This window comes from Paroedura picta, chromosome 13, assembly GCF_049243985.1.
Source record: "Paroedura picta isolate Pp20150507F chromosome 13, Ppicta_v3.0, whole genome shotgun sequence".
Taxonomy (NCBI): domain Eukaryota; kingdom Metazoa; phylum Chordata; class Lepidosauria; order Squamata; family Gekkonidae; genus Paroedura; species Paroedura picta.
This window is the reverse complement of record NC_135381.1, coordinates 30,453,060-30,741,417: the sequence shown is the minus strand read 5'-3', so window position 1 is coordinate 30,741,417 and position 288,358 is coordinate 30,453,060. Positions and strand designations below refer to the sequence as shown.

The window sequence follows — 288,358 nt, the reverse complement described above, 5'->3', positions numbered from 1 at the left end:
CGAGTCATGTCTGACCTTTGGGGTGATGCCCTCTAGCGTTTTCACTACTATTCCACTACTACTTAAGCTCCACTACTACTTAAGCATTTAATTCTTTAAGGGCTCCCTTAAATCTTGCAAGAATTTGGGTTCACTGTTAGTGTCAGAACAATAGACAAGCCTTTCTTGTGGATCTCCTCTAACTGCTTCCCCCCTATTGCTCCTGAGATGTACATCGCACAGCGTGGGGGGGGGGGTTGAGAAATACTCCCAAAGGTTGCTGTTTCCCCTCCTCCTTCCCCTCCCATCTTGTCAATTTATTTTGTTGTTTTTTCAATGCTAATGAGGCATTGCATTGCTGCTTTAAAAAAAACTAGCAAAGAAATGATCATGTGCTTTTTATCAGCTCTAGAACAACCTTTTTCAATTAGTGATATGCTAGCCTGAAAATCAGAACATTGTGGATGTTCCGCTTCCTCCCACAGGCAGAATTCGCCATGCTGATTCAAGTTTACATTTTTTTGCTTTTGAAAAACACGGTACAGCCATTTATAAAATATGAGCTTATCACAAGAGAACTGACTGTCAAAAGCAAAAAAAAAAATTGTAAACTAGAATTGGCATGGTAAATTCTGTGTGGGTGAAAATGTAAACACCCACAGGTAGGTTTGAACCTACAGCATTCTAATTTTGGGGCTAACATTTACTAATTGACCTATATTGTCTAAGCTGAAGTGTGGAAGCTGATATACAGAATATGAAGGTTTTTTCTCAGAATCATTAAAAAAAGGTATCCAAATGTACCAAGTTCCATTAATTTGAAAAAAAAAAAAGACAAGATTGGACAAGAAGGGGCGAAAGAACAAATGGCAACCATTGGGAGTGTTTCCCAACCCCCCCTTCCACCATGAAATGTTCATGTTGTGAGGAAGAAGAGGAAGGAGCTGGAGGTGATCCATAAGAAAGGCTTATCTATATTTCCAACACTAATGCTGAACCTCAATTATTGCAAAACTTGGGGGTATTTTAAAAATAACATGCTGAGGCAGTACGGGAGCTTAGACAAGACGAAGGCAGGAAAACCTTCTACTAAGATGGATGCCTGGAGATCAAATCAACTTTAAGAATCTCTTCTTACAATTTCAAAAGCCACCCCATGCCTGAAATTGACCAAACTGTGGCACAATGTGAGTGGTAAAGGCATGGACTCAGGGGAGGCAGAGAAAATCCACTGAAATAGTTCTGCTTGTGAATTTCCTTCACCTTGGGAGCTAAAAAATGGGGATAGGAACTTTTCAAAGAAATGGACGTACAGCCAATGGCAAAATGAACTGAGCTGTTAAGGGAGTAAAACCCATGCAGAAGGAAAAAGGAAGCCTGATGCTCCTGCAAAGTGAAAATGGGTTGGCATACTGAAGAGAAAAATACACCCAGGGGGATGCAGGGCAAAAACAAAGGAAACTACCAGTGTATAATGGGACAAGCAGCCCTCCCCATAACCATTTTTTTTCTAGCAAAGACCTCTGCAACACATTCAAAAGCTGGATTGCCCCCTCACACCCACAGCTTTTGAGGTGCACATGAAAAAATATCAGTAGGTTTCTTTCAACTCAACTTGCACTTCACGTGCTGTCCATTGGGACAGAAGCTTAATCTAATCATAGTAATGCGTGTGCATGAATGTCAGCAAAGAAAACTACAGAAATCATGTGACAGAGAATCCTGGAATATAATCTGGTACAGCATTTTCCAGAGCTTTTTATATGTTTCATGGTCTCTACATGTCCATTGTAGTTCCAACTTGCCCTCAGGAGGACATTGTTTTTCCAGAAAAGAAACCCATTTCCCTCATCTGCTTCTCTCTCTCCATCTCTCTCTCTCTTACCAGCAATGGTGTCACAAACAGAAGGTATAAGAAGGATCACTCCATATCAGAAAACAAACAAGAGAAGGATCTGGTGTTCTTGTTTATTATCTGCCAACTTCTTTTCCTCTCATATCACTTTTGTTCTCTAATAAAGCAAGCCATTCTAGTGACACAACAGTTACTCTTTCATCCTGTTAGAAAACAAAGCTATTGCCATTGTTCATCCTTATAAAAGAGGAAGGAAAATAAGCTTGAAATAGGGACACAATCACCCACTTCCTATGAAGGAGCAATTTATGTTGAATGTTTTATTGTTGCAATGACAGTGTATACATTTATCCTTCTCTCTTCACCTGTTCTCAGGTGCCAGCCCTGCCTCTCTATGATTTTCGATGCCCAGTCCAATTATGCTGCATTTGTTTCTCCAGGGCTTTGCTTTCTCCCTGAAGAGCATTGGAGAAGTCTGGATAAAGTGTTATCCTTCTTGCTGCCCTTGGGAATATCCGTCCCATGTGGATGGCTTTGTTAAAGACAGCCACGTTGCATAGCAAAAGCTCTCATGTTTGACAAGAATACATCCACTGACCTTCATTTAGGCTGCAGGTTAAGACAATACTGGGAAAATCGATTGCTCATTTTCTCTCTTTTGCTTTTGATGTTTACCAAGATAAGGGATGACAATGTTAACGGTGGAATTCTCCAAAGAACATACACTTGATGTTACCAGAGGCTCAAGGGGTCGTGCTTTGGCCTAATCTCCACAAAGCTTCTTGACTCAGTTCTGTCAATAAAAATCAACCTCAGCTCTGGACAACAGTTGCTGTTCCTCTTACGGCTTCCCATATCTCTTTATCTGTCTCCACACTTATCCCCTCCCTTCTAGACCATTTTTTTCCTGGGGAGGGGGGGGAATAACAGCACTTGACACTGAGACATGTTGTTTAATTTGATCATGGCTTGGGCAAGTGTCTCAGCTGACATTGCTTCTGAATAACAGAAAAGAGAAGGAGTTTTGACCTCTGTTAGAAACCTGGAGAAAGGAGATGTCATTTACAGCAACAACGGCTTTGGGAAAAGAAAGATAATTAACAAATGCCTATCTTGGTGGGGAGTGACAAATTAGGTTTTGCTCTTCTAGTCATTACTTGTCAGTTTGGTGTAGGGGTTAGGAGTGCTGACTTCTAATCTGGCATGCCAGGTTCGATTCTGCACTCCCCCACATGCAGCCAGCTGGGTGACCTTGGGCTCTCCACGGCACTGATAAAGCTGTTCTGACCGAGCAGTGATATCAGGGCTCTCTCAGCCTCACCCACCTCACAGGGTGTCTGTTGTGGGGAGAGGAAAGGGAAGGCGACTATAAGCCGCTTTGAGACTCCTTCGGGTAGAGAAAGGCGGCATATAAGAACCAACTCTTCTTCTTCTACTACTTTTTCTTTAGTTTGGCAAATATAAGTTTATCCCTTCTTTAATATTGAAGACAGGCCTACATCACCACTCACATTACTGCTTCACAACTCAGTCAGATAAAACCAGCATTGCTGCAGTACATTCATCAGTGGCTTCCCTATTGCAGGCCAGGCCATGCTTGTTTACGCACTTTTAACAAGCCCTTAGGAGGAGTTAAGCCAGGAAGAAACAGATATATGGACCCCTCTTCCAGTTCCTTTCCCCCATGGTAGTACTAGGACCATAGAAGTGTGTGCAACTTGTTTGTTTATTTCTGCAGATATTTCCACCTTCTCCCGCACCTAGCAATATGTGCCCAGAACACTTGTTTGCAAAAGCTATTTGCAGTGTGGATACCAATCCTTCTTGTGTGTCACACAAATATATATCATCTGCAAGGGGCTTAATTGACAATTATTTCCTTTCCCATTTAAAACTGCAGGTATTGCTCTAAGCAGAACAATGCATGGCCTGAATCACTGCAACTCCCATGCTCATTTAGCTTAATTACATGTCATCTTGTGCAGTCACTAAGTTTAACTGCTCTTTCACTCCCATTGATCTGTTTGTGTTTTCAAACCTGCTTCCTATTTTACATAGGACTCAACATTGTGTGGGGGTGTTTTGTGCCGGTAAAGTAAGGACTTTCACAGATCTCCAGTAGTGAATCTTACAAGCTGCTTCCAGGATTGAATGTTTACTAACTTACTTATTTGGTGCCTTCCCCTCTAATCTACGAAATCCTAGTTAAGATTAACTATGGTTAATCATCTTCAACCCATCCCTCTCAGATCCTGGTTGGATGGACTTATCATAGTTATAGGAGTGGCAGACATGCTGACTATCATGCAAACCAGTTAATTTCATTAGTCCATGGTTTCATGGGATGTTTGAATGGCACCAGAGAAGCAGGCAGACGTGACAGCTCTCTGTTCACATAACTGGCCCTATGATGGTCCAGGAGTAACCAAGAGTGGAGATGGAGATGATGGGTAGGGCTGCCATCCTCCAAGTAGCGTCTGGAAAGAAAGATCAATTTCCCTGGAGAAAATGGCTACTTTGGAGTCTCCAAGTGGCTTGAAGAGCTGGAACTTTTTACTACCCAAAGAACTTATTTTCACCTACTCTTTTTCTCCCCACAACAGATACCATGTGAGGTAGGTGGGGCTGTGAGAGCTCTCAAAGAACAGTGACTGGCCCAAGATCACCCAGCAGGCTGCATGCAGAGAAGGAGTGGGGAATCAAACTTGGTTCTCCAGATTAGAGGCTACCTCTCTTAACCACAATACCAAGCTGGCCCTCCCATCTGCAAATCCAGCTCTCCCCAGGTTTTGCCCCCAAATATCCAAGTATTTCCCACATTGTAGTTTGCAACTGTCAGGATGGGAGTGCTGATTCCATTATTGGAAGTGTTTGTTGAGCTGCTGCTATGAATACTGACTGTGTTCCCTTTCTCCAGAAGTCTCCGATTTCCCCTGTTGTATTCTGACACTGCCCTAGCCTAATCCCTTCAGATCTCAGAGCTAAGCAGGGTCAGCCCTGGTCATTATTTGGATAGGAGACCACCAAGGAATACTTGGATTGCAATAAAGGCAATGGCAAGCAACCTCTGAACATCTCTTGCCTTGAAAACTCTACAGAGCCATCAGAAGTCCATTGTGACGTGATGACATAAAAATGCTGACATTTGTAGGTGAGGCTTCTCCACTTTAGTGCCCAGGGATGGATCTTTTCCTTAGGCCTCCTCAGCCCCAGATCTTCCTAGCCCTCTGTCAGCAGTGAAATTCTGTCTACTTTCTGCCTTGTTCTGTATTTTCATTGGAAACACTTCACAGGCCCCCACAGGTGAGATTCTAGGTCTACTCCCAAGGGTATAAAGAAATGGGTACTGGTAATCGGGGATTCTCTGCTGAGAGGCGTAGAGGCCAAAGCGTGTAGACCAGACTTGTTGTCTCTTTTAGTCCCTCTGGGAATTCTCCCTTTGATTATTTCCTTATTTCCTGTTTTTAGAAGCCATAATGGACATGGGTCTACCTTTTCTCTCCCCATAGCAGTCCTCTTGTGAGGTAGATGCAGCTGAGAGAGATTTGAGAGAACTGTGACTGGCCCAAGGTCACACAGGAGGCTTGTATGATGGAGTAGGCAATGAAACCCAATTGTTCAAATTAGCGTCTGCTCTACAGTACTCTATATTACACAGGAATAACTCAGAGATATCATAAGTAAACAATGTGTCAAAAGAAACTGATCCAAAAGCTTTCTGTTAACATACACTTCCAGACGGAGTGATCCTCAAATGAGTTCAGTGATGTGCCTTCCCCTTTCCTCTGTTGATGCCATTTGCTTCATCTGATTTCCATTAAAAAGCCCATAGATGGACAACCCAGTTCTAAGAATATGTCAAGACCTTCTGCTGGCGTGTCTGTGTTCCCCTGTAGACTCCTTGCTTTGAAATCTGACAAGAGATATAAGTGTATCTTTTTAAAAACAATCCTTTATCTATCAAAAACCTCCTGAAGTCCAGTGCCTTTAAAGTGACACCTGCAAACAAGGGCAGAGAGATGGGATATAGATAAACTTTAATTACATCAGTGGTTAAATGGATGTTTAATTTTAATGAACTAGTAGTCTGGGGTCTCATGTCAATATCGGGAATGAGGGCTACCTTTACTGAAGAGAGTATCTTGTTTCATCCTAAGTGAGAGACAAATGGATCTGCTCTGTGCTAATGGAGATGAAACACATCTTTGAATTTTGTACACCTAAGGAGGAAAATAGTCATCAATAGACTTTTAACTGTGTAAGCCTGAATTGGAAATGTCTTTGTTAATGCCAGAGAGATCAAGGTATGCTGCCATGTGAGTTAAGGTTTGTTAGTTGTTGGGGTTGACCTGCTACTGAAGAAATGACATCTTAAGAATTAACATTAGGAAACTATTTGTGCTAAGTATTGCATCGTCAAATATATTCAAGATTATCAACGTGCAATTATCTTTTTCCTACAAATGTAGATGCATATAAGTAGAGGTTTATATGAATATAAAAAGTAAGGTGAGTTTGAATAGAGGGAATAATTATTATGGTCTCTACATCTCAATATACTCTAATGAAATTACTGTGATGATCTTCAATTGCTCAGATACGCAAACACTTGACTTGGTGCAAAAGATTTTCCTTTATTCACAGCAAGATAGTTAACTTGGCAATACCTTGTCAAAGCTGAGGTACAGGCATAGTATATATTGTCCAACCCGTACACCTCCCCATGAGAACCCGAACAATATGGGGAGACTTCAAACAGTTACAACAGCCAGATAGGCAGAGGTCAAGGCTACATTCCGGAGGTAAGCAGAAATGGGTGGGGGAGTGCTTGCGCCAAAATACTAGGAAATTGGCTCTTGGCTGTGAGGCATTAGTGAGCTTTTTTGCAGATAAAAACTTTTCACTCCACTGGGACCTTCCTGCCACCATACAGAGAGGAAACTAGAGGCCCATTGGCTGTCAAGGGAGGATATATTTGATGGCTTCATACATCTCTCAGAAACTGAAGTGGACAAGTTGCTAGGATAAGTAAGGGTGACCACTTTTCCCCATGATCACTATACATCTTGGCTACTCAAAACAAGTGACCAGTGAAGTGGAGGCACTCTAGGAGAGATTGTCAACCTCCCTCTGTCTACAGGGAGTTCCCAGAGGCATTAGGAGTTGGAGTGTACGCTACTCCCCTATCCTTTCCTCTTCACCTCTTAATAATTGGGGGAGGGATGGGATTTTTAGCTGCCATGTTAGTTAGTAGATTGATATTTTAATGGGAATTTTAATGGGATTAGTTGTTGTGACACGCCTCGAGCCTATCGGGAGAGGCGGGAAATAAATCTAATAATAATAATAATAAAATAATAATTAAAGGAGGAGGTGGTTCATCTGTTGTTTAAAAAAGCCATCAGTGGATCCACAGGATCCCAGTTTCGCAACTTGCATTCCTGGGAAAGATCGTTGAAAGGGCTGTGGCAGACCAGCTCCTGGCATACTTAAAGGAAACTTCAGCACTCAATCCATACCAGTCTGGCATCCATCCTGGTCATGGGGTGGAGATGGTGTTGGGTGTCTTGGTGGATGATCTCCAGCACCAACTGGAATGGGGCAGATCGGCAATTCTCATATAGCTTGATCTCTTGGCCATGATTGACATTGTTGATCATGAGTTATTGGACCACTGACTCATTAGGGTTGGAATTCAGGGAATAGCCCTTCAATGGCTGTGTTCCCTTTTCCAAAACCAGATGCAGAAGATGGCAATTGCAGAGACTCTATTGCACCCATACAGACTTCTTTGCAGGGTCCCACAGGGTGTGATGCTTTCCCCCATGCTATTTAACATCTTTATGTGCTCTCTGAGACAGCTGGTCCAGAGCTATGGGCTGCGATGTCATCAATATGCAGGTGACACCCAGCTCTATCTCCTCATGGATAGCTACCCAGACTTCCCCTGGATACATTTGCCAAATGTTTGGAGGTCATATCTGGATGGTTAGAGGAGAGCCACCTGAATCTCAACATCTCCAAGATGGAGATCCTGTGGCTGAACAGGAAAGGGGCAGGAGAAGCATGCCTTCCCACCTTTTTAGGGACTCAACATCTTGCCCATAGAAAGGAATTTGGGAGTGATCCTGGATACCTCCCTATCAATGGAGGCACAGGTCACAGAAGTAGCATACATGGCGTTCTACCATCTTCACCAGATGAAGCTATTAGCACCCTACCTGCCTTTGTTTGGCCACAGAGAACTATGTGATGGTCACCTCTAGATTGGACTTCTGTAACTCACTTTATGCTGGCCTGCCTTTGTCCTTGACCCAGAAACTCCAGCTGGTGAAGAATGCAGTTACTAGACTCCTCACTGGTTCATCTTGGAGGACCCATATCCAGCCTGTACTGAGGCAGCTGCATTCATTACAAGTCATGGCCCAGATCAAGTTCAAAGTCTTAGACTGTGTAGAGGTAGGAGGGTCTTTTTAGCCATTTTAGGATTTTGGGGGTTAATGGGATTGGGGTTTTTATGGGGTATTATCATGTAATCTATCTTGAGTCCCAGAGAAAGGCAGACTATATTATTATTATTATTATTATTATTATTATTATTATTATTATTATAATAATAAGGAGAGGAATGTGAAGGCGACTGTAAGCCGCTTTGAGCCTCCTTCAGGTAGGGAAAAGCGGCATATAAGAACCAACTCTTCTTCTTCTTCTTCTTCTATTATTATTATTATTATTATTTCAGAGATGAAGTGCACCATCAGTTGGTTAACTTGCTAGTCCATTTCATCCTTTTATGGCCAGGAATTTAATCTATCTTTATCTCACATTCTCCAGATATATATATAATGCAGAGTTTGGAAACTTTAAAATTGACCAGATGGGTAGGTGTTAACTGCCTTGAAAAATTCCCACTCTTAATTGTTTTGCATGCTCTAATAGATTACATGGGGCCAAAGCATAATCAATTGTATTTGCTTCCCTAGGTGATAAAAATGTATATCCACCAGTTACATCATGTTTGACTGAACCATTCAAAGTAAACAGATATAATCTATTAGCTAATTGAATTAAATAAAAGCCGTTCCATTTTACTAGGCTAGGCACAATTTCAAGGCTTTGAGCTGAGTAGCTGTGGGCATGTAGAGTATGTTACCCTTGCAAAAGAGCCCGTCCTGCTCATCCGATTCCGAATGGAGTGTGGGAAACTCCTCATCCTCCCCAGTCCCTTTATAGACAGCTGCTAGGAGGGATGACAACCAAGGCTTGCCATGCTTTGGCACTTTTGACTCCCCATCCCTGCTATGAGTCCCAAGCAGGCAGGTGAAAACACTGCATCAACAACTGGATCCACCCTCCTGTCATGTTGCGAGAGGCGGGACATAGCATTGGCCAGGAAGTTCTGTTTGCCTGGAAGATGTTTGACTGAGAATGAGAACTGAGATAATAATTCAGCCCATCAAATCTGCTTAGGGGATAATTTCCTTGGCTGGTTGAAGGGCCTGCAGGTTTTTATCATCCATCCACACTTCGAATGGACATGGAGCCCCTTCCATCCAGTGCCACCAGGCCATAAGAACCAATTTTATAGCAGCTTCTTCCTTTCCGCATATTGCCCAATTCCTCTCCGTTTTGATGAACTTTTTAGATAGGTAAATGCAAGGGTATAGATACCCATCCTTCCCCCTTCTGGAGCGGGACCACCTCCATTCCACATCACTAGAATCCACTTGCACCACAATGGGATTGACACTAGTTGCTAGTAGAGACAGGCAGAACAGGTCATGTGATTTTGCTTATTGTTATGTAAAAGTTGTTTCTCCATTGACATCATGTCTGTTTACACATAAGCAACAGAATAGAAGGTTTATCCTTCCTCCCTTTGTTTCATAAGAGCTCTGCTTTAGGCAGAGGGAGATCGATTTTGAATTCTCACCATGAACCAGCTTAAGTGCAGAGCTCCTGATTGAGCTCATAGAAGTGATGTATTTTTCTTGTTTTACCTTCCAGTATTCCCTACCCTGATTTGTTGTTGTTGTTGTTAGGTGCAAAGTCGTGTCCGACCCATCGCGACCCCATGGACAATGATCCTCCAGGCCTTCCTGTCCTCTACCATTCCCCGGAGTCCATTTAAGTTTGCACCTACTGCTTCAGTGACTCCATCCAGCCACCTCATTCTCTGTCGTCCCCTTCTTCTTTTGCCCTCAATTGCTCCCAGCATTAGGCTTTTCTCCAGGGAGTCCTTCCTTCTCATGAGGTGGCCAAAGTATTTGAGTTTTATCTTCAGGATCTGGCCTTCTAAGGAGCAGGCAGGGCTGATCTCCTCTAGGACTGACCGGTTTGTTTGCCTTGCAGTCCAAGGGACTTGCAAGAGTCTTCTCCAGCACCAGAGTTCAAAAGCATCAATTCTTTGATGCTCGGCCTTCCTTATGGTCCAACTTTCACAGCCATATATTGCAACAGGGAAGATCATAGCCTTGACTAGATGCACTTTTGTTGGCAGGGTGATGTCTCTGCTTTTTAGGATGCTGTCTAGATTTGCCATAGCTTTCCTCCCTAGTAGCAAGCGTTCTTTGCTGCAGTCCCCATCTGCAGTGATCTTGGAGCCCAGGAAAATAAATCCCTACCCTGATAGTTCTAATAAAATAGTCATGTTATATACTTTAATACTGCCTTGTCTGGTCTCATCATTTATATATTAACTCTGCTACTTTTACACAAAGTATATCCAGTAATGCTAGGTGAAAGACACAGCACTGGTTGGCAGGTACTGCATGTCTAATGACAGTTCCCCCCCCCCCCAGAAATGGGCAGAATGCTACCTCTTTAAGCCCCTCTGGAAATTCTCCTGAGAGGGAGAGTTTGATAATGCCCTGTAAAAGGCCTTCTATCTTCTCATCACTTGATTTAAGGAGCCATAGGGGCACAAGGATCCATCAGGAAAGCAGTCAGCCTAACCAAAGCTAGCAACTTATTCACTTCATTCAGTGTGAGCTGAATGAAGCCATCAAATACTCCCTGCAAAGGTGGCCAAACGGCCTCTAGTTCCCCTTACTGTATCAATAGTTGAAGGTCATGCCAGAATGTCACAATTTTACCCACTAAAAAGCTCACAAATGTCTCACAACTAATGACCAGTCATCTATTATTTTCATAAATATTGTCAAAGTAATTCTCTAACCATACATTACCCAAAATCCGAAGTGCTAATGTTCTCTAGGAACTGGAAACTTCAGAAATGGTTTGTGGGAAGTAGAGAAATTATTCAAGTTAAAAGCTTTAAATATTTGGGTATTACTTATCACTATAATCTTAATTGGTCAACTCGTTGAACTCAAGCAATACGTTTAGCCAAATGTTACACTGCCCAAATTAGAAAATCCTATTTCCTTAAAGGCAATCCATTTGTACCTGTTGCAGTAAAACAAAAATTAATGCTAAAATGTCTTTGCAAATATATGGCATACCTATTTGGATAAAAGCATTCAACAATAATGTTGAAAAAGTCCAGGCAAACTTCTTTCAACAACTCCTGGGAGTCCCAAAATATGTGCCTTATTCTGCCATTTGCACCGAATTGGGTCAGCATTTCTTGGAAACTAAGGCCTGGATCATAACTTTTAAATATTGGCTTAAAATACATTTTAGAACTGGGACAAGCTGTTGAGTTTCTCATTTTAAAAATGACTCCTCCTGTGCCAACTGGTTCTCTGTTACTGAATCCAAAATTGCCCAAATTGGATTTTCAATAGATTTTTTTTCTGCTCTCAAATATATCAGACAAACTTTGTGCTCTAAAACAAAGACTATTAGATCTTGAATATTCAAAAAACCTCCCTGCTCAACCTCATATATGTTCTATCAAATTTGGTTTACAGATCCATCATGGAAAGATGGCTTACTATTTCTATAACCTTGATAACACTTACTAGCGTAGAGCTTTCATGAAGGCTAGGATGAAAGTTGCCCCCTCTAAGGTGCTAGCTGGGTGATATCAGAAGATTCCACTTCAGCAAAGGTCATGTTTATGCTCTGTAAAATCACCCGATTCAATACAACACATCATTGTTGGTTGCCAGCTTCATGAGGTTCCTCGTGAAAAATTTATCCCTTTATTGGATTGTAAGGGGAAAGTGCATTTTGATATTTACTAAGTGACCTTTGACCTGAAATTACACCTATGGCTGCAAACCATTTGGTGGAAGTTTTAAAAGTTAGGTCTAAGCAGTTTAATTTAGGTCCCCAGTAGATTTACTTACACTCCATCTAATCCAATTTAGCCTTATAATCTTCTATGTACTCCTAATGTATCTTTATAGTCTTCATCTAATTTCTCCTGCCTATTTCCTTCTTGATGTTGGTCTCCTCCACAAACGTCTCCCTCTCTCCAGTTTCTCATTCTACTCTTCTCTCTGTCTTGCTCGCTTACTTACCCTTTACACACTTACTTAAACCCTATCTCACTGATTCTGGACCCTTCTTCCATGCTCCCCTGCTTTAAAACAATGGCACAGTTCATTTTCTGGTGCAGAAACATTCAGTCACATTCTTTCTCCTCAAATACATCATATGTTTTCCACTACTCTTTAGGAAGGGCATCAAGCTCCTCCCTGACCAGCCAAACCCTGGGATTTCCAAAAGAGGCATTAGATTTCCAAAAGAGGCCCTGAGCCTCCGGGGAGGGCGGTATAGAAGTATGATAAATAAATAAATAAATAAATAAATAGAAATAGCCTGGCTACTAGGTACTGCACCACAATCCTGCCCTGCCAGTGGTCTTGGCACACTTCCCCACATAACATGATGGTTTGGGCATGCCAGTCCATTAGGGGATTATGCTCCCTCAGCCAGTCCAGTCCAATGATGAGCAGGTACTATGCTCGATGTACTATCACTGCCTGCAATTTCTCCCAATGCTCCTGCACTCCAATATTCAAAAGTTCCATCTGGTGAGTGGTATCCATGTCCCCAGCAAGGCTGCCTGTCCATTTGTGCAAAATTAAGCAGCTGCTCCAGCCACTCGAGGTATAGTTTTAAGCCCTAGAGTACCACTGGGTTAATAAAAATTTCTGTGCAGCCTGAGTACAGCATCCTGGGTAACTTCAACTATAGGCAGAGGCAGAGTTGGCTGGGCTGGTGTGGCAAGTGATAACTGTTGAAGTGGCAGCTTCAGAGTGCACTGAACAAGGTCTTCCACTACTTGCTGGAGAAACAGCACTTCCTGGTCTGGTCTACCTTGGATCCAGTCCACTGGCTCATCCCAGGCCCCACATTTGTCACATGTAGGGTATGCCTGGGAATCATACTTTTTATGGTACATCATTACCCCAGAGTCCACCATGGATCTATGCCAGACCCCTTCTATGAAGGGGTTCCTATCAGGAAAATTGTGGTCACTCGGTGTGATGCAGCAGACCCCTTGGCCTCCTCTGGCTTGACCAGTGCCCCCATGCCATGGTCATCAGGGTTGTCTCCTGAGGTCTAGTCAACAGGAGCTTTCAAATCCCTCTTACCAGTGTCAGACATGGTGATGCAAATGTTGGGGTACGATGATTGATTATGGCAGTTTTAACAATCTGTGAGAATCTTCACATGCTTCCAATAATCAGGCTGCATTTAGAAAATGAAGTACTTTATTGAACAGTGAACAGACCTTCATGGGGTTCTTGCTAAGACCAGAGAAGCAAAGCAAGCACCCCCTTTTCTACCCAGTACACACGGCCCCTCCCAACACCAAATTATTTAGGTACAAATACTTCTTGTTGCCCAAATGGACAGTCCTGGCACCCAGGGTCTTTGATATAGTCTCTCAGGTGATTTGCTGCTGGTAGGAAACAAGGCAGGAAGAGCAAGATCTAAAGCAGGATGGCTAGTACAAGGATCAGAGACTAAACAATGGATGAGAGCATTTTTAACTGATGGACATATGACTAACAATAAACAGGAACCATGGTAAAAGTATCAAACGTGGTTTTGACAGCATTGTTGCCAAAGGCACTTTACATAATAATATACAACTACACTAAGTTGGCAAAGTACTTTGCCTAAAGGATTTGCCTAAAGGATGGTTATATTGTGTGTTGGTTTGGTTATCTTTCTTACTGTGAATTGATGTGGTAATGTTATAAGATCACGGAACTGAATCCAAGGTGTTTGAAATGAATTTGCACATTGACCTTAGACATGTGATGCTGTCGAATGTATGTGTGATTACTGTCACCAAGGCGACCCATTAGTATATAATTGATAGGACAATATAATTAGTAGGGCATGTGGCTAATTATTCCTCCACCTTACCCTCTCTACGGACACATGAATGTAGAGTGTTGATTTTATGAGCCATGAGTCCATGGTCATGAATGATAGCTAAAATAAGTCCTAAATCCACAAAAGTTTCAATTTATTGTGGTAGTGAATTCATGTCTTTTCCCTGCTTATTTTGTTTCTGCATGTTCTCATCTGAGTGGTTTTGGACTGCCAGTTTTTATTGCTGTTTTTTAGTTTATATGGAGATTTACTCTATGTACAATTTAATGCAATATTTAGATTTTAGTATACATTATTTATACATATAATATAGCATAAATGTATATTGCTGATTAATTAATAAACAAGTAATATAGAAAATATTTCTATTTATAGGGGGGAAATGTTGCCTGGAGATCAAAGGGGACGGGGAAACAAATTGAACAAAAAAGCTCACAATTGATTTGCACAAGGAAAAGCTAAACTGAAATGGATTCAAATCAAACCAGTGAGTTTATGGAATCCAAGAGCATCCTTATATGGTAGAACCCATTTCCATGTGAATCCAACCTGTGAAGGTAAACTTACACAAAATATTCCATAAATTGTTTGAATGTTGACACATCCTATTACAGCCTTCTTTTGACCTGGGAACAGGTCACGTGAGTAGATTACCACCCATGCACTGTTGCCCATTTATTCTCCATCGGCAAGGTGAATGAAGTCAGCCTTCCATTTCTCATGCAGAATATGCTGTAGTAGTCATTCTCCTCCCTTCAGTTCCCTAGGAGTCATCATTGTATGCCTCCTAGCAAGCATAATTCTTTCTTGATATGTTCATTAGGAAAAATGTCATAATTTTTATGATGGATAAATCTGTGTCAGCAGAAGGAGAAAAAAAGATTCCGAATGTTAATATTTACCTTGCACCTGGCCCCAGACTGTACCTAATGTTCAGTTTTCTGTCCCACTTGTCCAATGAATGACCAAGGTTATGTTTTTAATGACATGCCGGAATATAATTTGGCAATTAGCTTGTCGGATCCCTCAAGAGTTTTTACTAAATGAAGCTCTTTGAACATTTCAATATTACAGCTTAGCATAGTTGATAGAATACATAAAGATGGCAAGAAAAAAAAAGACCTTGATACAAGGAAGATATAAGAATAATGCATGTATTGCTCTCTGTGCAGAAAATGATCTCCTCCGAGAGTCAATCCTGTTTACCCTTCTGCATTTTAAATAGTGTTGGTCCATTTCTTTTTCATGTTTAATCACTGTTTTTTCACATGTGGCATCCATTTGGTTGGCAAAAGGAGAAAGAAGAGTGCAATAAACTTCTACCGTTACTAGTTTCTTTAGTAAAATGTATTTACAGTATATTCCTAAGGACACTGTCCTGTGAGTAAGCTCCCTTGAGTCATCCTACCTGAGCAGGATTCTGAGTGAATTGGTTGCTTCCTGGACTGAGCCTTTTCAGTGGGCATGGTACGTTACAGAGCACATTGAGGTGTTTGTGTTGCTGCAAATGGCAAAGTTAGATCTAATGGGCTTAAGTTGCAGAAGGGTTAATTTTGGTAATACATGAAGTGAAACTTACCAATATTAAGAGTAGTTCAAAAAAAGAACCAATTACTTAAATGAGTGGTAGGCTCTTTCTGGGATAGGTCTTCAAGTAGAAGTCACACAGCAATCTGTTGAGGGTATTCTATGTTTTAACATAGGACAGATGGATCTTTATAACTCTAGGAAGCAGGATCCTTTCCCTTCAAGCTGGCAGAGTAGGTGCAAACATCACTGGGAGTAAGAAAGGAAGACAGGAATAAAATGGGCAGGACATCTCAGGCTTTGGGGGGGGGGGGAGTAAGGACAGGGAGCCTGTGCCACATCTGAAACAAGTTAAAATGTGGTGATTCTTGGTTTACAATCTCTGTTTTCAAATCAATCCAGTGACAGTCAATTGAATGATGGGGAAATGTGAGCACTAAGGAGATGGCTGGAAATTTGACTTCAGTACAAATGAAACCTAGTCAATAAACTATATGGCTAAGCAATCGTTTCAACTTGTATCTGTGACATCCAGCGCAAACACGTTCAACTTGCATGTTCCTTGAGAATTGCACTTCTATATTTGTAAATTTTAATTAAATTCCAAGATGTTTAAAGCTTGTGGTGAATTTATGTTCTTCTCAGACATAAAAATGCACTTTAAAACGCATGAATAAGAACTTATGAAAGAACTTATGAAATACCAAATGAAGTGCTTGTGCTACTTATAAGTAGTCAAGGGAAGTGCATTTTAAGCCTGCATCAGGGGCCCTTTGGACTATGCTAAGCCTAAATGGGCCATCTACAGTAACGTTCAGAAATATTTTTTTATTATGCATTGAAAGGTACCAGGAAATTAGGGATGATCGAATGAGGTTTATACTAGAATTAATGCCTGTTGTAGCTGATACAAGGGGTGCTAGCAGGGGGGAGGGAGAGAAATAGCAAAGAGAAAGGGAGGTAGAAAGGTAGAGAGTGATTAAGATAGCAAGAGCTTGGCATTGGGAAGAGTAAGGGTGGGGTTGTGTATTCTGTAAGGACATGGGGTTGAATATGTGTGTTGTGCGGGGGGGTGGCATGGTGACAAATGAGGGTGTTGGTGTGGAGAGATAGTCGCATCCTGATTGGCCCGTATTCAGTTGCGGACACCCCAGACACGCTCCTCCCACAGGGGCGTTTACCAAACATATAGAGGAACCATGGATATTTTGTCTTTTTTATTTGTTGTTTCTTTTGGAGATTCTTTTGTATTGTATATGCCTCTTATACAGTCATTGCATGCACTGCACAGTCACTGCATGCAGTGCATAGTGTTTAGGCATATAATGTATAACACTGATTTATTTTTATTTTATTTTATTAGATGTCACTTAGGGTAGCAATCCCCAACCTGTGGGACGCGGACCACATGTGGTCCGTCGACTAATTGGAGGTGGGCCGCAAAGGACACTTTCTTTTGATAAATGATACATAAATGCATACTGTTAGATTTTGGTCTTCTGGGCTACCTATCCCAGGTCTCAATCTGTAAGCCTTGGGCTAAGAGCCTAGGGTCATGACCCTTTCGGCCCTAGGACTTTGACTCATTCCAAACAGCCTGCAACTCCAGCCCCTCCCTGCAAGAAGAGAAGAACAAACTCAGTACAGATGGATTCTGGTCATCCACAAGGCAGCACAATCTTCCTCATGTCTTCCCTGCTACAACCAATAGGCAGATCATACTGAAAAAAAAACCATGTACAATGTGTGTGTGCAGAGGGGGGAAATTAAAAAAAGAAAGAAACTTAATTATAGTTTTGATTTGCACAAGAAAGAAGCAAAGTCAAACATAGATTAGCGAGATTGAGTGTTGAAAATATTAAAGTAATTTCTACAGAAACTACACACAGAAGATCATATCCTATACGTGAGGAAAGGTATAGATGAACAAATCAACCTTGGTCTGGAAACCAGCATGTGTGGGTTTTTCTTTCAGCTTTCTCAGACTCTTAAAATCCTCCAGACTAATACTAGCTTTACTGTGGCTTCTGAAAAATTGGATCAGATACATTGGCCTCACAAAGCTGATAGCTGAAGCCCGCACTAACTTTACTATTGCCTTCAAAAGCCAGTTCAAGTATATGAGTCTCACAAAGCAAACAGCTCCAGAGATTTCCTCTTTAAGCCAACTCATGGCATGGATTTGCTTCACAGGGCAATCTTAGTGCACCCTGGAGATGATGATGGAGCCATGAAGAGTTTCATTTGCGAAGATGAAACTTACAGATACGTTGACTTTTCTTAGGCATCTCTTTTCCAAATTTTGATTACTTAGGGGGGAAATTCTGTAGAAATATATTTGTATCATCAAGGTTTTTCCCCCCATATACCCTACATGTGACACAACTATTCCCTTACCCTTGTGTTAACAAGGTGACCCATTCTTTTTAGCTATAAAACTTTTAGTACTTCGTTTTATTGAATCCTAATGAACACACAAAGCAGGATCTGTGCTTTGAGCCCTGTGGAGCTGTTAAGTAGCTATTGCTCCCACCAGTCCAGAAAGAAAGCAAAAGAAAGCTGAGGTTCATTAGGAAACTTGGAATTTGAAAAATGCTCAACTGGAAAAGAAACATTAGGACACCTCATAATGAGTTAAAGGCAAATGAGATTATTGAAATTATGTTACCTATAAAAAAGCTGCATGGAAGCTGCAGACTTCACAGAAATGTTACATTTCAAGGCACTGTTATATTTCATAGCTAGTTACCAAAATCCCTGCTGAAAAATAAATATTAATAAAGGGGAATAAATGCCACTCTATACCTCTCATCATGATACCTCATATGTCCTTAATGTTCTTTTCTTTTTCCTCCGGCAATTTTTAATTTGGAAGTGAAATGGTTATCAGAAGGCCCTGATGAGATAGCTTGCCTTCCCCTCAAGCTTAATCCAATACTGAGTGTTCTCTCTACTTCCTGTTTCTTTTATCAAAGTCATACTTACTTTAATCCACATGATGAAGTGCTGATCCAAACAACACATTCTATTTATTATTATTACTATTTTATATATTGCCCTTCCATACAGCTCAAAACATTATTGGTAATTAACAACAAATATTGTGGCATTTTTTTGAGAGTATGAATATCTCAACACAATTGTATTTTGTTTGGTACACGTACGTAACGAATATGTGCATAAGAAATCATTATCAGGATCAGAAGAACAACACAGTTTTTTTGCATAGTTGATGGAGTTATAAATCCCAGTCTATGAGCCCCTTGGAATCAATGAAGCTCGAGTCATTTGACAGACTCAATTTGATAGATGAGGGAAAGTAAGGCCCTAACTTTACCAGAGAGCAAGTTACATGTAGTGGTTAGAAGTGTGGATTTCTAATCTGGCAAGCTGGGTTCGATTCTGCGCTCCCCCACATGCAGCCAGCTGGGTGACCTTAGGCTTGCCATGGCACTGATAAAGCTGTTCTGACCGAGCAGTGATATCAGGGCTTTCTCCGTCTCACCTACCTCACAGGGTGTCTGTTGTGAGGAGGGGAAGGGAAGGCGATCGTAAGCCGCTTTGAGACTCCTTTGGGTAGAGAAAAGCAGCATATAAGAACCAACTCTTCTTCTTCTCATCCTCACATACTTACCAGTGTTGACCTTGATGGGACAAGAGTCTGATCCTGGATAAGGCATCTCCCTGTCTGTTCATGTTTCCCACTCTGTCAGCCCAGTCTCCACCGCCACTGTCCTTCAGTACCATGGCCAGGGCACCACTTGGCCAAGGCGGCAGGACATTGATGAATAAAGCGCTGCATGCTGCACACTCCTGCCCGCTTCTCCCGACCCAGCCAGCCACATGCGCCCTTGCTGCTCTGCGAGGAGCTGCTTCACTTCAGTAGTGCTGTTGCCTGCTCTGCAGCGCATAGTCCCTTCACCAGCTTTGCCTTCCCTGCCACTGACCGGCACACGGGGAAAATAGACCACAGCTCTATTAAACTTTAACAACAGCAACATGATGGCCAGCAAGGGGGAAAGGAGCTTAATAACTTCTTTGGGTTATCAGACACTAATGCCTAACCCTAGAGGCACACTGGGGAACCTGTCCCAGTCCCCTTCCTGGGCCACTGGCCAGTGGGTATTTCAACCAATGGAGTGAACCTGGGGTGCTTCAGGAAGCATAGAACTTCCTTGGCCCACCCCAGTTCACCTGGCTCTGTGAGTGCTTTTCTCCCCCCTGACATACTGTGCCATGCATCCTCCACCTGCCCCTAATGCTCCACTACAGAGTGCCCTCCTCCTCAGCCCCCCCACGACCTCTTCAATGGTGGCCACAGTAAGTCGCAGCTGCTCTTAACCACTACACCAAAGTCTCCCTCTCACCACAGGGACACAGGAGAAGAGAAGAAGGCCTGTTTTTATACCCCACTTTTCACAACCTGAAGGCAACCCAAAGTGACCTACAAATACCATTTTTTAAAATTTACCTTTTCCTAATCTGAAATGGCCCAAAGAAGTTGGTATCTGTAGAAATCTGTACATGTAAGTTTCCCCAAAAGAGCAGATAGTGGCTCCTCAGCATCAGGTGACTTAAGCCCTCTTTAAGTATTTGAAAGGTTGTCACTTAGAGCAGGGGTAGTCAACCTGTGGTCCTCCAGATGTCCATGGACTACAATTCCCATGGGCCCCTGCCAGCGTTTTCTGGCAGAGGCTCATGGGAATTGTAGTCCATGGACATCTGGAGGACCACAGGTTGACTACCCCTGACTTAGAGGAGGGCAGGATGCTGTTTCTGTTGGCTGCAGAGGAGAGGACACGCAGTAATGGGTTTAAACTACAAGTACAACGATATAGGCTAGATATCAGGAAAAAATGTTTCACAGTCAGAGTAGTTCAGCAGTGGAATAGGCTGCCTAAGGAGGTGGTGAGCTCCCCCTCACTGGCAGTCTTCAAGCAAAGGTTGGATACACACTTTTCTTGGATTCTTTAGGATGCTTTGGGCTGAACCTGCATTGAGCAGGGGGTTGGACTAGATGGCCTGTGTGGCTCCTTCCAACTCTATGATTCTGTGATTCTTCTATGATTCTAAGATACATTCCTGCTAGGCCAGGGAAGGATAAAAAGCCAGGTGGTGAGCTGCTAGACTGCTGAGTGCTAGTTCTTTCTGTTTTTACAGCGTGGGAGGGTGTGGGAGGGAGGTATATAGCTTGTAGGAGTGTGGGAACTGTTTGAGTAAGTGCTGTTGTTGTTTGTTAATTGCCTGGATGGTAAATGATTGCAACTGATTGCATTAGGTGTTTGAATGTAAAAATATGGAACCTTGTGATTAGGTTTCATTAACAAAGTCTGCCTCTGATTTGGAAATATAATCTAGACTTAAACCCTCCTTTACCATGACTTTTATTCATTTTGATATGGTTGTGATTTTTTGTAAATTAATTATTTTGTAATAATTGTGGGTGGATAGTGGGTTAGAGGCCAGCAACATAGCTGGTTCATTGTCGATAGTTGGGGGTTTTCAATGTCTGAGCCTTGTGATCTGCCTAACTGTCCACAGAACACCGGGCCACTGTGATCAATGCAAGGGTCACTTCCGGGTTAGACTTCTGTAACTCACTCTATAGGAAGAGCCTCTTGTGGCGCAGAGTGGTAAGGCAGCCGTCTGAAAGCTTTGCCCATAAGGCTGGGAGTTCAATCCCAGCAGCCGGTTCAAGGTTGACTCAGCCTTCCATCCTTCCGAGGTCGGTAAAATGAGTACCCAGCTTGCTGGGGGGTAAACGGTCATGACTGGGGAAGGCACTGGCAAACCACCCCGTATTGAGTCTGCCATGAAAACGCTAGAGGGCGTCACCCCAAGGGTCAGACATGACTCGGTGCTTGCACAGGGGATACCTTTACCTTTACCTTTAACTCACTCTATCCATGCCTACCCTTGCCCCTGACCCAGAAATTGCAACTGGTACAGTATGTGGCTGCACAGGTCCTTGGAGGGCCCATGTCCAGCCAATGCTGAGGCAACTGCATTGGTCACCAGTGTGCTTCCAGATCGTTCAAGGTATTGTTTTTATTTTCAAGGCTATATACGGCTTGGGCCCTACCTATTTACAGGACCGCTTACCTCCTTATGTCCCCCACAGGGCACTTCACTTTGTGGGCATGAATCTGCTGATGGTCCCAGGGACCCGGGAGGTACACCTGGCCTCAACTAGGGCCAGGGCTTTTTCAGTCCTGGCCCCTAACTGGTGGAATGAGCTCCCAGAAAAGCTACAGGCCCTGATGGAGCTCTCTCTCTCAGGGCCTGCAAAAAAGAGCTTTTCCACCAAGCGTTTAGTTGAGGCCAGATCTCCCCTCCCCCCTTGGTGAATGGGCCCGGTATTAAACTGGGTCTGGATGTTGATGATCTATCCCCTCGCTGTTCCATCACCAATTCTTATGATTAGAATACTTATTGGTGACAATGAGCTCCGAGTCATTGGGGAAGAAGCTATACTTTTTAGATGTTACCACCATGTTGATTATTTAATTGTGGGGATTACTGGGAATTATATTGTGATGATGTTTTCAGGAATTGGACTATGTTATTTCACCATGTTTTATTGTGAACCGCTCTGAGCCAGCTTGCTGGCAGCAGTGGCATATAAATAAATAAACAAACAAACAAATAAATATGATGTACAAATAGGACCTAATTTAGATCTAGACAAGATGCAATCAGAATGAAATAGAACCTCATAACCCCTCCAGGCATATCTGTGCATCCTTGTTTCAGCAAATCCAAACTTCTTGTCCTCTTCAGCATCTATGGACATGAACATCAAATTACTTGGGAATGAACCCAAAAGGTTGTTTTCAAAAATTCCTTTTTGCAAGGTCAATTCCCCTGCATTTCCATTCTTTCTTAGTGTCAGTCACAAACTGAAAAATCACCTTCCCAAGTAGTATCTATCTGAAATCCAAATTTGCGAAATGGGAGCAATTGAATCTTGGTTAACCATCTCGTGGAAACTATACAAGTCTTTTCATAGTGAGAAATAGTGTTATGTAAAGTTACAACATGAAATTTGAGTAGCTCATTCAATATTTTTTTGCCCGAGGCTGCTGGCAAGCTAAGAATTGCACCCGTGCCCACTGAAGAAATGTGATTGAATATGGAAACCAGCAAGCATTTGGTTCCCTGAAGTCAACTTTCCTTCTTTTTTCACAACATGTGCCAATTTCAGTGTTTGCAGTATGTTTTAATAAGCGAGCATGATTTTTGGTGCTCTCCTCAAAGAAAGATGATGAAAGCTTTTTAATAGAGATCCTGCTTCATCATTATGGCCAGAATGATGTTGTGCATGGTTTTATTAGGATACAATTTGCTGCTGATAGTTACACATATGGGACAAAGACTGACAGACAGACAGGTGGAGGTAGAGCAGCCTGCAGGGCCTTTGCTTCTACGGATGTGTATTTCATAGTAATGCTGAACACTCCAGGTTCTGGATCCGCTCTTTCCCAAGAAGCTTCGAGCAATATATTAAATATTTATTGAACTAAGTCAGAAAAAAACTGCCTTCCCTGTCCAGAGGACTAATAGAGTTTCTAAATGCATAATCATGAACAGCTCTACAGCCATAGTTTCATGCAACTCATCTCAGAAGTATGAAGCAGTAGGAGTTCTGAGAGCAGCTTCACTCCTGCTGTTATGGCTTTCATTAAAATAACAACAACAACAATCATTCTGATTGCTCTGTGCACATTAATCCATTAATTTCCTGGGCAAGTCGTGAATCATGTCATCCAAGTTATCAGGAAGTGGTATTTGCTCTTAAGCCAAGATGTTGTACCTGGTTTTAGAAGCGGAGAGCTCTTGGAATGGGGGAAGCACAATGTAGCTGATCATGGCTTTTACTTCCCAAGCCATTTCTCAAAGGCAAATCTCACCTCTCTCACACTGATGTGTGTTAAGGAGGTTGCCAAATTTTCATTTAAGGACAAAAAGTGTAAAATAGAATGTTTAATATTTTGAAATAGACAAATCTCGTTGTACAAATTACATTTCATGTTTCCTGTCTGGCTTCTCCACACAGGTTGCAAGTTGAGGCATTTTTTTTCTCCAGCCACGCTAACAAAAATTGGTAGAAATGTTTCCATCAAAGTTGTCACCCGTTTCTGCACATCGATTGCACATGAATGCTGCAAAAATGGCGGTTCATGGTATGACAGTGTTGTGAAATAGTGTCCAAAATGCTGTCTGAGAAGCAACAGAAAATGGAAAATTGTCAAAGAAAGCAGAAAATATCTTTTTTAATACCCTGAGAATTAAAAGGAATAAAAGCATGCACATTAATGTTTGCTTGTTTAAAATGTTTAAAACGTATAGTGTAGTCCAACCTTTTTATTATTATGACACTTACTGTTGACCGTGTAGCACTGCGGCTTCTTGTTGTTGTTGTTGTTAGGTGTGAAGTCATGTCCGACCCATCGCAACTCCATGGACAATGATCCTCCAGGCCTTCCTGTCTTCTACCATTCCCCGGAGTCCATTTAAGGTCGCACTGACTGCTTCAGTGACTCCGTCCAGCCACCTCATTCTCTGTTTTCCCCTTCTTCTTTTGCCCTCAATCGCTCCCAGCATTAGGCTCTTCTCCAGGGAGTCCTTCCTTCTCATGAGGTGGCCAAAGTATTTGAGTTTCATCTTCAGGATCTGGCCTTCTAAGGAGCAGTCACGGTTGGCCTTCTAAAGAGCAGTCTCCTCTAGGACTGACCAGTTTGTTCGCCTTGCAGTCCATGGGACTCGCAAGAGTCTTCTCCAGCACCAGAGTTCGAAAGCCTCAATTCTTTGACGCTCGGCCTTCCTTATGGTCCAACTTTCACAGCCATACATTGCAACTGGGAAGAACTGAGGCTTCTCGAAATGTCCAAAAAGGCTCTCCACCAGTGTCTGGCAGGCTGACCCTAGAAAGGTATAAAGATGTTCTTTTCCTCTCAAATTAATCTTGTATTCATGTTCTATTACTGTAAACCTTTCCAGTTAATCACTGATTCCTTGACTTGACTTGCATATCTGTCAGTTTCTTAATTTGATTAAAGGTTTCTTTCAGCAGAATGCTTCTTAAATGAGATCCAGTAAGGACTAATTTTGGGAGGATACTAGGCAGCTCTAATGGCTATAATTACCTTTATTATGATTAAGATTCACTCCAGGAAAAGCTGCATTACAGGAATGGGTATCTGAAGCGTTTATCAGAATACATATGACACTAATAAAGAATCCATAATAAGGTGTCAAAGGCAGAGTCAATAGGAACTTGAGTTCATGTAAGGGAGAATTGTGGTTAATAAATATTTTAAATAAATAATAAACATAAAAATATCGTAGGCTGGATTCTGGTTAGGCAATAAGCCATGGGGATACATTCTTTTGTATCTGATAATTATAATATATGTTAGGATACCACTATTATTCTAGCATCTTACTACCTCAAATCTCTTTTGTGGGGAAATGGGAATATCTGCAAAAAGGAGGAAGGATGCTAGTAGAAATGATATTAATGTTATTAAATTAAGACATTTACAAGAACATTTAACAGTATCTTTCCAGTTGCAAAATTAGATAGCACTGCAAACCAATGGAAGCAAAAATCACTCTAACACACAAGCTATGAAGAAAATGGATCACAAAAGCAGAAGACAAATGAGATAAGAGTGAGATAGTATGTACAATAATCAGTGCAATAGGCTGCAATCCTGATCCGTTTAAAAGTATCCATTTAAAAGTACCATGGGTGTAGTATGGGTGGGGCCTGTCTGGACTTTGGCCAATTGGGAGGCGTGCAGCGCCTCCCGATTGGCTCAATGTCCAGACAGGGCCTGCCCCCCTAGCCCGGCCAGGAGTAATCTGCAGGCATCGCTGCCAGTTTGCCCCTGGCCACTGATGGAGGCACAGGTAACTGGTTCTCTTGGGTGCGGGCAGACCAGGGGGCAGGGAGGATGAAGGGGGCTGCCAAATGGAGAGCCTGGGGGGGGGACATTTCATTCCCCCTTCATCTGGGAAGCCCAGGGAGGTGGTGTGGGACCCTTTGCCCGGGAAGCCCTCCAACCGCCTCGTGGAGCTTCCCAGCTTCACGGGGAGCCTGGGGGGAACCTTCCTTCCCCCTTGGCCCAGCAAGCCCTTAAACTGCCTCACTGTGAGGTTGCTGCAGGGCTCCCTGGCCCAAGGGGGAAGGGAAGCCACCTCCTCCCACCATTCTAGCTCCTGTTGCATCAGACGGGCTTTAACTCTAGTATTGTTATAAATCTGCCATCTGGAACATTCCTGTTTAACATATTTTGGGGGTTACATATTTTGGCTGATTTGTGATAATGGAAAGAGTGATAATGGAAAGAGATCCTAATTTATTTTCTAAGTCTGCTGGCAAATCATTGATATCCATACCCACATGGTTAGTTTTATGTCACTTTATGGTTTTGAGAATCACGTTCATGGCTGTTTGTATGGGAAGCTAGCATGAGTTCTTTTATTTTGTTTCCCTCTAGTTTTGTTGTGTTGAAACTGGATTTATAAGAACCCAACTAAGCTATTTTCAAAAAGTGGACTGAATTAGGATATATCAACTTCAGCTCTTGTAGGAATATTCGCAATATTCAATAATATTCAATATTCAATAACAATATTCAATATTCAATAACAAGAATCCACCACCAGAGACTTTTGTGTTGATTCCCCTCTGGGGGAAATGGCATCAAGAAGCAGGTATTGATTATATTTGTTGAAGCCAAGACCCAGGTAGAGAAGGGATGTTATCACTCTGATCCATTCTGCTCATCCAATGACCCAGGCTGTTTTTATGTGAAAGAAATGGCAGTTATTAATATTCCTACAATTTAGTTTTGCATTAAAACTGGGGCTTAAATTAAATTGTACGGTGGACTAATTAACACTACCAGGCCTGTGGTATTCTGTGACAAGTGCTCCCCCCCTCCAGCCTGGCTGAAATATTCTCAAAATATCATTTCATTTCCATTGTTTTATTTTAGGGACTGTAGGAAAAGGTCTCATTTAATGCTTTTTTTTTGCCACTTAGGTTTTCTTTGCCCTTTCTCTAAGGTCTGGTGTGAATTAATTCAATTGGCAAATACATCATGTGTAGGGCTGCGACAGAGGGAACGTCCTGCATAAGTAGTCCCTTGCCACAAATCAAGTTTTGCAAGGGCAGCCGAAAAACCTGCTTCTGCAGTTGCTAAGGTAATGTAGAACCTAGATCATTGATACCCTATTTCCAAAATGCTTGAATATTTTGGTCTGTCTATTGATGGCTGCATCCTCTTTGGTTCTAGGCTTGACTGGGAAGTTCCCAGGTCCCCCATCTGTGCTGTGTTCAGATTTCCCATTCCTCTGCTGGGGTGGGGACAGGCCAGTGGGGGGAGGAATGATAGAAAACAGGGGTGGGGACACATCAATCGCATCCCAAATGTACCGTCACTTCCTGTTCCCCTGAAAGTTTTATCTATCGTATCTCGAAAGGCGTATGGAACTGGTCTAGGTTTAATATATTTTGGCTGACTTCCTTCCTTCATATATAAATGAGCTTTAATACCTTTTCATGTCCCTAGTCCCTCTTGAAACACTGAAGAATGAGCATTTAGGATTTTTTTTACTGCTGGCATTCCCTTCCAGTCCAAGTTACATATTTCTTCCCAATCAATTCTCAGTTCCTTCAACCAGTTCCTGTCAAGTAAATTTGGTCTATCCTTCTTTATGACCATAGCTTGTAAATCCTGCTGTTGCCCTTTATACTTCACTGGGATCCACACTGACCCTACTACAGGAATATTTTCCCCAGTGTATGTCTGCAATTTAACGTTCACATTTTCCAGGGCCTTGAGGTCTACCTTCCTCTGTTGGTAAGTCTTTTCATTAATCACTGTCACGGAAGCCCCTGTATCTATTTCCATGCACACAGGTTCATTCATTATTCAAGTCCACAGTGACTGTATAGGGTGCTACTCTTTGTGCCTTAATAGAATACAGGGTGTGAACCAGGCTTTCTTCCTTTTCAGCCCCTTCCAAATAACAAGCTTCCAGCTTCTTCCCCTTCTGGGTAATGGGTAAGTCATTCTGTGGGCCTTTCTGAACCCTCTGAAATCTTCTCTACATTTTCTGGCTAGATGCCCTACCTTCAAACATTTGTGGCACTGGGAAACTTTATGCTGGCAAACCAAGGCTGAGTGACTCCTTCCACACCGGAAACATCCCCTTTGGGCTTGAGGCTCTTGCTTCTGAGTTTGTATTTTATGTAAGGAGTCCATCGGCACCTTATGGGCGTTAAGTTCTAAATCCCTGATATTTTTCATTGCAGCCTCTATGGCAGTTCTACAGCTTTGGGCCAAGTCAGAATGTGTTCTGACAATAACTGCCATTGAATTTTCTCATCGTGCACTCTGCACACAAGTCTATATCTTAACATATCCTCCAAAACATTTCCAAAGAAGCAACGTTCTGTAAGATTTCTGAGCTCAGCTATATAGTCTAGCATAGATTCACCTTCTTTCCTCATTCTGTTATGGAATTTAAAATGTTCCACAACGATATTAGGCCTCAGGGTATAATGTTCAGGCAAAACCTTTTGCAAATCTAGGAGACTTTTGTCTCCAAGTTTCTCAAGATGTACCAGGCCTCGCAAGAGGCAATATGTTTTTCTGCCACAAACACTCAAAAATATTGATTCCTATTTAGCAGTGTGTGCGATTCCATTAGCCAAAAAATAGTGATCTAATCGTTCCATATATAGTTGCCATTTCTCCTTTATGAATCAAACTCCTCAATTTTGCCTTATGAAGCCACGTTTGCACCTTCATCGCCAATTTTGTAATCAATAAATTTAGATAATCACAGGAGCTGCAGAACAAAAATTCTTTATTTGCAACCTAGCTCCAACTAACATAGGAAAATGAAAGCAAGGGAAAAGAATACATTGAGGGGTGGAGTTTCCCTCCACTCCTAATCAGGCTTCAGTTAACTCTTTACTATCTAGTTTATCTTGTGGTGCAGAGTGGTAAGGCAGCAACATGCTGTCTGAAACTGTCTGCCCATGAGGTTGGGAGTTCGATCCCAGCAGCCGGCTCAAGGTCGACTCAGCCTTCCATCCTTCCGAGGTCGGTAAAATGAGTACCCAGCTTGCTGGGGGGTAAACGGTCATGACTGGGGAAGACACTGTCAAACCACCCCGTATTGAGTCTGCCATGAAAACGCTAGAGGGCGTCACCCCAAGGGTCAGACATGACCTGGTGCTTGCACAGGGGATACCTTTACCTTTTTTTAATCTAGTTTACAACATCCTGTGTACATGATATTAAATTGGGACTACTGAAGAAAGCCTTTTTGGTCAAAACGTGTCTGCAATTTCATTGGATTATTGGTTAGTACAGCTAAGCATAAACTGTATTGTAGGGTTTGTGTATTGCAATATATGCTACTAAGAGTTTATTAGAATCATAGAATCATAGAATCATAGAGTTGGAAGGGGCCATACAGGCCATCTAGTCCAACCCCCTCTTTATTGTATTATATGTGATGCGTACAGCTTTGTATCTTCACTTTCCCCCCTCTCCTAACTGATTTCAGTCCTCTTTCTATCTCAGTTTGAAACTTTTATGTTCTTACTCACCACAAAGGCATTTACTATGTTCAATAGATTGGCCACTTGCTCCTAAATGGCTTAATGAACACACCTAAAGCATTTATAATGAAATGTGGGATCCTGGAGCTGTAACACCATCTGTTTCCCAGAGCGTGTGTTCTTTTTCTATTGAAATATATTAAGTTACTGTTAATGCATTTAAAGGAACATTGTGTTGGGCGGTGATGATTATAGTAATAATTCCAGGTTGCTGACAGAGAAGCCTAGATGAAGTCATTAGTCAGAGGTTTCTCTAAGGTCATTGATTATAGAGAATATTAGAACGGTGAAACTTTCTTGCTGTTAAAGACTTGTTAATAGGGATGCTTCCAAAATATACTTTGTCCAAATTTCCCATATATTTCAGAGTTAGTGGTCTGTTCTTGCATTCAAAGTGAAAACAATTATCTCCTAGTTTGCCCATGTGATTGTATCAAGATTTCTTTTTAAGGTTCAGGAGAACAGGACATGTGTATATCAGTATATCACCAAACTTCTTTAGATAGAATCATATATATAAATACGATATATGCATCAGGATTTGGAGGGGAGGGATGTTAACTCAATTTATTTAGAAAGTTCCTATGTTACCTCTCAAGAATCTGCTCAAGGCAAGAGTACACCCAGATGCATTGGCAGGTAGGAGGTCAGATTAGGCAGTGAAGACACGACACTTCATATGGCTTAAAATATGGCCACAGCTTTTTATTTAACAGCCTCCCAAACAAGGGTTGGCACAACATGAAATGGAGCCTGGCCTATGCAGCCCGCTGGCTGGAACCCGAGTCCAAGAGCGTTAGGATCCATTGCCCTTCCCGGCTGGGAAACATGGCATCCTGTTTTCTTGGACTCTACTACTATGGGAGATGGCCCGTATGGCAGGGACCAAAGGGTGCAAACCTCCTTGGTTGCCCCACCTAAGGCCATCTGGTCGCCATGAGCAAGTATGCCCCCCCGCTGGGGGGACCTCTTGCTCAAACACCACCTTCTTAAGAAGGCCCCACTCCCATGGGAGTCCGATTGCATACTGGCTCCCATAAACAGGCTCTATTCATGTCACAATCCGCTGTGACGAAAAACATTACGACAAAAAAATTTTTAACCACAGGGAGGGATCCACTGTCCGGCGCCAAGCGAGGAGGCCGGGGCCCAGCACGTGGCGCTATTTAAGCTGCGCCGCTGAGCCCCGCCTCTTGCACACCATGTGCGCCGCTGCTGCTGCACGCCCGGCGAACACCTTATTCAGCCACCCGCACCGTGTCTTCCCCGCCCGCCCTCCACCCCGCCAAAAGGTGGCCGAGGTGAGTCTCGGCCGCGCATTGTGATAGCAAGAGAGGTGATTTTAAAGAGGGGGAAATTTTAGTAAACTGCTTCATGTTCCAATAGCAGATTTCATTTTAGAAATTCACTTTGTTAAACCCCAAATTTAGGAAGGCTGAATTTTAAAACATTAGAGGTAACGGAATAGGGAAAATAGTCTCTTACCATGGTTTCAGCATTAGGAAAAGTCAAATTATAATTCTGGTTTCTATTACACCACTCATTGATCCATTAGGAACGGTAGCAACCACGTTGGGCTGCTGCCGGGCATTGCGCCAGGGCAGCATGCCTCAGCACTTCCCGTGTACACACGGAGGTTGGAATCCCCTGGAGTATGGGTTGCCCTGGCTTAGCGTGTGTGCACTAAACACTGGGATTTGAAAGCCCGACACACTGCCTGGAGACAGAAGCAGTGATGGGGGGAATGGGCCCCCCACTGCACAATGGCAGGGAGCGGCATGCTACTCTCCTACCAAGGTAGGAGTGGGGGGACACCCTGGTCAGATCCATGGCTCCATGGAACTGACAGGGGCATGCAGTGTCCCTCCAGGAACACCGTAGGTTGAGGGAAGGGCAAGGCCAAAAGGCCTGGCTCTTCTGATTATGCATGGGGCTGGCCCGACCCAGCACCATCGTGGGTCTTCCGGGGCAGTGTGCCAGGCCACGGTTGGGATGGCGGCAGCAGGGTGCATAATCGGGGCTGCCCTGCTGCCGCCATCCCGGATTTCCAGCCCCATGCATAATGGGTCACTGTGTACAAAGCCTTCACAATAATTGTAAAGATTTTAATAACATATAATAATTGAAGTGTGGGAGCTGAACTGGGGAAACTAGGGATCTGGTCACTACCACCCAGATATGAAGACTGTTAGATATGTTTTATCTACAGTATTCTCTGTCTGATGGGATTGTATTCTGAAAACTTCTTGGAGGGCAAAGGGGTTACAAATGCTCTATATGTCAAATCTGGAACTGAGTTTACGTAGACAATACAGTTATATCTAAAGCCAGGTCTCCAAATATTATATTCTATCCAATGTTCCACATGGTGATCCGATCTACTTGGAGAGCTAACAGGGAACTGGAAAGTGAATGCAAATTCAATTCAGTCTTGTGGGGAATAGCAATAGGATGGCTGGGGGTTAATTTTTTTTTTTAACTTGAATTAGGTTTGGCGAGCAAACTTTCCCCTGTACACTACATGGCCAGAGGAATCATGTATTCCTTAGATTAAGGATTATTATGCATATGTTTATTTTCTCTCCCAGCTTTATTGAAAGTATAAGGCACTTTCAGCATTGTCTGAGTGACATTTGCTCTGCAAGGGAACAAAGAGAGAAAGTTGTTTCCTTAGCAACCACCCTGTGAAAGTTCTTAGAATGACACCTTAGGCCTACTCCAACTTTTTCTGCCCTTTCATTGTTTGTACATAGATTCTCTTGGTAAATTAGACAGGTACTAGATGCCATGCTTACTGGGGAAATGAGAAAGGAGTATGCATTCCATGTTCTTCTGCTGTGCTTGTTCTCTGACATGAATTGGCGTTTTCATGGAAGATGGGACAAATGGGTAATCAGAGGGGCGAAATATTTCCTCTAGGCAATTTTGGGAGAAGGGTGGCAGTGATCTAACTTTTCAATTCCCATTTTGTCCATGAAGTCTTCCAAATGATAAGCCTGCATGAAGGTCTGTGGTGCTAATGTCAGAGTTGCCAGCTCTCTCATTCTAGCCCAGCTTTCACACCATCATAAGCTGAAGTTGTCAGTCCTGCACCACTTTCCTTCTCACAGACATGGAATGATTGGAACAGTTCATATTTTGTAAAGAGGTGGAAGTTGGCAACAACTGGAAACAGAAGGTTCTAAATTCCATTCTCAATTTTTACCCATGGCAACAGTCCTCGGATTGTTGCCCCTGGCAACAGACCTCATTGGTGGACTGGAATGGCACCCTTGTATCTCTACAGTCAAAACTTTGGACACCCACTTTGGCCTACCCAACAGCAAAGTCAGGCCAATAGCACAATGATTTCTAAAGAGAGCATCAGTGAACATATCATGACCAATTGACTTCTCTTATGAAATCTGCATACTTGCACTGATTTGGAAGCATATACACATTTTGATCTTCAATGAGCAAATTCCTTCCTGACATTCCCCCAGGCCAGCTATTGTATTGCATACGGGAAACAGCAGATATTCAGAAATTCTTCTAACCCCTGGCACCATCTCCTTGTCCCCAATATCATGCTAGCCTGCCATGAATTTTATTGCTTTGTTCACCTAGATACTAGAATCTCAGCCAAGGTCCACTGCTCCCTTCTTTGATCACTTAGATCTTTGCCATTCTAGATCCATCAAATACTTTTTTGTCATCCTGACCAAAGGGCAACTGTATCTTTTGTTTAAAGCCCATCTTAGCCTACGTGACTTTTACCAAGTACCTGGCTAGGAAAAGGGTATAAAAATTCTTAAACTGGGCTCCCCAATCACCCACTGTGGTGACCAGCCTCCCTGGTACAGATCCCCAAAAGAAGCTCAACTCAAATGCCAAATCATTCACATTGCTCCGATTCCATCTGTTTATGCACCCCACATCTAGATTGGTAATTGTATAAGCCTTGCTACTTCGTTTCAACCTGAAACGTAGCCATTTCTTACCTTACTTCTCTCTGAATACATGTGTCAGTGTAACTAGTGTCCCAGCAAGGCCCGGGGCCACAATTGATAAAGCTGAAGTGGCGGGCTTGAAGAGACGCAGTGGGGGGAGAAAGAAACAGGAGGCGCATGAAGCCAGAAGGGCAGCATGGCCCCTTGTGATAGGCGAAGAGGGAGGAGGCTGGCACAGGCATGGCTAGGTGCCATGTGCCAGCCTTCCTCTTGCCAGGAAGATGCGGATGGGATTGGTTTTTCCCACCATGAGGAGACGGAGAGACTTGCAGTGGTGGCGGAATCGGTCTGAAGAGGTTGATTTGGATGGACAGCAACTGCGGGATTCTGTGGGTGTTGTTCCCCACCCGGGAGTGGTGGTGATTAGGTGCCTTCAGGCATGGCTGGGCCCAGCAAGAGCAGGCAGGCACCCCAGCTTCCCCCCTTCCTACACTACAGCAGTGTGGGATGTGTGAGACAGGAGCAGGCTGGGGATGAAATTTTCATGGACCCCAAATGGACATTGGCAAGGGGGCAGGACAGGCAAACCCTAATGAAGAAAGAAGCCTCCCTGCCACCACCTTCTGGGGAGCAGGTAGCCCAGTGGGTGAGCACAATTCAGGCCCAGGAGGCCTTGGTGGGGGTTACCCCAGCCTGGAGGGAACATGTACCATCTGCCCAGCTTACCTGAGGGAGAGGACTATGGGACTGGGCTGATGCTGCAGCAGACCAAGGGCAGGCCTCAGCACAAAGGAGTAGGAGTACAAAGAGCAGGAGCTGGAGGGTGCTGCCTGCCAGCCCAGCCGGACAGGGCAGAGTAACATGACTGTGAACCGGGCAAGGGTTGGCAAGCTGCTGCTGGGAGTATAGGCAGTTGGCTGACTGCATAACAGCTCCCAAACTCCTGCCATGCCAACACCCTAAATGTGTTCAGTTGCATATTGTTTGTCTTGTGTCTTATTCCTTAATAAAGCTGCATTCTTTGCTTTTAAATATTTCTTGTCTGCCTTGGGTTCCTCAAAGGGCATAATCACCTCGTAAAACATTGGCAAAACAATTTTCACTTGTTATTTTCACTTGCTCTGCTAATTCCCCTGCATTTTTTTTAGCACTTAGGGTAAAACAACATCTTTATTTTTTAAAAAAATCTTAAATTGGAAAATATCTGCCTGACAACCTGGAAAGCCACTCCTAGTGACAGTAGACAATTCTGACCTAGATGGAGGAGAGGTCTGACTCTTTGTAGAGCGGCTTAATACAGGATTTTAGCTATGGAATTACAGATCACTAATGCAGCTTCACTCCCACACCCCAAATGCCAGTCCATTTATATTGTAGTGAATCTGTACTTGGAGAATGCTATAAATCTATAGAACTCTATCAAAGTAATGGGGTTGGATCTAAGCTGCTGTGTTTTGGAATAAAAAAAAGAAAAAATGGATCCCATTTAATCAGCAAAAATGGCTATGCTGAAATATCATGGAACCTGGAAATATACAAAACAATTGGGAAAAGCAGTAGGGAAGAGGGACTGAATGGAAACAAACTGGCCGGAACTAACCCATAGCCACTAAAGCACAGCTGTATGTTCTATGTTAAGAAACAGTAATAGTTTGCAACATGCATTGTTGTAAACATTAAAAGTTTTCCAATCTTTGCTAGTGCTTCACTTTATAATTGCCTCTGGGGCAGGAATCGTGGCAAATGGGAAGATTATCAACATAAACTCTTTGCCAAAGACCCTGTTAATGTGGTACATGGACAGGCTTGATATTCTGCTCATTTCCTTCCCTACCAGATCAGTAATCCCCTTCCAGATTTCGACTTGACTGAAACGCAAGGAGATTTGAGTTTTCATCTTCAGTCCTCAGGGAAGACATTTTCTGTTCCATTTTCCTTCTCTGAACTATGAAGTTGAGTAGGAGGGAGGGAAAGGGGAACTGGAAAGGTCAAGCGTAAAATAGATATACTCAATCCTCTTGTGGAACATTTTGAAATTAGCCATGTGATTGGCTTGGCATCTGAAATCGGCTTGAAGTTTTTTTTTCCCCCAAAAGAGGAACCCTTCTGGTTCTGACACTAAGTGTATTTAATCCACCAACCTGCTTTTAATAATGCCTTGTGTATCGGGATAGAAATAAATCAAAGGCTTTTGTTTGGGGCCAGTGAATGGCTGAAACCAACATCATCACATGGGACCCTCTCTAAAGAACCCACCCCCAAAACGGAAAATGAGGAGGCAGAAAATAAGACCCATATATATGGTGATTATAGAATTTTAAACTGTTTTTAACTGAAAGGGGTGGTATATAAATTTACTAAAAAATAAAAGGCAAAACCAGGCACATCCTGTTCCTTAAGAGTTAATATCACCACTGACCAGACATGTTTCACCATCACTGCCTTTATCAATGCATAAATAAATAAGCATATATAAAATACAAGAACAGCTATGTTAAATATACAGTTGTCTCCTTTACATACAGTCATATAATATGTTAACTATGTAGGACACTAAGAATCATAACTGAGTCTATGGACCAGAAAGCCAGATAAAATTATTTGAGGCTTCTTATGTTTTTTAAGCAGGCCTTAGTCCAGTTGAGCACTTCCATTGTCAAGTGAGTGTCCTATAGGAGCCAGAAGAGAAAAATATAGTCTGGTTTGAGTATCTTCAAATAACCTCTAAACTCAAATCAGATTTGAGTGGTCTGCCCACACCAAGAGAAGCTATAACTGAATTTGAGATGAGAGTTTATCAAGATAAACATATACAAGGGAAAATCTAATAATTACTACTGAAGTATGATACTAAGACAGAACAGTTAAAAAATTGATGCAAAATTTGGATCATAATGTAACATTAGATAAATGGGAACAACTATGGGGGTAGAAATGTCAAATTTAACAAGTCTCAATATTTGAGAGAAAATTAGTATAAAATATTTTACAGATGGTATATAACCCCCAAGGGAATTAGTAGAATGTCAAGCAAATATAATGGTAAATGTTGGATATGTAATGAAACAATTGGTGTTCAGTCCCTCTTCCCTACTACTTTTTCCAATTGGTCATCTAGTCCAACCCCCAGCACTATGCAGGACACTCACAACCCTACTGCTCATCCACTGTAACCTGCCACCCCCTTGAACTTTCACAGAATCAGCCTCTCTGTCAGATGGCTATCCAGCCTCTGTTTAAAAATTTCCAAAGATGGAGAACCCACCACCTCCCGAGGAAGCCTGTTCCACTGAGAAACAGCTCTAACTTAGGCATAGCCCAAGGTCACATTCCAGAGGTAGATGGATATGGATGGGGGAGCGGTGTGAAAGTAAGAGGAACTGTCCAAGGCAATAAAACATGGTCAATTGACTAACAAGTCACAGAGCTACTATTAATCATGGCAGAAGCAAAGCCTTCTGACAGCTTGAAGACATGAGTTTGGCAGCTGCACACATTATAACCCTGCATTTAGGGACAGTAGCAACTACAGCTATTTCTCTGCACCCTTCCCTATGCCACCCATTACTCCTAATCTCACAGATTTGTAGAGAATTACTGCCAATCATTGTGTTTGTTGACCTGACCCATGAGATCATCTATCCTGCATATCAGAATCATTTGCTTCATTAACTCTCTAATTCTGAACTCAAATTTAATACCTCACCTTTTCTAGAACCAGCCAATCTAGATCCCTGCTTCTGTAACCTTACAGTTGTATTCCTGTGATGCACTCTATGTTGGACTTCCTCTATGTTGAAACTGCCTTGTCTGGTCTCATCATCTATATTAACTCTGCTACATTTATAAATATAAACTCTGTTTTACTCAACAAGATGGCCCCAGGATTATATACGCTATACTTTCTATATTTGCTTTTCTACACTTTTGTTTCTATGGAAGGTTTGAGTGTGTGAGAGAGAGGAAAAAGCTGTTTCTAAGGCCACTCTGTTTCCTTTAAAACCATGCAGGTGTTTGGAGTTCCTGGAAACTGGGGAGAATGTTTCTGTAAGACAGGAGAGCTTTATTTCTAATGGCGCTTTGATTAGATGAAAACAAACAGCAATCAAGGAGGTGGCTGCACTTGATTGGGCTAATTTTCTCTAGGGTTCTCAATGTGAGGATTGTCCCTCCATAGACACTAACAAGACTCGTGATTGTGGAAGTCAGGCTCCTTATAAGGTAGCATTGAAATGGCAACACACAAACACTTTCCTTGATCTAAGCAGAAGCTGTCAGTCCGGGTACTGTATTGCTTTTGGGTCATCAACCCTCACTCCTCCCATAAGGTAACGCTTTGCATGAGATGCAGATGGTTGTAATGGCAACAGTGGGGTCTGGTCCCTTAGCCGGAGGGGGTGGGGAGAGCTCAGGTGCCAGGCTAGCTTGAGGGGGCATGGATTAGAAGGGGGGTGGGCAAAGCGGCTAGGTAGGGGATGTGAGTTACGGGTGAGATGCCCATGGCTGAATGACTGCCAATTTATTTTAGACAAAAGGAGTTGGAACAATACAACGAACATAGCCACATGGTATCCACCATATAAGCAAGGAATCAAATCAAAATCAAATCACATTAAACATGGCAAATACCACAGGGTTTTGACACTGTTTTGTATATTTCTGCAACACAACTGGCTGGCCATTACACATAATTACTGCAATTCACTCCTCTAAATCTTCTGGCTCCTGTCTCTTTGTCTATCTAGCTCACTTTCTTTGCCCTGACGCCCTCCAGAGCAACTTTCCAAGAAGGGAAGGCTTTAACATAATAGGTGAGCGGGTCAAAGGTCAAATGTTAAAGATTAATGCTAGCATCAGTCATATCTAACAGAATGGTCATGTCTATCAGAATTATTCTAATTCCCTAAATTAAAGAATTGCCTTCCTTTTTTCTACCCTGTTAAGTTGTAGCTGACCTCCCCATAGTTTCCAGGGCAAGATTTGCCTCTGTGTTCGTATGGACACCCAATAACTATTTTTCCATGTACGCATCTTGCCCAAGAGAGCACCAGGAAAGAATGAAAGTATAGATGTTATTTTCATTTATTCAACACATAATGCAGTAGAAGCTGGCTTTGTTCCTAAAATGCTGCCATTTGTCTTTGCAATCTTGTCATGCAGCCAGATTTCCACTGGCTATGAGTGGTAATAAGTCAGAAAGGAGGCCTGTGCATATTGCAGGGATCTTTGCAGACCTGTGTTCCCTCAGTTTCACAGCAACAGTGGAGACATTAATTTATTATCTCACACAAATTGACCTTTGCTTTCTCCCCCCCCCTCCCCAAATAAGCTTACCCATTAAAAAAATGATTTGCTCTAATTGTTGGTGTTTATTTTCCCCCAAACTAGGCTTAATTACCATATAAATACTCCAAGTTAACAGAAACAGTGACCATTTAATACTTTATTTGCAACATCCAATTAACATTTGTAAATATGGGGCTATCCCCAGACAAGAATGCTTCCCTAGAAGGTCACCCCTTTTAGACAAACCAAGGTCTTATGTCCTTTTTAACAAACAAACAAAACCATACAAAAACACATCATGATTAATTCATCTGGAACTTCTCCCTTTGGGTGACTGCCAAGATGCAACTGCTCATATAATGTAGGGGTCAGAGTACGAAACTAGGGTCTAGGAAACACAGATTCAAATCCCCAATCTTCTGTGAAAGGCAGATAGACCTTTTATGCACAACAGCTACCGCTGGTTTCTTGCAGCGGATCAGCATGCTCCACCACTTCTTGTGTGCCAATGGGTACTTACCCCATTTGGCTCTGCAAAGCTGAATGGGGAGTTTTCTGTCCCTGCTGGGACACTGTATCCAAGGAAGGAGCCAGGCCTGGAAGTTCTGCTGGCATAAGAAATACCTAAAGCGCTATGGCATCTACTCAGTGGAGTATTCATAGAATACTGATTTTCCACTATTCCTCTAGGGCTGTAAGACATACTTGAAAGAACAGCAGCAAAGTGGAATGCAGAAAATCTCTGTGTACCTTCCATGTATGCTTCATTGGCCTATGCATATGATATGCAAGTAATTGAGCTCCAAGGCAATTTGAGTATGAGTAGAGCTTGTAGCTCTATATACAGCTGCTTAAGTGGCACAGGGAAATACATGACCAATAAAGAGAGTAGAATCTCTTTGTTATTAACCTAAGTGGCAGCAAATACTGTTCATGATCGCCTTTCTGTACTTGGATAAGTTTATGCATTTCACAGATAGAGTAATAAAGGCATACTTAATACACCCAGCAAATTATAACAATGCCATTTGGCTTACCATAAAGAGCACTAGAATTATATACATCCCTCATAAATTGGATATAGAGCTTCAGAAAGCATTTCACTTGGAAGTACAACTGTCCAATAAGTCATGCTTCAAGAGTATTATTATATTTAATCACTCATGATCACTCATGATCCAGAGAATGCATCTTGCAGTCACCTGAGGCACTGGGGTTTATTTGTCTTGTGTCATATAACTAACTAGGGGGAAATCCTGCTGTATCCCAGAATTCAATGGGCACTAGAGTGTGGAAGGACATATGGATGCATGGGTGTATTGTTTGGGTTGTGGTTGCATGGCTGGGCATGAGGGTGTGTGATTGCACAGAATTGCGGCATGGATGGGCACTCAGGAGAATTTGTAGGTTTTAGAGCAATGGGCACTAGAGCTTGGTGGTGGGCAGAAGGAGTTGGGTTGCCCAGTGTATAAGTGCAAGGAGTTGTTCTTCTCCCTCTCCCAGCTGTTTAGTCCTGTCTATATAGGTCCAACATTAAAATCTTTGGCAAGGAATCTTCCAGTCACCCCCAAACAGAGGGATATTCCTTCAGAATTCATCTACAACCAGACCAGGGAGGACTGACCAGGATTTTATGCCTTTTGAGATCAAGAATTCCTGGGTGAAAACTGGGCAGACTTGGGAGCTGTTACCCTTGCCCTCCCATTCTCTGTCCTGAAGTTCAGGGATGTCCATGGTGTTGCCGTCTACTGCCTTAGGGAAGGAGGACAGTGCTGATGGAGAAGAGAACTCACAAGCAAATCAGTAGTTTAACTTGAAACTATCTCCAGAAATTGTATTTTTACATCATTCCTCAGTTCTTATTCCAGACATTGTTTTGTGCAATTCCAACAGTTATCAAATTTCTGGGCTTTTCATTATGATTTCCTTATCTATATAAATATTCTTGCTTTGGCTCCTCCAACTCCACTGGAGGTTTATCACAGGGTTCCCCCCCCCCTTTTAATCATTCTCTGCTTTTACCACCTATCTTTGATCTTGATCTAAACTGGTATTTTGTAGCTAGCCAGCATCTTTCTCTCTTTCTCTCTGCTTTGGATAGAATGTTGTAATGTAGCCAGTTCGTACGATGCTGCTGATGTTAGAGGCAGAGAAGTGGTAGGAAGGTCTGGGAATAATTTTTAAATTAGCTTAGAATAGACTAAAGAACATTTCAGGACTGTAAAACTGTTCATTCACCCTGTTGGAATCAAAGGTCTTGAACAAAGTTAAGCTCTGAAAAACAATTCAGGGGAATGCTAGAAACTCATCCTGTAAAGCCCCAGTCATTTGACAGAACCAACCTGGTTCTGAGAAGAGCTCAATATTTATTCTCTGATCGGGCATATTTTGATATAAATCAGTGCCCAAAAAAGGGCCTTGCTGCTCCTCTCCCAAAAGACAGAAAGAAAGACTAAATGGGGGGGGGATGCATGTCTAGAAGGACACATCTAGAAGGGGATGCAGAACCTTGAAGGGGATCCAGCCTCAGGTTCCCTGCCCCATTGTTCAGACCCCCAATGGGACAATGGCAGGTGTCCAACTTGGCTGGTTAAGTCTTTTTTTGTTGGAGGGGGGGGGGACCAACATGTCTTGCGGCTCATCTTCCCTTAGAAGTCAGTCCTTTCCTTTCATCAGAGGCTGGAAATTCCAGAATGAATGGAAGAGGGAATATCTGCTCATTCTTAATTATTTTACAATGATTAACACAAAACTGGTAGGGTGGAGAGGGGTGTGACCTGAATGTATCTGTAACAGAGCTGGGATTAATTCTTTTAGCTCCTCCATTTAATTATTTCTCATTAAAATCCAATAAGTGTTCCAGTATTTTATCCCTTTGCTAATTTTTGGTGCCTAAAATCCTCTGTTAAATTTCTTATAATCCCTTTCCCCCTTCCCAGCAGATTGCCTTCTCTCTCTCTATCACATATGTAGTTCAGAATGCTGAAGATAATTTATTCTCAAAGGAAGCACATGAAGGCTTTCAAGCTTGTATCACAAGAAAACTCTTCTACAGTCTAATCTTAGAAGTATCTATGGAAACTAATTGCTGGATACTGAGCATTCACCATCTCATTCAACAGTCTTCTGCAATGTGATCATTTGAAATTGATCAGGGATAATATATGAGAGTTGAAAATAAGGGGGGGGGGAGGAAGAGGTGTTCTCTCCCATTCAAACCTAGCCACGCACTCCATTCATTGTCACAGGCTTTGCATCTGAAGTTAGACAAGCGTCAACCATAGAAAGAGCCTTCTCTAATGTGGCACCAAAGCTTTGGAACCAGATAGGAATCCAATGGTGTCATTTGTCCATCTTTTATTTATTTTGTCTGGCTTAGCATGCAGCAGTGTGGCAAGTATTCGCTTAGCAAGTTGTCGGTGCACCTTGTCTTCAAAAAGATGGAGGTGTAAAGCATCCCTCGGATCTCTCCCAAGATCCCTGCCTTGCTGAAGAGTCTTCAGTCCCAAACTTGGCACCCTGGGCACTTCTTTGGACTGGTGGGGAGTACAGCCTGTCAGACCCTGGATAAGTTTCCAGGGATTCCAAAATAAGAGGGCATTGACAGTGAGGGGAGCCCCTGAAAATCTTCTTCCAAATGTGCCATCTTTTCCAGGCTGGGATTAAAGAAGTTTCCCAATGTGGGGTCATAAGAAGAGCTGTGCTGGACCTGAGCAAAGTTTGAGTCCAGTTGGCACCTTTACAAAGTTTTATTCTGGGCTTGAGCTTTTGTGTGTACAAAGTCTGAGTCCAGTAGCTCAAGTAAAACTAACAACGTGTTATTTCTCGGTGCTTCCTCAGAAGTGTTGGGCTATGGCAATAGTTTGAATTCAGTGGACTGACCCTGTCAGGAGTGTCTGGGTGATGCCACTTCTGGTGATACGTCACTTCTGGAGGGGGGGGGGTGACAGGGAGACATGGCTGGCTGACATCACTTACTGTTACCTTGAAGCCTGAAAAATATTTCTGTTGTACCACCATGGTCAAAATGTTGGAAAAAACTGATCTAGGTCGTAAAAGAATGTTTCCCCTCCATTTGCAATTACAATTTACTTGTTACAATTTAGACAAACATAACATACAAGAAAAGGGAAAGAAAACATATGTGAAGCTCCCCCCTCTCCATTATTTACATGCATGACAATAAAGTTCCACCTTAGTGGTAATAAATGAGGAACATAAGTTAAAACCTAATGGCAAAACTGACGTTGATGGTCAACGGGAAAAGTGAAGAAGTCTTTCAAGAACAATGGGGCCCCTATCTGAACTATTTAAAAAGGTAACAAAAGCTGGATGGGAAGGAGGTTATTTTTAATACTTTGTTATCATAAAGTGTACAAGTAACATAATGTACCATGTGTAGCAATCTTATTTCTTTCTTTTATTTTTTGAAAAATAAAAATCTGATTAAAAAAAAAAGTTAAAACTTATCCAGGCTTCTATTGCAAATAATATAGGGATGGTCTGGAGACAATCTGAGGCAGGTTATTCCTTTCATTTTGGGCTCTGAAATGCTCACAATTATTGTGAAGCTGGTTTTGTCTTCTGATAAGTTATGCCTGCCACAAATGGACAGACAATAATTTTTTATTATGACAGATGCATGGTAACAGCTAGCTAACAGATTTGTTTTGCCTTGATATTTGATTTGCATCAGGGTCATATGAACCGTTTATGCACTGGGAACTTAACTGCCCCAGCTCCCGTGCAGAAGCACAAATCGGGGGCAGATGCGGTGAACCGGGCTATATGCTCCCCTGTGTGGGTGAAGGAAGAGGTGGGGCATCCTGCCACGACTAAAACTCCAGCCTGCAGCCCAGCATGAAACCTCCAGTGCATAAACGGTCATGGAGTGCCCCAATGGAATCTTTGTCTGGGGGCTCATGGCTGCTCTAAGCAGCCCTAATGGTATAGATTATTTTAATGACATAAACCTTCAACATTGGTGATGTACACTAAAACCCAAAGCAGTCTAGCATTTTTGCAAACACAAAACAAATTAAATTTTAACATTGAACGAAGTCCATTGGCAACTTTAAGAAGTACAACATGATTCTTAAGGATTTGCCATTCATTCCTGCAATTCAGCCCTAATAGGGCTATGTAGTTTTGAATTGAGGTATATTGACTACAAAGGGCCGGACAGACCAGGATGATGTGTGGGAGGGTGTCAGGGACACCACAGCCATGCAAAGTCTCTCTGATTCTGGAACATGGAAAAACGTGTATGTATCACATTTGATGGAAAGACATTTAGTCCAAAGAATAAAGATAAGCAGGGAGAGTTTTATAAACAGAGATGCCCCCAAAACTGGGAGAACAAGGGCTACAGGTAGCCAGGTTTAGAGGTTAGAATTCTATATCCTCAAGTCTTTGAGAAATTGTTTTAAATATATATTTTTTCTCCTAGGCCAAGAGCCAAGAAACATCAATGTCTATGCTTTTAATACTAGAGATAATTCAATTATACCAGCCTGAGATGAATGGGTCACTGAGCATATCTGAGAGTAAACTTTCAGGGGAGTCTGAGTAATGAATTTTTAGCTGGTACTTAATAGTCTGCAACCAGGCTTTGGTCACAAATTGCTGCTAACCCAATTCAGTGATTATAGTGAGATTGAATACACTTCTGGGGACCTCCAGTAAAGATCTTTAAAAAGCAGAATGTACAGATTCTATTAAGCTGTTGAAGGCCTCTATCCAGACTGGGATTCTGTAAAGCAACATAGGGATAAATTTATGTTTGTATACCTTTTGAATGGCTGGTACATTTTTGTTATCTTTTTAATGGAAAAATTTGGTCATTCTTTGATGGCATTAATTATTTTCTTTCTGTAGATTTGTTGTTCTAGTAGTAATTTAACCTGAGGTATTTAAACTGATTGACTTGTTCAGTGGATTTGTCTCCAATGGTCCAAAGGTACTCAAGACGGGTTTGGCAAAAAAAACATTATTTATTTTTCAAAGTTTATTTATAAGTGATTATTACCACAGCAATCCTGAAAACCCCATAAATAAATGTAGCAGACTGACACAGGACCTGAAAATTAGTACTGTATCATTTGCATACAGTGACACTGGAGTTGGTCTTTTCCCAAAAGTTGGAGGATGCCATTGATTTTTGAGATAAAATCTGGAAGATCATGGAGGCAGAAACTGAATAAATTGGGAGGGGGGATACAGCTTTGTTTTATCCTATTTTTGATGAAAATTTTCCTCAGTTAAATTACTGTTGGGTGAATATTATATTTGGTGAGTGTTACTTGTATGCAGGGTTCGATTTGAAGAGCAGTGAATTTTTCCACAGTCTTTCTCATGAGATGAAATATAATATGTAAATTAATAAAGGCCACAAAAATTTAACCCCCTATGGGTTTCATATATACAGAAGGATAGTACAGTGCAATGATCAAAGGTCGAATTCTTTTTTTTTAAACCCAATCTGCTAGGTTCAAGGATGTTGTTGTTGGAAACCCAGTGTATCAATTTTGAGGCCAAACGTTTTGCATAAAGCTATACTATGACTGAGAGCGGTGTATTGGACAGTGGTATCCCAGATGGTCAACTTTACTTTTTTATATAATGGTAAAATGATGGCCTGAGGGGTTCATCTATGTAAATAGACCTGCTAGTAAATAGGCCTAATTCATTCTGAATTATAAACTCACCTGGAATTCTATCAGGATCAGGAGCTTTGTGGGGTTTCAGTGTTTTAATCAACTAAAGAACTGTATCTGCTTCTATTGGAGGTCACTGGGGTAGGTCAGCAACCTGAGCTGGGCTATCTGGGGACTCCACTGGAGCGGGTGATTTAAATATTGCTCAAAAGTGAGTGACCCATTTGTAGGTAAGAATAGGGCATGATCTAGAATAAGTCCTAATGCATTTGCTATAGTTCTCCAGAAAGTTTGACAGCAGTGTTTAAAGCACTTTAGAGAGTCCCAACGTTTTTGATAAAACAACTGCTACTTTTATGTTTAAATAAAGATTGATATTCAGCCCTGAGCATATAAGCCAATTTCAGTCTTCATTTGGCAGAATGGTAGGGTATAAATGACCTAAATAAATAGTAGAAATCATGTTTAACGAATCAGCTACAAAACTATTTAAACCCTAGTTTGGTATCAGCCAAAATTCATGAGTTTGTTGGAATTATTAAGGGATCCCTTTGAACATTTTTGTCTCCATTTCCCCCCCAAAAAATTGAATCATCAAGTAGAAATCTATATTGGTTGATATAGCCAAGAAATGTATTTTTAAATAAATCAAACATTAGACTTTTAAAAGAAATTATCGTATCTTTTTGCACAGAATTTCTCCACCATGTTATGACTTTCAGGGACTTTTGTCTTCTGTTTTATTATTAACCAATGACTTCTGATCAGAGAGCCTTTGATATTTTGGCTGAAATGAAATAATAATTGGATCAGTGGTGTATAAATTAAGAAACTCAAAAGGGCTATTTTACATCAGAAATGTACTAAGCACTTACTGCAGGAGTATAAATGCTATATAATATTCTTTAAAAAATTACGCAAAAGAAAAAAAGAATTAAAAGTGTTTCTCTTTTATATTTGGGAGCTACTTCTTCTCGTTTTGGATCAACAGATTGCTTGTACCATGGTCAGACCATAAATGGTATATGACATATTCAATGTATACTTGGGGTAAATCACATCTGGGAAATATTTAGAGCTAGTTAATTAAACTCAGGGTGATCTCTGAAGCCTGCCTAGCAGCCTGAAAGTTTGAAGTCTGCCCAGCAAATAGATAATATAACCTTTCTGTAAAACAACTGTCACAACCATTCATTAGAGTGTCTATTGATGCAGACATGTAGAAAATCAGTGAATTCTAACCCTTGCCACCATCACAAAGAAAGGGGGAAATGGAACAAAATTATTTAACTGGAAAGAACATCAATTGTAAAAAAACTGCATTAATTAAAGAACGCATAGAGCAGGATTCATTGTTAGATTTGGAATTTGGTTTCAGCTCAGTGCTCATCTGAAGTAGAAGGAGATAGCATTTGTCAAAAGTAGACTGTCTGAGTCCAATAAGAGTTGATATATGGATGTACAGAATGTGGGGTTACAAAGAACTCATTACAAATTACAGTGAGAGGGTTGCTAATTTACATGGATAGAAAAGAAAGGCTGTGCCATAAAATTTTCATCGAAGAATAGATATTTGGATCTAACCAAAGATTTTGGGCTCTGAAATTCTCGCAAAGAGATTTTGCCTTTATTCAGTGATGATGGATATTTCAAACCTCCAGTTTATTTGGGAATTCTACCTTTAATATTAATGAAGGATGTTTTGAAGGGTGAATTCTCTGGTACTGTAATTGGGGGTGCCAGCTTGCTGCTTACTTAGCCCTCCTCGACAAGTCCTGGGTGAATGGCTGGCAGCTTGCAAACATTCTGCAATTGTGGGCTGGGCTGCCCTTGGTGTTTGTTTCCTTGCTCGTGACTGATGGGGTCACAGACAGATGGGGGAGGCTACGATTTCTGCTTTATGCTGCCCAGGACGCCCCCGGAGACACAGCCCTTCCTACAGGCCATTCTGTCCAATTTCCTTCCATTACAAAGGAAAGAGAAGAGCACTTCCTAACCTTGTCTTGGGAACTTGCTAGCATCATGTGGGGAATGACCCGTGGCTTTATGGTAAACGAGGCTGAAGTCTGTCCCAAGAAAACTTTGGGGTGCATCCTTGCCCCAGTGTTGTCCTGGTTGTTCTAGGGAAGGACTGGCCACTCTCCAGATGTCCATGGGCTACAATTCCCATGAGCCCCTGCTAACCCCTGCCAACAGATAAGAATGGCGGCTTCTAAACTGGAGAGCTCTCTCAGCCCCTCCTCCCTCACAGGTTGTCTGTTATGGGGAGAGGAAGGCCTTCCCCTTTTCCATTCCCCCACCCAGAAACCAACCTGCCTCCCACTTTGCATCCCCCCCCCAAAAAAACCCTTCCCCAACCAAGCTCACCTGCAATGCAGCTAATGCGGCCAGGCCCTGGACCCCTTTCTCCAACAAAATTCTGCCATGGCCTCTAAAACAGGCACCTTGGCAGCCGCATGCTGCCCTGCCCTGCCGTCCCCCTCTCTGCAAAAGCCCTTCCCACCATGCTCTGCCACCCAACCCCTTTGAAGCCAGCAACCATTCCCATCCATCCTTCCCCACTACACTTTCTTCACACCCATGTCACCACTACCATGCCCACATTTGCCACCACATCACCACAACCCCCCCACACAGAAAACACCCCCTTCATCCCCATGCCCTTGCATGCAGGACAAGCCTTCCCTTCCCACCACCAAGCTCTAGCACCCATTGTATTCCTGGATACAACAGGCTTTACCCCTAGAATATACATAATTACATAATTGTAGGTGTCAACCATAACTGATAGGACCTACAGCAAATACCCTTTTGCTCTTTTTTTACATCTATCTCAATTCACAATACACAGACATCTGCACAAATACTTCTCAGTGGCTGAGCACAAGCAATCCTGAGCAGATATATTCAAAAGCAGATTATTTAATTTTAAGACCAAAATAACTGCACAAAAATTCAGTCAGATCCATTAGACATCTTAGTCTAGTTTGGTGTAGTGGTTAGGAGTGCGGACTTCTAATCTGGCATGCCTGGTTCGATTCTGCACTCCCCCACATGCAGCCAGCTGGGTGACCTTGGGCTCGCCACGGCACTGATAAAACTGTTCTGACCGAGCAGTGATATCAGGGCTCTCTCAGCCTCACCCACCCCACAGGGTGTCTGTTGTGGGGAGAGGAATGGGAAGGCGACTGTAAGCCGCTTTGAGCCTCCTTCGGGTAGGGAAAAGTGGCATGTAAAAACCAACTCTTCTTCTTAGTTTCACTTCCCAATAAGAAAAGAGCAGAAAAAAATTAACGGCAAGGAAATTCTTTTTCTCAGTCGCCCTTCTCTCCCCATGTCAGATTTTAAAATGCTACATTTTTGGCCTCCCCCCCTTCTCTCTTTTTCAGAGGGAAGGCTACCATCTAACATAAAGAAAAACTTGGAAGCAGGGGAACTCAGTGAGCTGTGGGCGAGGCTGCTGCTAGCCAAGGGCCTTCTTCATACAGAAATGATAGTTGCCAATCTCCAGGCAGTTGAACCAAATTACTACCAAACCTTTGCAAATATAAGACATAGCAGTTCCATTTGCCTTTGTTCACAGTTATTTAAAACTTGTATCTAAACCTGAAAAAAACCAGATTATTCTAACTCAAGCTGGAATTTTCAGTTTTCTCCTGAAAAAAACACCTCCCTGCTTTCCCTCACTCTCCAGGCACAGAGACCTTGAGACAACATTCCTTTGCTGGGCTAGAGCAGAGAGGGGGAAAGAGAGAGAATTGTTGTAGCATATTCAGCCCCTGGATGATATCTCCCATCTGGACTATTTTAAAACAATAAAAAATTCCCAATTATAGACATAATGGGTCAGAAAAATGAAAAGCATGCCTACTGGATGGGGGATACGCTTCTAGGTAGCACTGTGTGTGAACGAGACCTTGGGGTACTTGTGGACTGTAAACTAAACATGAGCAAGTAGTGTGATGCAGCGGTAAAAAAGGCAAATGCCATTTTGGGCTGTATCAACAGGGGCATCACATCAAAATCACAAGATGTCATAGTCCCATTGTATACGGCACTGGTCAGACCACACCTGGAGTACTGTGTGCAGTTCTGGAGGCCTCACTTCAAGAAGGACGTCGATAAAATTGAAAGGGTACAGAGGAGAGCGACGAAGATGATCTGGGGCCAAGGGACCAAGCCCTATGAAAATAGGTTGAGGGACTTGGGAATGTTCAGCCTGGAGAAAAGGAGGTTGAGAGGGGACATGATAGCCCTCTTTAAGTATTTGAAAGGTTGTCACTTGGAGGAGGGCAGGATGCTGTTTCTGCTGGCTGCAGAGGAGAGGACACGCAGTAATGGGTTTAAACTTCAAGTACAACGATATAGGCTAGATATCAGGAAAAAGTTTTTCACAGTCAGAGTAGTTCAGCAGTGGAATAGGCTGCCTAAGGAGGTGGTGAGCTCCCCCTCACTGGAAGTCTTCAAGCAAAGGTTGGATACACACTTTTCTTGGATGCTTTAGGATGCTTAGGGCTAGTCCTGCATTGAGCAGGGGGTTGGACTAGATGGCCTGTATGGCCCCTTCCAACTCTATGATTCTATGATTCTATGATTCTATGACATGCTACTTTGGATTCACTGAGCCTTATTATTTTGACTGACCACAAATGTCTCTTACAAATCAAAGAATAAAAAAGGCTTTAAAGGGTGTTTTCTTATAGTGGGACATTGTGAACACACTATGCATTTTCTCAGAGATCACACCATAGGATCTAGAGAGGGAGACCTTTCTGGGGTCTGCTCAGATGTAAAAAGACCATTAATACTACTGGGCAACAAATGCCAGTCATTTGTGATTTCATTAATTCTTATCAAGTCATAAACTGATACAGATTTTACTTCTGGCACATTAAAAAAAGCAGAATACCACAACTGACCTGCATTCTGAAATACTCTTAGAGAGTCAACTTAATAAATGAACATCAAATATAAAAAGCTAAAATCCCATCCATTGGAGGCCTGTAGGAAAAACCCAGCAACTGTTTCACTTGGTTCTGACTTAGTTCATTTCAAGAGTAGTTTGTACATAATAGGTACATAGTAAGTAGTGGGCACTTAATATTCCGACAGGGGGGAAATTCACTAAATATTTTAACATCTAATAGTCTTCTTCCAAGGTCCAATAGTATCTTGCCATCCCTCCCAATCTCTGTGTTAGCCTGGGCCAGTGAGAACTCAATGTAATCCTGTTGAGCTCTTAACTGCTTTGTTTCTGCACTGTGCCAACTCCATGTTATGTTTCTCCTTTCCATGACTAGTTTCTCCTTTCAAGAACTACAAGTGCTGATTTGAGCAGAAAGAAAACCCACCCACTTCTCCATACTTCAATGCAAGCATATTTCTTTTATATCACTTACCAGTTAAGGATTTTAAATCACGTAAAAGGCGTACTCCTTCATCCTGCCTGGATATTTCCAAACCTGGAAAAACATTAACGTGACAGAACTTATCGAAGTATTTCTGGCTGCAGCACCCCATTATTCACTTCCTGGCCTCTTTCAGCCTGCTTTCTCTTGGGACAAGTCAATTTCTGAACCCTGTCCCCTGCCTCCCTGACCTCTTCTTTTACTTTTGTATTACGTTGCTCTTCAACTTTCTTCACATGCACTTTCTGTGCCACATTTTACCAAGTCACCCATTTATTTCATGATAGAAAAACCCATGCAAAGTTTGTTGACATTAAGCTTAGAGCATGGGAAAGGGGGAGGGAAGGAAATGGAGGTGATCTTTAAAACTTTCCAGTCCTTTTCAGAGACTGTGCCTCTCTGTGCCCAAAAAACTCACATATTGATACCTTAATTGCCATTGTCCTGCAGTGTCTAGAAGTCCCACCATCCACATACTACTGCATAGGCTCCATTGACACAGAGAATGACAAGAACTCTGAAGTCTTCTTCACATCGAATTTCTCAACTCTTTCACACCACCTGGGATGCCACTGCATCACCTCACACTGAAAGTCGGCGCTATTGATCTCCTCTTGAGAAACTTGGACACCAGAAAGGGCTCCGCAATTGGACAAGATTGATTGTTACGGACATGAAGCCAGATTTAATTATTGCACATATGGCAATTGGCTATGCCTCCACTGACACTGTCTTCATTCCACAAATTGAATTGGCTCCAAAGGATCCTGACCTTCCATTTACCGTCTGCTACTGCCAGTTCCCTCTCAAGCTAGCAGTTGCAATGACCATCAACACATTTCAGGCCAGGCCCTGGATAAAGCTGGCCTCCAACTCAAGGAGCCTTGAGGAGCCAACTCAGTCATGGCCAACTATGTATCACCATGTAATGAGTCAGACCTTTCACAGACCTCAGGGTCCATGTTGCCCCTGGATCAGAACTGGGAATTCTCTTCCCACAATCTGACCACATTTTGACAAAGAATGTCAACTACCGTGAGATCCTCCTCTGAACGACACACACAACAGCCGTGCCATGCTTCCCACAGGTCAGTCCTCTTCCACACTCTACTAAGCCTGAACAGTAGACATCATTGCCACACATCTCTCCACTCACACCCCCTAATTCCCAGACATACCACCACAACCCACCCCTGCAGCCACATGTCCTTCCAGACTGGACGCCTCTCCACTTTTCCCACCCCCACACTCTATGTCCATTGTATTCCTGGATACAATGGGCTTTGCCCCTAGTCTGTAATATTAACAGTCTGATACTTTATTATACTTGAGAGCCTCTTGTGGCACAGAGTGGTAAGGCAGCAGACATGCAGTCTGAAAGCTCTGCCTGTGAGGCTGGGAGTTCAATCCCAGCAGCCGGCTCAAGGTTGACTCAGCCTTCCATCCTTCCGAGGTCGGTAAAATGAGTACCCAGCTTGCTGGGGGGTAAATGGTAATGACTGGGGAAGGCACTGGCAAACCACCTCGTATTGAGTCTGCCATGAAAACGCTAGAGGGCATCACCCCAAGGCTCAGACATGACTTGATGTTTGCACAGGGGATACCTTTATCTTTACCTTACTTGATTATCACTGGAAGGTGCAGTTCCAGTTAGAGTAGCCTCCAAATTTAGCATATTACTTAAAGGAAAATGTGAATATTTTAAATGAAAGGAATCAGAGGACTTCAGTAAGACCACCTATATAGTTAATTCTCAGTAAGAAAGTCAAATGAGCATAATACACTAGTTTTGTCTAAGTGATGGATTCAGAGACCTTACAACATGGCACTAGGTTAAAGCACAGAGCTCAGATATGTCAAACATATCTGGGTGAAGATTACCTAAACCTTTTTGTGCATCTCAGTAATGAGGAGAAATGATGACCAGTGGTCTTTTGAGTCCATTTGTGAGGCTCTCGCATCAATAACTGTACTGGCAACATTATGCTAAGAAAGTAATTCAGTTATTGGCGTATTTAACAGCCCCTTCGCGTATGCATAGCTTTGTTAAGTCTGATTGGAATCAAATCAGTCAGCTGGGGCAATGTACTAAATCTAAAAAGAAGCAGCCTCTGGTTCTCCTGTTATCAGAAAAAGCTGGCCTTTCCTTGCTTCTTGGTGAGGTGGATCAATGCAATTATCATCCCTGACATATGGCAAGGAGCTATGAGTATTTTCACATGAACTAAATTGAATGGGACACAAATCATTGGCTTATGTCAAGGAAACCAGAGTCAGCACCTGAAATGCAGCAAATTTCAGGGGTGCTGACAGGCAGTGAATGAGGCAAACAGAACAGCATGTTGCTGCCTTTGTAATGGACAAAACCTGTTCCAGCACAGCCCGGTTTTAATATTTGCTCTGTCACCTAGAGCAAGTTAAGTTGCACTGTCTGATCTGGGTGCTGTGTGTCTGGTTTTATTTATGTGCAGCTGTTTGCTTGTTCATTTTCATAGTCTCTCCAGTGGCCAAACTTCGTTTATTCCTTTGAACAACTGTGTTTGGTTAAATGTAATTGTGTACCTCGCAATTTCTCGTGGCCATAACTATTGGAGTCAGAATACTCCCAGCTTTCAGCAAACAGAAAGAAAAAACCTTGCATACCAGGTGGCCATGTTTGAGCCAAAAGAGCACTCGGACACAATCAATGGGGTAAAACAAGACCCCATGATTATTATTTACATAAGCAGGACGCAACATGGGGTGGGGGGAGCTGTCTTCTTGCAGTCAATACACTGCTTGGGCCCTCTGTTCCCAGAGGCCTTCTCCACAGCCAAGGAGCACACTTGGACAGCAGACAGGGCCCTCTGGGAACCACCCTGTTGGGGGAGGGAAGGATAGCAGCTGTAGGATGCCAATGGGCATGAGCCTCTAAATGGCAGCCCTTGCCAATGTGGTGCTAAGCCCATAGGCTGCCCCCCCTGGGGCAGGCCTTATTCAGCATGTGTCCAACCTCCCTGCTCTAGACAGTCAGCAGACTGCCTTGGCCCTCTGCTCTCAGATGCCTTTCTTACTGCCCATGTACACAGGCAGCAGTAGCACCCAGCTCTTCAGCCATCTGGGAGCCCCCTGGGAAGCAGCATTTAGGAGGTTACATGGAGAAGATACCAGGCACTATATGGAGATGCATTCTCACCTTCCCTACTGTGGCCACTGCTTCTACCACCTAGCGAGAAGTCAATGCTAGGAAGGGGAAAGGGATGGTGGGAAAGATGCTGATACAGTGACTGTTTCAAGAAAATGCAAGTGATAGGAAATGGGAAGGAAGAGTTCTCGCTGTGTCTCTGGAACCAGAGGAAAAACCTTGCTCCAATGCTTAGCTCTTTTTTGGAGGCAAGCATTATCAGAAGAAGAGTTGGTTCTTATATGCCGCTTTTCCCTACCCGAAGGAGGCTCAAAGCGGCTTACAGTTGCCTTCCCATTCCTCTCACCACAACAGACACCCTGTGGGGTGGGTGAGGCTGAGAGAGCCCTGATATCAGTGCTCGGTGAGCCCAAGGTCACCCAGCTGGTTGCATGTGGGGGAGTGCAGAATCGAACCCGACATGCCAGATTAGAAGTCCGCACTCCTAACCACTACACCAAACTGGCTCAATCACCCAAATTTCAGTTTCCAATCTGATGAATAAAAAATTCAGACCATCTCTACATGCAGGCATAACAGGCAATTAGCTGTGGTTCCCTGTTGATTGTAAACGTAGTGGCAAGCCCACGCGTGCTTATGTGTAATATGACACGTGATCCTTATATTGACCCACATGAGCAACATTGTACATACTGAATGCAGTCCACTAGAAAGAAATAATGGCTTGAAGTACAAGTTTCTTTTCTCTACATGGGAACACTTGCTCCAGCTGGAGAATCTCAGTCTGCAGGAAAGAGTCTTTTCATCGGAAGCAAAGTTCCTTCTTCTGAGACTGAACTTTTTCTCTTAGCATCATGGAGTCATATGAAGTTATAAGAAAACGGTATATTTTCTGTTGCTTGGTGGTGTAGAATTAATGAGTCTTCCTAAAAGATATATTCTTCCGCTAACTTCTGTGTTTGATAAAGAACGTAATAACAGTGTGTCATCAAGTCTCAGTTTGGTGTAGAGGTTAGGAGTGCGAACTTCTAATCTGGCATGCCGGGTTCGATTCTGCATTCCCCCACATGCAGCCATGTGGTGGGTGACCTTGGGCTCACCACAGCACTGAGAGAACTGTTCTTTCAAGATCCACATTGATGCTCATGTCGTTGTAGACCTGACTGTACTAGATGTTTACCACTCATGCTGTACCCCAAATATATATTATTAATACATATATTGCCTATTACTTTCCTCACATAGGCTCCAGCTCCCTCCATTCAGAGACATTTCAGAATGCACAACAGAAGATGTAAGTGGCAGAGTGCATTCATACCTTTACAAACAAATGTCTGTTGCTCAAGCATATTATGGTAGGCGTTATATGCCTGGACCTTCTAAAGGCTTTTACAAGGTACCTTACCAAAAACTCCTGAGTAAGTTTAACAATCATGGAATAAGACATTCTTGCCTTATCTGTGAGTCTCCCAGGGGATGTACTGGAACTAGGAAGCACTTTTGGAACTAGGAAGCACTTCCTAGTACTGGAACTAGGAAGCACTTCCTGTGCTTGGGTGGAGTCAAGGTCTTGCCTGTCTTATCTGATGAACTCTTAAAAACCTCACAAATGATCATGGACTTTCTAATGAATTCCCACCCAGACACAGGAAAAGCACTTCCTAAGGGACACAAGTAAACTCCACCCAGACACAGGAAAAGCACTTCCTTATTCTAGACCAGGGGTAGTCAAACTGCGGCCCTCCAGATGCCCATGGACTACAATTCCATGGAATTGTAGTCAATGGACATCTGGAGGGCTGCAGTTTGACTACCCCTGTTCTAGACCATTCCCTGGGAGACTCCCAGATAATACAGTAATGTGATGCACTACCTCCCACCCCCTACAAGAAATAAAATGCCCAGTAACTGTTCACACACTCTAGACTCGATTATGGAAAGATTCTCATCTTCTCTTGTCCTACCTCTGAAGATGTCAGCCACAGTCACTAGTGAAATGTCAGGGCCTAAAACTAACATGGCCACACATGCCAGGAAACCCACAACAACCAAAATTTGAGCAGTTGTGGTACAACAATTCTGACCTACCACAAAGACTTGCGTCTCCTGTTTGGGGGTCTTGAGCTGTTGTTTCAGTGCAACAGGTGCAGCATATGTTTGTACCCTTCAGAATAAGACCCCATTTGAGCATTTTGCAGATTTGAATGATATTGGAGATAAGCATTCAATAAATTTTGAACCCCAACTTTCCTCTGGTGACTACATAGACTATGCCTTCCTTTGGGAGATACAACATTGGCAGAGATTTCAAAATAAATAATAAATAGTTTTAAAGTACCAGCTGTTTCACTCTGCAGGAGTATAGATTGCTTATGGAAATGACAGGAGTTTGATCATAAAGCAAGCCTAGAGCCTTCTGTCTCTCTCCTGGCTGTATTTATTTATTGTCTATGGAGTGTGCCATACACTTATCTGGATACAAAATACATCATTATAAAAACTGACAGATGGAGAAGAGTATGTACATAAGCTATCTTTTTTTAAGTGTCTATAGCTTGGCATAAATGCTACCAAGGAGAAAGTGAGTTTGTATCCTTCCAGAAAAGGAATCTTGTTATAAGATGGGAATATATAGATAAAACAAAAGAAACTTCAGATGTCATCACCAAATAGGAAATGACAGAAGTGCAGTCTGGAAGTAATTCAAAGGCAATTGAACTTGCCTTTGTATACCATGTTGAACCAGAATCAGAAGTATAAGTTAGAGGTACTTCCTTCTTTTATATTTTTAAAGAAACTTTAAAGGCACAGAGACTTTGGTGGGAAGAAGAATCTTAAGATCCCTTGGCTATTGCATCTCGCTTGCTCACTGGAGTTTCCTGGTCACAACCACAAATGCAAAAAAATGAGACTTTGCCATAGGGCTCAATATAGTGATACAAACAGCAAAATTCAAGGGTTTATAATCCCTATCACACTTGTCACAGTGAAGCCTCTGACACTAATTTTCTGAGCTGGAGTGATGGCTCTGAATCTTAGGGAACAAGTCAGTTTGCAGTCCACTTTCTAAGAGGAAAGAGGGAGTTGTCATTTGACTGGAATTAAAATTGAGGGCTGAGGAGCAGGAGGATGTAGGAAGAGTAAGAAATACCAACGGGGAGCACAAAGACGGGAATCTGAAGTACTGAGAAAGAAAGATGCAAAGGAAATGAGCATGGAGGCTGAAGCCTGTAGAAAAGGGCCACAAAGACTGGAACTGAAAGTCCAGTCGTTGTTTGAATTGCAAGAATCAATATTGGGTAGCCCAGACTAAATCTCACCTCTTATGCAAAGAGGCTTAACCATACTTCAGCCTCTTCCATCACAATCCCAACTCTTCCCTTGGATACTATATTCTTATCCTCTTCCTTAATTCTCTTTAGAAAGAGAATTGGCAAATACGCCAATCTGTGCTAGAAATTGCAACTGGAAAGGGAGAGAGGATTGCCTGGCAGTGGGACATATTCTAAGCCATATAAAAGACACAGATATAATATTTGGTATAAAAATTGGCCGCAGCTTTATTGTTATTCAAATGGGCATGGTAAGCCCTGGGCGAATCCTGCCCCCATGCAGCCAACCAACCACACAGGAGACAACCGCACCAGCAGGCCACCCCATAGAGACCAAGCAATGCATAGGTCAAGCTCCCCCAGCCAAAGACCTGCTGGACAATGGGAGGGTGCCATGAGGAAGGAGTCCTATGGGCATAAGCCTCTATTAGGGCTCCCCCAACCACCCAATATGCAAGGCAGTGGCCTCCCCAGCATGGGATCCACGCCAGCCTCTTAAGGAGGTCCCCCAAGTTGGCAGAGTTTCACACACAAGCACAGGCTCTGCCCCAAAAGGATATACCCATCCAGCATAATTTCCAGCTGTGACAATAAAACAACACAATTAAATTGTAAAATTAAATGACAATAAACATAGAAATAAAAAAGTGGGAGGGTGGAAAGTGGTGAGACAGGCTCAGAGAAGCAAAAAGGGCAAGCCTTCCCATGCCCTTACTTAAATGGGTGGCCATGGAGGCCCACCCACTCACAGCATCACCTCTCTTTCATGATTCTGTGGGAAGCTATGGCTACAGGACCCATTGGGCATGCTGGGCCCTGGCAGGTCTAACACCAGCCTCATCCTCCCCAACTCAGAGGCCCATCCTGTGGCATACTCCTGGCTGCATGGTAAGGGCACAGCCACACTTGCCTGGCAGTGGGTCACATTCTAAGCCATACAGATGACATAGACACAATATTTGGCATAAAAGATGGACTATAGCTTTATTGATAGGCAAATGATTAATTTTAGCAGCAGTATTTTCAATTGAATGTATTTAGTATGATCAGGAAATGGAATTATGTTACAGGAATCTCCATGTGATATGTGGAATAAATAAGTTGGGAGGAAATAACTATGGAAATCTCATTATATGGAGGAAGTCCAAAGCTACAGATGAAATCAGAATGACCAGATTCAGTTTTTGACCACCGTGTTTTTATTCTGCCGTTACTGTATGGATCCGTATGGATAAATAATATTCTCCCCTCTCTTTATCCTCAAAACACCTTTGTTGGTTGGGCAGAGATTTGAATCTTTTTTCTCACAGATCTAATCTAACCCTCTAACCAGTACACACATTGATGTCAGAACAAAGATGGTTCCATGGCTCTGTGGAAGAACACCTGCTTTTCATGCAGGAGGCCCAAGGTTCCATTCCCAGAATTTCCAGTTAAAATATCTGGTAGCAGAGACCATGGGAAAACCTCTGTTCGAGAGTATGGAGAACGTCTGCCAACTGTATCCAAATATAAATATCGCTGACCCAGTGGTCTCTGTGTTGCCAATTCTGCCAACACTCCAGTCACCTCAAAATCACATTTGGCAATTTGCCTAGCATTACTTTCCAGTGGTTTATTGCTCAAAGAATCAGAACCAAGGACATCCAAGGGCAAGCTGTTTTCAGTCCCTGTTGGAAACAGTTGTTTACACCAGATATTTAAAACTTGGATTGCTACAGAAAACTATTCATAGAGATGATTGACATCTGTCAAAAGTCATTAGAAGCCTATCATAACAATTATTAAATTAAATTTGCATAATAACCCAACTGAAACATAATATTATAAAGGAGGTAATAAATGTTTGAGTACACAGTGATTGTACGTGACAAGCTATCAGTTCAACCATTCACTTTAAAAATTGCTACTCAGAATTAATAAATTGTTTAAGATGGGCCTTGTTCTTTATCTGATTTGAGAAACACCAACTAGTTATGAGGTCAACAATTTTCTTTCTCGCATGTCCGTATTATGAAAATAGCATCTATTGCATTGCTCTTTTTTATTAAAAAATGTTTGAATTCATTTTCTTCCATTAAGTGGAATCAATATTTTTCTGCTTCCTATCCTCTCCCAGTCTGAATTGTTCACTCCTGAAACCCTGGATGCAACTTCTCAATGGCCTCAGGTTTCTATCTACAAGAGGATATAACTGATGCAAGATCTAAAATGAGTTGAGTCTCTGGGCAGTGATTTTATCTCCCCTAATCTATAAAACATTAATTGGTGGGCATCACCTTTCACTTACTTCACTGCTCAAATTCCACAAGTCTGGGGACTCACCATAATCCTAATTTTAAGATAGGTCTTAGAATTGAACCAGCAATTTAAAGACCAACTCTCTTTTAAGTGATTTCTGGAGAGCCAGTTTTGTGTAGTGGTTAGGAGTGCAGACTTCTAATCTGGCATGCCGGGTTTGATCCTGCACTCCCCCACATGCAACCAGCTGGGTGGCCTTGGCCTTGCCACAGCACTGATAGAACTGTTCTGACCAAGCAGTGATCTCAGGGCTCTCTCAGCCTCACCCACCTCACAGGGTGTCTGTTGTGGTGAGAGGAAAGTAAGCCACTTTGAACCTCCATCAGGCAGAAAAAAGCAGCATATAAGAACCAACTCTTCTTCTTCTTCTAAATTGTATTCCAAACTTCTATGCCTCAAACAATGTATGTGGCTGGAGCAAGGAAATTTCTTAGAAGATGAATGAGCTGGGTTTCGATCAGGAAGATCAAGTATGGATAGCTGCCTCATTTGGCATTATTTAATCTATATATATATATATATATATATGTTACTACAGTTCCTTATATGAGGCCTTTATTGACCTAAAGACTGCTTTTGATATCATACGAAGCCATTTGTGGGTTAAATTGGTCAGCACCTGTTATTGATAAAAGGTTGTTACATCTGATGGTTACATAAGGAAACTGGGTTGCATGTTCAGATAGCATAAGGGAAATTAGACTATTGGGGTCAGATCTAAAATGAATGCGAAGCCAGAACTTGGTTGTTAACAACCATGCTCTGGTTTCCAATAGTCTTTGGCTGGTTTCTAGACATAGGACTGTGTAAGACACACAGTTCGGGGTCCCAAGGATTTGACGAAGGAAGACAGATTGGAGACTTTCGACTGCTTGGTTAAAAGCGTTGATCCAAATAGGGATGCCATAATTCAAAAGCATCTATTCTCCTCCTGTCTTCTTTCTTCAGGGTGGAGTCAGACTCAAAGAATCTTTTCTACCAGAGTAGCAAATCAGAGAGGCTGCAGCCAGCAAGAGAGTCAGGAAGGCCCCCTAGCTTTATGCCTCTTGCACATGCAAGGAAGATTTTCAAAAAGGAATAACCTGTCATTGGCCAAGAACTGTCTCCCCAAAAAACCTGCCTCCCTACAGCCTAACCTCCATGCCCAGCCTCTGCCCTTCACTTACCTTGCTTTACATTGCAGCAAGCTAACTTAGCATGCTGCAAGACCTCATCATTGAAATACAATTGCAAATGCAAAAAGCACTGCAGTGATTGGCTAGGCTCCTTCCCCCTCCCCTTTACCCCAGAGGAGCCCGGATCAAAGCGTGCATTGGCAATTCAGACACCTAAATTATGGGAATTTCTACTTTGGACAGTATTCAGCCAAGCTGTCTCCAAAGGACCTCTGCTTTGGAGATTTTTCAGCCAAAGCGGATCAAAGTGCATATGCCTAGTATGTACATAATGCAAAATTATCCATAAATCTTAACAGTATGTATATGGGCATACAGATATACACATAATAATACCCACAGAGCTACACAATTTTCCCCTTAAACTTCATTAATCTTCTTTGCAAATGGAAAGACTTCCCTTGAGTGACATTTTTATGTTAAAACTATATTATATTTGATTTGAAAAGCAACCTAATTAAGGTAGGCTTCCTGTAAGCTATTTAAGTCTCACCTCCCAATGGAACTTGGAACATTTAGAAAAATAATGAATTACATCTTATATAATCTTTATTGCTACTTTTTAAATGAGTAATATATTCAGTTTTGGTTGAAATAACATATCCCCGAGGAGCAATTCATTTCCACAAATTAGATTGGCTCCTCACAGACAAAATTATTAAGCATGAAAGTTATTGGGCTTTTTTGCCCTGTAGGAACCATTTTTGTATTAAAAATGTGAGTTTAAAGTTGGCAATAACAAAAAAAAAAAGTTCAACAACAGTGATCTCAAAATGGTAACCTTTTTCCCCTCACTACTATTTCATACCAATCTAGTTAAAGATCATATACAGCTGGCTTTAATCAGTTATAGATCTTAAGAACATACAATAGCCTTGTTGGGTAAGACATGTTCAGCATTCTGGCTTCTGTTGAGGAGCATACAGTAAACAGTAAACAAAGAAGGATTTTTTTTATAGGGCTATCACCATACCACAGAGTGGTAAGGCAGCAGACATGCAGTCTGAAGCTCTGCCCATGTGGCTGGAAGTTCAATCCCCAGCCGGCTCAAGGTTGACTCAGCCTTCCATCCTTCCACGGTCAGTAAAATTAGTACCCAGCTTGTTGGGGGGTAAATGGTAATGACAGGGGAAGGCACTGGCAAACCACCCAGTATTGAAAACACTAGAGGGTGTCACCCCAAGGGTCAGACATGACCTTTACCTTTACCTTTTGACCATCTTAATTTTGTTTCAGAACCTGTCAATATTTTTCATGAAGGCATGCTGGTTGCCACACCAGGCTGCCAGCGTTGCAGTGCTGTGGAGCTTTATGCTTCACAACTTTCTGTGTCCCCAAGGGGGACATGTATCAGCAAAAGATCTTCTCCAACTCTGAAATTTATCCCCCCCTCCCAGGAAATACAGGCGTGGCAGTTAGGCTCTGCCATATTGGGGGGCTGCAGGGTTTTTTATTTTGCAGGACGGTGGGATTTCATGGAACACAATCCCACATTCCTACAAAATTAAAAATATATACTGATTTACCCTGTAGTACAGAAAAACGCCTGTAGTACAGAAAAAAGTCAATCAGGGCATTTTTTGCTCCCTCTGGGCTACCATAGGATGGGGAGGAGCCATCGCTGGAAGTCCTGGCTTTTCCCTGTCCACATGGGCCTGCCATGGGACAGGCCCTGTTGGCCCCTGCAGCAGGCTAAGGGAAAGCAAATTCTCCGTTTCCTTAGCCTAAGCTGATCAGATTTTAACATTGGTAGAGCAGGACACCGTTGACCGGGGGGGGTTCTTGGTTAAAAATTTGGTTTATATGGAGCAACAAAAAGTTTCATAGAATGCATATAACACAAAAATAATATTGTAATATATATATATATATATATATATATATATATATATATAAATTTCAATATAAGTACAATTTTCCAGGTGCCCCAGATGTCCCTCCAAAAGTGGGACAATCTGGTCACCTTAGCGCAGGGCATAAGAAGGCACAATCCACAGCAGGCCCAGGAGGGAGCCAGCCCAGTGGCTGCATCATGTGGAAGTAGGGCTAATCCCCATATGAGTACCCTCTCAGATTTTTCCACCAGTGCGGAATCGGCCTAGTAGAAGAATCTGTAACTCAATTGTGTTTGAATGTCTCATAATTTGGGTAGTGAAAAGTAAAATAAGCCAGTTATTTTAATATATTTTTTTCTGTTCTCAAGTTCCAAATCACTTATTTTACTCTCATTTCACTACTAATAATGAACACTGTTCTTTGCTTTTGTTTCTGTGTTTCCTTTTTAACTTTATATTGTGGTCATGGATCAGCCAGCTCCAGCAGAGTCAAGTGATGAAGAGGACTCCTCAGAGGAAGTAGCAGCCAGCAGGCCTGATCCAAACCCACAGCCAGAAACAGGGACACTGAAGGAGGAGGCAGTGTCTGAGGATCCACAGCCAGGTCCCCCTACAATGACCCTTCAACCCCGAGTTGGCAACAGAGAGTCATCTGCCAGCCAATAAAATCAGAGTCCAGTAACGCCTTTAAGACCAACAAACATTTATTCAAGGTGTGAGCTTTCGAGTGTGAGCTTTTCGTCAGACTGCACTCTAAAGCTCACGCCTTGAATAAATCTTTGTTGGTCTTAAAGGTGCTACTGGACTCTGATTTTATTGTGCTACTTCAGACCAACATGGCTACTCATTTGAATCTACCAGCCAGTTCACCTCTCCTATCATCAGAACCTCTGGAACAACATAGGAGAAACATAAAAGGGGAGATGCAAGACAGAAGGTGCAGTGCCAGATTGGCTGAGCAGTGCTAGATCTCTATCAGTGACAAGGATAAGTGATTGCAGGAGCAAGGCTGATGACTGTCAGGCACTGAGCGTGTTGTTAAAAGCAGCCATTAAAGAATAGGCTGCATGAAAGCAACATGTCCATTAGTTACTGATCTTGCAGCTTACATCTTGAACTGATTCTCTCATCTTGAATTTTGGTCTGTTTTTTGGAAGTCTTCTTTTGGATATCCTCTTGGATTAGACAACTTGAGTTTGGGCTAACTGGTATTTGGACTTTTGACTGGCATTTGACAGAATGTTACTCCCCGTGCTGTGTCTGTTGTATGATAATTTTCCATCTTCCATTTAATTCTACAATAATATTTTGATGAGTTCATTAATTTGTTAATTCCTTGTCCAATTAGTTTGTTTTTGACTTCACATTTTTCCATTTTCCATGATAATTTTTGCATAGCCACCACGTGCTTACTAATCACCAACTTAATATTTATCTTCTGTTCAAATGAATTTGAAAACAAATGTTGCTTTAATTGTTCTAAAATATCTTAATCGTTTGTTGGAGAAATATCTGTATATTCCATATTAAGCAATTTCATTTTACTTCCAACAGTTACTGTAAAATGTATTCAGACTGTTCCTCAAACCATCTACTATTAATTACCCACAATGTTATTTGCTAATTAAAGACCCACACTGGATCCAATGGTACCCTTCTACTTATGGAAGCAGAGTATGTCTCATGGAAAGATTCTTCCCATGAATAGAAGGACGCTTTTAGATTTAGTTCTCCTAACCCTCTAAACATTTTAAAGAACAAACAGTGGTATCCTAAGCATAGTTACACTCTTCTAAAACCAGTGACATCATTGGATTAAAAGGGTACAAGTGGTGACACCACAAGGCCTTGTGAAGTCATCACATTTCCCTTCCCTCACGGGCAGCATGGGTTAGCTGCCACCGTGCATAAAAAGTCCTAAAGAGTGAGCTACTGGCTTTATACTCAACCCTACCAAGGTTCCATTCCATAAACTGTGATAATTTTATTTTGACCACTTGCTTGTTTTATTGTAAACTAGATTTAAGGACCATTGTATGTAGGAATACAATGGGTGCTAGCATGGGCACTACTGGCCCTGGTGGCCTTGCAGGGCTCCTGGCAGCCCCCTCTTCCCCACCAGACCCACTGCCTCCCCCCCCAAGGGCCCGGCTTCAGTGCAGTGAAAGGAGCAGGCCCAGCTCCTTTTGCAGCGCCAAAGCCTTTCCCTCCCCCTCCCCCCGATGTCCCGGTTTCGGCATGGTGAAAGGAACAGGGCCACTGCATCTCTGATGCGGGGGGCCTGCTTCTCTTGCCGCACCGAAGCCTTTCCCCTACCCCATCCCCCCCGAGGTCCCAGCTGCGGCATGGTGAAAGGAGCAGGCCCGCCATGTCTTTGATGCGGTGGCCCTACTCCTTTCCGTGCAGCAAAGCCTCTTCTCCCGGCCCCCTCACCTCCAAGTCCAAGATGGGCCAAGGGGCCAATCAGCAGCCACACACTGCGTAGCTCCTGTTTGTTACCTTGGCCCCGGATTGACACTCGTAGGGCCAATCGGGAGCTGCTTTGCGGCTCCCGATTGGCCCCTTCGAGTTTTTATCCCAGACTCGCCCCACCCCTTTCTCCTCCCACAATGGCCTTACTGAATTATTATACCACTCCCATGGAGCGGTTTACAGATTGGGGTTTTACGGGGTTTTATTGTATTTTAATATTTTGTTCTGTGAACCACTAGATAGATAGATAGATAGATAGATAGATAGATAGATAGATAGATAGATAGATAGATAGATAGATAGATAGATAGATTTATTTATTTATTTATTTATTTATTTATTTATTTATTTATTTATTTATTTATTATTTCGATTTATATACAGCCACATTTCTTAGGAAACTGTGGTGGTTCACAGAACAAAACATTAAAATACAATAAAACCCCGTAAAACCCCAATTTACAATAAAACAAGCAAGCGGTCAAAACACCAGTAATCTATCCCATCCCACCTCGTTCTGACGGTTCAGACAGAGGCCAAGTCTTCTTCCTCTAGGAGTGAGTGGGTGCAGGTCTAGTAGACACTAATAGACTTTAATAGACCTTGATATCAACAATAACCTCTCATGGCCTTCAAGTGGCCAATACATTCTGCTTATAGGGTGGGAGGATCCCTGCAGCCATGCTTGGCAGAAGAGGCTAAGCTGAGCATGCAGCTCCTATTCAAGAATGCTGCTTGCTCCATCCCTCTACTGTTACAGCCAGCCACATGCTGTGCTTTGCGTGTGTGCTCTCTGCCCCCCCCCTCTGCATGTCTTCTTTGCCTGCTCCCTCGTGGCGTCAGTGGCAACTGTGGGTTAGTTAAAAAGAATGCAAGAAAATCAGATAGATTAGTCCTGGATTCCGTGTCAGGACTTTAATTTGTATGACTTCAGTCTAGCAAGTTTCAGGCAGGTGGGCCTGCTTCAGCAGGCAGCTAGTAGCTTCTAGGAATGTCCTATTTCTGCCAGTCCATTCTGCTGTGAACTGTATGCTACTGATTTGTTATGGCTAATTCCATCTTGCTCCAAGAATCTCTTAAATTGCTCATTGCAATGTTATATCCCATTGCCTGTGATCAGAGTCTTTATTGAGCATGAGAATTTGTTCTTTACATAAGCCAAATAGACTTTAAATTTCTCCAAAGTTTCCTCTTTGGTTTCTTGTCGATTCTGCGCCCAGCTGCCACCTGCAGCGTGCATTATTGGTGATTTTAGCCGCCGCCATTCCACCTCAAATGTGCATAATAGGCCTCTCTAAAACAAAGGCCCATGCCCAAACAGGTATCAGCTTTTTAATCCAAAGAGCTAGGGACTCTACATAAGATGTAATCTTTGTAAATTTCCACATCTACAGTAGAGACCAGAAGCAATTTTCCTTGGTTTCCAGTCTCTTAGCCTCTTTTTTTTTCTTCTTCTCCAATCTGAAAGGTTCTTCATCTTTTGAAGACATGTCTGTTGTTCCTTCCCTATGGCTTGATTTAAGAAGAGTCTGTTCTGCAAATCAGTCAATCACTCTCTGGCAATTGCTGGCATTAAGTACCAGCTACAACTGGGGCTCATTTGAACAATCTTAGGTGTGATAATCAACTGCTCAGAGAAGCAGAGGCAATAAAGTTAGTGTTGATGTTGAAAGATGAGAAACAGTAATTTTCACTTTACTTCAGGGCTCCCTATAGCTTGGAGCTTCAGGGAAACGTTTTGGAATGCAGAAAAGCTGCAGTCGTTTATTTTTGTTTTTGTTTTTTAAAATCTGGCTGCTCCTCCATTATGAAATTATGGTGCAAAAAAGAAAAAAAGAACACAAAACTCTAGGCACCAAACACTTAGCTCAAAACTCTAGGCACCAAACACAACAGTGAATTTCTGAGAAAATTGGGTTTGCAAATGAATTTGCTCAGAAGCAAATTATGCAAGTGATCAATCACATTTTTATCCCACCCATCCTCCAGGTAGCTTAGTGCCACATGATGGTTTACAGTGCATAGCTATGTGATAGATTATGCTGAAAAAGAGAGAGTGGTCCAAGTGTCATCTAGAGAGCATCATGGCTTGATGGGGGTTTGAATTGAAGCCTCCCAGGTTTGACATTAGCTAGTAATTATGAACTTTCTCTGCAGCATGATTGAAAAGGGCCAAGTATGTGTATGGAACCCTCAGAAAACTTTGAGAGACAGACATAGGGAAAGACATCAGCAATGTATCAGTGCCACTTCCAGGGGGAATCTAAAAATGACATCACTGCAAGATATCACCTGATCTCTATAATAAAAACCTTAGAGATTGGGAAGATTCCTAAAGTATTATTTCCAGGTTCCTACCAAATGTGGTATAGACACATCACTGATGCCACCCATTAATCCCCACTGCTCAGCTGAACATCAGCAGGGCAAATAAATGTGTTTTCCCCCCCTAAGGGATTCTTGATTAGATCATAATGTTTTGTCTGGTGTGCATTCTCACACATGCAATTTAGGAATTGCACGCATGCAGGGGCAGGAAACAACATATTGCACATTAACTACAGGATACTTTCATCATGAGATTACTGGACAGCAAATAGAACCAGGCCATAATTTGGTAAATTATCATACCAATAAAAAGGCACACAGATGAACCTTCAATCAATTTTCAGCTATCAGGGAGGAAGGACAACTTCATATCAGACAGTTTAGATTGAGAAAAGTGTTATAGCTGTCAGATTCTGAGCATCCTCCAGCCTTGGCTACATTGTCCAATAAATGATGACTATGAGGTTCAAAAGCAGGATATGGATTTGAAATACATTATCTTAATTATGAATGTAGTGCCAGTGAAGGCATGCCCACCTGCCTCAGCAATGCCTATTGCAGAGATGTGCAATGTGAAAAAAAATATTATAATATTGAATGTGGAATATTTGGGGATGGGGTAGGGAGATTTACCATGATTACTGGTTGTCAGATAAAATATTGCTGGTTCAAGTTTAAAATCATTGGGGGGGGGGTTGGCGGGGGAGGGGTCTGGATTTTTGGATCCATTATTTTCAGTGGAGAACCAGTTTGAGGACTTGCGACAGTTGTTTTTAAAGGCAGTGGTGCTTGGTTTGCTAGGTCCCTCCAGGCGGGTGACAGGGGACGAGGGGAAGAGCTTTCCAAAAGCTGGTAATTTATTTGCACATTTCGACAATTTGCTCACTTGACTTCCAATTGACTCCGAAGTGACATAGAAATGTCAAGGATGTCAAGTTGATGCTCTGGTTTTGTGACAAAAATCTATGGCCAAATTAGCTTCTACTGTAGAGGTTTTGTCCAAAAACGTCAGTATTACCCCAACATATCTGATTTGCCTGTCACTTCCAGATTATGTTGAAGTCACATAGGTATGTCACTGAAATGGCAAGAGTTCCTGCCTCATTTTGGAGGTAATTCCCCCCTGCTGGCACCAGGGTAGAGAGGTGGGTTCTGGTCATAGAAAACCCCAGACTACCAATGGGACATCTGGTATCCCTACGTGGCACCAAACATGCATAGAACATAGTCTAAAGACCTCCCCCACCCCAAAAAAAGTTCCAGGCATATTGTACCAAGGGTCCTAATTCTACAGGGTCTTGAAAGGTGCTGCCCCTATTATCAGTATTTTTCAGGTTTTAAAGTTTGGTTTATGCTGAATGCACACCCCTAAAGTGACACAGAGAAAGTGATTGATTTTGGAAGTGTGGCTAAATGAAGAAAAGGAATTAGATATTGTTTAAACGAATGAAATCTGAGTGACACATAGTAACGGTGTGGCAATTTCGGTGATCAAAGTATTTCAGAATCACTATAATCGTAACAAATAGAAGACCAAAAATGTCCTGGGAATTTCCAAAAACAGGGTTCACAGCACCTCTGTTGAAAATGCATTTAGATTCCTTTTAGATAATGATGCGTTGCTCACTATATTGGTAAGTCTAAGGTACACTGCAGGAACAGCACCATTTATCTCACTGTGTCTCCATAATACAATCTTACTCCAGGGTAGTTCATTACTAGAAATCATTATAGTACTCCCTGGCACCGGGAGGTCAGATCTCTCCCTCTGTCTGTCTGTCTGTCTTTCTGTCTGTCTGTCTCTCTCTCTCTCTCTCTGCATGTCTCGGTGTGCTTCGCTGCAGGAGGCATAGCAGGTAATTAGGGCTGCTTTGTAAGAGGGAAGGAGGGCTGGTGTGCAGTTTGGGGCAGCTGTCTCTCTCTCTCCCTCCATCGCAACAGGGGCGGCTCTCTCTGTGTCTCTCTCTCCATGGCAGCAGGAGCCATAGCAGGTAATTAGGACTTGTTCGTAGGAGGGAAGCAGGGCTGTTCAGCAGCTTGGGGCAGCTCTCTCTGTGTCTCTCTCTGCCTCCATTGCAGCAGGAGCGATAGAAGGGAATGAGGGTTCATGTTCGATATGGCAGGGCTCTGTGTGTCTCTCTGTGTCTCTGGCGCATCTGAGAGGAGTGTGGCTAATGTCCAGGGAGGGAGGGAGGGAGCTATAAGGGCAGGGCCAATCAGGGTTGATTGGCCCTATTCCAATTTGGACAGCTGGACATGTTCCACCCCCCAGGCTGTTTCACAAATATATAAAGGAACCATGGATAAGGATAAGAGCTGTACCTTCCTTTCCTCCCCTTCTATTCTAATGCAGATATATTTTTAAAAACACAAATATGAGTGCTATATCTAGATCCAAACCTCTATGAGATGGAGATGCCCAGTTTCCATTAAGAAATGTTGCAGACCTGGTGACAGGGATTAATTCTTGCTCATCTTCTATAGCTTCAGGGGATGAATCAATTCCTGATGAAAGTCATCTTCCATAACTGGTATTGCTTTCCTGGGAAAAATGACTTTTTGATTATGCTTAAAAATGATATACTACATTAGCTGTTTAAAACCAAATGACCCTAAGGCAGGCAGGAGGTAAAGGTTGAATGCTATTACTGCAATTACTTAAAAAAAAATTATTAGACACTGTGCTTTTTTGCATTGTCAACTATTTCTAAGGGATGTAGAAAGGTTAACAGATCCTGTATTTCATTCCTAGAGACTAGAATAGTAGTATTTTTGATTCATGCTAATACTTTATTCTTAGAATAAGAAGGAGCCTTGGCTATCTAGTCCAACCTCCTTTTTGGTGCCATAAATCCAAAATCAGGCTATTACCAATGGAGAGCTATCCTGACCTCTACTGAAGTTCCACAATTCTTGTACCTAAAGTTTGTAAGACCTCGTGTTACCTGTAGAAGCAGCAGAGAACAAGCTTTCATCTTGTTCCATGGGGTACCCTTTATTTTTTTAAAAAAAGTTGACACATATAACCAATCCCTCCCTAATATAATAAAACACAAATGTATGGGGAATGACTCACTACTGACTGGATTGACTGTCCATGGGTGTAGGTCACCAGTAGGGAGTGTCTACTCTTCCATGGATGGCCAATGCTGAATCTGGTCCACCCCCAGCTACCTTCCTCCTCCTCCTCCTTCTTTCTGACATAAGAAGAGACAGCCTGCTCTGCTGGCCCACCTCAGAAGGTAAGCTCGCCAGAGAGTGGGAGGCTGGGAGGGAGGGAGAGGTTGGGCTGCAGCCCAGCCCCAGGGATCCCAGCATGGCCTCTACAGACACTTGTTTGCCTGAGGTCCTGGGGAAGGGCAGAAGGCCTCGACAGTAATAGGTCTGTTCCTGTCCTGATAATTTTTTACTGCTCAGGAAAGACTGCCCACCACCCCTCAGAGTGTAGGGCAGCCTATAGAGCCTCTGTAACCCACTCCAGTTTGGGAGGGCAGCAGGAACCCCGGAAAAGGCCAACCAAAGGCTCCATAAGGCCCAGGGTTGCCCTGGGTTGTTCTTCCATGTGCCCTAACAAATGGGGCAGGGAAGAGTCTTTCTCTTTTCCTTCCTTTATCCTTCCCACTTTCTCTTTCTTTCTCTTTCTCCCATCCTACCTACCTTCCTTCCCTCCTTTCTCCCTCTCCCACTCTTTCTATTCCTTACTTTATTTTTATTTTTATTTTCCTTCCTCCCTTCTTCCCCTTCTTTCTTTCACCTTCTTTTATCCCACTTCTTTCATCCTCTTTCCTTCCTATCTTCCTTTTATCCTTCAACCCTCTTATCCCCCTCTCTTTTATTCTTTCTCTCCATTTCTTTTTCCCTTCCATGCCTTTGTTCTGCCTACCTGCCTGCTTGCCTTCCTTCCCTGCCTCCCTCTCTCCACTTTTCTTCCTTCCTGTCATTTTTCCATCCTCCCTCCCTCCCTCCCTCCCTCCTTCCCTCCCACTCTCTTTCTTTCTTTCTTTCTTTCTTTCTTTCTTTCTTTCTTTCTTTCTTTCTTTCTTTCTTTCTTTCTTTCTTTCTTTCTTTCTTTCTTACCACTTCACCATGCTGGATATCAGAATTGATCAGGGGGAGAGGAGGGCCCTGGAAGGACACAGCTTGGTGTAGTGGTTAGGACTTCTAATCTGGCAAGCTAGGTTTGATTCCACGCTCCCCCACATGCAACCAGCTGGATGACCTTGGGCTCATCACTGTACTGAGAAAACTGCTCTGCTTGAGCAGGAATATCAGGGCTCTCTCAGCCTCACCCACCTCACAGGGTGTCTGTTGTGGGGAGAGGAAAGTAGAAGATATATGTAAGCCGCTTTGAGACTCCTTCAGGTAGAGAAAAGCGGCATATAAGAACCAACTCTTCTTCTTCTTCTTCTTCTTCTTCTTCTTCTTCTTCTTCTTCTTCTTCTTCTTCTTCTTCTTCTTCTTCTTCTTCTTCTTCTTCTTCTTCTTGTGTCCTAGTGCCCATTGCATTCCTGGGTGAAATGGCCCTTGCCCCCAGTATTCCATATTAAGCTGGATCAACATGAAATGGAGCAGATTTATTAGATTTAATCAGGCAGATAATTTCAGAATGTGGGAATCACAATACAAAATGTACATGAGCACCACAGCAAAATATAATCATACTTCCTTGCCCGTTCTTAATCTGATTTTTCTCAACAAGGAATTTTACAAAAGCATCACAATACATTATCAGTTCCTAGGAATTTGGAACCAACAATTGGCAAGTGAGGTGGGCATGAGCTAGACACCACAGTATTAGCAGCAATGTAGGAATCCATGAGTCTCAGCCTTACTTTGGTAAAACATTGTCGCCACATTCACTCATACCTTGAAGAGATAGTAGTTAGACCAGGGGTAGTCAAACTGAGGCCCTCCCGATGACCATGGACTACAATTCCCATGAGCCCATGCTAGAAACACTAGCAGGGGCTCATAGGAATCGTAGTCCATGGACATCTGGAGGACCACACTTTGACTAGCCCTGAGTTAGACGATGGCACAGCATTAATTTCCAGTCTCCAGTGTAGTAATTCAAAACAATAAATAGTTCTAAAGTATGTCCCTCATTATATGTAGAGCTGAGATAAGTCATGATGGCTTGTGAGGTGCTGAGTTCCACCAAGGTGTCATTGGCATGGACATGGAGGTCAACCAGAATAATCAATCTCTGTGTCTCCAGCTGTGATTCTGAGATTATCTGTCTCAGATAAAACAGGGTACCCAGTAGGAGCAGCAACATAGGATTTTTTTTTACCATCATCACTGCACCTCCATGACAGCTAGGGAAAAAAAGGCTGAAGGAATGATGTATCACTTATTAACACAAAGTATGACAAATGGCCTCTATTTTATATGGCTCTATAAGAAGAATTAGGCCAATCATGGAGTATAGTTCTACTCCTGTTATCTATTTAAGTCACTTAGCTACCATAATTTATCAATTGCCTCCCATATTCAGGGGTGGTATTCTTCTGGTTATCAGGAAACCTGAGGGGTTCAATCCTGAGTTTTCCAGGGTCACTGCTGGTGAGAGATGGACCATGGGTAACATCCCACATGGCCCTTTCTATTATCTCAATGGAATCTTTCAACTAAGTCCCCCCCAATCCAATTTCTTAAGAGTTTCAACCAAAAAATACAATAATAAATGAAGGGAAAGGGGATTTCTTCCTATATTTCTTGGTGTCTGGCTTGTCAGCCTTCAAGTTGAAGGGAAAGTAAGATAATGATTTAAGCTATTAAGATTCTTCATCCTTACAATATAGATGCTCATCAGATCAACATTTTTCTCATGTGGTTATAAAGAGGCCCATTTATCATTGGCTGTGGAGTTAAAAATTATGCTGACTGTTTAGGATTGTGTAGCCTGATATTATGGCGGCATAACTAAAGTTTGGTTAAAAGACATTCTGCTGCCTCTGAATATTCATTTGAATCCTTCAGTTGCCATATGAGTAGTTGCTCATGTATACAATAATATAGCCATTTAAATGAGAGCTTAGAGATTTATAGCCAACTAGTCTTGGTTCTGTTAGTAATCCATCAAGAGGAACAAACAAACACTCACTGGGAGAAAGAGGATGTACATCCATCAATTTGCTCACAGGTCGTTCCTTTACAATGAATGTAGCTTCATTTTTTTCAGAGTCGCCATGGCCTTTATATCTTGTTGATGAAGGGAATATTTAAAAAAAAATAGATATGTGCATTTTACCAAGCTATTTGTTTTCTCATTGGTGTTTGCATCAGGGAGAGAAAAAAAATAGGGGAAAGGGAGAGTGAGGGGAGAACATAAATATACTATGCACGTTAGCTCCCCCCTCTCCCATTTCAAAATACTGTCACTTAACCTCTGTTCAAAGAGCTATCAGAAATTGCATGTTAACTTCCTGGGAGAGTTAAATTTTCCCTGGGGAGGTGGGAAATGATGTGGAGACTGGTGGGGAGATGAGAACAGTCATCTCCGTGTTTGAGTATGCAAGTCCAGGTTTTGCAGGCATTTTATTGGACTCCCCCAGATGCCCACTGAACACTTTAAAGCATTCAATGAGGATATTTACAAAATTGGGAGAAGAATCAAGACAAAGAGGTAGTGTTTTAAGGAAATATTTAGGATACAGTATTCTGTCTTCCTTCTTCCTTCCAAGGCATACTGTGGAGGGATGGCATACCCCCTCCATCTACTGTGGCTTTTAAAGGATATCATAGTATGAATCTATACAAAATTCAGTATTCAAGGATAAATATAAAAGTTTTACTTCAACTAAAGTTAATGACAGATCTGAAGTAGTAGAATGTGTTAGTGGAGAATTAGTTGAATGGAATGAACAGGGTATAACTTGTATAACTACAACAAAGTCCATGTTTCCTTTGATCCCCTTGCTCACCTTGATTACTCCTCCAGTAAGGATGGAGATTGGATTTTACTTATTTAGAAAATGTATATGCCGCCTCTCCAGAGATCTGCTCTATTGTACTGGATTAATAATGTTTATTTTATTAAAAATTAAGACATAGCTTCCAAGTAGTAATTAAGATGGGAATCACAATCTACAAGGCGTCCAACAGTTTATAGATGAGATTCATATAGTATAGGTTGCCTGCATGAATGAAATTAAATTGTAGCCAATACATTAATCACTGGTAACCAATTTCCCATATAATCAGAGTTTAGTCTACCTTTAAAGAAGACTTCATAGGCCATTAGCTTTACTATCAGCTGTTTGTTTTTCTAGGATCTGCAAAAAATAGTCTTGCAATAGCAATCCTTTAAAAAAAATGCTTCCCTACTAATTTTTGTGCATGATTACCCATACAAACCCAGTTCCAAATGTGCCCTTCTAACAGTAAAATAAGCCTTCTACTCCTGGGATGATCCCTTCTGTAAGCAGAAGCAAAGCTAAGCCTGAGTTCTATGGGATTCTGGGGAAGTTATTCTCCATTTCTGCCCTCTTCAAAATAAAATACTTTTCCTGGACAAATGTGTATGTATACATACACTCTTCAGGAAGAAGAAAGGAACCTTTTTTGCATTCCTTCAAACTCAATTGATAGAAGCAATGTTGAAATTTTGCTTCATGTTTCATATTATTTCTATTTTTGTCTTCCTCCCCCAAAGTAGACATTTGTTCCAAGAGGACCCAAGACCACTGCAGATTTCTCTTGATTTGAACACCAGTGGAAACATACAGAGCAGTTCTGTTCAACAGCGAGGCCTCCATTGGCCTGTGGGCCAAGCTGTTTCACCATTCCAACTCTAAATGCTGGTCATTGCCTTGCAGGTGTGCAGTTTGGCTTAAGAATGACACTCACTCAAATCAACTTTTGGCAAACAAGCCATAGCTTTATTTAACAGTTCAACATTATGGTGTTGGCTCAATAGGGGGAACAGGTGCCTAACCCACCAACCTAAGGTCATCCAAAGTTCTCCATCTTGGCAGCGCCCTGGATATCCCGTCCCAGACCCCCAAACTGCGGGATCCCTTGCTGCCTGGAGTACCTTTTAAAGGTGGCTTGGAATGCTTTAGGAGGTATAAACCTCCTTTCCATGTCACCTTCCTTCTGCGGGTGATTTTGGGCCTTTCCAGCCTGGGTCGGCCTCCCACATAATTCCTGCCTCTTCAGAGGCCCCCCATGTTTGGGGCAGTTTGCCCGTATTTAGATTCCCTTTTCCTGGTTAGGTCCTTTCCCCTTAACCTCTGCCTGCTGTGACAATATTCATCACATAACAACTTCATAACAAGTAAACAAGTGGGAAGCAGCTTGCTTGACTGGCTGGGAAGAAGAGGCCGGCTGCTGAGCACGTGGCGCCTTATAAAGGCACCACCCGCGCTCCTCTCTCCCTCCTGACATGGCATATCCATGCTGCATCGCCATGCCCGAGCCTGGGCACTCACTTAGAGCGCCATCCCTTCCCGCTCCACACGCCATGTTAATTCTCAGCCATTCTTAAGCAAAAGGAACACTTTGGGAGCTAGCCACCCATCCCATCCAAAAAATCAGCAGTGATACAGGCAAGGTAACACTGCCACCTTCAGCAGAGTTGATGTTGAGAGTGTAAAAATGCTTCAACCTCACACTTTCAGTTGAGAGTGTAACTAGGCTTCAAGTGGCACTGCAGATTAATGACACAAGTATTAACTCCATAATGAAGAATTCCTTCCCTTTGGTTTGGATAGAATAAGAACATTTGCAGCATCTTTCTGATTTCATCGGTGCTTGAACCAGTCCATTCAGTAGACAGATGGGTGATTTGTCCAGGTCAATAGTTGCATTGAGGGTGAGACAGTGGGGCAGGGAAGGAAACATGAAGTTTGAAGGTCTTGGAGAAAGGAGCAGCAGCACAAAAAAGGCTTTGAGGGAAGAGACACAGAATCTATCCTGTGCCTAAATTTCAGCCTAGCATTTCTAAGCGAGAATGAAATCTAGTTTTGACCTAACTACACTCTTGCCTGATGATGTGCAGATCTGGCATGATTGTCTATACCATCTAATCAGAGCTGCTCAACTGGTTATGATGAGGGGAGAATTTTCATTTCACCTCTTTTTTAAATATATTCTTTCTTTTTTCACATTTTCATGTTATTAATTTCTTTGCTGACTTTCATTAGACTCTTGCTAGACTTCCATCCTTGATAGCTACATTGCATGGATTAGCAAATCCTTTTCAGCTCTTCATCCGTAGCACTTAGAAAGGAAGTCTTGCTTTTAAACTGGGATTGCAAGTGTCTAGAATGTCATGCCTACATAGCCAGAATGTCTAAAATATTTCATATCTGTTGCTTCCAAGTTGCATGGCCTTTCCCATGCACGCACACACCACCCACTCTGTTTCCTTATGTATATTAAATACTTTCTCTAGTTATACTCTTGCCTGGATCTGAGAAATGATAAAGTTTTCAATATTCAATTGGAATATTTGCAGATTGCCTTCAAATGCATTAGCCTTTTTCACTGAGAACCAAATTTTTTTTTTAAGATTTGAGTCCAGAATGGTTCCACAGGAAGAGAATGCGATAGATTAGATAGATAGATAGATAGATAGATAGATAGATAGATAGATAGATAGATAGATAGATAGATAGATAGATAGATAGATAGATAGATAGATAGATAGATAGATAGATAGATAGATAGATAGATAGATAGATAGACAGACTCCTGCCTCTCCCCACCATGCCTGTTCCCAATCAAAAAACTGCTGGAGGAGGAAGTATTTTGCCAATTTTACTCCTTCACATATACTACATGGAGCAGCAAAACTGATAAAATAATAGAGTTTGGGCAGATCAAAGGGGACCCTTTTTCACCTGTTGAAAAGTGGGTTAGATCCTGAAAGGAACAGTAAACAAACTTATAATCCTTTCACAAAGCTAAATATTCATGGACAGCTTTAAGAAAAAGAAATCTACATGCACCGTAATGGTGGAAAAGAGCTTCAGATTAGACGCACTGTGCTGGAGAAGGGAGAGCCATCCATGCCCCTCTGTACCATTTTCCTGATCTCAGCTGGGAACTGTCATTTACCTTCCCGAAATAACTTTGTACTTGCTTCAAAGGACAAACGCATATAGGCACAACAAGGGTACTTGTATGTTTTTGCAAAGCAAATCGCAGCTCAAGGTGGCAGGATCAGGAAAATTGGTTAGGGGAAAGAATATTCCTCACACCAGTGCTGTCACTCCTTTTTAAATAGGCTGCTTTTTTGCCTATGCCAAAAAGGGAGATCCTAATCACTGATCACATCTACCAGATATTTCCACTCAGAAATCTTTCTGCCAGGTTGTCTAAGGATGCAATCCTGAGAATGCTTTCCTCAAAGTAAACCCCTTTAAATCAAATGGGATATGCTTGCAGATAGACCTGCTTAGGCTTACTCCCGAAAACAGGGATAGTCAAACTGCAGCCCTCCAGATGTCCATGGACTACAATTCCCATGAGCCCCTGCTAGGGCAGGGGCTCATGGGAATTGTAGTCCATGAACATCTGGAGGGCCGCAGTTTGACTATCCCTGGCCTAAAACATAAAAGTAAATCCATTTCCTTATCTATATCGTTTATTCTGTGCTCAGGGTGCAGTTAAGGGGGATCTTTGAAATGTCTTTTGTGAGTTCTTTGGGGCAGATACTTATCCATACATCCTTATTTCTTTATTGGCAACACTATCTCATAATTAAAGAATAACTGCTATAGGAAGGAATCGATGTGGCTGTTTCTTTAATATATATATACTCCCCAAAATTGGGGGGGTGGGGGGTTCTGACCTTTTGCTGCCGCAGTAGTACAATACAATTAAATCATTGTGCAGGTTTAAATTTGTACATCATATTGATGCCAAGTGGAATGTACAGAGTTCTTAAATTCCAGCTTTATAATTTAATTTACAGACAGTTCAATATAGCTTTTCAGCAGTCTACCTATTTGTTTTGATGTATGGTTGAGATTTTTTAAAGGGGAACTTGCTTTTTTAAATTGCGACAATTATAGCATCCTTGATTCCCCCTCACACACACACTCCCTGCAGCAATTTAAGCATTCAGAACATTAATAAAACAAAAAAGAGGTATGCTGAGTTACATCATATTACAAATTAGAGATTGATATGGTTAAAGGTTTTGTAACCAAGCATACTATAAATCCATTTCCAGAGTTTTTAAAGTTTCTCATAAATGTTCTCTTCAGGCTATGTTTTCAGTACATAAATTCTCTGCTCAGAAGTAATGATTTCCTGTAAAATATAATTTTAATAAAGAGAGATACTGTTTTGAATCTGATATAAATAATTATACCACATGAAAACTATATGTTCCTCCCAATGATGTGCCATTCTGGCCCTTACTGGGGAACATGCCCCCAATATGGTTGAGCAGTTCAGCCCATTCTTCATCACCTGCTACAATTTCACTTTCTTGGCCCCACAATGGTGCTACGATGACCTCACCCTTTTTCTTACTTTGAACATAACTAAAGAACCCTGTTTTTTGGTGTTTAGTATTTCTTACTAGCCTAAGCTGATACTGAGTTCAGCTTTTCTAACATTCTCCCGACAAGCATTGGTTATTTATTTATATTCATCCTTGGTTATAAGGCCCTCCTTCCATTTCCTAAATTAATCTTTTCTATTACTCAAATGTTTTGAAAGCTGTTTATGGTGCCACCCTGGCTTTCTTAGGCTCCTCCCATTTTTCCTTCTCAAGGGAATTAGTGGTGCTAGTGGGAAAAAAAGTAAGAGACTATTGGAATTAGAAGATCATGATCTGAGATTTGGTTGACATGGTTATTGATGTTATGTTAAAGTTAATTGTAGATTTTAAAAACCATTAATTTTGGTTAGAATATACAAATTGAACAATGGGAAAGATTGTGACAGAAGAATATTCAATTTATATTATGCTCAAACCTAAAATAAAATTTTAAATAAAAAGATGTATAGGTGGTATCTGACACCAGATAGCTTGAGTAAAATGTATAAGAATGTTTCTAATAAGTGCTAGAAATGCAAACATATACCAGGAATATTTTACCTTATGTGGGTGGAGGTGGCCTTGGAGGACAGGTGGCAGTGGTCAGCAAACAGGCACAGCTCCAGGACTTGCCAGCTGCTGCTGCTTGTCACACGCATAGCCTTTATTATGGTACAAGATCAGGAATCAAATCACAATGTATCTATAAAAGTATTTATCTGTAAACCGCTCTGCAGGAGCGGTAGTAATAATGCACTAAGGGCAATGTGGGAGGAGAAAGAGGCGGGGCGAGTCCAGGATAAAAAACTCAAAGGGACCAATCAGGAACCGCAAAGTGGTTCCTGATTGGCCCCTCTGAGTGTCAGTCTGAGAGGTGAGGGGGCCAGGGCAAGAGCCTTCGCTGGGGGGCAAGAGCCTTCGCCCAAGCCGGCACATTGGGGGGAGGGGGGAGAAGGCTTCGCCGCGGTGACAGGTGCAGGCCCACTGCATCCAAAATGTGGAGGGTTTGCTCTTTCACCCCGGTGAAGCAGGAACCTTGGGGGAGAAGCGGGGTGGGAAAGACTTCGCCACAACACCTCTCTGCCAGCCCCTGCTCCTAGCCCTGCCCCCCCAAAGAAGCCGCATTACTCCCATGTGATAAATAAGTTCATTCCTGATTTGATTGTATAATTTACATTGGAGTAATATATGTTCTGATATCTCAATGCTCCCATCCTGGCAGATGCATAAACAATTATAGATAGGTATATTTTTTAAATAAGCCTTCCCTAAAAGTAGTTGGAAGCATATTTCATCATTGAACCATAAATGATCTCCTATGATCTGGGATAATTAGATTAGATAAATAAGGTAATGGCCTCAAATCATTAAGTGGAGGCATTGAGAAAAGTGGATTTTTCACTTTATTGAAGTCTTGCTGGTGGTGGATATCCAAGATTCTTTGTTTTATTGTCTCCTTTGCTCGGTTGAAACCAAGAGATAAACCATATGAGCAAAGGTTTTTTTCCCCTCAAGAGTGAATATCCATGGTACAACCAATGAATCAGACATCATTAGATGAGGCACACCCTTTGTGGAAAAAAGCAATGTCAACCAGTACATGGATAGAGTTTGTGAGATGACCTTGGGCATTACACTTAATTTTAATGGTGATATTATTATACATAGCATGTATCAAAAATAGAAGATGTCTATGTAAGTTTTATCTAATTTTTCTCATAATAATTTCCTTGACACAGAGTCAAAAGCCAATTTCAAGTCAACAAAAGCTGCATACAGGATTGTCGCTGTGACCTGAAGCACTTCTCTGCTTTGGTCTTAAGAGGCAACTTTCAGTTGTTCTGGTTAAAAATCATGAAGATACAGATTAACCGATTTACATCATGATTGAGCTAAATCCATAATTAAACAGAGGGCCAAGGATTTTAGTCAGAAAAGGGTTGTAGCCAATACAGCAGAGTGTCTGTGTCCAGATAAGATCAGCTTGCTCCGGCTACCTAAAAACTTTCCCAAAGGAGAAAATCAAGATGCTGCTTCAAGGTGAAAACAGGCAAATAACTCTTTGCACAGCTAAATTTTGCACTGCTGCCATGAAATTGTGTACTATATATGTGGATCAGAAAGTTTCTGTTTGATTTAAGATGAATGAAATACTATAAAGATCCAATTGTCAGTGTTTTTAATCTTTTATACTATTATTATTGTTTCCTCTCTGAATTGCTTCAGTTTTCAATTACATGTATATTTGAATTTTGGTCTAAATGACCATAAAATAAAGATTGTTTTGTACAGGATTGTCATAGAGCTGGAAGAGTAATTATGAGATGATCGAGTATTGCACCAGTGGTCTAGAACTGAACAACCCTCTCTAAGTCCTCCTTGTTCATTCGCCAGAAAATCTGGTCCAGCCAATCCCGAAGTTTCCACTGAAGATGTTTTGCATAGAGTTTGCTTATTACATTTAGTAGACTTATCAGTCTGTAATTGGCTGGGTCATTCAGATTCCCTTTTTTATGTATGGGTACAATGATTGCCATCTCCCAACCCCTTGGAATTCTACCCATTTTATCAATTATCATGAATAAATTAACCAATACCAGTGCCCACCATTCTGTATTTCTTTTAATTAGACTTGGGGAAATTAAATCAAATCTGGCTGCCTTACCAGGCCGCAATGTCCATATCAAATTTTTGATCTTGGAAAGTTGAACAGTAGGCTATAGGGGAAGATTGTCCAGATTTTTTGAGTTTCCTTGACACGCTTTAGAAATATCCAGAGCTACATAAAGTTCTTGGTAATGTTTTCCCCAAATCTCTGGTAGTATGACTGAATTTGAATAGGATTTACATGGACAGCCAGAAACTAGTCTCCGGAACTGGGATATGGTACTTAGGTTAATTGCTTGCCTTAGCAGCTCCCATACTTCGTAAGTATCCTCCAAGTTTTTGCATTTAATTAATTCTTTATTAAAAGATTTCTTTTCCTTTATTTCTTCCCATAGGTTTTGTATAGGATTGTGTCTGTACTCTCTGTATTTAGCTTATGGTGACCAGATTTTAACATTGGTAAAGCGGGACCCCACTGACCCGGGGGGGGGGGTCTTGATTAAAAATTTGGTCTATATGGAGCAACAAAAAGCTTCATAGACCGCATAGAATGCAAAAATAGTATTGTAATATATATATTTTTAATTTCAACATAAGTACAATTTGCCAGGTGTCCCCAGATGTCCCTCCAAAAGTGGGACAATCTGGTCAATTTAATTTAGCTCTTAGGGAACTTTTGCACTGCCTACATTCTCTGTCATACCAAGGTTTAGAAATATTACTTGCCAACTGCTTCTGATTCACATTCAGACTTTTTAGGGCCATCTGTACTTCTCCTAGCAGTTGTTCAAAAAAGTATCTGTTCATAATTCAAAAATCTTTGTGATATATCTCTGAAAGTGTGAGAATGTTTGTAACAAGTGCTAGAAATGTGAACAAATACCAGGAATATTTTACCATGTGTGGTGGACTTTTTTTAAAGGGAGCAAAAAGGCCTTGGAGGACAGGCAGCAGTGGTGCAGTGAATGGGCATAACTCTGGGGTTTGCCAGCTGCTGCCGCATGTCCTTTGAAGCTGCCTGAGCTTTCCTGAGGGTGGGAGTGGACTCAGAGGATAAGCAGCTGTGGCAGCTGGTGAGGCCTAGAACTAAACCCCATGCACTGCTGCCGCTTGTACTTTGCAGCTTCCTGTACTCTCCTGAGCGCAGGGGCAGACTTGGCAGACAGGTAGCGGTGGTGCAGCTAATGGGGCTTGCCAGACACTGCCACAGTCACTTGTTCTTTGAGGCTGCCTGCACTTCCATGAAGATTAACACACAAATGGAATCAGAAATAATCTTACTTGATCTCTTAGACAGTAACCTCGAGCAAAACTATGGGCATAGGTTTTATATATGACAACAGAAGCATGAATACTATATGCTCTGAACTAAAAAACTAAAAATATATACCTATTACAAAGGATTGACTGATGAATATAAAAGAACTAGTAGAAATGGCAAAACTTACATCATTGATCAGAGAAAAAGCCATTGCTTCTTTTCTGACTAACTGGAAACCATTTATGGACTACTTGCACTATAAGGATGAAAATCACTTACTGACTCTTGGGTTTAAAGAAAATTGATGAAAGTTATTTTTGAAGTAACACAAAGTATTTCCAAGAAATATTTTTGTACAGTATGGTTAGCAGGAAATTTAATGTAAATATAATATGATTAATATATCTGTTCTTTGTATTTATTCTTCTGTGTTTCTTTTCTAGGTATCTCCTATCTCTTTCTCTTTATCCCGTTGCCTTTTTATTTTCTATTTTTAAGTCTCTTTTTTATTTATTCAAAACTTCGATTAAAACTTTATTTTAAAAAATAATGCAAGCATTTCAGAGGGCAAGTAAAAGATTAAAAGGGGACCATATAATCCTTGTGACTGTTGCTGCAGAATGCATACTATAAATACAATGCAGATCTATTAAGAGTGAATGCATTTCAGCTGTTCACTGCAGGTCATAAGTAAGGCACTGAAGAAAAAAACCAAACAATTTAAACTGAAAATCAAAACATTATTGCAGAGCAAGAGACTATGAAGGGTGAGGAGGAAATAAATCACCATAGAGACAATAAACATGATTACATTAAATTCTTCATGCTATATGAGTGTTCTCTAATTTCTTGTGCTAACAAACTATTCCACCTAATTACAGCACCAGTTTTTCCTTGATGAGGACTAAGCCGGCTGTGCTTTCTGTTAGTTATACCCTGTGAACTGATGGATTAAGGGGTGAGGCACATGAAGAAAGGGAATTTAAATAAGGCATCAAGTAACATCCATGAGGCAAATAAGAAGCTCATTCAGTTATGAGGCAATGTCCCTTCTGTATAAGACACATCTCACATTTGATCATGCAACCAAACCCCAAGTTTCGTCTCAAGTGTTTCATGAATATCCTCTGTTCTGATCCCCAAATTGAAAACTTATTTATGATCTCAGGGATGAGTCCCCAATAAACCAAAATGTAAGAAAGGATTTTTTTTGTCTTGCTGTGCCAATGAGACAGAAAAGGGAAAGAGCACACAATAATCTACTTCCTCCCGCTCCAGTTTAGTGCAGTGTCTGCAAACCAGTTTGAATGGAACATTCTATGACGTTATGACAAGTGACAGGGAGGGCTTGCAAGATTTCCAGAGGGAATCTCATCTCCTTCCACATCACTGAGCCTGGTACAGCTCCAGGCCCACCATGATCCCAGTCATGGAGGCAGCAGAGATTTGCTCCAAGCTTGGAGTACTTCCTGCCATACTCCACTGTCACAGCCAATCCCAGAGCAGCTCCTGGTATCCTCGGCCACAGTGGTCAGGACCAGAGCCTGAAATGGCTCTAAGGTTGTAAGCACTGGCTTGGGAAATACCTGGAGACTTTGAGGGTGGAGCTGGGACTGTGTAGGGGTGGAAAGGGTCCTCAATAGAATGTTAAAAATGGGGCTTTCTGGGTACACTATATGGAATCCATCCTCAAGAAATATGCAGCACACTGGAATGTGTGCCTCTACAATCTTGATGCCCCATACCTACAGGCCTTTGATCTGTTCATGAAAGCTCTGAAAGGGCACTTCAAGGACAGATTCCGATCTGTTCTGGGAACAGCAGTACAAACTGCACCAGGAGACAGAGTCAACCAGTACATGCTAGAGTACTGTCACCTGGCAGCTGGCAGAGGCAGGTGGAGGCAGCAGAGCCATGGCACTGGCTGCCTCCATGCCACCTTGATTATTGTGCACCTGCGCGTGCATGCACACATGCACCCACGTGCACGCACATGCTGCCCACGCACAATGCTGAAGATGTCAACATTCAGGTCGCTACAAGAAAAAGGTTGAGAACCATTGCCTTAGAGATCTCCCATGTTTTTGGGGTTATCACAGGAGATGGTGTTTGTGAAGTGGTTATACACTGTGCTTATTCTTTGATAAGGTACTTGTTGGGTTCACGTTCTTGATTTCAAAAAAAGGCATCTTTTACACCAAGTGTTTTCTGGGCAACTGAAGTAATATGATAGATACTGACATCCTCTGGAGTGGCTGGAGCAGATCCTGATGTCTTCTGTGGCTCCCAGGGTCTGCAGTCATAGCAGCAGGTCCCAGATCCTCTTTTGGCATCTGCTGTGTCTGGCCTTCAGATGGTTCTGTAGCAGCTACTGCCAGCATTACTGATGTGAATTATCTACAGATGGGGGCCACATGTTGCTCTTACATAAAGGTAAAGGTATCCCCTGTGCAAGCTCCAAGTCATGTCTGACCTTCGGGGTGATGCCTTCTAGTGTTTTCTTAGCAGACTCAATACGGGGTGGTTTACCATTCCCTTCCCCAGTCATTACCGTTTACCCCCCAGCAAGCTGGGTACTCATTTTACCAACCTCAGAAGGATGGAAGGCTGAGTCAACCTTGAGTTGGCTGCTGGGATCGAACTCCCAGCCTCATGGTCAGAGCTTTAAACAGCATGTCAGCTGCCTTACCACCCTGCACCATAAGAGGCTCTTACATATATAGATATAAATATAATATGTAGATATGAATACAAATGACCAATGCAATAAACCAATGCCAAATTTACATATTTGCTTTTGTAGGTAACTGTTCCAAACATGCTTAGTCATTTTTTCCCTTTATAAAGATGGAAATAAGAACAGGGAAACTGGATATTCCGCATGACTGTGCATGAAACTCTTGTCCTATTGTATTGTTTATTAGAGGTCTCATCTTGGTGATTCTATTGACTTATGCTGTTTAATTCACCCTGAGTGCCAGTGAGAAAAGGTTATAAATCATGTACATTTTAAATGAAAAGTATTACATTAATTTTATTTCCATCATTGGAATGCACAGGGAATCTTTCAGAAGAGTAGACATAGCTGAAAGCTATGGAGGAAAAAGTATGGAGGAAAAAAATGGATGCAGGGCAAAAGTGGAAGCATGTTGTAAATCAAGGTTGTTCACCATTTAAAATTTTAATGAGAATCATTTAATATACATCTGAAGAAGTGAGATTTCACAAAAGTTTATATTGAAATATACTTGGTTAGTTGTAGGGGGGCAGGGTATAAATATTTTAAATAAATAAATATGAACGATGCAGCAAGAGTCAGATGTGAAGATTGTTTAGCAGGTCAGTTCTATTACCACCTGGCCAGCAGGGTTAAACATTTAGTGTGGCAGCTGGAAAACAGACCCATGATGGTGGCCAACTACATTAAGAACCACATTAACTACATTAAGAACCATAGAACCATTTTGCAAAACTTCCTATAAGTTTAAATGCATAATCATCAAGAAAGTTTCTATGACTTATGTACTATGGTATAACTTCCAACTGTACAGTGAAGGTGGACTATCCCATTTGAAATATTCTCCCAATAAGAATAATTTGTATAAAGAAATTAACAAAGTCATTTTCTATGGCCATATATCACATATTTTCTATGCTAAACTAATAGTCAATTTAAATTAGATGAAGGGGGAAATCTAATAAGAGTCCTTAATAATCTACTTTCATTTTAGAATAATTTAAATGAGTTTTGCCATTAATTGCACCCTGAAGTCTAACGATTCAATTATAATGAAAATTCAGATTTAAATAAGAAATAAAACCACTATTATTCTCTGATAAGGTCCGTCCGTCCCCCCCACCCCCACCCCCTGTCCTTACTTAGATTCCATTTTCTTATACCTGGGTTTCATAATTATTTAACTGATAAAAAAACAGAAAAAATTAAATATATATACAATCTTTGTTGTATTTTACATATTTTCAGCCTTTAAATGTTGAAGGGTTAACTTACATTGAAGACAATTTTCTTAAAGTCTTGGTTAAATTGAGTTAATGAAAATCTAGGTAAATATATCTGTTACTGGTAAACATTAATTTGCACGTGCACGTAGATCACTTGATGATTGTCATATCAAGTTATTCGTTGTATAAGTGAAAGAGTCATTACCAAAAATAGAACTTTCATTCCTTGAGACACAACAGGCTGGATCAGGTTACACACCAACCCTACTCATTATATGGATAGAAAGGGGGCAAAGGGAGCTTGCCTTATTTCCCCAATAACTTATTTTGATGGTCTTGCATGTAATTCTAAGGGGCAGCGATGTGTTGCACTCCTTGAATGGCCCCATATGCATAATTAAGTGCTAAGTTAAACCAAGGATTTCAACCTAAATACAGACCTTACAGTCTGAATTAGATGTTACACTAATACATGGACATTTGCTGTCTTAAAATTAGTTTTATCGCTGACTTGTCTTTCTAACTGGGATCCAAAGTGGCTTATTGCATCATTCTTCCTTTCTCCACTTTATCCTCAGAACAACTTTGTGAGGTAGGATAAGATGACAGATTGTGACAGATTCTGGATCACCCAGCAAGCTTCCATGGCACAGCAGGGATTAAAATGCAGTCATCCAGGTCACTAGTCTTCCACTTTAAATACAAATAGTGAACCAGCTCAGAAACTAAAGTTCATGACAAATTTGGTTGGTTTATGGTTTGTGAACTTAAGTTCATGGCAGGGTGCCCAACATGAAATTTCCATGAGCCTTTGAGTTGTTAATTTAGCAGAAACAGAGACAACCCATCAGCAGGAGATACATAGAATGAAAGTAGTTTCAAGGTGGCAATGACAAACCAGACTTTATTCAAACAATATAAGCAAAATGAGGTCCTAGGTAGTCTCATTTCTGTATTACTTCATCAGTGATACTTTATCAATAATGCGATGTATTTCTTTAAAGTTTATTTCTACAAAAATTTCTATCAAAAGTAGTCTTCAGCAATCAACCTCTTAAGATATATCTTATACATCCAAATTTTCTTTTACTGTTTCTCATGGGTCTACTAGTATCAATCATCCATCAAGGTATCTGTCCTCTAGGTTATGATATAAATGACATGGAGGGCATATAGAGGAACATTCATGGAAGGTTCCCTGCTGCTTTGATGCTACAAGGTTCCACAAGGTCCTTTCTATACACCCCTGAACATTCTGAACCTGTACCTGTGAAAATGATTACCTGTCATTTCCCCAGAAAGAACTTTCCTTCGGTGGGGGGGGGGGACATCAGTTTGAGCTCCCCTAAACCCAATACTCACCAAATTTTAAGACCAAGTTAAAGAGAGTCACCTGGAGATCACCTGTGAGTTTGATGTCTTTGCCACTTTATGAATCTCACAGCCTCACAGCTCATGAACCAGCACACCATGAACTGGACCACATTTTCCCAGTTCATGCCCATCCCTAACAACAGAGCCATGTTGAGTTTCTAGGTTTAGTTCTCCTTCAGCATCTCAGGTGGTTTTTCAATGGTTCATAAAATCAAGTCCCAGCCATCAAGTATAGAAAAACCAAGTGACGTCCATGGATGTTGGAATTATCCCCCTATTTGTAAGAGAGATTGCTTCCTCTATTGCATATTTTCTGATATGGTGTCAAAAATGCAGCTTCCTCATTTGGTAATAATAGGAGTTCTTTTTCAGGAAAGGGCCAAGGGGTTAAATGATGATCGTAGGGAATGTTTTATTGAAAGGTCCCTTTTGTGATTGCCTCAATGAGCCATGATCTCCAGATGAAAAGGGCATAGTAGAAACTATTTTGTGCTGCTTTAGATTCCCTTATCAGAAACATCTTTGATTAAATTGATCCATCATTTATTAATACCACTCTCACAATCTTTCTGGCCTTTTGTTAATAGAGATTACATTTTAAATGATATGCAAATATTAGAATTCAAGTGAAATATTCCCAACTATCCAGATGGTACATTTTTATCAGTGACACATAAAAGCATCTCTCTGTGAAGGTTTTAAATTATAAATCCTTTTTTAAAAGGAAAGAATCATTAATACCTGTCTCTTTTTCCAGTTTCCATCCTTAGGTGAGATTTTCGGTGTCAGCTTTAAATGCTCAGTGGATCCTAGCAGTATTACTAATGAAAGAGGCTAAATATATATATTTTTTTAATCAAGCAAGTATTTATCAATTCACTACAACCTGCAGCTTTAGGGAATTTCAAGATCAAATGAAATATCTTCTTTAAGCTAACAGGATTTGACTTCCTTTCTGGGGGACACAGTCAAAAGGAATCTTCGTTCAACCTTAGTGGCAGCATTCTGTGCCCTCTGATCTTAGAAGCAGACTTTCTTATATGAATGGACACTGAAGGCATCTACTCTAGAAGCCCTCAGAAAAGTGAATGATTTTTTTTTCCCCAGTGAGATTGAACTCATTATGTTTGCAATTGTTTTCTCCCCCTCTAGTCAATTAGCTCATTTGATTGCATTTGTGAATGAATTATCAGTATGAGGGGAGACTTGTCTTGGCAGTAGCATGTGCAAAAAGGATCTAGGAGTCTTAGTAGACCATACATTGAACATGAGTCAGCAGTGTGATTCGGTGGCCAAAAAGGCAAATGGGATATTGGGCTGTATCAAACTGAGTATCATGTCCAGATCACGGGAGGTGATGGTACCATTCTGCTCTGGTTCAGCCTCATTGGAAGTACTGTGTTCAGTTTGGGGGACCCCAGTTGAAGAGGGATGTTGACAAACTGGAACATGTCCAGAGGAGGGCAACAAAGATGGTGAGGGCTTTGGAAACCAAGAAGTATGAAGAAAGGTAGGGGGAGCTTGGTCTGTTTAGCCTAGAGAGGAGACAACTGAGAGGGGATCTGATAACCATCTTCAAGTATTTAAAAGGGTGCCATATGGAGGATGGAGCAGAATTGTTCTCTCTTGCCCCAGAGGGACAGACCAGAATGAATGGGATGAAATTAATTCAAAAGAAGTTCCATCTAAACATCCAGAAGAAGTTCTTAACAGTTAGAGTGATTTCTCAGTGGAACAGGGTTCCTCGGGAGGTGTTGGGTTCTCCATCTTTGGCAATTTTTAAACAGAGGCTGGATAGCCATCTGATGGAGAGGCTGATTCTGTGAAGGCAAAGGAGTTTCAGGTTACAGTAGATGAGTGATTGGGATGTGAGTGTCCTCCATAGTGCAGGGGGTTGAACTAGATCAGTGGTCCCCAACCTTTTTATCATCGGGGACTGGTCAATGCTTGACAATTTTACTGAGGCCTGGGGGAGAGGGATAGTCTTTTGCCGAGGGTTGTTGCCACTGTCGTCTGTTGTCGCCACTGTCGTCTGAGCCCCTGCTCTACTTGCTTTTCTGCCAGTTCCCCTGACTTCCTGCTGTCTGCTGGGGGGCGCTACCAGCAGCAGCTGTGCAGTGCCACGCAAAGAAGGAGCCCCAGCCATGGCAGCCACTGGAGAGCACCAAAGGTGAGCCAGCGGCAGAGTGGCAGGGCAGCCCCTGAGGCAGCAGCCAGGGAGGAGGATACGGAGGAGCTGCGGCCCGGTACTGACTGATCTCAGGACCAGTACTGATCCCTGGCCCAGGAGTTGGGAACCACTGGACTAGATGACCCATGAGGTCCCTTCCAACTCTATTATTCTATGATTCTATGATTCTAGGTGTCTCAAAAGATAAACTTGAGAGGCAAGCTATGCAGCCCCCAAGATACCAAAGGAAGAACCTCTTTTCTCAGTGAACATCCCTCCAGTTAAGTGTGTTGGGAAGATAGAAGGAGGACAGACAAGAGGCAGAATATGCGTGTACTAAATATTCATGTCATGAATTGCTACTGAGTCAGCTGTATAAAATGGGTACACCTGGGAAAGAAAGGCAAATCATGCAGCTTCCCTCAGCAACATTCTTAGTGCATGAGGTTTTTTTTTTTGCTTTTGTTTTTGTTTGTGGGATTCTTCAAATCATCAAAATTAGGTGTGTGTGTTTAAATCATATTAATTTTGAAGATAGATTTTAGGGAAGACTCTGATTCCACACAGTTCTAAAGGCCATCTACCCCCCATAATGGCTGCTAGACCTTGCCCTGTTAGTATCTCTGGTCCCTTTAAACTTAAAAGGGCTATTTGTTTCTATGGGAACTGATGTGGCCTCCAGAACTCCAGTTCTTTTAAAGTGATCAGATTCCAGTTTGATCATCCGTTAGAATATCTTCCTCCACCCACCCCCATTCCCCAGGAAACAAAGAAGTCTACTATGGTTGGACCACCTTGTTCAGAGGTATCTTTGTTCAATCTCATTTAGTCCTGGGTGGGAGGAAGTTCTTTAGAAGAGATTTCTCCAGATCCCCAAAATATCCCATCCATATTGTTAGTAGTTTTTTTTTTCATGGTGCCAACAATTTTCATAATTCTACTTTTGTTCTGTAAATATACGGAATGAATCTGAAATATATAATTTGGGGGAAATTTCAGCTTTGAAATTTTGGTATGCACATCCCTAGAAGCCAGCAGATAAGAAAGAGGGAATGGAATAGCCATGTGACAAGAGTATTAAAGGAGTGTGATAACACTGTACAAAACATTTGGCTGCAAAATAGAACAACTTCAGATGCTGGGTAGAAAGTGAACATTGGTAGTTTTTTTGAGAGCACTGTTTTCAATTGGCAGTCAAATTGCTTTCTAACAGGAGGAGTATCCCCCGATTTCCACTGCAAACAAGAAGTCTGCAAATGTGCAAAGATTAATGGCTTCCCTTGCAAAGGCCAATATATCACCCTTGGAAAGAGCAGCATAGCAGCCACCAAGTTGCTTTTTACTGCTGTTTATTCTTAACAGTTCGTGGGACAGTGCAGCCAATGTGCTCCTTCTTGCAGCCAGCAGTTGGAGAACTAAAAGGAAAATCTCACACAGTATATCCCAAATGGAAACTGCAAATAAATGAACTGGAATTATATGCTCCACTGTCTGATGAAAAGTGCTTGCACTCAAAAGCTCATGCCCTGAATAAATCTTTGTTGGTATTAAAGGTGTTTCTGGACTCTGATTTTATTGCACAATTGAATCTATAAACTGCTCCACGGTTATTAATAAAAGGCTAAGGGCAAGTTGGGAGGAGTTAGGGCGGGCGCTGTCCAGGATAAAAACTCGGAGGAGTGAATCAGGAGCTGTGAAGCGGCTCCTGATTCGCCCCTCCGACTGTCTTTCCTTGACCAAGGAGGCAATGCAGAGACTTTGCGCACCTCCCCATTGCCTCCTTGCCCACCATGGACTGCGCCTTGATTCGGGGAAAGGAGCGGCGGCCCTGCTCCATTTCAGCTGCCCACCCACCCACGTTGACCGGGGAGCCGGGAACGGATCCCATGGCTCCCAGGATGCCTGGCCACTAGGAGCTACCCGCTGCTGACCTCAACCCTGCCGCCGCCGCCAGAAGATGATCAGCCACCGCCCGCTGGTAAAAACCCACCCCCTTCGCTTCCCCTTCGCGACATCTCCCCCTTCAGCCCTCCTTCCCCGCACCCATGACCACCAGATGATGGTCACCACTCCCCAACATCCAGCCATCCTCCCTAGCCAACTGCCCCAACACCGCAGGCTCCACCGCACTTCACCCCCCACACTGTACCACCCAATAGAAGCCTTTGCCCCGCCACCCACCGAGACACACTCCCATCCAGCCCTCCTCCCTCGCCAACCACCCCAACACCGCTGACTCTGCCGCACTTCACCCCCTACACTGTGCCCCCCAACACAAGCCTTTTGCCTGCCACCCACTCAGACACACTCCCACTCAGCTGTACTCACCCCCTCGACGACCGGCCTGTTCTCCCCTGGCCCGCTCCGCCCTGCGACCTGCGACCCGCGCGGCTGCCACACTACCAAACTACTGAATCACGCATGTGCGCAGTTCCGCGCATGTGTGGCTTCCTCCCCCCACCCTCCCCCCGGCCACTCCACCAAAACATACCACGCATGCGCCGCCTGCTGGTCTCAAGTAGCACAACAAAATTTGAGTCCAACGACACCTTAAAAACCAAGAACGTTTTGAGTTTTTAGATGGCTTTCAGCCTTTTGTCATCAGAACTGAGGCAGCATAGAGCCAAAGCCAAGAAGACTACCTGGCCACATCATAGATTTATTTATTACATTTGTATACCACCCTCCCCTGAGGCTCATACCAAGAGAAAGAAAACTGAACTACCTTTACCACGGAAGATTTAAAATACTTTCACCAAGTGAATATACACTTCAAGCTTAAATACTTTGGGGGGAAACAGGATTTATTTTTGTGAAGTAAGGCTGCAAAACATGATTGCTTGCTATGCCAAATAGCAGATTAACCTCTCAAAATAGATATATATGATCTTTTTAAAGCAATCAGTTGTGACATTCTGCCTCACCTTCAACCATGATGTAACACGTTTTGAGGGTCTCAAGGTCTCAGAATGGAGAAGGGAGGTGTTTATTTACCTCATTCTTACTCTGCTCCCTCAGTGCTGTATGGTAGAGCACTCACTTCTTCATAGCCAGGCTTTGGGCTCTCCTTAAGGGGATTTAAGGAAGGCCCTGCCCATCTGTGGACCAGTCATGGCTTACAACCAATCCAAGAAGGTCAGCAGAGGAATGAGAGTAGCTTCATCTGTATCTGGCAGATCTTCCCTGTCCTACTACCCAAATTGGCCCATACTGGCCAGCTACCTTGTTTCCCCAAGAGCCTCTTGTGGCGCAGAGTGGTAAGGCAGCCGTCTGAAAGCTTTGCCCATGAGGCTGGGAGTTCAATCCCAGCAGCCGGCTCAAGGTTGACTCAGCCTTCCATCCTTCCGAGGTCGGTAAAATGAGTACCCAGTTTGCTGGGGGGTAAAACGGTAATGACTGGGGAAGGCACTGGCAAACCACCCCGTATTGAGTCTGCCATGAAAACGCTAGAGGGCGTCACCCCAAGGGTCAGACATGACTCGGTGCTTGCACAGGGGGTACCTTTACCTTTACCTTGTTTCCCAGTGGGTTGGGATTTGCTTCTCCATATGGTCTTGTTCTTGCCAAACGGCTATCCTTGATGGCAGGACTTAGCTATCCTCAGTCAAGGTGGGCTGTCTACCAATGGAGGCCACCCATTAATCTGTCACCATCTGGTTACTGATCTACTTCCAGGTCCAAATTCAAGACTCTAATGACTACACCACATTGACTTATTTGTGAATATACAAGTTTCTGGATACCTTATTAGGCCTGAATTATTATGCCTCTCCCAATGCTACAGCGCTGTGTTTGTCTTTCCCTCATACTGAACCAGATGCATCTTTTATGGAGGACAATTTTAAATGCAGTTTGAGAAACTGGCTTAGAAACATGTACCTCTGCTTTTAGGATGGCACAATACATCACAAATATGTTTTCACTCAGCATACTTTCTCCCTTAGGAGCTGCTAATTAGGTTTTTTTAAAGTATACTTTGGTGCCATGTCTGTTTGGCCTTTAGCCCAATTGCTCTTCAGCAATAGCAGATTTTAAAAGCACTTTCAATTTGAATTGCATTTGGACAGAGCGATTTAAGCACTGTCCTTTTGAAATGGATGGGACTTAAAACGGCTTAATGGTATTTGGATCATGCTCAAATTGTATTTTTATCTACAATGTATGTGTTTCAAATACTGATACTAATCTTTAAATCTCACAAAGAACATACTATCAATATGACTTATTCTCAACCAGGGGCATAGCCCATTGCATCCAGGGCATGAGAGTAGAGTATGACTACAGATGTTAGCAGGGACATTTCATGATGATTGTGGTGGCATGGGTGTGGTTTAGGGTGTGTGTGGCCAAATCATTGCCTAATACAACTTGAAAATCTAGTACCCCCAAAAAGTGTCACTGTTAACTTTCCTGTATGTAGATTCCCAAGCTAACTCCACTTGAAATTCTGGCCCACTTATGCCTTTTACTTCATAGGACCTTCATGGCAAATACTGACTTTTATTTATCAGGCCAGGCTTGAGCAAAATCACTTCAGCCCCTATGTTTCTTGTTCAGTTGCTTGTTTACCATTTACAGGTACAGGGTCTAAATATTCCTTATTTATATCTTCCTGCACTTTCCGGACTTGCAGGACCCTTGCTGGTCTGTCTGCCTGTTTACACAAATATATATATGTACTAGTAAAAAAGCCCATTATATGTCTAAATACAATGGGCGCTAGCCTGTCGTCGCAGGGAGGCCCTGGCAGCCGCGCTGCTCGCCTGAGCTTACTCACCGGGCGGCTGGCATCGAGCTGGGGCTGCTGCAGGTCGGAGAAGAGTTGTTGCAGAGCGTGGCGCTGGTTGGTGTTCTGGGCGCGTTTGTGGGGCAGCTCCTGGGCCTCCAGCGGCTGCGGCAGCTTCTGGGGTGATGGCCGGGCTGGTGAAGGGAGCGAGGCTGGCGGGCATTTCCCGGGCCTCGGGCAGCAGCGGCGGCTTTTGGGGCCGATTCCCGGCCTGTTGAACGGAGCGAGGCTGCTGGGCGGCTCCTGGGGCTGGGGTGGCGGCTTGTAGATGCGATTCCCGGCCTGGCGACAGGAGCGAGGCTGTCGGGCGGCTCCCGGGCCTCGGGCGGCGGCGGCGGCGACTTGTGCGGTGGGCTGAGGCGTCGGGAGGCGCTTCGCGGCTCTGGTGGACGCGCGGCTGGCACTGGGCCAGGTGAAAGCAGGTGGGCGGTGGGCAAGTGTGTCGGCAGGGAGAAGAAGCCGGTTGGGACAGCGGCAAGGCAGGCTGCTGGTGTCCATAGGCGGCCCACTGGCGACAGGAGGAGGCGCAGCTCCTGCTGGAGATGCGTCCAGCTCGGCGGCAAGTGGGGAAATGGTGGAAATGGTGGATGTGGGCGGCAAGTCCAGGGCGGCAAGTCCAGGGCTACCCGCGCCTCCCAATTGGCCACTGATTGGACCCCTCCGAGTTTTTATCACGGACCAGTCCCGCCCCAACTCCTCCCCACCACCCCTTATTCTTTTATTTAGTCCGCGGCGCCGCGGCGTTTAAAGATGTATGTTGCTGGTAAGGGCTGGCCAGAGCCCACAGCCCAGGTCAGACACAACTGCATTGCTCCACCTCAACCGCGTTCTACAAGCCTCTACCATTGTCTCTATTGTCCAGTTGGTTGGTCAATCTGTTTGTGACAAAACAAAACAAATTACTTTATCTTGCTTTGTTTTCTTGCCTGCCATTCCAGGCTTAATTTGAGCCAAGTTCAGAACTTGTCTCCAGTGCTATAGTTCACCTCTTGAATGTGTGAAGCAATAATAAAGTGAATACCTCTGAGAACACATATAGCAAAAAGCCAAATCAGAAAGCAACCCTTCATATTTGGTTTTGGGCCATACCTTTCAGCAGAATGTAATGAATGAGCTCTCTGTTGCTGTGACTGTTCTGTTCCACTGTGCTTTGTGAGGGACCATTTTCCTTACCTCGAAAGGAGCAGGATGTGTTCTTGCTTGGAACAGCATGTCTCAGTGCATGCAGTTGTAAAGAATGCTAAGAATAATCATGAGAGCTGTCTTTCAATATTTCACTCTGACTAGTCACTTTAGGGCAATGGCATTCAAGCTGGTCCCTTTATTTCAGCAGTCTTTTCCGCTTTTCCTGTACATGACTGGAAAATTCAAGATAGGGTAAAAGACAGAACAGCTAAGAATGGGTATTAAACAAATAAGAGTACCAAAAAAAAAAAAACCAGTGATATGTATTACAGACACTTAAGAATAATATTTTAGAAAATAACAGAACTCCCACACCTTTATTAACCCTTACTACCCCTGCTCCAGAACAAAAGTACTGTAAATAATTGGGATGCATTACAGAAACTCAAAGACAGTATTTTAGAAATGAAGAACTCCCACACCCCTATTAACCCTTTTCAGGCCAAAATGCATCTGGAACACCCTGGAAAAGGCTGAAACAGGCATTAAACAAATAATAGCACCGCAAAACAAATGTGTAATTTTGGAACCCTAAACACGGATATAGTATACGCTTACTTGTGGCACCTCTTCCTGAGATGCCCCCCTACATGCTCTGCAAGTTTTGTGAGGCTTCACATTCTGGGGACAGGTGCTGAAAATTTCAAAGGCTCTAGTTGGCCCAGGGATTGTTCTGTCTTCTCCTGAACCCATGAGAAAAAGTACCAGCATCTCTCCAGAAACCTCTGCTCAGGTTGGAATGCATCCAATTAACTGTGGAATACTTTCTCCTCTTCCTGGAGGCATTTGGGCCTGGAAAGAGTTAATCTTTACACAATATTTCTGTATTTGGATTTCCAAAATATTGGAGTATCCTCTGTTTTTTGAGGTACTATGGTTTGTTTAATGTCCCTTCTGGCCTATTCTGGGTTGTTCTGGGGATTTTAAAGCCTCAAACAGGTTAATAAATGCACAATGTTTGGATTTTCAAAATATAGTTCTGGAGTGCCTTAAACATATCCTATTGTTTGTTTCGTTGTTTGTTTTTTGAGGTACTATCGATTAGCAGGGTAGCCATTCTGCCAGTGAAGACACAACTCGCTTTTGACGTTAATATTACCACAGTCGTTTATTTTTATGCCACCCTCAACAGGGGGTTGGCCCAGCACAGAAGGCGTCTGATCCCTCGGACGTTCAGCTGCTCAACCCAAGGGTACTTGGACAGCTTGAGACCTGCTTCATCCCAGCCAGGAGAGCAGGTCCTCTGTGTCTGGAATTCCTCACCAGGGAAGAGACCCTATCGGGGCCCACCAGGCATCCACCTCACATTGGTAACCTTTAGGTTGCTTAGCTATGAGCCCCTGGCCTCCTAGCTGGGTAGGCCATGCTCATATGTCTGCCAGGGTCAGGGCCTTTTCGGTCCTGGCCCCTACCTGGTGGAATGAGCTCCCTGAAGAGCTGCAGGCCCTGATGGAACTCTTGAGGCTCTGCAGGGCCTGCAAAATGGATCTCTTCCACCAGGTAGAGGCTAGGCAAAAAAAAAAATCAGTCCTGGGGTATCTGTTGGATCCCCCTGGTCTTCTGCTCCCTGGGCTTGGTGTTAGACCAGTCCCAGTTGATAGCAATTCAGCCAAATGTCCTCTGTGTTTTAATTTATCCCTTAATTGGAATAATTGATTTGAACAATTATATTGTAATGTAACTATGACTAGTATGGTGTTCTACTTCAAATAAGATGATGCCCCAAGATGCTCCCATGTTTGAAAAGACAGGCAGAGGGCAGTAGGGCAAGGTCTCAGCTAACCGCTGTCAGCAAATGATTATCTGTTAGCCCATTAGGCTCTTAATGTGGACATATTTATTGTACTCCAAATGTTTCCCATGCAATTCTTTCTCAAGTGAATATAAACAAATCCCAATTGCTGTCCCCCCCCCCCCCCGCCGCCCTATTTATCTCTGGAATCTGTTAACCATTTTCATTATGCTCTATGTTAATTTACTCTCACACTCTACCTATATGTTTGAAGTAATTACTTTCATTCCATGACATTGTATCTGAGAAATTATGCATGCACCGGAAAGCTGTTAGCTTGAATAAAACTTGGTCTTAAAGGTGCCACAGGATTCTAAATATGTTGCAATTCTAAACCAGGATGGCCCAAATCTCACCCACCTTAGGAATTTTCTGGCCATAAAAGAAGAACCCCATGCCGTGGCAAATTGTTCCTCAGATCCCTGGTCCAGATCTCGGCAGGAATAGGCAATAATTAGAAAAACACATGGTTCATGGACCACAGAAGATCACAAGACTTTTTACACTAGAGGAACTACTGGAAGAATTGGCTTACAGTTGCCTACCCTTTCTCTTTGCATAACAGACATCATGTGAAGTAGGTGAGGCTGAGAGAGCCAGAATCTTGATTGGCCCAAGGTTATTCAGGAGTGGGTGGAGGGATGGGGAATCAAACCCAGTTATCCAGATTAAAGAGTTTCAGGAGTTCATAAAATGGATTTTGTGCAAGCTAGATACACCCAATTCACAGCAAATTACTAGCTGAATCTTCTCTACCTGCTTTCCAAGTGCAGTGGGAATTGGATTTATGGGGTCTATGTTACAGCTACCCAAATAAGATGCTCACATCTCCCAGTGTTTCCAGTGGACTAAGATCAAAACCGCCACAAGCCAAGTTGTCTGGGAGCGGTGGGGTAAAAATCTAATAATAATAAAATATACAATCTCTCAGTAGAAACCAAAGGTTGGAGGGTATTTTGCAAGCCCAATGCAATATGTATAGCACAACTGCAAACTCCACAGGACTAAGGTCAAACGAGGAAAGTACGTTGGGTGGGCACAGGTTCAAAAGTGTATCGCATGTACCCGCTACTAGGGATGGGTGGTGGGTGATTCAGCTTAGATTAGCCAGAAAATACTTCAATCATTTTTTAAAATGAAAGATGGTTAGGTATCCTCAAGCACTCACTAGTTCAGTGTGAAAAGGATATGGGGGCCTTAGTAGACCATATACTGAACATGAGTCAGCAGTGTAACTCGGTGGCTAAAAAGGCAAATGAGATTTTGGCTGTATTTTAAAAAGTACAGTGTCCAGATCACATGAGGTTTGCTATGGTAAAACCTCACTTGGATTACTGTGCTCAGTTTTGGGCAGCACAACGGAAGAAAGATGTAGATAAATTGATGAATGACCAGAGGAGGGCTACGAAGATGGTGAGGGATTTGGAAACCAAGTCATATGAGGAAAGGTTAAAGGAGCTTGGTCTGTTTAGCCTGGAGAGAAGACAACTAAGAGGTGATATAACCATCTTGAACGGCTGTCATATAGAAGATGGAGCAGAGCTGTTTTCTGTTTCCCCAGAGAGTTGAATCAGAACCAATGGGTTGAAATTAATTCAAAAGAATTTTTGGCTAAACATCCGGAAGAAGTTCCTGACAATTAGAGCGGTTCCTCGGTGGAACAGGCTTCCTCAGGAGGTGGTGAATTCTCTTTCTTCAGAAGTTTTTAAGCAGAAGCTAGATAGTCATCTGACAGAAATGCTGATTTTATGAATTTAGTCAGATTGTGAGTGGGCAGGAAGGGATGTGTCAGTGTTTATCTCTTTTGGTCCTTCCTTATATACCCAGGGAATCAAGAGATCAAGAAAATGTAATCCTTATTCTGCAAAAGCACCCTCTAGCTGCAGTGCCATGGCCTTGTAGACCAAGCAGATATGATGGAGATGCAAAGCTGCTGAAGACAAGATTTGACACCAACCATACCGGTGATCCATTGATGTGTACAGTACAGTATGTTTATTTGGTCGATTGAACCATATAAATAATGCATCGATGTGCTCATTTTGTATGTAATACAATCAAGCAATGCGAATTTCACTGGTGGTCATGTTTGTGTTGAAGTTTGTAGTAAACTTACAAATGACTTTATTCTCACTGCTTTGCTTCAATGTCCTTAAACCAGTGCAAAGACTGAATAAAATCATGAAGCCACTTCACTCATGTGCATCAAGAAAGTGAATCACAGAACTTGCTTTATGTGATTATGCAAATAACTCAAGTATCAAGTTGCAAGGGCCAATTATAAACCAACATGAAGAGACAGAGAGAGGAGGTCTGAACTATGATTTTCACAACTGGTGAAAACTAAAATGGAGGGTTAGTTTTAGCTTAGCCTCAGTGCTCCAGCATCTTACTGGGAAGTGTAGGAGGTAGCTTTCTGTGTCCTCCGAAAGCCTATAATTGTTGTTTCTTATGCCCACCAACTTTTTTTTTTTGTAGAATATATGTCTCAGTCAATGGTATTTGAAATGCAACTGAAAAGTTCACTTTTATCCTAAGGTGGAAATTTCTCTCAGTTGGATGGTCTCATTTGACTTACAACCTCCTGATGTGTTTTTTCCCCCTCCACATGGTTTTGACAACAGCTCTTTACCCCCCTAGCCAATGTATTGAAAAGAATAGTTTCTTTGAGCCCTGATAGACAAGCAGCAAGTGTTTCCGTGGATTTCAAGCTTGAAGGAATCGGCTGATAATTGGACTGTGCTCCAGTTGAAAACAGCAAACAGCACAATCTGTGGAGAACAGACTTCTGTTTTACAAAAGTAATGTTGAAGTGAATTGAAACTAGACATTTAAATTAATTATCCAATCATGTCAGTGGAGGACCTTATCAGTCTGTTTCCGGAGTGATATTTTCAAGGAGAGATTGTGGATCAGTGGTACAGCACTGTCAAAAGCATGTATCCTTGCTTTTGCCATTTGTTATTGTAGTTTGGAGTGTTGAATCCAACCAAGTCTTCACTCAATCCAACCTAATTCCCCTATTTACTACATCCCCTGTCTGATATCACTTATGTCAATGTGATTCCTATAACTGTTCTGGTAGTCAAAGAGGATCCTGTCCTCTCTATTTCAGCAGTAGAAAAGCCAGATGGATCCGACCGTAACGATGCGACTTGATGACAAAATGGGAGGTCAGTGCTGGGACCTATCATATTTGTTTTAAAGTTAAAAGCAGCTTTGGTGGGTATTCCCATAATAATCAGGTGAGAGGACAGATTTTCCTTCTCCTGATGTTATTTTCTCTTGTCCTGATGCTGTTTCTAAATCCATTCACGTAGAGGGATATAAGTCTGTTTAGGATTGCACTATGGATCAAACAGAGCCTCCTGTGGCGCAGATTGGTAAGGCAGCAGACATGCAGTCTGAAGCACTGCTCATGAGAGTTCAATGGGAGTTCAATCCCAGCAGCCGGCTCAAGGTTGACTCAACCTTCCATCCTTCTGAGGTCGGTAAAATGAGTCCCCAGCTTGCTGGGGGGCAAATGGTAATGACTGGGGAAGGCACTGGCAAAGCACCCCGTATTGAGTCTGCCATGAAAACGCTAGAGGGCGTCACCCCAAGGGTCAGACATGACCCGGTGCTTGCACAGGTGATACCTTTACATTTACTTTTATGGATCAAACTCCCAGCTATGAGCTATGTTTGTGAATACCTATTTGTTTTAGGCTGTAGTTTTGATGGACAATTTGAATCAGCTGGGTTAAATAATCACCAATTCCTACCAAGTATCTCTCAGTGTTCCCTCCACAGTCTGCTTTTAAGTTTTAAAAAAACTGCAAAAATAATTGATATTCTTGTTCCTTTCTAAGTTCACATCTTACATGAGGAAGCCAGAATGGATGCTGACAGTTCACTGCATTAAAATAAAACAAAGTGTGGAAATCACTCTTTTTATCTTAAAGAAATGATCCAGATCATCTCTGAATTTTTTTAAAAATCAAATTGTGCTTTGCCCACAGCAGGGAGTACATTTGATTAACTGCTGACAAGAAAGAAAGCAGGGAATAATGAGACATCAAAGCAGCAACTTTGGCAGCACGAGTTGGGCAGTGATTAATGAGTAACACAAATGAGAACTGAAAAACTTCAAGATATACAGGCAGGCAAGTCAGAAGTCATGTGAAGTTTATGTAAGGTCCTACTTGGTTAAAGTAGTACTAAAATAATTGACTGTAGGATTTTAGAACTGGGTGTGGTTTAACAGCCACACTGGATGTTTTAAAGAGGAACGAATGGAAGGGGTAATGTACCACAAGAAGACATGATGGGCAGGCAGCTGTGAAGCAGGGGAGCAACAATTAATTCCAGGTATCACAACATACAATTAACTATATTGAGATAGATAGTAAGATAGATAGACAGCTTGGTGTAGGGAGAGCGGACTTCTAATCTGGCATGCTGGGTTCGATTCTGCACTCCCCCACATGCAGCCAGCTAGGTGACCTTGGGCTCGCCACAGCACTAATAGAGCTGTTCTGACCGAGCAGTGATATCAGGGCTTTCTCTGCCTCACCCACCTCACAGGGTGTCTGTTCTGAGGAGAGGAAAGGAAAGGCGACCGTAAGCCACTTTGAGACACCTTCAGGTTGAGAAAAGTGGCAAGAACCAACTCTTCTTCTTCTTCTTCTTCTTCTTCTTCTTCTTCTTCTTCTTCTTCTTCTTCTTCTTCTTCTTCTTCTTCTTCTTCTTCTTCTTCTTCTTCTTTTAGTAAGACTATGCCAGTGTGGATGCTCTGTTAAGACAACTGTTAGGTTAGAGATGCTAGGAACAGTCCACTCCCAATGGAAAAGCCATGAGTTTGTTGTTGTACTGGAGCTGCCTGTATTATAATCTGATCCACAAAAACTGGTGATTGACTTTGCAAGTTAATGAATAGTTCAGCAAATAGTTCAGAATAGTTCGCACACAACAGTGGTTTAGGCCTGGGAATACAGTGCTTACAGAAATGTGACTGGGAATATTTATTTATTTAAATAAGGCTCAGGGCTGTTTACATAAAACAGGGGAAAAACAATACAGCTACATGCAGTATCAAAAGTGATAATGTGCTTTCATGATTAATTGGTCTCGATGTGTGACAGTAGCATACAGGAAGGCAGAAACTGAGAAGTAAAATTTTATATTTCAGTAGTCCACGCTGAACTTCCCATTGTCCCATTACTCCACTGAATTGGAGTAAATTAAAGTGGAGTAAGCACTAAAGCAGAGTAAACACACATACTCAACAGATCTGCAAAATAAGCTTTACTTCTAATGGGAAGAGTGTAGGATCACAGATCTAACAAAATGAAAAACATGGATGGTCTTTACAGATAGGCCCAGAGACCAACATGAGGATGATCGAACTACCTTTTTCAAAGGTCTTGTCAGGGTTAAATTTCAGTTAATCATCATGCATTTTGAAACAGCCCCCAGGAACAGGTTTATAGTTCCAGAGCTTCCTTGGGATCTTTTGAAAGTCCTGAATATGCCATGGGCAGTGATGTTCATGGATTTTATCACAGACTTGCCTCCCAGCCATGGGAAGACTGCAATTTCCCATATCCCAGCTATATCTCCTCATGGACAATTGTCTGGATTCCACCTCCCCCCCCCCCCAAGATATATTCACCAGATGTTTAGAAGAAATGGCTGGATGGTAAAAGCAGAGTCACCTGAAACTCAACCCCTCCAAGATGGAGGTTCTTTGGCTGAGCAGAAGGGGACAGACAAGTGCAACTTGGGAGTTATCTTCCTTATATATGGAGGCCCAGGTTACAGGAGTAGCCCACTTGGCATGCTTCCATCTTCACCAAGTGAGGCTACTAGCACCCCATCTGTCCCCAGAACACTTGGCCACAGTGATCTATGCAACAGCCTGGACTACTGTAATTCACTCTACATGGGCCTATCTTTTTCTTTGATCCGGAAATTGCAGCTGGTGCAAAATGTAGCTGCTGGGGTCCTCACAAGGACAACTTGCTTTGACTGAAGCAGGTTCAAAGTTTTGGTACTTACCTTTAAGATCGTCTGTGGTCAAGGCTCCACTTATCTGAAGGACTGCTTGACTGCTTATGCTCCCCACAGGGTTATTCAGTGATTTCCAACTGCAGGTCCTAATTTGTTGTCACCTTCTGGCGGGAGTTCCTGAAACTGATCAGGGCTGAGTATCACCCAGAAGTAACCAGGCAGGCTAAGAGGGTTCATCAAGTGTTGGAGTTGTACTTGTGGTGCTATACCTCCCTCCAGCAGGATAATTGTTGATTGTTAAGACACTGATGTTTGCACTTTCTTGCTCTTAACATCTTAGCTGCTGATGCTGCCTTTCCAGAGAGCCAGCTTGGTGTAATGGTTAGGAATGCGGACTTCAAATCTAGCAAGCCTGGTTTGAATCTGAGCTCCCCCACATACAGCCAGCTGGGTGACCGAACAGTGATATCAGGGATCTCTCAGCCTTACCTACCCCACAGTGTGGTAGGTGTGGGGAGAGGAAAGGGAAGGCAACCGTAAGCCGCTTTGAGCCTCCTTCAGGTAGAGAACAAACTCTTCTTCTTCTTCTTCTTCTTCTTCTTCTTCTTCTTCTTCTTCTTCTTCTTCTTCTTCTTCTTCTTCTTCTTCTTCTTCTTCTTCTTCTTCTTCTTCTTCTTCTTCTACTGCAGTTGCCTTTTTCAGACTTTTCTGGAGACGTCTATTGTTACCCCCACAACTTGCTCTTCAGCCTTTCTGGGTTCTTTTTGGTTCTTTCCCAATTACTCATCCTGTCATTCAAACTTCTGCTCAGGCACAGAATTACCAATGGGAAAGTTCAGGCTATAATTCATTCATGGCACTTCTATATTATATCAATTATCTGTTGATTACACCATCTGGCATCAACTAGAGCCAGTGACTTTTCTATAGCAACTCCTACTCTTGGGAATGGCCACCTATGAAGAGGATGGGGGCACCATCTCTAGAACTGTTTAGGAGGTACTGCAAGAATTATTTTGCAAGTGCTGTTAGACTACAGGTAGCTGAAAGGGGAGGTGGCAATTTGAATTGATTCTATACATTCTAAATTGTGATTTATGAGCTGTCTTGAGCCATGAGGAAATATATAAATATTTAAATAATACATAACCTTGTGAAAATCCAGTTTGGTGTAGTGGATAGGAGGGCGGACTTCTAATCTGGCATGCGAGGTTCGATTCTGCACTCCCCCACATGCAACCAGCTCAGTGACCTTGGGCTCACCATGGTGCTGATAAAACTGTTCTGACCAAGCAGTGATATCAGGGCTCTCAGCCTCACCCGCCTGCTGTGTCTGCTGTGGGAAAATGAAAGAGAAGGTGACTGTAACCCACTTTGAGCCTCCTTCAGGTAGAGAAAAGTAGCATATAAGAACCAACTCTTCTTCTTCTTCTTCTTCTTCTTCTTCTTCTTCTTCTTCTTCTTCTTCTTCTTCTTCTTCTTCTTCTTCTTCTTCTTCTTCTTCTTCTTCTTCTTCTTCTTCTTCTATAATTAGTGTAATACCATCAGTCCTACTTCAGTTTGAACATTACTGAAAAGTATTGCAAGCAGAACAATATTCCTATGATGACACTTACCTGCCCAGTGTCAATAGGCTGGTGGTGAACCTGCCTCTGCCTTGTTAGAAGAACGAAAGACACAACCCAGAGCACATATGAAGTTGAACTAGACAGTAGAGTTCTATTGAGCTCAGGATAGAGCTACCATGAGATGTGCCAATGGATGTGTAAACCAGATTTCAAGAGCTCAGACTATTGCTTCCAATAATCAGACTTCATTGATGAAAATCTCTTCATGGAAGATACAGTGATGCTAACGTCTCTAGGCCCTTTTCTAAAACTGGATTCTCTAACCCCCAGGCTCCCTCCACCTGAAAATAACACTTTGGGTGCAAAAACACTCCAGATGACCCTGCCCTGTCCCTGCAGGAAGATACAACCAGCACCTGCCCACTTTTTCAGAGGTCAAAGAAGCAGAGCCAACATTCCAGAGTGATCTAAATCAGGAGTAGTCAACTAGTGGTCCTCCAGATGTCCATGGACTACAATTCCCATGAGCCCCTGCCAGTGTTTGCTGGCAGGGGTTCATGGGGAATTGTAGTCCATGAACATCTGGAGGACCACAGGTTGACTACCCCTGATCTAAATTACCAAAAACATAGCTAGAATTAACACCTAAGACAATTATACAGAAAACAGAAAACAGAGCAGAAGGGCAAATTGCAAATATTTTGACACAGACATACATAATTGACAATATGTCTAACATTCAACTTTATTTTTATTTCTTTAGCATAGGAAAGCCTTTATTGGCATGCAAAAACAATATAACCAAGGGAATCAGTTACAATTACAACGGAAATTGTATAAGGCATTAAAATACAATACATTCAGTTCCAAATACCTCATTTCGACCATTTATGCACTGGGAACTTCACTGCCCTGGCTCCCATGAAGGAGCACAAATCGGGGGCAGATGAGGTGCACCAGGCCAAATGCTCCCCCATGTGGGTGCAGGAAGAGGTGGGGCAACCTGCCACGTCTAAAACTCCAGCCTGCAGCCTGGCATGAAACCTCCAGTACATAAACGGTCTTCCAATAACAAAAACCTTGCAACAGCTTCAGTCACCTCTGGATTCTGACTAGACAAGGGGAAAACTACCTTAATCAGATTGACATTTCCCATCACTAGACACTGAGCTAAGAAGTTTAACAAGCATATTAGAGTCAAAAGGCAACAGCAAAAGACATGAGCAAGTGATTCATATTTATTTTTTATTTATAATTTCCTCACTGCTCACAACAGTTAACAACATGAATTTACATATTAAAAAATTCAATAAACACATTGTAAAAATTTGGGGGACTTTGCCATTTCTAATATCATCAATGTCTAGCTAGTATTTTCTGTTATTCCACCATTGAAAAAATGGGAAACACACAGTGCAGAAACCACAATAACAAACAACAAGTTCATGTGGCCTAGAATGCTAGTGATCTCTTGTTGCAGAGAAAAAACCTGTCAACAAATCACTCAGTTATCAAGCTGAATTCAAAGTTTATTTTTTCAACACCAACTGCTGTTGATAGCAAACAATAAAGAAGGCATTAAAAAAACTTGCAACCCGGTGTTGAGTTTCTATCCAGAAAAAAAAAATGTTTCTACTTTTATTTTAGAGAAACATAAAGGAAAGAAGCTACTTGCTACAAAGCATTTACAAATGTAAAGGAGCAACGTAAAACATAAGTCAACACCCTGTACTCACCCTGTGACTCCCATAGCTTCGGTGCAGAACATAGTTTATTGTAAAGGCTGAGGCAGGTAGAGAAATTGTCTGTCTTTGATTTATCAAACACAGCTGTGTGGCAGAGCAATTAACATTAAAGCCACATTGGGGAGCATGGAAACATGACATCACATTAGGTTTGCCTTTCACAAGCGCCAGCACCAGGTATGGGATGATTGCATCAGTGACATGTTTTGGAAATTGTTTCTGTTGATAGCTGCTCACCAACTATTGCAAGATTTCTAAATGAGACAAGATCATTGCATGTGACTATATTTGGGAGGGGCCTGCTTAGAAGAAGAGGAAGTTTAACATACTAACAAGCAGAGCTGGCCAGAAAGGCCATACCATTGAGTTTTGGATGACATGGCTAAAGAAGGAAGAAGTGCAAGAAGAGGTTTCTGTTTGGGATTTTTTTTGTTTTCCCCTCTCCCCCTCTCTCCCTCCTTTTGAGGATTTGGATTTCAAATACAGCACAATGCTTTTAAACCATTTGTCAGGTGTTGAGAGCATCACATAAGAGATTTGACATGCCGATGGTGCTTTTAGATCATCGGTCAGATGCTGGGATATATTTGAATTAAGAATCTGCAAATACTATGTGCAACATTAAATCGACCTAATTCAATATGTGTGAATGGTCACAATCTTCAATAAGATTTTACTTGCATGGGAAATCAGGGCTATAGTTCTATAGTTTGAGCAGATGCAAGCATCACCTTGCTTTAATAATGGGATAAAAAATGGACCTTTTCCAGTCTATTGGCCATGTGCCAGTTTCCCAGACTTTTTGGCATACTGCTGTGATTGCTGCTGGTGGAACAGATCTGAGTAGTTCCACTGAAATGGTATCCATGCCAGGAGGCTTATTAATTGGGAGCTGTTTCAGAGCCCAGATCACTTCTTCCAGTATAGATGGTTCAAATTCGTGTTGGGTGTTTTTGGCTGATGATTGAAATGTAAGTAGATTTTTAATATGCTTATCAATATATAGTAATTCTCTGAATGAATTTTGAGATAAAATAAACTGAGAGGGTTTTGGATTTTAATATTGTCCATAGCACCCTTAAAAGTCAGATTTTAATGTCCTATCTTAAATCACGGTATTAAAGAAAAAATCTCCAAAAAGTGCAGGAGAGTAACAGAGGTGATTGAGTTTTTGAGAAGACACACACAGGAGATGCTACCCAAATTAAGAAATAAACCAGAGAGAGGAGAAGAGGAAGATGAAATCTCAGCAATCCCATGAGGGATCAGAAAATTAAATTAAGGACACCACAGCACAACAGGTTACTTACCAGGAAATAGAAAAGGAGGTTGCAGATTGTAAGAAAGAATTACCAGCCAGCATTGCAGGATAGAAGGAAAGTGTAGTGGCAAATGCAAAGCAGATTAATAAGATACAAGCTGAACTTAAAGAATCAATACAAGAAGTTAGAGAGATACAAGAAAGGCAAGATACTACTGACAATATAATTTGACAATACTGAAGGCAGAGTGGAATTGTAGAGAGGCCTCCTTGTTCTTCTTACCATTTTTGGACCCCGTCCTCAGTGTGTCTCCATCTGGACGTATTATTTCAAAAACGTTCATATAATAACCATCTAATAAGGTAAAAAAGGTAAAGGTATCCCCTGTACAAGCACCGAGTCATGTCTGACCCTTGGGGTGACGCCCTCTAGCGGTTTCATGGCAGACTCAATACGGGGTGGTTTGCCAGCATCTTCCCCAGTCATTACCGTTTACCCTCCAGCAAGCTGGGTACTCATTTTATCGACCTCGGAAGGAAGGAAGGCTGAGTCAACCTTGAGCCGGCTGCTGGGATTGAACTCCCAGCCTCATGGGCAAAGCTTTCAGATGGCTGCCTTACCACTCTGCGCCACAAGAGGCTCTTAACCATCTAATACCCATTCCCAAATCGTCCTGGGCAGGTGTGTCCCTGGAGGATTTTTCCTGGCAGGAAAACCTGACGTACTAGGAGTTTCTTCCTACTTCCTGCACTTTCCTTGATTCTGCTTCTGGGCCATGCACCATGGGTAGCAACTATGCCTGTCTCTGCTCAACCCTGGAGACTTCAGCCTTGGGTCTGCTGATCCATGGGCATTTGATGATCCACTGCTCGCGTAGGTGCCTCACTGCTTTGCACAGCTGCCCTCCTCCTGGCTCCCCTGGTCACGTATGGCATGGTAGCAAAGGAGGAGAAATAATCGGGGCAGTATAATTTCCCATCTCCTGCTGTGACCCCTGAGTTGCCCTTGTCACCTGTGCCACCTGCCTTCCGTCTCTCTGTTGGTTCCCCCCCCCCCTTGGCTCTTACCCGGTTGCTCTTCCTAGGTGCCATGACTTGGCTGAATGGCACGCCTAAATTCTGTCCTCCATCAAATGAAATTATGAACAACATGAGAGGTCTAGAACTTTGCCTTTAACAACATGGAGAGGAAATACTGTTTGTAAAGTGTTTCTCTCCACCAGTCCTCAAGCTCCCATTAGGCACGTGAGTTCTGGACTGCTTCAGACTAAAAGTACCCAAATCAGACTTAATTGGGACACAGATCAAGCAAAGAGGGTCTGAATTGGCCTCCCACTTATTTTTGTATGGCTGAATTGCAGCTGTCCGGATTGTGATTCAATGCAATTCAGCAATTTGGAGGTGTCATTTTGAAGTTTAAAAGGACAGAGAGAGCAAGAACTGCTTCTTGCTTTCCCACTATTTCGTGCCACTATTTCTTTCCTGCCTTTGCTCTGTTTTCCAGGGCAAGGGGAAGAGGAAGGAGACAGACCAATCATTAGGCCAATTAGTTTTTTCCTGTCTAAATAAGAGGGACTATTTTAGGAGATTTACTACTTGTTACTAAAGCTATAGAGTGGGGTTTCAGTTCCTTCCTTAATTAGGCTGTTTAGGAATCATAACAGAACATAAATTGTTTAGAGTAAAATAGTTAAAAAGAAACAAGTTGTGCATCTTTCCCATTGAAGGTCAACATTTATGTTAGAGGAATTAAAGTCAGTGTGGCTTTTCAGATTCTTAAGAAGGGATGATCTGAGGGGTTCTGCATTTCACTACAGGCCTCCCACAGTCGATTTTGTAGTCAGATTACATAGTTACTACTGTGAAGACTAGCTTTAAAAAGCTGATTCCAGCTCAAGATTAGCTAGGGATAATAAACTTCACTGCCCCAGCTCCCGTGCAGGAACACAAATTGGGGGTTGATGAGGTGTACCAGGCCAAATGCCCACCCATGTCAGTGCAGGAAAAGGTGGGGCAACCTGTCACAACTAAAACTCCAGCCTGCAGCCTGGCATGAAACTTCCAGTGCATAAATGGTCATAGCCAGGTTTCAGTGTTAGGTATCCCTAGTCATTATACAGCACCCAATAGAAGAAAGAGAGGAGAACAAAATCTCCTGAGAGATTTGGTTAGGTTAAAGTTTTCTTAAAAAGGAAAAATAGAGCTGGTGGGACATCACATAAAAACTTTCAGGGTTCGTTTAGAGGCAGGTGGCAGCACAGTTAGTTTAGGTCATCTAACCTTCCCTGCACAGTCACAGGTTAATTCATCATGCCTATTGGCTACATGTGATGTGAAGTTCTTATACACATCTATTCCTTTAAATGAGGCAAGAACAATTTGCAAGACTTTCTAAATACTCGATCAACTAGAACCTCCCACACACTTGCTTATGGATTTTTTTTGATATAGTGGATGGTGTAGTGGTTAGGAGTGCAGACTTCTAATCTGGCATACCAGGTTCGATTCTGCACTCCCCCACATGCAGCCAGCTGGGTGACCTTGGGCTTGCCATGGTAATGATAAAACTGTTCTGACCAAGCAGTGATATCAGGGCTCTCTCAGCCTCACCCACCTCACAGGGTGTCTGTTGTGGGGAGAGGAAAGGGAAGGTGACTGTAAGCCTCTTTGAGCCTCCTTCGGGTAGAGAAAAGCGGCATATAAGAACCAACTCTTCTTCTTTTATTGGCTATCCAGATAAGATCATCTGTAGATCTTTTTAAAAAGCTCTTGCTACCCCTAGGGACTATTTATTTAAAGACAATTTACCTAAGGATGAAAATAAACTGGGTTCTGGAATACTCACCTTTAGCCTATGCCATTAAAAATATTATTTCTAAATATTGGAATGTGGTCAGTTATTTAATAGGCTTTGAAACACCCTCTAGGGTTGCCTTTAAACATACCAAGAATATAAATGATTTACTAGTTTGAACAGACGACAATAAAGTTGTAAAACAGTCCCACGTGCCATGGGGGCACTTTAAATGTGGCTCATGTTCCTTTTGCAACAGCTTCATTGAAGGCTCTAAGATCCATCTCTCTTCTCTCTACCTATAATATTACCTTAAAACATAACAGTTTTTCCAGTTGTGCCAGTTCTTGTGTCTTATATTTAATTTTATGCCCTTGTTCCTTGATCTACATTTACAACACGAAAAAAAAAACAGGAGGTTCTGAATAAACATACTAACAGAAAAAAGGGAGAACTTGTCCCAGGCTATCAAAATCTGTATACAGTATAATATTTATACAATAATCCTTAATAAGATATTGAATCCAATGTCAAAATGTGTCTCGTCTCTATTTTAACGATTAATGAAGCAACCAAAACAGACTCTAGATTTGTGCTGTTTTCAATGTTGAATTGTCATCAGTGGTTGTTTCCTCCTATGACTGTGAAACTTATCTTAGCAGGTTTCCAATATTTCAATATTCATCCAATTCAAAGTTGTAACAAAAGACTACTTGTTAATTATATTGTGACAAAGCTCTCCCATACCTACAAGCTGAAGGCCGATGTTATATCAATAGAGTTTATGCGACAACTTTCTAATATATTTGTTTGTAGATAAAAACAGAGAAAATATTTTGTATTGCATGTTTTAGTTGTTTCAGCAGTTTTGTGTGTGTGTATTTTATCTTTAATTTTGTTTCAACGATGTGTTTTTGTTTGGTTTTAATTTTAAGTTATGTTTTTATTATGAATGCTTTTAATGTGTTAGCTGCCTTGGTGACCCAGATGAGGGTTGAAACATAGAGAATAAATTTTGTAAATACATCAGTCAAATAATAAATTGTCCCAAGAATATGTGGACTTCATGCTAAGATGTTAATTCTTGAATTCCTGCTGGGTTAGAATTTTCCTGAATTTCCATTTTCCTTGCATGGCCGTAATTAAATTGCTTTTCAAGGAAAAATAAATTCCAACCTATGATGTCTAGTCTTTCATTTACCTTCCGTGTTTCCACAGAATGACCATATTGTTGCAAAGGAGAGCTACAGTAGCATGTGATTGATAGGCACCCAACTCACAAAGGGCAGTAAAGGTTGTCTTGATGTACCTGGAGTGTTCCCATAATGTGACAATACACTGTGACCATGAGAAAGCAATAAGGAAAAAAACATTGAAAAGGACACCTACCACCGAAGTAGAAAACCTATGGCTGTTTGCTTGGATGTAAGACAGGACAAAAGAAATATACATTTTATGCTTATTTTCAGGGAAAATAAATTTCTTTATCTCTTCTTTTCACTTGCCTTTTTGCTATGGATCGCTAGAAGAAGCATATATTATGCCAGCCTTTCTCAACCTTTTTTACCATTGAGAAATCCCTGAGATATTCTTCAGGCTTTGAGAAACCCCAGAAGTGGCACAATCATGTAAAATATGGTTGGGAAGCATAGCTGTGTGCATGCTCACCCAAGGCATTTCCTCTTCCCACCCCCTCCAGGCCCATCATTGGCCATTTTGTGAGGGGGAGCAGGTTGACATTACCGTATATGTCATATCACCCAATAAATGTTTAACAAATTTTAAATGTGTATGTGTGTATAAACTCCCAGCCATTTGAGAAACCCTTTCAGGGTCCTCAAGAAACCCCAGGATTTTACAAAACCATGGTTGACAAAACCAGTATTATTTTCTTGGGTCACTTTGGGACATAGTTTCTAGGTAGGTGTACTCTGCTGTACAAGAGGGGATTTGCATCATGCTTTAGCCATACAAGTTGCAGGCCCTCCTCATCCTCCAATGAGCAATGTAGAATTAGCAGCAGAATGAGGGTAAGGGAATTCTAGGGTTCATCTCAGATTGGCTGAGAATGGACTTTGTTTCATATTGTTGGGTGAGGTTGGGTTAGATATTGAAATAGCCTGGCTCTGTCAAAATAATTAGATCTTATTTATGCAACTAGGCAGAATTAGCATGGTTTACATAGATTAGTTTGGGCAGGTAGCCATGTTAGTCTGTAGTAGAATTAAGTTTGTGTCCAATGACACTTGTAAGACCAACTAAGATTTATTTCAGGTATACACTTTGTTATTTAGATTTTTAGATTGGAGAAAACATTGAGATATTTTAAGAAGGGGGAGATACCCAAGCCATTCATGGCTGACTGGACCAATAGGCTAATAGGACTCTCTCAGTGCTGGAAATCTCTCAGTGAGGGAAATCTTATGTTGACTGGCATAAAGAGATGGTGTAGATGGCCTCTTGGGACAAGCTTGTGTTTGAGCTTAGAAATCCTGCTGATCTTGGACTAAAAGTAGGATGACCAAACACCAGCAATTTCTTTAAGCATGACACTTTTGGGGAGTTTAATTACCTGCAAAGCTGTATTTGTTTGATTTGAGTTGTATACCACCAGGATGGTGAACAACAACAAACAATAACAATAATATACATCTGTAACAGCTTTCACTGTTAGTATATTTGAGCAAGGCCCTGGTGGATGGAGACTGTCTGGACTTCATTTCCAGTCAGTGGTCCAATTGGGAAGTGCAGAATACATCCTGAATGGCCCGTCCCCACTGGCACCTGCCCCCAACAACCCGGCCAGGGGCTATCTGGCAGCAATTCCTTCCCATCTGCCCCTGACCATCGTAGGGAGAGAAGTTCCCACCTGCCCTCCCTCCTCAGTCACAAAGTCCCAGCTGTGTCTCCTGCCCCTAACTGTCATGTCCAACAACCCTGCTCACTTTGCACCTCAGTTTAGGAGCATCAGCGGAAGGTGACAGGACTGCCTCATCTTGTGGTGATGTTGGAGGCAGCGTGGCTGGTGTCTCTGGCATTTCCTGAGGCCCTGCACCATCGTTACTGGTTCCCTGTAGCTGTCCATGAGGCTGTCATCTGGCTCACTGTCATGGGGCTCGGCTGGTGAGTTGGTAGATTGAGGACAGGCCATGTTGAGGGCAGGAAAGCAGCCCTGCAGCTGGTAGATGTGGCGATGTAGCAGATTTCCACCCTCGGTCCGTACTTTGCATAACACTGGTGGCAGGATAGAAATCCTATCATAAATAAAATATAAATAAATAAAATGCCATCAAGTCACAGGCATTTTATGGCAACACCCATCAGGTTTTCAAGGTAAGGGACTGACAGAGGTGGTTGGCCATTGCCTGCCTCTGCCTGGTGACCCTGGACTTCCTTAGCATTCTCCCATCCAAATATTTACCAGGGCCAGCCCTACTAGGCTTCTGAGATCTAACAATATAAGACTAGCCTAGATCATCTAAGTCAGGGTATGGAAGCTACAATTTGTGTAGCGAACTGCAGGGTATGTTCAGACACCCTAATGCAGGGGTAGTCAACCTGTGGTCCTCCAGATGTTCATGGACTAAAATTCCCATAAGCCCCTGCCAGCATTTGCTGGCAGGGGCTCATGGGAATTGTAGTCCATGAACATCTGGAGGACCACAGGTTGACTAGGTAAAGGTAAATGTATCCCCTGTGCAAGCACTGGGTCATGTCTGACCCCTGGTGTGACTTCCTCTAGTGTTTTCATGGCATACTCAATACGGGGTGGTTTGCCAGTGCCTTCCCCAGTCATTACCATTTACCCCCCAGCAAGCTGGGTACTCATTTTACCAACCTCGGAAGGATGGAAGGCTGAGTCAACCTTGAGCCGGCTGTTGGGATTGAACTCCCAGCCTCGTGGGCAGAGCTTTCAGACTACATGTCTGCTGCCTTATCACTCTGTGCCACAAGAGGCTCTTACAGATTGACTACCCCTGCCCTAATGAACACTGAATTTCTTTTTTCATAATTTTTTTGTAAGAATAAGTGACCTCACACGTATAACTGGTAGCCCATCTTGCCCCCCCACACACACAAACATACACTTTTATATTCTTCCCTTGGCAGCCCAAATACTATTTAGTTTTCTCATGTGATTTTTAGTATGCCTCAGTACATTTGTTCTGGGATTATTTCAATTTTGAGTAGTAAATATTTGCTTTTGGGAACTTGCACATGCTTCTATTTATCTCTCTTCATTATCTCCATCTAGGACAAATTGGGATCCTATATTTGACTCTAATTTCACTAGCTAAACACATCCTTGGTTATAACAGATGGCTCTATCTGTTGATGATCCTCTCCCAAATTCAGTTTGATGCCTGAGAGTAGGACTTTATTTGTCTTCTCATTCACCATCAGAAATAAATTGTAGTGGATAAATCATCACTTGAGAAACACCTTGTGAAGTCCAGCCCATTAAATAGATTGACAAAGGTGTAGATTATTGGAATATAGTAGTAAGCAATTACTGCAAATAAGATGAACTGCAAGCATGGCTCACTCAGTCTCAAAGCTTTTGGCTTGGTAACACCAACTTAAATTAAATTAAATCAGGTTTTTTTTTTCCTCCATTGCTGGCAGAAGCAGAATCAATGAATTTTATCATTAAAGTCATGATATTTGTACATGGCTCCTTCGTTCTCATAAAATCTGATTGTGAAACAGCTGTAATATGTGCTAGAACTGACTGTACTAATGGCTCATGCTTGGGAATCTCCTTAACGGTTATGAGACTGTGTTAGCACCAGCTCAGTCAGCGGTCTGAGGCAAAGTGAGTGAAGTTGTTAAATGTGACCCTTAGGGGTGGGAGATGCAGCCTGATTGGGTGACTAGCCATTAGGCGGCCAGCCACTCAGGTGGTAGGACAACACAGGCAGGAGCAATTCATTGGCTGTTAAACTGTGAGGCCCAAAAGGTCATTGTTAGGCCCAAAAGATCATTAGACCTTTTATTATAGTTATAGAATGAAGATTTAAAAGCCACACATAAGAACAACACCCACACAAACTCAGATGGCGGTAAATCATTATCTTCAGGATACAATGTTAAAAATTCAGGACATAATCCTGATATAATTAAGTATTTCATATTCCTCAACAAATGTATTTCATATATTCTATAACTATACTATATATGTTAACTTTCGATATAATATATGCATCTTTTGATTTATTATGTGTACAAAATCTTGAAAAATGCATACAACATAATAGGAAGAAATTATACAAGGAAATGAAGAACTTCTATTCTCTGTCATTGGCCTTCTAGCACATCTGGTCTAAAGAAATTCAAAAAGCTTGCAGTTCAGTTCACTCTCCGCTCACCTGTGGTGATCAGGTAGCAGAGAGCTGATCTTCCCCCTCTCTCATTACATTCAAGGTTTCATTCTTACTTATTTTGCTTACAAGCTATGGAGATATGACTTCAAAAACAGTCGTATTTTTTTTTGTCCTGTTCACACATTTTCTTGGCCATTAGCAAACTTTAATCTATGATGCTCTTTCTCTTCAAGCTCTGTTGCCAATACTGACCCTCAAGGGGCCCATCTACACTTTACAAATCACAAGTCCTTTTTTTAAAAAAGTAGCTTGCCAGATGATCTTACCGCATTTTTCAAAAATAATTGGGCTCAGCGCCTTTGTATCTATTGCCTTCTTTTTTTGTCAGTAGTAATGGGAGCCATAAATAATAGGGCCATCTAGACATGAAAAACATTGTCTGTTCCATTTTTGCTCACTTCTACAATGTGTTTTGTCTGCTCTTTTTATTGGTTAGAAGCCTCTACCTCCTATGAGTCTTATCAACTTAATGACAGTCATTTCAAATATGCACAGTATATTTCCTTGCTTCTATGGATGATGTTATAGCCATACTAATAATCATTTGGCCTCTGATTCAAACCATTCCAGCAGGACAACCCACTGTGAGAATCAACAGATTGCTTCTCTTTTAAAGTTGCTTACTGCCCCATTGGTACATTGGAAGTTTTCTTCTGGCTATGATTTCAGGAGATCCTGGAGAAATTAAACTCTATAGAGAGGCACACTTGATGCATAATATATTGAAAGTTATTATCAGTTAAAAATCAGAAATTCATCTACGATTTTAAAGATTGTTCTGTTTTAATCATTAGCACTTGATTGTCATGCTGCTGCTGGGATTTTCTTGCTGTTTGTGGGACTAACTTCATTACTTCATTTTATAATAGATACATACATTTAATATGGTTTAATAGTGTGAGCTTTTTAAAAAAATCCCTTGAAAATCCCTTGAGATGTAGGGATGTGGGAGTAAAGTGACTCAGCATGCCTGGACACTGGGGGGGGGGGGTGCTACATTGCTATAGAACAGCCTTTCTCGATTTTTTTACTGTCAAGAAACTCCTGAAAAATTCTTCAGGCTTCTGGAACCCCCAGAAGTGGTGCAATCATGCAGAATATAATTGGGAAGCATAGCTGTGGACATGCCCACTAAGTAGCCCTCCCTAGGAAGCACCGAGGAAGCCAGCATCACAGGAGAGGTGGCAGCAGTGGCCAAAGCAGCAGCGGCAGCAGCAGCATGACGGTGGCCTCCTCCGTACCACCTCGGTGAGCTCTGAGTCAGTGTGGAGGAGGCCAGCACCATGGCACCATTATAGCTGCCATGACCCCCCCTGGAAAGGCCCAATGAGCCCTTAGGGGGTAATGACCCCCCAGTTGAGAACTGCTGCTTTACACCCTGCAAGAAGGTTGCACAACTAGTAGTCAATTGGAGATTAGCTGTGAGGTCTTTGAGAACTATTTTGTGGATAAAAGCTCATCTCTCCACTTCATTCTCCCTCCAACAATCAACCCAGTAAAGGAACTGGAGGTATCTTGACTGCCTTTGGAGGAGTGCTTTGACAGTTTCAGATGTCTTGTGCAGGCTAAAGTAGATAGGCTGCTAGATTTAAAAAGTCCTACCAGTTGTTGCCTAGCCCCCTGCATCTGACCAGGCCTCCTTTCCTCCCTGACCTCCTCCACCACCTCATCGGGTAACATCAGGAAGCTAGAACTAATCACAATCGGTGCTGATTATTGGTATATTTTATTAATTTTAAATTTTATATTATTTATTGTTTTTGTTCTGTAACCACTACTAGCAACTGTTGTAAACTGCCCCAGACAGTGAGTCTGTGAAAGTTGGTATAGAAATCAGACAAACAATAAATAAAGGTTTACAATAATAGCATGCAAAAGAGGAGAAAGATTTTTGTTTTTAAAAAGGCCACATAGGTTGGATCCAACCACTTTCTGTGAGTGGAAGAAGAAGAAGAAGAAGAAGAAGAAGAAGAAGAAGAAGAAGAAGAAGAGTTGGGTCTTATATGCTGCTTTTCCCTATCCAAAGGAGGCTCAAAGCGGCTTACAGTCGCCTTTCCATTCCTCTCCCCACAACAGACACCCTGTGAGGCGGATGAGGCTGAGAGTGCCCTGATATCACTGCTCAGTCAGAACAGTTTTATCAGTGCTGTGGCGAGCCCAAGGTCACCCAGCTGGCTGCATGTGGGGGAGCGCAGAATCGAACCTGGCATGCCAGCTTAGAAGTCCACACTCCTAACCACTACACCAAACTGGCAAAAGAAAGATAGAGTCTTCTTTGACCAACAAAAAGGCTGTGCTGGTAAACATGAGTCTGGCATGAGCAATGCCCATGTGAGACAGCAGCTGAAAAAGCTAGGTATTTAAACAAGATTGACTGAAGAAAGCTGATGGGAGCCAACCCTATGTGTACATCGCTAACATTGTTTCAGATGAACTGGGTTTATTATTCCAACAGAATAGTATTTATTTATTTCTTCCTTTGGAATCCTTTCAGTCTACTAATCAATCCCAGGACCTCTTGAAATAACTGAATAAATTTCTCAATTAAAATTATACAATCAAATAAAATTATCAGAATTACCTATATTTTTAACAACAACAACAACAACAAAACAGTCAACAGCTAGACAAATGACTGAACTAATTTAAACAGATGCCCTGCTTCCCAGGTCTGGAGAAATATCAAATATACACGAGTTGTGAATAAACAAACAAATGGATCTTTGAAATGCTGAAAATAAAAAGATAAAAGACTCTTGCAAATGCAAGAATCGTTGGGACACCATTTCCTGATACATTTTCTGAAAACCATGTGTAAGAAGATTTGAAGATTGCTTCTCAGGTTAAAATGTGAAACATTTTGATGGAAAAGTTTCCTTTATGATTTCTCCTGGGAGAAAGGATTTTCCAGAAATTTGCTGGTGCTTTCATGTCATCACCAGATGCTTTATTTATTTATTTATTTATTTATTTATTTATTTATTTATTTATTTATTTATTTATTTATTTATTTATTTATTTATTTATTTATTTATTTATTTATTTGTTTGTTTGTTTGTTTTTTGAAGAGTGGTGAAAGGGTACATGAGACAGGATTTTCAGGACACTGGCAGTAAAATGATGGAATTCCTTTCCAAGTGAATCATTTGGATCTCAGTAAGACCCATTATGCACAGGGGTTTTAGCGCACATTCGGGGTGGAATGGCAGCGACTAAAATCACGGATAACGCACGGAGCCGGCTGCAACCGGCTGCAGCTTCGGTGCATGCCGCCGAAAAAGCCGCGTCAGTGAAACGCGGAAGAAAGCGCAGCTTCCGGGTGACCGGGGCGCAACCAGAAGCGGCGCCTGGATCGGCGCGTGCATAATCGTTTACTCTGGGTTTTGCCGCCGTCGCGCCCCACCCCGTGTATAACCGGTATGCGTCGCGTCTTCCCCCTCCGCGTTTTCCATGTGACCCGAAATCGCCGTTTCGGCGGCCGTGCATAATGGGCCTAACATGGGCAACTTGCGCCAGAACTGGCTACTCCAGAGGAAATTCTCATCTGGGAAATCCCATACAACTGGGAGACATTCCTAAATCAGTCACTCCTAGAGATAAACCAAATTGCCTCAACAATACAGGGAAGGGTCTTTTTTTCTCCCTTCTATCAAAATAATTGCTGTATAAACAACTGTGTATTCAAAATCTCAGGACAGTGGAATGTATAATTCAATGACAAACCCAAGGTAACCCACAAGAAACAAACAAGTGATTTACTGATGAGTAATTTAACTCCTCAACTCTGGTATTGTTGAAGCCACATTGCTTCCCGCTATCGCATTACAAACTAATTTGACAGTTGCTGGAGGCAAAGCTGCAATATGAGTCAAGTTATCAAATGTCCTTTGTCCTCACATTTGCAAAATCTTTAAGCCTAATTTTTTTTTACAACAATTGCATTTTGAGTTTTAATTGCTCTTCAGTGGTAGAATACAAGTTTTGTACACATAAAATTCCAGACTCTAATCTTTTGTATGTTTATTTAGTACTTCATCTTCTTCTTGCTTTGTTTTATTCCATTGCCAAAATACCTTTTCTGGAGTATCATCTGCAAATACCTTTGGTTGGATTTCGCTTTATCTATGTTCATAATTTTAAAATGTTTATCTTCTGCATATTGAGTAGTGGGTTCAATAAGGCATTGGTCCACAACCCCCCGTCCGGGGACTGGGCCTGGGCCGTGGATCAGTCGGTATCGGGCTGTGGCTTCTCCTTGTCCTTCTCCCTGGCTGCTGCCTCAGGGGGTGCCCTCCCACTCTGCTGCTAGCTCACCTTTGGTGCTTTCTAGCTGCCACCATGGCTGGGGCTCCCCCCTCGGTGTGGGATTGCGCAGCTGCTGCTGGCAGCGCTGCCTAACAGGTGGTGGGAAGTCAGGGGTGCTGGTGGGAAAGCAAGTGGAGCAGGGGCTCAGGCAGCGGTGGCTTTCCTTGGCAAAAGACTACCCACCCAAGCCTCAGTAAAATTGTCAAGCCTTGACTGGTCCCCGGTGATAAAAAGGTTGGGGAACACTGCAATAAGGTACAGTCACTTGTACAGTGAAATATCACTCTTTCACACTCTTTCAGATCACAACAACCAAGCTAAGCTAACAGCCCACCACCCAAACTTATATACAGTGTAGGGTTCCCACTAAAGTCTGTGACTGGCCTAGTGCAATTTCACCAAGTTCAAAAAGTTTGTCCCATTAACAGTTCAGTTGGGCTCTGGCCTGTTGTATAGCTGGGTATGATCTGTTGGCAAAGTCTGAAAGCCTCTGTGACCACTGGCCCTGGACAGTTTGGCCCAGTGCCTCCTTCATAGTCCGGACCATTGACTCAGCCTGTCTGTTGGTTGAAGGGTAGAATGGTGCTGAAGTGACATGGTGAATCAGCCAGGCACCCATAAATCCTGTGAACTCAGCCAATGTGAACTGGACTCCATTGTCTACCACAATAATATCTGATAGTTTGTGGGTTGTGAACAGCTTGTGGAGGGCTCAGGTGATGACTCAGGTGGTCATAGTGGTGACCAATATGACCTCCTCTCCCCCCTCTCCAGAGCAGCGGTCCGCAGGGGCCGAAAGCTTGCGGACCGCTGATTTGGAGTATGAATCTACCTCAATCAGGAATGTTTGACCCTGGAAGGGCCCTGCAATATCTAAATGGAGCCTGGAACCACAGTGACCATGTTGTCTCCCAGTGCTGAACCAGAGCCTGAGTACATCGGCATTATCCATGCTCCAACCAGTCCTCCATAGAAAGGGAGGCATTCAAAATCACCTGCAAATTCCTGGCAGTGTGCATGATCTTCAATTGGACATCGTCCAGGAAGGGTAAGCACACTTCTTGATCTGGCCCATTCCTACCGAACCACAAGACCTCTGTCTTGGAGGGGCTGAGCCAGAAGGTCACTGCTTCCAAACATCTGGCAAACTATTTGGGTGAGAGTTGGGCAGCCATCCATGAAGAGATTGAGCTGGGTGTCAGCAGCATACTGATGACAACCAAGTTCAAAGCTGCAGTTCAGCTAAGCCAAAGGGTACATCAAGATGTTAATAACATGGGGGAGAGTGTAAAGATGATTATGGTTCTTGCATCAGAATTTATTAATCTCTCCTAATTCTCCACAGATGTCGCCTATAAAAGCTTATTATGACAAGTACAAGTATGCAAGAAACAAAAATGATTTTCTAATTTATAATGCTCAAGGAAAATTCACAGCCTGACAACATATTAAAGGTGAAGGATTTACTACTCAATAGTGAATATGTTACCAATCCATTTCAAGTTTAAAAAAAGGAATAAATATTGAAGGTGGAGCTTTAAAAGAAAGGATGGCATTTGAACAGACAATTATAAAGCAAAATAATTATGTCCCACAATACATAGAATTGAGAATTGAAAGAATTGAGGCTTTTGAACTCTAGTGCTGGAGAAGACTCTTGTGAGTCCCTTAAACTGCAAGGTGAACAAACCGGTCAGTCCTAGAGGAGATCAGCCCTGCCTGCTCCCTAGAAGGCCAGATCCTGAAGATGAAACTCAAATACTTTGGCCACCTCATGAGAAGGAAGGACTCCCTGGAGAAGAGCCTAATGCTGGGAGCATTTGAGGGCAAAAGAAGAAGGGGACGACAGAGAATGAGGTGGCTGGATGGAGTCACTGAAGCAGTCGGTGCAAACTTAAATGGACTCCGGGGAATGGTAGAGGACAGGAAGGCCTGGAGGATCATTGTCCATGGGGTCGCAATGGGTCGGACACAACTCCGCACCTAACAACAACAACACAATGGATATATCTTACTTCTTCAAAACAAGGGAAAGAATACATGATCTAATAGATGTGGAAGTTTAGAGAGAAAATGTCAGAATGGTTAAATTTGTGGGATAAACAAATTATATAGCCAGTCAGACGTTAAGAAGAACAAGGGCCTTTTCGCACAGGGATCTTTGTTGCAAATTGTTTGCAGAATGAAAAATCGCCATTTAAAATAGTGGAATTCGTCGTTTTGCACACCTGGCTTTGTAGTGGAATCAGTTGCGTTTTTTAGCGTTTCCCACAGGCTTCCGGTCTCGGCAGAAATCGCTAGAAAGGAAGCGCTATTGCCAAGCTCGTCCCGCCCCTGGCCGTCAAGCAGCCAATGGGCAGCCGTTAGCATGCTCCCAAACAGCCCCTTTCCCTTTAAGAAAGGTTTTTTTAAAAAAAAACAGACCCATAGCAACGAATCTGTGTAGATTCTTTGCTACGGAGAGACCCATCCAGCTGCCTAATGTGAGCTGTCATTTGATTGTATGATCGTTTGCATGCTGGCTCGAGTGATTAAAAAAAATTCCCCCCCCCCTTCTCACGGGCTCGATTTTCGGCTGAATTTATGTGTAAAAAATAAAGGGACTTTATTCCAGCAAACGGGCTTTTAAGTGGTTTGTGCTTAGTGACTAAAGGTGAAGGAATGAAGCCAGGGAAGCCTCTAAACAGAAAGAGGCTCGCCGGTGCGTTTATCCCCGCTCGCTCCGAGAAAAAAAAATGGCGATCGCTTCGCCGGAAGTTTGGAGAAGAGAGCCAGGGGGAGGGGCTTTGAAGAACCAGCAACAATGGTAACGCACAGGTCTTTAGCGCTAGTGTTGCAGATTGGTTGCAGGAGTGTATCACTATCCGGAGGGTGAATCCACTTTTCTGGATTCCCCTGAAAGCGCTAAAACGAAGCGCTTATTGCTGATCGGTTTCAGGAGTGTTGCAGATTGTCTACGACGTCGTGGGTAATGCCAAATTAGTAGCGTTTTCAATTAGCAACCATTGTGCTATTTTTAAGCCGTGGGAAATGGCCCCAAGAGTTGGTTCTTATATGCAGCTTTTCTCTACCCAAAGGAGGCTCAAAGCTTACAGTCACCTTCCCTTTACTTTTCCCACAACAGGACTTACCTGAGCTGTGTTTTGGCTGTCCGGGGACGAGCTGAGCGGAGACGTGTCTCCCAGCTCAGAGCTGGGCGATATAGCAGCGCGCATGACTGGGGAGGAGGCCCTGCCTGGCCTTCTCCCGCCTCTTCGCCAGACGGCCAGGCAAGTGAATGGTTTGTTCTCTGTCTGTAGAAGAGTGGGGCCGAGGCCGAGCATGAGGGACGGCTTGCGAGGGACGTTTTGGTCCCTGGCTGGCTTGCAGGAGGGCGATTTTGGCCTTATTGGGTATTTTGCCAGCTGTGTGGCCTCGGCAGGGGGCAGAATTTAAAAAAAAACTGAACCCCAACCCCCCTTCACGGGATCCCGGATTTTGTCGCCCCCCCCACACCAATTAGCATGCCTGGGAAGTACATTAGGGCAGGAAAGTCTGGGGGAGGGGGAGCCTTCTGTTAGCCCTTCCAGAGGTTCAAGCTCCAGGTGGGCCAGTAAGCATTGGGGCGCCAGGCCCTCGCGAGGCAAGCACACTCCAGTCAGCGGTGATGCTGAGGCCTGGCGGGGTCCTAGCTCTAGGTCCAAGGGCCATGCAGCTTCCAGGGCTGCGGAGCCTGAGGAGGCCTCTGATAGATCTTTATTGGGGGGCATTTCTCCTGGGGAGGGTGTTTCCAGGAGTCAGCACAAAGGGAAGAGGCGTTCTACCACTGCATCCACCCCTGTGCAGTCCGCAACCTCTCGGGGCAGTAGAAGAAGTTATTTCTTCTTCTAAGAAAGAAGAAGTTATTTCTTCTTCTAAAATATATATATAGCAGCTGGAAGGGCTGTTTTTGTACCATGCTTTTTAGAACCCAAAGGAGTCTCATGGCACCTTACAATCTCCTCACAAGAGATCCCTGTGTGGGGTAGATGGAATTGAGAGAGCTCTGTGGTCTTCTATGGGGATTCAAGCCGTTTACTTCAATGAATTTAGAAGGTGGTAATTCTGTTTAGGTTTGCAATGCAAACAGACCAACTTTCAGAGTTAATATAATTGCATTTTGTTCATATCCACAATCTCTTCTGGTATAGTTCTCTTCCAGGAGTTTCTGTAACTGGATCTCAAAATAGAAGGTATTTATCAGACCCTTGTCAGTGTCACCAGTATTCCCTATTATCTTTTGTAACTGGGTGTTTAAAGGATGCTGGTTCCCTCAGTATTTCCAAACCTTTCTGGCATCACAGCTCCTTCTATCTATCATGTCCTCTAACAGATGACCTTCCAGTTCCTAAGCATCTCTTCAACATATGCCTCATAGCACTTGGGCATTGTGAAAGTCCCTTGGTATGGGTTGCTATCCAGAATTCTCATGACTGGACTGTTTCATTCCAAATCTTTATTGAATGATTTTAATCCCAATTTGCCCTTTAAAAAACCCTTCCCTTAATAAGCAATCATATATATTTTCACCAGTTGCTATTTCAGTTCAGTTTATTGGCATTTTTTTTTTGTTTCTTTATACTGGGGCAAAATACTATTGCTCTTTAGACAGCACTGGAAAAATTAATCTAACCAGTTCAAAAGACAAGGACTGAGGAACACAAGTAGATCAATTTTTGATTTAAATAATACAATAGATTTTCTTTATTTTCCTGAGTGTATTCAATAAAAGTAATTAGGTTTTGTTAAAAAACAATCCTGAAAGGGATTTAACAATTTATAGCCTTGACCTCCTTCTGAGCTTAGTATGATAGCTGCATACTAAATCCTAAATACTAAAATGTTTTTCTAAAAATTGACTGTGTTGTGGAATGTGTGTAGTAGGAACAGAAATCCCCAGAGAAAATCTCTTGTCCCACTGCTTCCCTTAACAGTACAAAGTGTGGGCATTTTTATTATAGTTATTGGTTAATATCCAACAATTGCTTTTGACTAAGTGCATACACTTTTGGATGTGGAAAAACATCTTATGGTGCACTCAGGGAAATGGAAATCATCACAGATGTGATATCTGTCCGTCCCAGCACCCTGATTGGAGCATAAGACTCTGAGAGGTGACCGGCAGATGGTGGAGGCCATTGAGGAGATGGAGGAGGCTGTGGTAATGGTGCTGGAGACTGACAGGGGCAGAGGATGGAGATGCTGTGGTGGAGTTTGCAGTGGTGGAGGATGTGGAGGTAGAAGTAATGGCTACAGCAGCCATGGCAGTGTGGTGGAGTGGGCACCACAGATGGGTGGTGTCAGCAATGAAGCAAATGGGATCGAGTGCAGCCATTGGCCATGGGCCCGGCTGGGTGCCAAAGACTGGCAGCAGTGGACTGAGTGGAACAAGCTGCTGCATCGATTACGTGGAATATTTCCACATAATGGGCAAGAATCTGCTTGTCACATTTTTTTTTTTTACTGGAGGAACACTCATTCCACTGGAAGTATCCCTTCTATCAAAGGAAGACTCCTTTTAAAGGAAGGGCTCTTTCTTTCAACAGTCTTCCTCTGATGAAGGAGTCTTCACTTGGCAGAAGTCAGCCACTGGAACTTTTGGAAAGTTGCCCTTCATGCTTGGACAGGGTAAAGAATGTCTGCCATCTTGCTCTTCTCTTTGGAAAAGGATCAACTTAGACTTTTTCTAGGGGCTCCATGTGCCAAAAGACAATGGGAAGAAATGATAACTCTGAGAGTAAAAATAATACTGGAAACACTACAATTTTAAGACATAGTTGCCTTTCCTAATAAAATATACTAAGTACTGATTGTAGGGAATGAGGAATTTTCTTTATTTACTCAGCTTGAATGCGTTAACAGACTTTGTATATTCTTTTATTCATGTATTAAATTTTCTTATATTTTGATTGTTATAGGACTCAAACTCACCATGCCTATTTTAAAAAATAAGTTATTAAAAATATTTATTGAAAACATTTATTAGATGCCTTTATCCTTTGTCAAAGTCAAGAAACCTTCTATTTTAAAATACAATGATTGTAAAATGTAATCAAAAGAGAAAGAGAGCAAAGGAAAGCCATCTTAAAATAATTTAATATTTGTTTCTCTAGCCAACCAGATTATAAACCATAAACTATACATCAAACTCAGTTTATACCATACATTTCTCCATATTAATTTTTAATTGTATTTTATTTTTTATTATCTTTATATATACCACCGTCCCTTGCGGTTCAGGGTGGTTTACAAGAAGGGTTCATAGCTCATAATCCGCTGTGACACTGGTGCAATACAGCGAAACATTAACAATTATAAAATTATAATATTCCAACATTATAACTAATAACTGTATCATGCAACTGTTAACTGCACAACTGTAAATGCAACCTTTATTGAGTGAATGGCTGAGTGAGGATTCACTCTGTGCTGTGTCTGATTGCGCACAGTGGACAGTATGGGGGGCTTCTGTGGGCACTAGCTGATGGTGTTGTTACTTTGGTTACTTTGGTGTTGTTACTTTGGTTCCTTTCTCATTCCATTAAGTGGGGGCCAGGACAGAGAAAGCCCTGGCTCTGGTTGATGCCAGATGAGCCTCCTGGCACCAGGGATCATGACCTTGTTGGAGCTTGAACCCCGTAATGTTCTCTGGGAGGTATAGGCAGAGAGGTAGTCCCTCAGGTATGCAGGGTCCAGACTGCCTATGGCCTTGAAGGTGATTACCAGAACCTTAAGCCCGATCAGGAATTCAATTGGTAGCCAGTGTTTATTTCTAGACAATGCCAGTAAAGATCGCTCAACAAAAATACAAACAGCACAGCAGTCACTGTGTAAACATGCCCTAAAAAACCATAACTAATTGAGAGTCCTTTTTCAAATAACATTGTTTGAAATAGTTCAAATATAATTGTTTCAGACCATTAACCAACAATGGCTGGAAAATACATAAAAGTATAATTGATTTTTAAAAGCCACCAGTTCAAGCTATTTTTCAGCCGCAGCCTTCTTCAGAAATTCTGAAACATAGAAAATAATACCATAAAGACCTTGATACCTAGCACATATGATCAAAAGTCAAACCAACTAATACACAAACCACTCAAAGAAATCAAGCAGGTCGGAGCGCCAAATGGCTGCAAAGGGTCTTGACTAGCTCCAAGACTTAGGTAAAGGTAAAGGTATCCCCTGTGCAAGCACCGAATCATGTCTGACCCTTGGGGTGACGTCCTCTAGCGTTTTCATGGCAGACTCAATATGGGGTGGTTTGCCATTCCCTTCCCCAGTCATTACCATTTTACCCCCCAGCAAGCTGGGTACTCATTTTACCGACCTCGGAAGGATGGGAGGCTGAGTCGACCTTGAGCCGGCTGCTGGGATTGAACTCCCAGCCTCATAGGCAGAGCTTTCAGACTGCATGTCTGCTGCCTTACCACTCTGCGCCACAAGAAGCTCTAGGTAGAAATATCAAAACAGGTAGAAATATCCAAATCATTTAATTAATTACTCTTGGGAAACAATTCTCTAATGCTAAAGCCATATGTAGAGTTACTACCTGGCTTCATAAGTAATGCTGAGCTAAGTGGTTTGGTGACCTGACTCAATGCAAAGTAGCTTCATATGTTTCACTGGCAGTTTGTTTTATACTTGTTATTTATTTCTGTACTCTTCCAAGGGTTTCTTTGATATGCTGTAAGCCATCTGGAGGCCCACAGAAGAAAGAGGGAGTTTTAATATTTTAAGTATAAATCCTCCCATGAACACAACAAATGGAAAGAAAGATGACCTTCATCAAAGAGGATAGGGGCAGAGAGTCATCACACAGTCTCCATCAGTCCACGCTAGGGCACAGAAGAGTTAGAAGACATGGTAGAGAAAGCACAGTTCTGTGTTTTAGCTCTGATTTTTTTGTGCCTTAGACCCTAAGAAAGCCTTTCTACTCCGCAGGAGACAAGGCCAGTGGCTTATCTTTTCTTCAGCATTATCTGAAAGATTACATCTAATCTTTTTTTCCCAATGGTTCAGAAACAATAAAACGTGATACAAAGGTACCTTCAAAGAAATGAATAATGTGCAGAATCAATAGGGAAGCTTTGATTAACTGCTGAGCGACCATATCCTAAAGCATCAATTAAATTTTCCTGAATGTCTGTCTAATCTGGTCATCTCTTTTCAGAAACGCATGTCCGATTGTTGTGTCTAGTGAAGTAACTTTTAGTTTAATGCCTGGGAAGATCACTCGGCAGTGCCAACTGCTAAGTTATTTCCTGTGTCAATCAAGCACTTCCTTTCCTCACTTCCAGACAGACTTGAACATCCAAGTCATTGTTCCTGCATCCCAAACTGAAGACAGAAGACACCAACTATAGATTAACTAGGTTAATTAATAACTGGTCTGCATGTGATAAATCAATTAATTTTAAAATATGTAACATTATATCCTGTGGGGTTTCAGGGGGTTTTTGAGTTGTGTTTGCATGGGTATTGTCGTTTATGGAATTCTCGTGCTGGGTAAAAAGTTTGAGAAGATCCGATAACTCTTTGTGCTTTATAGGTTTTTTTATAGAGGACAAACTGAGAAGGTTAATGTGGGTTAAAAGCAACCCTGCTTCCAGCTAGCTTCCAGCATTCTGGGAAATATAACCTGGGCTGAAAACTCAGGAGGTTTTACCTGGCTACCCACTTGAATCGGGAAAAGGAAAACCACAAACTGAACTGAACTTGGAGGTTTGTTCATGAACCTAACCAGTTTGTGGTTCAAGGCACCAAAGCATCATTCAAATGGACTGCAGTTCCTTTAAGTGGGGTTTGCAGAAAACCTGAAAAGCCAACTAAGTGTAATATTGTTATGTAATTGGGGATTAACTGAAGGGTTTTTTATTGAAGCTGTGTTGTTATATTTTTACTGTTTTTATCTTGTTGTGAGCCTCCTTGGGGCAACTGTGTCGGGAGAGGTGGGGTATAAATTAAATTATAAATAAACTAGAAATTAAGCCCGCTGTATAGAAAATACAGCGGGCGCTAGCGGACAGTGGGTGGAGGGAGGAAAGGAAGGTAGGCAGGCAGCCAGGCATAGAGAAAGGGAGAAAGAGAGAGACAGAGAGACAGAGAAAGGGAGAAAGGAAGATTGAGACAGAGAAGGGGAGGTAGGAGAGTAAGCATTGGAAGAAAGAATGGAAGAAATAAAAGCAGAAGAGAAATGGATGGATGGAAGCAAGAAAGGAGATTAAGGGTTGGATGGATAGATGGGTAGAAGGGAGGAAAAGAAAGAAAGAAAGAAAGAAAGAAAGAAAGAAAGAAAGAAAGAAAGAAAGAAAGAAAGAAAGAAAGAAAGAAATGGAGAAGGAGAAAAAGAGGCAGAGAGAGAGAGAACGGAAGGAAGGAAGGAAGGAAGGAAGGAAGGAAGGAAGGAAGGAAGGAAGGAAGGAAGGAAGGAAGGAAGGAAGGAAGGAAGGAAGGAAGGAAGGAAGGAAGAAGGGAGAGGGAGGGAGGGAGGCAGGCAGGCAGGCAGATAGATGCAATGGAAAAGGGACATGGCAGGAGTGGAAAGAAGGGGCCGCTGGGCAGGTGTGGGGAGTGAATAGTGAGGGGGGAAGAGCTAGGGGTAGAAAAGGGTGGGGGCAAGGTGTTTGGGGGTGGGGAACTAGCAGCAGAGTGCGGGGTGAGTTGTGGGGCAGGGGAAGCATGTGGGGTCGAGAGGGGTGGCTGCCTACCAGTGTCGTCATCGACTCCCATGTTTGTGTGTTGTTTGGGGTCAGTGGCGAATCTTGCAGCTGGCTGGCGGGCACCTGCGGGGGTTTGGGGTATGCAAAGAGACAGGGCTGCTATGTCAGTGATGTGGCAGGGCTGTCCCTGTGGCGGGGCCGAATGCGGGCGGGGCCGGGCTGCTGCCAGGCAGCTGCAGGGCTTCAGAGTAGGAATGGGACAGGGCCGTGGCGTCAGCGACACGTCAGGCCTGTCCCCTTGGTGGGGGGAAAAGCCCCCCCGCCACATCTAGCAGGTTGGGCCGGGAGCCTGCGTGTCCTCGCGGTAGGCAGCCTGGTCATGGCTGCATGGGGGGAAGGTGGTAGATGTGGGGGGGGGGGTCGGGAGTCTCTTCATGCCTCCTGAATCATCAGGCCGGGGCCAAGGGTCCAATCACCAACTGTGCTGCACTCAGCTGGTGATTGGTGCCTTCTCCCTGGAATGATAAGTGGAGGGCTCAATCGGCAGGTGCAATGTGCCTGCCAATTGAGCTCTCCACTTGTCATTCTGGGGGGGAAGGGGCCAATTGGCTCCCTTCCCCATCACGGACAGGACCCACCCCAAGGGCCCTTAGCATTTTATTTATACTGCCTCCACAGAGCAGTTACAGGTGTTGTATGCCACCCCAAGATGACAGGCTCAATAGGGGCAGCTTATAAGTATCAAGAATGAAAGAACCAATTATCCAATTATCCAATCAGCCAATTAACCAATTAACCAATTGACCAATTGACCAATTACCAGTTAACCAATCAACCAAAACGACCAATTAACCAATTACCAATCAACCAATCAACCAATCAACCAATCAACCAATTAACCAATTCTCATCCCCCTTGGCAGCCCTGCTGACCTCCTCTCCCTGCAGTGGTCAGGAGCAGACTGGCAGCCGGACTGGGCTGGGTGAATGGAATTTTGGTCTGTCCTGGTGAGAGGCCAATAGGAAGGCACTTTGTGCGCCTCCCCATTGACTGCTTAGCCCTTGAGTGGCCTGTGAGTGGCCTGTGAGTGGCACAACTCCCTCTGAGTTTTTATCATGGACAGAGCCCTCCCTAATTCCTCCCCAATAGCCCTTAGGGCTTTATTTAACCGCAGGGGCGGTTAAAGATAAAGTTTGATCCAGGCTGCTTGTCTGTTTGGTAGAAGACAAAGTCTCAGGCTGGCGATGGCAAAGTGATTTATTAATTTCCCCTTCCATACCTTGGATCTCTGTGGCTGACTATAAAATTATAAGTAAAATTAAATCAGTTGAACATTTATTCAGAATAGCTGCCCATTTTGTTTTAAACTTTTCATTTTTGGGGAATCCTATTACAGTTCAAATATTCATTTAAATAAGCAGCATGGAGATCTGTTTTAATTTTCCTTTTTACACGGAGCTGCATCTGCAGTATCAACTCCTGAGGACTCATGATCTACACCACCGGGCACCAGAGAAAATGCTGCATGCAAATGAGATCCACCCCCTGAAGCAACCTGTGGGGGCCACTGTGAACCTCCCACACCCAATCAAGACATCAGAGGCTCCTGATGACCAAAAATTGATAGGTAAGGTGGGCACTGAAGGTGGTGGAACCAGACCCTGCTTACCAAGAAGGAACAGCCCTTGATGCAGAACTGCTTGTTGAGCCCCTCCTCCCAGTAGGATGCCCCAGGAGCCATAGAGAAATACTCAGTGGTCTGTATGGTTGAGCCCAGGCCATACACAGACCTTCCCCTGTCTCTGACCCAGAAATTGCAGCTGGTAAGAAATGCAGCTCCTCACGAGATCATCTTGGAGGGCACGTGTTCAGACTATGCTGAGGCAGCTGAATTGGTTGCCAATTAGCTTCCAGATCAGGTTTTGGTTATTACCTTTAAGGCCCTGTCTGGGCCCTGTTTATCTGAGGCACCACTTGTCTCCTTATGCCCCTCCCAGTGCTCACTGCTCTGCTAGTATGAATCAGCTCAACCAGGGCTGAGTCCTTTTCGGTCCTGGCCCTGACCTGGTGGAATGAACTCCCAAAAGAGGTGAGGTCCCCAATGGAGCTGTCAATGTTCCACAGGTCCTGCAAGACTTAGTTCTTCCACCAGGTTTTTGGTTGAGGCCAGCCCATGAAGATTGGGACCCTCCCAGTATAGGCCCTGTAAAGGCTTGCAGAGGCCAGGAGAGACAGTGGGCCAACTGGGACCATACTATGGAGACCCAGAAGTTGGCAGAGAAGCCAGAAGTTGGCAGAGGCCCAGGCAATTGCTCAGGATCAGGGGGAAGGCATCATCATGGCAGAATTCTGGGTCCCACAGTTGCAAACTGCCCCTCCCAAATCCCCCCCTATATGCCTCCAAAACTGCCACCAAGGCAGGGCCCCTCTGTGTGTACCTAGCAGCTTTGCAGGTTCTGTAAATGACCAAGCCTAGTTCTACCTGCTGGATGCCTAGACCAGTGGCAGCTATGCCAGAGCAGCTGGCACCCACTGACACCTTCTAAGCACCAGCCACAACCTTCCTCCTGTGGGAGCCCTGTTATCCAGAAAAGAACACATCCTGGTGCACCACCAACTGTTGCTGCTTCCCAGCACTGCACCCCCAACATTCTCCTGTCCTGAGGCTACCCTACTGCCCAACCGGAGCCTACATCAGAATCCCTCCCCTTACTTTATTAAAGCTGTAGGAAAACAGTGCATGGTTTCCCTGAAAATATATATGGTGGTGTGGGGGATTTTTTGTTTGTTTTTAACATTTATATAAATATCCTTTTACTGCTTTAAAAAAAAATCTGAGACACTATAAATGAAATCAGGAAAGGATAGAGACTACCCGTGGTGATGGTCATAGCTAATTCCGTGTACTGAGCCTCAGCCAACAGCCTCAATACCTTGGCAGGAGTCCCCTGGGAGCCCCAAGCAATAAATATTCAGCTGCTGTCAAAATTCCCCATTAAGCAGGCCAGCCAAGCCATGAGTTGCTTACCCATCCTGTGAATAGACTCACCCATGAGGTACTGAAACAGGGTGGGAAGCCAAAGCAATGAGCTCAGGCCATGTCCCTAGCTACACCTCCGGGCCCCAGTGAGGTCAGAAGCCACAAGGAACAATATGGCCCAGCAAGCCCTCTGGGCATCATCAGCTGCTGGTGGGCCTCCCTCCTCTTTTGGGCTGGAGTCCCCCTTGCTGCAATCAGTGGAGTGCTGGTAAGGGCTGTGACCCCATTTCTCTCTGCATATTTCCAAAACCAGCATTATGTGATGCTTGATGCTGTCAGCTCTGTTCCACAGGCAAAGCGTCCCCATGTTTGAGTAAAGATTTCAAACAGCAACAGTGGGGAACATTTTACACATGCAACCTTTGCATCCCAATTCCACGTATAATGTGGTTAAATGACAGACAGCTAATAAACAAATCAACCAAAGTCCATTCCTTGAGTTTGTTGACAACATCAACAATTAATTTCCTTCCTTCTTTGCATCAGTAGGAGCTTGTTTTGTTAATTACAAAAAAAAATATTTCCTTCATTTAAAAATCTGTTAATGATGAATTGATTGGTAAAAGATAAAACCAATATTAAGGGGATTTATTTAAAATGAAACTGTTCCGTTTATTTCTTGCTGAAATTAATACTGAACTCACCTTTTCTCCTGGCATATTCACATTTTGCCTGTAGGGCTGCATTCATTCATTCATTCATTCATTCATTCATTCATTCATTCATTCATTCATTCATTTATTTATTTATTTATTTATTTATTTATTTATTTATTTATTATGCCACTCTCCCTTGCAGCTCAGTACATAACTGGCAACTAATGCAGCTGCCTCAGCACTGGCTGGATTTGCACCCTCCAGGATGTTTATACCAGCTGCAATTTCCAGATCGATGCCAAGGGTAGGCCCATGTAGAGTGAGTTACAGAACTCTGTCTTGGAGATGACTTTCACTTGGATCATTGTGGCAAGGTATTCCAGAGCGAGATAGGGCACTAGTAGCCTAGCTTGGCATAGGTGGGAAAACACCACTAGGTAATCTGATCCTCCATCATAAGAGGAGCATCAAGAATCACACCCACATTCCTGGTGGTGTGAGATCTTCAGTTGCACCCTGCCAAGGATGGGCAAATGTGCTTCTTGATCTTGCTCCTTCCTGCTGAACCAAAGGACCTCCATCTTGGAGGGGTTTATTTTCAGCTGGCTTTGCCTGAGCCATATCACCACCGCTTCCAAACCGCTGGCAATTGTTTCTGGAGGGAACTGGATCAGGGCAGCCATCCATCAAGAGATGGCAAACTGATGACAACCCAGGCCATGACTCTGGATCAGCTGGCCCAGAGGGTTCATAAAGATGTCAAAAAATGTGGGGGAGAGTATCACCCCTTGTAGAACACCACAAGGAAGTTAGTAATTATACATCTCCCTCCCCCCACTACAACCTTCTGTGTCCAATTCTGAAAGAAGGAGATCAATCATGTATGGGCTTTCCTACAAATTCCTGCTCCAGTAAGGTGGTATAGCAGCAGCTCATGATCGATGACAACAAATGCTGCCAATAGATCTAACAACAGGAGGAGTGCTGACCTGCCTCTATCCAGGTGGTGCCAAAGATCATCTATGAAGGTGACCAGTACCCTCTTCACCCATGGCCAAGATGGATGCCCAACAGATATGGATCTAGGGCCAAAGTATCCTTCAAGAATTCTGAGAGTTGATCCACCATGGCCCTTTCTATCACCTTTCCCAGAAACATAAGATGGGAAACTAGGTGGTAATTATCAAGGTTGCAGGGTCAAGAGTTGATTTCTTCAGTAACGGGCAAACCACTGCCCCCTTAAGTCTCTCCGGGAACATCCCCGTTATGAGGGGCATTCTGATCTTTCAAAAATGAAGGCATAGAAATAAGAAGGCATTGAGAGGTAGAAAGAAATATATACAATAGACCTGGTTCTCTTCAAACGGAGCAAGATTTATTTTATGCTAGAATGAATTATGATTAATACAGCTTGATTTACTGTATTATTAGGAATGATAACTTACAAAAAGATAGAGAGAGGCAGCTATGTATTTTGTAAAATGCAATTGAAATCATTCTCAAGAACAAATTAAATTTATTCAAGAGCAAAGGTCACAGATAGTTTTATCTACTGGCCTTTCCAACATATGACATTATAGTGTTAACAAGTCAGTATCTGGTATGTGACCTCAAACTTTTTTGTGTGATTTGCACTGACTGTTTTATTATTTGTGTGTGCGCACGCTTTATACTGATGAATTGTAAACTGCTTTGACTTCTTAGATGGCATGATATAAATACATGAATAGATAAATGAATGGGAATGGGAATGTGATATACTCATCCCTCACCACTAAAAAGACTGTGTAATTGAATTAACACTGGGGGAGTCCCTGCCCAAGGCTAACATGTATTCTATGAGAATTGCAGAAGTTCCTGAACAAGAATCTAGCCCAGGGATTCAACTGCCCTGCAAAGTTTGGCATGGCGGTGCTGGTACTTTTTGCAAAAAAAGAAGGATGGAAAATTTTGTTCATGTATGGAAACTGGGGGCTTAATGCCATCTGCTGTGTGGCATGCCACAAAGGGCGGTTCTCTCTCCCACCTTATTTAACACCCATATGTGCCCTCTTGCCCAGTTGGTCTGGAGTTATGGGCTGAGCTGTCACCAATATGCGGATGGCACCCAGCTCTATCTCCTGATGGATGGATGGCCAGGCTCCCCACCCCCAGAAACATTTGCCAGTAGTTTGGAAGCCATAGCTGGATGGATCAGGAAGAGTCACCTGAAACTCAACCCCTCTAAGATGGAGATTCTCTGGCTGGGTAGGAAGGCGAAATACCAGGAAGTGTGACTCCCTTGCCTGGATGGGGTACAACTATCATCTGTACCACAAGCCAGGAATTTGGGTGTGATCTTCGCTTCCCTATCTATGGAGGCTCAGTTCACTAAGGTAGCTTGGACGGCATTTTTCCATCTACACCAAGCCCTGCTACTAGCGCCCTACTTCTCCCCAGAACACCTGGTCATTGTGATCCATGCAACAGTCACTTCCAGGCTAGATTTCTGCAACTCTATGTACACAGGCCTACCCTTGTCCCTGACCCGGAAATTGCAATTGGTGCAGAATGCAGTTTCATGGGTCCTTTCCAGGTCTCCCTGGAGGGCTCATGTGCAGCCACTATGGAAACAACTTCATTGGCTGCCAATTTGATTCCAGATCAAGTTCATGGTTCTGGTTGTGACCTTTCAGGCTTTACGTAGCTTGGGCCCTGCTTACCTTTGGGACCGCCTGCCTCCTTATGCCCCCTGCAGAGCATTTCGCTCGGTGGGTATGAATCTGCTGAAGGTCCCAGGGCCTCAGGAGGCCCACCTGGCCTCGACCAGGACCAGGATCTTTTTGGTCCTGGCCCCTAACTGGTAGAGTGAGCTCCCAGAAGAGCTGTGGGGCTCTCTGGGGCTATTAGCCACAAGGTATAGATGGAATCCTATGCCTGGGACAGTAATCCTATGTATTTTTGATGCTTAATGGACAATTTTGTTTTAATCAAATTAACTTATGTGTCAGAATATACAAGATGGAATTTGCATAAATGTCAGCAGATAACTGGGAAACCTTGCAGAGGCAGTAAACGGAACAGATAGCTAGATTTGCAAGGTTAGAGACCTCCATCTATTTACAATTGTTGCCTTCTTGTCTCTGATTGGCTTATTGAATTTCTTCTGTTTTTTTTTTTAGAAGAACATTTGTTTTCTCCTTCTCTCCCAGATAGTATAAACAATCAGGCTTCTACCGCTTCTCTCTACTATAAAGTATGTTCTTTTCTTCAGTAAATATCAGATCAGATTTATTTATATGGTCAAAAACCAGTAGGCAAAATACATGTGATTATTTTAACAGACAGCAGGTAAAAAGTACAAGAGTGATATAACAGGATGGCAAAAACATTAAAATTATCCATTTTCATAAAATAAGACTTTACATTTCCTGGATGTTAAAATGCAGAATTTTGCAATTTCATTTGAGACTGGATTTATCCCATCATCCCATTAAAATGTTAACAGGTGACCCTCTGTATATTTCAGATAGCTATCTGATGGCTGAAAGCATGATAAGGCAAGCATAATCAATCCATTTCTTTTTGCCTCATAGAGAGTGTAATGAAGCAAAATATAGGAGGTTGTCTGAACAGTTTTTGCATAGAAACAGAATCTCAAGTGTGAGGGCTGATCGAAATACAATAGTTCTTAAGGAGGATCATCCATCCTTGATCTAGAGAAAGCCCATCTATGATTGGGATTTTTAATATTCAGTATATAAGGTGCAATGCCAATGTTTGGCCAGGATTTTAGGTTAAAATAAGGAGCTGGCAATATAGATGTCTCATTTTGCACCTCTGTATTAAAGAATCACTGTTGTATTGAGCATTTTGCTTTAGTTAGGCCTTCTTACAGTTGAACCAGGTTCAACTAAAAAAAACCTTATTTTATCTTCTACTTTAGCTAGCTATTAGTGGTAAGGGACAGCTATCATCAAAAAAAAAAAAGAATTAGAGCAGAGGGCTTTAAATGGATTCTGATCTAATAATAGAATGTATGTAACCAAATTTCAGTACTTATTGTGTAAAAACCAGCCTCCTGTGTAAGTACCATCTTAGGTGTATACCTTGTGCCATTGAGCAGTAATCTTAGACATTTTGATTGGATCACTTCCAAAGGCTTAGAATTGTTAGAAATAAAATTTTGAGATTCATACATCATCTGGACAAGTATCATCATCATCATCATCATCCTTTAATTTATATCCCACCTCCCCCTGGAGGCTCGAGGCAGGTTACATAAAACCAATCACCTAAAAACAGTAATAAGAACAATAAAACTTAGTACATTAATCACAAGGCAAGACAAGAATGGTGGCCAGGTTCATGCAAACTAAATTAAAGAATAATTAAATTAAAGAATAATAATAACTAACCCAATTTCCGTAACCCCACTAAAAGGAAGGGGGAGAAAGTACTTTTACAGAGTATAGTTTTAGAGCTGCAGAGATGAATCTTGAGGTCACCTTCTTAAAATATCTAGAATAGCATGAGCACTTTCTCAATGAATAAAGCTACAGATTGAAAACGAGTAGTAGAGTTACTGTTATATGAGGTCAGTCCCAAATTTTTTATTTGCTCAATGCAGTGTCCATTACTTTTCCAAGTACATTTTTAAAATTTATTATGGAAACGTACAGTTTTGATTATAGAAAAATTGTTTGTCAATGATTCCTCCAGACATTAAGTACTAAATAAGGACCCCATTTAAGATTACTCTGGTCTGTGACAAAAGTATAACATTGTATGTGTACATAAGTATTGCAAGCTTTTCCCCATCTCCAAGTTTAGTAGCATGAGCATTGGCATTCTGATAACTGGAAATCAAGTGATTTACATATATATTAAAAAGAAAATGGGCAAGAAGACAATCCTTCCTTACACTTTTTTGCAAAGCTATTGGCTTGGATAACTTGCCCTCTGGCATAGATCTTATCTGTAAAATGGTACTATCATGTAATTTAATCAACAAATGTAGAAGCCTTTTGTAAGTGGATGACTTTTCTTATTTGGACCACAGCCTATTACAAACAACTGTATCAAAAGCCGCCTTCAAGTCCACAAAAGCGGCATAGAGTATACCTTTATTCACATAAATTTGCCTGTGAATTAATAGACTAACACTAGTCAGTAGTCAATAGTTTAATGGCCTTTTGCAAACCCCACTTGCTCTATAGCAAGGAATACCTCCTGCTCCAACTACTTCCAGAGTAGGTACAACCCATAGTTGTTTAGTGTACAATTTACAAATAATATGGAATTGACTAATTGGACTTGTACCTATTTGGATCTGCCCTGTTGTTTTTCTTGAAAATAATGATTGCCAGATCCCATTCCTTTGGGATTTGGGCTGTCTGGCTAATAAATATACAAAAGATTCAGCAGTATTAGAGCCCATCAATCCATATTTACTTTGAACAACTCCGCTGCAATAAAGTCATCCCTTACACGTTCCCTTTTTAAAAAAATTCTAATGAAGGTGACCCTTCCTTTACTGAGTTGGGCTCTCAAGCTGGTATTACTTTAACATGAACATTTGCAGGATTTAAAGGATATTTTTCTTTACAGAGAGCAGTAAAATGATTTCCCCAAGTTTTAGCAGACAGTATTAACCATAAAGATCATTTTGTGCTTATTTGTTCCTGTTATCAGGTTCCAAAATACCCCATTATCTTTGCCTTTAGCTGCATTTAACAAAGATTCCCATTTAGGGAATGAATCAGCTTATTTCTTATCTCTCAGTGGAGGTTTTATGTTCTTGTTTCCTGAGCTGAATCTTATCCTTCAATGCTGGATGTTAAATTTTTGATATTTTCTAGAACTCCCAATAAGTTTACGTTTGGCCTGAATACTATCATGATTTAACCAGCTTTTATTATAGTTACTTTTCAGATGCAACTCAGCATTCTCCCTGGATAGATTTGGGTTTAAACTTGAGACGTGTGTAAGTATCCTCCAAGAATGCTGAGAGTTGATCCGCCATGGCACTTTCTATCACCTTTCCCAGAAACATAAGATGGGAAACTGGGTGGTAAAATAAATGAAAACCAGATTACACTATTATAAGCAGAAGGCAGTGTGGCATAGAAGTTAGTATCCCAGTTCAGGGCTGGGTAACAAATTTCTTCAGTTGCTCAGAAAAAACAGTCTTTGATGGATGGGGGTGGGGAAGTATGAAAGGGAGAAGGAAGGGAAGGAAAAAAAGGAAGGTGGGTGGAATAAACTCTCTCCATCTGCATATCAAACGTCCCTCCAAATTAATCCTTCTTTTGCCAAGGCGTTGGGTTTCAGATGGTAAGCAGAGTAAAAATCTCAAACCAACATGGGGGCCCACATATGGGAAGCATCCACCCACTTCTGGTCCTCCACAGGAAATTCTTTCCAGTCAGCTAGGTACTGGAGCTTTCCCCAATGTTTTCTAGAATGCAAGAATTCTTGATTTTGTATTGAGTGTGTTCATCTACATAGATAGACTAGCCTTGGAGGCCAGCAAAGGAATGTATGTATGGGGGAAAGAAAAAGGAACCATATCAAGCCTACCGACATACAGTTTGAAATACATTTTTACAGACATTAAAATGCTGACATCCAGTTCATCTCCTCATATTAATAATGTGGAGCTAATAGATAAGGACTTTATGTTTGCCACCGTGGATGTTATATCACTGTACACCAATATCACCCAGGATGAAGCCTTACAGGTGTTATATGAAGTCCTAGAAAGGAGACAAAAATTAAACCCTCCTACAATGTTTTTATGCCATATTGCAGAATTATGTCTTAAGAAAAAAAATTCCCATTTGACAATTATTTCTATTGCCAAATCTCAGGCCCAGTGATGGGCTGTAAATTTGCTCCTGAGTTAGCAAACCTATTTATGGGTAAATTGGAGAACAAATATTCTTGTCATCTCAAAAAACAATCACCACCAATGTGCTCTTGATCTTGCTTAGCTGGGCGCTGAATTTGGCTCGCATCTCCATAATCTCCTGTCACATGGCCACTTCTCACTCCCAGTCCATTGCTGGCTTGTTGTGACCCATGGATTCCATCCAGCCTGTAAGTTCTGAATCATAGACCGAGGACATCCAGAGTCCCCGTCAATCAGTCACCCTACCTTGGCCTCAGCATCCTCACATTTCCAGCTCTGGGTGCTGATGATTCAGGAGTATGTTTAATGAGTCTTTGTGCTCAGTATGGTGTTCTGGGTGGAGCCATATCCTTCTTGAGCTTGGTGTTGGGACAGATATGAGGGTTAAAGCAAGAACTCGAGTCACCTTCCACAGGCATGTTTTCTGAGATGAGCCCAAGTTGTGTGAGTTCAGGTTTCTTCAGTTGCTCGGAAAACACAGCTCTTGATTTGACCCAAAAGGTTGCATTTATTTTGAAGCTGGCATACAATACAACAAGCACAGCATATAACTACTTGCCCCACATGAGATCCTGAGAAACATGGAAGTTCTTCAAAGGAAACCGACCAGGCAGATCACAAGATGATCAAGGCTGCAGTGTTGCAATCTGGGGACAGGAAAGATGGATTTGGGGGAAGGTATGAAAAGGAGAAGGAAGGAATAGAATGAAGCTTAGTACAATAAACTCTCTGCATCTGCACATCAAACTATATCTACACATCAAACAGAATCAGAATAAATGACAGTAGCATAGTAGTAGCAAATTTCAGTGCTGTCTGGTCACTCTTTTGGTGCACAAATGCAATAGAACAGGCACCATATATGCTACTCCTCACTCCTTGGAGGAAGGCTGAAATTAAAATGCAATGCATTACTAGATTGAATAAAACTAAAACTCAAATAAGCTACAGTGAAGCATTTGCAGCACATTTTCCAGCATCCCAATAATGACTCCCCGTTTTGCCTTCCAAAAAACAATTCTGAAGGTAAATGCAAAGGTCAAACCAAAAAACTGTTGAATAGGTAATCATGACAGCACCATTAACCTGAGGGAATTGACTGGCACTACAACAGTCTCCTAAGTGTTGAAGTAGTTAGAAGCGACAATGTTTGCATAATAGCTCAGGTTTAGATAACACGTTGCCCATTTAATATAAACGTGGAAAGGCTATTTGGTAAGGGCATCTGCATGCTGTACTTGAGTTAATTTGATTAATCTAAATTGCAGAGGGATCACTAAACTCAACCTTTGATTTGATTCTAAATGAAGGGAAGGCCTCCGATGCAGTGGGCCAGATTGGTTTCAAAGCCTCTGGGACCGAGCAGGAGCAGATCAACTGCAGAGCATTCTCTTTGCATTGCAGATGGATTCTCATGATGAACAGGGACCATCCCAGAACACTTACTCAGTTTTATTGTTCACCTTTAACACATCTTCATAATCAACATGTTCCTTGGGTAAATACAGCCATTGGACCTGTGAAATATGCTCAGCTGTTTCCCCTCCATAGCAGCTTGAGAATTATAACATGGCTACGTTGACACCTTTCTTTCCCCCATGGAATGTTTCTGCTTGGAAATAAGTTAAAATAATAAGATAAAATATGTTTTATGGTGCAATTGATCTTCTGCTACCTAAAACTAGCAAATATAGGTGTCAAAGCTGACAAAGTATCCAGCAAGATTTGCTTTCACAGGGCTTGGCATAAAATCATAAGAAACAATCTTGGTGGATTGTTCTCTCCCCACCCCACCCCCAACCCCAACCTCCTGGGAATTAAAAAAGTTAGGGAGGAAATCTCAAAATCTGGCTGATAATAAATTAAAATGAAGCCACCCATGCTTGCTACAAGTGCAAAGTTTGGAAACAGAAATGAAATCCATGTGGACTATCTGACTGTGGCTTTGTATCACATTTTATCACTTACAGAAGAAGAAGAAGAAGAAGAAGAAGAGTTGGTTCTTATATGCCGCTTTTCTCTACCTGAAGGAGTCTCAAAGCGACTTACAGTCGCCTTCCCTTTCCTCTCCCCACAGCAGACACCCTGTGAGGTGGGTGAGGCTGAGACCATCTATGCACTGGGAACATCATTGCCCCAGGAGCACAAATTGGGGGCAAATGAGGTGCACCAGGCCAAATGCTCCCCCTTGTGGGTGCAGGAAGAGGTGGGGTAACCTGCCACGACTAAAACTCCAGCCTGCAGCCCGGCATGAAACCTCCAGTGTATAAATGGTCTGAGAGAGCCCTGATATTACTGCTCAGTCAGAAAAGCTTTATCAGTGCCATGGCGAACCCAAGGTCACCCAGCTGGCTCTACGTGGGGGAGTGCAGAATCGAACCTGGCTCGCCTGATAAAAAGACAGCATTCCTAACCATTACACCAAACTGACACAGGAGTGGGGGTCTAATGAGAATGATTTGTACACAGCTTGGACCTTACAGGGGGGTGGGGGGGAACATTGCCTCCAGTATGCTAAGGGTACTCTCGCACATGAAACTGAATGCTTCAGTTGACTTGTAACAATGCCAGGGCAAAGCCTATTTTGGCCAGAATAAGATACTCATGTGCAATTAAAAAAAAACTTTCTTTGATCTATGCAAGAACTGAATGCTCATAGAACAGAACATAAGACAGTGATGGGTGATTTAGATATCCCATCTTAAAATGCTCTAAAAGCCTTCCCATGTACCAGCTTTCTATTCCCATCCTTGCCACAGGTATCATCGGGGCACTGGGTTGGATGTCAGTCAGAACTTGACTCCTCTCAGCCAGGGTTGAAATCAAACCCAATTCTCAATTTCAAGCCCTTCTCTGCTCAGCTGCTGCTAACCAATCAAACTGCTCAGAACAGCCTGTCATTCAAGGCTCTCTGGCTCTGTTAAAAATGTAACCTTTGACAATGCTTTATCTGTTTGTACAGTGCATCTGTTCTTAAAAGGGCAATCCGTCATTGGGGAGGGTTGGAATAAAGGAACAGGATGAGAAATTCAAGATTACCCTTATGTAACTCTATCAAAGAGTGAATCCAAATCACGCAAACTGCTTGTTTCCCAATAGTAGGATTAGTTAGCTAAGTGTTCTGGCATGTGACGAGCAGAAATGAAATTAATGTCTGGACTGGGGGGAACCTACAGGATTCATTGACACAAGAGACTGTGATTGCATGCTACAATAAATGGCTTGTGTAAAGGAGTGCACAGCTGAGAGCTGAAATTTATCAGTACCTGCTAACTACAGCAATTAAATAATCACATCTTCTTTTCTTTTTCTTTTCTTTTCTTGCAACATGGTATCAGATGCTATCATTAATTGCAGACTATAGATATTCCTGTTTTCTTGATCATGTGAGCAGATCAACCTCAAAGCCGTTTTAACATAACTGGTTTAATGATAACAAACAGCCTGGCTCTCCTTTTTCCCAATTCCGCTGCCTCACGCTGCCTACAATCAATTATAAGCTGTTAATATAGACTAACTCTCAAAAAGAGGCATCTTATCTTAGTGTTCCCCTATATTTATCTATAACACCATCAACATATTTAATCCTCAATGCAGCCAAATCTGCGGATACTTAAATCCACAGACCCTTGAATTATGGTGCAAATTAACATAACTTGCCTTCTTTTTCTCACATAGTCATACACACTAGGCACACCACTCTTGTGCCTTGATTGCATTGTGTAGAGTTTTGTGTCCTTCAAGTTGCTCTGCTGGGTTGGTTGAGACTGGCAGCAATGAACAGAAGAGATAAAGTAGTAAGATGTTGTACAAAAGGTCCAGTGACAGATTCTCCAAGTGTTTTCTGGTGAAATGGCACATGGTCTCACTCCAATCCGTGCAATATTTTGAGCATTAAACCAAATGAGCTTTGGATATGATCGTATTTTACCTGTTAATGTCCCTGGTGTAGTTCTGGTGAACTCTTAAAAGAAACCCAAATGCTGAGTGAGTTGGATCATTCATTTGACCCAAGCTGGCCAGTGTTATGTCTGTTTGATCATATCATGCAAACATAATTGATACATTGGAGCTGTAAAGGTAAAAGGTAAAGGTATCCCCTGTGCAAGCACTGGGTCATGTCTGACCCTTAGGGTGACGCCCTCTAGCGTTTTCATGGCAGACTCAATACCAGTGCTTTGGTTTGCCAGTGCCTTCCCCAGTCATTACCGTTTACCCCCCAGCAAGCTGGGTACTCATTTTACTGACCTCGGAAGGATGGAAGGCTGAGTCAACCTTGAGCCGGCTGCTGGGATCGAACTCCCAGCCTAATGGGCAGAACTTTCAGACGGCTGCCTTACCACTCTGCACCACAAGAGGCTCTTTTATTGGAGCTGTAGCTTATACAAAATAGCTTTGCTAATAATAGCATGGCAACAACCATTAAAAATAAACACTCTTCAGCTTCTCTAACATGATTTTTTTCCATACACCACTGCAAGTTTAATTTGCTTGACAAATCAGAACCCATAACAGGTTCCACAGCTGCAACAAATTCTCCAAAAGCAAATAGGTTTGCATAGCTCCTGGGAACAGGATACTGGAGAATCCACATTGCTGATTTGTAGCAAATTATCAAATATATCTCCAACATTAGGGCATGCTGCTTTCATGATGCATTAGTGACCTTGACCACTGTGAAGCAACCATTAAGTTTTAAGGTTGTCCTTAAAGCTGACACAAAATGTGCTACATTCTTGTAAAATTCAAGAAATGGCTTGGATAGTCATCTACTTGTTGCAATAAAAGAAGAAATAACACAATATAGGGTTAAGTAAAAATTTTGTTGAATGACTGAATTGAATCATCAAAAAAAATTCCCTTTTTATGCATGGGTTATAGCTAAGGCAGCACACTGGCTACCAGAATCTGAGCAAAACATTTATTTCTTCTAACCTACATGCTAACTATGCTAAGAGGTGGCAAGCCTTATCCCCCTGACAAAACATGCCTTACATTCAACTAAGGGTTTGGGTTGGTGTTGGTATGTATCAAAGACCCTCTTATTGCTATACTGGGAAAAATGTTAACCCAAAAAAGTGCAGTCAGGGTAATGCTGTGACATCATATCTGACCACTTAACCAGAAGTAATGTCACATGGTGCCATGACACTCTAGCAGTTCCCCCATCTCTATGGTTTTATCATAGAGATTGCTAGAATGTCACATTGACTGGCAGGAGGACATGTGGGCCACACAAGATATGACTCTGAATTGGCATTAACAAGTCCACAGCTTTTATTTGGTACACAAACATACTCTCCAGTTGGAGGGTTGGCCCCCTGGCACAAGGAAAACCCCACCCCCCACAGCTGGTCAGTGTTTTGTCTCTACAGGTGCCCTGGGATCCATCACCATCCAACGAGGAGGGCAGATTCTTTGCTCTCAGATACCTCATGGGGAGGCAGGCATGGATGATCAATGGATGACCAACTCATTAGTCCACTCCGCCTGCCTGGCTCTGAGCCCCTTCCCTACCCAGCCGTGTAGGCTGAGCCCGTTTGCGAGCCAGTCTCTTATTGATACCCCCCATCCTCAGGGTCGCAGTGTGCAGACTGGAGCCCTTTTCCCACAGCTGTGATGGAATAAAACATATAGTATTAATGTACAACTTACAAACACAACAAAAACAGGGAGGGTGGGTAGGAAGCTGTTCCTCCGTTGTGCTTCAGTGGAATGGTGGGGCCTCGACATGTGGAACCTTATAAAGGTGCCTTTGCCCTGCCCCCACAATACTCTGCTGCCACACATGGAGAGCAGGCCCACGATAGCCACACTTGTTTGCGGCTCGCCCTCCATTACATCAACCGGCAGCCCTGGTAAGATACGGCTGCTCTTAGATGCATGTCATCACTTTCAAATTACTTAGCATTTGGGGGCAAAATGGATGAACAGGCAGTTGCAGAAACAACTGCAAGCATTCATGGAGAGAGTATCAATCCTGGACCCACACCAATCCAATTCCTGGTCTCGGGCCTGCATGCCTAAAGGACTGCCTCTCCTAATACATTCCCTACAAAGCTGCTGGTGTTGCCTGGTCCCAAAGACATCTGACTGGCCTCAAACAGAACCAGGGTTTACTCAGCCCTGACTCCTGCCTGGTGGAATGAGCTACTGGTGGAGACTAGGTCCTGTAAAACAGTGCTCTTCCACCAGGCCTAAGGTTGAGGCCGGGATAAAAATAAGAGCAAGTATGAGCCTCCCTCTTCTTTACTTCCTACCTCTCCTGTTGCAGCTCTTCAGGGACAACTGGATGATGCCCTGCATAGAAAGAAGAAGAGTTGGTTCTTATATGTCACTTTTCTCTACCTGAAGGAGTCTCAAAGCAGCTTACATTCACCTTCCCTTTCCTCTCCCCACAACAGACACCCTGTGAGGTAGATGAGGCTGAGAGAGCCCTGATATTACTGCTCAGTCAGAACAGCTTTATCAGTGCCATGGTGATCCAAAGTCACTCAACTGGTTGCATGTGGGGAGTACAGAATCAAACCCAGCTCACCAGATTAGAAGTCTGCACTCCTAACCACTACACAAAGCTGATCTCCCACCATCATTCAGAAACAGTGGATAAAAGCCAGAGGAGCTAGGGAAAACATACAACAACAGCTAATTTAAAATGTTAATGTTTTAAGGGAGTTACAATGTTATATTAAAACTAGAAATATAGCCCATTGCAGATTGAAATGCAATGGGCGCTAGCAGTTATCCCCCCCCCCCGCTCCGTGGAGCAGCCTACCTAAAGCGTAGGAGGGAGGAAGAGCGGAGAGCCATTTGGAGGCATTCTCCCTCCCTCTCTTAGTTTCGTCCTTCCAGCTGCCCTGGCCGGTCGTAGCGAGCTCCTCAGGCTCTTCTCTGAGCTTGGCTGGCTGGCTGATGGGCAGGAGAAGGAGGCTTCGGGCCAGCGGCAGCAGCAAAATCATCGCAGCAGCAAGAGGCGATGGGGCGTCAGGGGCGGGGCGGACGTCTCCGGCGGCGCCGCTGATGGGGCGGCGAACTTAGCTACCGGCGCCGGAGCAGCAGAAGCGGCTGTACTGTTGGGCTGACGGCCCCACCGGCTTCGGGGCGGTCAGCGTCTCGGCGGCGGGCTGCGGGGCTCGGCGGTCCAGCTTCTTCTGCGTGGGCAGCAGCTGATCTTGCAGGCGCCGCTTCCGTGAGTCTCCGGCCAGAACGCCATGTGCCCCACCACGCTTCCGGGACAGCAGCCGCTCCGTGTCAGAGAGGGGCAGGAAGGGCAGAAAGCGTCAGGCCGCGTCAGGCAGGGATCCCCCGGCAGCCGCGCTCCGCGCGACTGCCAGGGGCTCCCTCCGGTGGCGGCCTGACACGGCGAGAGGCGCTTCGCGCCTCTCGCCGCGTCAGGCCTGGAGCAACTGCGAGCCGCGCTGTGCGCGGCTCGCAGTTCCTGGGGCTGGGAATCAGAGGGACCAATCGGCAGGCGCAAAGCGCCTGCCGATTGGTCCCTCCGAATGTCTTTCATGAGGAAGGGTCCAATCTGGACCTTCCTCATCCCGGACACATCCCGCCCCAGAACCCCTTACGGTTTTATTTAGTCCGTGGCGCCCGCGGCGCCACGGGCGGTTTACAGATGTACTGTAATCCACCCTCAGACTGCGTGCACGGAGAGGCAGCCTAAAAATTGAAATATAACAATAATAACAAAAACATGTCATATCACTGCATCAATTACCAAATTTCAAATGGGCTGTCATAGAGTATCTTTACTGGCATAAGAATGGCAAACTTAGAAACTAACATTTTAAACAATCACAGTTACAAATTCCGTAATAGAAAGATTTTCATGTAAAATTGCCAGGAGAAATTTAGCTACTTTTAGAATTATTGTTGAGTCCTTCATACTTAGTATAGTTTTTATCCAAGGTTTCTTGTCAAAACAGATCTCAGTTTCTTCAAATATTCAGCTAAAAAACGACAGTGTAGAACAAACTTAAGATATTCCAAGAGTAAGTGGTATAGCATGTCACCCATGCAAACAAGAGCCAGCTTGGTGTAGTGATTAGGAGTGCTGAATTCTAATCTGGTGAGCCGAGTTCTATTCTGTGCTCCCCCTTCATGCAACCAGCTGGATGACCTTGGGCTCACCATGGCACTGATAAAGCTGTTCTGACCAAGCAGTGATATCAGGGCTCTCTCAGCCTCACCCCCCTTACAGGGTGTCTGTTGTGGGGAGAGGAAGGGAAGGCGAACGTTAGCCATTTTGAGACTCCTTCGGGTAGAGAAAAGCGGCATATAAGAACCAACTCTTCTTCTTCTTCTTCTTCAATAACCTTCCCTGGTTTTGAGTAACACCTGCTATCCTAGGCACACCAGAACACACAGCTTTTGCAATATAGAACAGTTTTATGTCAAGAATAAGGAACCATTAATTATAAGAACCAGCTCTTCTTGAAAAAAATTCCTCGAGTTAGGTTTGAAGCAGAGATGTTTAGACAAGCTAAAAGAAATTCTCTTTTTTAATGGGTGTGCCTCCAGAGTTTGGAGAGTCGGGGACATGGTTCGTATGTTAAGGGAGTGTCCCAGAATTGAAGGGAACACATGCTATTAGTAGAAATACCTAGGCCCATTCCGCACAAGGTTCAATGTGGCAAATTGGTTTCGGAAAGAAAAAACGGAATATTAAACAGTGGAATTCGGCATAATGCATACCTGCCTTTGTAGTGGAATCCAGTTGCATTTCAATCGTTTCCCACAGGTTTCCGGTCTTCGCAAAAATTGCTAGAAAGGAAGCAATTTTTTCCGTTCTTTGTCCCGCCCCTGGCCGTCAATCAAGTGAGCAGCCAATGGGCGGTTGTTACCATGCTCCGGAAAAGCCCCTTTGCCTTAAAGAACAGGTTTTTTTTAAAAAAAAGAAAAAGAAAAACACACGTTGCAACGAATATGCCTTGATTCCTTGATTCCTTGCTTCCTCCTAACGTAGAGACCCATCTAGCTGGCAGCTAGCGTGTGAGCTGCTGATTCATCGTTGCCGCGCTCCCCCGAGTGAAAAAAAAATCCCCCCCCGTGCACGGGCGCAATTTTCGGCCAAAAATAAAGGGAACTTGCAAACGGGGCTGTGTTGTGCTTGGTGACTTGAGGCAAGCTTTAAAGCAGCTCTGTGGAGGGACTGCAGCTGGAGAACCCTCACTGGGTGAATGAAGGCTCGCCGGCTCGTTGCTCTCCGCTCACTCTGAGAAAAAAAATGGTGATCGCTTCGCCAGAAGTTCAGAGAGCCAGGGGGAGGGACTTTGCTGAAACCGCAACAATGTTAACGCACAGGTCTTTTTCACTAGTGTTACATATTGCTTGCAAGAGAGTAGCGCTTTTTGGAGGGTGAATCCACTTTTTGGGATTTTCCTAGAAACGCTTCAACGAATCGCTTTTAGCGGGACTTTTCAGGAGTGTGGCAGATTGTGTACGACGTCATGCATAAGTGCATATTAGTAGCGATTACAATTTGCCACACTTCTGCAACATTAAACTTGTGCGGAATGGACCCTAATGACTCAGCATCAAGATCTAATTTCTGAGAGATTGATTTTAGAATAACCTCTTCTTGCAATTCCCTAGGTCTTATTTGGTGTCTTTAAGGGAGCAGGATGGGTTAAAAGAAGAACTTGCTAATGCTTATCAGAATTTATACCTTGAGACCTCTAACTGAGACTTGGAAGCTTCAGTGGAGCAGGACCCTTAGAGCCTGCTGGCATTTCTCAGACACATATTCTTAAATCAATATTTTGACGCAGAGAAGTACTCAATTTAAGAACCTATAAGTATCTTTAATAATTCAGCAAAAACAATTAAGCAACTTAATTCAAGATGTTTGCAGTGATTTAACTTAAAGTGTTTGAAAGATGGTGTTTTTTCTTCTTTTCTTTCTTTGTAGATCTAAGTGTATTCATACTAAAAGCCCTTATGTCTGTTTTGTATTATGAAGTCTGTTTATGGGTTTCCTCCCTTTGGCCTTGTTATTCTAAGCTTTTACATCTACTAGCTTCAAAGGGTAAGCAATCATATATTGGGATCAATATTTTTACATATTATTCAGTTAATGAAATTAATGATACTGCTTGCTAAATATTTTTAAGCTTGACTTTACATAAGGTTTATATATATATATATAGTGCCATGTTATTTTAATGAATTTTGACTGTTATGGAGAAGTTTGAGAGTGTTTTAATATTCCATAACATTTACCAGCTATTAATGTATAATATCAAAACACGGTATTTTAAACTATCTCCAAAAAAGTGCAGGAGTGTAACAGAATTGCTTGAGCACTTAAGAAGACACAAACAGGAAATGCCACCAAAACTGAGAAACAAACGTGAGTGAGAAGACAAAGGAGAAGATTATATTGCTGGTGTCCTACATGGAATTAGCAAGTTAAATAAGGAACTCCACAGCACAAAAGATAATTCGACCAAGGAAACAAGGAAAGGCTGCAGATTACAAAAATGAATTGTCAACTGATACTGCAAATTTGAAGAAAAGTGTATTGAGAATGTGAAACGGATTAATACGATAGAAGCTTGACATAAAGAATTAATGCAAGAACTTAAGGAAGTACAGGAAAGTCAAGACACTACTGATGAAAGGCTTGATATGACTGAAGACAGCCTGGAACAGCTGAAGGTTCAGAGAGGGACCACAACCTTAGACTTCATGAAGTTCCTAAACCTTGTGTAAAAAAGGACCTGGAGCAAAAGTTCAAGAAATCAAGAAATATTTGCAAGCCAAGGAAGAGATTGGAATTGAGTAAATTTTCAGAGTCACCTCTAAAGTAGTCATCCAGGACAAAACAGCCAAGAGTTATTTTAAAAGATTTGACAAAAAGGCCAGAGACATCATCCTGTATTAAAATTGAGATGTGACCCTGCCTGCTCACTTATTTTGTAAAAGGGGAGAGTTCCCCCTTCCTATGACAAATATTGATCCAGAAAGAAATTAGATATTACTGGAAAATCCCATTTGCATTGGAGGTTGTGCTCCCTTCTGGTCAATGTACAATAAAGACAGTAGAAGAAGTGAAGATGCTGGCCAATCATTTATCAAAGGATAAAGGAGCAGAAGAAAAAGGAGAAGGTGAGGAATCTGGAACTTCTACAGAATTATAAATGAAATGGACAGGCTGAAACTGATTTCTGTAACTACCAAACTCTTCTACTAAAAGATCTAAAACTTTTACCCAACTAATAAAATCAGGAGCAGACACTGTTTGTCTACAAGAAGCCTATATTAAACAGAGCCATGACCATCTTTTGCAAGTGAAGAAATTGGGGAAGCTGTATTTGGCATTGGCAGTATCAAAGCACTACTACCTACAGAGATTGTGGCTACCTACAGTTACCTACAGTAACCCAAGATTTATAACCCAAATTATGTATAGTGGCCCACAAGGGAGTTATTTATTTCCAAAACTAAATATGACAAATGATAAAGAATGGACCTTGATAAACATCTACACTCTAAAGAACTCTAAAGAAAATAATTTTGAAGATTTTTTTACTGACCTATGCAGAACAAGTATAGGATTATAGGAGACTTCAATGAAGTCCCAGATATTCTGATAGAAATTTTACCTAAAACATTTTCAGACCATTCACCAATGTAACTAACTCTCTTCCAACAAAGATCAGGCAGTAGAAGATGGAGAATAAATGAAATTATTTTGGACAATCCTCAAATTTTAAAGTGCTGCCAAGAAAAACTTAACTTGTTCCAGATGAATAGTACCCCCAAGGTTAATAAAACTATTATCTGGAAGGCTAGTAAAGCATTTATGAGGGGTAGACTAATGTGCTATAATGCGTCCCTGAAAAGGAATGCAAGAGAAAAAATGTCAAATATAATAACCCAACTGCAAAATATGGAAAGCCAGCATCAGCCAACTCCCACAAGAGCACTTTTAAAGATGATTAGAGAGTTGCACCTAGAAAGTGATCTATTGGAAACAGAAAACTTCAGCCCTCGATCCATATCAGCCTGACTTCCATCCTGGACATAGGGGTGGAGACGGTGTTGGTTGCCCTGATGGATGACCTCCGGTGCCAGCTGGATTTAGGCGAGTCAGCATGGCTTGTTCTGTTAGATCTGTCAGCTGCATTTGATGTGGTTGACAATGAACTGCTAACCCACTACTTTGCTAGAATGGGGATATGGGACCAGCTGGTACAGAGTTTGGGGTGGGTTGTCATCAATATGCCAATGACACCCACCTATATCTCCTTATGGACTCCCCCTGGAAACATTTACCAGATGTTTGGACGCAATGGTTGGATTGCTTGAGCAGAGTTGTCTGAAAATCAACATCTCAAAGATGGAGGTCTTATGGTTGGGGAATAGGGGGTCAGGTCAGGAAGCACATTTACTCAATCTGGCAGGTATGCAACATACTACTGCATCCCAGAACAGAAATTTGGGTGTGACCATTGATGCCTTGCTAACCATGAAGGCACAGGGCAAGAGGGTACCTGGCCAGGCATTTTTCCATCTTCGCCAGGCCCAGCTACTAGTGCCCTGCCTGTCCTGTGAGCACCTGGCCACAGTGATCCATGCAATGGTCACCTCCAGAATAGATTTCTGTAACTCACTGTATGTGGGTCTGCCCTTGACCTTGACCCAGATATTGCAGCTGGTACAAAATGCAGCTGCTAGAGTCCTCATAGGGACATCTTGGAGAGCCCACATCCAGCCTGTGCTGACGCAGCTGTACTGGTTGTCAGTTGCTGCCCAGATCCAATTCAAGGTTTTGGTCTTGAACTTTAAGGCCCTTTGCAGTCTGGGCCCCACATACCTGAGGGACTGCCTGTCACCCTATGCCCCCTGCAGGGCTTTACGCTCTGCTGGTACTAACTTGTTGATTATTCCTGGCCCTAGAGAAGCATGTTTGGCCTCAACCAGGTAGGGGGCAGGACCAAAAAGGCCCTGCCCCCTACCTGGTGGAATGAGCTACCGGTCCAGCTGTGGGCCCTGTGGGAACTTTTGACATTCCGCACAGCCTGAAAAACAGAGCTCATACGCCAGGTCTATGGTTGAGGCCAGAGTGGTAAGGAAGATTGATTTTGGCCCCCCTAATGCTATATTGATTTCGGCCCCCCTGGGGGGGCCCTCCTCCAAGCCTGTTATTATGTATCTTACGGAGACAGGTGTCTCTGTGTTAATTACTGCCATATTCTGTATTGTTTTATATTGCTACTGTTGTATGTCTTGCTACTGTTGTATGTCTTACTACTGTTGTATGTCTTGTTTTTGATGATGATGATGATGATGATGTTGAGGAGGAGGAGGAGGAGGAGGAGGAGGAGGAGGAGGAGGAGAAGCTTAACTTATTAAATCAAAAGAATTTTGGAAAATAAGCCAGGAAGATGTCTATCGCATAGACTGAGGAAAGTGTCTGTGGGGAAGCCAGTTACAACAATGAGATTTAAGGGTTTGGAACACTGAAAAGAATATGAAATTCAAAATTGTTTTGTGAATTATTATAGAGAACTATGCAAAAGCTCACACACAAGAGAACATATAATTCAAGAATATTTAGTAAATATTTCACTCCAGAAATTTTCAGGGGCTCATCAAAAAAATTTAAATCTGAGAAATATAATACAAGAAGTTAATGTAATAAAGTAATATCAATGAAGAAGAATAAGGCACCATGTCTAGATGGGTTATCATTAAAGGTAAAGGTAAAAGTATCCCCTGTGCAAGCACCAGGTCATGTTGAGCCTTGGGGTGATGCCCTCTAGCGTTTTCATGGCAGACTCAATACATTCATTACCGTTTACCCCCCAGCAAGCTGGGTACTCATTTTACCAACCTTGGAAGGATGGAAGGCTGAGTCCACCTTGAGCCGGCTGCTGGGATTGAACTCCCAGCCTCATGTGCAGAGCTTTCAGACTGCGTGTCTGCTGCCTTATCACTCTGCGCCACAAGAGGCTCCTGGGTTATCATTAGAGTACTACAAAAAGATGATCCACTTAGTCACCATTCAACCATACTACAACTGATTGCCCTGAATCCTGGAGCCAGGCCTATTAGTCACTGATACACAAAGAAGATACAGACCTGGTAATCCCACAATTGTATAGACCAATTTCACTTTTGAATGTTTAAAATATTTGCAGGAATTCTGTCAGAAAAATTGAATAGATGTGTTTTATAAGTAGTACATGACGACCAGACAGGTTACATGTCAAATAGGTATATGAGAGATAATGTGAGATTGGTGTTAACTGCAATGGACTTCTCAAAGAAGGCAAAACATGAAACAACATTTTGGTTTTAGATGCCAAAAAGCATCTGATAATGATCATTGGACCTTTCCTGAAACTGTTTTACAACAGGTAAACTGTGGGAATATTTTTTTTGAAATGAATATAAAAAAAAATATTGAAAACAAGATACAAAAGTCTTGGCAAATGGGATTGTCTCTCAAGACAAGTTTGCTACTGCAAAAGGCACAAGACAAGGCTGCCCTCTTTCTCCACAATTATAAGTCCTGGTGCTAAAAGTCCTGGCTCCCAAAGTCAGATCTGATCCAAGAATTTCTGGTCTTAAAATGGAAAGAGAAGTATTTAAAAATAGAAGCTATGCTGATGATGTTGCAGTAATGACGACCAAACCTGGAATGTCCATCTCTAGACTGATAAACTCTTTCATTGACTTTGGAGTGGTATCTGGTTATTAAACAAACAAAAAGAAAGCTAAAATTATACTACAAGAATAAGATGAGAGAGTCAACAAGAGTCAACAAGAGAGCCAGTTTGGTGTAGTGGTTAGGAGTGCAGACTTCTAATCTGGCATGCCAGGTTCGATTCTGCGCTCCCACATATGCAACCAGCTGGGTGACCTTGGGCTCGCCACGGCACTGATAGAGCTGTTCTGACCGAGCAGTAATATCAGAGCTCTCTCAGCCTCACCCACCCCACAGGGTGTCTGTTGTGGGGAGAGGAAAGGGAAGGCGACTGTAAGCCGCTTTGAGCCTCCTTCGGGTAGGGAAAAGCGGCATATAAGAACCAACTCTTCTTCTTCTTCTTCTTCTGCATGTACCATACTGTGAAGTTAATTCTAATAAGGTTTAATATCTTGGAGTTTACATAGATAAGAATTTGAATAATATGGTTCAAAATAATTATGTCAGTTCAAATACAATACAATGCAATACAAAGACTTTGTTGACATTAAGTCTAATAACAACTACAACTGCATTAGGATGGTTATGGTAAGAGCACATTTCTCAAATTTATTATAAACACAGAGTTAATTTTTAAAATGGTGCCTAAAAACACTGCATTGCAGCAAGTTGTTGGGGAAATCTCTCAATGTCAAGCAATCTCTCAGTGATTGCTGATTCATCCTGATTAGATGGAAAAGAAAAAAGTAAATCACTGATCACAGTCCAATATACAGGAAATTTGTGGCATATCAAAAGTATGTTAGGCAGCGAATCAGGGACTTTTCAGTTGATTGTTCATAGTCACAGATTGGCAAAAAATTGTCAAAGACCTGAACTATTTGTCAAAGCTGAATTTTTCTTGGTCTTCAAGAATGACAATAATAAAAATGAAGGTGTTACAAAGATTAAATTTTTATTTCAAACATTACCAGTTGATCTGGGGAAAAAAGGCTTTAAGAAGTTCGCAAAGTCATATTAATAAGTTTGTCTGGAAGAAAAAAGACCATGAGTTGCATTCAAAATATTGTGAGATGATGAGAGGTGGGTTTGGTTTTCCTAACGTTAAAATTACCACACAGCCATTTTAACATAGGTAACAGATTGGATCAAAGACCCACTGAAAAGAAGTTTGTCAGTGGGTGTGAAAATTAGTACAAGATTTTTATAGGTACTATTTGAACCCTAAGTCTATTAGCAAAATGTCCAAACAAATGGATGGTAAATGTTAGAAATGTCAAGATGCTTTGGATCCTTTTTCCATATGTAGTAGGATTCTAAAATGATCCAAATGTTTCGAATAACAATTCATGATAAATTGCAAGCTATTCTTAAGTGTAAGTTTGTATTAGACCCCAAATACATGTTGTTAAGCATTATACCCACAGGTATCCCTAAACAGGGTGCTGAATTTATCTTCTACACAACAACAGTATGACTTATCATCATTACCTGCTGGAAGAAACTGCAGGCTCCCTACTTGGACTCATGGAGCACAAGACTTAGAGAATTAGCGGTAATGGCTAACCTAACAGATCAGGATGTAAACTGCACGGAGCTTTTATTCCAACCCCAGATCAATTCAGTCCCTGCCCTCTACACAGAATGCGATTTCTGTTTGGATTTGGGGCGATTTAAAATTTCCTTCTGCAGCAAGAAGGATTGATCCGGAGTGACCCTACCTTTATTGTGCGATATCTGAGACTGCTTTTAATCCTGAATAAAGAAAGCTCCGTGGCAGAGAACCTCTGATAGGCTACACCTGGTCTTGTGACATGCTAGCCTTAAAGGAGAAGCCCCTAATTTCTCTCAATTTCTCCCCCCCCCTTCAAGAAAAGAAAGCGGCTTGGCTTCCTCTCCCCTTCTGAACTACCCTTACCACGTGCAGAAGACTTTCCTGTTTCAATGGGGGGGGGAGAGGAAGAATCGAGTTCAAAGCGATCTGAATTCAACAGGATTGACAATGGAATAAAGAAAGTAAGTGCAGACTCTGCCCTGGTTAACCACAGATCTCCAAAATATTTAAAAAACACTGGAATTAATATTTGAAATATGGGTAAAACCCTTTATCTCTGTAACTCTTTGTAACTTTCCTGAATTGCTGTTTAAAATATTACTGAGATCCTTGGGTGTTTTCTGAGCAACTAAAAAAACCTGACATTTTGTTGGAACTTACTATTATGGAACTGTGACCACATTTGACTAACATGTCTATGGATGGTGACTCAGAGGCCCAGAGAGGGGGGGGCAGGAACAGGAAGAGGGCTCAGTCAGTTACAGAGGGGTGGAGACACTGGAGAGGATAAAAGGAAAGAGGAAGAGCACATGGAGGTGGGTAGGATTGAGAGTAGGAGGTGGGAAGTGGCGGGGTGACTGTATGTACTTGTGTGTTTTTTTTAATCTATGCCTGCCATGTAAGATGCTTCCACATAGATCTTATATCACAATCTGATTCTCACAATTTTTATTTCTAAAAAATCTTACAAATCAATGAAATTGATAAAGTCCACATTATCAATTTTATTTCATACATGCTTACGATTGCACGATATCCTGTGATATGTGAACCCGTTCTATACATTAAAAGAATTCCACTGATGATTCACCCCCACAAAAAAAGTTGTACCTCTCTTGGTCACCAACATTGCCTCTAATGATGGTGGTATGTAGAGAAGGCCTCTAGCAATAGTCTTTCCAAATCCAGAAGATTCATTTGAAAAGAGGCATTTCATATACATGAGGTTGGATCCAGCTACCTTCCCCATGGCTTTGTCCATGGAGGTTGCAAAATTCTAAGGATATTTTAGTGGTCAAAGCAGGCTCCCTCCTCACTGTTTTACTACTGGAAAAGTTGGCTCGATCTAACTGAAATCTTTTCTTACTGAATGCCACAAAAATGTTAGACGTTCCTGTTATGATGTTTGCTATGGTTATGCCAAGCTGTACATAAGCTCCATCAAGTGAAACAGAGACAAAGCTGTTTATTTCATTGAAAATGAGTGCCTTTTGCATTTTTTAATCTCTCAACTTCAGCACATTTGGAAGAAGGATGAAAATGAGATGAGCAGATTAGCATTCTCTGTAAAATGTGATTGTGTAAAATTAACCTCAAGAAGATTCAAGAAATGTTTTAAACTATTGCTTCAAATTAAATGCCATGTTGTTTCAAAGCATATGGAAATTACTGTGGATTACTTTTGAGGCAAAGCTGCCATTGATCCTTCTTAGCCTCTTTCTTTAATGTTGACAGAAAGTTTTAAATTAGTCTTCCCTTCAAATAACATTAGATCGGTTTATTCTCTTTTTCTTCCCCAGTCACACTAACTCAAAATACTGATCATTTCTTACTGATGCGGCAATATATTGTTGCCCCCCCACCTATGCCAGGATAGAATTAATGTTAGGTTATTTATTTCACAATGGTTATTATTTAAAGAGATGAGACATCACTCCCATATGTAGTATGTCTTAATTACCAAAGAGTGTAAATGGGAGAGTGGCACATTAAATAACAGCAAAATAACATAATTGTATTAGCAACAAAAATAGTTAGACATAAAAGATGTAAATAAGATGGAATACGGAGGATCCAGGACTGGTTGAATATTTGGGAGATCACTTATACTAGAAGGGAGTATCTCATGTTGGAGAAGAAGCATGCCATCATAGTCTGGGGCAATCATCCCTAACTTTTGAGATAGGTACAAATCAATCCCTGAAGGACAATTTGTCACTCCATTTAAACTCCTGATTTCTGTTTCCCATGAAAGACATGGAAACAGGTAAGCATCTCCCCACTTTCCTACAAAAATAGCTGTGTGGCAGGGAGGTGCTGTTTTCTGCACTGCTCTGCTTTCTGCAAACCCTATTTAAAGGGACTGCAATCAAATCAGAGTCCAGGGGCACCTTTAGGACCAACAAAGATTTATTCAAGGCATGAGCTTTCGAGTGCAAGCACTCTTCATCAAACTGCAGTGACTTTCAATGGTGTTTGCAGGGCCACACACTCATTCATAAATGAGCCTTCCAGTTCAGTTCATGGTTCAGTTTGTGATTCAGTCATGAACCACACATTGAGTCAAAGTTAGTGCCAAGTTAAAAGGGGACACTCAAAGGAGGGGATTTAAATATAACAAATGAAGAGTATAATCTATTTTTTCTTTGTATTAACAATTTATATTATCTGTCTTATTTCTATATTTCTATCTTTATGAATATATATATATATATATTAGGGTCAAGTTAGGGCCAAGTTAGGGCCAAGTTAGTGCCAATCCTTACCAAACTTCTTACATCTCCTCTCCATTTATAGCTTGAAGTACCGCCCAGTTACTGCAGAACAGTATCATAAGGTTCAGCTTAGCAGAAAGTGGTCATAGTATTCAACTCTATGTGTTTCAGAAGCTATAGTCTCTAAGAATAATGCCAGCACAGTCACAAGGAAGCTGAGAATATCCCAAAGGGCCTTTAGCCCTTGGGGGATATATAAGAGGTGATTGTACATATAGACATATATTTGTAACACACTGTAATCATCTGGGTAATTTTCAGGTGAGCACAATACCTCGTCCAGTTTCCTGGGAAGCAGGATATAATTTGATGAGTAAATACTTGAAAGGCACTTATAACCATACAATTCAATATGTAGGAAGCCAAAAAAATTCCCTCCCCTTGCCCCATATTGTAAATTGCATCATATTGAACTGGTACCCCATAATACTGGGCATTGACCTATTCTAAATCATATGTTACAGTTCAAAATAAAAAAATCTGCTTGGTATGATTTGCAGGAGGAAAATAATAATCATTATGGTCTATTAGGAGGGACTCAAGACACTCCAAGTGTACTGCATAGGAGATCAATACACTATGATTTATAAACAAAGGTTTTTAAATGCAACATAGAATGATTCAAAGTTGAGCTCCATATGGTTTGGTTTGAACACAGCAGGTAGCTCAGGTGATTTCTGGTGGGATGATCACAAGCATTAAAATTAATGGTAATGCAATACAAGCATTAAAATTCAGATAAGCTAATACATCTAGCCAAAAGGGCAGGATCAAGCTACTTGCAAGGGGGATGATCACAATTCTAAACACTGTGGGGAAATCTGATCCTCTTTGGAAATCATGCTGATATGGTTGGGGATGTGCACTGATTCATGCACACCTTTGACCTTTCTATACTTACAGTGAAAACCTATGCAGGTTGACTCAAAATTCTATTCAGATTTAGTCAATTAGGCTTAATTCCAGGAAAATGTTCTTAGGATTGCACTGTTAAGGTCACAGTAGACTAGAAATGAAATCCACAGGTGTTTATACTAAGGATGATACCAGAAATCACAACCTTTCCTTTCAAAAATCCCTATTTGGTTTATGTGAATGAATACTAAGAGACCTTATTGTGGCAACACTTTCTCTTTCCTCATACTTGTTGTTGTTAGGTGCGAAGTTGTGTCCGACCCATCGCAACCCCATACTATTTCCCCCATAAAACTTGCAGAATTTTAAACATTTTTTAAATGGAGGAAGCATAGCTATATACATGCCTGCCTGGGCCCTTTCCCCTTCCCACCCTCTACAGACCCATCATTGGCCATTTTGGGAGGAGAGGGGTCAGGTCAACATGACCATTTATCACAGCATCAGCCTATAAATGCTTAACATTAAAAAAAAATTAACTACTGCCAATTCAGGAAATCCTTCCAGAATTGTCAAGAAACCTCAGTGTTTTCCGAAACCCTGGTTGAGAAAGCCTGTTGTAGAGTGAAATGGACATTTTGTCTGTAGTTTTATAATGGCCCATTTGCATGTACAAACCATTACTTATTTATTTGATTTCTGTGCTGCCCTCCTAGAACAGCTAGCCTGTGATGGCTCACAACAACAAAATAATACAAAATTTAAAAGAATGACATAAAAACACCTCCCACCCACCCTAAGCATGCACTGCAGTAGTCATTGAGTAATGAACATATGTCCATTGCACTTCGGTGAAGGAAGAACGCACCTGAAAAATGGCTGCTCTTGGTCTTCTTTCAATTTGTAATTACTATTTGATTTAATCTCAAAAATATTTAACCAAAGGGTTGCCATTTTAAAATTGTCAATATGGTCTGCTTACAAGTTGAGAATGATTTTATGAGATTCTTTTTAAAATGTGTTCATTTTTTTGCTCTGTTTTTATGTCCTGGCTATTTTGGTGATGCTGAGTTTACTAGTTTTTAAAAAACTTTTAAATGATTGCAATACTCAAACAGACTCAGCGCCTTTATTGGCATAGCAAAAATAAAATAGAGCAATAATAAAATACTGTAACAGTGCAAAACCGGTTCGCAAAACAAAATAGTAACGGATAAAATCAGAACTAAAATTGATGCGATCGCACACATCTTAAGAGGACTCAATACTATCTCAATACAGTGTTTCCCATCCAGATATTAGACATGAATAAGGTGATATTAGACATGAATAAGGAAATCCTCCAAGCTGGCTGACAACCCTCAAAACAAGGACAGTCCAATATATCCAGAGTAGGATATGCAGGCACAGGCTTAGGAAAACAGAGGTCTTATTAAACCTGCCTTCGATTAAGTTAGAAGGAAAAATGTTCATTCTGGCTAGCACAAATGGTTTTCATGAGAGTGAATTGTCCAACACAGAAAGATAGGGATGTATAGTCTTTTGATATTCCCCAGTACTTCAGCAAACGTGAACTAACTGCCTCAGATCTTAAAAAATGAATTTCCTGATCCTCCGATCTAGGAGTAACCTGTATTAATATACACTTCTCATTGTGTTCCATCAGAAAAGATAGATCTAGTCCCATTATTGCTATTTTCTGTAGGACTGAAGCTGACCAGTTAGATCCCATTCATTCATAATTATTTATTATTATTGTTGTTGTTGTTGTTGTTGTTAATTGGATTTATTTTCCACCACTATTGGTCAAGCTGTCACAAGGCAGGTTACATAAAAAATAACACCCCACAAAAATACATTTAAAAAACCTAATCCCCCATTGAACCAATATCCTGGCAGGAGAACTATTCCCCTTCTACCCTTATATTGCCCACCTTTTTGGCTCAGGGCAGTTTACATTGTAAACAGAGAAATGGTAACACAATACAAGTTCTTGGCATAATACACATGCATTCATGAACCCACAACATATAGATAACTTGCAACTTAAACTGTTTTGAATTAAAGGCATAACTTTACTGATACTGCATCTGTGTAACAATTTCAGTTATGTAAGTACACTCATTGCCAGCATTGATATAACTAGCATTCAATCTACAGAGCAAATCATATATTGCCCTTGGCAGTGCCCCCCCCATGGCAGTGCTCCCCCCCCCCATGGTAACCCTTACCAAATGGTGGACATTTACAATCATAATATCTAATAAGAACCCAGGGTGAGCATCAGGGAAACCTAGAGGAATAGCAAAAGGAAGAGAGATGGTGAAAAGGGCCAGGATGTAGAGGAATAGGATACTGCAATAAACTAAACTTCAAAGGCTAGCACTATAAACTACATATAACAATGGCTACAATCACAGTAATCATGGCAGATACAAGGGGGTGTTCTGACATTCTGCTTCCCCCAAGGCCCCCTCCCTACCCTCCTGAGATAACAGAAGAGGGGGCAGGTTACTAGGGGTAAGCCAAATGAAACTCTTCGGCCAATTTAGGCACACTATCATGGTTGGCCTCAACCCACTCTTTATCCCCCATGGGAAATTCATTCGACTCTACTAGGTATTGTAATTTTCCCCTATGTAGCCTGGAGACCAAGATCCTGTTCACTTCATAATAGTGTTCTCATTCACATACACCGGGATTGGGTCATTCAGGGCAGGGTACTACTGGTCTGGATTCAGGACCCAAGTAGTGGCTGCCAGTAAGTTACTCCCATATACCACCTCAAACAGGGACATTCCCATGCTGGAGTGGCCTCCATTATTGTACGGGAACTTGACCAGGGGGAGCAGGCTGGTCCAATCCATTTTATGATAATTACTAAAGCAGCACAAGTATTGTTCCAACACCTAATTAGCTCTAATTGGCTGTCCATGGTATTCGCAGCATTCATCTCCAACACCATAATTCAAAAGCAAATATTCTCCTCCTGTCTTCCTTCTTCAGGGTCCAGCTTTTGCATCCCCCATGGAGAAGACAAAGGCATTGACTAGCCGGCACTTTGTATTAAGGCTGATATCCTTACTTGTTCATATGCCTAACATTGTGTTCCGGCCCAGACTCATTAGTTCCTATCAAACTCAGAATGAAGGCAACTACCATCATTGTGAAATATTGTGGTAATGATGGTAGTGGAAAGTACTGTCAAAAAGCTTACATGGCAATCCCATTAGTTTTTTCAAGGCAAGAGATGTTCAGAAGTGTTTTGTCATTACCTACCTCACATATTGCAACTCTAGGCTGCCATGGAGATCTTCCATTCAAATATTAGCAATGGCTGACCCTGCTTAGCTTCTGAGATCTGATGATACCATTCTCCATATTTTTGCATGTGGTTTACATTTTTAGAAGCATTTTTAGAAGCACTGTCCATACAATGAAATCATCTCAAATGACACATTCATGTTCATATGTGTTCATTTGCACCAAAGTTGTGTTAAATTATATTGACTTCTAGGACAGATTATTGTAATTTAGCTAAAATGGGGATCTTGTTTTTATAACTGACCAATTTTACTTAGGTTTTATAATTTTGCATCTCTTCTTCCACAAATGTCTCAATCCACCTCAATTCACAAGCTCCAAGATAGAGGTTGTATTGTGACTTAAATCAACAGATACATTTGTTAAGATCAACAGGGGACCCTCGTGATTCACAATCCAGATATATAGCACAATCTGTTGTACTGAAGAATAACTAAAGTAACACATGACAGTAAGTCGGGAAGTTCAAATTGCTTCTCATCTCAGTAATAAACTCACAAAGTGGTCTTTGACATAACTATCAGTATCCACCCTCCCTTTTTCTATCTAATTCTGGCCTCCTTTACAGAGCTGTGGTAAGGAAAACTGAGATGATGGTTTGGATCCATCGAAGTGCAAGCAGAGACATAAACTTAGTACGATTCCACTTTAATGAGATCTTGTACATCTGCATTTTTCTCCCTATGCATTACAGTGCCAAGAAATAGATGGCATATGACCTTACTCAAACAGAAACACAAATGGAAACACAAATGGGCATATTATAAGTTTGATTTTTTGCAAGGAGCTAATATGGCCTCTCCACCATTTCCTTTTGCACAAGTGCTGTAGCACAAATGGAAGGAAAGAAGATTAGACCTGGAACATTTTTCTGTAAACGCATGTGAAGGAAGCACAGGATTGTGCATGATGCCCTTGCATACAAGTTCCACACATGCAGCTGAGTATCTGCGCTTAGCCTTGATATGAACAACTGAAGGCATATAAGGATTTTTCCATGCATTCGCTGGCAGGGGCTTCTGGGAATTGTGGTCCATGGACATCTGGAGGGCCGCAGTTTGACTACCCCTGGCATAAGGAGTGGGAACCAATCAAATGTCCTTTTAATTATATCACAACATACATGTTAGCAACATACCATTTTTTTGCTGGATTCCATAGTTAGGCTTTTACTCCATGGAGACCATGTACCCTGTGCAGTGTACCTGGAGTGTATTCCAGAAGAGTACTGTAGACCTGCTTTCTAAGTACACATACACCAGGGAGTTCTTTTACAGTATCCACTTGCATTGTCTTCAAGCCTGAGTTGAGTAATTCTCATGTTACGTTTAACACATGTGCATAGGTAAAGGTAAAGGTATCCCCTGTGCAAGCACCAAGTCATGTCTGACCCTTGGGGTGACGCCCTCCAGCGTTTTCATGGCAGACTCAATACGGGGTGGTTTGCCAGTGCCTTCCCCAGTCATTACTGTTTACCTCCCAGCAAGCTGGGTACTCATTTTACCGACCTCGGAAGGATGGAAGGCTGAGTCAACCTTGAGCCGGCTGCTGGGATTAAATTCCCAGCCTCATGGGCAAAGCTTTCAGACGGCTGCCTTACCACTCTGCGCCACAAGAGGCTCTAACACATGTGCATATAAACATGTAATTTAACCCTCAGTTTCATTTTAAACCTGAATGCATGTCATCTCTTTTCTTACAACCAGATGTAGTTATGCACATCCAGGCAGGAGTTACATGCATTCACTGTAACATGTGAACCGAGCATGTATTTTGATTCCTGCCAATGAGCCTGAATTACAATTGTATGAACCATCCTGCAGGCAGAAGAAAATTAAGTGTTTTTGTTTCTCCCAGGCCCCTTAGAGAGGGAATATCATTACCATTATAGATTCCTGGTAGCAGGGGACAAAGAGAGCTCCTTCTCCTGCTAATTTCTCAGTTAATCAACTTCAACTCTCCCCCCTCCATCGACTAACAAGTAATACAGTGGAACAGGGAGAAAGAGCTCTCCATAGTTACTTCTTATGCTATTAAAGGTAAAGGTATCCCCTGTGAAGGACCGGGTCATGTCTGACCCTTGGGGTGATGCCCTCCAGCGTTCTTATGGCAGACTCAATACGAGGTGGTTTGCCAGTACCTTGCCCAGTCATTACCGTTTACCCCCCAGCAAGCTGGGTACTCATTTTACCGACCTCGGAAAGACGGAAGGCTGAGTCAACCTTGAGCCGGCTGCTGGGATCGAACTCCCAGCCTCATGGACAGAGCTTCAGACAGCATGTCTGCTGCCTTACCACTCTATATATATACCATATATATATATATATATAGATCTTGGCTTCAATGAGGCTTTATATAACAAGATTTAAATTATAATAAGTCATGTCATTCTTTCTTCCCTCCTTCTTTTTCTTCTGCAGGTATTTTGCACAGAAAGAATGCTGCATGCCACGCTCAGAGTTTGCGGTGGAAAATCCAAGTGAAAGCTATACCAGTAGATTTTGTTGTTGTTAGTTGAGAAGTCGTGTCCAACCCATCGCGACCCCATGGACAATGACCAATAGATTGTTCATGCAACTACTGTTGTGAAACAAAGCCTAGCAATTTTTGACACTTAGCCAGGACAGAAAATGGAAAATTCTTTGATCTGTACACTGTTGCCCTCGTGGTGAACCACTCAAGGTCGTGAAGAACGTAGAGAAAGAAGAGTCTAGAAGGTCCATCTAGGGAAGGTAGTAATGTCAGGTATTTGCTTGGGCTCCAAGACCAACATCCCCCCCCATCCCTGTTTTTTAGATAAGAACATGAAAGGAAGAATGAGATAATATTCAGTTTGTGTATTCCCCTTTTCTGGGTTAGAGGGTTCACTGAAACTATCATGTCTAAAGATACCACTGAATGGCTTAAACAAAGCTTAAAAGGTAAAGGTATCCCCTGTTCTCACAAATTCTAACATGGTTTTAACCCCAGATGATCATGAGCACATGTAAATAAACTTCAATTGCTGCAGCATGCTGCAGTTAGATTGGGTCATAGGGACTACATCACCCAGTCTTATTCCATCTTTACTGGCTCCCAGTTCAAGGAGCTGACATTTAAAACCCATGGCTTGGGACCAATATACCTAAAGGACTGCTCATTCCTTTATGAACATATCTCTTAGAATTGCAATCAGCAAGTAATTTGGTGAAGTCAACCTTGAAGGGCTGAAAAGCTGTCTGAGCTTTACCCATGTGCTCACTAGAGACATCAAGCACATGCTCTGGGGATTCTTTTGTTTAAGGTGGGCTCCTGCTCATTTCCTGCTTCTTCAGGAAGAGGAAGAGGAGCTCTGTGTGCTTTGCTGAAGCAAGCAAGTAACCACCAATAGGCTCAGCTCTCTCCACCTACTGACGTATGAGATGTAGTTTTTCTGGCAGCTCAGCCATAGAGGCTTGCAATATGTTGCTTCTGTAACCACTCTTTAAGATTTTGTACTCTGCTTCAGTAAGGAGATTGAAACAGGTGAATATGATACCTGGTTGATGCTAGTGTCAGGGCCTCCCTACAATCTGATACCAAGCAACTCACTGATGTTCCATATGTTCTAAAATTTTGCTGTTTTGCTGTTATGATTCTTCCTTATTGTTACAAATGCACTTTTGTAACAATACTTTGCATCTTTTACTGTTCTATGTATATTGCTCCAGGACATCACAGTGATGGGGAGTAAGAGTGTGTATATGTGTATATGTAAATGATCTTTCCTAGTAAAGATTATTCTCTTTTAAACCTCAAAGTGCTATGAATCTGGGCATGTGCCTCATCCACAAATAACTGCATACTTTCAAAATGTTCTGTTCCTCTGCAGCTCTATTTCTCTGGAAGTATTCAGGACCAAGCCAAGACCCAAAGTCCCACCAATATTTGACCACAAAAGACATCTGCAGAGGGATTGCTTCGTGTGCCCTCAATTTATGAGGTTAGGTGGATGGCAACCCACAAGACAGTATTCTCAGGTCTGGCACCAGACTTCTGGAATTCTGTCTCTGGAAGATCTGCCTGTCCTGTACAGAGTAGTTGTAAGGATTGTAGAGATACATGCTTTGAATATTAAGTCATATATAGCTACCATTATTACTGCTTGGATATCCATATATGAAAATGTAATGCTGTTTACATTAGGATCCAAAAAAGTTAAAATAGTTATGTTGGAAGCTGGGAATTTACTGTGACTTTAAAAAACTTTAATCAACTTCTTGTTGTGTACATCAACATATTCAAACAACCAACAACCATCACAACTGTTGCATAGTTTGATACAACCAATCTTTCAATATAAAAATGTAAAATTGTTATGGTGTTTAACAAAACACCATTTTTCTTTCAAAAATTTTCCAATGCAAGAATGCATTGGCATTAAATGGAAATTAACTCATTCCACTTCTCCTAAATCTAATTTCTTTTGAAGAGTTGCAAAGCTAATTTCAATACATTATTAGTCCATCATTTTTCCCCCTCTGAAATATTTCCAGTTGAAATAAATGAGCAAACCATTTTCACCTTGAGCTTCAGCATCTGTCAAACCAGTATTGCTTGTCTTTATATGCCAATAATTGTGAGGCATTCACATCTTTTGTATTTTGTATTACAGTATCTGTTCCTGGAGCTTAAACAAGAACTTTTGTTTGTGAAGTGAAGTGATGCAGGCTTCTTTTTTTAGCATCAGTATTGATTTTTCCTTTTTGTCTTCTAACAGGAGGCCTGTAACTTCTACACTACAGGGGGGGTGGGGAAGACTTCAGCATAAACTACTCAAAGTGATAAATTGCTGATCTAGGTCTATGTTTAAAGACTACCACAGTCAATCTAAGAACTAATAATATTCTGGGGGGAAATACTTGAAAGAAAGCCCTCTCAAGTAAATGAAAGGAGCTTTCTGAGAAACCTGTATTCTCCTCAGCTTGTTGTTTGCATCATGCAGATTGCCTGGTGTCAGTGTCATGTTAATGAACTTTAAGTGCATGGTGAAAACAAGTTGTCCTAATCCTGTGGCCATTATAGGATCAAATCAGATCACCCTGAGCTTGGAAACGAAGTGCCAAGTACAGAACTCCAGATATAGATTGACCAACAAGAACCATGATAGCCACATGGGGGATTCAAGACTTTATAATGTGTGAACTGACATACACATTGTGTTTAACATGATTATAAGCTACTTAGGTGTATGAGTGAATTTCTGGTGGGTAGCCATGTCAATATGTAGTAGCAAAACAAAATTTGAGTCTAGTAACATCTTACTAACCAAAGACATTTAGGGGATAAATGTTTTTGTGAGTCAAATTCCAATTAGAATACAATGAAGTGAACTTTGACTTACAAAAGTTTATGTCCAATATCATCTGGTTCTTCTTTTTATCCTTTAGGTGGCAATTGGTAGAGCAGGTTGTCCTCTCAGCCAATATGCTGCTGTAGGTACCACTGGATTTTTTGCCTTGTTTATAATGCATTTCTACCCTTGGCAATTGGTGGCAGTAGTTTTGGTCATATGGATAGTCAATTGTTGGTTTCTAAGGTTTGTTAGAGCCTCTTGTGGTGCAAAGTGGTAAGGTAGCCAACATGCTGACTGAAGCTCTGACCATGAGGCTGTGAGTTCAATCCCAGCAGCCGGGTCAAGGTTGACTCAGCCTTCCATCCTTCCAAGGTGGGTAAAATGAGTACCCAGCTTGCTGGGGGGTAAACGGTAATGACTGGGGAAGGCACTGGCAAACCACCCCGTATTGAGTCTGCCATGAAAACACTAGAGGGCATCACCCCAAGGGTCACACATGACCCAGTGCTTTCACAGGGGATACCTTTACCTTTACCTTTTAAGGTTTGTTTAAGCCATGCTTTCTTTGATGCCAGTCATTGGATCTTCCATTCAGTTGGTTGTTCTCACCAGAGTAGTTTATGAGGCAGTCTGCTGGTGTTCATTCTGCAGCCATGGCCAAACCATCGCAGCCTGCACTTCTGGATTTGTTCTTTAATTTGTGGCTGGTTGTCACATTTTGTTTGGATTTTCTCATTTCAATTATGATCACATAGAGAGATACCCAGAATCTGCCACAGGCATTGCATTTGGAAGGTCTCAAGTTTGTTTATGTCAGGTTTTAGTAAAGACCATGTTTCTGATCCATGTAGAAGGATTGGCAGGATTAGTGTCCTTAGCTCCCATGTCCTTCCGTCCCTTGATGCCTGGATTGCTTTTTCAGTCAAAATGATCCATATTATAACTACTTTTGATCTATGCCTGATTTGAGTTCCCAGTGGATGGGGAGCCCCATCAATCCCCTATATCCCCTACCCTATGCTTTGTGGGCCTGTTCCAACTATGTCTTCAACATAGATGCATGCATTTCTAATAAAGAAACTTTTCTTCAAAGAGTTTGCTTATTTAGAATCAAAGTCTTTCACAGGGCAACACCATCTGCTAGTGAAAGTAACAAACTGCATGATAATGCCCAACTGGAAGGGGCAACCCAAGAAGCAAATGTGACAGTGCCAACTGCTGTGAGGATGTTAAAAAGGCAAAATAAAGGAATACTTGCAAAATGTTATACCTGTCAAGTCAAAGCACCAGATCAATGTAAACCTTCAACCTAGGAAAATATGATGAGTCTCCCAATGAGTGAAATGGACAAATGGCTGGATGCAAGGGAAGAAGGGCTTGAATCTCTTCACAACAACTACACATCAATAAGAACACTGCTCAGCATAGCTGTATCAAGACAGATTTATTTATTTATTTATATTTCAATTTTTGGACTACCACTCCCAGAAAGTCTCGCAGCAGTTTACAAATATAAAACAATAGTTTCCCCCAAAAAACAAACCCTAAAAACAGGCCTTATCACAAACCAAGCAGATGGTGATCACTACCCTAAAAGATTTTATACTCCCCACCCCCTTTCCCCCAGATGCATCCTGAGGGCCAAGTTCACTTCTGATAGGAGCAGGGAACAAGATCTAGCCTATCCAGGGAATCCTCTGATGGTAACGTCGAGACCCTGCCCTGGCTTCAACCATATGCTGAGCAGAAGAGTTCCCTCCAGCAGGGCCCTCAGCTCTTCCAGGAAGCAGTTTGGAGGTTGAGAAAGGCAGCGTAGAGCTTGCCCTGTTTGTCTCGAGTATATGTTGCCACATGGTGCTAGAGGGTTATGGCATGGTCAAGAGTGGACTTCCCTGTCATAAAACCAATCTGTTCCGGCCCACTTTAGTAGCTAACCACTCCACTAATCTGGATCTGATTAGTGAATCTGATCATTAATCTGGCATAGATTTTTCCAGGGACAGAGAATTGGTTAATTGGTCTGTAGTTGGCTGGGAGGTTTGGGTCACCTTTTTTGAAAATTGGGATGACTACTGCTTCTTTCCAGGAGGCAGGGATGGTTCCACTGGAGTTTATTTTGGTGAAGAGAGAAGCAAAGAGGATCTGTATTGTGCTTAATAACATCCCCAAGCCCTTCAATATGCTACAACTGATAAATCTCTGTTGCTAAATGGCAGGTGCATTCCTCCTTGTAAGATTTAAAGGGATCGTTCAAAAGAAACAGGTTCCAAGTTGTATTGAGCCCTCTCAAACCCCATGCATCCATGGCAATAATGCAGTCATTCTCTCTTTGTAATCAAAGCCTGTTAATATCAAAACGTTGGTGTCCGTATAATTTTATTCATATTATTCAAAAAATATATATATTGTCTTCAGATCCCTTGTCCTTTGATTTTAAAATGGGGATCTTGTTTTTATAACTGACCAATTTTACTTAGGTTTTATAATTTTGCATCTCTTCTTCCACAAATGTCTCAATCCACCTCAATTCACAAGCTCCAAGATAGAGGTTGTATTGTGACTTAATGGTCAACTGAACTCCCAACCTCATGGGCAAAGCTTTCAGGCGGCTGCCTTACCACTCTGCACCACAAGAGGCTCTTAGAGAGGTTATACTGAGCTAATAATTAATGAAGTGCAAGTTTGGGCTACTACTATTTCATGCCAGGAACTGCTTCAATATAAGGAAAGATGACCACTAAATGCTATCATAAGTTCTTTTGAGTTTTCTAACTACTCTTACAGGATTAGAAATATCATTTACAAACAATGGCACCTAATTGAAGGGATAAAAGGATGTGAAAACAAACCAGTTTTAGCTTGGCGGAGAGGGCGTAACTTAAAAATACATTTGACAACATCAAAGGAGGCATAGCAGGATGATTTTGACAGACTACCAAAAGGAAACCACATGTGTAACAATTGCATTATTTCTTCTTCTTCTTCTTCTTCTTCTTCTTCTTCTTCTTCTAACAGTATCTGAGTTTGAATGTTTCAGTAATGGGTACAAAATCTTCATTAGATCCTTCATAAATGTCATAAATATCTACATTGGAATATCTACAAGACCAATTATGGTCTGAATCTAGGAGCACCTTTCCCATTTTTGACATGAGGTCAAGAATGCTCCCCTCATTGACCATTTTAAGCTCAAAATAAATCAATCTGAATATTTAATATTTTCTGAATAGAACAAATAAAATGACATGGATACCAACACTTATATATTAACTGTGCTAACTTATGTTAATTTTACACAAAATATGCAAACATTTTCCTAATAAGTGACATCATCATACTTGCAATTCTTACCCCCCACTATTTCACCATGCCTTCTTTCCTACCTGTTGCCAAGTTCAGTCTATATCAAAAAAGGAAACCAGAGTATCTGGAATCCAATATATATATCACACTGTAATTTTACAAAGCCATTACAGTGTGATAGTATAAGGAATGGCTTTGTAAAATGACATTGTGATAGTGTACATGGGAATCCAGATACTCTGGTTTCCTTTTTTAATGTAGACGTTCTATTGTACACTCCCTTCCTTTTGGTTTTTCCCAAGTTCAGTCTGGCATAACTATCTATGAACTTTGCATAAATGGATAATGAGTTGCAACCCTTTACATATGTAATATTTGTTACATGAAATATTTCCTGAAGGTGAGAATTGGTATGCAAAATGTCCCAACTGGGAAGTATCTCATTGGTCTCAGGTTATCTTGTCTTTGTAGTTCTAATGAAATTTGCTACAGCTGAAAGTTAACCACACAATTTTCTATTAGGAGGTAATTTCAACCCTTGTTAGGAATGAGCCTGAATTTTTAAAGCTTTCTGATTCAGTTCAAACTTCCCATTTTGAGTTTGTGAGAAATAGGCCTGTGAATCTTTATTTTCACACCATCCTCTCTTTTCCACATGGCACTTTCCCTATTAAAATTAACACAGTTAAGCATTATTGTTGTCTTCCTGACATACAAATAGTGCAGAAATGGCTCTTAACAAATATTGTTCAAAGCAAAGTTGGTGATTATGACAATATACAAAACCCAAAATGGACAAAACTGGTAGCATTTTCTCAGGCATATGTTTGTTGTTGTTGTTAGGTGCGAAGTCATGTCTGACCCATTGCAACCCCATGGACAGGCCTTCCTGTCCTCCAGGCCTTCCTGTCCTCTACCATTCCCTGGAGTCCATTTAAGGTATATGTTTAACATTTCACAAATGAAAGTATGAACAGGCATCTAGTAAGGGAGACCATTCTTGCAAGTCCCACCTCTTTTGCTTACTTTTTGCCTTCCAGATAAATGTGGCCTTCAATTCTTCTGCTATAGAAGCCAACCCAACAAGACACTTGGAGAGGAAAAATAAAACAAAATGATTAAAAATATATTTTTCACAAGTGTCGGCAACCAGATTCTTGGCCATTACGTGGAACCATTCAATATAATGCTAAGAGCAGCAGCTGGTGACGCCTGGCACCAATCCCTGCCTGCTGTGCTGCCACTGCCTCTGCTGCTCATCCTCTGAGGCTGTCTGTGCTCTCCCAAGGGCACTGACAGCCTTGGAACACAGGTGGCAGAGGCACAGCAAGCAAGGCTCCATGTCAGGTCTTGCCAGCCACCACTACCTCTGCCATCCATCTCTCAAGCCATCCCTGCTCTCCTGAGGGTGGAACGGCAGTGGAAAACAAAAGGTAGTGGAGGCAGCACAGTGAGCATGGCTCAGTACTGGGCTTCATCAGCTGTCACTGCCTCTGCTGCCTGTCTTCTCAGGCTGTTCCTGCTCTCCTGGCAGCTAAGATGGGCAGCAGACATGGTGGTGGCACAGCCAGCAGGGCTCAACGCCGGGCTTCACCAGCTACAATTTACTGCTGCTTTCTCTGGGGCGGGACTACAGGCTTCATGTCCATAGTCACATCTGTTTCAGGGGGCATGCCAGTAGATGTTTCCACATCAATAATTATGGATAGATGGCTGACCGGATCCTGAGTAAGGTGTCAGGACTTACTAAGTGTTCCTTTGGTATTCCTTTTCACTCAGAAGGTCCCAGGTTCGATCCACAGCATTTTCAGTCAAAATGATCCATTTTAAAAGTTCATTAGATTTAGCCATCCAGTCACCGCTAACTTATGGCAATCATCGAGGGTTTTCAAGTTAAGAGAAGCTAAGTAATAGTTTCTCATTGCCTGCCTCTACATTACAACCCTGGTGTCCCTTGGTGGTCTCCCACCTAAATATTGACCAGGATTAAGCCTGCTTAGTTTCTGAGATCAGACTGTCATGAGCTATCTTGTCAAGGCCATCAGGCAATAGGTGATAGGAAAGACCTATACCTGAGATCCTGTAAAACTGCTTCCAGCCACTGTGAATAAAATAAAGTTTAAGAAGAAGAAGAAGAAGAGTTGGTTCTTATATGCCGCTTTTTAATACCCGAAGGAGGCTCAAAGCGGCTTACAGTCGCCTTCCCATTCCTCAACCCACAACAGACACCCTGTGGGGTAGGTGAGGCTGAGAGAGCCCTGATATCACTGCCGGTCAGAACAGTTTTATCAGTGCCATGGCGAGCCCAAGGTCACCCAGCTGGTTGCATGTGGGGGAGCGCAGAATCAAACCCGGCATGCCAGATTAGAAGTCCGCACTCCTAACCACTACACCAAACTGGCTCTACACCAAACATAGCCATGGTTTGACTCTGTATAAAGCAGTTTTCAGTGTATGCATGTATTTCTCTGGCTTCTGCCAAACCTCTCCCATTCAGTATTCTAGTTGGTAGTATGAGTTATAGAAACCTGGAAATGTTTTTTTAATTTTTAATGCCTACGGTGCTTTAATGTCGTTATCTGCACTGAACTTTTGGAAGGACAGTATAGAGATATATTATCATTAATTTGAGACTAGGGTGGGATTTCTGAAGCACTAACAACCCCTTAATGGCAGTGTTTTAGGAAACCTGCTTTATTAATCGGTCCAGTTCAGCTGCTATTTTAATAAACCCTAGTTCATGCTTTAGTCTTGCTTCTTTAGTTTGTTGGGCACACCTCCTTGTGCACTAGATGTAAAAAGCTGGCCACTCATCTACTCTGGTTTTTAACTTTGATGGGGAGAAAAGAGCACTGGGAATAATAAGAGCATTAGTGACACCCAAATTCTCATCTGTTTATGTATTCAGGATATGTATATGCTGCCTCTTGAGAGACCCTTTCAAGGCAGCTCATGATGTAAAACAGTCAAAATCATTAAACAAAGCCCGCCCTTCCCCAAATTCTGCAGCCTCAAAACAAGCCACAGGCATAAAAGCAATCTTCAAGAATGTCCAGCAGTTTAAAATGATAATCATAAATCAGTCCTCAGGCTAGAAGCAGACCATTTTTAAAGAAAAATAGCTTTAAAAGATGGAATAAAATCGTCCTCCAAAAGTTGAAGCAGGGATAAATGAAAAAAAGTTATTTTCCAGCGACAAGTGCTAGGAAGCAGAGATTTTCCTTGGTAAATAGGAACAATTGAAACATACGTGGTACACTAATTTGGAAACTAAAGGAAGATATGAAAGACTGGTTCTTCACTAAACTTTGGCTCCAGAAAACAACTGGTCCCTTTTCTGCAAAAAAAGAAAGGGAAAAAAAAGGAAAAGAAAGAACTTTTCAAAATGCACGTACTATTAAACATGAACACAAATAAATAACTGCTGTGTGTGTACAGCTCTGTTTATTCTGCATCCAAATTACAGGCTGAATTTAACCTGAAGCCATAGAAATTCAATGCAAATGGAATTTGCTCCCAATATCTAATTGCATCTTTAAAAAATCCATTCAGAACTTAATGGGAGTGTATAGACAGCTGAAACACAATTGTGTCAAATATTAACGCCTCTCATTCATATGCAAGCTGTTCCAATTCAGCTGAGTTGGGAGACAAAACAGCTGCCTGGCTTCACCTGTAGTTTACATAAGGAAAGGGTATGCATTTATTGTGATTGGAGCACCCTAAGGAATGGAGAAACAGATGCAATCATGCATTCACACAACGTAATTTGCTCTCAGCCCTGCACAAAAGCCACTGTTTGCCTAAGTGGGGATCTAGAGTGGCTGTGATTTTGAGACAATTATTATAGATGACAACTTTTAACTGCTTCCTCATGAAGATAAGGCTTCCTCTCTTGGCATGCACAACAACACATTTTGGATTCTGAAAATTTGCTATACTTATGTAGCTGGTTTTAAGACTGTATCCTGCAACCTGTTTTGCAACTAATTTAGAGTGCTTCTATCCTACTTTTTGGAATTGTTTCCCCTCAACTATGTTCAAGGTAGCTTGCAATTCAAAGAACCAATAACCGCAACACAAATCTCGCAATAGTTTAATTCAGTTAAACAGCAGCAGTTAATTGCAGAGACAATCATTGCAGGAGATACAACTGTCAGCATAAGGGAGTGAAATACTCGTATAATGATCAGTATCATATCTAATACTACACTCTTCCATAACAGGTCACTATTAGTAGATCTTAGGTAGTTTGATGTAGGTGGATGTATCCTTCAGGTGCCATGATCTAAGCCATTTTGAGCTTGAAATCCACACTTCAAATTAAGCTCAGGAACAGTTGGAAAGCTTGTGTAGTTGACATTTTAGATTATAGCCCCACATACCTGAGGGACCTCCTAGTGCTCTATGGGCACCAACTTGCTGATCATTCCTGGCCCCAGGGAAGCATGCCTGGCCTCAACCAAGGCTAGGACGATTTCGGTCCTGGCCTCCATCTGGTGGAATGAGCTCCCAGAGGAGCTGCAGGCTCTGTGGCAGATTTTGGTGTTCTGTAAAGGTAAAGGTAAAGGTATCCCCTGTGCAAGCACCGAGTCATGTCTGACCCTTGGGGTGACGCCCTCTAGCGTTTTCATGGCAGACTCAATAGGGGGGGGTTTGCCAGTGCCTTCCCCAGTCATTACCGTTTACCCTCCAGCAAGCTGGGTACTCATTTTACTGACCTCGGAAGGATGGAAGGCTGAGTCAACCTTGAGCCGGCTGCTGGGATCGAACTCCCAGCCTCACGGGCAAAGCTTTCAGATGGCTGCCTTACCACGCTGCGCCACAAGAGGCTCTGTAGGTGTTCTGTAGGGCCTGCAAAATGGAGCTCTTCTGCTAGGCTTATGGTTGAGGCTGGCATGGCAAGGAAGATCTGATTTGGCCCCCAGGTGTTAAGCAGCAGCTGGCTATGTGTCATCTGTGCCTCTCTTCCCATTTCCTCTATTAGATATTGTTCGAGGGATTGGAGGTTGGATTATACCACCATGTTCCTTTTATGTCCTAGTATGTTTTAACAGGGTTTTATTGGGGTTTTATTATGGACAATTGTACCTCACCATGAGCCGGTTCTGGGAGTGGCAGAAAATAAATTGAAATAACAACAACAACAACAATGTTCATTGTGTCTTGGGAAGATTCAGGAGCTCCAAGGAATATGTGAAGTTCATTCTAGTCACAGCACCTCATGTTCACCTTAAGGAAGGTAGTCTTCTTGAGATGAGATTTAGGGCCAAGGTACCAGAATCACCTAAACTCTTTTATAATGCAACTTTATGTAGAGTTTTTGATATGGAACACATCTGCACTCCCTATAACAGACATGATAACAGATGTTGTCCTGCCTCAGGAAGCACACCAGTATATACACACCATTATATGCATCTCCGCCTCCATTGTCTGTCTAGGTCGGGAAAGCAGGGATGATTTCACAATGACAAAGGCAAAGAAAATAAGAAAGAAACTTAGCAACGAGGAGAGAAGAAAAAAGAGACCAAAAGAGAAATAGAAATCCAACACCAGTCCATTCACACTGTGGCCTCCCTCAGGGCCACCGCACCACCTCAAGAGTTGGAGCCCCAGAGCTTGGCTGATTACTTGGGAAGCATGGGGGCTGACAACATTGGGTCAAGTGCAGATACAACCAGCCTCTGCTGAGCCAAACTGCCAGACACATGCAGGGAGGTGACCACTGATTTCTCACCCTGCCCAATACCTGGCTACTGGCTGTCCACCACTGAGATCACGGGATAACCCAAGTGCACACAGAGAGCCACCAGCAACCACCACACAAAGAACAACCCCCACAACTTCTGGAAAAGAAACCTCCGTGCCTTGCTTAAATACACGAAACCTGAAGAATGAGGGACCACTGCACGATGGACCACAAATGAAAATAATTCTTCCTGAACTCCCGCAGTCAGCCTCCAGAGAAGTGACCATCATCTACAGAAATTCCTGCTGTCTAGACTCTCCATCAAAGGAGCAACCAGATGCACCAACACCCCCACTCCTCCCAGGACACTAACCAAGAAGTCCATCAAGGATCTGGGCCCCCAGGTCACAACCAGTAAGTCCATCAAGTTTCTGTATGGGGCGGAGGGGAGAAGCAAAAGTGGGGAGACAGAACTGAAGCACCAGAAAGAGATGGGCTCCAAAGAAGGGGACGAGGATGGGGGGGATTTTCTCTTTTCAGTTTTTTTTCCAATGAAAAAAGCCACAAAAAAGCCCACACCTAACAAATTGTATAGTGGGACGGGAAGTACACAGGAAGAGCCTGCATAATCAATGAGCAAGACTGAGCCTAATTAAACTGGTGGGAAACTAATGTGCCAAACCCCAGGCAAACCAAACACTTCAATGATTTTTCTCTTCCCTAACACCTTCCCCCAAAATTGAATCTAATATACAATCTTTCCAATCAAATTATAACTACAAACTGAGCCACCAATTAATCAATTATGCCTCCCTCAATGAGAGCTAATGAGCATACTTCCAATTAAACCTGGAAACAAAAATTGAAATAACCGTTACTATTTAAATTCCACACATAAACCAATCCACCCAAACAAATCTCCCCTCCAATTAATAGGAAACTGATTGCATATTTACTCAACTTAATACAGTAAATTCTGGGAAAACCAATTTCTCCTAAACACTTGAACCCCCATAAACCAATTACAGAATAATCAATCACCTCTGACTCCATATGCATTCTACCCTAACCCCTCCCTCATATACAAGACTTCTGAGATTACAGTTAAGAACATCAGAACCTCCCCTGCCAAATCACACCTCACAACCAAACAATTTCAATATAAGTAGAAGAAATTAATCAATCCCAACAATACCCTATTCCCTCAAGCAGAAACCCAGTGTACAAATCTATACCCTGTAGAAGTAAAGAATACCAGCTAATGCAAAACCCAAAAGAGAGTCAGACCAAAAAGAGCCTAATAAGATCTAATATGGATGGCCTGACAAAACTAAGCCAAACATGGGTCATAGTTCATGTTAACATTACTACTGTTAGATATGAAACCACAGTTATTACTGTTATGAAAACACTGTTGTTCGGTTGATGCTATTATGATTTATAATGTATTTATCTTTGTTCTCTGAGCCAAAAAGGAGGGTGGTATATGAATGAATGAATGAATGACAACACCTGAAATTATTTTCATTTGTGATCAGCCGTGCAGTGGCCTCTCATTCTTCAGGTTTCGTGTATTTAAGCAAGGCATGGAGGTTTCTTTTCCAGCTGCTATGGGGGTTGTTCTTTGTGTGGTGGTTGTTGGTGGCTCTCTGTGTGCACATGGGTCATCCTGTGATCTCGATGGTGAACAGCCAGTGACCAGGTATTGGGCAGGGTGAGAAATCAGCAGTCGCCTCCCTGCAGGTGTCTGGTAGATTGGGCAACGAGGGTCGACCCTGGGCATTGATCACCACCAACCCTCTAGCACCTTATGGATCACAAAAGAAGAACTTGGATTCCACCAACGGCACATCCTGTAAAAGAAACAAGATGAGATAGGTGAGTGTTCAATGTCTGAACCAATTGGGTGAGAGACCGTAACTGCACCAAGTAGCGCAGTATGCTCTCCTCAGTTGGTGACATGGATGCGGGGTACCCCCAAGTCTGATCGCAGGCAAAGTAATCAGCCACGGCTGCTGTGTAGGCCCTACGTGTCGCTGTTGCCAAAGCACTGGTCAATCCCTTCTGGACGAGAAATCTCCAAACATCGAGATCCTCCAAGAAAACATCTGGAACCAAAGACCTGACACGCTGGATCTGAGGACAGGATAAAACGCCCACTATGTGGTTGTTTGCACCTGGAACATGTCTAAATGAAGAAACACCGTTGGCTTCTTGTAGAAATACTCCCAAAGCAAATAAAACCAATAGGCAAAAGGTTGTATCTTCTTGAGATTTATTAAATCCTAAATAATTTTGCAACCAGAAGAAGCAATAGAAAGTGGGATTGAATACCTGGGACCCCATTCTGGTTGCAAAATTATTTAGGATTTAATAAATCTCAAAAAGACACAACCTTTTTCCAATTGGTTTTGCTTGCCTGGAACATGTCTAGCAGTAAAACAGATGTTAGATTCCAAGTAGGTCAGCACCAGCCTATGAACCAGGTGCATCACCCGCTCTGAGCAAGAGGACTGCCTGTTAACCACAGGCACAATGGCCTGAGTGTCACACCAGAACAGCACCTTCTTATCTCAAAACAGATCACGCCAGATGACAGCTGCTGCCAAAACAGGGAAGAGCCCCAAAAAGGTAAGATCCTTGAGCAGACCAGAATGTTCCCAAGCCCAGGGCCAGGGTTGCAAGCACCACTTGTTATTGTAATAATAGTTCCGTCAGGGCCCTCAGCTCTTCTGGGAGCTCATTCCACCAGGTTGGGTCCCTGACTGAAAAGGCCCTGGTCCTGGTGAAGGCCAGGCATGCCTCCCCGGGACCGGGGACCACCAATGGATTCAAACCCACAAAGCACAGGGCTCTGTGGGGGGCATAAAATATCACTGTAGTCTCATCAACCACCATAATTTCAAATGGCAAACCACAGAGTCAGGTTCTGAAATTCATTTTGTCCAAAGACAGAGGCTGTAACTGGGCCAATTCAGGGCCAAACACATACCAGATTACCAAAGACTTTCCCTGCTACATGCTACTTGTAATGCATTTCTTTTCAGTTACACCTGGGTGTAAACTGCACGGAGCTTTTATTCCAACCCCAGGTCGATTCAGTCCCTGCCCTCTACACAGAATGCGATTTCCGTTTGGATTTTGGGCGATTTAAATTTTCCTTCTGTAGCAAGAAGGATTGATCTGGAGTGACCCTACCTTTATTGTGCAATATCTTGGAGTACTTTTAATGCTCAATATATTTTTAAATAGCATTGTTTTGAATCTGGGCTCTCCTCCGTGGTAGGGAACCCATTATTGGCCACAGGTGGTCATGTGATAAGCCTGCCTTAAAGGAGAAGCCCCTAATTTCTCTCAACTTCTGTTGGTCTTGGATTTTTTTTCCTGCCTTCTTCAATCCTCTTACACCACCACCACCCCCCTTCAAGAAAAGAAAGGATTTTTCCTCCCTCCTGTGACTTCTTGGATCCTCTCCCCCCTTCAAGAAAACAAAGAAAGAGTCTCCATTTGCCTCCCCCCCCTCTTCTGAGCCTCCCTAACCACGTGCAGAAGACTTTCCTGTTTCAATGGGGGGGGAGAGGAAGACTCGAATTCAAAGCGATCTGAATTCAACAGGCTTGACAATGGAATAAACAAAGTAAGTGCAGACTCTGCCCTAGTTTAAGTACACAGAAACTACATAGAATTCACTGTTAGCAACTGAACTTCAGAGGTTCCCTTTGAACCTGGAACTTTCACCTAAACATTGTAGTTAATACCTACAATGTCATGAAGTCGTCCAATCTGAAAGCAGCTAACCTTTTTGAAACCATCTAAACTACTGCAGATTTCACAAACTAATTAGGTGTTATGTGCACTGCTTTGAGCCTGTTCAGAATCTACTGCCGATCAGTTTCTTTGCCTGACTCCTAATTTTCCCAAACCAGCAAAGGAGATCAGTATTCAAGGGCAGCCTTTTTGATGTGCATCACCATCTGCATTGAGCTTGTCATCTGGTTACCATGGAAATAGCTGGATACATCTTTTGATATGCTTTGGTTTTTGCTTCCCCATCTGATGCCACCATAATTATATATTTAATACTGAAATACTCATGTGGCTGTGAGTGTGCTTGTGGTATTATACACACATAGGCACACGCACACAAACAAATAGCATTCCTCGAAAATTGACAATGAACATAAATAAGGAACAATCAATTTGATCATGCTATTCATACCTCATTCCCATTTTTTAAAACAATATTGGTGACGATCAATGGAATAATCTCAGCCACGCAGGTGTCCAACAAAGGTCTCTGTTTAATTAGACCACAAATGCTTTCCTTAACAATCTCAACAAAGTGGGGGGGATAGTTCCATCTATAATTCATGGTTTGTTACAAACATCACGGAGCAAATCCAATACACAAATAAGTGCTGTCTCAGCTGTGTAAATGTCACTTGTTTTCTGATTGTAATAAGTGTGATGTTTACCTCAAGATATAACCAAATAGACAGTTCTTTTTCTGTATAAGTAATCTGCAGAAGGAAAGAGCATTAAAAAGTTGCTACTCGAATACCAATGATTCCTTTCCAACATAACCTAAGCTGTCGGGAATTAATAGCTAGAAAGCCTGGCTGTTTTCAATATAATGTATTTGCCACATATGATCACAGAATCCTAGTGGGTATCTGGGAAATGTCTTGGTTCATTTGTCTGCGATAACATATCTTGAGGATATGCAATGTTTTCTGAGATGAGATTTCAGTAAATTCTAACCTTCTGCCAGAAATAGGCAGTATCTCAGCAAGCCAGGCACCTGGGAATGGACTGGATAGTGTGTGAATTGATTGTATTGTCCTTCATCAAATACAACCTTTTAACTTTGATGCTCGGTCATGGAATCATTGGGCCGGAACAGACTGGAAAGCTGGAACAGACTGGAATGCAAGCTGCACCACTGCATTCCACAGGCAATAAACCAGAGCAAACAAGTTGCACCACAGAAAAGGGCCACTATTATTTTAATTTTAATTTTAATTTTAATTTTAATTTTAATTTTAATTTTAATTTTAATTTTAATTTTAATTTTAATTTTAATTTTAATTTTAATTTTAATTTTAATTTTAATTTTAATTTTAATTTTAATTTTAATTTTAATTTTTACTTTTACTTTTACTTTTACTTTTACTTTTACTTTTACTTTTACTTTTACTTTTACTTTTACTTTTATTTTTATTTTTATTTTTATTTTTATTTTTATTTTTATTTTTATTTTTATTTTTATTTTTATTTTTATTTTTATTTTTATTTTTATTTTTATTATAGTCCACCACTCCCAAAAGGCTCATGGCAGGTTACAACATATAAAAACCCTGATAAAGATAAAGGTATCCCCCTGTGCAAGCACCCCTAGCGTTTTCATGGCAGACTCAATACGGGGTGGTTTGCCAGTGCCTTCCCCAGTCATTACTGTTTACCCCCCAGCAAGCTGGGTACTCATTTTACCGACTTCAGAAGGATGGAAGGCTGAGTCGCAGCCTCATGGGCAGAGCTTTCAGACTGCATGCCTGCTGCCTTACCACTCTGTGCCACAAGAGGCTCTAAAACCCTGATAAAAACCCCTAATACAATAAAAGATCAAGCCTAAAAATCCAACCCCGACCCTTACCCAGCCTAACCCAACCCACTTATATCCCAGAGCGCAAGGAGTCAATAATCACTTTACCACCAAGAGTAATCCTGGAGGGGGTGGGGGGGGGTCCGGATCTTCCTTCGAAGCACTGGCCTCAACCATAGACCTGAATAAAGATTACTCATAGTAAAGAGTGCTCCAGATGGGAATCCACACAACAGTCAGCTGGTGTTGCAGAATTGTAGTGGAACAGTAAACACCAGATGAAGAGTACTGAAGCACAATCTAACAACAGCAGGAGTATATACATAGTGCTTCTGGAATGTTCAAAGGAGCTCACACATTTAAAGTTTGGGTTGTTATGACAATCGTTCTCATACACACCCTCAATAGAACTTTTCATTTGTCATTCAAACCCTGAAATTTGGCTGCAAGAACTGTGCAATGGGCTAAAGTGGGATCAATTAAAATAACAAATTATTGACATCACTAATTCTTCCTGTATTGCAGATTCTCTAAAAGGCTGCAAAAGGAGATTGCCAGCATTTGCATGGTTCCACTCTAGCTCCAAATTCAAAATGAGGGGATGGCTAAATTGTGGCAGAAGGTGACAGGTTCGATCCCAGGCATCTATAGCTGAAAGGAACAGGTAATAGGTGACATGAAAAACCTCTAGCTGAGGCACTGGAGAGCTCCTGTCAGCCTGAGTATGAGTAGACAATATTCATTCATTCATTCATTCATTCATTCATTTTCTAGGTTGTCCTCCTATATGGCTCAGGGCAGTTTACATACAATTAAAATTCACAATAAATTAAAACCAATAGAATAACAATAGCATTCACAGTCTAAAAAACATAGTAAAAAAATAAGTAATCAGCAGCATTTCAGTCATATTCATAGCAGCCACCAGATTATTCACTGACCATAAATCTCACAACTGGGTGTCTCTCTATGGAGATGTTTTTGTGGGTCAGGGCCATAGAAGTTAATAAGTCATTGAGTCATTGACCTCAACCAAAGGCTTGGTGGGAAAACTCCATCTTGCAGGCCTTGCAGAACTATGCCAGCTCTGACAAGGTCCAGATCTCCTCTGGGAGAACATTCCACCAACTAGGGGCCAGGATTGAAAATGTCCTAACCCTAGTTAAGACCAGACATACTTCCCTGAGGCCAGGGACAATCAACCAATTAGAATTCACAGAGCAAAGAGCTTTTCAGGGGGCATAGGCTGAGAGGCAGTTCCTGAGGTACACCAGGCCCAGACTGCAAGTGGCCTTAAAGGTGAGTACAAGAACCTTAAACCTGATTCAGAATCCAATGTAGCAGCCAAAGCACAGGTCTGTTGGAAATACCTCTCTTTGCAATGTCTCCTGACATGAGAATCAAACAGGAACTCTCTTCACGATAGAGTTAGTGAGATAGGAACACTGGCCTATCACCTTCTTATCTCACTGACCTGTCCCTAGAGGGTAATTTTTTGTTCCCTGAGTCATCGTTCTTTCCTCCTTTATTCCTCCACCCTGCAATATCATGGAGCATCCAGCTATTTAGATTAGAATAGGAACCTTTTCTTTACCTCTAAGTATATAGAATTAAGCTCTCTAATAAATAGTTACTATATTAGCTAAGTACTACCTTGGTAAATGTGCTTTTCTTTGTTGTTTTATCACTGCATGCACTGTGCACGGTGTGCTTACTAAACATAGCAGGCACTCTGCTAACTTTCAGGATATTAAGACTTTACCACAAGTCTATAAATATTTAATAACCTTCGGGTATTTCTGTGAGAACCTGAGCAGTGAGATTCTGGACCAACTGGAATTTCTGGATCAGGTATAAGGGGAAGGCCCACATAGAGTAAGTTACAGAAATCAATCACATGGATCACTGTGGCTGGTTGTTCTGGGACCAAATAGTTTAGCTTGCAGTGAGGGAAAAATGCCAGCCATGCTACTCTCATGAGATGTACCTCCATCGTAAGAGAAGCATTGAAGATCACACCCAGATTCCTGGCTGAATGTGCAGGTGTAAGCTGCACCCCATCCAGCCTGGATAATTGCACTTCCTCATATGGACCTTTCCTACCTAGCCACAAGATCTGTTTTTGAAGGGTTGAGTTTCAGGTGACTCTGCTTAATCCATCCCACCACTGCTTCCAGATATCTGGCAAATGACTCCATATGGCTGTCCATTAGGAGGTAGAACTGGGTGTCATCAGCATATTGATGACACTGTAGTCCAAACCATCTGGTGAGCTGGGCAGGAGGGCACATAAAGGTGTTTAATAAAATTGGGGAGAGGACCGTGTCCTGCAGAACCTCACAAAGGAGTTGGCAGCAGCATGATACACTTTCCCCAAGTGCAAACCTCTGTCCTCTACCTTGGAGAAAGGAGGTCAGCCACTGTAGAGATGTCCCCCATACTGGCAAGTCAGAAAACTAAAAGCTCATGGTCAACTATGTTGAATGCTGCTGTGAGATCAAGCACATTCTTTGCCTTGTCTATCTAAAGAGTATATACTTTATTTGTACATTTTTTAAAAAAGATTTCTTTCTAAATCATCAGGAAGTGATAGACTCCGAATTTTTTAATAATAGGTGATCTCAATGCTGTTCCGGATCTATCCATTGATCAATCACATTAAAAGGGTAGAACAAAATTTTCAAAAGCAGCACTTTCATATTTTCAACATCTTTTTTTGGTTGACATATGGAGGGAACTCAGTCCTAAAACCCGCAAATATACTTTTTACTCTCATTGTCATGGAACATATTCAAGAATTGATCAGTACTGGATGCCCAAGACATGACTGCCTAAGGTAGTGAAAATAGAAATCCTCCCTAATACCTTTGCAGATCACAATCCTCTATTACTAGAGTTGAATTACTAAAGGCCAGGCATGAGAAGATGGAGAACGAATGATTATTTATTAGAAGATGAAAAAAGTGTTCAGAAATGTGAGGCGGATCTTAAAGAATTCTTTCAAATTAACTGAAAGGCTGATGTGCAACTATCAACGGTTTGGAATGTGATTAAGGCCTTCATGAGAGGAAATGTAATATGGATGAATGTTCTGATCAGAAGGAAGAAGGAACAAGAGTTAGACCAAATTAAAGCATCCCTTGTCACAGCTGGAACAACAACATCAACATCAGTCTAAATATATTGGGAACCAGATCAAGCTATTAAGAATGAAGAGAGATCATGTCGAAACCGAAGAAAGAAGAAAAAAACTAGATTATCTTAAACAAAAGGATTTTGAATATGCAGATAAACCTAGCAGATGGCTGGCTTATAAAAACAAATTCACAGCAGCAGGCTATCTCACAAATAAAATACAGCGGTGTTGAATATGCATTGGAGAAAGAGATTCAAAAGTGTCTTACCAAATTCTTTCAAAAATCTTGACCAAACTGATGGCAAGTATCCGGGCTTTGAAGAAGAACTGAAATATTTAAAGACTGTTTCAACTGAGAAATTCTCACAAGATCACAGTAGAATTCTGGATCAAGAAGTTTCAACTCAAGAAATCTGTGATGCAGTCACAGCATTGAAATTATTGAAGGCTCCAGGACCTGTCGGCTACATTTTATTAAAAATTATCACAAACGTTCTCTCCAATTTTGCTTCAACTTATAAATAGTGCATTACAAAATCCATACAAGTTACCAGAATTTTGGCAACAAGCATCTACAACCTTAATACATAAGGATAGATTCAAGGGGGTAGCCATGTTGGTCTAAAGTAGCACAACAACAGTGTCCAGTAGTACCTTTATGACCAACAAAAATTTATTCAAGGTGTGAGCTTTCGAGTGCAAGCACTCTTCCTCAGACAAATGAACTACAACCATAACAGTGGAAAGTTTATTTTCTCAAAAAATGGCCAAATTAACTAACCAAGTTAACAGAAGAACAACGTAAGAATTCCAGGGGCATTATTATACAGACTTTTAAGATAAACAGCAGTAAATAACAGGGTTAGGGAATCATATTCACACTCCCCTGGGTGACACTGTATTTTATATTCGCTTTCTATCTTCTTTGTATTGTATGATTATAAAAATAATAGAATAATAAAAAAATAATGATTGCATACTTAATAGGGAAGTTGTCATGTAAAATGAATATTGCATAGCCCATAATATCATCATCATAAACGGTAGGCAGACTTCCCAATTGCAAATGAATTCTCTTTCCACTCTGTGCATGGCAGCAGCATAATTGACTAGTGCCTATGTTCCGCAAACCTACTTTCTGTTATCTGTCATTTTGCAGTTGAAAGTGAACCACCTTCCTTTGTTAATATTTCAATGCAACAAGGAAGTGAGAAAAGCTGAGATCTTTCAATCAGACCAGGATCTAGATAATATTCAATGGTACCCCAAGTTAGAAGAAAGCTTTACCTCTTTTCTCAGTTCACCCCTGATGCTGGAACTCAGAAGTACTCTAATTGACCGTTTACGCATGGGAGGTTTCATACTGGGCTGCAGGCTGGAGTTTTAGTCATGGCAGGTTGCCCCACCTCTTCCTGCAACCACATGGGGGAACATTTGGCCCGGTGCACTTCATTCGCCTCCAATTTGTGCTTCTGCAGGGGATCTGGGACAGTGAAGTTCCTAGTGCATAAACGGTCATTGAGGCAAATTGTCTATAAGAAATTATATAAGTACTAGGGGTAAATCCCATTGTCTCCAGGAATACAATGGGCGCTAGACACTGGGGGTGGGAAGTGGGGGGGGAATGCTCGCCTTTGAGAAGGTATTTGTTGTTTATGGTCCAAAGTCTAGTAATTGGGTCAGCTGCTCCAAAGCCATCTCGGCTATTCTGGCCCATGCTAGTTGTACGGTTCTCAGTGGTTGAATTAAAACTGAAAGAAATAGAAGTGGATATAAACATCCTATTTTCCTTTGATCGATCTTATAACTTCCATTTAATCAAGAAGAGAGTATTAGATCAAAAATGTCACAAACACTTGCCTTCTCAGCCTGCCTTTCTGCTCTTAAAATCAGCTTACACGATAAGTTCAGAAGAATGGCCCACTACTTCAGTACTTTAGATTCTCCTTTCCAACAAAGGGCTTTCATGTTAGCATGCATAAATGCCTTCCCACCTAAGTTTTGTTTTTGTTATTGTGACCTATTCTAATTCTTAATTATCATCTGTTAAACCCAAAATATCTCAGTTTTATTAATCAATGTTTTGCTTACTGTAATAGTTGGTTGTATGTCTTGTCAATTCTATTAATTATTCTAGATAGACTTAATAGTCAGGCATCCTAATTTCTGATTTTACTTTGATCTTATGACTGATCATATTGCTATGATATTCCTATTTTGATTGATTCTATTGGTGTTGTTTTTTTAAGATTGATGCCAATAAATGTAACTGACTGACTGACTGCATCATGACAAGTGCTGAACTACCTCAATCCAGCTGTCATCTAAGGTCATCCATCAGGGCAACCAATACTGTCACTACCCAATGGCCAGGCCAGAAGCCAGACTGCAATAGATCCAGGATCTAAATACAGACCATGATGGATCAATGACCTGCTTAAGACCTATGGATTACATGTATTCATGTGTTCAGTGATAATGACACAATCCCTGCCTGCCAACAAATCTAATTTAAGATATGCTGATAATGAACCCCATCCCTTTATGTCAATTGACACAATGGTTCCAGTGATGTTACAAAGTGAGTATGGTTCTTAGAAGGAAGGCCCTCCCCCTGAGGGGCTGCCATGTCATCTGGGTGTACTGTCACAATGTTATGTATTATGAACATTTCAGTGATGATTTCTTCATGTTTTAGAGTGGGTGGTGTTATGTCTGTGGGCATTTGGACACAATTGCAAATGAGGGTTCTCTGCTAGCCAAGGAACTAACCAATCAAGGAACCTGATCGCTTTGCTTAGGGCCAATCGGATTGCTCGGATTGTTCCGCTAGGGCCAATCAGATTGCTCTGCTTGGAGCCAATCAGAAGCAGCAGCTGGCTGCCTGAAAGGTATAAAAGTGCATGGGTTTGCTTGTTTTTCTCTGTTCGGTAGTTGTAGTCTGTTGCAGGAGTTGCTAAATAAAAATAGCTGTTTTGAAGACTTGGAGTCTGTGATCACTGAGCCCGCAGACTTAATAGGTGGAATATTCTTCTGAAAGAAGTGTTTATTACATTGGTGAAATGAATATGATGACAAATGGGATTATGGCCGGAATAACCATGCTAGGGCAGCTGTTTCTGTCCCATTCCAGAGAGATGTTGATTATCCTTTCCCCTCTTGATTTCAGATCTATTACAGAGGAGCCCTTTTATTTGCATGGCTTCTATTGATTTGGGGAAAAAAAACATTTCTGCATTTGTAAAAACTTCCTGTTTGTCCTTAATTCAGTTTCTCTAGCCTTTTTTAGTTTTCATATCACGTTATTGCCATGCTAAAAAGGACAAGCTCTCTCTTCTAGAGTTTAAAGGAAGGCCCGCTCTTTGGTCATAAGTACTCTCACATCCAATGTTCTTTCCTTTTCTGAACATAATTTCCATCGTATTCCATGAGTTCTCACAGTTCCCTACTATGTAATGTTCAGATTTCATTTTCTTATTTGCTGCCCCGCTGCTTTTCAGTGTCCACCAGCCTGTTGTGATTTGCATCATATTAAAGAGTAGTGGAATATGAAAGATAATATGAATTCTGGATTCTTTTCTTCTATATTTCTTTTAAAAACCAAAAAACAAGAACAACAAAACACCCCGATCCTGCATTTCTTTTGACATGATGGCAAAAAGCTAGCAATGCCTCTTCTGTTCAGCTGCCCTACTGCTAGCATATCAAATAAGCCAATTAAAGAATCTTCATACATATTTTATATATGCAGGATTTCTCTTGGAACATGAAAACCAGTTTTGCAATATCCTCATGTTCACTTTTGCTCATTTCTGTGTCACCTTCTTTCTACCCCTCACTGGTCATAATTTTCCGATAGCAGTCAATTGCCCCTTTAGCAGGGAGGCTCAGTTACCTTTCAGTTTGATTCGCAGGTAATGACCACAGGAGCTAAAAATACAGTGAATTCTTCATCTGCTTCTAAACTGCTCAAGCACATCCAACTGTGTAAAAGAGAGATCTGTGCATGCATAATTACATGCTGTTTTATTATAACTTCTGTTTTTCCCTCCTGCTATTATTGGAATCTTTAGCATTTGACAGTTTGGACTGGATCCAGTGCAGTGTTTCCATGGGCACAAAGTCTTCTGCATATGAAAACTGACTTTTTTTGGCTGCCCCCATCCACAGCAGCCCAAAATACCCCCTTGAAACCTGCTTTCTTTCTGCCCTAGATCCAGCCCCGTATCTTTAATGGCTGCTGAGCTGTCTGGAGACTGTCTGAAGATCTATGTGATCTCATAAAAACAACAATAACTTTACAACAAATAAAGGCTCGTTGCAATTCCATATTCCTGACACATAGCACTTGCACTGACAAGCAGAAGGAAAGACAACCAAACAGTTGCAATTCACAATGAATTTGTGCAAAGTGGTGACAATCTGTGCTTGGAAAGCAAGCAGTTTTAATGACCCAAATACGACTCTGGGAGATATCTGTTGTCATTCTTGGTGATTGAGAAGATAGTAGGCTAATTACATAAGGTGCAAAAATGTCTGTGAGTCCTGTTTTAAATTTTGTTTCACAGTTGAAACAAGAATTACAAAGCTTTGTATTAAGTGGTATTCATGGTGAACTTTTTATTATCGTTTAGGCAATTGTCCTGCCCACAGCTGTTTTGTACGGTTGTACAATTCTGACTTTTGAATAAACAAGGTTTGAACTTCTAATATAACACAACACCAAAAGGGAATGCAGAAGAATCCATATTCCCTTTGTGTGGGGCTTCTGGGTCCTGATCCACAACAGGCCCAGAAGAGCGGCAGCTGGGCAGCAACATCATGTGGACATGGGGATTAGCCCATGCCACCCGACTTTTCTGTCTGAGAGAAATTGGCCTGAGTCTATCATTCAGGCAAGATATCTGTAGGAAGTTAAACTCATTTTGAGAAAATCTGCAAATGTTCCTTGTGCAGTACACACTAGCAATTTTCTTTCCGTTTATTTATGGCCGATTAAATATTTTGTACAGATTCTTTAATAGCTTAATGGAACATGTCTGAATTTGTTAGTCAGCTGGGTAGTTAGTCGTATTGATTTTTATTTTCTTTAACTGCTTATACTTTTTCTTTTCCTTCCCCTCAGGATGAAATTCCAGGTGATAGTCTCAAGGGGCCCTCCCTTTAAAACTATTTATTCATTTTGCATTTTATTATTTTATCAGGGCATTTTAACCTGCTTTTCTCCACTCTGTGTGGACTTAACAATTTCACCTCTTCCCCACAAAAACAGAGAACTGAAAACCATCAAATTCCATGAAATACAAATTACCTAACAGTTTGGTGTAGTGGTTAGGAGTGCGGACTTCTAATCTGGCATGCTGGGTTCAATTCTGCACTCCCCCACATGCAGCCAGCTGGGTGACCTTGGGCTCGCCACGGCACTGATAAAACTGTTTTGACTGAGCAGTGATATCAGGGCTCTCTCAGCCTCACCCACCCCACAGGGTGTCTGTGGTGGAGAGAGGAATGGGAAGGCAAATGTAAGCCGCTTTGAGCCTCTTCTTCTTCTTCTTCTTCTTCTTCTTCTAACGATGGAGAAAAGGTAGAGTAAACAGGAAAGGCTCCCTTGTTGGAGCTACTCTCTCCCAAGCATGAAGGCCTGCAGGGAGGTTGAATGTAGAAACTGCCCCCCCCCCGCCCTTTACAAGAACAATGAAAAATATAATGCTTTTCTGACTCTATTTCCCCCTGCCTTAAATTCGGATGAAATTCTCAGGGATTATAGTGTTCATGATGTATTTTCCCCTCCAAATTCTAGACAAAAAAGAAGAACAAAGGATCTTTACAATTCTCCCTTGAGGAAGAAATGGGGATGTTACATTAGCTCTGGAATTAGTTACATTCCCAATGCATACATTTTGTTCACACATCTCCAGTCGCAAGACTTGTACCCAGGTGAGGCATGTTCTTGGTGTTAGCAGAGTTTAAATATGTAAAGATGCACCAAGCTGCTTGAAATAATACAATATTTTTATTTAGAACAGAAATAACTTTGTATAAGAAAGGGGGAGAGAAATATTCCTAACTTCCCTATTCTGATTTCTCAGTCTGTTCTCAGTATAGCCAATTTACACATTCAATTGTCAGTCATCAAACTCTAATAAATCTAAGTCATACACCTGTGTTGCATCCTCAGCTGAAAAAAGAAACTGGTGTGATAATCAGATTCTCGCATATAATATATGTGAAACATCTTACGCAGCAGCCCAGGTTCGCCTCCAGTCCTATCATGCCTCCCCTTCAACCTGCCCCCCCCCAAACTGTAAAATCTGAGTCTCTTCAGTCTTTCCCCTTAATTGTCTTGGGTGCTCTCTTTTGTCCTGTTACCAACTCTGTGCTGTTCTTTTGGAAACACTGAGTTCTTGGCTGTCAGTTTTGATTGGGAAATATCTAGAGATTGGGGGATGTCAGTGAGATGCAATGCTATCTTCTCCTGGGGAACTGACCTCTGCTGTCTGGAGATAAGCTGTGTTAGCAGGAGATCTCTAGGCTGCTTACAGGCTGGCAACCCCCCCCCCCCCATGTTCTGAGGAGCAGACTAGAACTTGGAAGGCTTCGCTTCAAATCCCCACTCATCCATGAAGTTTCATCCAGTCACTCCCAGCCTACTCCACAGGCTTCTTGTTGGCAAAAAACGGAGGCATAACATGAACAGAGAACCATATACAGCATACTGTGCTGCTTGGGGAAAGGAGGGAGGGGAAAGTGTACTATAGATAAGTGGTCCCCAACCCGCGGGCCGCGGCCCATTGCCGGGTCGCGAAGACCTTGGCACCAGGCCTCGGCTCCTTCTTCCCTCCCTCCCGAAGCGAGAAGCTCGCCAGGCCTCGAGCAAATCAGCCGCCAAAGCAGCCAATTAGCTTGCGGCCCATCAAGATTCTTGTTTGGGAGGGGTGGGGAAGAGAAGCTTGCCGAGCCGCAAGCTAATCGGCCGCTTTGGCGGCCGATTTGCTGGCGGCCAGGAGGGGTCGGGAGGGGGAGTCGTGGCGGCGGTGCAAACGCACATGCGTGGACTGCCAGGCACAAATGCGCATGCGCAGCAGTCCACGCACGCGTGTTTGCACTGGGGCTGCCACGCGTGCACGTGCCCCCGGGCCGCCCACTCCCCCCCCACTCTGGAGCAGCGGTCCGCGGCGGCCAAAAGGTTTTGGACCGCTGCTATAGATAACATATTAGGATCCAAGTAAACATCATCATCCCAATCTCCCCAAAAGATAGCCACCCAAGATACAGAACACAGCCCCCTCCCCACATAACTAATTCACTTTTGGGCATCTTGAGGGCCCAGGGTGTTTTTTTTTGGGGGGGGGAGCTATTACAGCATGCATCCTCAGGCACCAAGCTATGGCTGCTGCATCCTCTGATCTCCTCAATCCCAACCACCTCTCCCCTGGTGCCTGAGCAAAAGAGTGATGAGGGAGGAGGTTGAGGAGGCTGCTAGAGATGGTGGTGTCAGGCAAAGCATGAGAGGGGGCCTGGCTCTCACTGGTAGAGGCAAACAGAAGGATGAAGGAAGCGCCGTCAAGTTGCCTGCCAGGCCCTGCACATATGCCAGCAGCACCACCACCCATTGGCAGGCCCAAGCACCGTTTTATAAGCAGCAGCGGGTTGGGAGCTCGCATGCTGGCGCTGCTACTGACATCGGCAGAGGCATCAGTAACTGTGGTGTACAAGCCCCCGACTGTCCTCTGCTGCTAAGAATGTGCTTGGGCTGCTGCTGCCCACAGCCCCTGTGCTTGGCCTGGCAGCTCCAAGCACCTTATTAGTATTAGTATTAGTATTAGTATTAGTATTAGTATTAGTATTAGTATTAGTATTAGTATTAGTATTAGTATTAGTATTAGTATTAGTAATTAGATTTCTAGCCCGCCACTTCCAAAATGACTCATGGTGGGTTACAACATACATAAAAGCCCCAATAAAAGTTCCCCTAAAACACCAGAACAACTCAATAAAACACACAAAAACAATACACAAGATGTCCAGAAGCAGCAGAAAATGCATATAACTAAACCTAACCAACCATGGGGGCAGAAAAAGGGGTTGCTGATTGTTACCCCACCAGTGGTGGAGAATTGGAGGCTTGCACACTGCAGTTGCTGATGCCTCCGCCAGCCTCAGGAGCAGTACCGGCATGCAAGCTCCCAAACCTCTGCCAGTGCTAAGAAGGCACAGGGGCTTGCATGCCACTGCTGCTACTGATGCCAGCAGAGGCAGCAGCAGCAGCAGCCAGAACAGTGGCATCAGTAGAGGTGCAATGTATGTTCCCAACCACCCACTTTCCTGGAGCTCACTTAGCCCTGCCCTTTTTGTAGTCTATTTCAGTTTCATTTCGCTGTCCTTATGCTGCTATAGATGATTTACATCAAAAATCTTAGAATTAGAATGAATGAATTGAGGGCCCTACTAATTTCTCACTGAAATAACAACCGAGCGATAATTATACTCTATAGACAAAACTATTTGTGGAGGTATACGTTTTCAAGACCACCGTCATCAGATTCCTGAAGTGGATACCTATGCATATGGATATCCTGATTACAAAAGAGGAAGGGGGAAGTGGAATGGTTCATTGGTACATTTTTAAGTGAAGTCTAAAGATCAGAGCAATGCAAGGCACAGCATGCCAGAATACCCCGCAGAACACAAAATCCAGTCAAATGAATCAGGTCCAATCAGCGTGCGTGGGACCCATTCCCAGCTAGAATCAGTTGGAGACGAATGGTTATCACAAGCTCGGTCTTGAAACCAAACATCTAGGCCCATTATGCACAGCTGCCAAAATGGCGATTTTGGGTCACATGGAAAACGCGGAGGGGGGAAGAAGCGAAGCAAACCGCTGAAGCACGGGATGGGACGCAACGGCGGCAAAACCCAGAGTAACCGATTATGCACGCGGTGACCCTGGCGCCGCTTCTGGTTGCGCCCGGTCACCCGGAAGCTGCGCTTTCTTCCACCTTTCGCTAACGCGGCTTTTTCGGCAGCATGCACTGAATCTGCAGCCGGTTGCAGCCGGCACCGTGCGTTATCAGTGATTTTAGTTGCCGCCATTCCACCCCGAATGTGCGCTAAAACCCCCGTGCATAATGGGCCCTAAAGAAGCATAGACAGGACGAAGCTCAGCATGGTCTTCAAAATGAATGGCACCTCTCAAACTCCACCACCTTTATTACTTTCCAGCTGTAGAGGAAAACGGCTCAGAACGTGAGCCTATTCTCTATGGTAGCCTTATGGCCATATACAACATTCATCTGAAACTTTTTCAAATAGGTACTCAGTAACAGTCTGAAATAAGGCAAGTTGCAGAATGACAGATGACTGCTGGATGGTAGAGAGGCAGATGTTCCTTGGAAGCCCCCGGAGGTCTGTCTTTTTTTTTTTTCCTGAAGGTGTCACACCAAGGGTGGTAAATGCATTCTGATGTTTAGTGGTAATGCTGCCTATGTACAAACAAGTTCATTAAAATTGCAAGTGCCTTTAGCACTCCATAACAACTTGCCCGAAGGTTAACATTTATTGTTTTGCACTGGCAACATAATGCTTTTATAGGGCACATTTATATGCTAAATTGCCTATTATGTTAAGTTGTAAGTTTCTATTTAGCAGCATCAGGAATAAGATTTGACTATAAGTGTTGAGATTTTATTAGCACTGTGCCAATCTTCTTAATAGCTCAAACTTCCTAGGGGCACAAAAAAAAACAGTCCCCGTTTTCCAACCCAAACCCAGTCACTGCATCCTCCTTACGCAAAGGATGGGTTTTTTTTGCAAACAACTGTGATAGAAGTTTAAAAGGTAGTGCTTTGTGATTCTGGTCACCATAGAGAAATGAAAGCACTTCATTGGAACTTACCCACAAGCAAATGCTAAATGATGATAACATTTAAGTGATTATTGCAGCTAAAACTATCTAAGTAATGACCACTTGCTAAGATAACGAGCCCAAAGTAACACAGCCAAAAACACCCCAAAGAGCTGAATGCATACTAATAAGAAGAGTTTGCAGGATCCTTTTATTCAATTACTTGGCTGGGCCTGACCTTAGAAGGCTAGCAAACACAAAGATGGCAAAGAAAGCTTCAACAGTAAAGTTTTCAAATGAAAAAAGTGACTTTGTTGAAAGTAAGTTTAAGAAAATATCCTTATCCATGGTTCCTGTATATATTTGTGAAACGCTCCTGTGGGAGGAGCGTGTCCAGGGTTTCCGAGTTGAATATGGGCTAATCAGGGTGCGGCCAGCGCAGCTGATTGGGCTGGCCCCTACACTCACCTCCCTCACAGGGGTCTATTATGGAGAGAGGAAGGGAAGGTGATTTTAAACTGCTTAGAGATACCTGAGGCCTGCTGGGTTACTGTGGGCCATTCCCAGTTCTTTCAGAGCTCTCAGCCCCACCTCCCTCACAGGGTGTCTGTTATGGGGAGAGAAAGGAAAGGTGATTTTAAACTGCTTAGAGACACCTACAACCTGCTGGTTGACTGGGCCATTCCCTGTTCTCTCAGAGCTCTCAGCCCCACTTCCCTCACTGTGTGTTTGTTATGGGAAAGGAAGGGAACGGGCTTTAATTCTAATATTAAGTATATTCCAGACAAAGTTTAGGGATGGTCATGGACTGAGTTCAGCATCCAGTTTCTTGATCAACCATAGTCCATTTCAAATGGATTATAATCAGGGAACTGATTGTTCATTGAGCACCCTGGTTAATCCCGACAAGTTTAAGACATTTTTGCAGTTACTGTCCACAAATGTTCCAACGCCGTACATTTGGCAGCATTTCATAAAGACACATTTTCTTGCAGACTTGTGGGAATAATAATTCCCACTCCCCCAGCATCACTCAGTTGCCAGTCCCAACTACCCATGATCCTTGCAATCAATCAATCTCACCTACTGTGAAGATACAGAAGTGCTTTCAGAAAAGAAATAGATGAAACTGTACCACCACAGCTGTGCAGCTGTGAAGCTTTTGGTAGCTGTTTTGAAGTGAGAAGATCTAAGACTCACTTCATGTTCACCTGCTAAACATGGCTGACATAGAGTTCACAGTATCCCTAAAAAATGTAAGCTAAGTGCGGAATACAAGGAACAGTTACTTGGGAAGAAGTTCCATTGAAAGTGTATGTTTCTAGAGCAGGCTTTCTCAATCATGATTTCACAAAACCCTGGGGTTTCTTAATGGCCCTGGGAGGGTTTCCCAAAGGGTGGGAGTTATTTACATTGGTCAAACATTGATCAGGTGATATGTCCGTATATCACCCCCCTCCCAAAATAGACAATGATGGACCTGGAGGGGGCAGGAAAGGGAGGGGCCTTTGGGCAGGCGAGTACACAACGATGCTTCCCAACCATATTTTACGCAATTGCACCACTTTTAGGGTTTCTTGAAGCCTGGAGATTGTTTCAGGGTGTTTCTCAATGGTCAAAAAGTTGAGAAAGACTGTTCTAGTGTCTATTTCATATGGTCCTGTAAATTATTCTCCTAATGTTGCCTTAGTCCAGGTTTTCCAAAGCATGCCTTGATTCTATTGTTTTTGTTGTACTTTATTCCTTAAAACCTTTACAAATTGATCTGCCTTCAAGAAGTCAAAGATGGTTTAAAGAGTCTTCATGAGTCACTCCCTCATATCTTTTATATTGTAGGCACCCAAACCTGTATTGTGCCAAAGGTCCAGGGCAACGTAAAGTGTAGAGGAAATTGTGAGGTGAGCAGCAGCAAAAGGTGTGCTGAATCTGGTAGAACATGATCTACAGGCCATTTCCATTATGAGGTGGTGTCAACAATAAAATCTTTCTTTTCCACCTTCTTTGCATTGGCTGAATCTCATCCAGTTGATATAAAATCTGTTGAATCTAAGTTTGGAAAGCCAGTAGTCAATAACTTTGACTCCCTGTGATCTTTATCCATTTATTTTCTGATGAAATCATTCACAGGAAGTCCAACTTCGATGAGAAAGTAAATGCACTCCTTAGAATACAAGTGTTTGGGATAACCTGCTGGGTATATGGAGCTTGCTGTGATGAGTTCTAGGATGCTGGGTAAGTGAGGGGGGAAAGGTATGTTATCTATTTTGACTCCTGGCAGGTGCAGCGGAGTGAGGAGGGTAGTGCTGTTAAGGGGTGATGACCAAGGGCAATAGCCTCAGGTAACCTTTCCTTGTTGAGTTGTCAGTGTTGGCAGCTTAAAAGATCATGAAGACAGGATTTCCATCCAATCCCAGATGACTTTTTAAAAAGCTAATAAGATAATACAAAAGGAATGACATTGACTTTGAGATGCAAAAGCTTAGTAGTGAAGAGGGGAGGGGGGGAAAGATGAGATGACCTATTTAATCCCCCCCCCCAAAAAAAAACCTTTTAAAGAAAAATGCTTTGCTAATGCTGGCTTTAATCACATTCTTTTTCAAAGAACTGAAAGGTGACAGGTCAGCAAAGACGAGCTTATTTAAAGACAAGGGTTGATGAACTTGAAGGCTAAGGGACTAAACAAGCTTAATCTTCTAAGGAATTATTATAAATTATATTAGAAGTTCAAAGCTTGTTTATTAAAAAATCAGAATAAAAAAAATAAGAAATTATATGCAATGAAAGTGAAGTATTAAAGCCTCGACCACTTCACAAGTGACATTTAACTTTTAACACACCATGCTGGTTGGACAATTTCTCTACATGCTTTCCTTCAAGTTCTAAATACTTCCAGTTCTAAAAAAAATAGGTTTTTTTAGATGAATACTATATGCTTTGGTTTTCTCATCTGGATCCAAACTCTACAATGATAAGCAAATAAAGGATGACATGCAGACCATGACACCTGATAAACTAGTAGATTTTTAAAATATAATTCAGTTCACATTTGATTTCATCTTCAACTCATTTGCTAGACCACTGTGCTAAAAGAAATAACCCAGCAGTTTCAAGAAAAGCAGATTCAAGTTGATAGCTGTGTTGGTCTGAAGTAGCACAAGAAAATTTGAGTTAAATGGTGCCTTTAAGACCAACAAAGATTTAATCAAGGTGTGAGCTTTTGTGTGCATGCACACTTCCTCAGACAATGGAACTAAAATCATTACAGATATAAGGAGAGAGTAAATTAGTAGCAAATTAGTAAACAGTGCCACAACAAATATGCAGCGCAGAGTGGTAAGGCAGCAGACACGCAGTCTGAAAGCTCTGCCCATGAGGCTGGGAGTTCAATCCCAGCAGCCGACTCAAGGTTGACTCAGCCTTCCATCCTTCCGTGGTCAGTAAAATGAGTACCCAGCTTGCTGGGGGGTAAACGGTAATGACTGGGGAAGGCAATGGCAAACCACTCCGTATTGAGTCTGCCATGAAATCGCTAGAGGGTGTCACCCCAAGGGTCAGACATGACTCGGTGCTTGCACAGGGGATACCTTTACCTTTTAATGAAGAAGGGCTAGTTCCTTGCTAAAATAGCAAAATCTGTCATTTGGGTTCAGTTGTCAATCACAAAAGCATGGGGGATATAAAAATGTTAAGGTAGTGATTGATAGCATATGCTTTCCCAGTTGTGAAAAGAACTATCTTCACCCAAGAAGAAAAACAGAAAAAGCCACAGTGAAACAAATGTAATTTTTAAGGGAAGTTTAGTCCATCCTTACCCCAGACCCACAGAACATATTCATGCAGTAAAGCAGAGACTGTCACTATCATCTGCCTTGCTCCTGCAGCCGAAATTTGGTTGGGTCCACTGCCACTATTTCATATTTATGAAATGCCTACCTAACTATAAGTTATACTTTCTCACCAAAACTGCTACCTCAAAGGTGAGGAAAAGAATATCAGGAAAAGAAAGGGTAAAAACTAAGAGAGACAGGAAGAAGGAGTGACATGGATAACAAATCATGCTTGGCTAGTACATAATAATCTGTAACAGCTTATGCTGTATAAATAAAAGGGAAAGGGGTAGGTGGGCGGAGAGTGGGTGGGGCTTGTCAGACCCCCTCCCAGTCCGGCCAGGGGCAATCTGGTGACATTGCAGCCAGTTTGCCCCTGGCTGCTGACGGAGACAGAAGTACGTGGGCCTCCCGAATGACAGGGGGCAATCACTACCAGTCTGCTCCTTTTTCAAGCTTGGCCTGGTAAATAAAAACATTGTTATTGTTGTTGTTGTTGTTGTTGTTGTTGTTGTTGTTGTTGTTGTTATTGTTATTGTTATTGTTATTGTTGTCGTCGTCGTCGTCGTCGTCGTCGTCGTCGTCATCATCATCCTTTAATTTATATCCTGCCTCCCCCCGGAGGCTTGAGGCAGGTCACATAAAACCAATCCCTAAAAACAGTAATTTGCCAGGAAGGTCCTATGAACTCAAAGGCATAAAGACTAAAGAGTGCTTGCACTCGAAAGCTCACGCCTTGAATAAATCTTTGTGGGTCTTAAAGGTGCTCCTGGACTCTGATTCTATTGTGCTACTTCAGACCAACACGGCTCCTCATTGGAAAGTAGACAGTGAGACTTTGGGGAAACTAGGTGATCCACTTTTATTAGGCAACAGCCTGGACTTGCAGACAACAGCAGGGACTGCAGTTGCCAGCAGTAAGCCTCAGGCTTCATATGGGCAGACATCACCAGCCAAGCAACAGACTGTGCTAGCCTAGGGGTGACTGGGGCCATGTGCATTCCTTTTGAAGGGATGATGGGAGGGGAGAGAGCTCTTGGCAGTCTGTGTAGACAATACTGACTTTGACCATGGTTCTGACTTAGTAGAAGGCAATGTCCTGTGCATTCAATCCTGCTGTGCAGTTTGTAGCTCTATGCTAACCCTTTTTCATGTTTGAATCATAGACTCATAGAGTTGGAAGGGCTGTACAAGACATGAGTCCAACCCCCTGCTCAATGCAGGATCAGCCTAAAGCCTTCATGATAAGTATGTGTCCAGCTATTTCTTGAAGACTGCCAGTGAACACTTCCAGTCTTCAAGCAGCATCAGGACAGATACTTATTCATCAAAAATACTTGCCCCACATGTTGGCTAAGTCAGAATTCAGTGCCCTGAAACTATTCCCCATGGCTGTCATCTCCCCCATTTCATATCCAGTGTATCCGACAGAAACACATTTAGCTTACAAAAGGGTGCTTTCCTTGGTTGTTTCAGTTCTGGGTGTGGGGAAGCGGGGTGTCTTGTCCTTTTTCTGTTCTAACCTTGCCTTTATCTCCCTGACTGATTCGATGACATTGATTGAATTCATGCAACCACCCTGCAGTTAGCTGGTTACATCCAGTTATTTTAAACATACAGTAACACAATGAGTACCGCCAATTGCCCAAGCACCATGCAATACATACACTTTCAATGCAATTGTTTTGAGAGGGTTTGACCGACCAGTGCTGATCCTGGTTATAGACAATTACTTCTAACTTTAGCTAGGAATGGGAACTATTGTTTAGAGTCACGTTATTCTTGTGTACTTGCATCCTTTGTCCTGCCTTACTTTCTCTTTTTCAACATGTTCCTCAGCTGCCAAACATCCACCGAGATCCTTTCCATCTAAGTTGTAATTTTTGTTCTCCTTTTCACATCAACAACGCAACCCTAAAAAGATTTGCACCCTTCTGTGATCCCCTGAGTTATCGTAGCATCTAAAAAACCAATGCAGAAAAATTGTTAGAAATATGCTGTATCAAGAAGGAGGAGGAAAGATGTTTTTTATATTCTGCTTTTCACTACAAGATGGAGTCCCAAAGCAGCTTACAATCACCGTCCCTTCCTCTCCCCAGAACAGGTCGCCTGTTAAGTAGCTGGGGCTGAGAGAGCTCTGACTGGACTGCTCTGTGAGAATAGCTCTATCAGGACTGTGATGAGCTCTAGGTCACCCAGCTGGCTGCATGCGGAAGAATGGGGAATCAAACATGGCTCACCAGATTAGAAGCCAGCATTCTTAATCACTACACCAATCCAGATTGATCAACAGAGGTATATCATACATGTATTTATTTATTTCGGTCAACGACCAGTACAAAATGCAAAACAATAAAACACTATATAAGATTGATTAAAAGTTCCAAAATACTTCATGTATTCAATAAATCTGTCCTAACCCTTATACATATTTAGCCAGGCACTTCTACATTTAATTGCTAGTCTTGCATATTTGGCAATAATATCACATAAAAACACAAGATGCTCTGACCCACTTTGGCTGCTTCGATGCACCTGCATGCAGGCACCAGCTAGCTTGCTACCACTGGCACCACCCCTCCTCTCCGTGCTACGGCACTGGCCACCTCAGGTGTTCATGCTTACTGAAGCGGGTGAAGCACTCCGGAGTGCTCAACCCTACTGTATACTGCATTGGTTCAACTCACCTGGAATATTATGTGCAATTCCAACTCTATGATTCTTTGACCCTTGATGAGACTGAGGACCCTGCATGATTCTAGTTACCTTTAAACCACTAAGCAGTTATGAAGGTAGAAAACTAACAGGGGGTGGGGGGCATCCAGTGTTTTGCATCCAGTGCCACTGGGTTGAAATTGTGGGTGTGTTTTCACTGAAGGACATTTGTGGCTCTCGGGGAGCAGGTTCATTTCCTTGAGGTTAGGGTTGCCAACCTGGAGAAGCTGAGGCAGAGAGAGAGGAATGGGAAAGATACTCTAAGGCAGGGGTAATCAACCTGTGGTCCTCCAGATGTCCATGGACTACAATTCCCATGAGAATTGTAGTATAATTCCCATGAGAATTGTAGTCCATGAATATCGGGAGGACCACAGGTTAACTACTTCTGCTCTAAGGCAGTGGTCCCCAACCTTTTTATCAGCGGGGACCACTCAACGCTTGACAATTTCACTGAGGCCCGGTGGGAGGGGTGTAGTTCTCTACTCTCAACCACTGCCCTAACACTCTCTGATCGCTATGGTAATGTTTAAACATCCCTTCAAAATAAGATACAGACACGCCACAACAATGAATATAAGGAACATTTTATTTTCATGGAAATTTTAACTCATGACAATGACAAATCAATGGGAACCCTGAGCTTGTTTCTCTGCAATGAGATAGTCCTATCTGGGAGTGATGGGAGACAATGACACCCGAAGTGTGTTGTAAAGGGCCGGGGGGGACGAAGTAAAGGGCCGAGGGGGGGGGGAGAAGGCGTCCTTTGCGGCCCACCTCCAATTAGTCGACGGACTGCATGTGGTCCGCAGTCCACAGGTTGGGGATTGCTACTCTAAGGAACTAACCAGAATAGCCTTTCTCCTGTGCTGGCAGCTCCTCGGCTGTTGTGAAGAGTGAAAGTCTCAAGGCTGGAAGACATCAGTCTGAGGAGGACACATGTGGACCCCTTAGAAGGGACCTTTCCTAGATGATGAACCATTATCCTTTAATACTAAGGATACCCCGGGGGGCTGGGGGTGGGGAAGATCTAGCCGTGGATTATTTTATCATTAAGATTATAGAGAGCGAGGTCTATGACACGTATTTTGACTGCATCTATGGGATACAATCACTCTTGGGTATAGGCAGAACAAGGAGAAAGAGGGTGGGGGGTGTTGCATTGCATAACTAAGAGGACATAGAATAACATGCTAGGATACGTTAAAGGAATTAAATCTACAACAGAAGCTATATAGGTTTAAAGACTAGGCCTTAAGTGTTATTTAAAAGTGGGGGTGTACAAACTCTTGAGACATATCTTGAGATGGAGAAGGAAATAAGGGAGGTGACTAAAGCCGATAATTTTATTCTACTGGAAGACTTCAGCTACCTTCACATTGACTCAGTAAACATGTGTATGAATCATGGTGTAGAAATTAGATTCCTAGACATCATAAATGACTATTTACTGGAACCAATGGTCATTGAGCCAATCAGAGGGATAATGATTTGGGGGGGAAATGCTGCTGCAGAGTGGAGATTATCTTCCCAGTTCAAAGAAAATATTTTATGTTGCTTAGTCTCTCTCTGTCTGACCTCCCCTCTCTTCTCTCTCTCTCTCCCTCTCTCTTGCACAATTATAACATTTTATTGAAGCCAGTTGTTTTCACATTGTATTTGCCTGGGGACGAGATTTATTGTGATTTCCTAGAATCAATGGGTGGGATCTGTGATTTATTATCCTATGTATTAGATTCAGCACATGATGTATCTAATTCTGTAGGTGATGTTTCTGGTTCAAAAGGTGATGCATCTAATTCAAGTGATAGATCTGGGCTCAGCAAAGTAATATATCTAATTCCACAAGTGATATATCCTCATTCCTCCTGTGATCTATCGGATGTACTAAGTGATATATGGAATTCAGTAAGTAATATATCTTGTTCAGTGTATGATCTGTCTCCTCAATGAGTAATTCATTTTCTTGAAATGATTACGGCTTTGGTGTGAGATGTAAAATGTAATCAGGTGTACTAGCTTATTTCTGTCTACGATATCTGTTATTCCATTGCATATTAATGGTGAACATTCAGGAAAGAATGAAACCCAGGATAAGATACTTTGCAGTAAGGGACTTCATTTCACAATAATAGCTTTATTTGAAAGCCTTGGCAAGTATACCTAAGGAATTAAGAAATGACAAACTCTGTGGAACTGACAGAATCATCTAAGAACATCAATATATGTAAAATCATGTCCATATACTCCGACAACATGCTGAACATTTTAAGCCCTCCAAGAATGAGCCCCACCCTCCAGGAGACTAGAACAGGGGTAGTCAACTTGTGATCCTCCAGATGTCCATGAACTACAATTCCCATGAGCCCCTGCCAGCATTTGCTGGCAGGGGCTCATGGGAATTGTAGTCCATGCACATCTGGAGGACAACTGGTTGACTACCCCCTGCATTAGAATATTCAGGACTCCCAGTGGTATACAGGGAGGGAGAAGGTATGCTCACCTTACGGCTGACACTGACAGCTCAGCTGTTCAGGCTCCCCCCCACCGCATTAAAACACTTCCCTCCCTGCCCTGTTTTCACAGGCAAGGGATGGAGCTTTTAAAGAGCCCAGGGCCATCTACATTACACCTGACTGTGACAGGCCAGCTGCACTATCATCTTAGCTCTAAAGTGGGTACTCTTGATACCCTAAAATGCTTTCCCTCTGCCCTGACAAGGCAGGGCAGGGAGAAAAGCATTTACGTCAGAGGCATTGCTTGCCTGAGAGTTGACATTGACAGCCTAAGTGCTTCTCCTTTCTCTCTTCTCCCTTCCTTCAGAAAGTGAAGGGAAAGTATTACTGACTGGCAGAGATATGTGGTTGGGGGGGAGGACTTTGGGGAGGAAGACGGGAATTGAAGGATGGAAACTGAATGCCATGGGGATAGATGGACGGGGGTGTGATTTTTTAAAAAAAAACCTTTATTTTTCATTGTGTTATGGTGACAATGTGTTCTTCCACATGCTGACACCGTTAAAACGAAACAGAAAAAGACCCAGCCTTGTCTCTGCACCCACCATATGGAGAGGAACCAAAACTGGCTGAAGGGAAAGGGAGCATGAAATCTGGAGCAATTGGCTCTGGCTGGCCACTCTCCCTCCTGCAGGGCTTCTGTCTGATCAGCCATACTTCTCCTCCATGCCAAAATAAACACTTGCAGAATGGCAACAAAACGTTCTATGCACACTGCTTCTTCCTCCAACAGGCTCTGTCTCTATTGGTTTATTTCAAAAAACTTCTGTTAATCCCCTCCTGAAGCAGACTGTGTCATGCCCCTTTAATCCCTCTGCCTCGGTACCCATAGCCAGAAGTGGCACCACCCTTACCCACCTTAACAAGGGATGAGGAGTTGCCATTGGTCTGCTTCCCTCCCTTCTCCCCTTGGCTCCAGAGAAGGCTGGGCAAAGGCGGGAATGACAGGAATGCTAAACAGTTGTGGTCCCCCCCCCCGTCTGTTTCCCTTTTAAGTTTAAATGGCCGTTGTCCAAAGTGCTTCAGCGTGCTTTGGATGGCCATTTCAGCTCTGCCTTTCAATGGGAATTTCCACTTCAGACTGTATTCGGTTGCTCTGTCTCTGAAACAGCCCTGCTTTGGAGACTATTTGACTGGAGTGGTCTGCAGTGCACATGCCTAGTACTGAGCCTTTCTGCTTTCTCTCTGTCCTCTGTCAGAGTATCTCCATCTTCATGCAACAGTGGGCCTATTGCCTCATTCACCTTATATTTGCTCCTCACATCTCTCAAGAAACTTTCCTTGTTATAGACCGATTAGGCATGGGGCAGGAACCTCAGGATGGCAGCAGCAGGGCAGCCCCAATTATGCATGACACTGCCACCATCCCAGACCTGGCCCAGTGCAGTGCCCCAGAAAATATGCAGCAAGGGAAACTTGGGCATTTTTGCATTCCCTGGGATGCCATGGGTGCCAGTGGGGGCTGGGTAGGGCCAGCGCCGTATGTAATCAGCAGAGCTGGGCCTTTTGGCCCAGCCCTTCCCCCAACCTACTGTGTCCCTACAGGGACACCACATGCCCCTGTCTGCTCCACGGAGCCACTGAGCTGCCCGGGGACTCCCCCCACCCCATCTTGGTGGGAGAGCAGCATGCCCCTCCCCACCATTGTGTGGTGGGGCCCCCATTCCCCCCATTCCCCCCATTCCCTCCATTCCCTGCTCCAATGCTGCTACCTTCAGGCAGCATGTCGTGCTTTCCAGCCCTGGTGTTTTGAGCATGTGCATGCACTACACCAGGGCAGCTGTATATGCTGGGGATTCCTTCCCTAGTGAGTACATGGGAACCGCTTCCCTGGAGCAATGCCTGGGTGCAGCCAAGCATGACTTCTGCCATGCATAATGGGTCATAGTGGGCTTTCCTGGCCAGTCTCAGCTCACTCGCTACCTCTTCCTAAAAGCACCCTAACAGGCCCAAAGCCCCAACCTCTCAGCAGCAACAACAGAGGGTGGGGTCTACAATCACCCTCAGTGAAACAGATTTTACTAAATGAGCAACAGACCAGTTTGCAATGGGCTACAAGCATCCACTCACTCTCAAACTGTGCCCTGTCACAATGCAACCTTTTTTAACACTCTCCAATAGTTTAACAATTTAGGAAAAGCAAAACATTTTCTCTAAAGGAATTGATATTTGTAACCTAGGGCCATTCCGCACTGGGATCCATGTAGCAAATTGTTTGCTGAACGAAAAATCGCCATTTTAAATAGTGGAATTCGGCGTAACGCATAGCTGCCTTTGTAGTGGAATCCAGTTGCGTTTCTATTGTTTCCCACAGGGTTCCGGTCTCGGCAAAAATCGCTAGAAAGAAAACGCTATTGCTGAGCTGTGTCCCGCTCCTGGCCGTCAAGCAGCCAATGGGCGGCCGTTATCATGCTCCCAAACAGCCCCTTTCCCTTTAAGGAAGGTTTAAAAAAACACACACACACACACGTTGCAATGAATATGCGTTGATTTGTTGCAACGGAGAGACCCATCCAGCTAGCAGGTGATGTTTGAGCTGCCGTTTCATCGTTGCCACGCTCCCCCTGAGTAGAAAAAAAATCCCCCCCCCCTCACGGACGCGATTTTCGGCCGAAGACAGTGTGAAAAATAAAGTGAAAATAAACCAGCAAACGGGCCTCTGCGATGCTTGTGCTTGGTGACTTTAAACAGAGGGGCTGCAGCCAGGGAAGCCTCGCTGGGTAAACGAAGGCTTGCTGGTGCGTTGATCTCTGCTCGCTCAGAGAAAAAAAAATGGCGATCACTTCGCCGGAAGATCAGATGAGAGAGCCAGGGGGAGGGACCGCAACAATGGAAACGCACAGAACTTTCCCGCTAGTGTTGCAGATTGGTTGCAGGAGTGTAGCACTTTCCGGAGGGTGAATCCACTTTTTGGGATTTCCCTGAAAGCGCTACAACGAAGTGCTTTTTGCGGATCGGTTTCAGGAGTGTTGCAGATTGTCAACGACGTTGTGCATAACAGCAAAACTGTAGCGATTTCAATTAGTAACCATTGTGCTATTTTGGACGAATGCGGAACGGCCCCTAGAGATCAGGGATAAATCAAGAAAATCTCCAGGCACGTCCTGGAAGTTGGCAACCCAAAATATAGTCCACAAGTCTGAGAAGCCTGGAACCACTTTTGTTATGCCACTGCCATGGATGCACAATATAAACTTTGAAGTCTCACCTAGGCAAATGTCCCTTTCAGACATCATACAAGGAGCAACACAAAATGCCCTTTCAGTTTTTATATCCTGTGCATAAGTACTCAAAATGAATACTTGTATTTCCTGTCATCCACCCAATATGTTTAGATTTGTGTGAATAGAGCAAGGGATGTATGTTTCCATGCATAGACAGCTTTGGTACTTACAAATGCATATATTCAAAATTTGAATACTTTCGTTCTGTGTCCTCAGTTTATTTTTGAAATCCAATAGTCCTTTTCTTTTCCTCTTTTGAGAAATTTGAAATCAGTTTATAATAAATTCCATTTCATTCAAAGATAAATTTAACAAGTGGAGGGGAAGGAAGGGTGTTTTTTTTTTTAATTTCAGAATTCCATTCTGTAGATACTTAGAGAAGGCAATATCTTCCAAAACCTTCCTATGTCCTTCTGCTTGAAACGTAACCGAGAACAATTGAAAAGGCCAACGTTATAAAAGAGTATTTCTTAATTTTAAAAAGGGTAATAAAGAATCAGGGTTTATATCTTTAAAAGTTAATTTTGATACAAACCCCCCCCCCCACCTCCAGCATTAATGGAAATATATGTTTCCTTGGTCGTACCAAATGCATGTTTTGGCACGACCACACCCACTCCCATTATGTGTGGCTTGTGCACCAAAATCATATGTTTGAAAATATGTTCAGTGACTAGAGGCAATTCTTCATTTGACTGACTGCATTTGCGGTGCTTTTCCAAGCTGCTTTCAGAGAAAATTCCATGCAAGCACTGGAGAAATTCTCCCCTCTTCAATACTAGGGGGAAAAATGGAGCCTCTGATTAAACTGAATAGAGCTCCATAAAAGCTTGGGGTTGTGTCATAAGGATGAGTGTCATTTCTGGATGTTATATATTACGTGGCTAGTCCCATACACAACTGGACCTTGTGGTTAATTGCATGTTTCCTAAATGCTCTCTAATAAATGGAGTTGACCTAGTTGATGGCATACTTTTAAAAACAAAGACTTTCCTGTGACTTTGAAAAACTTAACTCCTTTCTTGGGAGGGGGGGGCGGCTCACTGACCTTGAAGAAAATACATTTACACTTTTTAGATGCAGTCTAGTAAGAGGCACATTGTGTGAATTCTCGTCTTTTGTTCCCTTAATGGAAAACAAATGTGTCTCCTCCTGAAAGCAGATGACGGGATTTGATCAAACAATTACATCTGCCCAAGGAAGGAGAGACAGTGCAAATGGGCAAGATGACTGCCTTCAAAAAGAATGGATTTACCTACACAATGAGGCTGTCAGTGGCTATAGGGAGACAAAAAGCACATAGATCCTTCCCACTTAGCCAGAACTATAAACGCCTAAGGAATGTATTTGTGAGGATCTTATATGCTAGTATTTGGATTTCAATAACACAAGGCAATACAGATGCCAAGATGTTTAAATATACATTTCCTTCCTCTGCTCACATGCCATGGGAGTTTAAAAGAAAGCTAGATAAACCTAGCATTTGATAGCAGAGTTACCACTTAAGGTGGACTGAGCCAACAATAGAGAGAGTACAATGTTGTTAATAGGTGCTAAGAAATTATTGTGAATGCTGTAAGTTTTTGTCTTACATGCCATGTCAACTGATGTGAGGTTTAGGGGAAGAGATATGAAGGGGCTACCTCATTTGCATTCTAACCATGCAAGACCTAGAAGAGGTCCACCAATACGTCTCCATTGTTTAAGTGTCAGCTTCTAAGTGGATCAAGATCCTGTGACATGTCCAGCAAAGCCAACAACAGGTAGAAGAAGAAGAGTTGGTTCTTATATGCCACTTTTCCCTACCCAAAGGAGGCTCAAAGCGGCTTACAGTCACCTTCCCATTCCTCTCCCCACAACAGACACCTTGTGGGGTGGGTGAGGCTGAGAGAGTGCTGATATCACTGCTCGGTCAGAACAGTTTTATCAGTGCCGTGGCGAGCCCAAGATCACCCAGCTGGTTGAATCGAACCCAGCATGCCGGATTAGAAGTCCGCACTCCTAACCACTACACCAAACTGGTATGCAAAAATACCAAAACCTTAAGCCTCTTAAAATTGCTATTGCATGCGATGGCTGCTAGCACCGGTGGGACTGACTCTGTCCCTCACTGATGATGGTGAGACAACTCTAAAACCAATGAGCTAATTGATACTTGTTGTTATCCATTCAGTCGTGTCCGACCCTCGGCGATTCTATAGGAAAGTCTCTGCCATGTGCCCCTGTCCCTGACTGCTTCTTTTAGTTGGTTCATGGTCATCCCTGTATCGTCTTTAATTGTGTCAAGACAGTGGATGCTTTGGCGACCATGTTTCCTTTTGCTGCTGACCATGCCAAGCATTAATTATTTTTCTAGCGAGTTTGATCTCATGATGTGTCCAAAGTAAGTGAGCTTTAAACATAATATCTTCCCTTTCAATGACATAGTCGGTTTGCTCCTCTCTAACACTGTCTTGTTGGTAACTTTGGCTGTCCAAGGTACTCGCAGCATTCGTTTCCAACACCATAATTCCAAAGCATCTATTCTCCTCCTGTCTTCCTTATTCTTGATAGATAACATTTTTTTTTTAATCTCCTAATCCAGAAATACAAACTTTGCTGTTGTGGACAGGTTTGTAAATTGTTCAACATTTCATTTTGATACCTGTACAAATACATATCATGCATAAACAAATGCTGAAGCATAGATGCTGCTACATACCTTGATATGCATGTTTGTAGGAGATGATTGGGGATGAGGCTCACTCCGTGGCATGGAGTTCCCATAATGAATGCTCAACCAGGGCAATATTATCCACTTCTAATAGATCCACCTTAAAAAATTGAACACATTTCTATGTTTCACTGAAGTCATTGAGTTTAGAAGAGTGTAACATAACATGGGAAATCATTTCAAGAACAAACTGTCTACAATGCAGAACTTTTTATTTTAAACATACTTGACAGCACCTCTTGCAACCAGCTAATATTATTACTACCTGACCACAAACCTGTTAAGCTGGGTTACTTAAGTTAATATGGTCCCTTAACTCCTATCCACTCTCTCCTGCTTAACTGAGTTGCGGTCCAGGCTGCTAATGTGTTTCCTTTTCTGTCTCACAGTGGAACAAGAGGGGTAGGGGAAAGATTCTCTGTTCAGCCTGTAAGTTCAGAGCTGTACATTTGATAATCCTTTCTACATAATTCCTAATTCTCATGCAATGCCATTTTTTTCCCTTCACATTTGTTTATTCAAGCAGTATTAATTATGATAGATAAAACTAAATACAAAAAAAGAGAGATTTCCACTTGGAAGCATGCAATTACAGGCATGAATTAGTTTTTAAATATCTAAGTTTGAAAACATTTTATGATTGTTTGGTGCCCAGCCCCAGAGTTCTTAGAACTCCTTGCAGTAATTGGGGAACTCTGTTGAAGTAACAATGGGAGGATTAGGGCCATTGTATTTCATTCGGGATTTATTTCTCCCTTTTCCTTTCCTTTGAAAAAAGGTTTTATTTTGAAATCACATTCTCCAATGACAGGAAAGGGGCAGATTTCAATGTTCCACCCATCTACTTCCTCTATTTAAAGAAATCATCTGATCAATCCAAGATGTGAAATCAGTCCATGTGTATAAAGGGCAAAGGCTTCTACCCAGATATTAATCGGTGCCTGAGCTAGGGTCATCCCTTGCAACACTGCACATTGAAACAATGCCGACTGCAATCCAGATAGACCAGTATAACCAAACATTGAAGGTACAACAATATTGTATACTAGGGGCAAAGCCCGTTTTATCCAGGAATACAAACGGCGCTAGAGCTTGGCAGTGGGAAGAGGAAGGGGAGGAGTTGTCCAGTCTGTAAGGGCATGGAGTTGAATATGTGTGTTGTGTGGGAGGTTATGGTGGCGTGGTGGCAAATGAGGGCATGGGTGTGGAGATATGGGTGTCAAAACCTGTGCTTTGGAATGTTCGTTGAGTGTGGGAGAGGATTGACCTTTGGAAATTGTGGCATAGTGGTAACAGATGAGCTTTTCAGAGTCATGTCTTCAGATATGTGAAGGGAAAATCAGACTGGAGACTCTTCTTAGGGGAAGATTACATGGCTACCACCCCCCCCCCCAATTCTGCGTCATTTCCCTTCTTGTGTGAATTAGGCCACAAACACCGAAATTCCCCTCTGCCCTAATATACATGGGGTAGTCACACTACACAGGTGTCTACCCTGTTCCTTCTTTTCCATTTTTTCACTGTTGATAAAATGTTATGTGCCCACATGCTTCTTTCATGGCTGCTCCTTAGAAGAAGAACCAATTTTTGAACCCTGTTGTTTACTACCCAAAGGAGTCTCAAAGCAGTTTACAAACACCTTTTCCATCCATCTCACCACAATAGTCAACCTGTGAGATATGTGGGGCTGGGGGAGGTCTGAGAGAACTGGGAATGGGCCGCAGTGACCCAGGAGGCCTCAGGTGTCTCAAAGCATTTTCCAATCATCTTCCCTTTCTCTCCCCATAGCTCTCCCCCATGAGGGAGGTGGGGTAGAGAGCCTCACATGGAATCTGGCAATCCTGTGCACAGCAGTCTTGACCTTAGTAAGGTTTTTTATACGTTTTTTTTATTTGCCAGGCCAACTGTTTTGCAGAAGGGGAAAGTTCCCCACCCTCCAAAGGAAGGCCCACCCCCATGCACTCAGACTCCCCTGCATTGCTCTTAGAAAGGCCTCCCTCCCCTCAGTCTCCCTGTGGTGGTCAGGGGCAGACTAGCAGCGATGTCTCCAGATTGCTCCAGATTGATTTCTTGCTGCGGTGGCCATCAGAAGCCCAGCTGGGCCAGACCTGTACATACAGGGAAAGGCCTGGCTATTTCCCCCCCCCCGCCCCTCCCAACACACAAACACACAAACACACAGTGTCCTTGCAGGGATACAAAATGCCCTGTTTGGCTTCATGGTGCTTCGAAGACAAATGCCGTTCCCCACCATCATGCAGCAGGACCCCTATGCCCCCCACCCTCCTGTCACTGCCCCAGCAAGCCTCAGTGGAACTCACCTGCCCTATAGTTGTGGGTGTGCATGCACTGTTTCAGGACAGATCATGTGTGCTGGAGAATTTCTTCCCCTGTGTATAAATGGGACATGGTGAGGCATGCTGCCCCACTGCTAGGAATTGGCAGTAACACAGTGTGTCCACCACTGTGCAAAATCGGTTATTGGGGATGGATCCAGCCTGCATTTCCACTTGGAAAGAAAGGAGTATATCCCCTTTGACCACTAAAAAGCAGTGCTGGCTATCATGGGACCTCTGTGGACAAAAATTTATCTATTTATCTATTTATTTGGATTGAAAATTGGCTTGTGGCAGGTCATATAAAAGAAAATCCATACAATAAAATTCAATAAAACCCCTGGAAAACCCAATTGCAATATACAAACATCTTAACAGATGGCAAAAAATCCCATGGCCCTCCTTAACACAGGAAGGCCCTTGCAAGGGCAGCATTGAGAGAAGCAAGATGTTTGATACCAGATGTTCAGATACCAATGCCAAGGGAGACCTATATCACCTGCCATAGAACTATCCCTGACCATAAGCCTGGTGAAGAGCTCTGTTTTGCAGGCCCTACAGAAAGTGGTAAGCTCTCCGATGGCCTGCAGCTCCTCCAGAGCTCATTCCACAGGGTAGGACTGAAAAGGACTTGGCCATGGTTAAGGCCAGTCAAGCATCCCTGGGGCCAGGAAAGATCAGCAAGTTGGTACCTACAGAGCGCAAGACACTGCAAGGGAAATAGGCCTGAAGACAGTCCATTGGTTATTTGAGTCCCAGACTGTGAATGGCCTTAAAGGTCAATACCAAGACCTTGAACAACGAGTCACAAGGAGGCATCAAGTCCCACAGAACATTCTTATAGGATCCATAACTCTCTGTGGGTGGGCTAAAATCTGCTCATCATCCAAATAGGGGAAGGGTGGCATCTGAAGGCAGGCTCGCAGGGCATAGTGGCATGGCCAAAGCCGATTCCAGAACCACCTCTATCCAGGCACAGAAGTTTTGAATGATGGGACCTGTAGTAAAGTGAAGAATTAGTTGAGATTGATTTAAAAGTATCTTGGATTCAACCCATTATATCCTTCCAAGAGTCATCATTGGGTGGCCCATAAAGTCAGTTACATATGAAAGCATATGCCATCTTTACACCTGCACATTGGTGACATTCATTGTGTTGCACGTGCTCAGAATTTCCTGGCTTGAGCAACATTCTGAATTGTGAATGTGCAATACAATTCAGTTAACATAAATAACAAATTTGTCTTTGGATGCTATGCAAGTTGGCAAAATGAACAAGGCTGGATTCCTAAGAAAGGCAAGCCACACAGCTTCCCTCCTTTCGCTGTCCCAATGGACCAAGGGAAGCATCTTTGCAGTAAGCTAATATGCTTTTTGTCTATTGTTGGGTGAATGGATAAGAGAAGGAAAACAGCTATGGGGAAAGCAGTCTGAGAAAATGAAAGCACATAGTATTTGCAGTTGGATGAATAAATAAATTATCAAGCTGGCTGGGTTGACACACTTTTTGCATTTAACATTTATATTATATGATGATTACAAGCAATACTCCTGGACTTACCCAGGGCCACTTTGGCTGCTGTGGGGCTGCCCAGTGAGCGGGGAACAGGAAGACATCCCCTTCAACTCCTTGGCAGCTGTCAATGGCTGCAGCAACTGGCCTGAAACAACTTGGTCACCCAATCAGACACCTAGGTTTGCTGGAGAGGGGTGAGGCTTCTGAAGGGACCTGAAGTATACAGTTTTCACTCCAGTCCATCCCTTCTGCATTTAGAGAACTACAACTGGGCTCATCTCATCAGTCGACTCATACTTCACTCAGTGGTGGATCTATGTCCTAAGCTGTGGATGATGCTCCTACAGTTATACTCAATAAAAGCACTGGCCTTCCTTTCTAGAAGACAATGTGGTCTGCTTGCTATTCTCCCCTTCTCCCCCCTCCCTTATCCCTTCGAGCCACCAAGAATGAAAGGAAAAAGAGGAAAGGGGAAGTAGTGTGGAAATACACATGTGAGAAGAATTCAGATTTAAATTCAGATTATTAAAAGTTACTTTTTTCAATAGAAAATGAAACTCACAGGTTGCAGCAAATTGTGATACAGAGGAGTAGCTACATTCCTCCGATCCCAATCCATAATTGAACTTTTAAAGCCAACAGGAGCCTTTGGGTTAAGCTGTGGCATAGAAATATACCAATCAATCTATCCAACAATGAGAAGGCATTGGGAGAAGGTACTGGGAGAAGCAAATGCCGGCATCATTAGAATGAATGAGCATGTCATTTGATTCAGGAGGCGCATTCTGTCCAACATTCATTATGATAGATCCCAGTTTTTGCTCATGTCTCCTGTTTTTGCCTTACCATCAATGCTGATGCCCAAGCACAGACTGTTTTCAAAGAGTTTGCTTGTTTCAAATGCATTCTGAGTTGTCGCTGTAAGAATAGCTCCTTGTCACAGCACCTCTTATTCACAAATCTTCCAAATGGATCTGAAAGAGTTGGTGAAGCTGAAAACAAGGATCAGAGAACTGGAAGATTAGTTCTGTGAACTAGAATCAGCTCAAACTAATTTTTACTGGCAGGCTATTTACAATTAAAAGGAGCTGACCTGGAAAATGATTCCTAGCAAAATAGTATATGCATAGTTGGGTTATTAAAAAGAAGAATGCTCAAGTTATGTTATGCCCTGTAGAATACTCAGTGTAATTTCAGGAGCTGTTCATCAATTCCCAACAGCAAGAAACTCAATCCAAATAGTTATTTTTCCCATCTAGGTTTGGTTTTCCAAATTCCAATAAGAATCACAATGAGATCCACTGATTACCTTCAGGAAAGATAGCAAGGCTTCTTTAGAATTTACATAGCAGCAACCAAAGACTGTACCTCCTACGGTGAGAGCATGAAAAGAAATACTGTACCTTTTTTAAAATTCCCTTTTAAAAATCCTGCCACTTATTCATGGAGCTTTCTCCATTTTACCCACAAAACAAACTAGGCTGTCAAGGACAAGGTTAACCCAGTAATCTTCATAGCTGTATGGAAAATAACCCAATAGAACCCTGGTAAGAGCAGCAGCCTCTAATCTGGAGAACCAGGACTGATTCCCCACTGTTCTACCTTGGGCCAGTCACAGTATGCTCAGAGCACTCTCAGTCACACCTACCTCCAGGGTGTCTGTTGCAGAGAGAGGATGGGAAGGCACTTGGGATTCCTCAGGCAGTCAAGGGTGGGGTAAATAAGCTCTTCTTCTTAGTCCTAGTTTATCACACTAATTACTACCAGTCACAGGAGTACTTAAGGCTGCCAGCTTCCCCAAAGATTTTGTTGCACTCATCGATTTGGATATATCTCAGGAAGCTCAACATCATGAGAACTACAGCTCCTATAATGCCTAGCTACCTTTAAAGTATCGTGCAACTATGTACCCTCTAGTGGCCTTCATCCCACATATGGATCCTTCCCAACTGTTGCAATCAGACGGGAGTGTGGGAAGGATATCATGGAAGTCCCCAACAACAATTTGGATACTGGATATACCGAATATACTCGCATATAAGCCAACTCGCATATAAGCCGAGGCACCTAATTTCGCCACAAAATGCTGGGAAACTTTATTGACTCGCATATAAGCCGAGGCTGGTGTTTGGATAGTGGCTTTTCCCACTCCCACTCTCCTCCCCCTTCCCTTCCCTTTTGGGCAGGATCTTTTTTTTTTCTTCCCACCATCCTCCTCCCTCTTTTCCCTCCTCCTCCCTCTTTCCCTCTGACCCCTCTTGCCTTTTTATATCCAATCCTTCTTCTTATCCAATTCCCTTTCTTCTTAGCTCGGTGCTCTGTTTCCTCCACTTTCCATTCCTTCCTCTAGGGGCATTTCCTCCTTCTGCTCTCTGCTCTCCCTCTAAGACAGAGGCTTCAGAGCTTCCTGCAGCAGCAGTACATACTAGCATCGTGCTAGCCTCATTAAGGCAGTGAGGGGGGGCAGAGACTGCTCTTCACTTCCCTCCCACTGTCCCACCTGTGCTTGCTGCATCTCTACTTCTTCCTGCATCTGCTTCTTCAGTTAAGTATACATGTCTCCCACCCCTGCCCCCCTGTCTTGTCTGGCTGCTTTTTAATATATACCGACATATAAGCTGAAGGGGACTTTTTCAGCTTTAAAAAGGGTTGAAAAACTCAGCTTATATGCGAGAATATACAGTATATCGACCAGGCTTAGATTCTTAGGGATCCTACTATCCATTCCAAAATGGCACCAACAGTTCATTTACATTCCAGCATCTGAAATGCCATTTGGGGACTACCATTATTATAGGGAAAACACAGATGAGGCCAAGAACATAAACAGTGTATCGATTTCATGTTCAAGAAGCCAACACACAAAAATAACATGCAGAAGGCATTCATATTAAAGCAATTAACTATTTATGGGTTCATTTTGCACTCCTTAGAAAACTGAACCCAGTATGCAAAAGAGAAAGAAAACCTTCAAGTCAAGGAGACTTAATGCTTCTCTTCAAGGAAATCCCAACTTCACAGATTTTTTTTTTCTTCTTCTTGCAGGCAAGAGCAAATTTGCTTTGAAATAATTCTCCTTCAGAATCTTTGCCCTTCTTTCGGGAGCCTACAAGGCAGTTCTGAGAGGTCATATTCTGCATATTCAGAGCCAGTAAGAGGAAAGAAATTTAATTGCAACTTTACTCATATTGCAAATAATGTTTCTGAAATGGAAAACGAGTTTAGCCAGTAACTCAGACATTGGAGACAATGGCAAAAAATGCCTTGTGCTTGACAAGTAGAATAGTATGACACACACACACGATATTGTATTATACTTTTGGCTCAAGGTCTTACATCCACCTTCCCGTTTTCTAAACATTATCTGCAAATTGAAAGAGAGAGAGAGAGAGATGAAATGGGAGGGGTGGATAGTAGAAATCGAGGCAAAAACATTCCAGATCATTGGAAGCTCAAAACAACATTTTTATTGGGATTAATGTGCAAATATTGAGATAGATAGATAGATAGATAGATAGATAGATAGATAGATAGATAGATAGATAGATAGATAGATAGATAGATAGATAGATAGATAGATAGATAGATAGATAGATAGATAGATAGATAGATAGATAGATAGATAGATAGATAGATAGATAGATAGATAGATAGATAGATAGATAGGTAGATAGATAGGTAGATAGGTAGATAGATAGGTAGATAGGTAGATAGGTAGATAGGTAGATAGGTAGATAGGTAGATAGATAGATAGATAGATAGATAGATAGATAGATAGATAGATAGATAGATAGATAGATAGATAGATAGATAGATAGATAGATAGATAGATAGATAGATAGATAGATAGATAGATAGATAGATAGATAGATAGATAGATAGATGGGGGGACAGGATGGACAGACAGACGGATGGACGATATACAAGCAGTAAGTTGTTCATCATAGAAGTGGAATTTCTTTTTACTGAAATTTTCTTTTAAAAAAACTATTTATCTTTAATTTTTCTTTACACTTTTCCGTTACACCTCTGTGTGTGAGAACCTTCCATTACTCCCTATAAGGTTTCATTTCGGAAAAAGAAATCCCTTTATTGAAGAAATAACAATCAGATCATCACAGGGTCTTTGCTAAGATTAGAGATTCAAACTTGACAATGCCTTATCTATCCATTGCCCCTCCCTTCACCAAATGGTCTCGGCCCAAAGAATCTTTGTTGTTGAACCAAATAGTCTGTGTTCAAGGCCTTTTGAGCAGATAGTGATTCCCAGTGATGGCTCTGTGTGCGTGTGGGGTGAGGGAAAAGAGAGAGCAGATCTAAGATCTAACACTAAGGGTACAAAAAGATCACGGGCACAGGTAAATGGTGAAAAGAATGCAAATGACAGAAACCAGGTTTCATGTAAAAAACTTTCTGTTTCAAACCTTGCAGGGTTTTTCTGATGTCACATATCACAGGGACAGATTATGCATGATGGTGACCACACTGGGCTGCTGCCAATTCCTAATGGTGAGGCAGCGTGCAGCGCCACTTCCCATGAACACATAGGGGAAGACATCCCATGACGCACATGGTCCGCCCCCAGAGCTGTGCATGCACACACACAACTCCGGGGCAGGTGGGTTCCACTGTGCCTTGCAGTGGCAGTGGTGGCAGGGGGTTGCTCGGGGGTCCCACCACATGAAGAAGGGAGAGTGGCATGCCACTATCTCACCATTGTGTTGAGGGTGAAAATGCCCCATTTGGCTCCACAGCACTGTGAAACTGAATGGAACATTTTGTGTCCCTGCAGGGACATCATAAGTGTGTGCACAGGCCTGGTCCCACTGGGCTTCTGATGGCTGCTGTGGCAAGAAAGGGAATGTGGAAGAATCTGTGTTCCCTTGCTGCAGGCCATCAGAGTCCCTAAAGCAGGTCAGTACCAGGAGAGGGGCCGGACGGTGACGGTGTAATGCATAAACAGGGATTAGCCCTGCTGTCATGCAGGTACCGGCCCTCCCTTCTCTTACATTGGATAATCAGTCAGGGTGCTCTAACATGAGAGGATGAAAATTTAGGAAGACATTCCTTATCTCTGACCATCTGCAAAATTAAATTCTGAACCTCCCATCCTGGCCCTTGTCTATTCAAATTTCTCTTTTAGTCAAAACAGAATTGACTCAAAATAAACTCTATTTGAAAAAGAATAATAAAAATAAGACAAAATGGATGGAAGGGGGAGGATCTGTGACATTTTCACCACATACTGCCACACCTAGAGGTACCCAGAAATTAGTCAGAAGGGAGATCAAGAGACATGCTTAGAAAACTACCCAGCCTTTCCAGCTCAGCATTTTGTCAGGTAACTGAGGTATGAAAGATGATTTTACATCAGAACGGTGATCCTCATGCCCATCAGGTCATCAGGTTTCACTTCTGAGCCCCACCAAAGTGGCTGACTGGAGTCCTGGACATAGAACATACTCCTCAGTGCTGCTAACTCATCAGAACGTTAGGTGTCACCAGGAAGGGTGATAACACATCCTGGTGCCTTCCAGGTACAGATGAGTGAATGTTCCCTATTTCATTTCTTTATTTATTGAATGGTTTAAGTTTTCTGTTTTTCACTGCTGAGATTTTTAAGAATCATTTCCATTGTATTTCAAGCTTGGCTGTATCTGAATGCACACGCCTCCTGCAACTCTTGTTTGATTGCTTTGGTTTTTTAGAAGATATGAACAGCAGCAATCTATTAGGGGGAGAAGTATTTCAGGGAGGGTTTTTTTTTATTTTATCTGTAATTTTTTATTAGTAAGCCACCTTGACCCAATAGGAAAGGGAGGGTTAATAGTTTAATAAATAAAATGCAGAAGTAATATTTGTGATACAAACTGGTTGTGAGAAAACAGAAAATGGCATGTAAATAAGCCAGACATAAGAGATTGGTTGAGTTTCCCCTCCTTAGGAATGTCATCAAAATGGGGATTTGCGTTTAAAATAGCAAGGGAGAGAAAGCCAAAATAAACTGTGCTTCTTGAGACAGTGAACTGAGAACAGAAAGCATTTTGGCCACCAGCAAGGATGATGCATTATAATATAACCTGTTGCATTCCAGCTGAAAAGACTCCTTCGTGGTGGTCCGACTTTGAATTAAAGATTTTAATTCTCCTCTGAAGTCAAGCAAGGCATGTAACAAGCCAAGACTCAAATATATGATGTGTTTTACATTCTGACTTGGCTTTTACTCTATTGACTGCATCGACTAACAGACGAGTTTGTTTTTCCTCTAATAAATTGGTTTGTTAATTAAACATATTGATTTGCTTAAGTTTACCAATCGATGCTGGTATTAAATACATGAGTTTTGATGGCAGCTTAATTAGTGTGTTTATGAAATTCATTGATTCATGATTAGAGTATATTGCTTTGCATGTACTGTGAGCCCTGTTTACCCGATGTAGAGTCTGCTGTGATTAGTATTTGTTGGCATTTGAAACAGATGAAGCTGCACATAAAACATGTTCTGTTCCCTGTATACCATAATATGTTGCCATAATTTCCCTGAGCAAACACTTTGAATTAAGCATGACAGACTTGTATAAAGTAAACATTTAACGTTATGCCATGTGCAAATTGCTTCTTTGTATGCCAGCAAGAGAGTTAACATTAAAATATATATACTTGGTTGTAATTTTGTTGGAAGACAGAGGCACAGATTAGCTAGCATGAACACACTTTAATAATATTTTTGGTAAGGGATTCCAAACCTTCTTGGACACGTGGGACTAGGGATATGTGGTTTTTTCTTGGTATTTTTTGGGTTCAAGACTATTGAACCCCCCAGTACCAGTGTTGGGATCCCAATGCTGCTAATGTATATGTATTCAGAACTGGGATTCTTTTGAAAATCCTGAATTTAGGATACTAGATACTAGAAGAAAAAAATGGGTTGGGAAAAAGCAGCTCCTGCTGGTTAACCTTTTTTTCAGGCTTTCTTATGCAGTCCCTTTAAATATAGTTTGTTTTAAAAGACTGCAGAAAACAATTCAGAAAACAGCTAAGCTGGCAAGGAGCAGCCTCCCCCCAAACTCAACTTTGGCCTCTTTTGTGCAGTCCCTTTAGTCGGAACTGCACAAGAAAGCCTGAAGGCAAGCCCTTGGGAAGACTACTCCTTGCCAGCTCAGCTGTTTTCCAGCTCACTTGTGCAGTCCCTTTAAATGTTCCCTTTTTAAAAGGTCTGCAAAAGGTCACCGATAGTTATGCTGGGACCACCAAATCCTTGCCAATTCAAATGGCCTTGGGCCAGAAACACTGGAAAATACTACTTTCTTCCTGTCCTGTTATGTCACTCTGTTCACTATTGAACAGAACTCAAAATACTCCACGTAGTTCTCCCACTTTTGGGGGGTAGTGGGATCTAATTCCTTGATGTGCCCCTCCATTCCCATTTTGCACCAGTAGGTTGAACTCACTAGACCAGCCCTGGCCGAGATCCCATTCTCATTGCCAGTAAAGTATTCTCAGAACAGAAGCCACTCTGAGGTTTAATGAGCTCAGCTTTATTAACTGCAAATCCAACACACACTGGCCACTGGCAACAATTATATACAATTATATACAGTATCTTTTCCCACTCAAACTTTCCATGTCCCGACCCCCAATCATAAAGAAACATGCATCCTACAACATAATACACTACATTAGGGATCACTGCTTCAAGCCCTAAAAGCATGGTTGTTAAAGGCCCTAAAAATGCAGGGATGTTGACAGACAGACAGACAGACAGACAGTTAGATGATAGATAGATAGATAGATAGATAGATAGATAGATAGATAGATAGATAGATAGATAGATAGATAGATAGATAGATAGATAGATAGATAGATAGATAGATAGATAGATAGACAGATAGGCAGGCAGGCAGGCAGGCAGGCAGGCAGGCAGGCAGGCAGGCAGGTAGGTAGACAGACAGACAGACAGACAGACAGACAGACAGACAGATTTTTATACTGCCACTCACAACATGCCATCTCATTGCGGATTATACCATAAAAACAGTAAAAATTACAATATAAAAGCCCATAAAACCCCTTAAACAATACAAATAGGAATAGAGAGAGAAATAGAAAATTGGCAGCATCATAATTCTTTAACCTCTTAAAAACCAGTAACTGTTCCAGCCTAGTGCCTGAGTAGAAGACCCTATTAGTCCAGGGACTAGATCATTACATTGGGCGGGATCAGCCCCTGTCACTGCCCTGGCCTCAACCAAAAGCCTGGTGGAAGAGCTCTGTCTTACAGGCCCCACAGAAGCCAGCAAGCTCCATCAGGGCCCTTAGCTCTTCTGGGAGCTCATAGTACCAGTTTGGGGCCATGATCCTGATCCTGATTGCTTCACAAACTTATCCTTTTTGAATTTTTCAATTGCAAGCTAGACAAGAACCTGAATAGATTGTCTCAGGGTTGCTTTTCTATATCTTGAATAAGATGCTGAGCAACTTTACAGCTGCACAGCACCCATTGTACAACAACACAGTGGCTCAGCCTTATCTTTCCTGCTTCTCTTTTAGCTGTCAATGTAGGCAACACATGCCAGGGACACTCTGTCACAATTAGCTTTGGGACATATTCCCTTGACCGGTTTTAAAGCATATAAAATGAGTTATTTATGATGGCTACCTAGTGAAGAAGGGGATACAGAAATAAACCACAATGGCCATGAGTTCATGTGCTACATGTGTGAAATGATCTAGATTTCGAAAGACCAAGTTCTGCTGTCCCAGAAAGGCACACAATGATACCAGAGGAGTATGATTTAACATATAAACTCCACCCCCCCCGCCGCCATTTTAACAATGTGCTTTTCAAACAAGCCGTGCCAGCAGCAGAGTGGGTGAGTTATAGAGAAGGGCAGCTGTGAAAAAAGCAATTGGATACGTTTGAGCTTTTTAGATGAAGACAAAACATCCTGTCAGTCTTCAGTTGTCATAATGCTGCACTTGAGGCAGATTTGAGCCAAACCAGCAGGCAATTGAGCACCCTATGTACAACTAACATTTAAATTACCAAATCAAATTCCCATTTTTGAGAAAATGAATTTGTCAGTTTATCCCCAACATACACACACCTCTTTTGTGGCAGGGCAGTTTCGTCAATCATCTAATTATTAGGAGAGAGTCACCCAAAAGGTTGTCATACAAAATTTTCTTACAGTCTTGTTTAGTTGAACAGAGTGACATGCCTTTTCAATGCATCTTGAAACATTTCAAGTTACATATAACATAACTTTGAGGCAGGTGAAATGACACAGAGAATGGCCAAGGGTGGTCACTGCCACTGCCAAGTCCCCTTCACTCAGATAGGCTTGGTTGGTTATTTTCATGTTGGGAGAGGTCACCACCAATACAACGCATGGCAGACTACTGGCTCACAGCAGCAGCACAAGGGAGTTGTAGCCAATGGCACATGGGGTGTGCTCAGCAGCAGCAATCAGTGCTCTTGACCAACCTTTATGTCCCCTTTCCTCAGATGTCACACTGGGGAGAGGCTTGGCAACCCTGAATGAAGACCCTCTGGATACCATAATCCCCCAGAATGGAAGGAAGCATTCTTTCCACCTCTCTGGGAATTCAGTATTTGTGGTAATGATAGTGGAGGAAGATTTTTTCATTACTGAATAAACATATAAGCTTTTCTCCTCAGTGGGTCCCAAAACAGTTTAGATCAGGGGTAGTCAAACTGCGGCCCTCCAGATGTCCATGGACATCTGGAGGGCCGCAGTTTGACTACCCCTGGTTTAGATTGATCTACTCCAGGGGTAGTCAAACAGTGGCCCTCCAGATGTCCATGGACAACAATCCCAATGAGCCTTTGCCAGCATTTGACTACCCCTGATCTACTCAGAACCGCCCAGTGAGGTAGGTGAGGCTGAGAGCAACCAGAGTGGGAATTTGATCTTTCAATTCTGACACATGTTCCAGTAGCACCTTATCACATAAAATGAATAACGAACAGCCCACAATTTCCCCAGCCACACTGTACTTTGCTGGATATCAAGGCTTATTGGAATGATATCAGCAGAATACTTTCTCCATGCATAATATGGTATGTTGGATTAATGTTGGATTAATTTGAAGAATTAAAGAACTGATGTCATCTTCTTTAAAAGGAAGCATGTGGTTGACCTTGCAGAAAAAGTGGGTTTTAGTTGTTTTAGAAATATTCATATCTAAGTTAAATTCAGTCCCATAAGGAAAAATGTGTTTGGGGGGAGACATGGGTGAACTTATATTGCAAATGAGCTGGGTTTAAGAGCTATGGCAGTTCTGATTTAGATGCATGTGGTAACACAAGGATTTGATGGGGTGCAGTAAAGCAATTGCCTCTACAGTAGACTTGCTCCAATGATTCCATACAAACCACAGCTCATTTAGCTTTCTTGTATCTACAAATTATATTTCCAAACTTAATGTTTTAAAAGGGACATGTTCCCTAATTTCTGAGAGCATTAGGTTGGATCCAGTGCAAAATTTCCACTTCTCCAGGAGTTATTGGCTTGGGTTACGTTTCTGTTTCCTCAAGGTCTTGTGCAACCCATTTTGAGGCAGTGTAATATACAGGGAGGGAAATATTAGAGCTGCAGCCTGCCAAGTGAGATTGCAAAGAAAGAAAGAAAGAAAGAAAGAAAGAAAGAAAGAAAGAAAGAAAGAAAGAAAGAAAGAAAGAAAGAAAGAAAGAAAGAAAGAAAGAAAGAAAGAAAGAAAGAAAGAAAGAAAGAAAGAGAAATTGCTGTTCAAATATAACTCATATTCGCTATTTTTGAGATGTTCTCCTTGGTAGGTCCTGGAGATCCTTTAATACTGTGGTCCCCAACATGGCCACTATGGAACCAGTAGATGGGGTTCCTGGCACTTGCCCTAAGGAAAGAGCCAGATGTGATTGTCATCTACTATATTGTTGCAGAAGGCCGTTCTAGGAGGCATGCACCCTGTATTTGTAGAGGATATCCATTCAGAACCATCTGCCCCATCATAGCAGTATGCACACACATACTAGGTTTTTCATGACCAGCCCCAATAGGCCACAGCACCATTTTGTGATTGACCTTGACCCCTCCCCCCCTCCATTGACAACCATTCTGGGGTAGCATTCTCTCCATTCTCAAAATTCCAAAACTGCTTAGGATCAATGACATTGGAAGCCCCAGTTTTAATATGTTGATATATACTTAAAATGATGCAGTGGTGGTGGTGATGATTGCACCATCAATATGCATGGCACGGTGTCAACTACAAGAAAACTGCCTTGAAAAACTTATAATCTAAAATTGGCAATAACAGGCAACAAAGGATGGTAGAATGAGAATAAACAAGAAAACAATATTTCAGTTAGACTAACTTTTGATTATATTCTGCAAACAAAGGGAATCAAGAGCCAAAAGTTTCAAGGGAAAAGTGAGGTTTTAGGAAGGATTAGGAGCAAGTAAAGCAGGAGAAAACATGCAGGAATATGTTGAAATATGAGAGTGGAGAAGTAAGGAAGACAAGTCCATGGACAGCTTTGGCAAGAGCTTCTGTCCTGTATCATTCTCTCCAGGTGCTTCAGAGGATGTCCTCTGCCATGGAGCACAATTCTTGTAGACCTAGGCATTTCCAGTTGTTTTAGACTATTGTCCTTAACTGTCTCATAGCACATAAAATTACATTCTAGGTGCAATTCTTATTAGGCATAGGCAATTTGGAACAATTCAGCTGAAAAGTACCCAAATGAGGCTTGATTCAGTCACAGATTGTTTGAAAAATCTCCAAATCACCCTTTCTTAGGGGTTCAAACAGTCAAATTGCAGCCATCAAAATCACTTAAACATGATTCTGTATGATTCAAATAGTGGCCATTTAAAGTTTAAAGGAAAAGCAAGAAAGGTTTCCCAGGGCGGGGGGGGGGGGGGGGTAAACCAATGGCTACTCTCCCTAGTGCATTGTAATGAGATCTGGAAATTTGCAAATCTTTTTGCATGCCTAAACCAACATAAAAGAAGGGAGGGAGGCCTGGGAAAAAGATTTTAATCAATATGGACAACTTTTTTTTGGGGGGGGGGGTGGAACTACTTGTGAACAATCACAGAATGTTGTTTTTTCTGAAAATCATGCATGGCGTGAGAGGCTATTAGAAGCTAGGGGTCATACCTGACTCTATAGCTGCTTGTTTGCTTGCCGAGCTGCTCTGGTGGAGAGGAGAGTCTTCTCAGACTCCCCAAAATTGTGCTTCCTGGGTGGCTGGCTTCTGCTGCTGCTCTGGACACTGGAGGATCATCGCTGAAGAAGATTTCGACTGGTTTGACTTGCAGGACTCTATTAGAAACATTGTTTCCTCTTATTCTCTTTTCTTCTAATTTTTAAACTCATTTTTTACATTCATCTCATCCTTTGGGTTTCAGAGTGGGTGAGTGCTGTGATTTCCTGGTTTTTATTTCGTTTTTTGATTTTGTTTTAAAATTTTCTTTTAACCTTTTGATTCTCCTTTCAGAGTTTGGTGGGTGGCTGGGGGTATGGTTCCTTGGGTAGTGTGCTGCTATTGTATTGTGGCTGCCCACCAGTGGACTTCAATGAGGCATGAGGTAAGCACAGAACTGCTGCAACTGCATCCTTGCTTCATCTGTGATGGGTTGCTGGGGTGAAAAACTCCTTTGAATCCCCACTGCCAATCTGGGACCAAGTCACCATGCACCAGAATACCTCTACAGCAAGGATAGTCGACCTGTGGTCCTCCAGGTATCCATGGACTATAATTTCCATGACCTCTGCCAGCGTTTCCTGGCCAGGGCTCATGGGAATTGTAGTCCATAAGCATCTGGAGGACCACAGGTTGACTACCCCTACTCTACAGAACCTGAAGAATGCAGCCTCAACGCACGGTGATGTAAAAGGTGATATGTGTCAGTGTGTGCATTTTCTACTCCATTTACCCATTCAACCAGTCTCCCTTTGTCAGCTTTTATCAGCCAGGAAGGATCTTGCCCCTATTCCCGTGATTCTCAAGCTAAAAAGTATTCATACAAATCAGATAAACAGATGCCAAAGGTACATCATCTAGACATATATCCACGGTAGGATCTAACCCAGAGTGGATATGAGCAATTTTGTCTCATGTTTCTCATCCTCTTCCAGATGTCTAGATATGTCATTTCAAAATACCGACATGAGAAATACTGGGCTCCTGGTGAAAGCTACCTCAACAGCAATGAACCATTCCAATATCAGTCAAGTAAATAAAGCACTGCAGGTCAAAACCTATACTCCAGACAAGGCCATCCAGGTAGGCAATTTCCTCATGCTACAATCATAGGAGCATTTGCTTGGGAATAAATATATGCCGGATCAGGCAGCGAATGTCATTCTGGGAAGGAAAAGTGCATGTCCTAAGGTTATGTCTACAGCCAATAGCAATATCCCAGTTGAGTCCCTTCCTGACAAACAGGCATGCAGACAAAGGAAGGCATTTTCAGCTGCATAAAAGAAAACATAGCAGCAGCAGCAGCTACAACAAATAGCACAATTAGCAAACTGAAAGCTCATCAAGGATATTAGCTAAATAGTAAATCATGGCAGAATATAATTGTAATCTGCAAACAAATGTAATTGTTCTTTATAGCTGTGTGTTAAAGGATTAAACCCTCCAAGCAGAAAAGCACCAGACCTTAATAAGGTTAGAAATGGTTTGTTTGTTGATGTATCTTTTTGCTCTTAGATAGAGGGGAGGGATTGTTGTTGCATTAAAAAATGACAAATTTTCTCTTACAAAACTGCAGATCAAATTAATCTATATTAATCTGTCCTAGTGCTTTGCATTTCCAAGACTCTAACAGTAAGTCAAAGCTGTAGGAGTCTAGTCCAATACTTGTAAAGCAAAATGTTGAAAAAATGCCATAAAAGAAACAAGTTTTTCAGTGACTGCAGTGACATTAAGGTGAATTTAAACCTATATGACTAGACGGAATGCAAATGGCCAGGTCCCCTTCCTCTGCAAAGTGACTTCATGATTCCATGCGTGCATCTGCCTCTTCAAGTGAAAAGAAGTGAGATATTTCTAAATATACATTGCAGAACTCTTCATACCAGCAAGAGGTCACTGGTTAGTTTCTAATTAAGTAGCACACTAACTGTTCTACTACAAGTCAACATGAATCATGGCGTTGGAAGGGGCTATATAGGCCATCCAGTCCAATCCCCTGCTCAATGCAGAATTGGCCTAAAGTATCCATGTTAAATATCTGTCCAGCTGCTGCTTGAAGATCGTCAGTAAGGGGGAGTTCACCACATCTCCTTAGGCAGCCTATTCTCTGAAACTAACTAAATGGGGGTGATTATTTATGTACATTTGTACTTCACTTTTCTCCTCCAAATGGGAATCCAAAGTTGCTTACAAAATGGAATTTATATGAACCAATACCCCTACCCCAAAGTATAACAAATAACCAATGACTGATTTAGGTCACCTCTTTTTCATGGGTTGCAAACAGTTCCCCCCCCCCCAATTAGTTTAATACCTCATCACGTACCATGGGTATTCTACAGGCTTCTTCACTGTATTCTTTCATTAACCATACAGTACAATCAAGTAGGCTTTTTGTATCTGTCCATTCTAGCATAGTCTGGGTTCTCCCCCACCCCTTGATAACTGTACCACTCAGTAGACAATTGTGTAAAGAAACAATTAAATCATTCACATAAATTAGTCTTCAGTAGATGCTTTCGAATTATGGTGTTGGAGACGAATGCTGCGAATACCATGGGCAGCCAAAGTTACCAACAAGATAGTTTTAGAGAGGAGCAAACCAACTATGTCATTAGAAGGCAAAATATTACAGCTAAAGCTCACTTACTTTGGACACATCATGCGATCATACTCGCTAGAAAAATCATTAATGCTCGGTATGGTCAGCAGCAAAAGGAAATGTGGTCGCCAAATGATCCGCTGGCTTAACACGATCAAAGCCAATACAGGGATGACCATGAACCAAGTAAAAGAAGCAGTCAGAGACTTTCCTATAGAATCGCTGAGGGTCGGACACGACTGAACAGATAACATCATCATCATCAAATGCTGCATTTCAATAAAAATCCTACCCTTTGGCCTAAGTCAAATATCAACTTTTTTACTGTTGAGAAACCCTTGAAATATTCTTTAGGCTTTAATAAACCCAAGGAGTGGCACAATACTGCAGAATATAGTTGAAAGCATAGCTGTGTATATACTTTCACCTAGGGCCTCTCCCCTTCCCAACACCTCCAGGCTCATCACAGACAATTTTGGGCAGCTGGCACAGGTCGACATGATGATATATAACCTGGTAAATGCTTAACAAATTTAATCTTGGTTGAGAAAGTCTGGTCTAAGTAGTCCTTAGTTACATCATTTTTGGAAACCCCCAAAGTAGCCTGGTAAGCAGTTGTTTATGGCTGTTCAACATGAACTGAGCAGACTTAGTGATCAGCTCACATCTGATGACCACCTTCAAACATGATAAATTTGACAGTGACATGTCTTTGTGGCAAACTTCACAGCATCACTGCAATAAACTACATGTTTGGCTGGTCCTGGATGCACTGGGCTAGTTCATTCCCTCAGTTTGCACGAAAATCTATCATTAGACAATGGTATTTGCGTTCCATAAGGATTAACAGCACTCTAACAGTTTTGACCATTATTTTCTTTCTATTTGCATTTCTTCATCCAACCATAATATGATTTCTGCAGATCACATCCGAAGCAATGGTGTATTTCACAAGAATATTTTTGTCCATAATTGAAGATAATATTCATTTTTAATGGTCCTTAACTATAAATCTGAATAGAGGTGCATTATCCAATGTGGTATAAAAGAAGGTTGTGTCTTAGCCCAACCAGGTTTAAATATCCACTCAACTGTGAAGTTAATTAGGTGATCTGAACTAGACCAGTGGTCCCCAGTGCAATGCCCAAGGGTCCTCCTTGGATCTTTCCTAGCCTTTTTAAAAAGTAGGTATGGCCATCTGGGAGTACTGCCAAGCAGGGCTTCTGATAGAAGAGCTGGTTTTTATATCCCATTTTTCACTATCCGAAGGAGTCCCAAAGTGGCTTTCAATTGCTTACCCTTTCTTTCCCTACAATCAATGACCTGTAAGGTAGATGGGCCTGAGATAATTCTAAGAGAACTGTGACTGACCCAAGGTCAACCATCTGGCCACATATGGAGAAGTGGGGGATCAAATCCAGTTTTCTAGATTTGAGTCAATTACTCTAAACTGCTATATAAATATATATAAACCTGAGCCTTTGGGGGAGGGCAGAATATAAATATAGATATAGATATAGATATAGATATAGATATAGATATAGATATAGATATAGATATAGATATAGATATAGATAAATAGTATAAGTATAAATATAAATATGACTCTCAATAACAAGTCATCTGATTGACTGAAGATAATCTACAGCAGTGGTCCCCAACCTTTTTATCACTGGGGACCACTCACCGGGGACCACTCAACGCCTTTTACTGAGGCCCGGTGGGGGGGGGGGTAGTTTACTCCTCTACTCTCAACCACTGCCCTAGCGCTCTCTGATCGCTATGGTAATGTTTAAACATCCCTTCAAAACAAGATACAGACACGCCACAACAATGAAGTGTGTTGTAAAGGGCTGGGGGGGATGAAGTAAAGGGCCAGGAGGGGGAGAAGGCATCTTTCGGGGCCCACCTCCAATTAGTCGAAGGACCACATATGGTCCGCAGCCCACAGGTTGGGGATCGCTAATCTACAGCATTCATTTTGTGGCTGGCTGTTCCTGCTGTGCCTCCTGTGCCCACTAAGCTGCATTATAGTCCAAGGTGACTCTGGGCTGAACAATATTGGGGACTCTTGGACTAGCCACTTCTTCACTCCTAAGCCTACTTGACAGGGCTGTTGCGAGAATAACATAAGAGGGGAAATTATGCATAGCACCTTGAGCTCTGTGGAGTACTGACAGGATAAACCCATGACAGATGAAAGCTTTTGTAATTAAGAGTTTGTTTTCTTTTTATAGATCTGACACTAGTATTTACCAATCTTACTTTAGGACATTTATCTGCAACAGTAACAACGTATTTTTCATTTCAGGGGTGAAAAATAATGCACATTTAAAACATCTCTACCTCAGGGAAGGGAGGGAAATCTCATTAGCAATTAAGCAGACAATCTAAAGGTTTGGTTTGGTTGCAAGCAGACAAATATGTATTTTTGTCTCTGGAAAAGAAAGATTCATTGTAACAGTACAGAAGACAGATTAGCCACATATCAAAATAGTAATTTCAGCATTGTTCTATCTGGAGGCATTAGCTAATTGTATGGATGGAGTAAAAAGTAAAAGAAACATTTCTGCAGAGAGAAGATGGCAGGGTCATTTACTATAATGAGATGCTGGGTGACAGACAATACAAGAATATCTCCTTTGCGCCCAATGAGAAGCTGAAAAGCAAAAAATACTTCTGCATTATTATTTGTCATTCCTGGCAGGTCATTTGCTAACAATTGCAGACCAGTTTTTTCCCCTTACTGTTTTAAGGGCCTGATGGTTAGATCTCTCAAGTTGAGTAGTGTTAAGTTTGGGAAATACAGGAAGATGGGATGGGGAGAGGGGCTGATTCCAAGAAGAAATAATAGAAAGTTCTGTGGGTGCAGAAAGACAGAGATTAATTTCTTTTACTGTCTCCTGGTAGTCAATTCATGGCACTATAGTAAAGAATACCAGAACAAGGGTGTTAAATAGCACTGTTGAGAGAAATCCTTTTAGCTAACTTCTCACCCAGACCCCATAATCCATTTCTTTTTCAGACTCTTTATTATGGTCATAGACCAGTATAAAATGGTGTAATAGTTAGGAATGTGGACTTCTAATCTGGCATGCTGGGTTCAATTCTGCACTCCCCCACATGCAGCCAGCTGGGTGAACTTGGGCTCGCCACGGCGCTGATAAAGCTGTTCTGACCGAGCAGTAATATCAGGGCTCTCTCAGCCTCACCCACCTCACAGGGTGTCTGTTGTGGGGAGAGGAAGGGAAGGCGACTGTGAGCCGCTTTGAGCCTCTTTTGGGTAGAGAAAAGCGGCATATAAGAACCAACACTACTTCTTCTTCTTCTTCTTCTTCTTCTTCTTCTTCTTCTTCTTCTTCTTCTTCTTCTTCTAAAACCAGAATTTAAAACAACCTAAAATATATAGTAATATAAAATAAAAGATGCAGTAAGAATGTATATAAAAACAGATGTCCAGTTCACTTGGTACAGACCATTCTATTGTGAATTTTCACCAATTTTGTAATTGTAGACTGTTTAGATCAAAGCAAAATTCAACGAGGAAGAGGAACAGAAAAGGAGGTTCTGCAAAATTTCAGAATTTCTCTCTCTGGAAGCTCAAAGGAAGGTCATGTCTTCCCAAATCTGCCTGTCCTCCTGCTAGAGTGCCTCCCAGCATGGGGCAGTGGTTAAGAGCTGCAGCTTCTAGTCTGGCAAACTGGGTTTGATTCCCCACTCCTCTCCATGAAGTCAGCTGGGTGACCTTGGGCTTGTCACAGTCGTGATATTGTCCAGAAGGCTCCGGTTTTCAGACCTGGTACAAATCTTTCTCACAAATCTTAAAATGCCCCATGCTACTCTTGCAGACCAACAGAGCTGGCTATGCACAGCCTGTTTGGAGCTGGAAGGGCTACAAGACTGGAAGGGACAGACTCCAAACAGTCCTAGAAAGGCATAAAAATTTGCCTAACCCTGCCTGGAGCAAGTGGAAGCATGATCTAACCAGTCTTGGAGGACTTCCCCCACTGGAGGAGCATACTTTTTTATTCTTTAATACTGCCTTGTCTGGTCTCATCATTTATATATTAACTCTGATGCTTTAATTCTACAAGATACCCAACATAAGTTTACGGAAGCCTAGATTGTTTTTTCTGTGCAAGATTGAAATGAGAGACCTTGACAATGAAAAGACTACAACAGGATAGGAAGTGGAGGGTTTTTTTGCCAGAGCAAGATTTTTTTTCGAGATTGCCATTTTTTTCTTCCAAAGAAGATGGATTACATTTCTGAGATTGAGTAGGAAGCTGCAGAAAGAAAAGCCCTATGATCGCTAAGCAAGAATGTGATGAGTTGATTTTTTGGAAACAAAAAAACAGTGTTTGTGTGTTTGTGTGTGTGTGTGTGTGTGTGTGTGTGTGATTGTGTGCGTGTGGCATAATCCCCAGAGACCTTTTTGGAATGCAGCCAACTAAGATGGATGAAAATGGAGACAAAGCATCCAGTTCTGCAGGATACAGCGAAGTGAATGATTCAATCTCTAAATTAGCCCATGCTGCAATGCAACCTCCTCTCAATCTAAGTAGCAGTAACTATATAGGTTGGAAATTACACTTTAAGGAATGATTTCCCAGATGAGAAGTCCCCAGGATATAAACAGTTAAAAATTGATAAGTCTGCAGCCCTCGACATAATAGCTGGCATTGCGCAAGATTCTGAGACAACAACAACAACAACAACAACAACAACAACAACAACAATATATAACCCACCGCTCTCATGAAACGTCTCATGGCGGGTTACAGAATGAAACCCCTGCATCACATAAAACATTAGCATTGCAAAATAATAGCTCTGGCAGTGAGAAATAAAAATCAAACTCATCCCCGCTCCACCGCCCCCCCCCCCAGTCAACCTCTACTATCTCAATGCACAGATTTCAGGGGGGGGGGATCATTATAATCTGAGGAAGGGGCCCACTGGCCTCAACCCAAGACCTGGCAGAAGAGCTCTATTTTACAGGCCTTGAAAACTGTGAAAGCTCCAGCAGGGCCCTAAGCTCTTTTGGGAGCCCATTCCACCAGATTGAGGTCAGGAATGAAAGGTCCCTGACCCTGGTTGAGCCCAGGTGAGCTTCTTGGGGGCCAAGAACCACCTATAAATTAGTATCGACAGACTGTAAAGTCCTGTGGGGAGCATAAGGTGATAAGCGGTCGCTAAGGTATATGGGTCCAAGACTGCAAAGGGCCTTAAGATTTGGTCTATATGGAGCAACAAAAAGTTTCGTAGAATGCATAGAATGCAAAAATAGTATTGTAATATATATATATATATATATATATATATATATATATATGTATTTTAATTTCAACATAAGTGCTTTAGGATGCTTAGGGCTAATCCTGCGTTGAGCAGGGGGTTGGACTAGATGGCCTGTATGGCCCCTTCCAACTCTATGATTCTATGATTCTATGAGTACAATTTGCCAGGTGCCCCAGATGACCCTCCACAAATGGGACAATCTGGTCACCTTAAGCTATGACCATAGTATCTTCACTCGTAATTGGACTCAGCAAAAGGCCTCATGACTCAAAATGCAGACATTCACCCCAGGACTGAACAAAGCATGAGACATCTTTTAATGTATGAATTATAATATGGGCTTTCTATCTTAGGCAATAGACATGGAGATCATTTGCAAATATGAACTGATCATTTGCAAATATGAACTGCTGGTGACTCAGGCACAAAAGAAAATAAAAAAGAAACTTTTCCTGGAATTCAAAGCAGGATTCTCTCTTTTGTTTAGCAGAGATAATCAGGCTAAATTTAGTGACTCTGTAGCATTAAGTATCTTCTCTGCAGTCTCAGCCAGAAGTTCATCCCACTCTGCCTGCCAAACAATCATGGACAGAAGCACAGGAGATAAATTCTTGTGATCACAGTTGGAAAAAAAACGGTAACCTTGAACTAGCTGCTCTGCAATGAACATCAGATGTGTTAAAATTACATTGAGACCAGTACAAAGTGCTGAATATGGGCAGAGAAATGTCTTTGTACTCTGGTCAGCTTGTAATGAAGACTTCTGCATTAGCCATTCTAGCGTGCCTCGGCCAAAACTTTCCAAAGGCATTCACAGGAATACCTGTTACAGGCCTGGTGTACATATTGTTAGCAAACATTTTGATGTAAGAATGGAGTTTTTTGGAAGCAGAATTTAGATTATCTTATGCAACCATTCTCATGCTTGTAAAAAAACACTGTGATGATCTGGTTGAGGGACCCATGCCTAGCATTTCACTCCAGTTCACCTCATTACACATTGAGATCAAATTTGATCTCATTATTTTAGAACATATTTCCTCAACCAGGATTTTAATAAACCCTAGGGTTTCATGGCAGCCTCCAAGGGGTTTTGAAGGATCAGGAGTAAATATTTTAAAATGTACTAGTGGGATTATCAAAAAAAGGTCATGCTAACATGAAAATGGCTTATGATTGGCCTGGAGGGAGTGGGAAGGAGAAGGGCCTCAGCCACAAACATCCTGGCCAGTTAAGGCTCATTCCACATGGGGGGACTTGATTCCAGAGAGGTAAGTTTTTTTTTACTCACTCTTAACTGGGAGTTTCCAGAAAATGATGGGGCATGGTCAGGCCTTTGCCTTGGGCAAAGTGAGATGTTCAGCTCTATCCACAGCTGTGTTGGAGGGGTGCTACAAGAAAGCCCCCATTTCTCAGAGATATTGTCCTTGTGCCAGCGGTTTGACAGAGACGAATGAACATGTGCTTTTGTTCTTCCCCATTTATAATGCCACTAGAAGTAATTTTACCCAACAAGTTTTGAACAACTACCCAAGAACTTCCTCAAAGGAGAAAATCAAGACGCTGCTTCAAGATGAAAACAGAAAAAAAATCTCTTTGCACAGCTAAATTTTGCACTGCCGCAATGAAATTGTGTATTATGTATGTGGATCAGAAAGTCTTTGTTTGATTTAAGATGAGTTAAATACTATAAAGATCCAATTGTCATTGGTATTTTAAACTATATATTAAATATTGATTTTAACACCTTAAAAGTTCTTAGATTAGATTTTTTAAATCTCTTATCTTTAACACTTCATTTTAAAAATATTTAAGCAGAGGCAAATACTGTCCAGCCTCCACTTCTGGTCTGTGGGACAATCAAGACATGCACAGAGAAACTGTGCATGTCCTAATTGGCTTGGCCTCACTCGCATCCATGCCCAACAACATGGCAGCGGCTGCCCAATAAGTGTGTGTCCCACCCCTGACCATCTCCTCACAGTTCTTTCAGTTCGTCGTAGTCCGTCACCTGGTGAGTTAGTCGCCCTTCAGCCCTATTATGAAGGAAGCCTCTAATAGCCCCTGACTGAGGCAAGGGAGTCATTTCTGAAAGCAACACAAATGAGTCTGTGGGCATAGTTGTGGTTTCCTTTTGAGGGGAGGAAGCTTTCTCCTTCTGCCCAACTGTTGGCTGACAGGGAGGCCACAGAAAAAAAAAACCTTCTCACTTAAAATACTAATGCAGAAATAGTCCATGTGAGATAGGACACTGGACTAGATAGCCAATCAGTCTGATCCAGCAGGGCTCTTCTTACATTCTTATTCAAGGACATCCAATGAATTGCTCAGCATGAGGTTCAAAACACTCAAAAGGCAGTACTTCTTTACACAGATCCCACTTTTCTTCCAAAAGATACTCAGTGACCGATTATGCACAGGGCAGACTGCCCAAGCTGGTGGTGACAGGGCTTCGGGGCAAATCCTCGATTATGTCTGACAATGCCGACATCCCATAGCCCAACCCTGGCCCTCAGAAATCTGGCCATAAGGGAAAGTGGATTCTTTTGCATTTCTGGAGATGCCACAGTCACTGGCGAGGGCTATGTCAGGCTGGCCTCATGCATAATTGGGCTCAGCTCCTCTTCCAACCGACAGTGTCCCTTCAGGGATGCCTCTCATCCCCGTCAGCTCCATGAAGTCGAGGAGCTGAACAGGGCATCCCCTCACCCTCACTGTGCTAGGAAGGAGGCATGCCATTCCCCTGCCAATTGGTGCTAGGTATTTCTGTAATCTTCTGCATCTTAGTAACTCCATCAGTAAAACAACATCTTCATTGTGATGCACAGCTCCATCCCAAGACTTCTGAAGAATGAAACTGAGTTCCTATACAGTGCTTTTCATTTCCTTTCAAGTGACAGAAATCAGAGGTCAGGTTTGCCCTGAGCTGGACTTATGCATCCTCAGCCCACAATCATCCCCCCATTTTGTAAAGTGGAAATGCTTTTATGATGAATGCATGATTGAACACTGGGCCAAATAAAAATTTCAAAGGACGTTTTGCTTTAAAATGGCATAAAAAAAGGAAACTGTTTCATCTTTCTAGAACTCCAGATGGCACTGTAAAGTCTCCTCTGTGAAAGGCAATACTGTAATTTTTTTTATACTAGTTTACACTACTCTTTAAGACAGCCTTTAAAGCCATTGGAAGAGCAAAAAAACTTTCCTGACAGGGAAAAGATATATATGAAGAAAAAGAGCAGGAATAAAAGTGAAGTTCAGAAAGTTCAGATTAATTCTCAAACTGAAGCTTTCTGAGATGGCTCTTAGCATCGGTCACATTTAAAGTTCCGCAATGGGTTGTCATTGACTTGTCATTGATTTTTTCTTACTGATTTTTTTCTCTCATTAATTTCACAGCCTTAGATTTTTCTCCCACATTATACAGAGAAGACCTCTAGACATGTGAGTTTCTAACCTCCTATGGCAGCCCAGGAGTCTTTTCATCAGGTTTATTTCCCCAAACAACATATCAAAAATGTTGTCTTGATGAAAAGATGCCATTAAGAAGAGCATTTCTTTGATGGTGCATACTTGGGGGAGAGACCCTTTTTAATAAACTTAGAGACTTTGGGGGGAGGTGTTACACAGGTTACTCATTGATGACAAGTCTGTTCTGAGTTTGAGAGCAGGTAATTAAGTTCATGTTTATTACTTTTTCTTGATTCCTGGGTGGTGGCTAATTTGAAAAATACAATATTATCTTAAACTAGGAGACCTTCAATTTTGAATTCTCACAAAATGGTAGGTCCTTTGCATGCCGGGCCTTATGGGCACACTCATGCATAACATGAAGGTACTAAGATCATGCACTTTCTATGCATCATGGAAATGAAGTCAAGGCCCCCCCCCCCGGTTGTTTTCTACATTTCTCAAGGGCATGCAGTTCAGAGGGATCTCCTCAACCTGTCACAGTTTTCCTTCATCCAATAATTGGGAGTCGTTTTCCTTCACCCCTACCCTGGTTAGGTTAGCTGCTTTTCTCCTTTTTTTAGCAGTTTATCCAAAAAAAGGGGCAGTGGAATATTTGAGACTGGGTTTTTCATTGAGGTTTTGAAAACCTTTTACTGATTTATATGTGGCAACTGACTGTTCTAATCTTAAATCTGTGGCTGATTTGTCTGAAGTCATGCAGAGTAAGTTGGATAAGAAGGAGGAGGCTGGGGGAATAATTGGCCCCTTTAGTGAACCCGCTTTTGATAACCTCAGTTGATATACATGTCTGTAAGAGTTATGATCCCTGGAGTTACAAGAGGCACATCCCAGACTATCCTTCTTCTCCTTCACATATACTTTGTATTTGTTTTGGTTTAGTTTGTAGTTCTGTCAAAAACATAATGTGGGAATTAAATGGCTAATTTTGATTTGTGTTGAGCGGTTCCAAGTTATGGTTTTATGCAAACTGTTATGTGGAGGTGGCCCCAGAAGGTATCTCATCTTTAACACAAGCACTCTGCTTGACAATTGATTTTTTATTAGAGATAAAGTGTTTTTTTCTTGTCTCACGGTTCTTTTCCCCCAGTGTCTTTGGAGGGGAAAAGGGAGATATGGTAAGCAATCCTGGTGTCTTCAGTGGTTGTACTTGTTGGGTCCTTGGGTATCTACCAAGGGGTACTCTCTCTGCAGTCCAGACCCTAGCACCTAGTGGGTTCTGGGAAGGTTCAAAAAGGGTGTAACAGAGCCTTTGCTTGTTACTGCCCAGCCTTCAATTCTGACAGCTCTTGCTCTCTCTTTCTCTCTCTCTCCATTCATCATCACTCCAATTTATCATTAGTGCTATTCCTCTCTCCAATCCGCTGGTTTCATCCCCAGGGGCTTAAAACCTGTCAGCCATCATTCTCCGTCCCTCCACCCAATAATAGCATGATATCTGCTCCACATGTCAGGCTCTGCCTTTCAGCCCTTTCTACTTCTTCTGGCTTGCTTCCTTCTTTGCACTTCTTGGTTGGGGGGAGAGGTTGCCTGTCCTCGGCATCCATCTACCAGCTTACCCCTCACTATTCCCCCTTCCCTGGGTGTCTGGCTATCCCAGCATTGTCTCAGCTGGCTGCAGCTCACCCTGCCTTTTTGTCTGTTGTGAGGTTCAGAAAGACTTCTTGGTAGGCAGCTCCTATCTCCCAGCAGAGCTCCTGGGGAAACTGCCTGCTCATTTTTAATCCTAAAATTGTGTACACCATGTAATAAATAATTGTATTTTAGTTCATTTTTTCATTTGCTCAGCCTTCAGGTTCCTAAATCTATGGGGTTGCAATGAGTTGACTGCAACTTTTTGATAGTTTGCACCATTGAAGATATCTTGCTTGCCAATAAACATAGTGGAAGATCTCCACTTCTAATCTTCATGAGTAAGGCCTACAGGAACTGGGGAAAACCATTAAGCTTTGTCGATATGCTAGCTCCAGCTGAGAATCTCTTACATTTAGCTTCCAATTTCCATCAGGAGCAGGAAGCATCTAAATCTTCAGGCCTACTCTGGGCTTTGTTGAAAAATCCTTGCCCTGACTCACATTTTTGTATTGACTTTTGTCATTTGGGATAGATTTTGACCCCCATGACTCACATGCTAGTAGGTGTGTTGACTGAGTTTCATCCAAGAGTATTTATAATGCCTTTTTGCATAGGATCTTTGTTTTTGTTTTTTCAAAATTAATTTTTAGGTGGTTTATCAAACAGTACTCCATGTTTTTTTTAATAGCACTTGAGGCCAATTCTTATTCTAGAATTCATAACTGTATTATTAGTGTACAACAGCAAGGGGGTAGTTCTAGCCCCTAACAGGGGTAGGTGAAGAAGAAGAAGAAGAGTTGGTTCTTATATGCCGCTTTTCCCTACCCGAAGGAGGCTCAAAGCGGCTTACAGTCGCCTTCCCATTCCTCTCCCCACAACAGACACCCTGTGGGGTGGGTGAGGCTGAGAGAGCCCTGATATTCCTGCTCGGTCAGAACAGTTTTATCAGTGCCGTGGCGAGCCCAAGGTCACCCAGCTGGCTGCATGTGGGGGAGCGCAGAATCGAACCTGGCATGCCAGGTTAGAAGTCCGCACTCCTAACCACTACACCAAACTGGTGACCATTCACCTCCTCAAGATAAGCAAGAAGACCATGTAGATAGAGATTAAATAGCTGTGGTGCCAGGATACAAGCCATCTTAAGTCTGATCCCAATAGGGATTTCATTAGTTAGATTACCTTGAGATGAGTATTTTATTTGCAGGAATTATTGCACTGCCAACTCCTTAATAAGAATAAATGATGAGGGTCAATATTTAAGTTGTCAAGCTTATCCTATAGAATCGATCTGGGAATTGAGTCAAATGCCATCTTGAAGTCTATAAATACTGCAAATAATTTACCCCTCAGAGGAAAGGATAATACAGCACATTGGTCTAAAGTTGAGCAACCTATCTTGAAGTCAATTTGCTCGGGTCCCATGATGTTATTACTAAGTACTCAACTAGATAATTTCGCATATAGATGTTTCCCATAGTATTTTTCATTTACAGAGAGCAGACGAATGGGGTGATAATTCCCAGGCACTTTTTTTGTATGTTGGAATGATGATAGAGTTTAACTAATGTTCCAATATTTGACCAGTACAATCTATTGATGAGAATACCTTTGCTAAATTTGGAGCCTACCAGTCAGCATTATAGATGAATAGTTCTGGTAGAATGCCATCCGGATCAGGCAATTTATGAGCCCTCAGTGATTTTATCAATTTGTATATCTCTTCGACTTTGGCTGTGGGCCAGTAAAGAAAGCCAATCAATAGAAGTTCATGATGGTGAGAAGAGAATACATTTAGGAAATGCTCTTTCCGGATATAAGGTAGTATCGGATACATAGAGGAGTTCTTACCTAAAAGCCTAGCTATTATTTTCCAAAACAGATGACTATCTGCAGATTTTAGTGTTATATAGCATTTCCCAACATTTATTTTAAAAGGAATCTTTTTTTCTTTAACTAAGTTTTGATATGTGTTTTTGGCAGCAGTGAACCAAACAAGATTTGTGCTTAGGCCTAAATTTACCAGTATTTTAAAAACTGCTCTCAATTCTCTTTTTTAGATAAACAACCTTTGTCAAACCAGGAAGACTTATACTTAACTGACTGAGTCAATACTTTCCCAAATTGGGAAAGTGATTCTATTACATCTTCGTAAACTTGAACTGAGAAATCATAGGCATTCAGCTTGCATATCTGCTCTATTATTAAGATATTTGAAGGATTCTGTAAAAATGTCTCAATCTGCAAAGCTACATTCAGGGACCATGTGATTTTATTCAGCAGATTCTGGTTGTTAGGGATATGGAGTATAGTCATTTGTAGTGGTGGTGGAAATTGAACTAGGGCAGAGAGAGGGGACATATGTAGAAAGAGAGAGAAAAGAAAGAGAGAGAGAGAGAGAGAGAGAGAGAAAGTGGGAAAGGCCTTCTGCAGCATCTCCGAGGCTCGCCAGGCCTTTTCGGGGTGTGGGGAGAAACTCCATCCCCCCTTCACCCTGAAAAAGTCCACTGAACCTGGGAGACACCTTGTCAGGCAGCCCTCCCACATGCACTACACCCTGGCCAACCAAGGGCTGCTGCGGCATCTCCAAGGCTCAGAGGGCCCAGAAAAGTTCTGGCAAGCCTTAGGAATGCTGCAGCAGGCAGCCCTGCCGCCCGCACTCAACGGTGGCCAGGTGCATCCAGGTGAGGATGCACTGCATGCATCCTGATTGGCCCATGGACTGGAATTGAAGTCCGACAGTCTCTGCCCAGGACAGCCCTGCTCAAATATATTAAAAGGTAAAGCTGTTACAGATTTAGATGAAGGAAAAGAGGGGGTGCTTATTAATTTTGCAGAGGACACAAAACTGGGATGGGTAGCAAACACACCAGAAGACAGAATCAGAAAACTGGACTAAAATGAATTTCAAGTGATAAATGTAAAGAACATTTAGATAGGAAAAATCATGTGTCATTACAGGATGGGTGAGACTTGTCTTTGCAGTAATACATGTGAAAAGGATCTGGGTGTCTTAGTAGACCATACACTGAACATGAGTTAGCAGTGTGACTCAGTGCTATAAAAAGGCAAATGGGATTAAAAGAAGTATAGTGTCCAGATCATGTGGGGTGATGTTACCATTTTACTCCTCTCTGGTAAGATCTCAGTTGGAGGACTGTGTTCAGTTTTGGGCACCACAACTGAAGAAAGATGTAGAGAAACTGAAGTATGTCCAGAGGAGGGCTGTTGTCAAATCCCAGTTCCCCGAGGCCAAGTCCACAGACCTCAGAGAAGAGGGTGGCTTATGAGAAGAGTCAAAACAGTTACAAAACCAAGGAGATAGATAGCCCAACCTCCTTGTTCAGTAGTACTGCCACTACCTCTGAATGGGCCCCTAGGTGTCGAAGACACAGAGGCAGTCTTGAAGCCTATTAGACATTTACCAGGGAACTTGACCCTGTCGAGAGACAAGTCCCACAAATCAAAAGTCTTTGTTGGTAGTATGGTATGAGTTAGACAGTCTAGGCTTTGGCTTAGCTAGAAATCTGTGCACCTTAATAAATCTAAATTAATTTTGTGTTTTGACTTTGGAACAAGCTAACACAAGATGCGAGTCGGCATTGCATCATCTTGCCCCACCTGGGTTTTCGATCTTCTATTAGTCTCGGGCCTCTGGTAGTTGTCACCAATTCCCCTGTGGGGTTTCACGGGGGGCAATACTCTCCCCCATATTATTTAACATCTTTATGTGCCCTCTAGATCAGCTGGTTCAGAGCTTTGGACTGGGACTATCTCATGATGGATGACTGCTCAGACCCCCCAGATATATTTGCCAGATGTTTGGAAGGAATGATGGTTTGGCACAAGCAAAGCTGTCTGAAACTCAGTTCCTCCAAGATGGAGGATCTGTGGTTAGGTAGGAATGGTCAGATCAGGAAGCATGCTTACCCTCCCTGGATGGCGTGCAATTGGGGGGTGATCCTGGATGTCTCCTTTTCTATGGAGGTGCAGGTCACCAGGGTAACCCAGCTGGCATTCTTCCACCTTCATCAGATGAGGCTTCTAGCACTCTATCTGTCCCAGGAGCACCAAGCCACAGTGATCCACCTGATGGTCACATCCAGGCTAGAGTCCTGTAACTTGTTCTATGAAGGTCTGCCCTTATCCTTGCCTAGAAACTACAGTTGGTACAAAAGCAGCTGTTAGGGTTCTCACCAGGGCACCTTGGAAGGCCCATATCTAGCCATTGCTGAAGCAGCTGCATTGGATACAAGTTAATTATTGGATCAAGTTTCAGTCCTAGCCCCTGCCTGGTGGAATGAGCTCCCAGGAGAGCTGAGGGCTTTGATGGAGCTTTCAAAGGTCCACAGGGTCTGTAAGATAGAGCTCTTCCTCTAGGCATTTTGTTGAGGCTGGGTGGAAAAGGATCTTTTCCCTCCTCTAAATGTCCAAGCAGTACAGTCTCACTGGAGATATCGCAGTCTGGGGTGGTGGAGGAGGCAGGTTGGGATGGTAAGGACTGATGAGGTGAGGAGGGTCTTGGTGTAGGGATTTTATTGAATTTTGTTGTATTTTTAACCTTTGTTGTAAGCCGTTGCAAGCTGGCAGGTCCGGGCACAGTGACCTAGAAATAGAATTATAAAAAATTAAAAAATTAAAAAATAAGCAGTATTTCAGCAGTATTTTAATTATTCCGTACTAAATCAGCTCACATGATTTAGTACACTTCACATCTCACCGCACAAACTTTATGTGGCTTCTGCATATCATAATCCCTCTTCTAAAACAGATGCCATGCATGAATTACTAAGTGTTTACATCTGCATAATTGGAGCCAACTCTTTAATTGATCAAATAATCCTGAATCACTTAATCTAATGGATTAATTGAGTAAATCATTGTGGCCTTGTTTTTAAACCTGTTTTGTCAAACAGTGCTTTATGATCTCAAACCCCATGATATCAAATGTATTTTACAGAAGTCAAAGCTTGAAGACAAAAGAACTATCATGTAGTTGTACAGGGGAGGGGCTCAGAGGTAGGGCAATTTCTTTGCCTGCATGCATCAGGTAGTAGATGATATGGAAGACTTCTGAATATCCTATCAATTAGAATGTTTCCACAATAGAAGACATACCTTGTTTTAACCTCACTTTGGATTTCAATTGGATGTTGCAAATTGAAATTTTCTTTCCACATCTGGGCTTTCCTCCCCTCATTTTCAAGGGTGCAAGTTGCCATGTTTTCAACATTGTTGGAAGGAGGCAGACTTCCATAATTCTCTTGAATTGCTGGGGGGTAAGCGGTAATGACTGGGGAAGGCACTGGCAAACCACCCCGTATTGAGTCTGCCATGAAAACGCTGGAGGGCATCACTCCAAGGATCAGACATGACCCGGTGCTTGCACAGGGGATACCTTTACCTTTACCTATCACCACTCACCTCAATTTGTGACCCAAGAAAAATGAATTCTTGAAGACATTCAATCTCTTCACCATCATCTGTTATTGTGACATGTCTTTTTTTTTTAGCGGTCATTATTTTTGTCTTTTTAGTGTTTAAGAAAACGCCAAATTTTTTTGTTCATTGTCCGTTGCAATCAGCTATTTCTAGGCCTTTCTTTGTTTCTGATAGGAGGGTAGTGTCATCAGCCTACTGAAGATTATTTATATTTCTTCCTCCAATCTTAATTCCAGTGTCTGATTCTTTGAGTTCTATCTCTCTCATAACAATCTCAGCGTACAAGTTAAACAGGAAAGGGGAGGGAACACACCCTTGGTGCACTCCTTTCTCTATTTTGAACCAGTTAGTGTGACCAAATGGTGTATGTACAGTGGCTTCTTGTTTTGCGTAGAGTGACTGCATCAGTTTGATCAAATCCACTTGCACCCCTAATTTTGCAGTTTCCCACAATTCGTTTTGATCCACACAATCAGAAGCTTTCTTATATAGTTAATAAAGCACATCTTTCGGACATTCCCGTGACTTTTTCAAAATCAAACGCTGGTTTGTTATGTAATCATAAGTACCATGCCCTCATCGAAAGGAAACTTGAACATCTGATAATTACTTTTCAATGGTTGTTGCTATGCACTTTTGTATGATTTTGAGTAGAGTCTTACTAGCATGGGAAATGAGGGCTATTGAACAGTAACTGAAACAGTTTTTAGAGTCACCCTTTTTTGGTGATGGGATGAACACAGATCATTTCCACTCGTCTGGTAAGTTATTAGTTTCCCAGGTTTCCTGGCACAAAGCTGTCATGGTTTGGACTGGTACATATCTCGGCAGTTTCGCAGGTATGATGTCAATGCCTGGGGTCTTGTTGTTTGGCAATGACTCAACTTCCTCCTCAAGAATGACTGGTTCAAGTTCTATTTCTATTTCTTTTTCAATTTGAAGAGAGGAAACTTCTGCTTTTCCTCCGTGCAGTTCTGTATATTCCCGCCACCTGTTCCTTATGCTCTGTTGGTTAGTCAGTTCCTTACCTTGTTTATCTTTGATAATCCTTTTGTGAGCAGCAAATGGCATTTGGAACCTATTTATTTGTGCAAAAGCGTTTCTCATGTGTCCCTTTTGGTAATCTTCTTCTAAATGCTTTCATTTCTGTTTCCAGTAAGCTTCACTGTCTATTCTTGCTCTCCCTTTGAAAAAACACATTTCATAGAATCATATAACTGTAGAGATGGAACGGTCCTCTAGGGCAGTGGTCTGCAACCTTTTTAAGGCTGCGGACCGGCGGCGGCGGGGAGGGCGATCGCCCAGCTACACATGCTGTGCATGCGCAGCCATGTATGTGTGTTTGTGCCATGCGCATTTGTGGCCGCGCATGGCGCAAACACACATGTGCGGCCCTGCTTCCCTCTGCCCCCCCCCCCTTCCACAAAAAGAAGCTTGCCGGGCCGCAAACTAATTGGCCGCTTTTGCGGCCAATTTGCTTGCGGCCTGGAAAGTTTCTTACTGCAGGGGGGGAGGGGAGAGGGAGCCGCGGCCAGCTGCCAGGGCCTTCATGGCCCGGCACCGGGCCACGGCCCAGTGGTTGGGAACCACCACTCTAGGGACATGTAGTCCAACCCTCCACACAATGCAGGAACTCACATCTACCTGCCAACCCACAATGACCCCAATTTTGTGCACAAGTGAACCCACTACCAAAAAACTCCAGAATCCAACCTTGCCTGGAGGAAATTCACCTACCCACAGCAGCAATTAGCAATTCCCTGGTTATGCAAGTAAGGGCTACAAGAGATAAACACTGCCACATTCCTTCCTGCACACCCACTCCTGCCCAGCTCTGTTCAAAAACTTTCAAAACAGGAGAACTCAACACCTCCCAAGGAAGCCTATTCCACTGAGGTACCACTCTAACTGACAGGACATTTCAATTAAATTCAACCCATTGGTTCTGGTCCCACACTCTGGGGTAACACATGTCATGGACTCCGGGGAATGGTAGAGGACAGGAAGGCCTGGAGGATCATTGTCCATGGGGTCACGATGGGTCAGACACGACTTCGCACCTAACAACAACTTAAATGCAGAATTTTACATTTTTCACTATTAAAATTCCTTTTAGCCCAGTTTTCCAGCACATAAAGATCATCCTGTATCCTGTTTCTGTCTTCTGGTGTGTTTGCTACCCCTCCTGGTTTAGTATTATCTGCAAATTTAGTATTATCTGCACTCTTTTCCTTCATCAAAATCATTTATGAATATGTTGAACAACACAAGTTCCAGGACAGATCCCTGAGGCACTACACTAATCTTTTCTCTCCAAGAAGATGATAAACCAATCAAGAACCAGTTGGGTGTGTTCTATCAAACAGTTCTCACTCCATCTAACGGTAGTAGATACATACTGCATTTTACCAACCTACTAATAATATCTTGCAAAACCTTATCAAAAGCCTTGCTGAAATCAAGGTTAACTATGTCCACAGCATTACCATGAGTGGCATAAAAAAATTCTGCTTTGCTTTCTCTCAGAAACTATCACAAGTTGGTATAGTGCCTAGGGCCCATGATACCAAAATGTTTTAACTTCGTTTAAAATCAGAAGGGAAAAAAAAGAAACTTTTAGGGTGGGATTTTTTTTCTCATATTAGAAAATCTACTAAATTTTGCCTAAAACAGAAAACAATACAAAGTTGAAATATTAAGTTTTATCAAAAAGTAAAGTTTAATATTGATGTTATTAGGTGGTTGGGGCCAATGAAGGCAACGTGTCTAGGGCCCACAAAAGTCACAATGAGGCCCTGTAAGTAGGGGGAAAGGGTTGTCTAAAATTCTGGACACCATTTCTTCACCCCCACCCCTGATTTGTTCCCTGGAGCAATATCTCAGTAAGAATTACTTTCATACATATTTATAACATTCCAGTTTTACTTTATTGACTCAAATGTGCTAAACCATAACTTTGTGTCACATATTATATGATACTACAGCAAATCAAGAGTCTTCTGACGTATTTTCAGCTCCAAATAATATCAAATTCTTCCTGTACCAAAGAACTAGTTCCAAACGTTTCTGAACAATTTTGATTAAAATGGCTGTTGGTGACACTCCATTTGTGAGAAATGTATGAGTTAAGATGTACAAGATGAAACCTACATAATTTCACATAAAGTTCTGCAACAATGTACACTTCATGCATAGAAAATGGCAGAAATATTTTCAGAGGATCAGTTTTCAAAAAGGAAAAAAATCAAAACAATGATTTTTCATGTCCAACTAGCAGGAATAAGACATTCAAAATGCTTAAAAATTGGGGGACTTAACACAGATTTATTCCAGTCAGTAGCATGCACAACTAATTCATGCTCTTCTTGGTCCTCAATTATGCAAAGGCTTTCTGATCATCAGCATCCCTGTGCCCTATCCTCAACCACTGATTTGGTATGTTAATATGGTATTTGGATCCTTGACCAATGCTGAAACAGGGAAATGGCTTGCCAGTCACACCATATATAACTTCCTCTTCACTGAATCACAATTGGCCACTTGTAACTAATGTGTTAGGAGAAAGATAAAGTCCCTCAAAGTCATTTTCTCTTCCTAGCAGTACTGAAACAACTACTTTTCATCCCCCCGACTTATTTATGGTCAAACACCCAGGCAAGCTGACTGATGCTTTGTCTGTTCCTGATGGATGAGGTGTACATAGATGGGTGTCAACGGCGTTTGGGTCTTCAAAAGCTCACATTTCACACTACTGATCTGACAGATGCTGAAGAGAATGATGTAAATTCTTTTGGGATTCTTTGTAAAGAAAGCTTTTGTGATAAAAAAGCAAGCTTCCTATCTCAGTTGACAGGACAGAACTGAAAGAGCTGAGGGAAGGCAAAAGACTGTGGCAGCAATCTCATTAGCAATGCCAGGAAGTCAGCAAATTGCTGCAGATTGAGCCATTCACACCCAAGCTGTAAGTGCTCATCTATACCAAGATGAACTCATTTGGGCAAAACTGCTGCCCAGAACATTTAGGGATAGCAAGAAGCGTAAAGCAATCCCCCAGTGACAAAGCTGTTTAGCAGAAAGTCCAAATTTGCCATACCTATTAGAAATACTTCTGAAATTCTCCACATCTAAATTTCTCTCTAGAGGTTAGGGTTCTAGCTGGTCTGGTTTTCAAATGGAAGCAGAAGCCTTAGGAACCATCTGTTGCTCTGGTTTTTTAAAAAAATTTCTACAGTGCCATCTGCATCAGTATTCAGTTCCTTTAGATCATATACATTTCCTGATCAAGTTGCAGAAATATGTTTTAGCAGTATTCTGCAAAAACTGATGCAATTGTCCATGTATTTGTATCATGATGCTTTTTTGTGTAGTGTTTTACCACTGTTCACGAGTGCAGACCGAAACAAGCTTGATGCAATTTTATGTACATTCAGAATGCTTTTGTGCAGTGTTTTAACAGGGCAGGCATTATAAGGGTAATGTGGAAGGAAGGAAGGAAGGGGAAGGAAGGAAGGAAGGAAGGAAGGAAGGAAGGAAGGAAGGAAGGAAGGAAGGAAGGAAGGAAGGAAGGGAGGGAGGGAGGGAGGGAGGGAGGGAGGAAGGAAGGAAGGAAGGAAGGAAGGAAGGAAGGAAGGAAGGAAGGAAGGAAGGAAGGAAGGAAGGAAGGAAGGAAGGAAGGAAGAAGATTTTTTTAAGATCAAATATAAAATGTGGGACAACAGAACATGTAGTGGCACTTGAGAGAGTAACACATGGTTATAGTTCATTTGAATCTAACTAAAGCTCTGTGGAACACACATTACAATTGCACATGTACAAACAGAGGCATATTATTTATTTATTTATTATATTTATATACCGCCCTCCCCGAAGGCTCAGGGTGGTTTACAGGATACAGGAAAAAGATACAGATAACATATGGTAACAACAGGTGATAACAGCCAAACATTTTAACAACAATAACCTTAACATGATAACTATAATAACATTAGGGAATGATGGAACTGCAAAAGAGCCTCAGCTCAACTCTTACTGGGACCCAGTGGGTTAGGCAGATTAGTAGCAGTTGTAGTAGGAGGGGGGGAGCTTGGGGGCCAATTGGAAGTGATGGTTTGGGTCAACCTCAACCAAATGCCTGGTGGAGGAGCTCCCTTTTGCAAGCCTTGCGGGGAGAGAGAGAGAGAAAAAAAACAGTAGGTTGGGTTTCCAAAATGGAGCCATAATATTAAGATTTCTCTTCCTCAGTTTTTGAGTGTAACCATCTAGAGTAGCCTTATATGGGTGTGGGTGTGGGTGTGCCATAAAGTCACAACTGATCAATGGTGACTCCAATAAGGGGCTTTCAAGGCAGATGAGATGCAGAGGTAGTTTGCCATTTTCCTATGCGGAGTCTTCCGTGGTGGTGTACAAGCCAAGTACTGAGCCAAGTACTGAGCATCTGGAATGCCTGTGAGCAACCTTTGGCTAGCTGCTTTTAGAATTGTTTTTTAATAGACTTGGGCTGATCTTCAGTTTTGGAATACCTCGAGAAAGTGCTATTTAGATTCAGTGATCTTGTATTGCTATATAGGTGTCCCAGTGGCCTTTGGTTTAATTAGCTTCCGAGATCTGACATGATCATGTTGTCTTCCTTCATACAACATGAAGGAACATGACCATGTTGTCTTCCTTCATACAACAATCTAGCCTTAGGTCCTTATTTTAAGAATTTGACAATGAAAGTAGTCATGGAGAGACAGAAGATGGTTCCAAATAAAGAAACACTGACTCAAACCTAGAACTTCAAAAGCAGCTCTTGCCCCTACAACCTGGAATGAAGAAATTAGTACAGAGAGGATCGGCAGATCACATGGCAGATCTGGGGTACTTTAATATCTGTTTTAACATTCGGATAATGCCAGAAAACTAGTGGGAGTAAGGGGGGCATGGTAGGTAGCATTAACAAGTTTTTCCTGGAAGTGACATTGTGCCATCAGCCCAGCAGCCCATTTGTTAAAAAAAATTCTTTCCCCACTGCTTTGAATAGCAGCAAGATACAAGAGGGATATGCGTGGGATCCTTTGACCATGCAGGATAATCGACAATGCTTGTGGAAAGACATTCAAGTATCAGTCCAAGAAACTTAGGACCATTTCAGTTTTGGGTGGAACTTATTATTGCACACGGTTGTAATCCTAGAGGGCTTGCATGTGCAAACATGAAAATATCCAACATTTGTAAAACAATGGCTATATTCTCTGTTGACATTTGCAGCAAGCAATGGTGGTGACCCCAGCAAACAAAGAGAGCCAGCTTGGTGTAGTGATTAGGAGTGTGGACTTCTAATCTGGCGAGCTGGGTATGATTCCATGCTACCCCACATGCAGCCAGTTGGGTGACCTTGGGCTCAGCACGGGACTGATAAAGCTGTTCTGACTGAGCAGAAATACTAGGGCTCTCTCAGCCTCACGTACCTCACAGCATGCCTGTTATGCGGAGAGGAAAGGGAAGGTGACTGTAAACCACTTTAAGCCTCATTCAAGTAGAGAAAAGCGGCATATCAGAACCAACTCTTCTTCTTCAGTAATATCAGGGCTCTCTGAGCCTCACCTACCTCACAAGGTGTCTGTTGTGGGGAGAGGAAAGGGAAGCCACACTGATGCTCCTTCTGGTAGAGAAAAGCGGCATATAAAGTCAACTGTTGTTCAAAGCACAGGATTGTAATCAGGTTGAGAGTTTCAGATACAGGATGAACCATTACTTGCAGAGGCTTAGTCCTGAAGCAACGTTGGTACAGAAAAAAACACACTCACTGACCTGTTCTTGAATGCCATCTTGTCAAAACAGTAACTTGAAGAAGAAGAAGAAGAAGAAGAAGAAGAAGAAGAAGAAGAAGAAGAAGAAGAAGAGGAGTTGGTTCTTATATGCCGCTTTTCTCTACCCAAAGGAGGCTTACAGTCACCTTCCCTTTCCTCTCCTCACAACAGACACCCTGTGAGGTGGGTGAGGCTGAGAGAACCCTCACTGCTCGGTCAGAACAGCTTTATCAGTGCCATGGCGAGCCCAGGGTCACCCAGCTGGCTGCATGTGGGGGAGTGCGGAATCGAACCCGGCATGCCAGATTAGAAGTCCGCACTTCTAACAACTACACCAAACTGGTTTCTTGCTGTGCTCAAAACAGAGGAGCATTTTGTTAAAAAATTATCTCTGAAAACACAAGAAAAGTTTTGCTTTGGGACTAAAAAAGAATGCAGCCTTGGGACTTTTTTTGGGGGGGGGGGATCTTCCAAATTTATGAAGAATAAATCTCCTATTCTGAGATTACCCTGCCTGTGAATTTTCAATGCGTTTAGCTAAATTTATGATGAATACATGTTGATGCAAAAAATAGATTAGATTAGATTGGAGAGAAGATGTGACAAACAGTATAATATATTCTCTTTGGCTCAGCTTTGAGCCTCTCAGCCTACGCCAGGGCAAGCTCTGTAACATGCACTATATCACATCCTTTCTACTGAAAGGCTAGATAAGAGTCAACTCCCTCCTTCTCACACATCCAGCTTTGAGATGACTTTTCCTTTACATTTGCTAAAAATACCATAGAAATAATTCAGTATGTGGCTGATGCAAATGAGATTTAAATTATATAAGCAAATTTGGATGCATTCAGGACATTTTCTTGACTTTGTCAATATAGTCATTGCAATATAAAATGGCAATAAACTTATCCTAGGGCTGTGCATCCCCCCCCCCCTTTTCCCCACCCTCTTATCTTTACAAGTAAGGACTGTATATCCACACCACGGGATCCTCTGGTGCTCTGAGATTTTGAAACATAAGAATGCTGCGTGGCTTTCTTCGTGGCGTAACTCTTATCAGGTGGAGAAATTATTATTTTCTGCTTTCCTCATTACTTACAGCAGCACTGAGCAGCACTGAAGTCCTGAGGCTTTATAGATGTCTAGTAAAAGATTTAGATGAGCCTCTTGTTGCGCAGAGTGGTAAGGCAGCCGTCTGAAAGCTTTGCCCATGAGGCTGGGAGTTCAATCCCAGCAGCCGGCTCAAGGTTGACTCAGCCTTCCATCCTTCCGAGGTCGGTAAAATGAGTACCCAGCTTGCTGGGGGGTAAACGGTAATGACTGGGGAAGGCACTGGCAAACCACCCCGTATTGAGTCTGCCATGAAAACGCTGGAGGGCGTCACCCCAAGGGTCAGACATGACTCGGTGCTTGCACAGGGGATACCTTTACCTTTACCTTTTAGTAAAAGATTTATATTTGTGTTTGGGTGGATATGCCTTTTATTTCTGGGGAAACCAACATTTACATACCACAGAACAATCGACACATTCAAATGGTTATTTCATTCTAACAGTTTGGGAGGAACCATGCTCTGTGACAAAGTACTTAATTTTAATGTGCAGGGTCTCAGATTCAGTGCCTGATATTTTCACTGGAAATGGGTCCGCTACATAAGGGTTTCTGATCCTGTGGCCACCAGTGGAATTCTGTGGACAAACCCACAGAATAGATGTCATAAGAGGTGGAGGCTATCCAATGGCTGCCACAGCTTACCTTCATATTTAGGCTGAGGTGGCCATTGCTGCCAAAATGATGCTTTTAAATATCTGTACAACCAGTCTAATCTCCAATGGCCGATCGACAGCCCCACCTGGCCCTACTCACTTTCTGAAAACACTGGGTAAGCACCAGAAAAGGTGTCAGTGGACACAACATCAAGGAGCCCTGAGCTATGTGATGGGAAAAATCAAAGAGGGCTGCTACCAGTCACAGCAGACCTTACTGAGGACTGCCATGGGCAAATTCAGAGCCTTGGCAAAAAAAGGAAAGAAAACCCTTAATAGTTTTTTTCAGATGAGTACAAATGGCATCACAGGACTCCTGCAACGCTAAAGAAGAGAGTCATAGGAACTGAAAAGCAATTATAGAGACACATCTCACATACACGCACCATTGTACACAAAACAGTTTTCCACAGGACAGTCCTTAACATTAGCTAGCACCTCTACATGGGAAGGAAACAGCCCAAACATCTGAAAGTGTGATAGAGGGCCATCTGCCCCAGACCATGGGAACAAAGAGAGGTGTGTGTGAGGGAAATTAGTGGTGCAACCTCAGGGCAATTCTCTATGAAGGGTTCTGGGACTCTAGTCATGCAATTCATGGCAAGAACCAGGAGATAATTGACAGGCACAAATCATGCTATCCAGCTCCTGTGCTAAGTCCATGTGAGGTTAATCATGCAGGGTCTAACTCTGCTGAAGATGATACTTCTAGTAGCTATCTCACTGTCAAGTTTCTTCAGTTGCCCAGAAAACACAGTCTTTGACTTGGTGCAAAAGATGCATGTATTCTAAAGCAAGAAAGTTACCCAACAAGTACCTTGTCAGAACTGGGGTAAAACAGAAGAGACACAGCATATAACCACCTCACCCACATGCCCTCCCATGAGAACCCAGGAAACATGTGATATTCAAAGTGAAAAGACCAAGCAGAAAGCAATGTGCTCAATACTGCGGCACTGCATTCTGGAAACAGGAAAGATGGATGGGGGGAAGGTGTTAAAGGGAGAAGGAAAGGAAGGAAGCTGGGTGTGATATACTCTCTGGATCCATACATCAAACTGATCTACACATAAAACAGAACATAGACAAACAACAGACACAGCATTCTGATATCCTGCTTCCCAAATTCATCCTCCAATTTCAAGGCATTGGGTTTCAGAGGATATGCAGAGAAAAAATCTCAAACCATCTTAGGAGCCCGCACATGGGAAGCATTTATCCACTCTGGGTCCCCTACAGGAAATTATTTATAGCCAACAAGGCACTAGAGTTTTTCCCAATGCATTCTGTGTCCAAGATCTTGTTGACTTCATAGTGAGTCTGTTTATCTACATAGATAGGAATGGGAGCATCACGGGCCGTGTGCCATTCATCAGGGTCCGGAGTGCAGCAAAGCATGCTGCAATGAAAAACAGGATTAATGTTTTATACGTTTTAGGCAGTGAGAGATCAACAGTGACATTATTTATTAGACAAGAAACCATAAATGAGCTGACAAATTTAAGACCCAGCTTTCGAGATACTTGTTGGCAGCCGAGGTGCTTAGTAGATAAATAGGCTCTGTTCCCCACATGTCAGGGAGCTCCAGAAGTTCTTTCTTGTTCACTTGAAGTTTATATTGTGCCTTTGCATACTCTAAAGCAGACACTATAGAAAGCCATAACCTTTGGATGCGAGTAACCCATGCTTTCAGTTGTTGGGGGAGGGGGGCATTGAGTTTATTTATTTATTTATTTATTTATTTATTTATTTATGTATTTATTTATTTGCTTATTTATTTATATTTATATACCACCGATCTCAAATGTCTCATGGCAGTTCACAGAGATTCATAAGAACAATAAAATCCCATAAAACCCTGTTAAAATGTAATTAAAACGCAATATCATATACATATAATATACAAATAATAAATATGTAACCCACTCCCCTCCCCCCGTCCAGCAAAGGTATATTACTCTCTATCTGGGAGCGAGGGACTTAGTTGGTTTCGGTTAGAGATCCACAACTGACAGTGCCGGGAGTCACCCTGGCCTCAACCATATGCCTGGCGGAAGAGCTCCGTCTTGCATGCCCTGCGGAAAGCTGACAAATCCCACAGGAGTTCAGGAGTCCAGTCAGGATCTCCTAGGACACTGGTGGCATAGACTAGGGGTAATCAACCTGTGGTTCTCCAGATGTTCATGGACTATAATTCCCATGAGCCCCTGCCAGCAAATGCTGGCAGGGGCTCATGGGAATTGCAGTCCATGGACATCTGGAGGACCACAGGTTGACTACCCCTGGCATAGACTACTTCAAATGGAGGCATCCTGATGCTAGCATGGACCAAGTTATTGTAAGCAAATTCAGTTAAAGGATTTAGGTCAGTCCAATCATCTTGTTGATAATTAACAAAGTACCGAAGGAATTGCTCAATCACCTGGTTCACCTGCTTAGTCTGGCCACTTGTCTTAGGGTGGTAACCAAAACTGAAGGCTTCCTCGACCCTGAGAACTTCATGCCAGAATTTGGCAATTAATTGAGATCTGTGATCAGACATGACTTTGTAGGGCAAACTGTGCAACCTATACATGTGTTGAATGAAGAGAGATGCAAGCTTCTAGGGGTATATAGACTTTAATCCCTTTAAAGAACAACCATCATCCCTCAAGTTGTCTAAAGTCTGGGGTGCTCAACCAATGGAGTTAGAAGACCCCTGGCTGCCTGCCTGCCTACCCACCTTTCATGGTTATGGTATGGGTCCTCAATGCAGGTGGGCTACCCCCAGCAGAAGGTTTTGCTCCCTTCTTGGATGAACATCTGGCAAGGAAGTGGCTGGTTCCTCCATACCTGAAGTACAAGCTCTGCTCCCAGTATTAGGAGCACTCAGTCTCCTCTGCAGTCAGAGAGCAGTGGGGTTCATTATACCAGGCCAACCTGGCTTGATTCTCAGGCAATGATCAGTCATGCAACTCCCCACCTCAGCCATGTCATCCCCTCACTTACAGCTCGGGGTGCTGATGATGCAGGAGGATGTGTAGTGACCTTTCGCACCAACTCTGGTGTCCCAAGTTGAGGTGTCTGTCATGCTCTTTTAGGGATCGGTGTTGAGACAAGTTTCAGGGTTGGAGTTGGAACTTGAGTCAGTTTCCGCAGGAATGTTGGATGAATGTGGAATGGGAGCCCAAATTTTATGAGTTCCAACAATCTGTTAAGTTTCTTCAGTTACCCAGGAAACACAGTCTTTGACTTGGTGCAACAGATGCATTTATTCTAAGGCCAGAATGTTAACCTGACAAGAACCTTTTCCAAACTGGGATAAAATGTAACAGGTACAGCATATAACCACTTTACCCACTCCTCCTCCCGTGAGAACCCAAGGAATGTGGAAGATCTTCAAAGGGAACAGATGAGGCAGAGAGTGAGATGATGAAGGCTGCAGCGCTGCATTCTGGAGACAGGGAAGATGGATGGGGGGAAGGTATGAAAGGGAGAAGGTTGGGAAGGAAACTGGATGCAATAAAATCTCTGGATCTACACATCAAACTAGATCTACACATCAAACAGACTCAAAACAAATGATAGAAGCACAACATTCTGCCACTGACGTTCATATCCATGTAAGGTATTTTCAGCAGGGAATGATTGCACCTACGATTTTATCTAATTATGCATGCATGGGTGAATTTCTCTTACATGTTTAGAGCAAAATTAGCATAGGATATTTCTGAATAACAACAGGGCTTATGATGACTGGTGATGCCTTTTGTTGCATTTTAGAATAGAATACTCAAAATATTCAATTGGAGTACAATTTGCAGTATTTGAAATGACTTGAATAATTCACATACATTCATTTATTTTTGATCAGTGTATCAGACTTGGCAAAAAAGGAGCATTTATATTATTTTATGACATGTAGTATTAATAATGTATTCTTTTGTTCTCAACCTGTTTTTTCCCCCCTCAAAAATAAAGCTTTTAAAAATATGCAAGGACATGAGACTCCTGAATGGAGATTAAGGAATCACAGAGATAGTTTAAGCTGCCATTTGAAAAGGGAGTTTATTGTAAGGGTCATCCCTTAGTGGAGCTAAGAAGAATTTAAAGATTGATAAAATGGGCAATAGAGAGGGTGAGTGAATGAGGAGGTAAATAAAAATCCCAGATAAATTTGTTTAGTAACAGGGATTGCTAGAGAATATAGAGGGTGAACTTGGCTACTCCACATACTTTTTGTTATTGCCTTAAAAAATTCAGTATATCAACCTGGCCTTTTTACTATAAAAAATGTTGTCATTGATTTTAATTAATCTTCATTGCTTAATTTTCTTTCTTATATTATGACAGTTTTAAGCCATGCATATGTTACTTATAGCTTGTTATTATAGCAGAAACAATACAGTAAAGAGAAACTGAACTGAAAATAATGACTCATAAATTGGTTTGTTGTTCTTTCACAAGAGAGAAACAAAATCACATTGGAGACAATCAAATCGAACCTGACAATGTTTGAAATGGAGCATGCATAGGATATTGCAATGGGGTTTAAATATTTTATTATGTTTTTTTTCTAGGTTTGGTTTACTCTCAACAACACAGCAAGACAATGAAAATGAGAATATGACTCGGGGTATATGTCTTTCCACCCCAAAGATCAGCAATCTTTTACAATTAAAGAGCTGCAGTATATGAAAAATGAAAGCAAAAAATTAAGTAAGTTCCTTACCGAGAAAGCTCAGTTGCATAACTGAAAGTATACAAGCTCATGTTGTTGTTAGCTATTCAGTTGTGTCCAGCTCTTAGGCCTGTTATGCATGGCCGCCGAAATGGTGATTTTGGGTCACATGGAAAACATGGAGGGGGAAGACGCGAAGCAAACTGCTTATGCACAGGACGGGAACGCAATGGCGGCAAAACCCAGAGTAACCAATTATGCTCCGCTTTCTTCCGCGTTTCGCTAATGCGGCTTTTCCGGTGGCATGCCCCGAATCTGCGGCCAGTTGCAGCCGGTGCCATGCATTATTGGTGATTTTAGGCGACGTCATTCCACCCCGAATGTGGACCTTCCCCTCCGTGCATTATGGGCCTTATGGGCCTTAGTGATCCCATGGTACAAGTGCTGCCCCAATCCCCAATCCAACACCACCTCCCTCAGCCATGCGATGTTCTGGCCAGTGTGCATCTCAACCATGACCAACCACTGTGCTCTTAGTTCTCCTGGTTTTCTTTTTCTACTGACAAATCCTAGAATTATTGCTTTCTCCATTGAGTTGGATCAAATCATACAGCCAAAGTGAGTTGGGGTTTCGTGATTTTGCCAACTAATGATATATCAGACTTTATGCATTGTAGTATTTCCTTGTTTGTGACTTTTGCTGATCCTGGAACCTGCAGAAGCCTTCTCCAGCACCAGATTTCAAATGAATCAATTCTTCACTTGTCCAAATTTTTCATTTTCCAAAGATATCCAGATATCCCTACAGTGATAGTGCCTATGTCTGAGACAATGAGGTGTCCTGGGTTGCTGGGTTTGTATATTTTGGGTAGAAGACAAAAGTTTGAGGTGCTTGTGTCTAGAAGGATTTGTTCCTGAAAGGTAATTCCTTAATAATCTTCTTTAGTTCTTTTTTTGTATTCTTGCATGGGGTCTGAGTCCATTTGTTAGTAAAAAGCACTGTTTGACCATTTATGCACTGGGAACTTCCCTACCCTAGCTCCCATGCAGGAGCACAAATCGGGGGCGGATGAGGCACACCGGGCCAAATGCTCCCTTGTGTGGGTGAAGGAAGAGGTGGGGCAAACTGCCACAACTAAAATTCCAGCCTGCAGCCCAGCATGAAACCTCTAGTGCATAAACGGTCTTAGAGAGATATCTTTGAGCCTCCTGGATGTAATCTGACAAATAGATTGCTTTTCTTCCTAAAGCCTGCTTTATTTTTGCTAGGAGGGGTGGAGAATAGTTTTCAAGCCAAAGGTTAACATTTTTATTAAGATTTATTTCTGACACAGGAGACTATAATGTTTTACAAGATGAATAATCGTAGAAGAGCTGCAGCCATGTTGGCAAAAGAGGCTATTTGCCAAATTTCCTTTAAAAGATGGCACAGCACGCCCAAGATTTCACACTTCTGATTAGTTTCTGCCACACAGGAGAAAACATTATTAATACCTTTTTGATTTTTAAAAATATAAACAAGTGTTTCTGGACTGCACCCCTGGTTCTCCTAACCTTTTGGAGAGACTTACCATCAAACACATTGCTGCCAGTGGCACAATTAACAAGTTGGAGAAGGTAGTTTTGGAACTTAGACACCATGATGTTTGTGTTGCATTATTTTGTATGTATAGATTTAGGTACCAAGGGTAACATTGTGTGTGTGTGCATGGCTACCTATTGCATTAGTTAAGCAATGCCTCATAAGGGAAAACACAACTATCAGTCAGCTCAGTTTTAATGAAGGATACAGTCTGCGTTCTTTTGTATGCAGCTCATGTCTGTCACTCAATAGTCCACTGACAGAAGTCTGGCAGGGACAAGGGAGGAGAAAAACAACTATCCTGGCACATCCTGTCATACAAAATGGATGGGGAGAGTAGCAGCCAAGATTGTTTTTCATGCAAATATTCTGCTAAGGAACTTGATCTAGGAAGAAGAAGAAGAAGAAGAAGAAGAAGAAGAAGAAGAAGAAGAAGAAGAAGAAGAAGAAGAAGAAGAAGTTGTAATGGGAACCATCCTCTGGTACCACTGGTTGGGAGTGGACCATTCTTTGGTTACCATTTATTGGAATCTCTGCTACCAGTTTTGCTGGACCTCTTGACCCAAAGAAAATCAAGCAACTTTGGGATTAGAAGTTATTTGCAGCTGTTATTCCTTTGTTATGCTGATGACTCAGAATGTCCACTGAGATTTACTAATACATGTTAATTTTATAGGCTAGATTGGGGAATGAATCTTGAAGTAAGGTTTTCAGGAAAGTAAAAATAATCAACATCATTGACACATTTAGTTTAAAAGGAAACACTTTGCTGGAGTTTGGGGGTTTTCTATGGTCCTCAATAAGGTTTTGCCTACTACAAGCTTTCCTACCTCTTTGTTTACCTGACTAGAGACCAATTATGGAGAAAAAAACATGCAGGCATTCTTCCCAAAAGCAATAATATATACACCGCACACTCAGATGTTTGGTTAGAAAACGAAATCTGCAGAAACCTGGTACATATATTTACCCTGATACTGGTATCCCTAATGTCATTTGAAAAGGCAATGATATCAATAAATAGCATTAGAAAAGTGTGATGGATGCCTGAACATCAGCTTCTTGGGGGGGAAGGTCTTTCACAGAAGCTCAAGTGAGAAGATGGGCTACTGTTGGATCCCAAATGTTCTTGAGCCCTCCAAACAACTGGGGGGAAACCCAAAACCTCCACTTCCCTACACTCAGACTAATCTTGCTTTCCCTTTCCCCCAGAACCAGTCCATACGAGGATTCCCCCTCATTTTTTCACAACTGCTTTCTAAATTTGAACTAAAATTGTTAGCCACACAGGAAACACACACAAACCCTTAGCAGCATGACCATACACACATGCACAGAAAAGCAATTGACCAAACAACCAAAGAATGCACACAAAAGCAGAAAGATTTATTTAAAAGACCAACAATGTAAGAAGATTCAGGTACAATGCAGAAATGATGCCAAAAAAGCACAAAACCAGAAAATGCAAACAGGGAAAACAACACAGGGTTACCATAGCAACATAAGTAAACAACAGGAAAATAACATGAAAAAAACATATTAGTAATCTAACTCTGCAAATCAACTAGGCTATGGTATTTTAAAATTCAAATTTTAAAAATCCTGACTACACAAAACAAATTAACAAAAGATAAGAACTTTACAATTTGTAACAAAACTCTTCCCCAACATTCCAAAGAACATGGATGTGATCTCTTCCTAACAGAAGACCCCATCCCTCCCCAGCAAAAAGGAAGCAGAAAAAGAATGTATGTATTAATCATCAAAATTAATCAAACCAGTGTCTAATCCTTTGTCCACTTGTCTGTAGTTCAGGCCTCTAATGTCCAAGTTTTTATGAACAGTTCCACCAGGCAGCACCATTCTCTGAAAAATGAAGGTCATTCATGCTTGACCACTCTGAATCTTGCTCTAAGCCAGTTATTCTCAACCTTCCTAATGCCACGACCCTTTAATACAGTTCCTCATGTTGTGGGGACCTCCAACCATAAAATTATGGTAGTGTTCTTTCACAGAAATTAAACCAATGGCATGAAGATCCATTGTTCATGATTGTATATAAATTGGGTTTTTCCCAGGGTTTCTCAGTTCAGTTCTGCCTCTTGTCCCACCATGCCAATCTCGCTCATTCTGCTACTCCAGACTGACAAAAGCTCTATCTCAATCTACCCCGCTAGGCTGTTGTATGCATGGTGCCCCCCCTCTAGCCAAGCTGCTTGGCCTGCCGCGCCCCCTGTGAAATGGCCGTTCGACCCCAAAGGGGTCCCCACCCTCAGGTTGAGAACCACTGCTCTAGGCAAAGGAGAGTTGCCTCGTTGACCAGAGTCAGTTTTTCCAGTTCTTTAAGATTGGGCAGGAAAGAAGAAGAAGAAGAAGAGTTGGTTCTTATATGCTGCTTTTCTCTACCCGAAGGAGGCTCAAAACGGCTTACAGTTGCCTTCCCATTCCTCTCCCCACAACAGACACCCTGTGGGGTGGGTGAGGCTGAGAGAGCCCTGATATTCCTGCTCGGTCAGAACAGCTTTATCAGTGCCGTGGCGAGCCCAAGGTCACCCAGCTGGCTGCATGTGAGGGAGTGCAGAATCGAACCCGGCATGCCAGATTAGAAGTCCGCACTCCTAACCACTACACCAAACTGGCAAGTAGACTCACTTCCTCCTATTTCCAAGAATGGGGGGGGGGGGGTAGAAGAATGGCACTCTATAGGCAGCAAAACAGAAAGGAAAAGCTTTCCTGATATTCTAGAAACAATCCCAAGATTTGGAGGGAGGTGAATATCAGAATCCTGAAAATTTCATGAGAGTCTTGCTTCATTTCAGATAGCTCTGATGGAAGAGGAAATCTGGGGAATAATTTCGGGTCAGAAATATCTGACTGCACACACCTACTTCATAATATTTTCTATATAGTAGAGGTGTTAGGTCCATGGGCATTTGGCCACTAATATAAATGAGGGCTTCTGCCAACCAAGGAACTAACCAATCAAAGAAACCTGATTGGTCTGCTTAGGGCCAATCCGATTGCTCCGCTAGGACCAATCAGATTGCTCTGCTTAGAGCCAATCAGAGGCAGCAGCTGGCTGCCTGAAAAGTATAAAAGTTTGCCTGTTATTCTCTGTTCAGTAGCAGTAGTCTGTTGGTGGAGTTGCTAAATAAAAAGAGCTGTTCTGAAGACTTGGAGTCTGTAATCACTGAACCCGCAAACTTAATAGGAGGAACTTGATAATCATTTTGAGCCACTCCAAGACCAGGGTGAGTCTATATGTGTGTTTGTATACACACACACTTTACAGTTTTTCTATATACAACCAGCTGTCTATTGGTGCCTGACTCTTAAAAGGCTGGCTGCCATTGATCAGCTGGCTAGTGTGCAGCTATTTTTACACAATGCACCAGTCATTCCACTGGGCATGGTTAATGCCAGGGATGAACCTGCTCAAAAGGAAGGCAGTATGATGTTGTCTTCACCATCCCCTGTCCCTGCCCCATCCAAGTATATAGGGTGTCTCTTGCCTAACAACCCTCTTGAGACCATTAAAGAACATCTATCACAAGTCCTTAAACTGACATCTTCAATGAGTACCAGAGATATTAGATGCAGGCTAGGGTCTATGCCAATAAAAATTTTCATTATAATTTTCGATCTGAAATTCAGGGGAGAGTTGTGCCATGACTGTTTATTGTCAGCACTTTACAATTTCAGGATTTAAAGCTATACAGTGCCAGAGTTCATCATGACCATTAGTTTTAAAGAGGGATGTATTTGAGGATCTGTGACAGTTGTTCATAAAGATAACAGCACCAGTTATTTCCCCTGCAATCTAAGGGGTTGAGTTTTACAGACTTTGAAGGTAGGTGACTCTCTGTGTAGCCACACTGCTCTCTTCTGAAAGCTAAAAAGGCAGTGAAATGCCATAGCTAGCAATCAGAATTGCTCTGGTTACTGGCTATGGCACTTAAAAAAGGCTGATTTTTCCTACTTCTCCATTGACTGACTGTAATGAAAATGAAAGGAAGTGAAAATGAAAGTGGCTTTATTTACTTATTTCCCATCTCCTTCCATTAGGTTATTTCCTATAGATCAGTGGTCCACAACCTTTTTAAGGCTGCGGACCAGCGGCGGTGGGGAGGGCTATTGCCTGGCCGCGCATACTGTTCATGCGCAGCTGCATGTGCGTGTTTGCGCATGTGCAGCCACAAGCGCGCATGTGCGGCACTCCCACACATGTGTGGAACTGCCATGCATGCGCATTTGTGGCCACACATGGCGCGAATGCGCATGCATGGCTCTGCTTCCCTCTCCCCCCCCACACAAAAAGAAGCTTGCCAGGCTGCAAGCTAATTAGCCGCTTTTGCAGCTGATTTGCTTGCAGCCTGGTAAGTTTCTTACTGCAGGGGGGGTGGGGAGAGGGAGCCGCGACCCGGTGCCAGGGCCTTCGTGGCCCAGCACCGGGCTGTGGCCTGGTGGTTGGGGACCACCGCTATAGATGACTGGGGAAGGGGCTACAGCATTCTACTCTGGCTGTTTTTCATACAAATGATGCCAAAAATGCAGTGAAGTGACTTCTGTCTGCCCTGTAAATAAACTCAAAGTTCCATACAGATTGGGCTAAGGGAACAAATTCTACAACATGGCCCCAGCCATAATAATATCATGTTAATTATACCCTATGTGGTATATTACAGAAGGGTGGGAATGGCCAAAATGGCAGCAGAATTCTAACATGTAAATAACTCACTCTACACAGGCCTATCCTTATCCTTGATCCAGAAACTACAACTGGTGCAAAAAGCTGCGGCCAGGATTCTCACCAATATACCTTGGAGATCTTATATCTGGTCTGTACTTCAACAACTCAGCTGGCTCCCAACTGAATTCTGGATCAGGCTTAAGACTTTGGTTCTCACCTTAAATGCCACCTTCTGGGCCCAGTGTACCTGAGAGATCGTCTACACTCCGCCAACACCAACAGGGTGGTGATCCTTGGCCCTAAAGAAGCACGTTGGTCCTCAACCAGGGCCAGAGCCTTTTCTGTCTAGGCCCCCACCTGGTGGAACGATCTCCCTGAAGAGATCAGGACTCTGCCTGAACTCCCAGAATTCCATAGGGCCTGCAAAACGGAGCTCTTCTACCAGGCATTTGCTTGAGTCCAACCGACACAATAACATTAGTTGGTTCCCCCTACCCCAGACACCACTCCATATGCTGAAGCAGCCTGACCTCCTTGGGGGTTGTCATTCTATTTAAGTTGTTCTATTTGAAGCCTCTGTTAATTTATTGTTGATATGTTATTTATGACTCCTGCAATGTTTTCTGTGAACTGCCCTGAGCCATATGGGAGGGCAGTATAAACATCTAATAAAATAAATGAATAACCTCCAGGTTTCAAATAAATTGGGCAGGCCAAAGGTATGACAGCTATGAGCCCCAGAGCAAGGTATTCCTAGCTCTCTATTTCTCCAGGCATAACCAAGAATGAATGAATGAGTTTCACTCCCAGAAACTAGGAAGAGAAGGAGAACCACTGCACTTAGTGGCTTGACTCCAAAGGTCTTTGGCTCGAAGCACTCTTTGTTCCTCCATGGTAAAGATTCAGTTGGAGGGGAGAAAGGACATTGCTCAGGAATTTTGTAGAATCAAAGAAAAACATGAGCATATGCTGTAGCTGGGTAGCAGCACTTGAAGATTAAAAAAAAGCTAATTGCTTTTGCAGGGTTTTCCATTACCTAAAAATGTTGCCTTTGTGTTGCTATTCTGAAACATCATGGTAATGGTCTCGAGAAGCAATTTCCTTATATCTTTGGTTTAGGAATTTCATTATGCTAACCACCAATGGTTATTTAACAAGCAGTCAAATCTGAAAGATGCCCCCTCTATTTGACACCATAATTTCCTTTTCAGTATGGGAACTGTACTTGTTGGTCTGAATGCAGCCAGTACTAGTGACATCTACATAAAGCAGCATTGTGGTAGAACCAAATAAAACTGGCCACAATTGTGGGGAAGGGACCAGTTCAAGTCTTGACAATTACAACTTTTCACATCTTTCATGTCTTGAGAAGAGGGAAATTGATATGAAGACTAGGTGATAATGGGTTAGATACATCAGTGATCTGATTTGGTATGAAGCAATTTCTTAAAACTTCATCAGGCCCTCAAATTTCCAATCCTCTTTTATTTATACTTTAAAAAAATCTCACTGAACTTTTTAAGTAAAAGCAGTTCACACCACGCTCACTGCTGCCCCCAACCCACCATCCTTATCCATTGGTCCTCTTAATATTTCTGAAACCGCCCAGGGGGTGTGTCCAGGGTGTCTGAGCTGGAATAGGGCAAATCAGAGCCCTACAGCTGCCACCCTCCTCGCTGGCCACCTTCGTTCCTTCCTTCCTTCACCTGGAGGTCCTAGCAACTGTTATATTCCTGGATACAAGGGGCTTTGCCCCTTCATGTTTTGGCATTGCCATCCATTTAGATTCTCCTTATATGATTTGCTGTCACTGTTGGTTCTTTGTATCTGATGAAGTGTGCATGCACACCTTGAATAGAACTTTGTTTATCTTAAAGGTGACACTGGACTCAAAACGTTGTCCTGTTGCCTCAGACCAATATGGCTACCCACCCGAATCTATCCTGTTGGTTATTTTGCTTGCTTCTGTTTCCATTTTATGCTGTTAATCCACACCTGATGTGCAAAGAGTGTTGACAGTGTGTGTGTCATGTCCACAGCATTGCCAGCACTGCCAGAAGTTTTGCCTGGGCCAGCACCCCAGCTGCTGGAAGTCTTGGCAGAACCAGTTGTGTTGCTACCAACACCACTGCTGTGAGAACAGGCAGCAGGGCTGGATGGTGAGGATCTGGGGCATGATCTGCCACTTTGGTTCATATATGCCGTTTTTCTCTACCTGAAGGAGGCTCAAAGTGGCTTACAGTCACCTTCCCTTTCCTCTTCTCACAACAGACACCCTGTGAGGTGGGTGAGGCTGAGAGAGCCCTGATATCACTGCTTGGTCAGAACAGCTTTCTCAGTGCCATGACAAGCCCAAGGTCATCCAGCAAGCTGCATGTGGGGGAGTGCAGAATGGAACCCAGCATGCCAGATTAGAAGTCCGCACTCCTAACCACTACAGCAAACTGGCAATCTACATAGCACCTGGCTCGCCACACTGTCAAAGTAGATGGGAGACAGGTAAAGGCTCTTTGATCAGAAAAGTGTTGGCCATAGCATTGGTCAATTGAGCAGCTGCATTTAAGGAGAGGCAGCGCAGAGGCCTCTCTGTGGGTACTATGTGTTGAATATGCCCATCACTGGAGATGCCTGCTTGGTTTTCAGCTCCTGGTGAAGCTCTGCTTGACTCCCTCCTGGTTTGGACCTCTTAGCTCAGCTTTCTAGACTCTCAGCTTCTGGCTCTGGGACTTTCAGCTCTTGAACTACCAGTTTAGACCTTTGGCTCAGCTTTCTGGATTCTTTGCTTGTTTCCTGTTTGGCTCTGCTTCTGGCTCTTGGACTCCCAGCTCTTGAATTCCTGGTTTAGACCTTCAGCTTGGTTTTCTGGACTCTTGCATCATTTTCTTCTTGGCTCTTCAGCTCCAGTGAAATTTAGTTATCCCAGCATTGCCTCTCCTTTATTTGGATGGATTTCCCTGGTTTGTCCCAAGGCACAAACTGGACTGTGCCTTGCTTACAGACATTGATTTGGTTTTGGCTTACTGGCCAAAGGCTTAGTATCTCAGTTTTCCCCTGCATGTGCCTGGCAGGGTAGCACATTATTATTTATAATGGGGAAAACTGATAGAAGGCAACTGGTACAAACATTTGAAAGAAAAGCTCCTGCATTCATTTATTTAAGGAAGAAATTAAAACTAACATGGAGACAAATGGGTGTGGAACAGAAGATTACTTTCCTTACATATGGTCAGACTCTTTAATAAAAGCAGGATGAAAGTTCTTATGGGGCTGCCATTCTCTTGGCCATACCCAGATGACAAAAGTGAATTCCCAGTGCAAAAAATTCTCTCGAATTGGTTACCCAGAAATGTAACCTATTTTTCTAAACAGTATTGCTCCTTTAGAGGTTCCATCAATGGAGATAGAGCAAAATGCCATTGTCATTTGGAATGTTTTGTTGTGGCAAATTTGTAGAAAAATAATGAAAAATCTAATAATTGGTAAAGGTAAAGGTATCCTCTGTGCAAACACTGGGTCATGTCTGACCCTTGGGGTGGCAACCTCCAGCGTTTTCATGGCAGACTCAATACAGAGTGGTTTGCCATTCCCTTCCCCAGTCATTACCATTTACACCCCAGCAAGCTGGGTACTCATTTTACTGACCTCAGAAGGATGGAAGGCTGAGTCAACCTTGAGCCGGCTGCTGGGATCGAACTCCCAGCCTCATGGGCAGAGTTTTCAGACTGCACGTCTGCTGCCTTACCACTCTGCGCCACAAGAGGTTCAATAATTATCAGTACATGTAGTCAATAATACCAACTATTTTGCAACAGATTAAACTCCTATTGAATCTTTCTGCATCAGTTGGCCTCACACTGATAGATAAGCCAGTATCTCAACTTGAACCTGACCTGAATTCCAATGGTTCTTATGTAGTTTCTCTATTCTTAGTACCAGTGATTGCTATGATCCCAGCTTAGAAATCAGTTGCTGACTTGCTTTGCTGTTCATCATTTTAACCTTTTCTGTGGTCACCTTAAACCTTCTCAGCAAATGGCTCTACTTTCTATGGAACCCATATTTTCCTTTGGTTGCAGCTGTTATCTATCAACTTTTTTTAACCAGGCAAGATACGGCTGGTGTGTGTTTTTGTGGGGGTGGGGGGGAGGGTATGTGGTGCTAAAGTGCTGTCCATGGTGCTCACCTGTTGGAATAAATAGTAGCTAGAAGATTCTTCTTGTACTTACATTTCATTAGAAAAGAAATAAGCTGTGCGAATGTCCAGACTCTGATTCAATGGCTGAATAAATTTACTGAGTCTTGACAAGATGAAGGGAATGCTGGTTTGGAAGATTGGTGTCTGGATGTCAGGAACGCTCCATGCTTCTGCCCTTCTGCAATCTCTGCACAACAGCATCTATCAGGAGGGCATTTTTTAAAAGGTAATATTTAAGTATATTTTAATGTAATGTTTTAGAAAGGTATTATCTGCTTGATGTTTATGTCATCTTGATGCCCTGCATTGTCTTCTACTTACATAGAACCAATTATCTGCATTCTTTAACATGTCTCATACATTTTAGCTTTGTTTCATTGTGCTGTAATACTACTCCAACTGCTTATTAGAGGTCTCATCCTTTTGATTGAATTGACACACCCTGTGTTATCCACCTTAAGCCTCAGAGAGAAAGGAAAACAATGAGTAATTATCAATGAATGGGGAATGTGATTAAATGTTTCTGATACTTGACCTCCTGCTGTTGAATGATGAAGTGAGAAGCTGCTAGAGCCCAGGGGCTATTATGGTTGAGTTTGGGGCAGTGAAGTAAGATCAGTTGGCGTCTCCCTGATGTGTTAGATGCCATCTGTGATTCTTGTCTCTCTTTCCTCCTCCCTCTTGAAGTAGGATGGGGGAGGGGTTGGGGGTTCAAGTCAAGTCAAGTCAGATTTTATTGCATGAAGCCATAGGCCATTACAATACAAAAGGAAAATATAAAAGGATTTAAAGCATTTCAAATCAGTAATAAAGGGTTGGGCGTTCTGCCATGCTGTCGTTGCTATGCTGCTATTGTGTGGCTGATTCTCTATTTTAATGGGGTTTTAACTAGACTTCTGTAACCTGCCATGAGCCTCTTGTGAGTAGCGGTTAATAAATATAATAATAACTAGAATTTAAGCCCTCTGTAGCCAAAGTATTGACATTAGTGGGCAGTTGTTGGGTGCAGGAGCCCCCCCAGTCCCCGGCTCCCCCCAGCCTGGGCACCCCTCCCCCCGAGGGCCATGCTGAAGCCTGCCCCAGCTACCCCTCTTCTCTGCCGAGTCCCCGTCTTCAGCGCAGGGCTTGGAGCAGGCCCGCCATGTCTGGGATACGGCGGGTCTGCTCCGAGCCCCGCGCTGATGCCTGTCCTGCCCACCCCCTCCAGCCCATGTGCCCGGCTTTGGTTCGGGGCTCGGAGCAGGCCTCATGCATCTGGGATGCGGCAGGGCTGCTTCAAGCCCCGGGCTGAAGCCTCTTCCACCCGCCCCCTCCCAAGTGCCGGGCTTCAGTGCGGGACTTGGAGCAGGGACACCACACCTGCTCTTTTGCCTGCCCCGAAGCCTTCCCCCCCACCCCCTCCCACCCGAGTCCCCAGCTTCTGGGCGGGCAAAGGAGCAGGCCCGCCGGGTCTCATACGTGGCGGGCCTGTTCCTTTGGCCATGTCAAAACCTCCACTGCCCACCCCCTCCCCCCACTGAGCAGGGCTGGAGCATCTGGGACAGGACAAGGGGCCAATCAGGAGCTGCTCCCGATTGGCCCCTTGGCCCCAGACTGACATTCAGAGGGGCCAATCAGGAGCCGCTTTGTGGCTCCTGATTGGCCCCTTCGAGGTTTTATCCTGGACTCACCGTATGCCTTTCTTTTCCCATATAGGCCTTACTCTTTTATTCTTACCGCTCCCATGGAGCAGTTTACAGATAACAACAATAATGCATGTAAACATTTTCACCAAAGTACACTGATCCTGTTAAATTGTCATTTTTAAAATGCTCCTGTGTATGCATGTGCTCTGATACTGTGTTTTTTTTCTACATGTGATTATGCATTTGCAAGATTTATGATGGCAAATCCTTAAGTATGGGGGCACTTCCTTCATTGTGCTAGACACTCATTGGCAAGCCAGGGCCAGCTGCAATGTCACCTTTCTGTCACTGTGGCACTTACTGCTGGCAGGGCCTCATGGGAATTATAGTTCATGCACATGGAGACCTCAACAAGACATTTCTGTGGTGGCATTCAGCCTTTTGAAAACACTAGAACCTTTATCCATCAGACGTATGCTGTTCCTCACAGAGAGTATATTGAAACACCTCTAAGGGAATTAATAAATTAATTTCTGCTAGTGTAATGTCATAGCAGAAGTGGGAGCATGTGCACCAAACAAAGGGTTACTCAAGCTTTCATTGGTAGATAAGGGACTAGAGGCTGTGTCTTCACCTATTGATGTATGCTGGTATAGAGGAGGAGACCAAAAACATGCTAACATTTATATATCCAAAAACAGGCATCCTCAGCACCATCATAAAAGTAAAGTAATTGTTAATCTAACTTTAAATACTGTGCTGAAAAGACGCCATCACTGCTATGAGGGGGGAGTGCCATGCAGAATCAAAAATACTACAGTGGGTTTTCCATGATGAAAACGTTGCCATATGGAGAAATTTTTAAATAGTCTTTTGGGGCAGACTTTTTGCAAGGTTTCCTGCCATGCCATGCATAATATCCCCAGGACTTCCAAACTTCTTAGGGTTGGGCATAATAAGTAACAAGAATCATCAGGATATACCTCCTTCAGTTAAATTCGAGTGCTATGTTTAATTAAACTTGGTATAGAAACTGGTGTAGCATGTTCTATATTGTAGATTTCTGTATTGTAGAATTTCTGTATTGTAGCTTTCAGGTCTACTGAAAGCTGGAGATTTTTTTTGCTAGCCTCAAGTTTAACTGCGTCAAGTCTGTGAAGCATATAGTGTGGAAATCTTTAAACCCCTCCATTATAATTGTGGTGGGATATTGTGAGTATTACCACAATGGCCTTCAAATGAGAGATTTAATGTTTAGCTGTTCCCTCCATTTTGAATGTCAAATTTTTGAATGGGTGACATTTGTGAGGCAGATGTTCCTTGGAGCAGAATGGAAGAGGCCATTCACAAACACTGCTACTGACAAATAAAAGTGTATCAGTTTGAAAACCTGGTGTCCTATAGAGAGGAGATAATCTATCATATCTCTCCAATTCAACTGAGTGATCTACAACAATCAAGATATCCACCCAATGAAATCAAGGACCAGATTAACAAGTGAGAAAAGTATCTGGAGAAAACCTGTTGCAAGATGGGCCTGAAAGAGAGAATAACAGAACATGACTGGTGGTTACATACAGCTCTCAACTAAAATTGTTCAACACATCATCAGTGGCTTACAACCTCTATTGGATAAAGACTCTTTCAAAAGTACTGGAGGAGCAAACTTTTTGTTGCTGAATTGGCAGGGCTCTAATATTAACTACTCACCCACAATAATACAACATTTAGTTTGAATATGAACACTGGCTTCACAGCTTGCAATAAACCCAGAAGTCAACTTTGCTGACACATACACCCAGCCCACACAATCACTGGACCTAACAACATTAACTATACCGTATCAGTCTCATTCACTTGTTCATCTTCTAATATATAATATACTGTTAAATGCCATCGATTTCTTCAGTTTTGTACACAGGGCAAACTAATCAAATCCTACACCAAAAGGATAAATGGACAGAAATCTGACATTTTGAATCACAAAACTCAAAACTATAGGAGAATAGTTCATCCTCCTCAATGGGGGACATCAAAGTAACTGTTTTATTGCAAGAGATTTTCAGAAACAGCTTAGAATGGGAGATTGCTGAGTCACAAGTTATTACAACACTCAGGACAATGGAATACTCAGAGTTTAACAGAGATATCTCATGACACATGGCAATGTAATTAAGCTCTCATATCTGTTTGTAAATTCTTTTTTATTATGCTGTATGTTTATCAGCTGCTATCCAGCCTTAGCTCTATTTGTCCCTTTCTGGTAACATCCTTCCCACTCACTACTTACATTCCATGGTTGGTGAGATCTGTTTCAAGGTACCTGAAGAAGTGTGCATGGACACAAAAGCTTATAAATAAAGCTTTGTTGGTCTAAAAGCTACTCTTGGACTCTGAATTTGTTTCCCTAATACCTGGAGTTATTACACACAGCCTCCACTTTGGCCCTTGATCCATACCAGTTGGGCTTCCATCCTGACCATAGGGGGGAGTCCATGCTGGTCACCATGTTGGATGATCTCTTAGATTTGTCTGCTCTTAGATTTGTCAGCTGTATTTGACACGGAAAACCAAAAAGTTGTTGATTAGAGGGACAGCTTTACAGTACCATTAATTTCCAATCCTGTTTGTGAACACCAGGAAAAATCTTTATTTCATTTATTAGAGCCAAATCAAAATCATGATTCACCAAAGCCTCCAGGATGCTACTGTGAAGGAATGAGCCCACAGTCAGATAGAATCATAGAATCATAGAATCAAAGAGTTGGAAGGGGCCATACAGGCCATCTAGTCCAACCCCCTGCTCAACGCAGGATCAGCCCAAAGCTAAGGATCAGCCCAAACACAAAGATGTGTTGCCCTGATGCGCCATTTGGGCAAGCCTCATTAAAAGAGTCTCACTGAGGCTCACAGTGTGTCTGCTGAGCATGGTGAGGAGTGCACATCACTGGCACCTTTCCTCCCTGGCATCAAAGTAGGAATGCTGGTTCCTGCCACAACATGAAAATCGAGGTGGGCTTCGCAGGGCATGGCTCTGATTCCACTGTTTGGGCTGCCCACCTGATTACCCTCCTGGACATCAAGCAGCCCAGTTCATGTTTACATATACACACACACAAAGGCAGCGAGTTCATGGGGAAGAAAGTGAGATGAGTGGCACAAGCGGGAGCAGTTTAGACCAATGGTCTTTATGCCCCATTCAATTTGCTTCCCCATGGCTTCCCCAAAATGAAGTGGCTCTACAAAGGTAGTGGCAACTGGGGTTAAGCAGCCTTCTCAAGGATGGAGGAAGGCACAACAGGCTCAGACCCTGAGGCCTGCCAGCAGGCATGACACTTGCATGAGGTATCGGCCTACGCACGCAGATGCACATAGGCCATGACCATTGGCTGTTGGCAACCCGCCAGTGGGCCACATGTGAGCCACTTTGCCGCATAGCACCCAGGCTGCTGTTTCCTCTAGGGGCATCAGCATACCCAAGGAACTTCTATAGGTTCTGTTCCTCTTATGCATTATATAGTTCATGATGATCATTCAACTGCCGTAGAACATTCCTGGCATGTCACATAGCCTATATTTTCCTTCGGGAATGTTCCTACTAGCAATTTTTCCTTTCCAAGCAGTAGGCTACACCTACAGGCTAACAATATTGCTCAGAGAAGGGGTTATTTCTCAGGTCGCTCTAATCATGTATCTTTAATAAACAGTCGGCTTGCCCAGCAGGATAGATGCAGTAATTGGCATACGCTGGTGAGTAATGAGGGCGTGGATCTTGATCATGGGGAAACAATATATGGGGGATTCAGCCATGTTTTGGCAGGGTTCTTCCCAATCTGTCTTGCAGCTCACAGATTCAACTGCATCACATGGCACCTTCCGGGATCCTAGTGGTGAGAATAATTCCAGCAGGAACAGATCGGACAAGGAACTTCAGGGGAAAGAATCTCACAGGGATGCAGTTGAAGAAGATTTGGTTCTTATATGCCACTTTTCTCTACCCAAAGGAGTCTCAAAGTGGCTTACATTTGCCTTCCCTTTCCTGTCCCCATAACAGACACCCTGCGAGGTGGGTGAGTCTGAGACAGCCCTGATTATCGCTGCTCGGACATAACAGTTTTATCAGCGCCTTGGCGAGCCCAAGGTCACCTAGCTGGCTGCATGTGGGGGAGTGCAGAATCGAACCTGGCATGCCAGATTAGAAGTCCACACTCCTAACCACTACACCAAACTGGTGGTCGCGGACTTGTTGACTCAAGAGGGCATGCTCTTCAGTCTATACCCATTCCTTATAATTATTCCCTAGGTCTACTATTCTATTAGGAGCTAGAAAGGGACCAGTGAAGAAACGGTTTGCAGGAACAACTCCAAAAAGCAATGTGGTGTATTTTGAAGCATACTAGAACTACATGACTGGATCCAACCAGATTTTCTGCATTATCTTGCCTAACCCCACTCTTCATTGCAGTCCCCAGACCAAGAGTTTTTATCCATTTGTGCCACTGTCCCTGGGCTAGATTTGTTAGCACTCAAGAGGAATTCTACTTTCTGCTTTCCCCAGGCAGGAAGAATCCTACCCAATGATCTCAACTACATTTTCTGTGGCACTGCAATGAAAGAAAGTAGCAAAATAAGGGTATTACAGTACTTATTTAGCAAGTCATTTCTTTCCTACGTTGACTGTAAGATCTTCACCTCTCTTGGCCATGACAGTGCTTGATTCAGTGAGGGGATGTTGAAATTATCTCTGTAGAACAGGGGTAGTCAAACTGTGGCCCTCCAGATGCCCGTGTACTACAATTCCCAGGAACCCCTGCCAGTGTTTGCTGGCAGGGGCTCCTGGGAATTCTAGAAGAAGAAGAAGAGTTGGTTCTTATATGCCGCTTTTCCCTACCCGAAGAAGGCTCGAACTGGCTTACAGTCGCCTTCCCATTCCTCTCTCCACAACAGACACCCTGTGGGGTGCGTGAGGCTGAGAGAGCCCTGATATTCCTGCTGGGTCAGAACAGTTTTATCAGTGCCGTGGTGAGCCCAAGGTCACCCAGCTGGTTGCATGTGGGGGAGCACTGAATCGAACCCGGCATGCCAGATTAGAAGTCCGCACTCCATGGACATCTGGAGGGCCGCAGTTTGACTACCCTTGCTGTAGAATATTGTTCCCATCTCAGAGCAACTGACACCCCCCCCAAAAAAAAAGATGACTTATTTGGTTTTGTGATTCTAATTTATTAATAAGTATTTTAATTAACAAGACAACATGCTGTACATAACCTGAAGTAGAACTACAGTGTGTTTAAATAGCGTTCCAGTTCTATTGGACTTAGGAGTATAGACTGCCCAACAACACAATTCTAAAGCAATTTCGGTACAAATACAGACTTAATCACTTTCAAATCCTATAGTTTGCCACATCATGAAGGGAAAATCTCCCTGAAGTACAAACTCACAAACAGCTCTTTACAAAAGGAAACATTTTAGTCATCTTTCAAAATTAAGATTGACATGAGCTACGTACAGTTTCATTTCCTAACATTTACCAGACATAAATTTTGCTTTCATCCTGTATACCTATGATTACAGAACTTATGTTTTGTTAAAGGAAAAGAAATGAAGGCCAGGGTACAGTCTGCAGCCCTTAGCTTTGTTGAACTTTGGAAGCAGGATGGGTTTCTGAAATGCTAGCAAACCCAAGGGGGCAGCCATTTCGGAAGCTGTGAGGCAAAGCTCTCCTGATTCATCCCAAGGTTTAATGCTCATAGTAACAGGTTCATGCCAATTTGTAGGTCTCTCTGTCTAAATGCATTGTGATGGGATTATCATTATTGTCTGATGCTGGTTGGCAAACAAAAACAAAAAATCCCTAAAGGCTTGGGCCATGATATGCTTCTATTGCAATGGACAGCAGCGTACTAGAACTTTTAACTATAAGATTGTGCCATCTAAAGCAGATTTTAAATGTGTTAGATAGTTAAGCTAGATTTTCTTTGCTTTAGGATCTTAGAGTTGTGTGTTGCCTCGAGAAAACTATTTCTGAATATTATTCAAATAAACTCTGTATTTTTTACAGGGATTTTTTCTTGTGTGCATGAGCCTTGGGAACCCACAGGTTCAGGCAAGGAGTCCTTGACAGGAGCCCACACAATTGGGGAAGGAGTGCACAGTTCAGATTGTAATTAATAGTTAACCAATGTATTTTTATCTAGCATTTTCAATTTGAGGTCAGGGGCCAAGGAAATAATTCTGGTATGAATTGTGTTGATTGGTAAAATTAATGCAACTAGTGCATTGCATCTTTAGAAAACAGAAGATACAATATTAATGAGATTGTTTCCCTTTGCCCATTGTGATTAATCGCAAATTGTTGTTAAGAACATCCACATTCCAGGAGATCCTTTTTCTTTTCTTTTCTAGAAGCAACAAGTCTCTGTCAATGGCTGACAATGGGTTCTCATTTCTTTTGGCTAAAACAATGCTTGTTAAGCAAGTGATGTTGAATTAGAATACACAGTCAATTGTTGCTTATAAGAAATGGGAAATTGTCAGGGTCATAAAATGGCATGGTTTAAAAAAAAACATTTTCAGATAAAAACAAATGAAATTTGACGTTCTTATTATACAAAACAACCAAATAGACTGTTGCCTCTCTCCACTGATATTGCTTTTCTCTCAGCAGAATATTGTTCACAGATGAAACCATGAAAACATGAAGCCATGTAGAATGAAGAAAAGAGCCTTTGCAACGTCTTTCTAAATAGATATTTGTAGACTGGCTTTACTTCAATACTGAATTTTAAAAGAAATCATTTTTCTGAGATCCATCCTCCCCAGATAAATAAGCCATTCATTGTAATATTGAGAACTAGTTAACACATGGGTGTGCACCCCTTGATGACCACATGATAATCAGCATATTCAGTGCTCTTTTTGGAAGCAAAATGGTAGAGGTAATCATATAAAAGGTTCTGTTAATTTCCACCCATTCCCTGCACATGAAAACTCCTCAAAGCTATGTGTACTCAGTACTGATAGAAAGTGCCGCACATTCGCGATGCGCGGGCGCGGCCCTGATTTCCTCTCCCCGCCCTCCCACAGTAAGAAGCTTCCCGGGCCGCAAGCTTGCAGCCGGGGAAGTTTTTTACTGCGGGGGGGGGGGCGGGGAGAGGGAGCCACGGCCCAGCGCCCGCAGGTTGGGGACCACTGTTGTAGGATGTGTAAATTGTTAATGGTGATATCAGGATTTGGGTTATTGAGAAGAAATTACCCCCCCCCTCCATCTTTTTATGTAGTTACTGGTTATTCCAGGCCCAGTTTTCTTACTGAATCCAAAGGTCAACATGCACTAAAATGTGCATTAGGATCTCCTTGCATGTGAACTTATATCAATGGAAAGAGCAAATGTGCTCCTGTCTTGAAGGAAAAACTCAGATGTAGGAATGGGCAAGAACTGGCTCACAAGCCAAAAGTCAGCAGGAATGTAGCCTAGTTCATAGCCCTCAAACTGATTAATTTTTAAAGGTTTTCGTTCATCCCCACATAGATGATCTTCCCCATTTGTGTTGTTGTATTTATACCTCTTGTGGCGCAGAGCCTCTTGTGGTGCAGAGTGGTAAAGCAGCTGTCTGAAAGCTCTGTCCATGAGGCTGGAAGTTCAATCCCAGCAGCCGGCTCAAGGTTGACTCAGCCTTCCATCCTTCCGAGGTTGGTAAAATGAGTACCCAGCTTGCTGGGGGGTAAACGGTCATGACTGGGGAAGGCACTGGCAAACCACCCCATATTGAGTCTGCCATGAAAACGCTAGAGGGCGTCACCCCAAGGGTCAGACATGACTCGGTGCTTGCACAGGGGATACCTTTACCTTTACCTTTTATTTATACCTATAAAGAAGATTTATAGGGATGTTCAAATACATATTTTCCCCATATTTCTTTTATTTCTCTTGCATCACCAGGAAGACCATTTTTCAACCAATATATTTTCTGTAGGATTTACTCCTTTATTATTTCTCTGATGGAAATTGTATATGATCCTAAAGTAGCTCCATTTATATGTAGTTATTTAAAAAAAACAGCTGTCAATGTTTAATCAAAATGTTGTTAATATGGGCGGGGAAAAGGAAATTCATCGCAAGAGTGGCAAAACCATATAAGGAGCTTGAATATTCAAATAATAGCAGAAGTCTCACGAAATCTGTTCATTTATAAATCTGGTATTTATTTTACCAGAGCCTCTTGTGGCGCAGAGTGGTAAGGCAGCCGCCTGAAAGCTTTGCCCATGAGGTTGGGAGTTCAATCCCAGCAGCCGGCTCAAGGTTGACTCAGCCTTCCATCCTTCCGAGGTCGGTAAAATGAGTACCCAGCTTGCTGGGGGGTAAACGGTAATGACTGGGGAAGGCACTGGCAAACCACCCCGTATTGAGTCTGCCATGAAAACGCTAGAGGGCGTCACCCCAAGGGTCAGACATGACTCGGTGCTTGCACAGGGGATACCTTTACCTTTACCTTTATTTATTTTACCATGTATGGATTTTGCTTTGGTCTTAATTTCAAACCAAATAGACCTCCACATTCAGAGGTATTAAATATCTGAATATTAGTACTGAGAAGAAGCATTTGGAAAAGGCCTTGGTCTCTATGTTCTGCTGCTGGCCTGTAAAATGATTGGTTGGTGAGATTGGATGCTAGACTAGATGGACCACTGGTCTAATCCATCAGAGCTTCTATGTCCTTATGATTGTCCTTCTCCTTGTCAAATTATGCTGATGTTTCCAAAAGAATAGTAACACTAAAATAAACTATCTAGCCCAGACCTGCATTGGGTCCTGAGAACCTCAGAATAAAGCTGGGGATTAAATAATAAAAATAAACACCACAGACCTGATTTTAATGACATTTCAATTATGCTTTACTGTGGAGTCAGTCCCCATATTCAGTGGAATAATCATACAGATTAACCAAGAGACGCATGACAGAACTGTGGCTAAGTGGTGAAGCATCTGCTTGGCATTCAGAAGGCCCCGAGTTCAATACCTAGCATCTCCAGTTAAAAGATCTGTTCATTAGTAATGTGAAAGTCCTCAGCCTGACCGTTTCCACACTGGGAACTTCACTGCCCCAGCTCCCATGCAGGAGCACAAATCGGGGGCGGATGAGGCGCACCAGGACAAATGCTCCCCAGTGTGAGTGCAGGAAGAGGTCAGCCAACCTGCCACGACTAAAACTCCAGCCTGCAGCCTGGCATGAAACCTCTAGTGCATAAATGGTCCCTGAGACCCTTGAAAGATGCTGCCGGTCTCAGTAGACAGTACTGACTTTGATGGACCAAGAGACCACTTCAGTATAAGGCAGCTTCATGTGTGATATCAGTACTCCAAGCCTTGATCTGGTAACTGGGAGATATATACATCACACTGTAGAGACTTGCCTGGACATTTAGGTGTGAGACCAGGTGAGCTGATTTGCTAGTTATTCTCATTGAATTTGTGATGGCACCAACTTTGGATGATGCTACTAAAACTACAAATCATGGATCATCGTGCACTCTTTCTATTCCACTTTTGAAATGGTTGTGCAGATGTAATACACTTTAGCTATATTTCCTGGTTTTAAAAAAAACAAAACAGGACTTGCAAATCAGTTTGAATGACACACTATGACATTACTAACTGCCAGTCAGCAGAGATGAGAGGAACTCAAAAAATCATAGTAGTAGAGAACTGATGTATTATAGTTGTTAGGTGTTGGGCTTGCAGCAAGAATACTCTGTTGTAATTTCCATTTTCAGGCAATGATCACGGATACCGGCTGGCTTTGGACATTCATTATCTTTCAGCCTGACTTATTGAACGTGGTCATCATAGAGCTAAATAAGGAGAAAAACTACATGCTTTAGTTTGAGTTTCTTTGATACTAGTAATAAATATATGAGTAAATAAATGAGTGGCATTAGCATGACTAAAGTCTGAAAAATAATCCTATAATAGGTAACACTTCTGACTCTTTTGGATCTACATTGAATTCTTCGTGTGCTTCCTAAAAGTTCCATAAAAGCCACTGATTCTAAAGCTTTTTCATATGACCCTGGCAATACCTAACATATCCACCTTCAAACACAGTAACGATGAACTTTTTGGTATTGATTTTCTATGACAGCACTTTCAATTTGCCATTAGGAAATGGAGCCACTTAATCCTGATGGATGGTTAAAATTAGCACAATATTTCAACTGTGCAAATGGATATGAGAGAGCTAGGTTCCAAAACTCTATTTTTTCTCAATGATTTGTCATGATTTAGCCATCTGTCATCTGTGTGTCAGAGTTCAGAAGACAGGGCTTCCTATACACATGAGAAGTCAAAGGCATTTGATTAACAAAGTTGATGGAGTTTCAGTCATGGCTGGAGGCACCAAAGGGCAAATTCTATTGCAAATTTCTCCAGTGCAAGTCTTAGTAACATGAAGAAATCCACAGAGCCCTACTAGAAACTACCACATCAATTCCACACGTGGTGCATGCATAAGAGACATCTAGATTGACTGGGTCCAAGTTTCATAAAACCTGGGAAATATTTGGTTATGATTTTATTTATCTAATCCAAAGAAAAGTGCCATCTGAAATTGGCTTGTGCAGATTTGACTGAAATGAAAGTGGATTGTTTGTTTGGGTTGGGGCAAAATTCAATCCAAGTTCAAACCATAGCTGATTTGTGGGCTGATTCATCTTTGAGCTGATTCAGATGTTCTGTTACAATTTGAACATGCAGATTCAAGAATGACCTGCGTTGTTGGATATAAAGTGCTGACACACAGCAGTCTAAGCACTCAAAGCTCTTTTAAGAATACAGGTATTGCCACAATGAGCATAATTTGGAAGGGTTTCAGATCTTAGCTTCTAGTGAGGATTCAGGAGCATGATAAATTTTCATACCTGCAATTTTAGCTTAGATTCTGTCCTTAAACTTTTTTTGACCTACATTAAATCTTTTACGAAGTGACACTTAACTAATAGAATTAAACAGAATAGATTGGATCCTTCCAGCTTTATTGCTGCAGCCTCAATCCCAAGTGACTTTTATCTATGTGTGTCCCAGTATCCTTGGCATAGGCTTTTCAGTGATTAAGAAGGGTTCTTCTCCGCTTTCACCAGTGGGCAAGTTGGTTCCTTTCTGGTAAGTGAGAAATTTCCTGTTGGATTTCCATTGGAAGAAGGAGGCTTTCCACAGGAGGAAATTTATAGAAGTCGTCCTCCAGTAGATGATTTTCACTTAGGGGAAAGGAACCATTGGATTTGACATTATGCATATCAATGAATCTTGTGTGAGTACAAACATGCAACTTCAGACCTATGGAGATTATTTATTAAAGCAACACAGAAGCTTTTAAATGGGGCTTCAGCATTATTATGAATAATAATTGGTAATATTTTGTACATAGATTAGCTCTGAATTAATTTATTCAATGTTTGAACTGCAGCTGAATTAACATTGTGCAATAGTGTCAATATCTGAAGAATGAACATGTATTCCAGAATTTGCATGCATTTCAACCCCAGAATGCCACACCTCAGCCAAAACACTTTGGAAAACTCAGAAAATATATTATTATTTTATTATGATTTATTATTAGACTTATATCCCACCACTTTCCAGAGACTTGCGGTGGTTTACAACATAACACCCCCATATAATCCCCACATAAAACCCATTATATCCCAAAGATTGGTGGCCTAAAATCCCTCCCTCAAGCAGACCTCCCTAGGGATGGGGGGTAGATATAATACAACTGGGCCTAAGGATATCCCTAGTACTAGCACTGACCTAAACCAAATGGAGAAAAGCTCCATTTTACAGGCATTGTGGAATGGTTATAGCTCTGTCAGGGCCTTCAGCTCTCCCAGGAACTCATTCTACCAGGTTGAGGCCAGGACCGAAAAGACCCAAGCCCTGGATGAGGCCAGGCACAATTCTTTAGGCCCAGGGAACTCCAAAAGATTCGTGCCCACAGTGCGCATTTTATACCAGCTGGGGTTTCCAGTTCAAGGGCAAGGGCAGGCCAGCACAGAGCAAGTTACAGAAGTCCAGTCTACAGCTGACCATTGCATGGATCACAGTAGCCAAGCGGCAGATAAGCCGCTAGTAGCCTTGCCTGGCACAGATGGAAAAATGCTGTGTGGGCTACTCCCATGACCTGGGCCTCCATAAACAGAGAGCATCCAGAATTGCAACCAAGTTCCTTGCTGAGGATGAGATGTCAAGCAGTGCCCAGCCAAAATGGACAACCATGCTTTCTGTCCTGCCACCTTTCTGCACAGCCACAGGATCTCCATCTTGGAGAGGTTAAGTTTCAGGCAACTCTGCTCTCACCATCCAGCAGTAGCTTCCAAACTTCTGGCAAATGTAACTGGGGTGTGTGTGTGGAGTCTGGGTGGCCATTCATGAGGAGACAGAGCTGGGTGTCATCTGCCTACTGGTGACAAGCCAGCCCTTAATTCCAACACAACTGCGCCAGTGGGCACATGAACATGTTGAACAGTGTGGGAGAAAGAACTGAGGGACCCAACAAGGGATTAGATAAGGGCACAACAACTCCTTCCCCGCTGCCACACTTTGTGTCCGATTCTGGAGAAAGGAGCACAGCCACTGAAGGGCTGTCCCCCGAATTCCAGCCCCGGCGAGACAGTGAGGCGACAACATGTGGTCGAACATGTCAAACATGGCTGACAGATCGAGTATCACAAGTATGGCTGAAGGTTTCATTTAAATACTATTGGAAGATTAAAAGTGAGGTGTCTTTTGTCTTTTTTTATTTATTTACACATTAAAATGTGTTCTGACTAGATTAACAGTGGGGACAACAATATATAAAGCTACTGATACCTGATGAACACATAATGAAGAGAAGCTCTCTCAGCATTCATTGGGACCTTCAACAATGGGAATTTCTATAGATTTACAAGCAATTTATATTACAGCAATCTTTACACACCAAGTTTTGCTCATAAATTACAGATTTTAAGTAACATTGATGAGCCTACACAGAATTCTCTTCACAGGAAAGGGGGGAAAACAATCACACATTGCTTTCTTTTCCCCATCAAATTTTGATTGTCTCTTTATGGTAAAATTGCAGCTAAGAAAGTAATCTGATTGTGTTACAAAGACAGGTTATTTGGATGCAGAACATACAAGACTGTACATGAATCAAAGGCTGAGGAGAAACAAAATACAAGGAAATCATGACTGTTTTATCTTTTATAAAAAAAAGACAATTTCATTGTTCCCAGTATAAGATTTGCTTGGTGCTCTTTATGGGGTATACAAATGCTGGTGTTCAGAAATCAGTCACAAATGTCTACTTTCCCTGGTACATCACCTTGAGTTGTTACAGAATAACATCATGAGAGAGAATTACATCCATCGAATCTTTGCTTTCCAGTTCTCTCATTCTTTAGACTAATTCAGTGATTTCCTTCAGTATAAGCTATGATATAGGATCCAGTGTTCTTTTGCCTTAAAAGGTTTAGCGTGCAGCGCGTGATATTATATAGTGAAACCTATAGAAACTGATTGCATATTATTAACAATTGTGGTGATTTTTTCTAGAGGATATTAGCTTGCAGCCAGGGCACAATGCAATTCATGAACATCTACCTTCTTATTTCATTCTATGTTTTGTTAGGCTCTTTTACAGGATAAGAGGTTTTTGTGTCCAGCCATAAAAACAGTCAGAACATGATAAACCCACAAAAGTTAATGACAGATATATGGCTGGGAGAGGATATCTTTCTGAGAGTGATTTTCAGTCTAGAAAAATGGACTTTGGTGAAACATATATGAAATTAATTAAGCATCTGTTCACTTGGTACAAAGATGATCCAAACTGGGCGCACAAGTAATGTGCAAAGTGATTGTATGAATAGCAAAATCTCCTCTTTCCCATGGTTTAGTCTACCACCTAAGAAATCAGGTGGTGGTTTCCTCTACATTTGGTACCAAAATTCTCCCAGGGTACTGGGATCAGTTCATGAAAAAAAAAAATAACAACATGATGCCTAAACCAGCTGAGATGCATCCTTCCCACAAATGCATTTGTGCCCCCTGCTCCTGAAAAGGCTCCAAATGGGATAACCTTCAAGAGGGTGCAAAATAAATGGATAAACCTTGTTCCACCTTTTGATTCAGCACAAATCTTACAGTGATAGCTTTGCAGCAGGAATGAAGAAGGGAGAGGACTACAACAAACGGTCTTCGATTTGCAGTGATGAGAAAAGATGGAAATCAGTCTTATGCCATACAAAGTCGCAAAGTCCTCTCCCCAAGAACCACACAGTGCCCTTTGACAATAAAATCCCCTCCCTCCCTCCCTCCCTCTCTCCCTCCCTCTGCTCCCTGTGTCCAGGCCCAGTGGGTTATCATGGAAATGTGTATTATTGCAAATGCCCTTTTCAGATACATTTGTGTACCTTGGAGATGTCACTTATGTGTTGCATGCTGTATGTGCAACAACATATCGGCTCCCTCTGTTGTTCCACACCTAAGCCAAAATACTTTGGAAAACTCAGAAACGATATACTATTATTTAGCCTATGGTAAACCTTGGCATTTACCAATGGTAGATATAATGGGAACGACGATAAACGACTTCTCTATTTGGATTCTCTTATGAAGAATCACAAGACTTTTGGACAAGTATATATTAATTAGCCTCTCTGGATAATTTATGAGACATAATAATGACCTGAAACCAGAGAGTTGATCTGAGAGTTCTCCTTTCCTTTACTATTTACTATCACTGTGTTGATTACATCCAGGACACTCTAGAGCAGGGGTAGTCAACCTGTGGTCCTCCAGATGTTCATGGACTACAATTCCCATGAGCCACTGCCAGCAAACGCTGGCAGGGGTTCGTGGGAATTGTAGTGCATAGACATCTGGAGGACCACAGGTTGACTACCCCTGCTCTAAACAATTTCCAAATAGAGGAAGAGCAACCTTGTCCTAAAGCAACAGTTCCGTGCCATGACAACTCACTGGACAAAGACAAACATCCCCCCCAAAAAAACTCCATTTGTTTTTGCATACTGTTATTTATGAAATAAACCTTATTCTCTTTAAATCATTACTCAGGATACAGCTCTTCAGCTTCAATTCAGAATCCTATGTACATAAATATTCACAAACCTTAACAGGTTTGCATATACATTAAAACTGCATCTAGCTGAGACTATATACACTCACACTTTAAAGCCCAAAATAGCTTGGATTTGTCAAGATAAGCTTTTATAGCTGGTGCTCATGGATCAAAGTGGTATTACTTCCAGGCACAGCTGTCACCTGGGCAGGAATGAAGTTTGCAAGAGGAATAACTTTGACTGGGTCTTCAGTGGTGCAATGTCTTTCACAGGTGTTGTAGAATGGAGGCCTCGGGCCTCCTTGGCCTTTGTCTGTATCATCCTTAGGAATGGGCCTTCCAAGGGTATGTCTTCCTTCAGGCACAGCTCCTCTTCCCCATCCTGGCTGGAATCCAAAGGAGGGCAAAGGTGGGTTGGATTGTTGGTACTGTGTCAACGACGGAGGCATCCAGCAATTGTCGGAATGGCCAAAGATGAGGCATTCCTGCGTGCAGGTTTCCGAGGCGTCAGCTAGAGCTTTCTGGAGGTTCACTTCAATGGCTTAAAATAAGAAGAGAGAAGAAGAACATGAGAAGTCAAGATCATTTAGGGCAGGGGAAGTCTATTGTACTTTTCAGCATACAAATCGTTTTTCAATTCTTATTGTTCCACTTCTTAATATTCCTGAGAGGTAGGGTTTGATGAAAGAAAGTGACACACCCAGACCTAAAATTTAATACTTATTTCTGATTCAATAATTCAGCAATGCTAGCTTGCATCATAGCAGATGGTTCAGAATTAATGCCACATTACAGGACAGTGGCTTCTTTGCTGGTACAGCAAACTTTAGTGCACATCCTCAGTATACGAATTACCCCAGTGATCTGGAAAGAATCTAAATTGCTGCAATCTGCACACCAAGTTTCATGGGTAATTGATCTTCAATAGATCATCTTCCATCTGATTCTTTCCTCCAAACTTGTTTGACATTCATCCTCCTCGTTTAATTGCTTTACATGTATATATATTTTAATAGTTTGTTTTAATGTTTTGGATTGTTCACAACTTTGGAGGACCTCAGTTGGGTGGAATACAACATAAAACAGTATTTTACGTGAACCACCCTGAGTTATATGGGAGAGCAGTATAAAAATCTTATAAATAAATAAATACAAATACTGTAAATAAAATACCAGTAGAACTTCTGGACTTGGGTCATTACACTGCCAATGACACGTGCAGTAAAATCTAGCCTCACTGACAGTTGCAGAGAAATGTAGGTCCTGAGATGCCCAACATCCCTACTAGCTGCCATAAGCCTCCAAGGCAACATCCTGTATTGCATGGAACTCTGGAGGTACAATGGGGTGATTCAGAATGGGCCCAGTTTTCAGTGAAAGTTGGAGTGTCTGGCAAATGAGTCC

General features: G+C 42.3%; 1 protein-coding gene across 3 annotated transcripts in view; it reads right to left on the bottom strand.

Moving 5' to 3' along the window:
* Positions 1–286,211: 286,211 nt before the first annotated feature.
* Positions 286,212–288,358, bottom strand: part of PCDH11X (protocadherin 11 X-linked) — a 937,860-nt gene continuing 935,713 nt past the window's right edge. For 2 of the 3 annotated variants that reach the window (XM_077308665.1, XM_077308664.1), the window contains one exon: positions 286,212–287,495. In XM_077308665.1, the coding sequence (XP_077164780.1) occupies positions 287,104–287,495 (392 nt within the window). In that variant the 3' untranslated portion in view covers positions 286,212–287,103. The remainder of the gene's footprint in view (positions 287,496–288,358) is intronic. The other variant, XM_077308666.1, reaches the window with a different exon arrangement.